We start from the raw sequence: 288,358 nt of genomic DNA, 5'->3' as shown, positions 1-288,358 counted from the left end.
AGACACTATTGCAATATGAGCGCCTCTTCTCTAGGTCATTCTTAGACCATCAGCAACATGCTAAGCTAAATCGGAATATACCTTGGCAATTCCCTGGTGGTCCAGGGGTTAGGACTCTGCCCTTTCACTGGGGAGAGCTCAGGTTCGATCCCTCGTGAGGGAACTAGGATCCCACAAGCCACACGGCCAAAATAATAAATAAATCAGAGTGTAATCCACTTTCTAGTAAATCTGTGAATATTATGTCTTTTCTCAATTTTATTAAAAATCGTTTTTCACTTTTGAAATTTTACTGTGTCTTGTGACTCTTACAAATAATTGTCATTCAAACACATTAGCATGAACAGAGTAGGTATCCTGTAGGGTATTCCAGGGGTGCACCAAGGGGGTTATCTGGCATTGTATTTATTTCTTTATTTATTTGGCCACACAGCATGTGAGATCTTAGTTCCTTGACCAGGGATCGAACCTGTGCCCCCTGCACTGGGAGCTCGGATTCTTAACCACTGGACTGCCAGGGAAGTCCCTCTGGCATTTTAATAGGAAGGCCGTAATCTAGAAGTGGCCACTACAAACCTTGAGTTCTCTTTACTTCTGAAAGCCCAGAGGATTTACAAATTATCAAAGTGAGTTTCAGAAATGGGTTTTTATTGGTGTAATTAGTGATATTCAAGAAATGTGGATTGGCTGAAATATTTTAGGAATGCTCCCATGCTTGCATGAACAGGCTATACGAATTCAGAGCTCTGGAAGCCTATAGCCCTAAGGACGGCATCCAAATCTCAATCCCTAAACATCCTGCATCCAGCCGCTGGCTCAGAGGATTTGGGGTCAGTGAGCCTGATTCTTATCCTGATTAACTGCATGAACTTGTTAGGCTAGGTATGCTCTGAGCACTTAAAGGAACAGAGAACAGATTGAACTTACAGAGCAGGGCTTCTGAATTTTGTATCTGTTTGCAGATGAATGTCTGTGTGCCGCAGACTTGCTTTCACTGTAACCTGGTAGGAAGAGTGCAGGTGAGTGGCTGACCCTCACTCACCTGTAACTATGTGAGATGACTAATTCTGTCAAAAAGAACCTGATAGTTGGGTATGACCTGTCCCTCAGTATGTCTCCCTTTAATTTTTTCAGGTTTCCAGGATCTAGACCAGTGGTTCTCAAAGTACAGTCCCCAGGCTAGCGGCACCAGCATCATCTAGGAACTCGTTAGAAGTGCAAATTCTCAAGACCCATCTTGGATCTGCTAAATCAGAAGATCTGAGGCTGTTTTAAGTTTTTCAGGTGATCCTTATGCCTGAATATTTGAGAAGCACTGAACCAGATCACAGAGCGTCATCTATCCACCTTTTCTTGGTTGCCCCCCTTCTACTGTATCAATTGTGCCTTATCTGAGATTCTTCACATTGCTTACTTCTCTTACCATTATGTGTTGTTAAAGATTCTCCATAACTCAAGACCCATATGTAACTTTTAATCAGAATTCCTCACTAATCAAGTCTCTTGCAGAAAGACTATTTGTATTAGTTGATTTTATAAACAACACCGTTTCAGGAATTCATATTCCTCTGCGAGGCAACAGCAATCATGCAATGATTATCAAGCTCTGTTCTGTGGACACTATAGGCATGTCTCTGAGGTCCCTAAGGGGACACCTGGAAAGCTGGGGGAGGGCGAATAAGGCTTCTTATCCTTGCCTTTTTAAAAGCCAACATTTGTTAGGCACCTGCTATGAGCCAGGCATAGTTCTGATCCCTTCACTTGTTAATGTGTTCATTTAGGTGGTATTCTGCCCACCTTTCCATCAGAGAAGCTGTGCTCTACTGTGTTTTACTTACTGGGTTGCAGCATAAGTTTTTCTTTAAGGAAAGAGATTGACACTAAAGACAAAACAAGCTGCACCCTTTACTCACTGAGCTCCAAATACTCAGGCCTTCTCTCCAGTCCTGGAATAAACAGGCTCTTTCCTATTCCAAGCTTTCACATGCTCCTCCCTCTTCCTGAAGCTTCTCCCTCAACCAACCATAGCAGGCTCTCTCTCATCCTTTAGTTTTCTGCTTAAATGTTATCTAAGAGAAACTTAACCATCTGATTTGTTTTAGGTAGTCCTCCTCTTTTATTCCTTCATAAAGCACTCTTTTTTTTTTTTTTTTTTGCGGTACGCGGGCCTCTCACTGTTGTGGCCTCTCCCGTTGCGGAGCACAGGCTCCGGACGCACAGGCTCAGTGGCCATGGCTCACGGGCCCAGCCGCTCCGCGGCATGTGGGATCTTCCCGGACCGGGGCACAAACCCGCGTCCCCTGCATCGGCAGGCGGACTCTCAACCACTGCCCCACCAGGGAAGCCCAAGCACTCTTATTTTTATCTTTATAGCATTTAATGCAGTTTGTTATGATATAGTTTCCTTGTTCAATTTTTGTGGTCTGTTCCTCACTGGACTGTAGGCTTGGCAAGGGCTGGGACCTTATCTATCTTGTCCTTTGTCTACCCAGCACCTACTAGTGTCTGAAACAATGTTGGTACTTAATAAATATTTGGTGATTTGATGACTGAAGTATAATGAGGCAACGAGTTCTCATTCAGGATCTTTCATTAACTAAAACTGTAAATGAAGGTTGGATGAGATGCTCTATGAGATGATTTCTGCTTCAGTATCACATGGTTCAAAATTAACTTTTAATTTTACACTTGTCTGCTTATACTTCTAGTGGGCAGGTGCTTTGTATCCTTCCTTAATTGCTCATTGTGTAAGGGAAAGCATTTAAGTTAATTTCTCAAGTGAAAAAGAATAGAGGTGTTAAAATAAAATACAAAATGGAGATCACACTTGAAAACTTCCTGAGCAGACAGAACCAGTTCAGCCAAATAAGCAAAACCTAATATAGCTTATTCTGCAAAGTAAGCAGAACTTAACTTGGATTGTAAATTCTCCTGAAAATCATAAACAAAACCTAAATTAACCTAAATTGTTTTAGGTTGCCTAAAATGGCATAAGAAGACCACTTTTAACCAATCCCCTGTCATTTGGAAAAACCCCACTGCTATAACCAATCATTATAAAGATTAAATTGCTTCCTTGTTTTCACTGTATAAGCCATCCTATAAAATGTCTCTATGCTTAGTGCCACTATTGGTTTGAAGAGTCCCGGTTTTCAAACTGTTCCTCTATGCACAATAAACTCTTACTGGATACAATTTTATTGATTTGGTTTTATTCCTAACAAACAGTTTCTGGATTTTGACATGAGCCACCTGACAACTTTACATTGGATTAGCCATAAGGAATGGAATCTGGTCTATGTCCAGTCATGCTACACAGACACAAATTGTGAAGAGAAATTTAGAAAAACTTTGATCTGGGTCAAGGAAAAGGAGTATTGGAAATAAAGTGCATTTAAATTTTTAAATGAATTAAGATTTATAATCTCATTAAATTATATATTTATTAATCTAATTTAAAAATGGGCAGAGGATCTGAATAGATATTTTTCAAAAAAAAACATAGAAGTGGCCAACAAGTACATGAAAGGTGCTCAACCTCACTAATCATCAGGGAAATGCAAACCAAAATGACAACCCGGTATCTCCTCACATCTGTTAGAATGGCTATCTTCAAGAAAACAGGAGTTGACAAGTGTTGGCAAGGATGTAGAGAAAAGGGAACCATTGCACACTGTTGGTGGGAATGTAAATTGGTATAGCCACTATGGAAGCAGCATGGAGGTTTCTCAAAAAATAGAACTACAATGTCATCCAGCAATCCTACTTCTGGGTATATATTCAAAGGAAATAAAAACAGAATGTCTAAGAGATATGTGCACTTCCATGTTCATTGCAGCATTATTCACAGTAGCCAAAATATGGAAACAACTTAAGTGTCCAACAGATGAATGGATAAAGAAGATGTGGTGTAGACATACAGTGGACTGTTATTTAGTCATGAAGAAGAAGAAAGTCCTCCCATTTGTAACAACTTGGATGAAACTTGAGGTCATTATGCTAAGTGAAATACACCAGACAGAGGAAGACAAATACTGCATGGTATCACTTATCTGCTGAATCTTAAAAAAAAGTTAAACTCATAGAAACAAAGTAGAAAAGTGGTTGCCAGGGGCTGAGGGGTGAAAATAATAGGGAAAATTTGGTAAAAGGTATAAACTTTCAGCTATGAGATGAATAAGGTCAGAGGATCTAATGTAAAACATGGTGACTATGTTGATAACACTGTATTATGTAGTAATTGAAATTTTATAATTATTATATAACTGAAATTTGCTGAGAGTAGAACTTAAACGGTTTAACAACAACAAAAAAAAAGACAAATATGTGAGGTGATGGATGTGCTAGGCTCTGGGAGGCAAGAACATGCAATGGAAGAAAGGCAGCCTCTTCAGTAAGTGGTGCTGGGGAAGATGGACAACTGCATGCAAAAGAATGAGATTAGAGCACTCCCTAACACCACACACAAAAATAGACTCCAAAGGGATTAAACACCCAAGTGCAAGAACGAATACCATAAAACTCCTAGAGGAACATATAGGAAGAACACTCTTTGGCATAAACTACAGCAATATTTTTTTGGATCTGTCCCCTAAAATAATAGAAATAAAAGCAAACATATACAAATGGGACCTAATGAAACTTAAAATCTTTTGCACAGCAAAGGAAACCATAAACAAAATGAAAAGACAACATATGGACTGGGAGAAAATATTTGCAAATGATGCAACCAACAAGGGCTTAATTACCAAAATATACAAACAGCTCATACCACTCAATATCAAAAAAAACAAACAGGGCTTCCCTGGTGGTGCAGTGGTTGAGAGTCCACCTGCCGATGCAGGGGACACGGGTTCGTGCCCCGGTCTGGGAAGATCCCACATGCCACGGAGCGGCTGGGCCCGTGAGCCATGGCCGCTGAGCCTGAGCCTCCGGAGGCTGTGCTCCACAACGGGAGAGGCCACAGCAGTGAGAGGCCCATGTACTGCAAAAAAACAAAAAAAACAAAAAAAAACAAAAAACAAACAAACAACCTAATCAAAAAATGGCAGAAGAACTGAATAGACATTTCTCCAAAGAAGACATACAGATGGCCAACAAGCACATGAAAAGATGCCTGGAGAGGGTAGAGAGAAAAGGGAACCCTCCTACACTGTTGGTGGGAATGTAAGTTGGTGCAGCCACTATGGAAAACAGTATGGAGATTCCTCAATAAACTAAAAATAGAGTCACCATATGATCCAGCAATCCCACTCCTGGGCATATATCTGGAAAAGACAAAAACTCTAATTCATTTAGAGTTAGGCACATGCAGCTTAATGTTCATAGCAGCACTATTTACAATAGCCAAGATATGGAAGCAAGCTAAGTGTCTGTTGACAGATGAATGGACAAAGAAGATATATATATATATATATATATATATATATATATATATATATATACACACACACACACGAGAGAGAGGTATGGATGTCGGAAGACACCCTGGAGCCAATGCACCATGACAAAGTCATGAAGAAACGGAAGGTGAAACTGCAAGGTAGCGCCATGCCAGGAGGGTGGACTACAGCTCTGTTTTTATGTTTTATGATAATAAATGTACATATAGGGGCAATTTTAGGGAGATTTTGCTCCACGTGAGAGAAAAATTCCTCTAAGGACTCCCCCTCCTGAAACTACCACAGAATGGGAAGTACCCACTAAAGCCCCGGGGAAATGGGTAAAGAATTAAGAGCCTGGAAATAAGGGGATGTTTTTATGGAAAACACCCTCTAGTGTGGAGTTATGGCCATGGACCGGAGTTCCTAATGACATAGGAAATTTATGGTTCTATTATAAAGGAAGATTAATTATAGAAAAGCAAATGCCTAGAGCAGAATAGATGTTAGGATAGGGAGAAAATACTGTCTCAGTTGGAGGAAACAAGAAAGGGCATGCAGGGTATATTGTAAATATTTTCGTGGAACCATTGTAAAAGGTTGCCCATGCAAGAAGAGATAGGAACAAATAGATCCAACTTCTGCAATTAAAATAATTATATAACTGCTTGGCTTGATTACTAAGAAATAACCTGTGCTTAATGGGAACTTGGGGAAATATCTTAATGGGACATCTAGAAACTAGGGGATTTTTTTTTTTTTTTTTTGCATTATGCGGGCCTCTCACTGTTGTGGCCTCTCCCGTTGTGGAGCACAGGCTCCAGACGCGCAGGCTCAGCGGCCATGGCTCACAGGCCCAGCCGCTCCGCGGCATGTGGGATCCTCCCGGACCGGGGCACGAACCCATGTCCCCTGCATCGGCAGGCGGACTCTCAACCACTGAGCCACCAGGGAAGTCCTAGGGGATATTTTTTTAAAAATCTTTATAGAACATTTTGAGGTCAGATTGTGCTAAGGTTGTTTGGTCACGTACCTAGTAATGTAATCAACTACAATATATAAACCTGTGATTGTAAACAATAAAGGAGAGACATGCGATGCTGATACTTTAAGAAGTGTAATAGATTTATTTCCTTTGCCGACGCTATCCATCCCTTGGGTATCCCTGGACTCGCTGGAGCTGGACTCCGGCACATGGACATATATACACTACCAAATGTATAATAGATAGCTAGTGGGAAGCAGCCTCATAGCACATAGCACAGGGAGATCAGCTTGGTGCTTTGTGACCACCTAGAGGGGTGGGATAGGGAGGGTGGGAGGGAGGGAGGTGCAAGAGGGAAGAGATATGGGAACATATGTATATGTATAACTGATTCACTTTGTTATAAAGCAGAAACTAACACACCATTGTAAAGCAATTGTACTCCAATAAAGATGTAAAAAAAAAAAAGAATGAAATAATGCCATTTGCAGAAACATGGATGGACCTAGAGATTATTATATTAAGTGAAGTAAGTCAGACAGAAAAAGACAAATATCATGTGATATCACTTATATGTGGAGTCTAAAAAAATGATACAAAAGATTTACAAAACAGGGCTTCCCTGGTGGCGCAGTGGCTGAGAGCCTGCCTGCCAATGCAGGGGACACGGGTTCATGCCCCGGTCCCGGAAGATCCCACATGCTGCGGAGCGGCTGGGCCCGTGAGCCATGGCCGCTGAGCCTGTCCGTCCGGAGCCTGTGCTCCGCAGTGGGAGAGGCCACAACAGTGAGAGGCCCGCGTACCACAAAAAAAAAAAAAAAAAAAAAAAGAAATAAACTCACAGACATATAGAAAACAAACTTATGGTTATCAAAAGGGAGAGTTGAGGGGAGAGATAAATTAGGAGTTTGGGATTAACAGGTACATACCACTATATATAAAATAGATAAATGACAAGGGCCTACTGTATAGCACAGGGAACTATGTGCAATATTTTGTAATAGCCTATAATGGAAAAGAATCTGAAAGAGATACATATACATAAACATAACTGAATCATTTTGCTGTATACCTGAAACTAACACAACATTGTAAATCAACTATACTTAAATAAAAATAAATAAATAAAATATCTTAAAATCATAAAAAATATATGTGAGGTGATGGATGTGTTAATTGACTTGGTGGTGGGAATCGTTTCACAATTAATAATAATAATAATACAATGATTTAAGATTGTATTCACTGAATAATGAATTATGATGAAAAATGGTAGAAACTTTTCTAGATTTTCATTAAGCCTTTTGTAATAGGGAAGAACAAATCTGACTCCATATTAGATCTGTTTCTTTTACTTTAACCTTTATATTCTATTGCTTTTGCTTCCAGTTAAGAATGTTGCCTAGGGCTTTCCTGGTGGTGCATTGGTTAAGAATCCACCTGCCAATGCAATGGACATGGGTTTGAGCCCTGGTCCAGGAAGATCCCACGTGCCACGGAGCAACAGAGCCCATGTGCCACAACTACCGAGCCTGTGCTCTAGAGCCCATGAGCCACAACTACTGAGCCCGTGTGCCACAACTACTGGAGCCCGTGCACCTAGAGCTCATGCTCCACAACAAGAGAAGCCACCACAGTGAGAAGCCTGCGCATCGCAACGAAGAGTAGCCCCTGCTCACTGCAACTAGAGAAAACCTGCACGCAGCAATGAAGACCCAATGCAGCCAAAAGTAAATAATAAAATAAAATAAGTAAATTTATTAAAAAAGAAAAAGAAGGTTGCCTATAGCCTGAAATATACAGGACAGCCTATTCTCAAGGCTCTGACCTTTAAGACTTCATTCATAGAGAGTTATCTGGACAGCTGCAAGAACAAAGAATTCCTGCACCAAGAAGTTTGCAACAACCAACCTCATCCCTCTCACTTTGCCTTTAAAAATGCTTTGCTGAAACACTTCTGGGAGTTCGGGGTTTTGGGGGCAGGAGCCATCTCCTTGCATGGCCCTGTAATAAACCTTTGTCTGCTCCCAACTCAGATGTTTTGGTTTGTTTGGCCTCACTGTGCATCGGGCACATGAACTTGTGTTCACTAACACTTTCACATTGTAAAATTTTGTCTTGGAATTCAGGAGAAGAAAATTCTCTTCTTCTCCTCCTCATTCTCCAACTCTTCCTCCTCTTTTCCTTCTTCGCCTTCCCCTTCTCCTTCTTCTTCCTGTCTTATTAAGTTATAAATGATGGAAATTTTTAAGTTTCAAACTACTTGTACTTTTGGTTTTGTTTTGTCTTTGGGTGTTTTAATAAACTGTAGATAAAATTTTCATCAGTTGTCAGTAAACTGCAACTTGAAAACTATGGGAACACGATGCTCAGAAGACTATCCTCAGCCCCACTTAGACAACTGCTGGAGATTAATGATGCTAAATTGGTCTCAGAGTCTTGCCTCTAGATGCTTTGACTCCAGGTAAATTGAGGAAGAATGAACAGGAACGCCAACTACACTCACCACCGCTTGCTGTGTTCTAGACTGTCCAGAGGGCAAACTCTTGAATAAAATTCAATAAAAACATATCCACACCTACATGCTCTTCACAAACCTCTCCATCAGGGGGTGGTGAGGAGTTAGTGAAGAACCGTGGTCAGAAAATATGAAGATGAAACTTCTCACTGTAAATCTATCATTAAATTGCTATGTGATACCCAAAAATAAACTCAAAATGGATTAAAGACCTAAATGTAAGGGCTGACACTACAAAACTCTTAGAGGAAAACATAGGAAGAAAATTCTTTGACCTAAATCACAGCAAGATCCTTTTTGACCCACCTCCTGGAGAAATGGAAATAAAAACAAAAATAAACAAATGGGACCTAATGAAACTTCAAAGCTTTTGCACAGCAAAGGAAATCATAAACAAGACAAAAAGACAACCCTCAGAATGGGAGAAAATATTTGCAAACGAAGCAACTGACAAAGGATTAATCTCCAAAATATACAAGCAGCTCATGCAGCTCAATATCAGAAAAACAAACAACCCAATCCAAAAATGGGCAGAAGATCTAAATAGACATTTCTCCAAAGAAGATATACAGATTGCCAACAAACACATGAAAGGATGCTCAACGTCACTAATAATTAGAAAAATGCAAAGCAAAACTGCAATGAGGTGTCACCTCACAGCAGTCAGAATGGCCATCATCAAAAGATCTACAAACAATAAATGCTGGAGAGGGTGTGGAGAAAAGGGAACCCGCTTGCACTGTTGGTGGGAATGTAAATTGATACAGCCACTATGGAGAACAGTATGGAGGTTCCTTAAAAAACTAAAAGTAGAACTCCCATATGACCCAGCAATCCCACTACTGGGCATATACCCTGAGAAAATCATAATTCAGAAATAGGCATGGGGCTTCCCTGGTGGCGCAGTGGTTGAGAGTCCGCCTGCTGATGCAGGGGACACGGGTTCATGCCCCGGTCCGGGAAGATCCCACAAGCCGAAGAGCGGCTGAGCCCGTGAGCCATGGCCGCTGAGCCTGCGCGTCTGGACCCTGTGCTCTGCAACGGGACAGGCCACAGCAGTGAGAGGCCCGCGTACCACAAAAAAAAAAAAAGAGAGACATACCACAATGTTCATTGCAGCGCTATTTACAACAGCCAGGACATGGAAGCAACCTAAGTGTCCATTGACAGATGAATGGATAAAGAAGATGTGGCACATATATACAATGGAATATTACTCAGCCCCATAAAAAGAAGCAAAACTGAGTTATTTATAGTGAGGTGGTTGGACCTAGGGTCTGTCGTACAGAGTGAAGTAAGTCAGAAAGAGAAAAACAAATACCATGTGATAATATATATATGGAATCTAAAAAAAAATGGTTCTGATGAACTTAGGGGCAGGACAGGAATAAAGACGCAGATGTAGAGAATGGACTTGAGGACATGGGGTGGGGGAAGGGTAAGCTGGGATGAACTGAGAGAGTAGCATTGACATATACACACTACCAAATGTAAAACAGATAGCTAGTGGGAAGCAGCTGCATAGCACAGGGAGATCAGCTCGGTGCTTTGTGACCACCTAGAGGGATGGGATAGGGAGGGTAGGAGGGAGATGCACGAGGTAGGGGATGAGGGGATATATGTATACGTATAGCTGATTCACTTTGTTATACAGCAGAAACTAACACAACATTGTAAAGCACTGTGCTGCAATAAAGATGTTAAAAATAAAATTGCTATGTGACCTCAAGAAAATAACTTCATGTCAAAGACATTAACTTTTTCTCCTTTGTAAAAGTGATAGAGCTTGATTTAAGATATTCTCTACTCCCTCAGGATTATTTTTGTCTGTATCTATTTAGATAAACTGTTACTGAGCCAAACTCAGGTCTGTTCACCCACGTGCAGTAAAGCCAATCTACTGACACTGGGTTGTGTTGAAGGAAAATGCAGTATTTATTGTAAAGGCCCCAATACAAGAAGGACAGGTGGCTCGTGCTCTAAAACCCCCAACTCCCCAAGGGGTTTCAACAAAGCAATTTTAAAGTCCAGGTGAGGGAAGTGGGGTCACAGGATATGTGATCATCTTGTGCACAATTCTCTGATTGGTTGAGGTTTTGGTATCAGTCCTTAGGCACCAGTAGTTCTGAGGGTTCATGGTCATCAAGTAGTTAATTTCTTCCATTTGGTGGTGGTTTCAGCATCTGTAAAATAACTCAGGAAGTGTACATCAGATACTATTATCTGGGTACTTCAGAGAGGAGCTACAGCAGAGGATATAGGGGAGGGGTCTGTCCCTGTAGGATCCAATAGGGTTCTGCTCAGTTACAAAACAAGAATTGACATGATTTCTGTTCATTCATACCTGCCCACTTTATTCCTTACTGGTCTACCAGGAGCGAGTGAAAGAGGCTGCTTGCCACGAGGTGAGAGAAATAAGAGGAGAGTGGTAATGCAATGAGTTCTGGGTTTCAAATGCCAAACCTGGGACAGCCAAAATTTCCCTGAGTGATTTAACTATCAGTAATATTGATTGGTAGGTGAATTGAGGGGGATGGGACTAGATCTCAAATCCTGGCCTGTAGATATCTATGACATTTAGTATTGGTTCCCTTCAAGTAACTACTGGGCATTTCCTAGAATAGTTCTCAAAGTAATACACCTTATATTATGACCTAGGGCACATACATACATACATGACTGAATCAACACTTAGCCTGACATCATACAATGCATTCTGTTATTTTCTATTCTATTGTGTTTGTTTCTTCTTTGTTTTTTAATTCTTGGCATCCAACAGCAATTTAAAAGCATTCTTGAGGTAGAGGGAATATGGCTAGCAGCTGTCTCCTTCTTGGATCTGGGTTATGGATTTTAGAACAGATGTTTGTTATTCACTTCCAATCTTCCTAGGCAATTTGCCAGTGCGGTTGTCCTGCTGTTGGTCTTTGAGTTGATGGCCCATCTGTCCTGGATCTTGATGAGTGTGGGGGTAGAAGTGGGGGACTCAGAGAGAAAGCTCATTAAACATGACCTTGTTCTAGGATTCAGAATATGGTGGGTCTGCACTAAATCACCCTGTCAGATAGGTAGTTATTTAAAAGAACTTTGGGGGAATTCCCTGACAGTCTCGTGGCTAGGACACCGTGCTCTTGCTGCTGAGGGCCTGGGTTCAATCTCTGGTTGGGGAACTAAGATCCCACAAGCCATGTGGCTTGGCCAAAAAAAAAGAAAGAAAGAAATTTAGATCTATGATTTTTAAAAATTCTTTTAAAAAAATTAAACAATTTAGAAATGTAGTCATCTCCTGCTGTGTATCAGTAATCTGTTACTGAAAGTTAGTTGTTCTGCACGAAAATGCTAATCTGGAGCTGTGTACATTTATTTTAAGTAGGAAAAATTATGTTACTATGTCAACCCCAAGCCCTCAGCCAATTTCTTAAACAGGTTGCTAAAGGGTGGTAATGCACCTATACATAATTAAAAATCCAAACCATCTTGTTAACTGTCAAGTGCTTAGAACTTTGTTTCTTTCTCACCAAATAATTAATACAGTTGATAACAAACAGCAGGCTTTGTGCAGGAGAAGGCCACTGACCAAGATGGCTTTAATGTTCCCCTCAGTCTGACTAAACTTAAACTGTCTTCTTTCTGACTTGAGGCCCCTGAGCTCCCTTTACTTTAGAACACTTGTAATTGTAAATTTTTTCTCTGCCCCTTTGAGATGTAAATCTTTTTAACAGCTTATCAGTTTTACAACCAGGAAAGTCTTCCTCAAGAACCTGGGAGCCCTCCGTTGAAATGTAATCAGCAAAGGAGATGCACCCCTATATCACAGCTTCTGAGGGAGGGTAGGCGCCAACTCCAAGGTTCCTTGCTCCAGGTTGCAAAACTATCTCTTGTCATAAAGACGAGAAAATTATTTTTCCTTTGGATAAAGTCAATTAGCAAACATAGATGGCCTGTGACCTCCCCATAACGTCCTCCAGTACTTTTCTACTAGCTCACCCCAGCCATTAAAAAGCATTACCTCTCCACTGCCATGGATTTGAGTTCAGACTTAGTTCTGGCCTCTCCTTCCCATTGCAGTAGCATTGGATAAAATCTTCTTCATCTGTTTAACTTTGTCCAGTGTAATTTTTGTTTTAACACTGCCAATGGTCCTGTACTTCATCCTTTTTGTGGACACTCAATTTCACAATTTTCAAAAAAATTTTACAGGGATTCTATATTAGTTTTCTGGGGCTGTCAAAACAAAGCACAAGAAACTGGATGGCTTCAAAAAAAATTTATTGCCTTACGAATTTGGAGGACCAAGCCCAAAAGCAAAGGGGTTGACAGGACCATGCTCTTTCTGAAGGCTCTAGGAAAGAATCTGCTCCATGTGTTTCTCTTAGCTTCTGATGTTGCCAGTAATCCTTGGTGCTCCTTGACTTGTAGATGCATTATTCCAGTCACTGCCTCCATGGTCACATGGCATTCTCCCTGTGCATGTCTCTCTCTGTGTCTCTTCTCTTTTTATAAGGATACCAGTCATACTGGATCAAGGGCCCACACTACTTGACTATGACCTCATCTTAACTTACATTTTAATTATATCTTCAAAGACCCTATTTCCAAATAAGGTCACATTCACAAGTACCAGGGATTAGGACTTCAACATATCTTTTTCAGAGGACACAAAGCAACCCACAACTCACTCTGAAGAAACATCAATAATATTTAGAATGAAAAGCTTTTCCTGCATTTCATTTTGTTAAAATATTGTATTATGCCTAAATGTAAACAGAAGATTTGTCTATATACATGTTGGCTGAAATGTTATATTGAGAAATGCATATGTCTATGAAGTTTGGGTATTAAAAATGAAGAGGTGTCTATGTCTTTGGGGAGGTTTACCCAGAAGACATTGTGCAGGGTAGGTAGTACTCTGTCTGCCTGGATGACAGGCTTAGTTCTCATGAGGGTGAAGCTTCTTTAAGGAGGAATCAAGGAATATGTCACAGCCAAAACCAAGCAAGTAAGGAGATTGACTTTATTCAGGCTGACCTTGAGTGGCCTCAGCCTGCAGTGACTTGAAGTAGGATTTTGGTTCCCTGCCAGAGATTGAAGCCAGGCCACTGCAGTGAGAGTGCCAAATCCTAACCACTAGACCACAAGAGGCCAGTGGCCAGTGATAAAGCCCTGGCCTGTCAGCTGTGCAGAAATGAATTTCCACATAGAGATGGAAAGTAGTGAAACAAGTGAAGCGTTTCCCAGGAGGAAAAAGAGTACGTGTGGATAGACACATGGGTGGGCTCAGAGAGAGTGCCCTCAAGCGCCCTCGTGGTAGTTTGAATCACTTTTATGGTGCATTTTTTCTGGGTTTCCTTTGGCCAATCATCTTGCTTTGCGTGGTTCTGAATCCGTATTTGGTTTATCTCAGGGTCCTTCCATGTATGTATGTGCATCTCTTAGCCAAGATGGTTTCTAGTGAAGAGGCCTATGGGTGGGTTGACATCACTTACTATGAGGTGATGCCCCCTCCCTTTTGACCTCCGAGGAGCCTTTCTGCACATGTGTAGTTGGGAAGTTCTCCTCGACTTCGAGAATGAGGAATATGTGGTCTTTTATCTCTTATCTGGGCAGGACTTAGCTTCTCCTCCCTCCTGCTATTTTGGAGTATCCATCCACAGGGGACAACTCCAGCTGCCCAGCCTAGGGCCCATCTATCTCCTGCCTCAAGGCTATTATGGTAAGGAGAGCCCCCAGATCTGACATCAGAGTGCCTCTGCAGGGTGGTTTTGCCTTTGACTTACATAGGGAGGGGACATAAACAGGCCATAGGGGGAGGGTTTTACAGTTAGGGTTGCTCTGTAAGCAGGAGAAATCTCAGTCAGGTAGCCGAACAGAAAATGTTTTTCTCTGTGGTTAACTAGTTTCAGGGGAACAAAAAATAGCTAATCGATTATAACAAAGAATGGGAAGTTGGAGGATCTGTGTCTGGACTTGTCAGCAGGTTCTGGCAAAAGAGGAAGGAAAGATCTGTGTTTGGCCTTGTCACAGGTAAACAGAGGAGTCATCTGCAAGGATTACGGGAGTCATGAGAAAGAGTAGACAGTGGGTTTTATGAATCAAATGGGCGAAGAGTGATTCTTTGAGTAAGCCCTTTCCTAGAATACAAAAGAATGGGGGGGGGGGATTTTGGAAAACAAAAGGTTGGAGGAGGTGTTCTTTACCATTGCTGCTTTCCAGAAGCACAGGGTAAAATTCAACAATGTCAGTCGTCAGGAGGAAGGACCCATGGGTGTCTGACTGCATCTTGTCATTGCCCGCCTTTAACTATTTACAGTTCTCTTTTAAGAAGCCGCTTCCTTATCCCTGCAAAATGGATCCCACAGTTGAAGGCTGCTGCTGCCAGCAAGTGGTGGTACCCACCTACTGACTGCCAAACCTCAGACTCCAGTGGGCTGGGTGTGCCCCAGGAGTGTGCAAGAAAAAACACTGGGATGCAGAGTTTTACTTTATTTTTATCAAAAAAGCAGGCAAGAATTTAAAATTTAGTACCGAAATTTAACATACCAGTTTGTGCTGGGTTCCTCACTCTGTATCTGTCATAAGTCACCTTCCCGGGAAAGAGATGAAGCTTCACATTGTGGTAACTTCCCTTTCTGAACCCCTTCAGAGTGTAGTAACATATTGCAGACTGTAAGTGCCTGATTAAGTGCAGATAATATATTATCTAGTTTCAGCTAAACCTATCCTTACACAATGGACAAGTAGCTTTAAGAGACTCCTGCAGAGGAACTGTTGGTTTAAAAAATAGTGCAAATAGTGCATATACCAGCAAACAGGAATCCTACAACCGTGGAAGCTCTTAGACAGCTACTTGACCAAAAAAAGTCTAGCATATTTTAACAAGAAGTTGATCAAAACATTCAAAATGGTCAATACTGTTTGACATATGGCTTTAATTGTTAATCTGAGCCTCATCCTAATTGTTGTGTATGAAGAGGTTTCATGAGATACCTGTTTTGGTTATTACAGCCACTTGCCCACCAAGAGTTGAAATTAACTGAATTTACAATTCTATTTCATAGAGCTAACCCAGCCTTTTCAAAATTCGTGAAATGCAACATATATAATCACTGGTCCTTTTCCTGTTTTAGTGGAGAAGACCTGTGACTAGAGTCTATGTTTGCACACTTAGGAGATATAAGTATAAACTGTAGGTAAAGCAAAATTTTTGAAAACTTAAAATCATGAATCTCTGGCAAATATAAAGTGAACACATGCCAGAGATTTAATTAACTCATTGATTAATAAAAGAACCAATAAAGATTCTATGACCAATTCAAAGAGCATATTAGAAGCAAGGATATTTATAGGATAAGATTTATAGAATATAAAACTGATTAATGCCCAATCGGCCACAAATCTTTGGAGTTGTATTTTCTACCAACAGAATTATTTGCAGCCCTACCAGACAAAAATCTCCAAGTTAACAAGTAACTTCACTAATTCTGAGACTTTTAATCAATAGTAAATAATGGGATAAACTTTATGTTACCATGACCGTCTGGCCAAATCCACTCCATGTATTTTGTAAATAAATTTTTATTGGAACTCAGTCATTTCCTTAGTGGAAGGTCTGAGTACTCAGAGTCCTAAAGCCAACAAAACCTGTAATATTTACTATCTGGACCTTTACTATCTTGGCCCTTGCCCTGGACAATCCTTGGGTGGGCTTTGCCTCCACATGGTATTGAAAGGATGTTCTACTCATCTTTTTTCCAAGTTTTGGATAATTTTCTTGACAGCTACTTGAGAACCCTTAATATGTAATTTATCTGTTTACACTATCTTCAGATAGGTCCTTTGGTTCAAATTCCCTATGTTTTATTTTTTTTAATATTTTTTCCCCTCAAAATGTTTCAGATATTTGTTTTCTTTCATGCTCTTTTATTTACAAGTAATTTACTTTTATCTTTTTAAAAGAACTGCAACATTTCTTTAAATATAAAATTTTGCATTTTTTTACTATGAAGTTTGACCACATCATGATAAATATTGTTGTAGTTGTTAATTTCCTTTTCTTGGGGCACAGTGAGACTCCCCATCTGCACATCTAATAGCATTCAATAACATTTCATTTGGTATGTTTTCTTGAATTTACACACCCATCATTGTTCTGTAAGTATTCCATTGTCTATCTTCCATTTCTCTCATTTTCCTTTTATGTCACTTCAATCACCTTGTGCATTTTCTTTACAACTGATGTCGTTTCCACAAGCCTCTCCCCCAGGTTATTGCTTTACATTTGTTACAATGTCACTTTTATTTGTATAATCAAAACGATTTCAGCAATAGCATTAACTTTACCTTAATTTATATACTTAGCTCCACCAGCTCCTTGTTTTTTTTTCTGGTCTCGTGTTGTTTTCTTAACTCATTCTTAATCAAATATTTAATTGTGTCCATGTATTCTTTAATTTTCCAGATCACTGGTTCATTATAAAAGGATATAATTCAGAACCAGCCAGAAGGAAGAGATGCACAAGGCAAGGCATGTGGGAAAGTGTGTGGAGCTTCCATGCTCTCTGAGTGCACACCTCTCCCCAAATCTCCACATGTTTACCAACCTGAAAACTCCAAATTCCCTAAGTCATTATTCAACAAATGTTTATGGAACACATACTATGAGCCAGATGGATACTGCAATGAATAGAACCTATCCCCATCACTTTCACAGTATAGTGAGGAAGTCAGGCAATGGGAAGCTAGGTTGTTTTGCTCAGTACCTTAAAATGCCTTTTCATGTGCCTCCTTTCAGTAATAAATATGTTGTAACACCCATTCTACTACACATCTACCTATATACACATTTTTTTAAAAAATCAGTATAATGCTTAAATTGAAACACACAGGGACTTCCCTGGCAGTCCAGGGGGTAAGACTCCACGCTTCCAATGCAGGGGTCATGGGTTTGATCCCTGGTTGGGGAACTAAGATCCCTCATGCCTCTATGTGTGGTCAAAAATAAATAAATACTTATTTTTAGAAAATTATTATAAAAATAATATATAGTTAATATGTAAATGTTTGCTATGATTACACTAGAAGGCATAATGAATAGTGAGATGCTTGGGCCTCTATGTAGAATAATGAAAACACAATGAATACAAATGCATACAGAAACAGTTATGATATGTCACCAACTCAAATATCATAACTGGAGTTTCCTTCAGAAGAAATAATTTTCCAAATTGGTGAGTTACACAGTAAAATCCTTGGCCAAGTAAAGTACAATCTTTCCTAGATTTGAACAGTGGTTTCATTCCTGGAAAATTCAGTGTCTACTAAAAACATGCAAAAATAGTTTGATATATGTAAAGCAAAGTTAGGTTTAGGGACTTCCCTGGTGGCACAATGGTTAAGAATCTGCCTGCCAATGCAGGCGGCATGGGTTCGAGCCCTGGTCCGGGATGATCCCACATGCTGTGGAGCACCTAAGCCCACACGCCACAACTACTGAGCCTGTGCTCTAGAGCCTGCAAGCCACAACTACTGAGCCTGCACACCTAGAGCCCATGCTCCACAACAAGAGAAGCCACTGCAACAAGCCTGCGCACCGCAACAAAGAGTAGCCCCCACTCACCCCAACTAGAGAAAGCCCGTGCACAGCAACAAAGACCTGAAGCAGCCAAAAGTAAAAGTAAATTAATTAATTAATTAATTTAAAAAATTTTTAAAAAAGAAAGATGAACATGAAACATGCAAATTTAGGTTTAAGCTCAGATAATTATAAACAGACTTTTAACCTCCATAAATACATGGAAGGATATTAGATGTTCATGCTGGCTGAGGAACAGGTTTTCATTGTGAGACTATTCTACACATTGTATAGTGTCCTTGGCCCCACTTACTAAATGACAGAAGTGCCCATTCAAATACCTTCACCCTCAAATTCCATTCATTGGGACAATCTGAAAGACCTCCCCAAATTTCCAAATTGCCCTCTAGGGAGCAGTACAGTTCCTGTGGAAAATCACTGAAAACAGAGCAAAAGATCTCCTGCAGGCTAAAACTGCCTTGCCTCTGGGGTTTGGGTAGGGCAGCATTATTCTGTTGCCTGGGAGGCTGGCTTGGGCTGAAGGTGAGTGGTCGATCAAAGGTATATGTTTTCTTCTGGCTAGCCCCCAGGGAAGGCTGGAGTGTTGGGGCTTCTACAAAAACGAAAGGCAAAGGTAACATTTGACACCTTTCTCCTGCATTTTAAGTTTTCCTTGATCAGTTTGCCTGGCATAGAAAGCTAGGGTCAAAAACCTCTCCCTACAAAAAAAGATGGAATAAATGTGGAGATATCTATCTATATCTATATCCATATCTATATGTGTGTATACATATATGTATATTGTATATGTATACTCACATGTTTATTGTGTCGTTGTGGAAAAAGTGAAGGCAATCTAAATGTCTACATACAGGAGAGTTGATTTAAAAAAGAAAAAACAGGGACTTCCCTGGTGGCTCAGTGGTTAAGAATCCACCTGCCAACGCAGAGGACACAGGTTCGAGCCCTGGTCCAGGAAGATCCAACATGCCGCGGAGCAACTAAGCCTGTGCGCCACAACTACTGAGCCTGCACTCTAGAGCCAGTGCGCCACAACTACTGAAGCCCGCGTGCCTGGAGCCCGTGCTCCACAACAAGAGAAGCCACTGCACTAAGAAGGCTGCACACCGCAACGAAGACGAAACACAGCCCAAAATAAATAAATAAATAAATTTTAAAAATGAAAAAAGAAAAAAAAACCTATGGCACATCTGTAAAATGAAATTCAGGCATACAGTGAAAATATTTCAAGTACTGTAACTGAAAGTGGGGGTCTGGCCACTCGCTGCTCAAAAGCCAATAAAGAGGCAAGGTTGGTGGAAAGTGCTTTATTTAGGAGGCCAGCAACCTGCAGGGGAGGGCGGACCAAAGGCCAACTCCCCCTCGCCACCAACAATCAGTGGGCAAGAACTTTTGTAGATAGAGGGAGGGGGCTACATGCAGAAACAGCGCAGTCAGCTCTGACAGTCATTTTGAAAGTAGTCATGCAGTGGCCTGATCAGCGTCATCTTGACTGTTCTAAGTACAGTAAGTCTTCAGTTCCAGGGTCGGTTTGTTCGCATTTATCTGAGGCCAGTTCTCGGAATTGTGGCAGCTTATGACATGGCTGCAGTCTGGTTATCATGTAGCTAACTTCTTCCACCTGGTGGAGGTTTCAGTATCTATAAGACAGCTCAAAGGGTATGACTCAGAATATTATCTATAGCCCTCAAGGAGGAAATAAAGGCCCTTGACTTCGCTTAATGACTGAACTATTATTATTTAGTCTCCTTTGACTGTTTTCTTTTGTTTCTGCATTTTCTCACTTCTCTGATTAAATTTATTCTTTGGCTAAAGTTTTTCTACAGACAAAAGGCAGGCTGAGGACATGAGGGGCAAGGACCATAGGGTCCTGCTCTGTTTCATTACTGTTCCAGACCACTGCAATAAAGCAAGTCACATGAATTTTTTGGTTTCTCAGTGTATATAAAAATAATGTTTACACTATACTGTAGTCTATTAACTGTGGATTGGCACTATGTCTAAAAAACCAATGTACATAATTTATTTTAAAAATACTTCATTGCTAAATATGAACAGACCAATCACAAGTAATGAAATTGCAACTGTTATTAAAAATCTTCCAACAAACAAAAGTCCAGGACCACATGCCTTCACAGGTGAATTCTATCAAACATTTAGAGAAGAGCTAACACCTATACTTCTCAAACCCTTCCAAAAAATTGCAGAGGAAGGAACACTCCCAAACTCATTCTATGAGGCCACCATCACTCTGACACCAGAACCAGACAAAGATACTACAAAAAAAGAAAATTACAGACCAATATCACTCATGAATATAGATGCAAAAATCCTCAACAAAATACTAGCAAACAGAATCCAACAACACATTAAAAGGATCAGACACGATGATCAAGTGGGATTTATCCCAGGGACGCAAGGATTCTTCAATATATGCAAATCAATCAATGTGATACACCATATTAACTAATTGAAGAAGAAAAACCATATGATCATCTCAATAGATGCAGAAAAAACTTTTGACAAAATTCAACACCCACTTATGATAAAAACTGTACAGAAAGTGGGCATAGAGGGAACCTACCTCAACATAATAAAGGCCATATATGGCAAACCCACAGCAAACATCATTCTCAATGGTGAAAAACTGAAAGCATTTCCTCTAAGATCAGGAACAAGAGAAGGATGTCCACTCTCACCACTATTATTCAACATAGTTTTGGAAGTCCTAGCCACAGTAATCAGAGAAGATAAAGAAATAAAAGGAATACAAGTTGGAAAAAAAGAAGTAAAACAGTCACTGTTTGCAGATGACATGATACTATACATAGAGAATCCTAAAGATGCCACCAGAAAACTACTAGAGCTAATCAATGAATTTGGTAAAGTTGCAGGATACAAAATTAATGCACAGAAATCTCTTGCATTCCTATACACTAATGATGAATATTCTGAAAGAGAAATTAAGGAAACACACCCATTTACCATTACAACAAAAAGAATAAAATACCTAGGAATAAATCTACCTAGGGAGACAAAAGACCTGTATTCAGAAAACTATAAGACACTGATGAAAGAAATTAAACATGATACCAACAGATGGAGAGATATACCATGTTCTTAGATTGGAAGAATCAATATTGTGAAAATGACTATACTACCCAAAGCAATCTACAGTTTCAATGCAATCCCTATCAATTGCCAATGGCATTTTTTACAGAACTAGAACAAAAAATCTTAAAATTTGTATGGAGACACAAAAGACCCCGAATAACCAAAGCAGTCTTGAGGGAAAAAAATGGAGCTGGAGGAATCAGACTCCGTGACTTCAGACTATACTACAAAGCTACGGTAATCAAGACAATATGGTACTGGCACACAAACAGAAATATAGATCAATGGAACAGGACAGAAAGCCCATAGACAAACCCACACTGCTATGATCAACTAATCTATGACAAAGGAGGCAGGGATATACAATGGAGAAAAGACAGTCTCTTCAATAAGTGGTGCTGGGAAAACTGGACAGTTACATGTAAAAGAATGAATTGAGAACACTCCCTAACACCATACACAAAAGTAAACTCAAAATGGATTAGAGACCTAAATCTAAGACTGGACGCTATAAAACTCTTAGAGGAAAACATAGGAAGAACACTCTTTGACATAAATCACAGCATGATCTTTTTTGATTCACCTCCTAGAGTAATGGAAATAAAAACAAAAGTAAATAAATGGGACCTAATGAAACTTAAAAGCTTTTGCAAAGCAAAGGAAACTATGAACTAGACGAAAAGACAACCCTCAGAATGGGAGAAAATATTTGCAAACAAATCAACAGACAAAGGATTAATCTCCAAAATATATAAACAGCTCATGCAGCTCAATATTAAAAAACAAACAACCCAATCCAAAAATGGGCAGAAGATCTAAATAGACGTTTCTCCAAAGAAGACATACAGATGTCCAAGAAGCACATGAAAATCTGCTCAACGTCACTAATTATTAGAGAAATGCAAATCAAAAGTACAATGAGGTATCACCTCACACCAGTTAGAATGGGCATCATCAGAAAATCTACAAACAACAGACAAATGGATAAAGAAGATGTGCTACATATATATAATGGAATATTACTCAGCCATAAAAAGGAACGAAACTGGGTCATTTGTAGAGACATGGATGGATCTATAGACTGTCATACAGAATGAAGTAAGTCAGAAAGAGAAAAACAAATATCATATATTAACGCATATATGTGGAACCTAGAAAAATGGTACAGATGAACCGGTTTGCAGGACAGAAATTGAGACACAAATGTAGTGAACAAACACATGGACACCAAGGGGGGAAAGCGGTGGGGCTTGGGGGTGGGGGTGTGATGAACTGGGAGATTGGGATTGACATGTATACACTGATGTGTATAAAATTGATGACTAATAAGAACCTGCTGTATAATAAAATAAAATAAAATAAAATTCAAAAAAAAAAAACTTCATTGCTGGGTGTTCCCTGGTCGTCTAGTGGTTAGGATTTAGCGCTTTCACTGTTGTGACCTGGGTTCAGTCCTTGGTCAGGAAGCTGAGATTCCACAAGCCGTGCAGTGTGGCAAAAAAAAAAAAAAAAAAAGAAAAGAAAAGAATAAAATGTTCATTGGCTACATTAAAAAAAAACACAAAAAACTTCATTGCTAAAAAATGCTACCCATCATCAGAGCCTTCAGTGAGTCATAATCTTTTGGTTGGTGGAGAGTCTTGCTTGTTGATGGCTGCTGACTGATGAGGCTGGTGGGTGGTGAAGGCTGGGGGTGGCCATGACAGTTTCTTAAAATAAGACAACAATGAAGTTTGCCACATCAGTGGCCCCTTCCTTTCATGAACAATTTCTCTGTAGCAGGCGATGCTGTTCGATAATAGTTTACCCATGATAGAGCTTCTTTCAAAATTTGAATCAATCCTCTCAAACCCTGCCACTGCTTTATCAACTCAGTTTATGTAATATTCTAAATCCTTTGTTGTCATTTCAACAATTTTCACAGCATCTTCACCAGGAGAGACTCCATCTCAAGAACCCACTTTCTGGGCCTCCCTGGTGGCGCAAGTGGTTGAGAGTCCGCCTGCCGATGCAGGGGATACGGGTTCGTGCCCCGGTCTGGGAGGATCCCATATGCCGCGGAGCGGCTGGGCCCGTGAGCCATGGCCGCTGGGCCTGCGCATCCGGAGCCTGTGCTCCGCAACGGGGGAGGCCACAACAGTGAGAGGCCCGCATACCGCAAAAAGAAAAAAAAAAAAAAAAGAACCCACTTTCTTTGCTCATCCATAAGAAACAACTCCTCATCCATCTGAGTTTTGTCATGAGATGGCAGCAATTCAGTCACATCTTCGGGCTCGGCTTCTAATTCTAGTTCTCTTGCTATTTTCACCACATCTGCTGCTACTTCCTCCACTGAAATCATGAACCCTTCAAAGTTATCCCTGAAGCTTTGAATCAACTTCTTCCAAATTTTTGTTAATGTTGATATTTTGACCTCTTCCCATGAATCACGAATGTTCTTCTTTTTTTTTTAAAAAACATAAGCAGTCAGTCTCAAGCACCAGCTCATCTAGATAAATTACTAGATAAATTACTAGTAGGACTGAAGCTGTCATTCTTTTTTATTTATTTTTTATTTTAATTTATTTATTTATTTATTTATTTTTGGCTGTGTTGGGTCTTCGTTTCTGTGCGAGGGCTTTCTCTAGTTGCGGCAAGCGGGGACCACTCTTCATCACGGTGCACGGGCCTCTCACTATCGCAGCCTCTCTTGTTGCGGAGCACCGGCTCCAGATGCGCAGGCTCAGTAGTTGTGGCTCATGGGCCTAGTTGCTCCACGGCATGTGGGATCTTCCCAGACCAGGGCTTGAACCCGTGTCCCCTGCATTGGCAGGCAGATTCTCAACCACTGTGCCACCAGGGAAGCCCACGAATGTTCTTAATGACATCTAGAATGGTGAATCCTTTCCAGAAGGCTTTTAATTTATTTTGCCCAGATTCATTAGAGGAATCACTACCTATGGCGGCTACAGTCTTACAAAATGTATTTCTTAAATACTAAGACTTGAAATTTGAAATGACTCCTTGATCCATGGGCTGCAGAATGGATGCTGTGTTAGCAGACATGAAAATAACATTAATCTGGTTGTAATACAGCTCCATCAGAGCTTTTGGGTGACCAGGTGCATTGTCAGTGAGCAATTATATTTTGAATGGAGTCTTTTTTTCTGAGCAGTAGGTTTCAACAGTGGGCTGAAAATATTTAGTAAACCATGTTGTAAACAGATGTGCTGTCATCAGGCTTTGTTGTTCCATTTATAGAGTACAAACAGAGTAGATTTAGCATAATTCTAAAGGACCGTAGGACTTTCAGAATGGTAAATGAGCATTAGCTTCAACTTAAAATCACCAGCTGCATTAGCCCCTAACAAGAGAGTCAGCCTGTCTTTTGAAGATTTGAAGCCAGACATTGACTTCTTTCTAGTCATGAAAGTCTTAGATGGCATATTCTTCCCACAGAAGGCTGTTTCATCTACAATGAAAATCTGTTGTGTAGTGTAGCCACTTTCGTTAATGATCTTAGCTACTTCATCTGGATAACTTGCTGCAGCTTCTGCATCAGCACTTGCTGCTTCACCTTGCACTTTGATGTTATGGAGAGGACTTCTTTCCTCAAACCTCATGAACCAATGTCTGCTAGCTTCAAACTTTTCTTCTGTAGCTTCCTCACCTCTCTCAGCCTTCACAGAACTGAAGATAGGGCCTTGCTCTGGATCAGGCTTTGGTTTAAGGGAATGTTGTGGTTGGTTTGATCTTCTATCCAAACCACTACAATTTTCTCCATATCAGCAATAAGCCTGTTTTGTTTTCATACCATTGGTGTGTTCATTGCAGTAACACTTATAATTTTCTTCAGGAACTTTCCCTTTGCATTCGCAACTTGGCTAAATGTTTGGCACAAGAGCCCTAACTTTCTGCCTGTCTCAGTTTTTGACATGCCTTCCTCACTAAGCTTAATCATTTTTAGTTTTTGATTTAAAGTGAGAGACCTGTGGCTTTTCTTTTCACTTGCACACTTAGAGGTCATTGTAGGGTTATTAACTGGCCTAATTTCAATATTGCTGTGGTTCAGAGAATAAGGAGGCCCAAGGAGAGGGAGAGAGACAGGAACGGCTGGTCCATGGAGCAGTCAGACCAAACACATTTATTGATTAAGTTCACCATCTTATATGGACGAGGTTCATGGTGTGCCAAAACAATTACAGTAGTAACATCAAAGGTTACTGATCACAGATCACCATAAAAAATATAATAATAATGAAAAGTTTTGAAATATCACCAGAATTACCAAAACGTGATATAGAGACACAAAGTGAGCAAATGCTGTTGGAAAAATGGTACCAATAGATTTGCTGGATGCAGGGTTGCCACAAACCTTCAATTTGTAAAAAAATGCAGTATCTGCAAAGTGCAATAAAGTGAAGCACAATAAAATGAGGTATGACTGTATCATAGTAGCCTTTTTTTTTTTTTTGCGGTACGCAGGCCTCTCACTGTTGTGGTCTCTCCCGTTGCGGAGCACAGGCTCCGGACGCGCAGGCTCAGCGGCCATGGCTCATGGGCCCAGCCACTCCACAGCATGTGGGATCTTCCCGGACCGGGGCACGAACCCGTGTCCCCTGCATCGGCAGGCGGACTCTCAACCACTGCGCCACCAGGGAAGCCCCATAGTAGCCATTTTTTTTTAAAGTTATGTAGATCAATTCTCCTGCCTTGAAGAAATTTCTCAATAACAACAAAACTATAAATTTAATGTGTATAGAAATAGAATTGAAACATTACAAACTAACATATTATTAGTGGTTATTATGGAATCTGAAAAATTGCAACAAGTGTTAGGAGTTTTACAGCAGAATGACCCCCTAAGTCATGACTGCAAGCTACGAAAGCCATGTGTGATATCCTGATTTCAATCAGGTCTCTATTTCTCTCTCTCTCTCTCTTTTTTTTCTTTTTCCAGTGTTTCTCAAGTTTATGTGACTGTGAAACCCTATTTTCATGTGAAATATTTTGGAAACTACTTTGCTACACCTTTCAGAGAAAGCAGTATTTGGAGAAACTGATAGATAGTGTGATAAACGTGCATGAGTTTTCTTGTGAAATAATACTGTAAGTACACAGTTCTAATTTTGTGCCAGGTATCATTCTAGTGCTTCACAAGTATTCACTCATTTAATATTCATGACAAGCCTATGAGATGAGTTACTCTTATGGTCTTAGATAGATCAATTTCATAAATCTTAGTAAAACTATTAAGTGGTAGAGCTGGGAGTTGCACCTGAACAGTTTGGCTCCAGAATCTACCCCACCTGATCTCACCTTTTTTATGGTTGAGTAGTATTCCATTGTGTGTGTGTGTGTGTGTGTTTGTGTGTGTGTGTGTGTGTGTGTGTAACTCTGGTATATATATATATATATATATATATATATATATATATATATATATATATATATATATATATATATATACCAGAGTTTGTCCATTCATCCATCAGTGGACACTTAGGATATTTCCATGTCTTGGCTATTGTAAATAATGCTGCAATAAACCTAGAGATACAGATATCTTTTTGAGATAGTGGTTTCATTTCCATCGGATAAGTACCATGAAGTAAAATTGCTGGATTTATGGTAGCTCTACTTTTAATTTTTTGAGGAATCTCCATACTGTTTTCCATAGAGGCTGCACCAATTTACATTTACAAGGGTTCCCTTTTCTCCACATCCTTGCCAACATCATTTTCTGTTGTCTTTTTGATAAAAGCGATCTTAACAAGTGTGAGGTGATAGCTCATTATGGTTTTGATTTGCATTTCCCTGAAGATTAGTGATGCTGAGCACTTTTTCATGTAGCTGTTGGCCATTTGTATGTTTTGTCTGGCAAAATGTCTAGTCAGATTCTCTGCCCATTTTTTATTTCTATTGAGTTGTATGAATTCTTTTTGTATTTTAGATATTAACTCCTTATCAGATACATGATTTGCAAATATTTTCTTCCATTCTATAGGTTGCATTTTCATTTTCTTGATGATTTCCTTTGCTGTACAGAAGGTTTTAAGTTTGATGTAGCCCATTTGTTTATTTTTGCTTTTGTTGCCTTTGCTTTTGGTGTCAAATCCAAAATAAATATTACCAAGATGTCAAAGAGCTTACCCCCTATGTTTTCTTCTAGGAGTTTTATGGTTTCAGGTCTTACATTAAAGTCTTTAATCCATTTTGAGTTGATTTTTGTGTATGGTGTAAAATAGTGGTTCAGTTTTTTTGCAAGTGGCTGTCCAGTTTTCCCCAACACCATTTACTGAAGAGACTGTACTTTCCCCATTGTATATTCTTGGCTCCTTTGTCATAAATGAATGGACCGTATATGTGTGGGTTTACTTCTGGACTCTCTATTCTGTTCCACTGACCTATGTGTTTATTTTTATGCCAATACCATACTGTCTTGATTACTAAAGCTTTGTAATATAGTTTGAAATCAGGAAATGTGATGCCTCCAGCTTCGCTCTTCTTTCTCAAGATTGCCTTGGCCATGGATTTCAGTGTCCAGATATCGTTTTTTATTCATTTTTCCTTTTTTACAATGGAGATAAATCCAACTTATTTCTTCTATTTCATTTATCAACTTTTTTTCTGTTAAGAAAACTTACCTACAACCTGAAGGTAAAGCAAAATTATAACTGTGTACTTTCAAAGTTATACTAGAAGAAGCTCTGCCAAGTATCACCTAATATTCTGGGGCAATGGTTTTCAAACTTGTTGGCCTTACACCTCCCATAAATTCTAAAAATTATTGAGAACCTCAAAAACTTTTGTTTATGTGGACTATGTCAATCAATATTTAATGCATTATTTAAAAACAATAATAAACTCATTCCATATTAGCATAAATAACATACATTATTAACAGATAACTCTATTTTACAAAAGTAACATAATTAGTGAGTAGAACGGCATTGTTTTACATTTTTTTCAAATCTCATTAATGTCTGGCTTAATAGAAGGCAGATGGGTTCTCACATCTGCTTCTTATACAATCTGCAGCCAATATCACATGTAAAAACTCCACTACACACTTATAAAAGAAGGAGAGAGCAAAAGGCAAATAATGTCTTAGTATTATTACAAAAATAATTTGACCCTGCTGACCTCTTTAAAGGATTCTGTGGCTCCCCCCCCAGCAAAAGTCTACAAGACCACACTTGGAGCCCCTGCTCTAGGGGAATGCACAGTTAGGACTGAGACTCTGTGAAGTTAAATGTTAAGTGGGTGGAAAATTTCCAAATGATATTTTTTCTAGTACATATTTAAATGATTTCTATGCAGTAGAAAAGATAACCCCAAAGGTTTCAATGTTCATTTTAATTAAGTAGTTTTGTATCTAATTTAGCAATCATATGATTGCATTTTTTTCCCTTAGTGGTTGTGTGTGTGTGTGTATATATATATATACAGTCCCTCAAATTCTCCTTTAACCAGTTTTTCCATCCAGCTGCTCCCCTTCATTAATGAGTTAATTAAACTTTTAACCTAGATTCACCTTTGGCACTTTCTCACCTTATATTTCTGAAAGTCATGTTTTTAAGTTTTTGAAAGTTATACTTTGATATTTCTCAACTTTTTATCTTGAAAAATTTCAAACCTTTAGAAAAGTTTCAAGAATACTGCAGTGAGCACTCTTATACCACTTAGATTCAATCATGAAATTTTTACCACATTTGCTTTAATTAATTCTCTCTTTCTTTCCATTCATCCATTATTCTATTGTACAGATAATTTAAAAGATGAATTTTCCCAGTTGCCAAGAAGGAAAGGAAAGAAATTTGTCCCTATTCCCCTTCTTAGAGCATTTCTGTGAGAAAGCTTAGTGGTTGTGAATCCTTTCTCTAACTTTTTTTTTTTAAATAAACATTTTACTTTAGATGCTAAATGTAAGGGCATTCTCCTACACATCCAAATACAGTGATCTCACTCAGAAAGTTTAGAATTTATATAGTAAGCCATCCTCTTATCTAACATATAGTCCATATTCCAATTTTCCCAATAGTTCTAATAACGTTCTTTATAGTTTTCTTTTGTTTCTTTTTGCTTCAGGATCCAACCAGCATTACACATTCCTTCCTTAGGAATTTAAACCCTCCATTGGCTTGGTAAGAGCTTACAATTTTAACCTTTCCTCAGTCAGAGTTCCTGCTTCTTTTCTGTATGTAAGAAAGAAACAGGTAGATAATAGCTTGATGTACTAGATTCAAATCTTTATATTTGCAAATTATTTAATTTCACTAAGCCTCAGTAAATCAGTTAGATGCTTTTGGTTGCAAGTAACAGAAAATCCAAAATAAAAATGACTTAATTACACATAATATTTCACATAAAATAATTCTAGAATTAGAGCAGCTGCTCAGTGATATCATGTAGAAACCGGGTTTCATCCATCTTTCCATTGTGTCATTCTCAGCATATTGGTTTGGCTGGCTCCCCTAATGGTTCCAAGATGGCTGCCACAATTTCTTAGTCACATAGGAATAATAATGTTCAGAGGCAGAAAAAAATGATATACCTCTACCTGACTCTCTTTTTAAGAGCTAAGAAAAGCTTACTAAAATTTCCCCCTAGCAGATTGCATCGGCTAGAATTTCATTCCACACCCTTGCTCAAATCAGTCTCTGGGCAAGCATCATGAGTGCTCAGGCCAGTCAAGATTTATCTCTTATAGCTAGTGGGAAGCAGCCGCATAGCACAGGGAGATCAGCTCGGTGCTTTGTGACCGCCTGGAGGGGTGGGATAGGGAGGGTGGGAGGGAAGGAGACTCAAGAGGGAAGAGATATGGGAACATATGTATATGTATAACTGATTTTCACTTTGTTATAAAGCAGAAACTAACACACCATTGTAAAGCAATTATACTCCAATAAAGATGTAAAAATAAATAAGTAAATAAAATCGATGCAAAAAGAAAAAAAAAAAGATTTATCTCCTAGTCTCCGGGGGGGGGGGGCGCAGGGGAGGCGGTCAGACATCCACGAAGGATTTGTCTGCATGATGAACAATATCAGGCTTAGGAAACCTGACAACAGTGTCTGCTACACTCAGTTTTCTCCCTTATCCAAAGGAGGATGATAATATCTACAGAAGGTTGCTATGAGTATAAAATGAAATAATATATGTGAAATTCCCTCAGCTAGTGCATGGCATAAAATATGTGTAATCAACAATAAAATTTCTGTCCTTAATTTCTTCTTAGTATTTTCCACTGTTGTTCAGTCAAAAGGTGGCAGCAGAGGGGAAAATATTTCATTGGATACTTTCTGCCAGCAGTTACCTAGAAGAGAATATTAGTTCATCTAGTTCAGGGGTCCAAAACATGTTTGGCACCACGGAGTCGTTTCGTGGAAGACAATTTTTCCACGGCCGGCGGGGGGGGGGATGGGGGCAGGGGATGGTTCAGGCAGTAATGCGAGCAATGGGGAGCGGCAGATGAAGCTTCACTCACTCGTCCACCTCTCACCACCTCCTGCTGTGAGGCCCGGTTCCTAACAGGCCAAGGACTGGTATCAGTCGGCGGCCTGGGGGTTGGGGACCCCGATCTAGTTCATTACAGTATCTATGTTAGAATTTATCTGAATCTTTAAGCACTCTGAATTTTAATATTGCTAGCACAACAATCTTTAACAGGTCATGACTTGCATTTTTAATGTTATAATAACTATTCTTGAAATCACATAATGTTTCCACATACATCAATCACTTTAGAAGAAGAAAATACATTGCAGTTACAATTCTTAGCTAGGTGAACAATTAAATAGACTGGAAAACATGCAGCTAAAACCACCCAATTCTCCAATTACCTATATTTGAGGGACAAATCACTTAATAATTTCACAATGCCTATATCAACATATATTAATCAACCACCAACTGATTAATACTTATATCTTCCAGTGGAATTTGCTATAATGACTTCAGTTCAGAAAACATTTTTAAAGCACCTGTATAAACTCTGTGCTCCGTGCTTCCTTGGAAGAGTCTACTGATTTGGGCAAAGGCGTGAATAGATATTCCAACAAGTAAGGTAAGTGCTAAGGTAAATTTTTGTACCTGGCACCATTAGAGCAATGTGAAGGGTACTAAACCAAGCCTGGGAGATCAGGGAAGTTTTTCTAGAGCAGATGAGATCTGAGCTGCTGTTCAGTAAATGGGCTGGGTTTAGAAGAGCAAGAGTTGGCTGAGCAAAGAAAATTGGGAAGACATTGCAAGGGGAGAGCAATCACAAGCCATACCATGAATCTCAAGCTTACAGTGGCATGTTGGAAGAGGGAGAGCTATGAGCAGCTCCTGCAATATTACCTGCAAATAAAGTTTATTATAGGAAGAAGAAGGAAATGAAACTGGGGACCTGGGGAGCTCAGTTCATTGAAGGGTTTGCAGACTTACTGAGGAGAATTATTTTTAATTAGTAAACAGTGAGTGAGTGTCTAAAGGGTTTTAGGCAAAGAAGTAATATGGTGAAAATTTCCACTTTAGGTAGATCAATCTGACACATGTGGCAGATGGGCTTAAGGAAGATAAGAGAAGCAGAGACATCAGTCATCAGGCTATGGCTATTTTCTAGGTGAGAGGTTACTTGAGCTTGAACATAGGGATGGTAAATGGAAAGGAGTGTTTTAATGATTGGAGAGAGTTAAAATTTTTTGATTAACTGAAGAGGATGAACCAACAGATATGGAGAAGTTGAGGATATAAATGAATGAGGAACAATTAATGCATAAGGGTCCTGAAGGAGACGTATCATGTCACCGTTCCTACCCATAGCTGTACATAGCTACGACTACTCATTCAATTCTTCTTGCAGAATGCTTGCAAGGAGGCTCTGGGTGGTAGGTTTGTCCATTTTTTTGGTCCACCCAGCAACTGAGCTGCTTGATATATTTGGGAGAAATTCTCCAGTGAGTCTTAGTTAGAGGCAGAGACGACCTTCCACAACAACATGACAGATACTAGATTTTCCCATCCTGTGTTACCTCTAGTGCACAGACATGTCACTGACATGTCTGGCAATGTTCCAGTTTGACTTTTGATTTTTTTTTTCATAACTTCATTTTTATTTATGAAAAATTCAATATGTGAAATTTTAGAAAATGTTAATCTGCATTTTAAAATCCCCCTAAAATCTTCCAAAACTAGCTGCAATAATTTCTTTATTTTTCTTTAATTTATTTATTTTTGGTTGTGTTGGGTCTTCGTTGCTGTGCGCGGGCTTTTCTCTAGTTGGGGTGAGTGGGGGCTACTCTTTGTTGTGGTGTGCGGGCTTCTCATTGTGGTGGCTTCTCTTGTTGCGGAGCACAGGCTCTAGGCACGTGGGCTTCAGTAGTTGTGGCTCACGGGCTCTAGAGCACAAGCTCAGTAGTTGTGGCACACGGGCTCAGTAGTTGTGGCATGTGGGCTCTAGAGCACAGGCGCAGTAGTTGTGGCACACGGGCTTGGTTGCTCCACAGCAAGTGAAATCTTCCTGGACCAGGGCTCGAACCTGCATTGGCAGGTGGATTCTTAACCACTGCACCTCCAGGGAAGCCCAATAATTTCTCATTCTACACATCCTTCTTAGAATGTGACTTAGAAATTTTCTCCATTCAGAGATGTGGTCAATATTTCCTCTCCTTAAATCTGGACAGGGCTGTAAGTATGAAAGATATGATGCTGTGTGACTTTTGAGGTAAGATCAAAAAAGGCTGATACGTCTTGTTCCTGCTTCCCTTGGGCTTTTGTTCTTAGAATCCTGCCTCTGTGCAGTGAAGAAGACGAAGCAGCCTGTGGAGAGCTGTGAAGAGGACCCAATGGAGCAGGGGCACACTGCTCTGCGCCAGTTCTAGAGGCTGGAAGTCTGGGATCAAGGTGCCAGCGTGGTTGGGCTCTGGTGAGAGCTCTCTTCTTGGCTTGCAGATGGTTGCTTTCTTGTTGTGTCCTCACATAGCAGAGAAAGAGAAAGAGAAAGAGGAAGAGGAAGAGGAGTAAGAGAGAAAGAGAGAGAGAGAGAGAGCTGACTTTTGATTTTAGAGTCAGAAGAAACAGGTATGATGAACTTTCTCTCTAGCGCCTGCTGGCTGCATGGTTCTCTAGCCCTCCAAACAATTATCTGAGAGATGTAATATCGGTTGAATAAACTTTTTTACCTGCTTAAATCAGCCAGAATTGACTACTGTGGCTTGCAAAAGGATTGCCAGGTGAGCAAAAACTCTCTCCAATGTCCTTGGAGCCATTACTAGTCACTTGCTGAAAAAACCACTCTTCCCCACTTTGTTCAGCCAAGGGCTTATCTGAGAATCCTATCTCCTGTGTGTTCTGTCCCCAGTCGCCCCCAAAATGGAGATGGTTCACCCATGGAAAAGCCTCTGAGAACAAAGTCAACACTAGAGAGCAGGAAAAAGTAAGTGGAGATGCCTGGTCTATGGTGTCAAATGAAAATAATATTCTTAAGCATTTATGGCGCTCTGAGCATAGGCCAATCTGTATCAAACATTACCTTATTTAATCCTCCAACACTGTGAGGCAGGAGCCTAATTTACACACCAGGAAAGTAAGTCTTATAAAATATGAAGAGGTGGGACTGGGATTTCAATCCAGACTGTGTGTTTCTGGAAACAATTGACCATAATTTGAAATCCTACAACCTCCAAAAAGAGTATGACAGAACGGTGTTTGAGGGATTTTTACCAGGTTAGTGTGAAGAGAGGAATTGTATGTGAAAGATAGGCTGTGCTGAGGTGTGTACTGAAAGGAGCCAGAAGCACAGGGACAGAAAGAATATCTCCCCGTGTATTTTGTTGTGCTTCAGAGATAATCTTCCTGTACTTTGCTATATACTCTGCTTAAAAGTTGTGTGATCAGCGTGGAAAAAGAGTAGCTTGGACTTAAATGCCTGCCTATGTTAGAGGGGCTGTTCAAATGCACAATAAGTGGATTATTTGAATGGGAAGATCTAGCGCTAAAGTTGGGTGTCTCTTGGCTGCCTGACGCCTGGTTCTTACAGGCACAACAGGCATAAGATTTTGTCATATGCAAAGTACTTGAATAAACCAATTTCCATGGCTTGAATTTGTTCCAACCCAAATCTGTCCTGTTGATATTCAAAAACCCAAGCTGATGGATGCTGGGGCATCTCATGTGTACATCAGCTGGAAGAGAGATGCTTGCACATTTACTTCCTGCTTCATATCTTAAATCCAGGTAAATTCAACCGTCCTCAAGGATGAGTTGGGGGGATGTTACAAAGACACAAGTGGAAGGAGATGTGGAAGTAATAGAAAAAAACAACATAGGCATGTGAAGCAGGATTGAGTGTATACTATTGCATATTAGTCTGGCTCCTCTGAGATGCAAATGTCAAGATGGGATTAAACATGAAGTATTTTATTAGAGAAAATGCTAGTGTGAAAGGAAATAGGGAATGAGTTGACGAAGACAGAGTGATCAGAACCATCAGATTGATGCAAGACTGACCCGGAGTGAAGGAGAGGGAGAGAAAAGTTTTAGTCTGCAGCATAAGTATGGTTCAGCCAAGCCTTTGAAGAGTCCTTGAGCTAAAATTAACAATAATCTTTTAATATCACCCAATACCCATATTCAAATTTCTACTAGTAAGTCTTTATTCAAGTTTTTCCAAGGGTCTAAAAATATCTTTATATTATTGTCTTTTTTGAATTACGGTACAAAAAAATGTCCACTTATCACATTTGGTTTTTGTCTCTTAAAAATGTTTTGAAACTTGTTGGGGAAACAAGAAATTTAGACCCAAAGGAAGATACAAATTCATAAACATAGAATTAGCTACGTTTATTATTTTTTAAAAATTAAAAAAATTTTAGTCTTATCTTTTTTCAGCTTTATTGAGGTATAATTCACAAATAAAGCTGTAAGATATCTAAAGTGTATGTGATAGTTTGATATACGTATACATTGTAAAAGGATTTTCCCCATCAAGTTAATTAACACATACATCACCTCACTTTTTTTCTTGGCGTGAGAAGTCTTACTTTTTTTTATTGAAGTATAGTTGATTTACAATATTGTGTTAGTTTCAGATGTACAGCAAAGTGATTCAGTTATATGTATTATATTTTTTTCAGATTATTTTCCATTATAGGTTATTACAAGATATTAAATATAGTTCCCTGTGTTATACATTAAATCTTTGTTTCTTATCTATTTTATGTATGGTGGTTTGTATCTGTTTGTCCCATACTCATAAATTATCCCACTCCCCACACACACAACCCGCCACTGCTAAGACTATTATTGATCCCCCCCCAAAATTTCACGCATTCAGGTATCACACAAGTGATTATAAACCTTGGTGGATTTTCAGCTATGTTTACCTGGAATTAAAGTTGTTATACATCATCCTACTATTGGTGAACAGTCAGTAGTTACTCAGTTTACAATGTTGCATTAACATTGTAACATTGGACATTACTTTGATGTCCTGTTTTTATAATTCTGTACCAATGCTTCCTACAGTTGCCCCTGAAAGTGCATCTACTTGACAGTATATGTGGTCAGTCACATTATTCAACATTCCTCAGTGAAATTAGATTGCATTCAGTTTCCCACAGCCTCTTTTGATCTATCATAGCCCATCACTTAAAAAAAAAGATGCCATTGACTTGATTACAAAGCCAGGTAAGTTGTTCTGCAGAATGTCCTAAATTCTTGTTTTGACCCAAGGTTCATCCTTAACTTTCTCCACTATTCTCCATGTTTCTTGTAGACATCAGGCTTGATGAGATTCAGGTTCAGGAGTTTTGTTTTGTTAAAACCATTTCATAGGTGATGCTGTGTACTTCATATATATATATTTTTTAATAAATTTATTTATTTTTTATTTTTGGCTGCATTGGGTCTTTGTTGCTGTCTGTGGGCTTTCTCTAGTTGCGGTCAGCCGGGGCTACTCTTCATTGCAGTGCGTGGCCTTCTCATTGCGGTGGCTTCTCTTGTTGTGCAGCACGGGCTCTAGGCACATGGACTTCAGTAGTGGTGGCACGCGGTCTCAGTAGTTTTGGCTCACGGGCTTAGTTACTCCGCGGCATGTGGGATCGTCCAGACAAGGACTCAGACCCGTGTCCCCTGCATTGGCAGACGGATTCTTAACCACTGAGCCACCAGAGAAGTCCATTGTGTGCTTCATATTGCATTATACTCGAAAGCGTGTACTATCTGATTATTTCACTTTTAGTGGATGCTAAGATTGATCAGTAAATTCAAGTAGGGGCAATCTGATCCCTTTATTGTAGTTTTCCATTTACCTTTTACCTAATGATTTTATCCATTGTTAACCACTGTTTGAGTCATTGCATTAGGAGTTACAAAATGTTGATTTTCTAATTCTAGTATAACTCTTATGCAGTAGAGCTATTTGATTTCCAGGAAATACTATTCATGCTGCAAAGGCAATATAAATTCTCAGTTCTTTCCCTCTAATTAGAAATTTTTAAAATAATGCATTGGTGCCCAGCAACCTTTAACTTTGTCCATGAAATCTTATTTTTTTTCCTTTCTCCACTTTTTATGTTTTTAACTCATTTTAATCACTTGGAATAATAATGCTTTTTGATCATCAAATCCTCTCATCTTTGACCAATGTGAGCCTTCTCAATCTGGCTCATGGGTTTTGTTTCTGTTTTAGTTTTTGATAGAATCTTATCAAAACATTATTATTAGCCTTTGATAGAATCTTTGCTTTCTGGTATAACAATCTGTTCCAAGCTCATCTTGATCCCACACATGGATCACACTTGGTGCTTTTTAGTGAAAAATTGTATTTAATTTTAGCTAATCAAACGGGTGTATAGTGGTATTTCATTTTGGCTTTAATTTGCATTTCACTGATGACTTATGATTTTGCGCATCTTTTTGTGTGCTGATTGACCACTCATATATCTTCTTTGGTGAAAGTGTTCAAATCATTCACCCATTTAAAAAAAATTGGGTTGTATTTTTATTATTAGGTTGTAAGAATTCCTTTTTAAAAAATTTATATTCTGAATACAAGTCCTTTGACAGATATATGTATTATGAATACTTCCCCCAGTCTGTGGTTTGCCATTTAATTTCCTTAATTGTATCTTCCTTTTTTTTTTGAATTTTTGAATTTTATTTAATTTATTTTTTTTATACAGCAGGTTCTTATTAGTTATCCATTTTATACATATTAGTGTATATATATCAATCCCAATCCCCCAATTCGTCACACCACCACCACCATGCCCCGCCACTTTCCCCCCTTGGTGTCCATACGTTTGTTCTCTACATCTGTGTCTTCATTCCTGCCCTGCAAACCGGTTCATCTGTACCATTTTTCTAGGTTCCACATGTATGCGTTAATATACGATATTGTTTTTCTCTTTCTAACTTACTTCACTCTGTATGACAGTCTATAGATCCATCCACATCTCTACAAATGACCCAATTTCATTCCTTTCTATGGCTGAGTAATATTCCATTGTATATATGTACCACATCTTCTTTATCCATTCATCTGTCGATGAGCATTTAGGTTGCTTCCATGACCTGGTTATTGTAAATAGTGCTGCAATGAACACTGGGGTGCATGTGTCTTTTTGAATTGTGGTTTTCTCTGGGTATATGCCCAGCAGTGGGATTGCTGGATCATATGGTAATTCTATTTTTCATTTTTTAAGGAACCTCCATACTGTTCTCCATAGTGGCTGTATCAATTTACATTCCCACCAACAGTGCAAGACGGTTCGCATTTCTCCACACCCTCTCCAGCACTTGTTGCTTGTAGATTTCTGATGATGCCCATTCTAACTGGTGTGAGGTGATACCTCATTGTACTTTTGATTTGCATTTCTCTAATAATTAGTGATGTTGAGCAGTTTTTCATGTGCTTATTGGCTATCTGTATGTCTTCTTTGGAGAAATGTCTATTTAAGTCTTCTGCCAATTTTTGGATTGGGTTGTTTGTTTTTTAATATTGAGCTGTTTATATATTTTGAGATTAATCCTTTGTCTGTTGATTCATTTGAAAGTATTTTCTCTCATTCTGAGGGTGTCTTTTCATCTGGTTTATGGTTTCATTTACTGTGCAAAAGCTTTGAAGTTTCATTAGGTCCCATTTGTTTCTTTTTGTTTTTATTTCCATTACTCTAAGAGGTGGATCAAAAAAGATCTTGCTGTGATTTATGTCAAAGAGTGTTCTTCCTATGTTTTCCTCTAAGAGTTTTACAGTGTCCGGTCTTACATTTAGGTCTCTAATCCATTTTGAGTTTACTTTTGTGTATGGTGTTAGGGAGTGTTCTCATTTCATTCGTTTACATGTAGCTGTCCAGTTTTCCCAGCACCACTTATTGAAGAGACTGTCTTTTCTCCATTGTATATCCTTGCCTCCTTTGTCATAGATTAGTTGACCATAGCTGCATGGGTTTATCTCTGGGCTTTCTATCTTGTTCCATTGATCTATATTTCTGTTTGTGTGACAGTACCATATTGTCTTGATTACTGTAGCTTTGTAGTATAGTCTGAAGTCACGGAGTCTGATTCCTCCAGCTCCATTTTTTTCCCTCAAGACTGCTTTGGCTATTCAGAGTCTTTTGTGTCTCCATACAAATTTTAAGATTTTTTGTTCTAGTTCTGTGAAAAATGCCGTTGGTAAGTTGATAGGGATTGCACTGAATCTGTAGATTGCTTTGGGTAGTATAGTCATTTTCACAATATTTATTCTTCCAATCCAAGAACATGGTATATCTCTCCATCTGTTGGTATCATGTTTAATTTCTTCCATCAGTGTCCTATAGTTTTCTGCATACAGGTCTTTTGTCTCCCTACGTAGGTTTATTCCTAGGTATTTTATTCTTTTTGTTGCCGTGGTAAATGGGAGTGTTTCCTTAATTTCTCTTTCAGATTTTTCATCATTAGTGTATAGGAATGCAAGAGATTTCTGTGCATTAATTTTGTATCCTGCAACTTTACCAAATTCCTTAATTAGCTCTAGTAGTCTTCTGGTGGTGTCTTTAGGATTCTCTATGTATAGTATCATGTCATCTGCAAACAGTGACAATTTTCTTCTTCTTTTCTGACTTGGATTCCTTTTATTTCTTTTCCATCTCTGATTGCTGTGGCTAAAACTTCCAAAACTATATTGAATAATAATGGTGAGAGTGGGCATCCTTCTCTTGTTCCTGATGTTAGAGGAAATGTTTTCAGTTTTTCACCATTGAGAATGATGTTTGCTGTGGGTTTGTCATATATGGCCTTTATGATGTTGAGGAAGTTTCCCTCTATGCCAACTTTCTGGAGAGTTTTTATTATAAATGGGGGTTGAACTTTGTCAAAAGCATTTTCTGCATCTATTGAGATGATCATATGGTTTTTCTTCTTCAATTTCTTAATATGGTGTATCACATTGATTGATTTGCATATATTGAAGATTGATTGCACCCCTGGGATAAATCCCAATTGATCATGATGTCTGATCCTTTTAATGTGTTGTTGGATTCTGTTTGATAGTATTTCGTTAAGAATTTTTTCATTTATATTCATCAGTGATATTGGTCTGTAATTTTCTTTTTTTTTTTTAGTGTCTTTGGTTTTGGTATCAGGGTGGCCTCACAGAATGGGTTTGGGAGTGTTCCTTCCTCTCCAATTTTTTGGAAGACTTTGAGAAGGATGAGTGTTAGCTCTTCGCTAAATATTTGATAGAATTCACCATTGAGGCCTTCTGGTCCTGGACTTTTGTTTGTTGGAAGATTTTTAATCACAGTTTCAATTTCATTACTTGTGATTGGTCTGTTAATATTTTCTGTTTCTTCCTAGTTCAGTCTTGGAAGGTTATACCTTTCTAAGAATTTGTCCATTTCTTCCAGGTTGTCTTTTTATTGGCATAGAGTTTCTTGTAGTAGTCTCTTAGGATGCTTTGTATTTCTGCAGTGTCTGTTCTCCTTTTTCATTTCTAATTTTATTGATTTGAGTCCTCTCCCTCTTTTTCTTGATGAGTCTGGCTAATGGTTTATCAACTTTGTTTATCTTCTCAAAGAACCAGCTTTTAGTTTTATTGATCTTTGCTATTGTTTTCTTTGTTTCTATTTCATTGATTTCTGCTCAGATCTTTATGATTTCTTTCCTTCTACTAATTTTGGGTTTTGTTTCTTGTTCTTTCTCTAGTTCCTTTAGGTGTAAGGTTAGATTGTTTATTTGGGATTTTTCTTATTTCTTGAGGTAGGCTTGTATTGCTATAAACTTCCCTCTTAGAACTGCTCTTACTGCATCCTATAGGTTTTGGATTGTCATGTTTTCATTGTCATTTGTCTCTAGGTATTTTTTAATTTCCTCTTTGATTTCTTCAGTGATCTCTTGGTTATTTAGTAACATATTGTTTAACCTCCATGTTTATGTGTTTTTTACGTTTTTTTCCATTAATTGATTTCTAATCTCATAGCATTGGGTCAGAAAAGATGCTTGATATAATTTCAATTTTCTTAAATTTACTGAGGCTTGATTTGTGACCCAAGATGTGATCTATCCTGGAGAATATTCTGTGTGTTCTTGAGAAGAAAGTGTAATCTGCTGCTTTTGGAAGGAATGTCCTATAAATATCTAATTGTGTCTTTCAAAGAGCAGACCTTTTAAGTTTTGACGAAGTCCCATTTATTAATTTTTTTTTTTTTATTTTTTTTTTTGCGGTACACAGGCCTCTTACTGCTGTGGCTTCTCCCGTTGCAGAGCACAGGCTCCGGACGCGTAGTCTCAGCAGCTATGGCTCACAGGCCAGCCGCTCCGTGGCATGTGGGATCTTCCTGGACCGGGACATGAACCCGTGTCCCCTGCATCGGCAGGCGGACTCTCAACCACTGCGCCACCAGGGAAACCCCACTTATTAATTTTTTAAATTAATTAAATAATTAATTTTTGGCTGCATTAGGTCTTTGTTGCTGTGCACGGGCTTTCTCTAGCTGTGGAGAGAGGGGGCTACTAGTGCACAGGCTTCTCATTGCAGTGGCTTGTCTTTGTTGTGGAGCACCGGCTCTAGTTGCATGGGCTTCAGTAGTTGTGGCACGCAGGCTCAGTAGTTGTGGCTTGCGGGCTGTATAGCGCAGACTCAGTAGTTGTGATGCACAGGCTTAGTTGTTCCATGGCATCTGGGATCTTCCCAGACCAGGGCTCAAACCTGTGTCCCCTGTATTGGCAGGCAGATCCTTAAGCATTGCACCACCATGGATGTCCCTCCTCACTTATTAATTATTTCTATTATGGTTTCTGCTTTTTTATGTCCTAAGATATTTTTCGCTACCCTAAGATTCTAAATATTTCTCTCCCTCTGTTTTCTAAAAATGTTATAGTTTTAGCTATTATCTTTAGTTCTATGATCCATTTGGAGTTAATTTTTGTGTATGGTATGAGGTAAAATATTGAGGTTTCATAAAAAGAAATGAAATTGTGTTATTTGTAGTGAGGTGGATGGACTTAAAGTCTGTCATACAGAGTGAAGTAAGTCAGAAAGAGAAAAACAAATACCATATTCTAACACATATATATGGAATCTTAATTTAAAAAATGGTTCTGATGAACTTAGGAGCAGGACAGGAATAAAGATGCAGACGTAGAGAATGGACTTGAGGACACAGGGAGAGGGAAGGGTAAGCTGGGACTAAGTGAGAGAGTAACATTGACATATATACACTACCAAATGTAAAATAGATAGATAGTGGGAAGCAGCTGCATAGCACAGGGAGATCAGCTCTGTGCTTTGTGACCACCTAGAGGGGTGTGATAGGGAGAGTGGTAGGGAGACGCAAGAAGGAGGGGATATGGGGATACATGTGTACACATAGCTGATTCACTTTGTTATACAGCAGAAACTAACACACCATTGTAAAGCAATTATACTGCAAAAAAGATGTTAAAAAAATTTTTTTAAAAAAAGATTGAGGTTTATATTTTTCCTGTCTGGATATGCTGCTGTCCCCACATCACTTGTTGAAAAGACTCTTCTTCCCTCATTGAATTACCTTAGCATCATTTTTGAAAATTTATACACCACATACATATAGCTCTTTCTCTAGACTCTCTATTCTGTTCCATTGTCCTATATGTCTACCTTTACACTAATATAAAATTGTCTTGATTACTCTAGCTTTATGGTAAGTCTTGAAATCAAGTAGTATATGTCTTTGAACTTTGTTTTTCTTTTTCAAAATTGTTAGGTTCTTTGAATTTCCATATTACTTGTAGTTTGTTAATATCTACAAAAGAGACTCTTGGAATTTTGATTGGAATTGCATTGAATCTATTGATCAACTAGGGAGCACTGACATTTTAATAATATTGATTGTTCTCGTCTATGAACATAGTGTACATTTCCGTTTATTTAGATCTTCTTTAATTTCTCTCAGAAATGTTTTACAACTTTTAGTGTACAGGTCTCATACATATTTTGTTAAAATTTTTTCTAAGTATTTCATGTTTTGGTTGTTACTGTAAATGGTATTTTAAATTTCAGTTTCCAGTTATTTGTTGCTAATACGTAGAAATAAAATTGATTGTTATATAATAACCTTGTATCCTGTAACTTTGCCACATTCACTTATTAGCTCTAGTTGCTTTTTTGCAGATGAGGAATGATATTTAAAGACTGCAATCTAGATTTTAACAATGTTCATTGCTACTGCCATTGTTTCTAGGGCTTTTCATTGGATAGCACCAGAAAGAAATTATGATATTTCCAAGTGAAGTTTTAGATTACTGTGTTCTTACTTAAAATGTTTGATTTAATTTACTTGTATCTCATGTTGAAAACTCTGGTTCCAAACAACATTAGTGTAATTATTTGTTTTAGCCTACAATATATGTATATGTGTACCAAAGTATCAATACAAATATCATTACTAACAATAAGAATATTGAATGAAGTTCAAGATTTTTTTTCAGTTCTTTTTATTCTTAGAATATATCTCATTGAAGTTGCTCAAAGATACTCTGCGATATAGATTCATTTGTTTTGACTTATTTTCAATTTCTGGGCCTTGTTTTTTTTAATAAATTTATTTAATTATTATTTTATTTATTTTTGACTGTGTTGGGTCTTTGTTGCTGCGCATGGACTTTCTTTAGTTGCGGAGAGAGGGGGCTACTCTTTGTTTCTTTGTTGCGGTGCATGGGCTTCTCATTGCGGTGGCTTCTCTTGTTGCAGAGCACAGGCTCTAGGGGCACAGGCTTCAGTAGTTGTGTCACGTGGGCTCAGTAGTTGTGGCACGTGGGATCAGTAGTTGTGGCTCACAGGCTCTAGAGCGTAGGCTCAGTAGTTGCAGCGCATGGGTTTAGTTGCTCTGTGGCATGTGGGATCTTCCCGGACCCGGGCTCAAACTCGTTTCCCTTGCATTGGCAGGCAGATTCCTAACCTCTGTGCCACCAGGGTAGTCCTCTGTTTATATTTTTAATTGAGGTTATCACATTAGTAAGGCAAACAATCACTAGCAGAAAGAGTTTTCAGTCACATGGCAGGTAACATGGACAAAAAGCAAAGCCGCAATCACAACTGTTAGAAGTATAGACATCTGCATGACAGTTTACTATTAATGACATATGTTGCCAGCTCTCTTGTTCTTGATGTATACTGATTATCAGTTAACCAGGAAATGCCCATATTTGCCAGAAGAATATCAAACTCTGAAAACCTAACTGGTAAGATGCAAAGGTTGGAGACAGGAGGCATATGTAGGATGCTCCAGCTGACTCTCCTGGTACTAGAGTAAGAGTAGCTCTAGTTGTAGCCCTTGCCCTTTGTGAGATGGTGGGCACACTCTCTGAGAGGCAGGGGCACTAGTTTCCTGAAGCTGTCATGGTCTTAATGTGAGTGGTTCTGTCTCCTTAGAAATCTCCTGGAACAGTCTCCTGACTGAAACTTTCCCTTTAGACTATCGTGTCTTTGAAGACAGGGCTTATGTCTTGCACACTTTTAATCCCTACATGAGACACCTTTCCTCCCATATCAGGGGTTGCTGAAGCCTTGGTAAGTTGTGGCCTTTGTCAGTAGTTATTGTTCAAGGGAAACCAGTGAACTCCATGAGGGCAGGGATTATATCTGTTTTGCCTTCTACTGTATCTCCAGCACTTAGAACAGTGTTTGGCGCTTAATGGATGCTCAGTTTGCTGAAGGAACAAATTTCCCTCCTTCAACAGCTGAGTATCACAACCTTGCTCTACAGTTGCACAGTCTCCAAGTCCATGAAAAATAAATCTGACTGGATTAGGACCCCCTAATATCTCACATGGGTAGGATCTGGAGTTGATTTGCTTAACTGAGCCCAGGGTAAAGTTCAGATGTACAGCTTTCCTCTTTTCCCTTCCTTGCTCCATATTCTATGTGTCTAATTTGATTGAATGGGATTCTTCTTAAATGCCTACTGGGATTTGAGTCCTACCATTAACCAGTCCATTTGGTGATGGAAGAGATCCCCTGCATAGCTCTAGTTAGCTTTCTTTTTTTCTTCCTAGTAGAATTGGCCTCAGCTCCCAGACAACCCAGCTTTGTCCTGTGTCTTGGCTATTCTTGTGTCCACAATGGTGCCATAATTTTGACAGCAATTTTTGCCAGTACCCATTGACTCTTATACTGAGGTCCCTGTCTATCAGAAGGGATTCCTTAGCTACTGATTCCAACCTGGATCAGACATGAATCCACCCCTGCCCCCACAACACACACACACACAAACACACACATACACACATACACACAAATACATACACACACACACACACAACTTTGGACTTCTTAAATTTAAGATACTATCAATAGTTTGGGGAGTGGTTCTATTATCAGTATGCTTCCTAGTCACAATTCATTAGTTCCTGGGGCTTATATTCATCTCTGCCAGTTCACGCTGGATTCCCAGCAGATCTCAAGGCCAGGGCTATGTATGGTTATTAGAAACACTCCTCTCCTTGGCACTGCACAAGAACTTCCAGGGATAAGTAGAAAAAAAACCAACCCTGATTTTATTGCTTCAATTCACCCTTATTTGTCCACTTCTTTGAAACAGGAATGTCTTGCTTTCCCTTTCTAAACCACACAACTAACATGATATTTTTATTTTATTTATTTATTTATTTGGCTGCACTGGGTCTTGGTTGCGGCACTCAGGATCTTCATTGTCACGTGCGGGATCTTTAGTTGCAGCATGAGGGATCTAGTTCCCTGATCAGGGATGGAACCTGGGCCCCCTGCATTGAGAGCCTGGAGTCTTAACCACTGGACCACCAGGGAAGTCTGAACATGATATATATTTTTTAAGGGTATAAGAGGTGTGTATTAGTTTGCTACAGCTACCAAAACAAAATACAACAGATTAGGTGGTTTAAACAACAGAAACGTATTTTCTCACAATCTGGGGGCTAGAAGTGCAAGATCAAGGTGTCAGCAGGTTTGGTTTCTCCTGAGGCCTTTTCCCTGGACTTGCCATGGCCACCTTCTCACTGTGTCCTCAAGTGGTCTTTCTTCTGTGCAAAGGCATCCATGGTGTCTCTCTGTGTGTCCTAATCTTTTCTTTTTTTTTTTCTTCACACACACACACACACTGTATTTTATTTTTACGAGAGATAAATAGACTGACACCAAGCATTGTAAATGGATGACCACAACAAAAGCAACAATGATTGCAATTACCAAACACGAAACACACTCACACTATGTCATAATATTGACATTCAGTCCAGTAATCCTCCACGGTAACAGCTCCTTTACTTTACAGTGAAAATTGATTTGTATATTTTTTGCCTCTGAGTCCTTGTGGGATTTTGGTTTTATTATTCAAACAGAAAGTCATAAAAATGATAATCATACTCATCAGTTCACTCAGTCCCATGTAATTAATTATTTTTTTTCATCTTGATCTTTCGTTAGCACTTTTATGAGTTCTTCAGTTTTCCATTAGAGTTCTGAAAATGCTTATTCATTCAGTTCAGCAGTATACTCAGTTATCAGAAACCTGTACTTGTCAGAGTCTTTTCCATGAATTCCTTGAAGATGAAACCCTTTTATAGGAACATATTTGCAAAAGCATCAGAGTACACCCAAAACTGTCTGTAAATGACAAAAGACTTAAAAACGACCACGGTTAAAGATTTGATGAAAGTTCATAATAATGCAATTGACAAGGAAATTTAGTTATTTCTGAGATATACATTTTAAAGTAATAACTAGAATTATGACTTATAACATTATACCAGAACATATAAGATTTTTAGAAATTTCATGTAATGTCTGAAACATTTATATTAACATATTTCCATACAAATAGCCCAAAGAAAGTTTAGTATTAGTTGTTTTGTTTGTTTGTTTGTTTGTTTGTTTTATACTGCAGGTTCTTTTTAGTCATCAATTTTATACACATCAGTGTATACTGGAACATAATATTTTTTTTTTTTTTGCTGTACGCGGGCCTCTCACTGCTGTGGCCTCTCCCGTTGCGGAGCACAGGCTCCGGACACACAGGCTCCGCGGCCATGGCTCGCGGGCCCAGCCGCTGCGCGGCATGTGGGATCTTCCGGGATAGGGGCACGAACCCGTGTCCCCTGCATCGGCAGGCGGACTCTCAACCACTGCGCCACCAGGGAAGCCCTGGAACATAATATTTTTAAAAATTAAAGTGCTCCTATGATTTTGTTCCCTTGGCTAATAATTTATTTAAAGTGGATACATGAGCCAATTCTGGCAAGTGAGATGGAAGTAGAGCTGACCTGGGAGGGATGCGTTTCCTGAAAAATAAAACAAAGATACAAAAGGAAAAGGCTCTTGCCACCTCCCCCTTTTACTGGCTTGAATTTAGGGAATGCCTGGAGCAGCAGAAGCAGCCCTCCTTCAACATTTTGGTGACAAGCCTGAGGACAAAAGCCAATGATAAGCACAGCAGAGTGAATCCCAGATGGCATCATTTTGCAGCTGAACTGATGCCAGCAGCAACCTACCTCTGGTCATGTTTTGTAAGAAAATTTATGTTATTTGTTTAAATGTGAAATTATATTTTCTTTTACTAGCAAAAGCATGCATTCCTAACTTACAGTTAACTTTCTCTTTTTAGCACATCAGTCTGGTCTTATTTCTAAGCATTATCTCATCTGACACTGTGACCCCACATTCACAAATTCCTGGCCCAACCCTCCCCTGGAATTTTATTTTTCCTTTTGTCCTAGTTGGAACTTTTTCAACTCTTTCAACTTTTTTGAAATTTATACTTTTCCCTGCCTACCAGTGTATGTCTTTAAACAGTTTGGTAGTCTACTCCAATGTAAACACCATATGGTTAACATGTAGGACACAGTGATGTAGGGAGGACCTACTATGTGTCAGCCTTCCCTCACCCCCAGCCTCCCACACCAGTTATGTTATAGACATCACCTCACTGACTCTTCATAGCAGCCCAGTGTGGTAGGTATTAGCCTCCTTCCTTACCCCGTTTTATAACAGAGGAACTTAAGCACAGAAAGTTTAGGGAACTTGCCCAAGGCCTCTCAGCTAGCAAGTTGTAGAGCCAGTTTTCACATCTAGGTCTACTGGACCCTCAAAATGCCCTTGCACTTAGGGCCCAGGCTTGTATTTGTCAGGGTTCTTAGTTGAAACAAAGTAGTACACTGTTCCTATTTATTTCAGGGTATAGAGTAGCTTATAGAATTTCCAAGAGTGCCAGGGACCAAGCTTGAATGCTGCACAGCTCAAAGAAATACCCCACCACACCACGGACTGTCAACACTGCAACCCCACTGCTACTTGTACAAGTAAGCACTGGGTGTCCAGGACTCTAGGAGTTGGTCAGCAGAAGCTCTGCCACAGCAGCTCAGGAAGAATCAAATGCCTCTGAACAAGGGCCAGTCAGCCTCTGCGCAGCTGCCTCCTCGTCGGACTTTTGTCACCTTCGAGTCTCCCAGGCTTGCTTGGCAAAACCTGGGTCGTATATGTAACTGTGGCCTCAAGGGAGTCTAGAAGACTGAGTTCTTAGTTTCCCAGCATCTACAGTGCAGGGTGGAAAGCTAGAAGGGGTTGGAACTGGCACTGAATGAGCCAATAGGAGGATCTCCCACAGGATTCCCTAAAAAAGGATCTTTCTTTACAGGCGATACTTCCTCAATTTAGTGACTGCCACAAGGCAGAGAGAGCAAATGGACTGCAGTTCAGTAGCATCTCTGAAAAACCAGTAGTCTTAGAATGACTGAGATGGACTTTCAGTAATGTCGGCCATGATGAATGGATGATAACTTCCCTGGGCTGAGGAGGAGGAAACGTGGATTCTTGCCGTAGGTTGAGGAGTTAGTCATTCCTGAGAAATTTCCTTTACGTAGCTCAGTATATAAGCTTATTAAAATATTTATATATTTTTAAATAATTGTAATATAATTATATAAATATAATATATAAAATATAAATATAATTAATATAGTATTTTTAAAATAAGATGATGATCTACTTCAAAGAAGTTAAATACTTACAAATTTTGTTTTAACTTGTTTTAAATTTACTTCTGAAGCAATATGGCCAAATAAAGCCTTTCTTCTGCTCCTACATTGAGTATATGGAAAACCCAGCCTGTGGACATCCCTTTTGTGTTGCTGTGATCTTGTATGAGGTGTTAAATAAAAGGTGTTCGAACTGGTTGGTTATGGGAAGAATGTTTTCTAACCGCTCCCACACTCAACACCTTAGTAATGGGCACATTTTAACACCTAAAAAAACCACAAAAAAACTGGAAGTTTCTTCATTGATTATTCTGTGCTAAACTGTTAGTTCTGTGTGTGTGTGTTTCTTTCGAGGGCAATGTTCATTAATTTAGTGCCACCAGCTATCTGACAGGTTGTCCTACAACCTGTCAAGGGCATTGACAAGTGACAAAGATATCCTTTTCCTGAAGGATTCTGGGAGGCTTTTCACCCCCATGCACAGGGTACTGACAGCAAAGAATGTCAGTCCACTGATGAGGAGTCTCCAAGTGGCAGATTGAACATTTCCTGCTGCTGCCAGAAGGCAGATACCACAGAGTGAAGCTCTTCTTTGCATTCAGTACCTCCCCTGTTCATTCATTTTCAGAGCCTGTTTTTCCTTTGACAACACTTCTCAGAGAGAACTGTGACAAGTGTACAAATGAACTTATTCCTGCTTTGCAGTACAACAACATGTCTACTATCTTAAATCCTCAAATTTAGCAGCTTCTAGTTCATTATCTTCTTGTATTCGTACATTCATTATGTTTCAAATAAATTGCACAACCATTTATTTATGGCTGCATTGGGTCTTCGTTGCTGTGCACGTGCTTTTTCTCTAGTTGCCGCGAGCAGGGGCTACTCTTCATTGCGGTGCGTGGGCTTCTCACTGCGGTGGCTTCTCTAGTTGCGGAGCACGGGCTCTAGGTGCGTAGGCTTCAGTAGTTGTAGCACGCGGGCTCAGTACTTGTGGCTCATGGGCTCTAGAGCGCAGGCTCAGTAGTTGTGACACACGGGCTTGGTTGCTCCGCGGCAGGTGGGATCTTCCTGGAGCAGGGTTCGAACCCATGTCCCCTGCATTGGCAAGCGGATTCTTAGCCACTGCGCCACCAGGGAAGTCCCCCAATCAAATTTTCTTTAGTGAATATCTCAGAAGATAAGGTGTGTCTCTCTGCAGGATCGTGTAGCTTTCATAGAGTTTACTATGAACTTACTTGAAACTGAATCATGCTTTTCTTATTAACATCATCTTACAAAGGAAGAATTTCGTGTTTATAAAAAGACCAGTTTCAATATACAAATAGAAATACCCAACAGACACAGCAAAGTATGAAAAAGGTTTTTAAAGGAAAAATGAAGAACACCAATTATAACAATTTTAGCACATTTCGACAGATAATCAGATTCAGTGTGTGTTGAACTCAAATCATATTATTTGAACGTTAATCCCCCTTGTTTATTAGGCCTAGTTAATAATGTCAACAAAATTTAATCAATAGTCTAAGAAAGAATTGGGAATTTTTTTTTTTTTTTTTGCCGTACACAGGCCTCTCACTGTTATGGCCTCTCCCGTTGCGGAGCACAGGCTCCAGACATGCAGGCTCAGCGGCCATGGCTCACGGGCCCAGCCGCTCCGTGGCATGTGGGATCTTCCCGGACTGGGGCACAAACCCGTGTCCCCTGCATCGGCAGGCGGACTCTCAACCACTGCGCCACCAGGGAAGCCCAGAAATGGAAAATTTTATTTCAGCCAAACTGAGGATTATAACGTGGGAGACGGTCTCTGAGACAGCTCTGAGAACTGTTCCAAAGAGGGATTGGAGATGTCAGTATATATGTGATTTTTGTGAAGGGGTATGTGCAACTAAGCACACGTCTCAGTGGAAGGTTGCTGCTAGCAATCAGGAACCGATATCTTAGTTAATGGTTTTAGTGCTTTTCTAGGTATGGGAAGATACAAGAGTCCAAGTTTACAAAAAATTTCTCCTGAAATATTTCTAACTACCTAAGGGCCTCTTCTTCTGTTTTCCCAGAGCAGAAAGTGCCTCATCCTTATCTTTGCCCTGAATTCCTTTTAGGGTGTGTATTACAGGTCACTGACTGCAGTGGCTAATGACTTAATTCTTGTAGAACTGGATGGTGGGCAACATCCTTTATTTTACAATCCCTTCCCCTTCAGTCTTAATTTTGACCAAGGCTTGGGAAGCATTTCATGACCAATTTGGCCCACGGTGCTAGGAATGCTTATTCCCAGGTCAGGTGAAGATTTCATTGATAGGCCACTCAGTGTGCTTATTGCTGGACTAGGCCCTGTTAACAGTAGCCAAAAGCCTCTGGACCACCTGCTTTACTAGTCTGTTATGGTCCTGGAAATGGTTCCCTTTTGTTGTTTCTTCCCATATGTAGAATTGCAGTGTTACAATCAATCTTATAGAACTATATATTTAATCAATCATTTCAATTAACCTAATCATCATTAATTTTATCTGAAGCTCAGTCAATGCAAGAAACAATAATCTTGTAAAATAGGCAGAATACAAGTAATATAGCTAGTAACATTTATAAGGTCACAAGTAGCTATTTAAGCTAAGAACTTCCATTAGGTGTGGCCCAGTGTCTCCCCAGGCCGTCTGACCAGTCTGCTCTGCACCAGAACTGCTATCTTTAAGGGAAATGATATATTGGCATTCTTCATAAAGTTCACCAAAGATGTCTGCACATACAAGGCAAGTGCTGGGTTATTGTGACCTCTTACAAAATTCAGAAAGGAATGTTATCTTCTATCGAGTTACACGGCTGGTGTCAGAAAAAAAATTTTTGTGAACTTTATGTTTGAGCGGGTATTTCTGCCATTGGAGAGGTCTGGTTAACACACAAGGCAGATGCACAATTCATACTAGAGGGAGGGAGGAGGCCCAAATGGGCAGACAAAAATTTCATGTTTAAATTTTTCTTGCCTGGCCTTAAAATGTGAATTTTTACTTCATCAATAAGTAACCCTTTTGGAACTTCCTTTGTGGTCCAGTGGTTAAGACTCCACACTCCCAATGCAGGGGGACCGGGTTCAATCCCTGGTCAGGGAACTAGATCCCACATCCCGCAACTAAGAGCCAGCATGCCGCAACTAAAAGATCCCGCATGCTGCAAATAAGACCCGGCGCAGCCAAATAAATAAATAAATATTGTTTTAAAAGGTAACCCTTTTAAAATCTCAGATCTAGGGGGCTTCCCTGGTGGCGCAGTGGTCGAGAGTCCACCTGCCGATGCAGGGGACACGGGTTCGTGCCCTGGTCTGGGAAGATCCCACATGCCGTGGAGCGGCTGGGCCCGTGAGCCACGGCCGCTGAGCGTGCGCGTCCGGAGCCTGTGCTCTGCAACGGGAGACGCCACAACAGTGAGAGGCCCGCATACAGCAAAAAAAAAAAAAAAAAAGTTTAATTGGTAAGTTACTAGTTGAGGACTGGTTTAGCCCAGAGCAAGGGTTGGCAAACTGTGGGTTTTTAGCCAAATCTGGCCCAATGCCTGTTTTTGTTTAGCCCATGAACCAAGAATGGTTTTTATATTTTTAAATGATTGAAAAAAAAGGTCTATTTTGTAACGTGAAAATTATAAAAAATTCAAATTTCAGTGTCCATAAATAAAGTTTTATTCGAACACAGCTGCTCTGTTTGTGTAAGCATTGTCTACGGCTGCTTTCACACTATAATGGCTGAGTTCAGGAGTTGTGACAGAGATCATATAGCCTGCAAAACCTAAAATATTTACTATATTTGGCCTTTTATGGCAAAAGTTTGTTGACCCCTGGACTAGACTTCTGAATTTAAATTTTGATACTTCTCTCTTCTTCACTTCTCCTTCCCTACATTCTGCCTTTTCTAAGTACTTCTTGGAAAGCCCCAATCTGATCTCAGAGGTGGCAATCTGGTTAAAGTGAGGGTCTGGGTTTAGAGCTAAGTCTGAAGAAGAAGAGGCTCAGAAAGAGCAGAGAACTTGATAGAAGACAAACCTGGGTTTGGATTCTGGCTCTGCTGGTTGTATATCTTTACTTAATGAACATCAGTTTTGTCATCCGTAAAGCAGTAAAATACTTCATAAATGTGTACTGTGTAGTCAAAAAACTTGAATATGTACAGCCTGATATACACCATGTTCTCAAAAAAATACTAACTTCCATTCTGTTTCCCTGTGCTCCATGCTTGTGGTTGTTTGCCTAAATTTGTGGAGATTGTCTGGGGGCCAAGAGTTCCTTACATGGAGTAGGTTTTTCCTCTGGTCCCTCTCCTGATGGGTTGATTAAAGCAGCCTACCTGGCTTAAGTGGAATTTCTCTCAATATCGCATTAGGGCACCTTCAGCCTAAGGTCTGAGAAGGTCTGCCTTGTGAAGTAATATTGTGGCTGATGTAAAGAATCTGTGCTTTTAATGAATTTTCATTGTTTTACTGAAGTTTATCAACTTTGCTTTCATATCTATTTAGCTCTCTTTTAAAAAAATAAACAAACAGTGTATGTCTAGATTTACATTTATAATGAATCTCACTATCCTATACTATTTCTTTTTTTGTGGAAATCCCTAAAACAAGATCCTGGTCACTCTGTACGCATTTTTTTACCAAAATGCTCTGAAATTCTTTGACCATATGCTCTTAAAAATATACTGCAAACATTAAGCAATTTACCGTGTTTTTTAAGTGTTACTCTTTTTTGTTATGCAAAATGTAAGTATCTATTAAAGTTCTTGCTATTAAAATGCTTCCATGATTATTGTTATATCTCAACTTTGTTTTTGTTCTGGATAGAAGCCACAGTGATGAGTTAGTTCATTCCATCAACCCTGAGTCTATTTTGCTAAAATAGACAACAGCTGAGCCGTATTTATGTCATAATCTAATGAACTAACAGTGTATAAAATAACATTATAAATCTGATTCCTTCTTTTGAGAAGGAAATTTACTTAAAATACAATTTCCTTTTATACTATCAAAAGCTTGCACCGTATGATTTATATATATATATTTTTTTTCATACTTGATCTCTAGAGGTAAATACTAAATTTTGGAGAAGCTTAGAGTTTTTGCTAAATAGACTCAGTTCTGGTGTCAAATCTAAGCTTTGACAATTAAGACAAGCCTCCCTTTTTCATCTTTATAAAGTGGGAATGAATTTAATTTCACATTCTTAGTCCCGGGTTCATGACTGCATAAAGGAAGAGCCAAGAGCAGAAGGAGGGAGCCCTTTACGTTTGGAAGGAGCAGAGAGTGAGTGTTCCTTCACAGCTGGCACAGAACATAAATCTCCTCCCTGCAACACCGTGGAGGTGGCAGTGCTGTTGATGGGGCTGGTCATGGGTAGCTGGGTATTGTGCCTTGAGTGCCATGGTGTGGGACTGTGGGGAGGTCACTGGAGAGCAGCTGATTCTTGTTCTTTGCCTATTTTTGGTCCAAGGACCTGAGAGGATGATGATCTTATGACAGAAAACCAGGTACAGAATTTATTAATATATTTTTTTCTTAACACTAAGTGTGTTAAGGTAAGGCCACTTGCTTCATCCCTTATATTCTTTATGTGGATTGGGTATGTTGCCTGACTGGTGAGCAACAGCCAATGAGCCTCACTTCTTAACCAGGTGAAGTTCAATTATCCAAGGTCCTAAACATGGGAATTTTGGTCTTTTTCTTCCTCCCTCTTTTTCCAGCCCAATGTGTGTCTGCTCTGCTGTCCCAAACTTTCCCTCAGGGGCCTATTCTAAGGTCTAGACTGGAAGATGAAGAGTTAACAAATTATTTTGTCTTCCACACAAAGCTTCATTTTCCAAATTACACTTAATCAGCACTAAAAGTAATATTTGGGTTTCTATCTGCCTTATTCCTTTGTAATATTTCTCAGTTGGTCCAGAACCCAGGTGGGAATAGAAGGATTCTTCATGTGTTCCCTTCAAAGATTTAATCAAAAGCGACCCCCTGGAGTAATCAATCTCCCCAAAATATCATGACTTTTACACAAAGGAAGAGGAGTAAAATGAATATTGGACATAGTTGTTAACTGATGTACAATAATTTGGACTTACTTAATTTTTAGGTTATTTCTTTTTTTAAAAAAATTTATTTATTTATTTATTTATTTTTGGGTGTGTTGTGTCTTCGTTGCTGTGTACGGGCTTTCTCTAGTTGTGGCTAGCAGGGGCGCTACTCTTCGTTGCTGTGCGTGGGCTTCTCATTGTGATGGCTTCTTTTGTTATGGAGCATGGGCTCTAGGCACGCGGGCTTCAGTAGCTGTGGCACGCGGGCTCAGTAGTTGTGACGCATGGGCTTAGTTGCTCCGTGGCGTGTGGGATCTTCCTGGACCAGGGCTCGAACCCATGTCCCCTGAATTGGCAGGCAGATTCTTAACCACTGCGCCACCAGGGAAGTCCTTTAGGTTATTTCTTGATAGACATTGGTTCACTGCCCTTAGTTAGAGGTGGGTCAGGGTTAACTACTCCCTATCCCTCACTATCAGGTTATAATGAAAGCAAGTTTCAGACAAAATTAGACCATGCACACAGATGTTATGGAGCAAGAACTTATCAGCAAACAGGCAGGCAAAGTTCATACAGTCGGTCCTACTTGGTTAGATGAAGGCCCAATCTGCTTCCTCAGGTGCTGAAGCACTTCTCACATGAAAGTTTCATTCTGAGGCGAGGTGTCAGTATTCTGGAGGCAGGATGTGGGTAACTTCATCATTGCCCTCAGGCAACTGAATCCTCTGAATCAATGGCTGAACACAGGAGGCAGAGTCAACAACTGGGCGGCATCCCTTAGGCACAGGCTTCAGAACATCCTAGATTCATTTTTAATTTTTAAAATTCTTTAAAAATTTTTTAAGTTTTATTTTTTTACTGAAGGATAGTTGATTTACTATATTGTGTTAGTTTCAGGTGTACAGCAAAGTGATTCAGTTATATATACATATTTTTTTCAGATTATTTTCCATTATAGATTATTACAAGATATTGAATACTGTTCCCTGTGTTATACAGTAAATCTTTGTTGCATATCTACTTTATGTATAGTAGTTTGCATCTGTTAATTCCATACTCCTAATTAACTCCCCCTTCCCCCCACCCCCAGTCCCAGCTTTCCCCTTTGGTAACCATAAGTTTGTCTTCTATGTCTGTGGTCTGTTTCTGTTTTGTATATAGATTCATTTGTATTATTTTTTTAGATTCTACATATAAGTGATATCATATAATGTTTGTCTTTCTCTCTCTGACTTACTTCACTTAATATGATATTCTCTAGGTCCATCCATGTAGCTTAAAATGGCATTATTTCATTCTTTTTCATGGCTGAGTAATATTTCGTGGTGCGTATATATATATATATATATATATATATATATATATATATATATCCCACATCTTCTTTATCCATTCGTCTGTCGATGGGCATTTAGGTTGTTTCCATGTCTTGGCTATTGTAAGTAGTGCTGCTATGAACATTGGGGAGCATGTGTCTTTTTTTTTTTTCCAGCCAAGCCATGTGGCATGCAGGATCTTAGTTCCCTGACCAGGGGTGGAACTTCTGCCCCCTGCAATGGAAGCACAGAGTCTTAAGCCAGGAAAGTGGAAGCCAGGGAAGTCCCCTGCATGTGTCTTTTTGAATTTGAGTTTTTGTCTTTTCTGGAGGTATGCCTAGGAGTAGGACTGCTCTATCAGTTGAGAATTCTATTTTTAGTTTTTAAGGAACTTCCATACTATTTTTCATAATGACTGCACCAATTTACATTCCCACCAACAGGGTTCCCTTTTCTCCACACCTTCTCCAGCATTTATTGTTTGTAGACTTTTTTTTTTACATCTTTATTGGAGTATAATTGCTTTACAATGGTGTGTTAGTTTCTGCTTTATAACAAAGTGAATCAGTTATGTTTGTAGACTTTTAGATGATAGCCATTCTGACCAGTGTGAGGTGATAGATCATTGTTGTTTTGATTTGCATTTCTCTAATAATTAGCAAGAACATCCTAGATTCTTATACTCTGTTCTAGCCAAGAGTGACTAAAACACTTTAGCCACTCCACATTTCTTGACCGCCATCAATTCTACCAGTGAGAACTCTTCTAACATGAAGATGCTAATTAACAAAGTCTCCTGCTTATTAAAGATAAAGAATTTGCAGGGTGTGCTTTCTGACTAGCATGCTGGCAAGGCCCTCTGAGTGGGTGAGGGAGTTCCAGAGAAGGGCATCTGACCTGCCTCCATCTCGTTCTGTAGAGCACACAGCCTCTGCAAATGGCTGGTTCAATGTCTTTGCAGCTTCAATTATAAAAGTGAAGGACTTCACAGAAACTAACACAACACTGTAAAGCAATTATACTCCAATAAAGATGTTAAAGAAAAAAGTGAAGGACTTCAAAAATATGCCGATTTGGGTTATTGACTATTTTGAGCTGAAGGCACTTGAAAAACAGAAAATGTTAGAAGAGGCTTTCTTTGAACTCCCCTTATCTGCCTAAAGACAGATCCTCCCAAAGGAATACAATGGTCTTAGATTCTCCTCCCCCTAGTTTCATCAACCAGAGAAGACTTGAAGTCGACACCACACCCAGACACATTTGTCACAAACTATCATATCTCCCATCTGTTCTAAGGCCCATTCATCTTTCCTAAAAATCACTTACTCTTTCCTAAGTGGCTTACGTCCCTTTCCCCTTGCCCTGTAAAGACTGTATATAAGCTCTCAGATTGCACAGCTTTTTGGGGTATTTACTTTTTTCTCCCGGTGAGGCCCCTGTGCCTGTAATATTAAAAATTAATAAATCTGTGTACCTTTTGTTAACCTGCCTGCTGTCAGTTTATTTTATAGACCCAGATATCATACCTAGAAGGGTAAAGAGAAAGTCTTTCTTCCCCTACAAAGGTTTGTAAGCTTGCATTTGCCCACATATAGAAGAGAAACACAATAACGAGTTTTCTATTTTCATACATATTTGAACTCTCCAATAAAGAGAAAGTATAAAATTTATAAACAATTACATTTTTAAATTTATTATTTGATCACGAATTATGTTATTCTTTTTTTTTTCCTTCCCTTTCAGTATTTGAACATATTCCTTATTATCTGCTGTAAACTGAATGATTTAGGATTTACTTAATGCTGCCCCCTGCCTGCCCCGGACCTTTTATAATTTTTCCTCAGGCCAACTAGTGGTCATAGTTCAATTTTCCACTGTAGACTTGGTTGGATATCATTATTATCATAGCTATCATTTCATGGGTTCCCCTAACTCAAATTATTCAGTGTTCCACCTTTTTTCAAAAATTATAACATTCTGGGCTTCCCTGGTGGCACAGTGGTTGAGAGTCCGCCTGCCGATGCAAGGGACACGGGTTCGTGCCCCGGTCTGGGAAGATCCCACATGCCACAGAGCGGCTGGGCCCGTGAGCCATGGCCGCTGAGCCTGCGCGTCTGGAGCCTGTGCTCCGCAACAGGAGAGGCCACAACAGTGAGAGGCCCGCGTACTGCAAAAAAAAAAAAAAAAAAAAAAAAAAATTATAGCATTCTGCACAGGTTTTAAAATTGGTAAGTTGTGTCCCCCCAAATGAGTGATCTACAGGAGCCCAAGTTGTGAACTGCTGAGCTCAATGAAGACATAATTAAAATAATTCCCTTTAGGGACTTGTTGTATCTACAATGTTTATTTGTCAGTATCCATCCAGAAGAGCCAAACATGGCACAGGCCAAACACTATGAAGTAAACAGCTGTAGACATGGTTTGGTGGATTAATAATCACTCAACATCCTTCATTACAGGCTGTGGATATATTTGGAAAGATTGCTAACAGAATTCTTTTTAGGGTAAAAGGAGAAAGTAGTGTGGCCTGGTACAGGGACCATCCTGGTGACTAAAATTTCTTCTGCTCACCTCCCTTGTTCTCTACTAGGAGTCCTTAGCCCACACTCTGGCTCTGATAGAAAGACAAGCTTTGAGTGCTCCTCTACCTCTGTCTGATCAAAGCCACATTTGAAAAGTACAACAATTATATTATGGAGAATGCTTTTCATGGAGTAAGATGGGTCCTGAAAGCATCAGCCTTGCCTGAGCCACATGTGAGATGAAGCCAACCTCACTCAACTCATCTCATGAGAATTCTGCCTGTCACATTCAGGTAAACAATCAAAAGAGTTTGGGATTTCTTTATTTTTGTCTTGGAGATAAGTGACAGAATTTCTGGTCCTGAAGTGAAAAAAATGATTTTTAAAAATTAATTTGGGGCTTCCCTGGTGGTGCAGTGGTTAAGAATCTGCCTGCCAATGCAGGGAACATGGGTTTGAGCCCTGGTCCAGGAAGATCCCACATGCCACGGAGCAGCTAAACCCGTGCACCACAACTACTGAGCCCGCGTGCTACAGCTACTGAAGCCCGTGCACCTAGAGCCTGTGCTCCGCAACAAGAGAAGCCACCGCGATAAGAAGCCCACACCCCGCAACGAAGGGTAGCCCCTGCTCGCTGCAACTAGAGAAAGACCGTGCGCACCAACGAAGACCCAACGCAGCCAAAAATAAATAAATAAAATAAATAAGTTTATTAAAAATAATCAATTTGATGTGCTGTGATATGAACCACATACTTCAACTAGTTGTCCTTTCTTGGGGCCCTACATGTTCAGCTTCATTATATGTTTCCATAGTCTGGAAAGCCTGCCCCTCATGCCATTGCTACCTCCTGTTTTCTGTAACAATTGCTTTAATGGTCCATTTCACTTTTTAGTTGTATTAACTGCTTCAGGAGTGATATTTGGAAACATGAACAAAAATCATCAGTGATATTTCACTTGACTCATTCTGCATTGCTTAAAATGTATTTCCTAATTTGTGGTTATATAAGTTAGGGGTCTGGTTTTTGGACAATCCACATTTCTAGTCTTTTCATTGGGGTCTCTTATTATGCCCTTGGTCTGACTGAGCAGGCAAAGCTTAAACCAGAATGATTGTCAAAACTAGTTAAGAAAAGACTCCCAAGTCTCCCAATGCAATGGGAAAAGCCAGTTATGTCTCAGGATGTGTCCATTGACTAAAGCAAATTATTCTCACCAGGCCATGGCTTGGGACACATGTTGCCACCTTCAAGGCCCGTGCAGTTTGTTGTTCCAACCACCAGCACTTCTCTCTTTGGACTGTGACTAGTGGACAACAGCATGACAGATCCATTCTTGAATCATGCCAACAGGTATTTATATGAGCAGGGTGGGTAGGACCTACCTGAATGACCTCAGAGAGTTGTTGTAAGGATTAAATGAGATAATGCATATAAAACTCTTAGCACAGAGCCTAGAACATAGTAATTGCTCAGTAAATGTTATCAGTGATTATATTAGGACACACATACATCTTTCAAAACTTAACTCCAATATCGCCTCTTCTGTGAAACCTCCTTGACAATTCCTAAGAGCACGGATATAAAAAGTCATTGGAGGGACTTCCCTGGTGGCACAGTGGTTAAGAATCTGCCTGCCAATGCAGGGGACACGGGTTCGAGCCCTGGTCCAGGAAGATCCCACATGCCACGGAGCAACTAAGCCTGTGTGCCACAACTACTGAGCCCGCACCACAACTACTGAAGCCCACACACCTAGAGCCCGTGCTCCACAACAAGAGAAGCCACCGCAGTGAAAAGCCCGCGCACCTGAGCAAAGAGTAGCCCTCCCTCACTGCAACTAGAGAAAGCCCGCGTGCAGCAACGAAGACCCAATGCAGCCAAAAATAAAAATAAATAAATAAATAAATGAAGAAATGTGTATTAAAAAAAAAAAGTCATTGGAGTTGCTCAGGACTTTTCACCTTACAAAGACCTTTCATCTCCATCATGTCATTTGATTTTTATGACTGCCATGGGAGGTTATGCAGGTATTATTATTATTCCCATCTGACAGATGGTAAAACCAAAGCCCAGCAGGATTTAATGACTTTACTAAAGCCACATAGGACATGAATCCAAGTCTTGTGACTACTAGTCTACTGTTTTGTCCAAATGTTTGCATTTTGGTAGAGAACATGATGTGTAATTCTTAATTGCTCCTTGGGGATAGAGGAGGAAGTGGTAGAAAGTTCAGTGGGAGAGGAGTACATGGCTTAAGAGAGAGGTTTATATGAACAGTTGATGAACATCATTTGTCAGTTGTGAGACTTTGGGCAAGGTACGTAATCTTTCTGTGCCTTCATTTCCTCATCTGTAAAACAGGAATAGTATCATTATCATTATAATTACCCTCAATCTCCTGGGGTTGTTGTAAGGGGTGAATTAGTTAATATATGTAAAACACTTAGAACAGGGCTTGGCATAGAGTGGTGTTCAAGACGTGCTACTTTTTAAAAAATTTTGAAGAAAAAAAATGAGTTAGGAAGGAATCAACCTTCATGTCTGTTTACCAAACTGGACATCAAGAGCTTGTAAATGCGTTTTCCTTAAGTACCCAAAGACTGTATTTGTGCATGAAATAAATTGTCAATGAGGTTTGTGTAGCTCTGTCCAGTATGTGGCCATGGACTGGGCATAACATCTTTTGTCTCTCAGAATTCTCAGTATATATACAGGGACGTTATTAGGAGAAATCAGAAGACAGATGAGAGAACTATTATAGCATGTGCTTTGTACTCATTAAGAATTTTTAGGAAAAACAGAAAAAGCTAAAATGTCACAAAAGAGAAGTTAAAAAGTTGAGTTGGGTGTCCAAACAATGCCAAACCATTTAGCTTGCCTCCACTGGCAATGAGAGAAAGCATTTCTAAGATGAAATTATTTTAGGGGAATTCCATGGCAGTTTAGTAGTTAGGACTCTGTGCTTTCACTGCCCTGGTCAGGGAACTAAGATCCTGCAAGCCGTGAGGCCAAAAATTAAAAAATAAAATGAAATGATTTTAGTAGATATAGTGATTTGTTTGACTTGGTTACTAAAAATTGTCTGTGCAAGCTGGTTATGTAGCCATGGCATCAGTTGGGTTTCCATGGTTACAAAAAATAATTAATCTCCTACAGTTTTTGCAACAGAGAAGTGTTTGTTTATGATCTTACAATTGCTTTGTAATTCAAGGAATTTTATTTCAACTTAAAGAATAAAACTTGGGCTTCCCTGGTGGCGCAGTGGTTGAGAGTCTGCCTGCCGATGCAGGGGACATGGGTTCGTGCCCCGGTCCGGGAGGATCCCACATGCCGTGGAGCGGCTGGGCCCGTGAGCCATGGACGCTGAGCCTGCGCGTCCGGAGCCTGTGCTCCGCAACGGGAGAGGCCGCAACAGTGAGAGGCCTGCGTACAGCAAAAAAAAAAAAAAAAAAAAAAAGAATAAAACTTAATGTTTGACTATTTCTTTCTGGAATTGGTCATGTTTTAAAAGGAAAAGAGGAGAGAGATTATGGAGAGGTTCTATTACCTGTGTGTAGTGCGTTTTGCTTTTAGAACGATACACATCCATCCTCAATTAATAAGACGGCAGTTTACTCTGCAGGACCCACATGCTGACCCAGAACTCCACTTATGTGTTCCTGGTTGCCCCTTTTCCATTCCCTGTGATTATTACTTCCCTCAAGTCCCTCTACTCCCCTACTTTCCCCTCTCTCGGCAGATGACTGGAGACAGAGAAAATAGAGTCCCTCATCTTATTTATTTATTTATTTATTTATTTTAAAATACATTCTCTTTTAAATTAATTAATTGATTTATTTGCTTATTTTTGGCTGCGTTGGGTCTTCGTTGTTGTGTGCGGGCTTTCTCTAGTTGTGGCAAGCAGGGGTTACTCTTCCTTGAGGTACGTGGGTTTCTCAGTGCGGTGCTTCTCTTGTTGCGGAACATGGGGTCTAGGCTTGCGGGCTTCCGTAGTTGTGGCACGTGGGCTCAGTAGTCGTGGCTTGTGGGCTCTAGAGCTCAGGCTCAGTAGTTGTAGCACATGGCCTTAGTTGCTCCACGGCATGTGGGATCTTCCCTGACCAGGGCTCGAACCCGTGTCCCTGAATTGGCAGGTGGATTCTTAACCACTGCGCCATCAGGGAAGTCCCCTTATCTTATTTAAATAGAAAAAAAGACAAATACAAAGACCTCAATAAGAAACTTGCAAAAGATGAAAAGAGAGAGAAGAAATATAAATGATAAATAAATAAACGTAGTAGTTTTGGTCAAAAGGTTCATTATCATTAGTTATCAACAAAATGTAGATTGAAATGACAATAAGATGATACTCTTTCTTTGCCTGTTAAATCAGCAAGGATTTTTTAAAATAATAGTACTCAGCACTGATAAAAGTATGGTAAAATTGAAGCTTCTTCCACTTCAATTGATGTGAAATTTAGCACACAACCTTCAAAACATGCATGCTCTTTGACCCAGTAATTTCACTTGGAATAAGTTCTGTATAAGGTAAAACTCCAAAAATAGGAGAATGATTATAATAATTTTTTTCAGTTGTTTACAATTTCTTTTAAGCACTTGACTGTGAGCTAAGGACAAATCTGAGGTCTTTGCATTTATTTTGTCATTTAGTCTTCATCAGAGCCCTACAAGGCAGACACTATAATTCCTTTCCTACAAATAAGAAACTGAAGTACAGAGAAGGTAAGTAACTTACTTGCCCAAGGGCACACAGACAGGAAGTGGCTCCAGCTCTAGAGCCAGACCCTGAACCACTATGATCTACTGCCTGGTTCTAGAAAAGACTTAAGGCAGCAGGCAGAGTTATATAGTGAACAAGATAATTTCAAAAATTCCATAGAAGAAAGAATAAACAATGGTGGAGACTAAAACAGCGCTGGAATGAGGCAGAAAATACATATTATGAAACCTATACACTTGCTAAAAGAAGGTCACAAATTTGCCTAGATGCTTTCTAGCAGCCTTGGATAAAGGAAAATCTGATCAGTTATATAGTTCACAGTACTCATGAAATAAAAGCAGATCAATTTCTCCAGAGAATACCAACTATTCTTGGTAATAAGAACAGACGCAGATTTATTCCACAGAACACAGAAGGTTCTCATAAAAAGAGACAGTATGTAAGGTCATGGCTAGTGACCTCAACAGCATCCTTGTGTAGACAAGACAACCACTTCTGGTAGGATGAGTCTCCCACCGGACACTTTTCTCATAGGGCCTCATGACCCAACATCAAAATGTGGTAACAGGCAAGCAGGATGTAGGCCAGACATCTTGTTCTGTACTGGTCTAAAGATTATAGAGTACCTGCGAGAGAATGGGCTGATAGTCTTTAAATAATCCCCCCTTTGATAAATGTGATTTATCAAAGTTCTGAAATTCAGACTGTACTTTTCAACAAGTACCTAGAATTCAGTACCTATTTTGTCATACAGTTTTTATTTGCATTAGGACCACTGGATTGGAGTAGGAATGGTTAAAAAAATATTACAGTATGACATGGTAAATTATGCAGGTTTTAAAGATGATGCTTAGGAAGTATTTTGATAATATGAACATTTTTTCAGACTATAATATTAAATAAATAAAGCAGGATACAAAACTATGTATAACATGATCTCAGCAGTGTTTAAAAAATATAGTAGCAAGATAAGAATATTCACTTTTTCTTAATAGAGAATCTTTTTTTCCCCACTTATTTATTGCAATAGAAGAATGGAAGACACTTTCTAGTTGGATTGGAATATCTCAGAAAGAGGCATTAGTTTCAGTTCCTAATTGCTTGGGTCCTAGGTTTCATTTATCATCAAACCAAGGGGAAAGAAGAAGATGGATATTAATTTGATTTGATTTATTTGGGATGCAGGAGGGAGGCATAATGACAACGTGGAGGAAACAGATTATGGAGAAAGGTAGCAATAAGCAAGATTTCCAGAGGGGCCTTCAGAAACCTAGAAGCTGATCCCTGAAGTTGCCCACGAAGTGAGGGTCCAGGGCTAGGAGATTTCTGTGCTCAGGAGAGGTTGGTTACTGAGCCCTGATATCCCATCAGATAAACCTGCACTTGAACAACAGCATGCTCACCAGCACCCTAGGGTCTACACCAGTTTCTTCTCAGAGATATAGAGATATTGCTCCTTCCTGAACTTGCATTAAATTGATAATTGCCTCACCACAAGGCATTGCTGACTCCCTCATTCATTATCCTGTATGAGCATCCTCTGTAAACACGCCCTAGGACATCAGTACAGGAGGGGGGTGGGTGAAGGGGGGAAGCTCCTATATCTAGAGAGAAAAAGTTAAACTAGACAAGCTTGAGATTATTATTATTTTTATTTATTTATTTATTTTTTTTGCGGTACGTGGACCTCTCACTGTTGTGGCCTCTCCTGTTGCGGAGCACAGACTCCGGACGTGCAGGCTCAGCGGCCATGGCTCACGGGCCCAGCCGCTCCGCGGCACGTGGGATCCTCCCGGACCGGGGCACGAACCCGCGTCCCCTGTATCGGCAGGCGGACTCTCAACCACTGCGCCACCAGGGAAGTCCTTGAGATTATTTTAATAGTGCTTACACGTGTGCACGTGAACGCACACACACACACACACACACACACAGAGGACACAGAGTACTGGAAAAAACTACACCTCCTTCAAGGATTCCACCTAGCTTCCCCTCCTGCCCTCTAAATATGTGTGTTGCCCAGGATCCATTCTCAGCCCTCATCTTCATTATAGGTAATCTTGCTGGGCTATTTCGGCTTCCACACAAATTCTTGTGCATATGAAATCCGAAATCTCCAATATGAGCCTTCTAATAGTTTAATGACATCCATAATAGTTACCACATAAGAAGCACATGTAGTTTCCCATCTATAAACATTTTATCTTTGTTTTTGTCCCTTAATCTCTAAATTCTTTTTTTTTTTTTTTTTTGCAGCCTCTCACTGTAGTGGCCTCTCCCGTTGCGGAGCACAGGCTCCGGACGCGCAGGCTCAGCGGCCGTGGCTCATGGGCCCAGCTGCTCCGCGGCATGTGGGATCCTCCCGGACCGGGGCACGAACCCGTATCCCCTGCATCGGCAGGCGGATTCTCAACCACTGCGCCACCAGGGAAGCCCAATCTCTGAATTCTTGATGAATATTGTTCTACTGTAAGAAGGAGGGTCTTGGGAGGGAAAAAGAAATTACCACTCATAAACCTCGTAACCACTCTATGAAGGAAATATACTCATTCCTATGTATAGATGAGAAAATTGAGGCTTGGAGCAGGTAAATACCTTGTACAAGATCAAAGAGCTTGGAAGGAAGATGACTAAGGATTAAAGTCAGGTCTATCTATTTACCTAAGAAAGAAGGTTGACGGTTTCATGTTGGGGAATCAAACTTCTTATTCCCAGGATTTGGGGTAGTATGCTAACCAGGAAATACTAATTCTCCCCCCAGGACATGTTAGTGCGTGAGACTAAGTCACCATAACCTTTTAATACTCAGTAAATGCTGTGAACTTCTAGCTTCATCTACCCTCTGATATACCTGGGGCCTCAGGCTATCTGGCAAAAAGTTATATTACAGGACTCACACTATAAAGAGAAACACTCCTCCTCCTGTGTGTCTCCTTTACCCTCACATTACTACCATACTACTGCACTCCTGACACCAGATGTGTCAGTTTTCCATACATCAAGCAATTCTGCAACACCAGCTGGGTGTCCTACAACTTAACTCAATTCTGACACTACCTACCTGGAGAGAGTATCAGATCCCACAGGTTAAAGGCTCAGTCCCATAAAACTGTCCTCTCTGCCCCTCATTTCAGACACGAATTGAAAGTCTAGGTTGTTACCCATGCTTCCCACTGTTGCTGAACCAAAGTTCATGTACTCGAGGCACAGTGATTTCAAACAAACTGAAACGTCAGTTTGGAGCAGAGAAAGGTTTATTGTAAGGGCCAACCAAGGATAATGGGCCACAAGTGCTCCAAAGACTGAACTCTCCAATGGGTTTCAGGGAAGAATTTTTAAAGGCAAATTTGGGGTGAGGGCTGCAGGGTATGTGACCTTCTTTTGATTGATTGTTGGTGAGGTAACAGGGTAGTGTTCCAGGAATCTCAATCCTCAGCCTTCTGGCTCTGACCAGTCTGGGGTCCACGTACTTATGCTCAGCCTGAAGTTACCATCCTCCACCTGGGTGAGGGCCTTAGTTCCTGTAGAAGAATTCAGAGACGTGTGTCAGACTGTTATGTATATATCCCTTGAGGAGGAACTAGGGCTCTGTTTTATCAAACTGTTTGAATCTGTCCTTTGGAACTCACAGAAGGTCTAGGAGGCTGAAGCCTTTTTCCTACAAACAAGAAATTGGGGACATGGTCCTGCTTGGTTTCACCACCAGCTATAAATCAGAGGTTCCCACATCCCAGTCTTTGGTTTGGATTATTTTGTTAGAGCAGCTCACAGAATTTAAGAAAACAGTTTACTTACTAGATTACTGATTTATTAAAAGGATATAAGAAAGGATATAAATAAACAGTCAGATGAAGAGCTACAAAGGGCAAGATCTGGAAGCGTCTCAAACACAGGAGCTTCTGTCCTCATGGAGTTGGGGTGTGCTACCTTCTTGGCACATGGATGTGTTCACCAGCCCAGAAGCTTCCTCAGCCATACCCTTTTGGGTTTTTATGGAGGATTCATTACATAAGCATGATTGATTAAATCATTGACCAATAGTGATTGATTCAACTTCCAATCCTTCTCTCCTCCTTGGAAGTGGGGAGGTGGGGCTGAAAGTTCCAACTCTCTAATTTTGATTGGTCCCCTTAGCAACCAGTCCCCTCCTTAGGAACACTTCAAAAGTCACTTACCTCATTAACATAAACTCAGATGTGGTTGAAAGGGGCTTGTTATGAATAACAAGACACTCTTTCACCTTTATGGATCTGGAGCTATTCAGGAACTAAGACCAAATACTATAACAAAAGATGCTCCCACTGCTCTTATCACTTAGGAAATTCCAAGGGTTTAAAGAGCTCTGTGCAAAAAAAAGGGACAACCAAATATATATTTCTTATTTTAAGTCACAATATGACACATTTCTCATTTCAAAATTTACTATAGAGCAACAATAATCAAGACACCATGGTACTGGCATAAGGATAGACATATAATCCAATGGCATAGAATTGAGAGTTTAGAAATAAACCCATATGTCTATAGTCAACTGACTTTTTTTTTTTTTTTTCCGGAATGTGGGCCTCTCACTGCTGCGGCCTCTCCCGTTGCGGAGCACAGGCTCTGGACGAGCAGGCTCAGCGGCCATGGCTCACGGGCCTAGCCGCTCCGCGGCATGTGGGATCCTCCCGGACCGTGGCACGAACCCGTGTCCCCTGCATCGGCAGGTAGACTCTCAACCACTGCGCCACCAGGGAAGCCCTAGTCAACTGACTTTGGACAAGAGTGCCAAGACCATTCAATGGGGAAGAAAATCATTTTTAACAAGTTGTGCTGAGACAAATGGATATAAAAGATGAAATCATACCCTTACCTCACTCAATATATGAATATTAAATTCAAAATGGATCAAATATTAGGGGACCAAAACGGCCCGCCCTAGCCAGGCAAGATAGTAGACACTTTTACGAGTTACCTTAACAACAGGAGGTCCTGGTAAGGAATGAGGAACAAGCTACCATCAACTGGAAGAATTCGGGAAAGGTCAAAAGGAGAGGGGAGATGCCAGCCCATATGTCCTACCAAGCTCCCAGAATCCTTCTCGCTGGAATCCATCTTGGCTGAGTGATGCATTCACCACCAGGAAGGACCCTGAGTCAGAGTGACTGGCCAGAGACACCCCGGAAACTAACAACATTACCATAAAATCTGAGACTGTGAGCCATGTGGCAGAGCGGTCCTCCTGGGTTCCACTACCTTCCTGCTCTCCACCCGGGTGCCCCTTCACAATAAAGTCTCTTGCTTTGTCAGAACGTGTGTCACCTTGGACAATTCATTTCTGAGTGTTAGACAAGAGCTTACTCTTGGGCCTTGGAAGGAGTCCCTCTTCCTGCAACACAAAGACCTAAATATAAGAGCTAAAACTATTAAAACGCTTAGAATAAAACATTGGTCTAAATCTTCACCACCTTTGATTTGGTAATGGATTCTTAGATATGACACTAAAAGGAAGGGAAAGGGAAGGGGTGAAGGACACTTACTGGCAGTTGTACACACTTTTTAAACCCAGTTAGCCAGATCCTAGTCACTGGCAAGTTACTTAATGTACTAACTTAAATGGCCACATTTATTACATGACCATGCACACAGCAAGAAATTGGAGATGCAATCATTACAGAAGAAGGGAGTAGATGTTGAAAGACAGGTAGCAGTTGGCCATATGCCATGATTTAACTCATCAGCTGTCTTTTCATTAATATCCTCAATTTCCTTATCTCCTAGTCCTCTTACACACTCACTGACAAAACTCTAATCCTAAATTGATACAGCTACTGCCATCTCTACTCTTATACTTGGTCTTCTGAAAAAAGCCATAAAACTATGTGGCTTTTAGTGTCTCTATAAATTCATGATTTTTAACTTTGGCTGGGCTTTTTGACTCAGGTGGGTGACAAAAATTTATTCAAAAACAATCTTTATAATTCTTTGATTCATAGCACCTTGTAAAACCTTAGATGGATTTATCACTTTAACTGCTAGCATATAGGTTTTTTTTTTTAAATTAATTATTTATTTATTTTTTGTTACGTTGGGTAACATAGTTTTGCTCACTAAAATGGTCCTCAAAATAAACTTTATAAAAAAGAGGAATTAGTATTCTGAAACAGGTGACTCAGAACATTGCCTCAGATCAAGAAAATCAAGGCTGGTCAGTGGACAAATTCTAAAGAAATAATACCTGGTAGTCAGAATTTTTTAGTCTTCTTTTAATGAAAGAATAAGTTATATTAGCCTGTGTGCTGCAGTGTGCTGCAAATTCTTCTGGTTCTTTCCAGCCAAAATAAACAGAGGGTAGATTTAATAATGAAGAAAGAATTAATGAGGTGAAATTGTCCCCCTAAATAGGCAAATGCTGATAGCAAAAATGGTAAAATGAAGAATTTCGAAAAAACATCATTTAGAAAGTAAAGCAAAAAACAGATGGAAAAATGCAATCCCAACTAAAATTAAATTGAGTGCTATGAGATTGCCAGTGCCTTTCTGGTGGGAAGATGACAATTATACAGGCTGTGGCTAAGAAACAAACCCAGAGAATCTGATCGCCACTGACTTTGAAGATATAAAACAGGGAGAGGACAGCTATGTGGCTGGTTTTTTTCCCCTGACACAAAATACTCCAGCTTTTATTAATTAACATCATGCATCTTAGAAGACACAAAAGATGAGGTAGCAGAGCTGGGAGAGCTCCCTGAATAAACACACAAAACAGAGCAGACGGGCCTCAGGAAGCCATGTGAGCAGAGGGAGGCAGCATCTTCTGGGAGTGGGCTTAGACCCAGGGTTGCTCCAGGATCTGGGCCAAGGGCAGCCTCCCAGAAGGCTAGTATTTGAGCTGCTTGAAAATCAAGTCCTGGCTTCAGAAGGCATTGGTGGGGGAAAACTCACATCTACCTTTAGTATGCATTTGGAGGTCTCAGTGAGTGAGGTGCTTTTGAAGGGTGGATTTCCCACCAGCAGTTCATAGTAGAGCATTCCAATGTACCACAGATCCACCATCTTATTGTATGTTTTCCACCATCTTATTGTATGTTTTCCCCTCTATTGTTTCTGCAGTCATGGAGTTGTCTGCTCAGGCTGTCTCCACATTTGAAACTTCTCTTCATGCTTTAATCTACTACAATCTGGTTTTCACCCTCTGTTCCACACCAGCTACTCTTGCCAAGAACATGCACCTTCGAGGGATGTAATGTACAACATGATAAATATAATCAACACTGCTGTATGTTATATATGAAAGTTGTTAAGAGAGTAAATCCTAAGAGTTCTCGTTTCAAGAAAAAAATGTCTTTTCTATTTATTAAATTTTGTTTCTATATGAGATGGTGGATGTTCACTAAACTTATTGTGTTAATCATTTCATGAGGTATGTAAGTCAAACAATTATGCTGTACTCCTTAAACTTATACAGTGCTGTATATCAAAGTTATTTCAATAAAACTGGAAGAAAAAATAAACTTCTGGGAAAAATTTTTTTAAAAGACCTATAATCTGAGAACTATAAAACATTGATGAGGGAAATTGAAGATGATTCAAAGAAATGGAAAGATATCCCATGCTCTTGGATTGGAAGAATTAACATTGTTAAAATGGCCATACTACCCAAAGCAATCTACACATTTAATTCAATCCCTATCAAATTACCCATGACATGTTTTCACATAACTAGAACACATAATCTTGAAATTTACATGGAACAACAAAAGACCCAAAATTGCCAAAGCAATCCTAAGGAAAAAGAACAGAGCTGGAGGAATCAGGCTCCCTGACTTCAGACAATACTACAAAGCTACAGTAATCAAAACAGCATGGCTTTGGCACAAAAACAGACATATAGATCAATGGAATAGAATAGAGAGTCCAGAAATAAACCCATACACCTATGGTCAATTAATCTTCAACAGAGGAGGCAAGAATATACAATGGAGAAAAGACAGTCTCTTCAGCAAGTGGTGTTGGGAAAGCTGGACTGCCTCATGTAAATCAATGAAGTTAGAACACTTCCTCACACTGTATACAAAAATAAACTCAAAATAGTTTAAAGACCTAAATGTAAGACCAGATATTATAAAACTCCTAGAAGAGAACACAGGCAAAACATTTTCTGACATAAATTGTAGCAATATTTTCTTATATCAGTCTCCCAAGGCAAAAGAAATAAACACAAAAATAAACAAATGTAACCTCATCAAACTTAAAAGTTTTTACACAGCAAAGGAAACCATAAAATAAACCAGAAAAGACTACATGCACCCCAACGTTCATAGCAATACTATTTACAATAGCCAAGACATGCAAACAACCTAAGTGTCCATCAACAGATGAATGGATAAAGAAGATGTGGTGTACATATACAATGGAATATTACTTAGCCATAAAAAATGAAATAATGTCATTTGCAACAACATGGATGGACCTAGAGATTATCATACTGAGTGAAGTCAGACTGAGAAAGACAAATATATGGTATCACTTATATGTGGAATCTGAAAAATAATACAAATGAATCTAATATATACAAAACAGAAACAGTCTCACAAACATAGAAAACAAACTTATGGTTACCAGAGGGGAAACTTGGGGGGGAGGGATCAATTAGGAGTATGGGATTAACAGATACACACCGTTATATATAAAATAAACAACAAGGATTTCCTGTATAGCACAGGGAACTATATTCAATATCTTATAATAGCCTATGATGGAAAAGAATCTAAAAAAATATATGTATAGCTGAATCATTTTTCTGTACAGAATTGTGAATCAACTATACTTCAATTTAAACAAATTTAAAAAGTAAAATAAAGTGTATATACTGAAAAAAAAGAAAGAAAAGAAAAAAATAGAGTACTCTCTTCTGTGTTCCAAATTCAGTGACATTTCTGTGTCCACATCTTACTCGACTTTGATCTCTCAATGGCACTGACTTGGTCCTTATTCTTTCACCCCTCAAACCTTCTCTTCTTTTTTTCCCTTCAGATGTTTCTCTCCTGGTTCTCCTTCTACCCACACTGACTGGTCCCTTCTCTGCAGGCTTTTCCTCTTCAATTCAGGCTTTTTCTAGGGGTTCCTCAGGGATAGGTCCTGGATGCCTTCTTTTCTCTATTTACACTCTTTCCCTAGACAATCTCATTCATTTTCTTTGCCTTAAATACCATGTAATGCTAATGATTTCCAGAGGAGAATTGTTTATACCCCCCAAGAAGTCTTTCTTAATTCTGGTCTTACATCCAATTTTCTGCTTAACATTTCTATTCAAATGTTTCAAAACTGTCTTGAACTTAGTATGTCCAAAATAGAACTCTTAATCTCCTGAAACTCCCTCCTAGTCTTTCCAATCTAACTAATGGCAAACCATAATCCCAACCGCCCAAGTCAGAAAATTAGAGTTTATTCATGATTCCTTTTTTTTCGCTCCATCCTACATCCAATCTTCAACCAAGTCTTGAGACTTCTTCCATCCCCTCTCCCAATATATCTTGAATCCATCCACTTCTTTTTCCTACTGCCACCACCTCAGTCCAGGTCACCATTTTTTTTCTCCTGGACAATCACAACAGCTTCCTAACTAGTGACCCTACTTCTATCTTTTGATACCGCCAAACTTTTTTACTCACACTAGTGATAGTCTTAAAGTATAAATCAAATAATTTCATTCTTGACTAAATAACCAATAACCTCCCGCTGTGCTGAAAATAAAACCCAAATTCCTCTTTATTTTTTTTTTTTTGGCTGTTAGGCAAAGGAAATCTTCTGAACAGATTCAGGATCTCTATATAAACTCCAGGGCCATCAAAAACCAAGAGAAGTGGAATATTTTAGCAGAAAGAAGCAATTAAGAATTCTATTCAAGTCTTGAAGAGTTGAGTGCCAGGCCAACCTTAGGCACAAATGTGAATCAGATATTTGTGTTCGGTGTTCCTAGCCTTCTCCTTTTCAACCATTCAATTCCTTCCTTGGTGTAACTCTATCAGAATCAGGAAAAAACAAAAAGCAAATATAACTGTAAGTTTAAGTTTACTAACTTTTTGCTTTTTAAACTTATTTCTAATTATTAGATGATAGATTTTATTTATTACCAAAGAAGTTTCAGACATCATTGAGGGGGATTAGAAAGAAGGGCAGAGGATTTAAAAAGTCCTTTCTGAGAAGCTCAAAATCACAACTCATGACCTATCAGCTCTTCTGACTTTAAGGCTGATTTAGTTAGTAGGGCTATTTAAAGATTTTACTAGTTCATGCTGAGAAGCTACACAGAAGTATCCTGTCTCTTCTTGTTTGTGTGTGTTATGAAACTCATTTCCCTTGGAAAGTTTTTTACTCTGTGATTGTTTACACTTTGAAAGACCAGATTCTTTTTTTTAAATTGAGATATAATTGACATATAACATTATATTAGTTTCAGGTGTGCAACAGCCAAATTCCCTATTCTAACCTGCAAGGTAGGCACAGTATCTATGTCTCCAGTGTTGCCTATCTCTCTAATGTAGTCTTAGGCCATCTCCCTTTTGCTTAATCAGCCTCAGCCTCTGATTTTTATTCTTTGCACTCACCAAGCTCTTTTCTGCCTTAGGTTTTTACATATGCCGTTCCCACTCCTTAGAAAGCAATTCCTCTACATTTTGCATATCTGATTCCTCTATGTTCCTTAGATACTAATATAAAATCATTTCTTCAGAGAGATCTCCATTGATTATCCTGTTATTTCTTTTTTCTACCTCAATTTTATCCTTATTTTTCTTTAAAAACTTTAAAAAACAAACACACAGATGCTGCTTATTAGGTGTTAAATACTATTCTGTTCACAACAATCTCATTTGTAGATTAAATTATTATCCCTTCTTTAAAGATGAGGCAACTGGTGGTCCAGTTCGGGTTCGAGCCCTGGTCCCTGGTTGGGGAACTAGATCCCACATGCATGCTGCAACTAAGAGTCCACATGCTGCAACTAAGAAGCCCACATGCTGCAACTAAAAAAAAAAAAAAAAAAGTGCTGCATGCTGCTACTAAGACCTGGTGCAGCCAAAAATAAATAAATTAAAAAAAAAAGAAGGATGAGGCAACTGAGGCACACACAACTAATAAGTGGCAAATTGGGATTCGACCCAAGCAGACTAAGCTTGTGCTCTTAACCACTATGCTGTATCCTGCCTGTCAATGTCACAATTTGGAATTATTGTATTAATTTGTCTTTTCTGTTGTTGCTGTCTTTTTTTTATTCATGTTATTATCTGTCCCTCCCAGAACATAAGCTCCATGAGTCAGGGACCTTTGAGCACTGACATCTTATTGGTCATTGATTTCACAACGCCTAGTGTTGTATCTAGGACATAGTGGGTACTTTATAAACATTAGTTTAATGAATGAATGAGAGCAAGAGAAAGCAATATTCATGCTGACAAAGTTGGTGAAAAATTGGTTTGAGGTACTAGACCACAACAATACAATTTTTCCCTAAATATTTGTTAGAATATTGCATAAATGATTGGAGGCTGCTAGGATAAAGAAATATGAGGGAACCCTGTTTCTAGGAATGATTTAAGAAATTATTTTCTAGATACTTGTCATTGATTTATATACACATATATATGTATGTGTGTATATATGATACGTATGACATATATAGGAAGAAAGAAATATAACTGTGCAGTACTGGAAGAGTATGATGTATAAGGAAATGATTACCTTTTTTCAAGTTTAATACGAACATAGAAAGGATCAAAGTTGTAATAAACAAAATCTTAAAGTATTAAAATAGTGTACATGTCTGAATGAAGTCAGGCTGAATATATTAACAAAAATATATCAATCAGGAAAATGGGGCAGGATGGAGCATAGGCAATGGGTGGCAATGGAAACTCAGAAAAGTCACAGAAGAAAACTCCATTCTTAGTTCTATCCAAAGGAAGGGAGACACAAGCAATCTACTCCAAGTGTTATGACCCCTTTGAAGGGCTGTGCTTATACTTTGTGGAGTGAGGGACCTCCAGGGCATCCTGGGAAGAAGACAGTTTTAGCTAACTGCAATTACAGGCTTCCTCTCTCTTCAGCAGTTCATGGTCATTCATCATTGTGACAGAGAATGGGCACTATAGGAGCACACAGGGGTGGGGAGGGGTGTCTCAACTGCAATGAGGGCAAGGCTGCACAGGTGGAATGGAATTCATGGTGGTCCAAAGTTTCAAGTGTTTTCTTTCTTCCTTTCCCCCTTTCCCTTCCCTTCTCTTCTCTCTCTCTCTTTTTGATCAATCACAAGAGACTATTCTGTTGGAATTGTGAGCATGTGGAAGGAATCTTTTTTTGTCTGTTTTCGGAGACAGTGAAAATTACATCCAGAGAACCTATTAGTCAAGGCTTTGTAAGGACACTGTCATTTGCTCTTCCACACCATCAACCATTGATTTTTTTTTTTTCTTTACCCTGGACACAACGATGGGAGAGTCCTGCATTCTAACTCAGAAAGAGCGTGTGTGTGCGTGTGTGTGTGTGTGTTTGAACACCTCTTGGCCACTGAGAAACAGCTCTGTGACAAGTGCCACCAGGAGACAGGGAAGGAACTGGTCAGATCCTTGATCCCACAGCCTACTAGTTACACAGAAATAGCTCTTTTTCTGCTCCTATTGCTTCCTTTCTTCTTGGTTGTTCTCTGTTCTCATCTCTTCTTCTTCATTCTTCACTCTCTTTCATTCTGACTTTGCCTTCATCTCCTTTTGTGACTCTTCATCACTCTTTGCATTTATCAAAGTGGTCATTTTACGAGCATATAATATGTAGTTATTGGTTTTGTTGAGTGAAGGTGAAGCCAACATAATGATTCAGGTTATGGCTGTGGAGTTATGGTTAAATTTTGGCTTCATCAGTTAAGAGTTGCCTGACTTTGGGCAAGTTGCTCAACTTTCCTGTGCCTTTCTTTCACCACCTGTAAATTGAGGATAATGGTTCCTACCTCAAAGAGTTGCTGTTAGGATGGGAGAAATTTCATGTACCATACTTCAAAGAAAGCTTAGCACGTGGGCTCCAGAACTATTAGCTCTTATTATTTTAAGAATATTTATTGTAGAGTACTGTGGATACTGTATAGAGGGAATTTCATGCAATTTTCCCTTATTGAAGAATCCGTAGAATAGAACTACTGGGGCAAGAAATAATTGTACCCAGAGGCTTCTGGGTGCATGCATTATAGAGATCTTTTTCTGAGTAGTGATGTTGTGATAAGCTGGGCACAGAAAGCTTGGGTGAGGGCAAGCAATCTTTAGCAAAGACTGTCCTGTAATAAGGTTATTTGGAGAGAGCGTGAGGTGAACCAGGCCATGTAGGGAAAGGAGGGGAGAGATGGGAAGAGGAAGGAGGCGGAAGGGGCGGAAGCGGGAGCGTTGGGCGGGGGCGTCTGGAAGGCTTTGGAAGCACAGTGTTTGGGTGCAGAAGGCCAGGGAAGGATGCCGCGAGCCCAGGGGGTGAGAAGGAGGATGCGCGGGCCCCGAGCGCGTTAGTTACTGTTTGCTTCTCTTTGAGCAAGGCGCCGATTCCAGGCAGCTTCCTGAGCTTGGGCTCACGTCGCAGTGAGAGAGCCGGGCGCCTAAGCCATTCTCCGGGGGCTCGACGCCCACCCGGGCAAAGCCCTGGGAGGAACTCCTGCCGGCGGCGAGCCGGGCGGGGCGGGCCAGGCCTGGCTGGGGGTCCCTCCCCGCGCGCGGGGCCCCTCCCCGCGCGCGTCCGGCCGACTCGGCATCGGTCCCGCGCACTCGCGGTGCAGCCCGGCGGGAGGCGCCTCCGGAGGTTTCCGTCTGGTCCCTCCCCCTCCCCCCGCGCCGACTCCGTCCGCCTCCCCGCCCCCCGTTCGGAGCCCTGGCCAGGCGCGGAGGGAGGGAGAGGGCCGACGCTGCATCATTCCGCACCCGCTGCGGCGCGGCCGGACGGAGCAGGTGGAGCGGGCGGGCGCGGCGAGCCGGAGCGCGGGGCCCGAGGAGACTGCAGTGACGCTGCCCGGAGACATGGCGGCCGTGCGTCTCTGAATAAGCAGAATCGGAGCCCCTCGCCGCCTCCGGCCGCCGCAGCCTGATCATGCCGCACGGCTGTTGACCGCACGCAGGGGCCGGCCCGGAGGACACATGCCGCAGCAGCTGCCGCCTCGCCCCTGATCCTCTCCCCTGCATTCTCCATGTTGCATTTCTTGCCGGTTTCTCAGGCGGTGTAGCCGCGGCTGCCGGAGGGGCAACCGGGGCATTGCTCTGCTCGTACATCCAGCCACACGTTTCTTTTCCATTTTCATCCTTCCCTCCTTAGTTCCTTTTCCCTTCCCCCGCCTGCTTTGCATCCATCTCCCATACCCCGTTACCCCCTCCTGCCTCCATCCGCCGGGGCTATGGCCGCGGAAGAGGTATTGCAGACTGTGGACCATTATAAGACCGAGATAGAGAGGCTGACCAAGGAACTCACGGAGACGACCCACGAGAAGATCCAGGCGGCCGAGTACGGGCTGGTGGTACTGGAAGAGAAGCTGACCCTCAAACAGCAGTATGACGAGCTGGAGGCTGAGTATGACAGCCTCAGACAGGAGCTGGAGCAGCTGAAAGAGGTGAGTTGCCTGTCACCTCTTCCCTGCTCGGCCCGGTCCCCCTCCCTCAACTCCCACTCATCATTTATTAAGAAGTCGGAAAGGATGCTATTGAAAGGACTGTTTCTTCCTCTTAGAGCTCTTTGTAGATAAGAGAAGATTGAAAGAGTCCATTGTTTTACCCCCAAGAGAGAAATTGCCCAGGAAATGAATGTATAAGCTGGAATTTGGGAGGCGATGGCTGTTCAGGCTGTGCGGGAGGGAGATTCATAAGAGTCCTCAAGCCTCAGCACTCTAAGGCGACATTCAGCTGGGTTGGAATGCGTAAATCAAACTTCTCAAAACTGCTGTTATATCACATCCAGGTTTCAGTAACAATCCCATAATCCACAAAGTCGATGAGTGGGTTTGTGTTGAGGACCCACGGTTTCAGGTTGTGGAACCTATGGTACCTCAGCCTTCTGCTGAACATAATCACTCCTTGATGAGATTGGGAACTGTTATTAGGAGAACTCCTTGCCAATCCCGTTTGACAAAGACTTGAGCAATCTTCATTCTCCTTGTCTTTAGTTATTCTTGTCATCCGGCAGCAGGAGAAAAACAACTCTACTGCTGGGTGTTGCTGCTGCCTTGATTTCACCTCTGAGTGAGGGTGGGCCATGCCCAAAGTCTTATAAGGTCACCCTGAACAGGGAAAATTTAATTCCCCTACAAATGGTGTGAAAAAATGGTGTATATCAGATGAGTGGGTAGCCGTGCATTTCACGTAAGGCTCTTCTGTTTGAAATGACTGTATGTATAAAACCAGAATGTCACAAATGGGCCATGTATATATAACACTTGTCCTCTTTGGTCTTTTGGTATTTGGCTTCTTTTAAAGACTGGCTAATGTATTAGAAGAAAATAAGTAGTGAATATCAAAAATTTAGAAGAATATACATATTGTTGAAGGAACTCAGTCTCTTTTACCCAGTTCCTGGGGTACTATGGGTAGCATAAATGTAAATGTACACACCGCTTTTCTATGTGGCATGTCTTTATTTTTAGGTGCATATTGGCATTTAGAATATTATTTCTAATTTGCTATATAATGTTAATCAAACACGTTTTTATTCTTATAATGTACTCAAACAGTTTTTCAAGGGGTGTCTTGTTTTGTGTATTACATTTAAAAAACATGATTTATGACAGATCTAATCAATTTACCTTCTAATTTAGTACATAATATGGTAAGCATTTATAGTTTCAGGTATGTCTTATTTTTATTCTGATGCCTAGATGCCAGAAAATAAACATATGGTAAAAACCCCAACTAGAAATCTGATTTTTTGTGCGTTAGGCTGTACATTTCTAGTTCATTTTGTTGTTGTTGCTTTGTTTTGTTTTGTTTTACCATGTACACGTCTATTAACTACAGCTGGACTTAATGGTATTTTCCAACTTAGATTAGGTCTTAAGCTGATATGTTTAAATTCAGTGATGCTAAACCTTGTGAAGTCAGGAAGGTGATGGTAATTTTCAGAGATGTTTTGATGTTGTCTACACTTATCAACACTGCTTTACCAAGACAAGGAAGTGCAAACCAGGCAGTGTTAGCTACCACCTCCTTGATAAAGGTGGTAGACTTAATTTAATGAAATGGACTATAACTGTTAACTGGCCTTCCTGCTTGATTCAAATAACCCTACTAGGGTTTTTCTGTGTTATTGTATTCATCGTGCATAGTAAACCTTAATGCAGTTGTCTTTTGCCTTCACTGGACCATGAGCTCTTAAGGCAAGGAATCTGTCTTAATTTATATTGCATCCAAAGTCTTTAACACAAAGCCCAGCACATAGTGAGCATACAATAAGTATCTTATGAAAGAATAAATTTATACTGGAAGAAGATATACTTTATCAAGCATTCACTAGTCCATATTGGTTAGTGTTGGAGAAAGACTAAGAAAATTGAGAAGTATAGGAAGTGATTAGTATTAAACACTACCTGTATTACTTTCATCAGCAGTAATAGGAAAAATGACAAAAAATGTTTCGTAAGAATAGTGTAACAGTGTTTTATTAATAGAGAATAATGCAAATACCAATTATAATTTTTTTCTATAAAACAGTGAGGTGTATTTTGTTCTGTACAGCAGGAGGTTAATAAAAGTTTATCAGGATTATTTTCGCCAAATGATACTTGTTTACATATGTATTTTGAGTTGCATTTAGCATAAGTATAATTTAATTTTATGTTCCCAATGAACTGGCTTATACTATTATATAAAAATGTATTTTAAGGTAATAAAAAAATCATTATATTGATTATTTGATAGTGAGACCTGTGATTTTGATCCTTTAAACATGATGTATACTTTAGTTGGGAGTATTATTTAAATGAGCTAAATCAGTCTCAGTAATGTTTCCTGTTTGAAAAGTAAATCCAAAATAATTGTGCGAACTAAGATATTGCAGTGATGATATCATATAGAAGCCATTTTTGAAAAACGCGTTTTGTTAGTGCTCTGATTTTTCAGAAGGAAGTTTTGTTCATTTGCAGGTATATATAGGAAATGATGTTCTTGCTCTATACTATAAAACCAAGTATAAAATCTTTGGTTTATTTCCAGGCTGTTTCAACAGATATGATTCATTTAAAAGTAATTGGACCAGTTTATGGGAATGTCAACAGAAAAATACTGTGCTAAGTACAAGCTGGACGTTAGTAATTTGCAGTGTCGTGACACGGCTGTCTTTAAGGTCATGTTGTTTTCAAGAGTCAGTACCCAGCAATGCTGCTGCCCTCTTTCCCAGGCTGTATACAGCTCTGACAGTAATGCAGGTGAGCAGTATTGCTGAAGATGTGTAGAATCAAGATGATGAATTCATTAATTTTTTTCTAGTTATTTTCTTCCCTAAGTCTGGATTGCTCTTTGGTTTGGCCTCGTATCATTAGGGCTCTGCCCTGTGCCTACATGACTACTGTAATTCTGAAAGAACACAGTTGAAAGGAAAGTACTAATGATGTGAAAAGACTGACTTCTGACATCATCATAATGTTCTGCTTTTCATTATCTTTGGGGAGCTGGACAAAGCACATGTCCACTAGAATACTTAATCACGGCTTTATGATTTCATGAATAATGCTTGCTTTTCAGTGGCCTGGGGGGCACCCATGCCCAGTTATGTTCAGGGCCTGGCTGATTGTATGTTTGGGATGTGTGTAAATCAGCAGTGTGCCTGTCACCCAGGCCAAAATAGTGTTTGAAGAAGAGTCATGGCTCTACAGTAACTTGAAACTTAAACATTCATTAAAAAAAAAAAACCAACCTAGAATTTAAGGTTTTTGTTTTGTTTTTTGTTTTTTTGCTTTAAAAATGTTTTAAATTTAAAATGTAGGAAAGTTTTAAAAGATCCCCTTAGAAAGAAATGATTCAGCATTCCTGGTAACATTTTAGAAAACATGTCCATGTGACAACTTTAGAAAAGTTTTGCAGCTGGGATACAGTGGACTGTCTACTAAGAATCTTCAACTCATTTTCTTGCTCATTTTCTCAACCTGACACTAAGGATAGACACCAGCTGCTGAGGAAGCACTTTGTGGACACAGAGCAGCTTTTCCTCTTAGAGCCAACTTGATGCTTTTTCAGGACTATAGTTAAATCATTCAAGAAATAAACACTGAACTTACATACTTTTAGAGATTGTCACATTAGGGACCTGACAAAAGCCATTTAACTACCTGAATTCATCTTTAAACAGAACTAATTTTTTTCCTCTTATGCTTAGAAAGATTGTTAGTTTCTCTTCTCTTTGTAAATTCTAAATCATAAAATCATATGGGAAAAAACCCCCATATTTCTTTTCCAGTCTATGAATAAACATAGAGAAAGTTAATATTGAATTTATTTATCTAAGCTAGTATTTTTATCTCTTGTTGTTTTTAAAGAAGACATGTTATGCTTATCACATTTATTATCAAATTAATTAAAACATCTAAAGTATATGGACATATACTTTTGGAAAGTGTTTATAAGCAACCTCAACAGGCAAACATAGTCACTTTAATCATATTTTTTTTTGACCCAGTTTCTCTAACTTGTACCATTTTTCCTTTTTATTTCAACTCAAGATTTCATCCCTGGCAAAGTTATTTCTCAGATACCATTTAGCAAGATTTTATAATCTCTCATCACATTAATCATATTTGCATGAACATGTACAGCAGCCATAGTTGGAAGATTTTTTTCAGAATTTCATGCTTACAAATATTCTTCCCTATCTTCCCAGTAAATACACTTGTACTTTATGGATATTGCATTCCAAATTTGAAAATATGATAATTAACTTGCATGTTGAAATATATAGAAAAGACTTTCTTACACTTAAGATTTTACCTGTAAACATGACTTTGAAGCAGAGAAGGGCATGAAGAGGTGCATAGTCTGACTGTGCACCTAATTCATTATGCTAGACTTCCCTGGCTCTCCAGTGATTAAGACTCTGTGCTCCCAAATGCAGGGGACACAGGTTTGATCCCTGGTCGGGGAAGATCCCGCATGCCGCATGGCATGGCCAAAAAAAAAAAAAAACAAAAAAAATTCATTATGCTAAAGGAGAAGTAGCAGGAGATGAAATTGGAAAAGTGACAGTGGCCGTATTTTGTCTTGGGGATGGGGAACCATTAAAAGGAAATGAAAGGAAACAGTAACTGTGTTTGGTGCCTTACATTTTATCTCATTTAATCTTCAAAGTAACTCAGAGGCTTATTGCCTTTTTTTACAGATAAGAAAATAATTAAAGCAATAAAGCATTGAACTATGTATACAGCCCCATTTAGGACTAGGCACTTTGCATGCCTTATCTGTAATTCTTATAGCAATCCTTTTACAAGGTAGATATGGCTTGCATCATACAGAAGAGAAAACTTGGTCTTAGAGAGGCTATGGGTCCTTCTCAAGGCCACAAAGCTAAGTGGTGAAACCTGGTTCAGGAAGAAGCCCGCTTTCTTTGCACCTTACTACCCTGAGATGCTCAAACACCTCAGTCAACATGCAGTTAGAAGGTCATGGTATTGGTCGTAGAGGGTGGATTGGAGCTGTGCAGGGGCAGTAGGGGTAGTGAGGGGAGGACAAACCTGAGGGCTGTTTAGGAGGTGGAACGCGGTGTTGGATGTGACTGGGTGTGGAATGTGAGGAAGAGAGTAGATTTGAGAATATCAGGATGGATTAGAAGGTGGTTGCATTCACAAAGGAAGGTTCTAGGGGGAAAGAGCAGTTTCAGAGGGTAAAGTTGATGCCTGAGTTACATGAGGTTTTTAAGTTCATGTTTTCTTTTTAAGGGAGGCATAAGTTGCATGATAAAATACTCAACTCTCAGTTTAATAAAACAAATGAATAATTTGTGCAATTGGTTGTCATTTTATTCAAACCTAATTTCCAGCATATGGAATATATGAACAGTTTAATGATGTTTTCACAGTTAGTTTGACTGCATTCTTTTTTCTTTTTTAATATTTATTTATTTATTTTTTGGCTCTGTTGGGTTTTCGTTGCTGTGCGCGGGCTTTCATTTGCGGTGACCGGGGGCTACTCTTCCTTGCGGTGCGTGGGCTTCTCATTGCGGTGGCTTCTCTTGTTGTGGAGCATGGGCTCTAGGCATGCGGGCTTCAGTAGTTGCGGCTCGCGGGCTCTAGAGTGCAGGCTCAGTAGTTGTGGTGCACGGACTTAGTTGCTCCGTGGCATGTGGGATCTTCCCGAACCGGGGCTTGAACCCATGTCCCCTGAATTGGCAGGCGGATTCTTAACCGCTGCGCCACCAGGGAAGCCCGTTTGCATTCTGAATTGAGAGATGTATAAACTCATAAACAATGGGCAAGGAGCTGGCCTGGCACAATGAGGAAAACCAGCCCTTGCAGACCTCTAGGGTTAGGGGTGTTGGGAGCAACAGCACTCACCCCCCACTGACTGATACTTGAGAGTACATTACCACTTTTACTTTTTTCTTTCTTTTTTTGGCCGCAAGAGTTTGATTGCCCTTTAAAAATTACCACTGTGGGGCTTCCCTGGTGGCGCAGTGGTTGAGAGTCCGCCTGCCGATGCAGGGCACACGGGTTCGTGCTCCGGTCCGGGAGGATCCCACGTGCCGCGGAGCGGCAGGGCCCGTGAGCCATGGCCTCTGAGCCTGCGCGTCCGGAGCCTGTGCCCCGCAACGGGAGAGGCCACAGCAGTGAGAGGCCCGCGTACAGCAAAAAAAAAAAACACAAAAAACCATTGTGTAATTATGACAATTTGTGGCAACAATCCCAGTTGGATAAAAGCATAGACAAATAAATAGTTTCCCCTTCCTCTCCTCCCAGTTCTGTCTCTATTGCTAATACTTTGGTGAGTATTCTCTTATACTTGTTTTAAATAACTTTAAACATGTGAATCCATATGCAGGCTTCTTTGTTGTTCTTATTCTTTAGTTTTTATAAAAATAGACTCATGCCGTACATATTACTCTGTAATGTGACATTTTTTATTTAATAGTATATCCTTTCAAAATGCAGATATTTCTAGGACAGGGCTGTATTTTTAAGGCACTGGCATTTCAAGCGTGAAGCAAATGGGACTGATTAGGGAAAAAAAACAGAGAGCCTCAGGGAGTATGGTCGGCACTGGAGACCACGAGGGGTGGGGAGGTGGCCCAGGGTCTGCCCTCAGGATAGCTTGGGTGGCCCTGTGAGAGAGAAAACTAGTGTAGGTGTGTGTGAAAGAAATTGATGGGATTTGTTTGGTTGCCCCATGGCATGCCTGTGATATACCAAGGGAAAAGATGGGACGTTTTATGGGTGAACTGGAAGCGATTTTGATTCCTTGTCTACTTGGCTGGTGTCAGACCTACGTGGACACCATACTAGGTGGCTGGTTTCCAGGGCCGGCAAGAGCTGGTCCTGCAGTGTGGCCACATCCTGTCCATGCTGGGTCTTGGGGAGAAGCCAGGATGATGCAGGGAGTTGGGCCTCATTACGTTAGCCCATCTTTGCCCTGTGATAGTTGAGTTTTTTTGTTTATAACTTTTCATAAAAAATTATTTTTATTATTATACTATTTTGGTTGTAATTGTAAAGATAATTTACTTTTATTAAAGACAATAAAGTACACAAAGGTATGAAGAAAATTAAAACCACCCATAATTTTTATTAGTCCAGTATTTTTAATCTGCATTGTCAACTATTTTACATTATATACCAATCAGAATTTTTTTTTTCTTTAGATTGTCCATTACTTCTTTTTTTTTAAACACCGCCTTCATCAGATGCATGTCCGTTACTTCTTGTTCTGTTACATTTATTCATTCAAAAGTTTTTCTGAGTGGCTACTATGTTGACACTATGCTGCTTGCTGAAGATAAAAGGTTGAGCAAGACAGACAAGATGGAGCTGCCTGAATGGAGCTTACGGGGAGATAGTCAGGAAGCACACACACACGTCAGATGTGAGAAATGCCATGAGTGAAGAGATGGGGGCTGGCTGGGGAAAGCATGATCAGGAAAAGCCTCTCCCAGGAGGTGACGTTTGAGCCCAGACCTGAATGATGAGAACAAGCCAGTCATGTGGAGATTGAGGGAAGTGATTTTTTAGGAAGCGGGACAAGTACAAAGATTGTGGAACTCTGTTTGTAGCTGTTAGGGGAAATGGTGGGTGACAATGCCCTGTAAAAATAACCATTCATATAAAGAAGATGTGGTACAATGGAATACTACTCAGCCATAAAAAAGAATGAAATTTTGCTGTTTTCAAGAACATGGATGGACCTGAATCAGGGTATTATGCTTAGTGAAATAAGTCAGACAGAAAGACAGATACTGAATGTTTTCATTTATATGTGGAATCTAAAAAATAAAATAAATGAATGAATGTATCAAAACAGAAACAGACTCACAGGTATAGAGTACAAACTAGTGGTTACTAGTGGAGGGAAGGAAGTGGGGAGGGACAAGACAGGGATAGGGATTAAGAAGTACAAACTACTATGTATAAAATAAATAAGCTACAAGAATATATTGTACAGCAAAGGGAATATAGCCAATATTTTATAATAACTTTAAATGGAGTATAATCTATAAAAGTTTTGAATCACTATGTTATACACCTGAGAACTAATATAATATTGTAAATCAATTATACCTTAATAAAAAAAGGAAAATTAAAAAAATATCACCATTCATTTGAAAAATGACCATCCATAAAGTAGTGTATTGCCTTTAGATTCTTCAAATGAGATTTTGGAACTGGACCTCAGAAGTATTTGTGCAGAGCCTAGATCCCTCTGAGGTCTTCTTTTTGAAGAGGTGACTTTCAATACAGATTACTCATTAGGATCAGCTGGGTGATTTATAAAAATACTGCTGCCTGGACCCCACCCTGAGACAGTTCAAACAGTCATTGGAGGTGGAGAGGGGCTTCAGTATATTAACCCCACTCCCCTCATAGGTACAGCTAGGGCTGAGAGCCTCTCTCCTAGAAACTTCCAACTCTAGGAGTAAATGACTCCATAGGAATAGAAGTGTTTGGTAAGAAAAGCTGGGAAGTCATGAGCCATGAGGTATGTAAACCTCAATGGCACAGTCTTTTTACTTCTCTGTTTTCTATAAATGAAGACACTTGGGAAAGCCTTTCAGAAAACCAACAAATGTCATCAAAAACTTAACTATGTTAAAACGTAAAATAGATAGCTAGTGGGAAGCAGCTGCATAGCACAGGGAGATCAGGTCGGTGCTTTGTGACCACCTAGAGGGGTGGGATAGGGAGGGTGGGAGGGAGACGCAAGAGGGAGGAGATATGGGGATATATGTGTATGTATAGCTGATACACTTTGTTATAAAGCAGAAACTAACATACCATTGTAAAGCAATTATACTCCAATAAAGATGTTTAAAAAACAAAAAATCAGAAAAACTTAACTATGTTAGACAATTAAGATGCATGCTAAAAGTATATAATTTTCGATCCTTCAGAGTTGTTTGAAGTTTCCTTTAAACGTTATTTGTCTCCTTTGTTGTGTCTGTTTTGTTGCTCTATTCTGTTTGCAGTTGTTTATGCCAGCTTTACAAATTCATAAGTAGAATATTAGAAAAGAATTGCTTTGATGGATTGATCTTTAACTTCTGGGGTTATTTTCACTTGTTCTTTTGGTTATACATGCTTACTGTTTTCAAATATTATTTTATGGAGAAAAAGCACTACACTAAAATGTAGTATTTATCTGCTATGTTTCTATCTTTATATTTAGAAATGAAAAAAAGAAACCTGTTTACATTTATGGGAAGTACACAGTAACAGTAGCAATTTCCTTAAGAATGTTTTGTTGTGCAGTTTGGTGTGGGTCTGTAAATAGAAGGTTCAGAATGATGGGTCTTTGTTTTTCTCCAGCATACTGCAGACTAATGTGAAATCAAATGCCACTGCTGAAGAGCTCTTAGCCATCAATTTTTGAAATTGAAAGAGGTTTATATTATAACATGAATGTGCTTTGTTGGTAAGCCTCACTGATTGCCATTCTCTAGATAGTTTTAGGAGGTTTTTTGAAGTTGACCTCCATGTGAGGTAATTAGATGGAGACAGGATAAGTTAAATCTTGTACATGGCTTCTTTTGATGAACTGAAGGTACTACCTACCATCTTACAGATTATCTTTGTGGCATACATGGCCATTTCCCCCCCCTTTAAATCATAATCTGACATTCTTTCTGCTAATGCTGGTATGTGTGCAGAGCCTTTAAGCTCAAAACCTCAAGGAAATATAATTAGGAAGAAAAAGCAACCACTAGAGGGAGAGAAAAAAGGATATAACACACTTGAAAACTAATTATAAATGCTTTTAAATTGTTGGCCGTTTGGATTATATTTTTAAGTTGATAAATGTTATTAGTGTTGGTGATTCGCAATTAACTATGGTTTAATGATCTCATTCTAATGATCTGAACAACAAAAACCCCTTTCGTTAATATTTTAAAATAATTTAGAACTAGGACCCTTTTTAAAAAATATTTATTTATTTATTTAGGTTGCGCTGGGTCTTAGTTGCGGAAGGCAGGCTCCTTAGTTGAGGCTCGAGGGCTCCTTAGTTGTGGCTTGCCGGCTCCTTTAGTTGTGGCACATGTGCTCCTTAGTTGCGCCTGGTGGGCTCCTTAATTGTGGCATGTGTGTGAGATCTAGTTTCCTGACCAGGAATCGAACCCGCGTGCCCTGCATTGGAAGGCGGATTCTTAACCACTGCGCCACCAAGGAAGCCCCACAATTACACTTTTAGACAATGGTTATAGTAAGACATTTCAGGAAATGACAATGAAAAGAACTGTCATCATTGATCAATTCCAAGTGAAAACTTTTTAAGTTGCATTTTAATTTGTGATGCTAATGTGATTTAGAAATATGGACACCAAAGTAGATACCATGAACAGGTAGGTCATTGCCTAAAGCTAACTAAGGTTCATTCATTCTTTCCTACAAAAACAATATATTCAATACCTCCTATGTGTTAGGCACAGATCTAGGTGCTGAGAATACAGCAGAGACTAAACCCAACAGGAATATCCATGCTCATGAAGCTTACATTCTGTGGGAGAATGGAAGGGGAGACAATAAACAAAATGAATAAGTGAAATAGAATGTTAGATGGTCCTAAATGCTATAGAGAAAAATAGAGCATGAAAGGGGGGAGATGGCCTGTGAAGTGGGGAAGGATCAGAGAAAGCCTCCTTGAGAGGGACGGGCAAAGAGGCTGCGTGGCTCGAGGGGTTGGGGTGGGGTGTGAATAGTAGATGAGGTCAGAGAGGGAATGGGTGTCAGTGATGCAGCAGCTTTTAAATTGTTACCAGGACTGTGGCTTTTACTCTTGAGTGATAGGGGAAACTTTTGGAGGATTTGAGAACAGGAGTCTGTGTCCTACGCCTTTTTTCCCCACCTGTGTGTACATTCAAGGAGACTGTAACCTCCTTCAGGGAAAAGGAGTTCAAATTAACCTGGTAGCTCATGAGATTTGTCGCATGCTTCTCCCTGCCTCCCCCACAGCGAGTGTGTAAGAGATGTCTGTGGTATTGCATCCATTTAGGCTGGAAGAAAAAGGTGAAGTAATTAAGACAGTTATTTTGAAAAGAGGTTGAACTAGACTACCTGTTTTAAAAATAACCATTTGTTTGACCAATTAAATCCGTTTACTAAAAAATATACTGTGTTGACTTGCCTGGGTCCTTGAACCATAATCTTTACTTAACTTTCTTCTACTCTGTCCCTTATTCTGGACGATATGAGCCATTTAGTAGACCTTAGTCTAACGTGACATAAGGACAGTTTAACATTGTATTACTGGTTCTGTGCCACAGTTGATATTCTAGTTCCTGAGGGACTGGGATGGATGCTGGTCATTCGTGCATTCATTCATTCATGTATTAAATAGTTAGAGAGCATCAGTTATATGCCAAGTTTATGCTGGGTGTACAAAAATGAGGAAAACGTGGTCTTTATTTTTAAGTTAGTTATTTGCTGTTAGAGGCAAAAGACATGAACAAATGTGATTAAGGTATTTTATTGGAAAGATCATGGGTTTTTGAGTCAGAACAAACTGTATTTGAATTTGGTTAGTAGCTCTGTGATCTTAGGCTAATACTTAAAACCCTACGAATCTCACTTTCCTCCTCTGTAAAATGGAGGAAGATAGTAACTATAGATGTTAAAGAAAAATCCATCTAAAGCATTTATTACAGTCCTTGACACCTAGTAAGCACCTGTTAAATGATGGAGGTGATGGTGATAATAATTCATAATAATAACAAAATAGTAAAAACAATAATGTGTTGGCTGTGCTTGATAGGACACCAAAGTGGAGGGCAGCAAATTCAAAGGAATCAGAGAAGAGTTTCTGATCAGGGCGACGTGTGAAGGGGCATGAAGAACAGGGGGAATTTTCCAGGCAGATGAGGGGCCGAGTCCTTCGGGAAGAAGAAACAGCCTGCAAAGGAGGGAGGATTGGAGAGACTGTTGCTCTTCAGCATCTGTGCTGTTGCAGGTGGCATTTGAAATGGGATGACGGGTGGGAGATGGTTTGGGGCGAGGCGATGAAGGGCCTTGGAAGGAGGCTTGTCGGTTCCCCCACCTCGGCTCCGGCGTGGCTGACCATGGCGACGTCTGCCTGGGAAGGCTTTGCCCCTGAGCGCCAGGCCCCAATGACAAGATGAGAAGTACCTCCAACTAACAAGGGGTCTGGAAGTCTCTGCTGCTCCTGTGCCCCGTTTGGTGTGTTTTGGGGTTTGTTTTAGCCTCCTGGCCTCTTGTGCATTGGAGAGTGGCAGCTTCCCAGTCTTACCCCGTTGTGACCAGGTTGCCTAGTTGCCCCTTCAGTGAGGGTCCTCAGTGCCACTGTCCTTCCATGTGGCTGGGCTGCTTCTGCTCCTGAGAGCCCTCATCGCTCACCCACCCTCTGATTCCTGACTCCCTCGGCTCTGAGAGCCACAGGCCCTGCAGTCTTGACGTAGATTCTAACCTGTCGTTCAGACCCCGCATGTTGAGCTCTGTCCATACTAGACTTAATATTTCCTTGCTCATTGCCTTTGCTGTTTAAGACCCATGGCTGTTTTCCTCCTCTCTTGTCTTTTGTCTCAGTTGCCATTGATTCAGCTTCAGCCTCCATTTTGCTGCTTTTCTACGAGTATCTCCCTTATGCCTCTGCAACGGGGTCAGGCCACTTGTGGGACTGCTAAGGAGCTTGATCTATATACCATGGGAAAAGCATCGACAGTGTCAAAGCAGGAGAGTAATATCATTAACTTTATGTTTGAAAAGAGTGATTTTTGGCTTTGGATTCTGACAGTACAGTGGTCTAGGACCTCTGACTAACCCTTCTGCTGGGAACAATTAAAAATGCTAGAAAAAATATAAAACTAGCCTTTAAAATGCATGAATGAATTGACTTCTGAGTAAGAATGCTCAGAGGCTACAACTGAATAAAAGCAAGAACCTTTAGATGTAAGCAGTACATCAGCGCTTTTGCCTTGAGTGCATTTATTACCTGTAGCTCTATAAAAATTCCGCCCTTGGTTATTTTGTTCTTACCAGAGTCACTGGAAAAATAAATTTCTGCACTAATTCCCAATTAACTGGTCTATGTAATAATAAATAATATCATACTCCTGTAAAATTTCAAACTTTTATGGAAAAGGCTCAGATGAACTGTTACCTAAGCTGGAATTCATTTCTTTTTATCATCTTATATTTTTTCATTTTTCATATTATGAAAAATGTAATTCTTCCTCTTCTTAGTTAAAAAAAAACCTTTATAGTGTTATTTGTGTTCAGATAGTTTTAAATCAATAATCTTCTCCTTATGTTTATAGCTTAATTATATTTTCAAGTCAAAACTATTTGAGGTTTTTCCCCTTTATAATCTAATATTAACAATATGGAGAGTAAAAATTCAGCAATCCAGCATCACATTTAAAACTCCCTGTTTAACATTAAAAAGTAAGACTTCTCCAGTCTCTTTTTCTCCTTGTATACGTTTCTTTCTCATCTTTTATCCCTTCACTTTCCATTAACTTTACACCAGAATATCAAGGATTTAATGGATCATGAAAGAATGAACTCTAATTAGGAGAAAATTCCTGGGAACATTTATTAAACGTCAATGTGGAGGAAATCTTCCTAAGCAAGATATAAAATTTAGAATCAAAAGGCAAGACTGACACATTTGGTTACATAGAATTTTTTTTTTTTTTTTGCGGTACGCGGGCCTCTCACTGTTGTGGCTTCTCCCATTGCGGGGCACAGGCTCCGGACGCACAGGCTCAGCGGCCATGGCTCATGGGCCCAGCCGTTCCACGGCACGTGGGATCTTCCCGGACCGGAGCACGAACCCGCGTCCCTTGCCTCGGCAGGTGGACTCTCAACCACTGCGCCACCAGGGAAGCCCTACATAGAATTTTTTTTGAAAACTGAGGTAAGCACCACAAACAAGAGTGGAATACAGACAACAGATTGGGGGAAAAAAAAAAGCAACATGATTGACTTACAAAGGATTATTATCCCTAGTATACAGCTACCCTGAGTTGATTGAAAACAACAATAATACCATAGAAAAAGGGGAAAGACTATAAGACAAACAGAAGAGGGTTTGCAAATAATCAATAAACGTGTAAAAAGATGCTCGATATCGGTAGTCAGTGAATGCAAATTAAATAATAGTGAGTTTTCACTTTTTTACCAATCAACTTAGAAAAATTTTAAATATTGATAATATACAGTGTTGCCAAGCATGTGGGAATGTGAACATTCTTATACCTTGTTTGTGGGAGTATGAATTGCTATGAGCTTTGAGAATGTGATTTGGCAGTTTGTATTAAGATATAAAATGCACACAATACTTGGGCCCAACAGTCTCTCACAAACCATAGGTAATTGTATACCAGTCCTCAAAAACCATGCATCAAAGAGAAGCACTGGTTAGCATTTAGTATCTAATTAGACCCTATCTAAATGTGTGGAACATAAAAGGAATCAGATTATACTCATTCTTGCATATCCTAACAGATTTCTATATGTTTAAATAAAATCATATCTTAAAATCTAGATGTAATTCCACACATCCCCTCTTATCACTTCTCCCTTAGCCCATTTCATAGACCTGGTTTGAACTTTTGATTTAGTGCTCTTGAAGTATGATTTTTTTTAACGTCTTTATTGGAGTATAATTGCTTTACAATGGTGTGTTAGTTTCTGCTGTATAACAAAGTGAATCAGCTATATGTATACATATATCCCCATATCCCCTCTTTCTTGCATCTCCCTCCCACCCTCCCTATCCCACCCCTCTAGGGGGGACACAAAGCGCCGAGCTGATCTCCCTGTGCTATGCAACTGCTTCCCACTAGCTATCTATTTTCGAAGTATGATTTTTTTTAAATTTATGTTGCATTATTTTTCAGCTCTTCTTGGTCTTGAAAATATGTTTGTGAACATTTTTGACAAAAAGTGATGCTTATTCTCTATTCGGGTGGATTCAGGAGTTGCTCCTCTCAAAGTGAAGGGACTGCCACCACCTATGCTTATTGTTGTCCTCAGAAGCAGTCATGCCATTGGACTCCTGACCCTATTGGCAGAAGAAGTAACACATTTACTCTGAGCTTTACAAAAATACTCATAAGAAAACCCTCTTTCACATTCTGTGAATGAGTTAAGTGATGACTTGGGAATTTTAAACTGTTACCTCTCCGTATTTATGTATTTATGTAAAAATAAAAGTTGTGGCATGTAAAAAACAACTCTTTGAGGGAGAGTCCATTGCAAAAAAGGAAAACGACATAGGAAAAAAATAACTAGAAATGAAGGTTAGATGACACTGTATGTCAAAAAGAAGCTTTTTAAAAAGTTCCTAATCGTAAATAAGAAAAATTACTACGGACATTTATTTATTTCACAGATGATTATTAAACACCTGCCATGTCCCAGGCATTGTAGTTAGGTGCTGGGGGTACAAAGTTCCTGCCCTCAGGGACTTGACATACCAGTGGGGAAGAAAAGCATAAAAGAGTAAGAAAATAAAGAAATAGTTTTGCATAATGACATGTGCTAAAAAGTGAAGAAAGCAGGGTAAAGGAATAATAAGACTGGCAGGTATGCTGGGTAGGCTATTTCAGAAATGAGGGCCAGGGCTTCCCTGGTGGTGCAGTGGTTAAGAATCCGCCTGCCAATGCAGGGGACACAGGTTTGAGCCCTGGTCGGGGAAGATCCCACATGCCATGGAGCAACTAAGCCTGTATGCCACAACTACTGAGCCTGCGCTCTAGAGCCCTCGAGCCACAACTACTGAGCCCACATGCCACAACTGCTGAAGCCCGCACGCCTAGAGCCCGTGCTCTGCCACAAGAGAAGCCACCGCAATGAGAAGCCCGTGCACCGCAATGAAGAGTAGCCCCCACTCGCCGCAACTAGAGAAAGCCCATGCACAGCAATGAAGACCCAATACAGCCAAAAATAAATAAATAAAATAAATAAATTTATTAAAAAAAAAAGAAATGAGGGCCAGACATGGCCTTTCAAAGGAGACGACATCTCAAGTGATGAGAACGAACAAGCCTGGAAGAGATTTCAGTGTCCGGGGCTGAAAGTAACTGCAAAGGTAAAGACCTTGAGGTTTGAATGAGCTTGGTGTTACTGGCATTTTGGGTGCAGTAGTCCTTTGTAGGGTAGAACTGTGCTGTGCATTGTGGGGCTGTGGGGTTTCCTGGAGGGTGGTGAGCATCCCTGGCCCTGCCCACAGTATGCCAGCGTGTCCCCACTCTTAGGTCATTGTGATTACAAAAGCACTGTTGCTGTACATCATGGTGACTATAGTTAACAACAGTGTATTATATATTTGGAAGTTGCTAAGAGAGTAGGTGTTAGTTCTCATCACAAGGAAAAAATTGGAACTATGTGAAGGTGATGGATGTTGCCTTATTGTGGTAATCATTTTGCAATTATACATATAATTAAATCATGTACACCTAAAAACTCTCAATTTAAAAAGTAAGAAATAATAAATAAATAAATAAATAAATACAAAGAATAAACCCCCCAAAAAAACACCCTCACCTTCCAAACACCTCCTCTCCCCCCAGGGTGGAGCCATACTACCCTCAATAGAGAACCCCTGCAATATGGAGGGAGGGGCTGGTGTGGATGTTAGAGAGGAGGATGGAGCAGTGGACAGCGACCAGGACCTTGAGCCCTGGCAAGAAGTCTGGACTTTATTTTAAGCATAACGGGCAGCCTCTGGAGTGATGTGATCTGATAAATATTTCAGGAAGATCACTCTGGCTCTTCCTTGCAGACTGTCGAAGGAGTGAGCCAAGTGAAGAGGCTGTTGCAGTAGCTGCAGCATTAGGTGATGGTGGCTTGGGCTGGGGGAGATCTCCTTGGGGGTGAGAAAAGAATGATTCAGGATGCATGATGAAGGACTTGCTAATTAATTGATCGGGAGAGCAAAAGAAGGGGAGAAATCAGGATGGCTCCTGTGTTTCTTTATAACAAGCTAAGAAGAATATAAAGAAATCATATGATGAGGTATGAAAATGAAGGAATACATATTTCCTGATTAAATTTAGGAGATCAAATATTCCATATTTATTTGAATTTGAAAAATTCACACGGATCCTGATTTTGATGCTTTGTTTAAAAAAGAATTTTAAAATATGTCTGCCAAAGCATTTAACATTTGGAAAGGATTCATGACTTTGACAGAAAAAGAAGCATCATCCTATAGTTATTATACTCTGTGATGTAATTTACTGGACTTAACTTGGCTACATTTCATGATACACATTGTGTGTAGTCATATTTCCTCCTTTTATTACGAAGCTAAAATGTTGTCATTTTTCTTCCTAAAACTAAAACAAACTAGCCATATATATACACTTCTGACATTCTGTGAAGGCAACCCAACCCCCTCCATTTACTAAAATGGATGTCAGTATTTTTTAAACTAAAGAGTTAATCATTTATAGGAAGCAATGTGTGTACTGTAGATTAGAAACATGGAGACTGGGGCATAAATATATCCTTAAACTGAAATTAAAGTAAAAAAGGTGACTGGTACAAATAACAGCTTTCTTTCCCCTCTGCTGTGGATCTTTCTGGACTCGCTTGCAGTGCTAGATCACGTTGTAGTCCCTGAGGGCCAGGGAGGCAAGTGTACCAGACTGTGAAGAAGCTGATGTGACCTTAGTCTGCATTAGCAGAAACACTGTCCAGAATGTGATGGTAAATGTTTGTCCATCCGCTCCTGGAATATCGTGTTCTAGGTATAATGATCCAGGCACCAATGGGTGGCAGATATGAGGATACAGAGCTCAACTTAATATGAAGAAGGACCTTCCTTCATGGAAGGCTAAGAGCAGAGGGAAAAGTAGCAGGTTTTCTGAGGAGAGAGACTTCCTTGTTGGCTAACGGAGATGTTTAAGCAGAAGCCAAAAAGCTGTTTGGTAGGGATGTTAAGGAAGTGAGTCAGGCATTGATGGATTTTGGATCGGAGGATGTCTAAATTGTTTTCAGCATTGTAACTCCATCATTAAACATGGCTGTCTCACTAATACCGCAGAATTAGAATAAAGCCCTGCTGACAACAGCTGCGCCAGCCCTGCTGTTTGTTTTGCAATGGCTGCTTGGTTGTTAAACTCTGCAGGTGAAATACCAGAGTGATGGAGAGCAGTGCCAGTGAGATTGGCTGCCTCTCATCCAGAGTAGAGATCACAAACCGGTACCCCATAGGCAAAAGCCAGCCCAGTGATTTAGAAACATCTGGTGTAGGGAGCTTCTTTTTTTACCATAAGGAGAGTCATGTAAAAAAATTTGGATTTCAGAGCCCTCTCAAAAAACTGGAAGATTTCACAAAGCCCTGGGCCCACATTTGTTCATGACATCCATGGGCTGGAGCTGAGTCCCTCTTCTTCAGAAAGGGCGTGAATCTCCAGTTCACCACAGTCCCCACCATTCCATCTCATCCATAACACCTTACTGTATCATCTGTCGCTTCCTTGTTGACATTTGAGGTTTTGTTTGTTTGTTTTGGCTGTGCGGCTTGTGGGATCTTTTTTTTTTTTTTTAAGTTTTATTATTTTGGGGGCTTCCCTGGTGGCGCAGTGGTTGAGAGTCCGCCTGCCGACTCAGGGAACACGGGTTCGTGCCCCGGTCCGGGAAGATCCCACATGCCGCGGAGCGGCTGGGCCCGTGAGCCATGGCCGCTGAGCCTGCGCGTCCGGAGCCTGTGCTCTGCAACGGGAGAGGCCACAACAGTGAGAGGCCAGCATACCGCAAAAAAAAAAAAAAAAAAAAAAATTATTATTTTTGTGTGTGAGTGATTCGCGGGCCTCTCACTGTTGTGGCCTCTCCCGTTGCGGAGCACAGGCTCCGGACGCGCAGGCTCAGCGGCCATGGCTCACGGGCCCAGCCGCTCCGCGGCATGTGGGATCTTCCCGGACCGGGGCACGAACCCGTGTTCCCTGAGTCGGCAGGCGGACTCTCAACCACTGCGCCACCAGGGAAGCCCGGCTTGTGGGATCTTAGTTCCCCAAGCGGGGATCGAACCTGTGCCCCCTGCAGTGGAAGTGTGGAGTCCTAACCACTGGGCTGCCAGGGATTTCCTTGACATTTGAGTTTTGACTTCTGATCTAGACACTGACACTCTTGCCCTTCTATGGAAAAAAAAAAAATAAAGAAGAAAGCAAAGTCAAGAATGAGAAAGCAGAGGAGTTGGAGGCGGGTCATCATGCCTTACCAAGAGCCCTGGACTTGGATTAAAAGGACCCAAATTTTACTCTGAGTGCACCTCTTATATCTCAAAGCCTACATTTCTTCATCTACTGAATAGGAACAGTAAACAGGACTGTTTATTTTTGAATGAGATGGTAAGTGCAGGACCACCTGGCACATCACCTTGCCCAAAGTACATGTTCTGGTTAGCTGATGTCTCTCTATGCTCTCCTGTAAAACCCGAGGCAACTCTAATATTCCCTGTTCAGTGATTTTTGATTTTCATGTCTGTTTTCTCTTTGTGTCTTATTCAACTTTATATCACCAAGCACTGAACTTGACTTTTTGATGAATGAAGTGAATTTTTTTTTTAAACAGGATTTTAAAATAAATAATTAATTAATTTAAATTTTGGCTGTGCATGGGCTTTCTCTAGTTGCTGCTAGCAGGGGCTACCCTTTGTTGCTGTGCATGGGCTTCTCAATGCAGTTGCTTCTCTTGTTGCAGAGCATGGGCTCTAGGCACGTGGGCTTCAGTAGTTGTGACTCGCAGGCTCAGTAGTTGTGGTGCGTGGGCTTAGTTGCTCCGCGGCATGTGGGATCTTCCTGGACCGGGGATCGAACCCGTGTCCCCTGCGTTTGCAGGCGGATTCTTAACCACTGCTCCACAAGGGGAGTCCCCAAATGGAGTGAATTTTGAGAGTGAGGGAAGAGAGAACAGAGAAAGAGGAGATGACTGGGCATCTCCTTCCTTCCCCGTTTCTCGGGTCCCCCTCCCCTCCTTCCTGGATCCTCAGTGTCCTAGTTCTGCCCTGAACTCCAATCTCTCTAGAAGGATGTCCACCCATACTTACCGGACCACTGTGTGCCCATTCTGAACATTCTTAAATTAAGAAAGTGGTTCTTTCTTAAACATATCCCAGTTCTTCATTTAAGAGCTTTATTATCAGGTTTGTTTAAGACTCCTGAAATAGTTACTAATACCTGGAGGTATAGCACTGTTTTGGTTTATCATGACTCTGTTTTTCACTGAATACTTAGTATTTTAAAGTGGTTGTTTTACTAACAAGTTATTTTGCTTTTGTGACCTGAAACAGTACTCTCAAATATTTACTGTGGTGATACATTACTCAGATATATAATTTTTCTATATTTTTCAAAAAGGAAAAAAATCATAGCAGAAAAAAGAGAACAAGGTAGCATGTTTGGTGGTATATGTTTCAGCAGGAGCATCTGGCCTGATTATCTTACAACATATAAAGCCTTTCCATACCTAATGTCAGCATGTGCAAGCAATGTTACTTTTTGTTACTATGTTATAATAATACTTGGGTGTATCTGTTTGATTAAATGGACTGTTTCTATGTTTCCTAGCAGTGTGGCTGTAGAAAGTGTTCTAAACACTTTTGTCAGGAAACCTGAGTTTTAATTCCAATTCCCTATTTACTGGCTAGGAGCCAAGACCAAACATTTAAACTGTTGTAATTGCTAAATTGTGTTCACCCCCTACCACATACAAGGTAGTCTGCTAAATATGTAGTCTGTCTGATCTCAACACCCTCAGTAGTCTACGAAGTAGATGTTTTTATTATTTCCATTATATAGATGAAAATATTGAGTCACAGATGGATTAGGTAACTTGTCTGGTTAATGATGGAACCAAAATTTGAGTCAGGCAGTGTGACTTCAAAACTTGCATTTTTAACCATAATAATAATATCAGCAATAATACTACTGTAATGGAAGAAGTAATAGCTTGGACTTACATAGTGCTGGTTGTGTGACAGGCAGTTCTCCAAGTGCTGTACATTCATTTAATTTATTCAAACTCATTGAGCTGTGCTTTCTTAGTTCATAGACTTGTTATGAGTATTAAATATGAATTGTGTGTGCTATAGAAATTGTAAATTAACTCAATTTCTTGGGTGGCATTATTGTACATTCACACATAAGAATGAAGAATTTTATGATTCTTTTTTTGAATTTTATGATTTTGAGGGGAATTCCCTGGCAGTCCAGTGGTTGGGACTTGGCGCTTTTGATGCCGTGGCCTGGGCTGGGGTTCAGTCCCTTGTTGGGGAACTAAGATCCTGCAAGCTGTGGTGTGGCCAAAAAAAAAAAAAGAATTTTATGATTTTGATTACTTCACATCCTTTAAAGTGACCAGGAAGGTAGAGTTTGCTGCATGCAGAAAGGCTGCATTTGTGTTTATTTAATAAAACAGTATGATAGTAATAGCTTGGTCCTTCTTTAGTAAGTTTGTAGTTAAATTTTCATTTTCCTTAAAACTTTTTATAAGATAGAATTTACTCAGGGCTGTTATTTAGTGGCTGTATTATAACTGAATAATTGGAGGGACTAATTATCTGTCTTGTGCCCTAGTCCCTGTGGTTGCTGTGGTGACTGCTTTAACAATGTTCAGTTCCCTTGACTGCTGAATTAGGCTTCAGTGCATCATCCCTTGTTTAAAGCCATGTTTTCCAGGGTGGAACCACTCTGTTTCTGTAAATTTGTGTTTGTTATCATCTGAAAATTTTTAAGGCAGTCGTTTTATGGCCTCTGATGTAATTTTGTGTGTGTGTGCAGCATGATGAAAAAAATGAAAAGCCCTTAAATTAAATCAGAGTTTAATCCATGTCCTTAAACTAGATGGTAAGCTGCTTTAGGCCTTTTCCTATCCCTTACACCCAGTCCCAGCTCAGTAAATCTTTGCTGATTGACTCTCAAGTTAAGGATTATTTTTATAGTAGCATATGGTAGGCTCAAAAAAAAAATACTGGTAGTTGAAAACTTGATGGCATGTATCCATTTTCAGATTTTTCTAGGTCTTATACCAAATGAGAAGCAGCAGAACCATCTGTCCCTGAACCTCGGGTGGATGTCAGCGGTCTCCTTTCAGTTGCACTGTCTTTGTAGTGGATTGTCTTGCTGTGCTGTAATTAAGTCAGCCGGTAGGAGTCCCTGTATTGAAGGGGCCCTCTCCCTGCTGGATAAGTACCGCTGCCTTTGTGTTACATGCCATGTTATTGTGAAGTGGATAATTTTTTTTCCTGCATGGGTCTTGATTTAATAGCAGGATCCTCTGAGCTTCTTCCAAGAAGCACCACATCCCCCTGAAAATAAATGGAGGATGAATTGTTTCTTGAGATCCTGAAGACTATTAAATAAAAGCTTTTCTTTTTCTCATGTTCAAAAATGCTAAATGTTTATAATTATACTCCCAGTGAGTAACTTGGTTCACTGGCTTCCTTCCTGCTCTGGCAAAGGTGGTTTTTTTTTATGGCAGAGAAATTTTATAAAAGTGTAATATTTTAAAAAATGCCTAAAAGTCGAGAACATAACATCTTTATAAGCCTCTCACTATGGGCTAATAAAAGAAAGGCTATAAATGAGACTGTTATGCTTGGATTTGAATATCCTTTATTCATCTTTTCTCTTATACTTACCTTCATAAAGCCTTGTGTTCCCTCCTACAGGCAAGCCTCCCTCCTGTCATCCATTCTCTTACCTCCTCACCCCTCTCCTGCCAAACATTCCACTTATCTGTTTGCTGCTTTTCTCCGTGGTAAGCAAACTTTCTTGTATCTTAACCTCCTCCCAGAATATTCTTTCTGTCTCCTCGACTGGGCTTACTTGTCTCCCCTGCAGCCTCCTGTAGAAGATATTGCTTGTCCTCTCCCATATCCTAAAAATCTAAGAATCCAGAGCCAGTGGCATATTCTCCCCCCACCCCATTGCAATTTCCAGACCATTATTCTTCTATCATTGCCTCTATTTTTGCTAGGCATCCTGTCTTTAGTCTGTTTTGACTGAATAATTCAGTGAGAAAGAATAGACTCAAGGAAAGAGCTAAGATGGGGAGACACAAGTGGGGAGTTCTTCAGCAAATATGTTATCGTGTGATGCTTTTAATTTTTTTTTTTTTTTTTTTGCGGTACGTGGGCCTCACTGTTGTGGCCTCTCCCATTGCGGAGCACAGGCTCCGGACGCACAGGCTCAGCAGCCATGGCTCATGGGCCCAGCCGCTCCGCGGCATGTGGGATCTTCCCGGACCGGGGCACGAACCCGTGTCCCCTGCATCGGCAGGAGGACTCTCAACCACTGTGCCACCAGGGAAGCCCATAAGCACACAGTTCTGACTACATGGCTGAGTACAAAGCAGCTCCAAGAATAATAATATAAAGTTTGGATATTTAACTTCAAGTTAGAAATAATATTATTCCATCGGTAAGATGCATAATTTTACCTTGAAATGTGGTAAATCAAGTCAAAATGGACCTCAGTTTTCCGAAGCATTTTACAGCACTTTAATTTCTTGCCAGAAATCTTCCCAGGCCTGACCTTTTGAAGTCTGTTATTGCTCTGAGGATGTATCAGTAGAAACAAACATATGATTAGAAATGTAGATGATTAAAAATGCTGGCATTGGTACTTCCCTGGTGGCGCAGGGGTTAAGAATCCGCCTGCTGGTGCAGGGGACAGGGGTTCGAGCCCTGGTCCGGGAGGATCCCACATGCCGCGGAGCAACTAAGCCCGTGCCAATGAAGACCCAACGCAGCCAAAAATAAATTAAAAAAAAAAATGCTGGGATTTATTTGTGGTCACAAGTGTTACTGACCTGTACACATAAGAAATAGAAATCTACTGCCTTATTTTCCAAAAATCCTTACTTATTGGATAGGTAAAACATAGAATGCCATGCCATTTTGGATTTTTACATTATTAATGAAGTTGAAGGGACTTCCCTGGTGGTCCAGTGGCTAAGACTCTGAGCTCCCAATGCAGGGAGCCCGGGTTCGATCCCTGGTCAGGGAACAAGATCCCACATGCTGCAACGAAGAAAAGATCCTGCATGCCCCAGCGAAGATCCTGCGTGTGGCAACTAAGACCTGGTGCAGCCAAATAAATAAATAAATATTAAGAAAAAAAGTTGAACAACTTTTTTCATGTTGTTTACCATTTTAAATTCCTCTTCTGTTAGATTGTTTTTTGGGGGGGTGTCCTTTGCCTTCTTATCAAACTGCGTGTCCATGCTTCCATTGAAAGAAGTGCCATATAGTTTGAGAGGACCTTTATTTTCTAAGCAGACTATTTGATTAAATGTTTATAAGAACTAGATCTACAAATAAGAAGCAAAATATTGGGTTTTAATTTCTTTGGATAAAAATTTTACACATATTTCCTCATTCTCACAGGGTTACATATTTAAGAGTGTGTAGTTTTGGCATTTGAGGAAACAAAACTGAAAAAAAAGACATTAATAACTGCATTAACAGCATGGTATATACCGGAGGACTATAAATGTGGTGACTTAAATTCAGTGATTGGAAATTTAACATTTTTCATTGTAATTGAAATCTTCCTTAGAACATACATGTTTCCTTGACTCAGAAAGGAAAATACGTTGAGGAAATTTCACTAGTTACCTTATAATTCTGTAAAAATCTCTGTTACCTTTCAAGGGTATAAAAGTTCAGAACCAGGGTTCTCTGTTTTGCTTCTTTGCCCTGAGTGAGTGGTTACCTTTTCTGAGCCCTTGGCTTTCCTTCTGTGAACAGAAGGCACTCCATCTGCTGTTTTAAAGTGGAGATTTACAATTCAAACAAGACAACGTTTTGATCTTACACTCGTGTGTTCTAAGATAACCACTTAAAATTAAGAAAATGATATTATTCAAGACCTTACTATCTTTTTTGTAACCTATTTAGAATTTATATTTTTGATTTTTTTTGTCCTGATATGTATTTTTTGACCAATTTGTTGTGTTTTTGTTGTTAAGTTAAACATGTATGAAAAGATATCTCAGAACAGTATCCTATATGTCTAATGCCCAATGAGAAATTTGATTTGGACCCCCCTCCTTTGGACAGACTTTTGAATAGCACTTACCACAATATCCTGTACATGTTGGTTTTCTTACCTTTTTTTATACCCCATTCTTTGTAAACTTCGTGAGTCAGTAGCCTTGTCTTACTTGTTTTTGTCTCTCTCCAGGGCCTAGCACACAGTAGGTAGTCAATTAATGTTTGTTGAATGAAGACCTAAATCATAGTCTGGTTTTTAAAAGGTATAAATTTTATCATGTTTTCCATCTTGCTGAGGAGATAATGGATTCCTTTATCCTATTATTCCTATATCCCTAATGGGAAGGAAAAGTTAAAATAAAAAACATAAAAGTCTCTTCACCTTCCTCTGCATAATGGTCAACTCTTCAAGCATCACCAGGCAAGACCTGCACCATGAGCCGGAGGACACAGCTTAGACTGTGGAGCTCACATGTTAGGATAAATTGTATGAAATTGCCATTTTTGTAGATCAAAATGATAGAATATTGTAATTCCACATGGTTCAGCCTAATGTATTGAACAAAAAGATATGGGTGTGAGGGCTTAAAGTTTAATCCATTTGGGGAATCTATATTATCTGAGAACAACTGATATACACAAAAAGTCAAAGCAAAATTAATTCACTTAAGAATTAGGACCAACATTTCATAGTGGATAGTCAGGGAAAAAAAAGAATTGATTGGAATTCTTTATTCTTATTTTACATATGAAAATATGCATATATTTGTGAAAATATGTTGAAAAAATAAAAATAAACGAATTCTTCAAATTGAAAATGAATGGTTTATTGTTACCTATGGTACTTTTTCTCCACAAAAAAGGCACATTACAACAGCCTTCACTTCACATCTGACTCTATGAGCATTTCGTTAAAGAGATCTCAAACTAAATTTGAGGACTTCATTAACTTTCCAGGGGTTAAAAAAATACTTAAATCATTTTCTTATGAAGCATCCAAAATATAGACAGGCTTTCTTATTTTCTTTTCTTCAATTGTTAACAGTCTAAGTCTGTAAAATTCTTATCTATCAGGGACTTGGGGTGTTATTGGAGTCATCTTTTGTGGATTTTATGAAATCCTGCATCTTTTATGGACCTTATGAAATCCTGCACAATTTGAAATTTTATAGTGAATTCTGTTTGCATTGCCTTTGCTGTGTCCACAGCAGTGTTCCATGAGACAAGTACAGAGACACTGATTCTCCAACTATAAATAGTTCTCTCAACTCTACCCATTCCCCTTATCCTGCTTCCTTTTTCTTCGTGGCAGTTATTATCTCCTGATTATATTTTTTGTTTGTCCTTTGTCTCCTCCCATAGTTTCCAGAACATCTGGTTTTATATGTCTGCATAACCTTTTTAAAAAACATCTTAAACTGTGAAATATGCTATATATACAGAAAAAGTACACAAACACAAATGTACAGTCTAACAAATAATATAAAGCCACTATTCATGTAGTCATCACCCAGGTGGAAGGAATAGAATATATGAGCACCCCAGCATCTCCCTTTGTGCCCCTCCTCCACTGCAATTCCCCCACCCCAGGTAATCCATAATTTTGGATTTCCTGTTTTATGAAATGCCTATTTAACTCTTTAGCCATTTGAAATATTAGGTTATCTGTCTTTTAAAAACATGGTATATAGTAATTCTTTATATATGTTCAGAATCCTAGTCTTTTATCATTTGTATGTGTTGCAGATATCTCCTTGTACACGGTGATTTGTCTTTTCGATCATAAATGATTCTTTCCAAAATGAGTATTAGCATCTCACAATAGGACAATGGCTTTTCTGCGTGCAAAATCTAATATTTCCCCTTTCTCTTCATGAAAATTTTTTTGCTACAGTACCAGTGAATATACCAGAGGTGTAAATCCATGGCAGGTGTGAATGCCAAAGATTATGGTTTAAATCAGCAAAAATATACCTTCTTAGATACTAGAAACATTTTGTCAAATGGCCTCTAGCCTTATCTGGGCCACTTGAAGAGTCACCAGGAGATGTTATACAGTAAAGTTAATCCACTTAGGATAACAGCATTTAGTAATTGCTTCCATTAATCAAGGCAGGTTAATTTACTGTCTACTTGCATAATAATGTCAAAAAATCTGTTATCTACTGAAATCTTTTATACAGAAATTTAAGTGTCTGTTTCCTTCATTAAGATTAAGGTTCGGGTTTCCCTGGTGGCACAGTGGTTGAGAGTCCACCTGCCGATGCAGGGGACGCGGATTCGTGCCCCGGTCTGGGAAGATCCCGCATGCCGCGGAGTGACTGGGCCCATGAGCCGTGGCCGCTGGGCCTGCGCGTCTGGAGCCTGTGCTCCACAATGGGAGAGGCCACAACAGTGAGAGGCCCGCGTACCGCAAAAAAAAAAAAAAAAAAAGATTAAGGTTCAAATACTAATCCAGATTACTCAGAATCATTTTCTCTTCCTCACCTTTCTGACACTCCCTCCCCACTCTCCTACAGGAGAGGCCAAACTGCATTATCAGTCATCCCAGAGCTCAGAGCTCTCTTCTTTTGTATTTAGATTTACTTTTACTTTTATGGACAGTTACCAATGGCATTACTATGGGAGGGGGCATGTGAAATTGTCTCTTATCTAGAAAAAGTAAAGTAAAACCCATTTATTTTTATGGACAGTTACCAATGGCATTACTATGGGAGGGGGCACGTGAAATTGTCTCTTATCTAGAAGAAGAGTTGGTTGTCTCCTGATGGTTGAGTGATATACATAGATGTTGAGGGAGACATAAGTTTTTTTGAAAGCAGTATTCCTTAATTCTTGTCAATGTTTTCATCAGTACCACTTTGCATGTATTATCTCTGCATATCTTAGCACTTTGTTTTGGACATTTTGGTCTTTGCTTCTGCTAAGGGGCTGAGTAAGAGAGGAACAAGAAAGTAAAGAAGCCTTGATGCTAAGTACATCCATTCAGTGCCCACAGCTACACATTATTGAAATCATGAGGATTGCTCTCTGGCACAAGTTAATGGTCATGGATATGACAAAAGTGGTAGAGGAAAAGGCCATGGAGAGGTACAAAGTAGGAGGGATGAAAGGATTCATCCTTGCTATCAATATCTTATATTTATATTCCTAAATCCCATTTCTTTTTTCTTTTGACTATGATTTACTGATTACCAATTAAATTACCAGATACTATGTTATTACACAAGAGATCCTGAATATCTTTAAGTTGCTCCTAGTCTTAGAAGAGGAAAGGAGGAGGGAGATGCTAAAATAATTATAATATACTCTTATAATACATGATAATATGCAGAATGTGTTGTGAGCCCAGAGAGCCAGTAACTTTACATGGAGAAAATAGTTTTTGAGCTGATCTCAGAGGACCAGGTTGATAGACTTTGATGTTCAGTTAGATTTGAGGGGTTAGGGAGAGGGAGTTTTTCATTTGGTTGTTTTAAGGCTAGATGAATATTATTTCTATAAATGACAGAAGTGCTAGAAGACAGCAGATTTCTGTTTTCTGTATATTTATACATTATGACAGTTCACTTACAGACACACTCATCCTTGTACGTAAATTATTCATATAATGTTTACCTTTCCCCAGTCTGAGTTGGCAGCTTTGGGCACAGAGATCAGGGAGCCAGCTCCTCCTTCAGTGGGTGTGTGGGTGGAATGCTTTCAAAGAAGTTCCTTTCTCTTGGTTCTTTTTTTTTTACCTCCAAGTTCAAAGATCTTGATTAGACATTTCTACTTGTGTCATACCTTCCTGATCTATTGATGTCCAGGAAATTTGATAACAGACATTTTAGACTTGTTTAATCATTTAAAGGAGCTTTTAAAATACTAAATGACTCTCAAGGCCAGTTTAGTTTTGCTGAGGTGAAGATCACTTATTATAATCAGAGTCTTTGATCTAGTGAGGTAGCGAAATTTCTGGTCAAATGATGAACTGAAGACTCAACACATGTGCTCAGAAAGTTTTATTTGTCCCACTACACATCTTTCCTTTTTTTGTGGTGGTATTAGACTGATATTATATATTGGCATTCTGTAAGCCTACTTTGATAAATCAAAGTAGAGATAAATTGTGTTTTCAGCTAATGGTGTTAGCAATTGTGTATTCCAGCAGGTGTTTACTAAGTACCTACTCTATGTGAAACACTGTATAGGTGCTAGCCATACAAAGATGAGCAAAACAGGTATGGGTTCTGTCTTCATAGCACTTAGAGTTTAGTGGGAAAAAATGGAATTAATCAGTTTCCCATATTTATAATTACAAATGACATACACATACAAATAAAGGCTCTCTCATAATCCATTCATTCTTCTCTTTCACTCTTCTTCCTAATTATACCATCTGCATAAGTTAACAGTCATTTGTCAGGCTTATTTAGCAACCAACTTTGCAATTTTCTCTTGCACATTTTTGTTAGCAATTGCCGTTACATAATTACTCTTACATGTTGGCCAATAGTGCCTCACAGCCATGATGGCTTCCAGATATTCAACTTGGGAAAGCATGTGGATGGAGAGGCCATGAACTGAAGTAGAGAACGTAGGAGAAAAGATTTGAGACTGAGAAAAAGAATGTTTTGAACACATAGAGTTTAAGGGAACAATAAGACATGGGAGTGGAGGTACTCAACAGGCTAGCGCAAATACACTTCTGAGTCTCAAGACTAATGAAAAAGCAAGAAAATTGACAATAAGGAACCATTAACATGTGTCTTGCTCTGCTTGTGCAATATATGATGTCAGATTATTACATATAGTTCTTGAAGCCATGGGGGTGAATGAGATGAAAGTAGAGGAAGAAGGAAAAGAGCTGTGGATGGAGTCTTAGCGTCACAGCTCTCGGGACAGGCAGAGGAAGAGGGTGCAGTGAAAGCAAGAAGCGTGGTGGGGGAGCTGTGAGGGGGACCAGCAGGGAGTGGTGAATGGAAACCAACCTGAGAAGTGTTTCAAGAACGAGAAACCAAAGCTATGGGGGGCCAAGAAAGACTGGAGCTGGGAAGCAGCTGGATTGGAGGTTCACAGGAACAAGAGCAGAGAATTTTGAATTCTTTTTTTTTTTTTTTTTTTTTTTTTTTTGCTGTACGCGGGCCTCTCACTGTTGTGGCCTCTCCCGTTGCAGAGCACAGGCTCCGGAAGCGCAGGCTCAGCGGCCATGGCTCACGGGCCCAGCCGCTCTGCTGCATGTGGTATCCTCCCGGACCGGGGCACGAACCCGTGTCCCCTGCATCAGCAGGCGGACTCTCAACCACTGCGCCACCAGGGAAGCCCGAGAATTTTAAATTCTGAAACCGACAGCTCTCATTTCACTAAAAGGGTAGTTGGGTGATGATTTTTGTTTTCCTTAGCCACCATTTTGGATATTTGATTACTTATCAGACAGCTAAACTTCTTATTTCTTGGTAGTGAAGATTTACCAAGAAGAATTTCTATGCTATTTAAAGTTAAATGATTTGTGATTAAAATCATTCAAGTTCATTGTTCACTGCTCACTCAATTTCTGTTTTATTTTGTTTTTTAACGTCTGCTTCAAGGCTACTCTCTTTATAGTTTCTATGGTGATAATTTTTAAAAAACTTTTTCAAGTCTTCTTGAAACATGAATAAGTACACAATGACTTAGTGAATGTGGGCCGTGAGTAACTGGCTGTACAATCAACAGCTGCCGTCTCAGGCAGCACTTACAATGCCGGCAGCATTTTGAGAGCAAGTCTGAATGGACCCACTTGTAATCTGCTATGAAAAACCATTTGTATATAGTGTGTTTCATTTTTTAATGTGTAAAAATAAATAATATTAAAGGATTTCTGTACAAGTCACATTAGGTTTTGTTTTAAGTTTTACTAATTTCTATATGTAAAAAAAGATATAATGATTATGCAAATTGAACTTTTTGACCGCAGCTGTTAATGACTGTGCAAATTGAAAAACAAAACAAAACACTTAGGGCTTCCCTGGTGGCGCAGTGGTTGAGAGTCCGCCTGCCAATGCAGGGGACACGGGTTCGTGCCCCGGTCCGGGAAGATCCCACGTGACGCGGAGCGGCTGGGCCGTGAGCCACAGCCGCTGAGCCTGCGCGTCTGGAGCCTGTGCTCCGCAACGGGAGAGGCCACAACAGTGAGAGGCCTGCGTACCACAAAAACAAAAACAAAACCAAAAACAAACAAAAAACCCCCCAAAACACTTAAAGGGCTGGAGGAGAGAAGGAAAAATCTCAAAGAGACAGCATGGCCAGCAAGCCTTGACAACAATCTTAAGAAAAAATAATATCTGTATCGACAGCAGCAATCCAAGGTAGCTTTGTTTAAAAAGGGAAGCAAAGAACCAAGAGAAACTGGAAGCAGATGTTTGCCGTGTCCACCCAAGCTCTGAGCAGGGGTGGGCACCCTGCCTGGACTCTGTAGTGGTCAGCTCTCCTAAGAGGCCTGTGCTGTGGAGACAGGCATACTGGGTTTTCAGGGCCTGATGCAATTACCTTCAAATCAGGGAAATCTCACGTTGACTCTGATCCATGCTCTCCCAGCCCATGCACCTGGTTAACTGGTTGCTGGAGAGCATGCCTTTGAAGACAGGATGTGATTTTTCTACTGATCTCTTTCTCTGGCCTCTTGGCAGTTCTGTAAGTTTCATTGTAACATAAATGTCTATTCTGATTCTGTGCATCAATCTCCTGTAGGTTTAGTTAATGTGCGAGAGCATCGCAAGCCTGAATGAGTCTGGAAAGGGATAGTTACCTAGTCCATAGCTCATGACCTGAATCATAGCTGATTCACCAAGTTATGCTCCCTGTTAAGGTCTCTCAGCCTGCAGGCAGGTAGGCACTTTCCTGGAGAGAGTCTTCCATTTCACCATAAGGCCTTCCACTGGCAATTACATGTTACAGTTATTTTTCTAAAAATGATCAAATTTAATATAGTAAGACAATTCAGTAATCGTAAAAATGTGAAACAGATATTACCTAATGAGAAATGAATGACTGGTCAGTTGTAAACGTCATGATTGTTTCCATATTGCATTGTGTCTCCTTGTGCTCAACTACATGGGCCAGGCCTTTTCTATAGCGTGGTCCTCTGGATAAGGAACCATGATGCTCCTAAAGATGTATTAAGTATAGGTAATATTGGAGTCAGTGTTGGTCATCAATAAAGATTTTCTCTGTGGTGATGGGCTGGTCTCTTATGAATAACAGCATTAATACAACTATCAATATATGTTGTTGTATGTTGTACATTACTTAATAATGCATGTAGCTTTATCATAAGCTGCATAATCACACAACTTATGCCAATCTGCCTTTTATATGATTCTATATGTGTTGTAGAAGAAATCGTTTTTTATTTTTCTGAGGTCAAGAAATACATATTGCTTTTTTTTTTTTGCGGTACGCAGGCCTGTCACTGTTGTGGTCTCTCCCGTTGCGGAGCACAGGCTGTGGACCCGCAGGCTCAGTGGCCATGGCTCACGGGCCCAGCTGCTCCACGTTATGTGGGATCTTCCTGGACCAGGGCACGAACCCGTGTGCCCTGCACCGGCAGGCGGACTCTCAACCACTGCGCCACCAGGGAAGCCCTACATATTGTTTTATGTTGCTCAATTTGTGTGCTTTGTCAGAGAAGTATTGCTAGAAAATTGTCTGAAATGTAGAACAATAAATTTGGGGCTTTAGATGATTTAGGTGAACCAAGAAAAAAACTAGTGTCAGAGTTAAAAAGATGTAAAACAAGAATAAAGGCAAGGGCTTCCCTGGTGGCACAGTGGTTGGGAGTCCGCCTGCCAATGCAGGGGACACGGGTTCATGCCCCGGTCCGGGAAGATCCCACACGCCGTGGAGCAGCTAGGACCGTGAGCCATGGCCGCTGAGCCTGTGCGTCCGAAGCCTGTGCTCCGCAATGGGAGAGGCCACAGCAGTGAGAGGCCCGCGTACTGCAAAAAAAAAAAAAAGAATAAAGGCAAAACATTGACCCTATCTGAAGAATTCTGGTCACATGATCACAAGGAACATGAGTAACCAGTTTGGGATTCTGCAGTAGTCCTAGGAGATCATTTTGGCCTGTCTGAAAATTTTCTCTAGAGAAATGAGAGAAAAGCACACATTTTCTTCTTGACCTTGAGAATTTATCCTGGTTTGCTGTGTACAAACAGGAAGATCACAGGAGTTGCCCAGTCAGTTTTAGAGAGGCACGTGGATGAAGATAGGTATTAGAAGAACTGGGCTTTGGGGCTGAACAGAGAGAATGATGATGTGAAAGCACACCCAGGAAGATGCTTCTCTTTAGCTGTACCAATGTACTGCTTATTAACATCCCTGAACTCCTATTTTTGCTTTTCCATGCTGTAGATAGGTAATTTCCAGGGCTGCTGTGTAGTACAGCTTTGGAGAGTAGTGATGGAAGTGCCACCACTGATGTTATGCAATGCAGGTCTGCACAGCCTGACACAGAGGCCTTGGGTTGGTCCATGATGGTGCTGAGTGTATGATAGTCTGATATCGCACTAGGGTAGAGGCTTTCTCGTATCATATGAAATAGATAAGAATATGCAAGCTGTTATCCAGAGACAGTAGTCGAAAGAGGAGAAACCTTTCCATAGGTAAGGAGGCAGACAAGACTCGTGGTAAATTCACTGACTCTTCTTTCTGAGCATTTCCCTGTCATTTTCATTATGGCCCTTCCTTGTAATCTTAGTATAAGCTGCACTCTGCTTCTCAGCAAGTCTGGTAAATCTTTGTACTTCAGCAAACATTCCAAAACATGTAGGGTGCACTGGCTTATGTCCTTCCTGTAGGCATCAAAACAGACAGTGGTGGCATTGTCAGAAAGATGGTAGCAGACACAGTTGCCTAAAGATATAAGATTTCCTTGCTGTAAAAGAATACTGAGATTTATGTGACTGGAAATTCCTGCTCAAAGCATGTGACAGTGTAACATACTCCAATACAGAAGTATAGGGTCCAGCTTTCCCACAGCTCCTTGCCACTCATGGAACCTGCACAGATTCCACCAGTGGACAGCGCCTCACTTTCTTCTTTCTTAGGCAGCCTTTTTACCCTGACAGCCCTTCTGACTGTTTTGGAGCATTCTGCTGCATGCCTCCTGCTCACCAGGTACAGCTCATTAATTACTTGTATACAGTATGTTGATTGCATTATGGTACAGCTTTGCCTAAATCACATTTTTCATTCTTATTAATTTGGAGACATGTACCTGCCAACCCAAGCATAGTAAGTTGCACAGTATTTACTACAAGACTAGATGAATTGAAGGTCATGTTTCCAGGCATCCCTAGGCTTTTAACGTACATTATGGTTACTCAGTATTGGGTAATGACTAGCCAAACTTTTCAGATCCTCCCCCTGGGAGTTTGTGAGACAGGGAGGAAGGAACAGAAGTGCCAGCAGTGGAAGCAGAGGCAGCAGAAGGAAGACGAGCAGAGTCTGAGAGCAACTGAGTCACAAAGTGAGGGATATCTGAGTGGACTCAGGCTGAGGGGCATCCCTGCCTCTGCTTGCACATCTTCTTCTTTCTTCCCTGCCTTTGGTTTGCCGTTTTCTCCTTTCCCTATGGCCATGGTGGAAAGTGGATGTTCCACAGTTCCTGAGATTAGATGTCTTTAGTTTAAGCAGTCAGCAGAGACTAGTGTGTTTAAATCCCAGTTGCAGCTGCCAAGGAGAGAGAAATGGATTGGCCCACCTGGGATCAGGTGTTGCTCTTTGTCCATTTGGCTATAACCAAAGAGATTTATGTGTGCAAAGATGGCTGCTGGGACCCAGTTCTGAGAAAACAGAGATATGAGCAATGTGAGAATAAGTTCTCCTATTTAAGGAGTTATTCTATAGGAATATATCCTAATCTTTTATTTATTTTTTCTTTTAAAGAAACCTACTTCATATAGTAATAATATTGAATATCATCAAAAAATGCACAGCTACATCTGGTTAGATTTGATTGCTCATCTGACACCTGGATCTGAGAGAGGATTAGTCAGTTCATTCCAGAAGCTTCAGTAGTAAAACTGCTCTTAGTAAGTCAGTCCACAAGGCCCACCTGACAGAAGAGGAAATTCAAAACCTTAAATCAGTTAAGACTTATCAGATTCCCAGTGCTTAAAATCAGAAAATGGATTCAAGACTCACCCAGCTCTAAGATTTTTTGATGAATTCTCCGAGTTCATCATGGACCTTATCTTAAAGTCAGTAATGTTTTTTTTCAGTGTTGAGTATTCTGGACCTAATGCTGTAAAATTATTTCCTTCTTCTCTGGGCTTCTGTGACACTCTGTTCTCCCCATTCTCCTTGTCACTCTCTTCCTCCAAAGTTCCCCAAATGCTCTTTATCTCCCCACTCTGTGAATAGGGACCCAGGTTAGTCCTTGGCTAATATGGGATCTTCCCGGACCGGGGCACGAACCCATATCCCCTGCATCGGCAGGCGGACTCTCAACCGCTGTGCCACCAGGGAAGCCCTCCATTCCTCTTGTCATGACCACAGATTCTCACTGGAATATCTTCAGTATTCTCCCGAGAAGGTTTTTTTGTTTGTTTTTTTGTTTTTTGGCATTTGTTTTGTTTTTTAAAACTTCTATTTTAATAAGTAGTTCACAGACAGGAATCACACTGGAATTACTTGAAGAATTACCCCACGCTCCATAACAATCAGTATCTGAAGTGGTCTGAAAATCTTGAAACATAAAGGCAAGATTTAGTGTAGAATGTTCCTAGGTGATTCTGATATGTACCCTTGGTTAAGAATTACTGCTCTGTTCTTCCCTCCAGTTCGTCTTACTCACCACTGTTAGATCAGTTGTTTAAATACCACTGAAATCCTTCCTTTGTCAGCAGCCTCCTCAAGTCTGTCAGCTCAAGGTCAAGCTCCTTAGTCTGAGATTCAGCACTGCTCACTATTCCTCCAGGGGAGCCCTGAACTCTGAGCAGCTAGTATTTCCTTTATCTGTCACATTCATATTCACTCTTGTGAGTTTACTGGTCTCAATAAAGTAGGTCTTTCTTAACTTCCTCAAGACCCACCTTCTCCTCCAAGCCTTCCCAATGAATGTAGCTGACTCATATTATTCTTTCCTTTCCCCAAATTCCTGTGCTCTTATGGCCTGTACAGCTTATAACCCAGTACTTAATTATGTACTGTCTTGTATGCATGACATCTTTTCTATCAAAGTAGATTTTCAGTTTCTTAAGAGTAGGGAAGTATTTGATATCCTGTACACAGTCCAGTATAGCCTGGCACTATAAATCAACTTAATCATACACTAAATAATGTCTGTACTGATGGATTGTGGATAAACCTCCTGCTTTATCCTGTATCCAATTAAAATAATCCCATTTAAGGTTTTCCCCTTCAAGCATTTTACCCCATATTGTTTCTGCAGTTAGGCAGAGAGGTGAGCATCTGTGAAATCTCCATTTTGCATTTCTTACTCAAAATGTGATTTAAAAAAAAGTTGTGGTTTTCTTAAAATCAAGTATCTTGAATGCCATTTATTATTTTTTTCAGTTAATCAACGTATTTTTAAATTTCTTTAATCCACAATGCAGACAGGGCCCTAAAAGCAAATGTGAACTTTGTCCACAGCTGTACCCTATCAGCCACTAGCAGTCTGATTCATTATTTCAAAGGCATAGCAATTATTTACACTCTCTATTACCCAGGGGCATTTCAAACTGTTACTGAAATGCATCCATCCCTGGAGTAACCATCTGTGAATTGTAACACCATAAGGTAGAATGATGAGCAGCTACATCTAATTGATATGCAAAAAGGAGTTTCAGCTGTCCAGCTAGGGAGATTAAAATTCATCCTTTAGTAGGCTATTTCAGCTAAATTTTTGTTTATCATATTATCTAGTTCAAGGACCTATTGTTTTAGGATTCTCAAAAAGAGCCCTCTTCTGCACCGAGATAAGAACATCTCAAAATGAAAATATCTTCTTTAACAAATGTTTGTTGTAAAAAATTCAAACTCTACAGAGAAAGGAAAGTTCTTATAAAATGCAAGGAGCTTGCTATCATTGTTGTAGAATAGCACAATAGCTGTACATTTCTTTCATACATTTGCTTGCACTCCAAAATTCCTGAGAGGCAAAAAAAAAAAAGAAAGAAAAAGAAAATGCTTTATTTTAATGTTTCAACTGCATTAAAATAAAAGAAACTATTGGGAGGAACATGTGTTAAGATAGTAAGATATATTCCCTGTATTAAATGGGTTTTATAACAATGACTTAAAGTCACTGAAAATTTTCTCCCCCTTTATTACAACATGTAACCCTGACGGGGTCTCTTAAATTAGCTGTCTGGCTAGAGGTACTAAGCCCTCCCAGTGACACCAGCCCTTTTGGAATTATCTAGGAATCCTACAGGCCAGCTCATACTTCAGAAAAGTTGTTCTGTGGTGATTTATAGTCTGTGTGGAGGATAACACTTTTAAAATGTAGTGAGGTCTTGAAATAGCCCTGCTGTTGCCGCCCACTGAGAGAGAACTACTCTCCTGAGGTCTGCCCCAGTGGCTGGAAGGAAAATAGCAGCTCCTTGTCAGTCTGTGACAGGAGTGGATTATCAGACATTTGTAAAACTACAGCAGCAGACTCAGGCCTTTCTGCAGTAAAATTGCACTTAAAAATAGTTGCTCCTCCAGGGTTTTTGTGTGCAGTATTAAGGCACACTGCAGTCCAGGCAGCAGGCAAACAGCTCTCCTTGAATATCTCTGTGTGCAAAGTGCCTGCGCTCGTCCTGCCTATGCCTGCGAGGACGCAGGGCCATCTTCTCTGCTGCTCAGCACAGCTCAGTCCCAGCCCCTGGGGTGAATTAATAATGGGATATAGCCGAGAGCAGCTTTAGCCTTGGCTTGGGTTCCCAGCTATCATGCTGCTGAAGTCTAAGGATGCGCTTAAAGTAATTGAAGCAAAGCACAGCAGGGATGTATTGGCTCAAGATGAGGCACTCTGGGAGATCACTGTTAACAGCGTTGTGGGAGTTATTTGGCACTGGAAACCTAGACCATTTCCTAAAATTTCAAATATTTTTTGGCATTTTGGGCTCCAGATATTTAGTATTCTTTTTGGAAGAGCTGTTAGCTGCCAGGCAGTTTACATTTTGAAATTATGCTGTGATGTCATCTCTAAGCTTGTCTTGGTGTTACTTACCACAAGCAGGACATGTATGTATTTAAGAATACGTATGTTTAGGTAAACCAGGAGAGCTGCTGTGACACAAACCTGGAAGCAGTCAAAGCAACTTTTTATATTCTTAGTAAATTATTTGAAAATTACTTGTATTCAAGAAAAACTCCAACTATTTGAATTCTCCTCTGCAAACAGAAAAAATTCTACAAAAATTGTTACGTATACATATATACAAACACACATATAAATATAAATATGAGCATGTGAGAGATTTTGTTTCCTGTCATATAGTATGTGATAACTGTGTTTGTGATGTGTATGTGTGGTGCTGTTTACCGATGTGTTTTTGATTCTGTGTCTTAAGATTACTACCCATTTTACAGATGAACGGGTTTGCAAGGGAGAAATAGAGACACAGATGTAGAGAACAAACGTATGGACACCAAGGTGAGGAAGCAGAGTGGGGGGTGGGATGAACTGGGAGATTGGGATTGACATATATACACTAATATGTATAAAATAGATAACTAATAAGAACCTGCTGTATAGCCCAGGAAACTCCACTGTACAGTAGAAACTAACACAACATTGTAAAACATTGTAAAACAGCTATACCCCAATTAAAAAAAAAATTACTACCCATTTGACAGTATTGACCCTGTAACGTTGTGATCTAAGAACAAATCTCAGGAAATCCTTACATTTTAGCTCTCAAAACAATTTCTCAAAATGATGGTACTGTTTTATACTGAATAAATGTTACTGCCTATTATAGAAACAATAATTTTGACATTTACGAATCAGGTAGTATTTTTGTAGTCAAGCTAATTCTCTGACTTAACAGATTACTTTTTACAATCGTTTAGTCCTCAAAAGTATCCTGGGGCATAATTGTTATCTTTGTGTTTATAACATTGTAAAAATTTTGCTTCAGGATGCACAGCCAGGAGAAGTTGGACCCAAACCCAGATTTCTCAGACATCAAATATTGTGATCTTTTGTACCATGTTGTCTTCCAAGAAAGAGAGTAGTAGACTCTAGTTTAGACTTTTAAATTATTTATTCCTTAAATATATTCCTTAAATTATATTATATAGTGTAGTTCAGTGTTTAAGAGCATGGCTTCTAGAGTAAAAATATATGGGTTTAAGTTTTAGGTCCGTTATTTGCTAAACTGTGTGAAGTTACTTAACATCCCTGTGCTCCAGTCTTCTCATTTGTAAAACATGTGTGTTATTTTGTGGGGTTTTATATATTTGTTTATTTATCTGTACATATTTATCTGTGTATACATTTATACATCCTTTTTTCCTCTCTCTCTATAAATGTCTAATAGAGATATATATACACACCCGCACCCCTAGGGGTGTATACCTATACAGAATGAATTAGTATGTATTCATGGTTCTTAACTGGGAGTAATTTTGCCCTCTCCTTTCCCATCCCCCATCTTGGGAGACATTTTTGGCCATCACAACTGGAGGTTGCTATGGCATCTATTGCATACTACTAAATGTCTTATACTGCCTTGGACATCCTTCCAAAACAAAGAATTATCTGACCCAAAATGTCAGATAATTCAGGGCTGAGGTGATTATCTCTGGATTAGTATAAATTAGCTATTGTCAATCTGAATACATTTGTGTGTATTATATATACGTACATATATAGAGAGACAGAGAGACAGATACACACATATGTATGCTAAATGAGTCAGTAAATATAAAGCACTTTGAACTGTTGCCTAGAATATAATTACAGTAAGTCCCCTACGTATGAACCTTCCAGTTTTGAACTTTCAAAGATGTGAACGTGCATTCGCATGTCCAATCACATAAGTTAGTTCACGTGTCTGGCATACATTGTCACAGGTGTGCCTCCTTTACAAGTGGTTGTGCTTCTGTGTACTTTACTGTATAGAGTACAGTAGTACAGTATCTTTATTTCAAACCCAGGATACCCAGAAGCAAGTGTAAAAGCAGCAGTATACAGCCGATTGTGTTCGTTGGGTACCTAGACTAAGTTTGTTGGACTTATGAACAAATTGGACTCCTGCACGAGCTCTCTGAACAGGACTCATTCATATGTAGGGGACTTACTGTACTAGTATGTATGCGTTAGCCATAGTTACTGTTTTTCTAAACCAAAGGTCTGGTTTTCACAGGCTTAAAACCTAATAAATATGGATGTTAATTGGCATATGTTTTTGTCGTTGTTGTTGTTGTTTTTGCGGTACGCGGGCCTCTCACTGCTGTGGCCTCTCCCGTTGCGGAGCACAGGCTCCGGACGCGCAGGCTCAGCGGCCACGGCTTACGGGCCCAGCCGCTCTGCGGCATGTGGGATCTTCCCGGACTGGGGCACGAACCTGTGTCGCCTGCATTGGCAGGCGGACTCTCAACCACTGCGCCACCAGGGAAGCCCGGCATATGTTTTTTAAATATTAGATATTGATTCAGCAGGTGAAATTCTTTAGAAATTACCCTTGTCTAGTATTATGATTATTTTGAGTCTAGAGCCTTATTTTTATTTAATTAATTAAATTTATTTATATTTATTTATTTATTAATTATTTTTTGGGCTGCGTTGGGTCTTCATTGCTGTGCGTGGGCTTTCTCTATAGTTGCAGTGAGTGGGGGACAGCGCTTCGTTGTGGTGCGTGGGCTTCTCATTGCGGTTGCTTCTCTTGCTGTGGAGCACAGGCTCTAGGTGTGCGGTCTTCAGTAGCTGCAGCATTTGGGTTCCGTAGTTGAGACATGTGGGCCCTTAGAGCATGCGGGCTTCAGTAGTTGTGGCACAGGGGCTTAGTTGCTCCATGGCATGTGGCATCTTCCAGGACCAGGGATCAAACCCATGTCCCCTGCATTGGCAGCTGGATTCTTAAGCACTACGCCACCAGGGAAGTCCCTATAGCCTAGTTTTAGAGATAAGTACTTGATCCCTGCCTCTATGTGTCAATTTGAATTTCCTTTTTTAATGTTTTTTCCTTTTTGTGGTACCCTTTGATGCAAAGGTTAATGAAGGACCCAGGCTCACTCATATGGATGCTAAGGAATTTACCTTCTCTAGAAGGGATGAAATGTCAATAGGACAAACCTCTTTGCCTAGGAGCAAATTCAGGTGTTGTGCTATTATTTTGGATGGTTTGTATTAATAGATTTTCAGACCTATCTCTAAGCATTTTGGGGGCCTAGGACAAGAGGACAAATGGAAGCTTGCTCAATCTATATCCAAATATTAAAAGTGATAAATCAATGGTGCTCCCCACATTTTCTGCTTATTCTGGAAGGAAACAAGATTCCTGGACACTCAAGGGTACCTACTGGGTGGTACTAGGAGGCATCTGATCCCAAATCTTCTTGCCACCGTTTCTTTGTCTTCTCAGTATGACAGTTTATTTCCTAGGTATTCTCTCAATCTCTCTCTCTTTCTCCTTTTTTTCCTGTCTTCATTGGTCACAGCTTAGTGAATTTCACCTTGGAAATTTACTTTTTCACCTATTCACACTAAAAAAAACCAAACGGTTTTCACATATTCATTTCGCTGTCATGATGAGGAGCGTGTGGGCTCTGAAAACTGACTGTCTGGGCCAAATCTGCTGTCACACTGGCTGTGTGATTCTGGGCACGTTTAACTTCCCTTTGTGTCAGTCTCTGCATCTGCAAAATGGGGATCATAATAATACTTCAGAGGGTTGTTCTGATGCCAAATGAAAATATACGTGTAAAGTTGGTAATAAGGGTGGCCTTGACTACAGCGGCACCTTCAGTACCTGAGAGGCCTTTGGCCAACAGATGTCACAAAGTTTATTGAAGTTTAATTTGACCATTAATTATTGGGTGCCTTACTATGTGCTGAGGGTTGGGGCAGTGATATAGTTAAGTAGTTACGGTGTGGGATTTGGAATTAGACTGCCTGGTTTTAGATCCTGGCTCTTCCACTTACTAGCCATGTGACCTTGGGCATGTTATTTAACTTCTCTGTGGCTCAGTTTCCAGATGTAAAAGGAAAATAAAAATAATAGCAACACGTTAAGGTGGTTGTAAGAACTAAATGAGTTAATATGTGGGAAGAATACCTGTGGCACATAGTAAGCATTCAACAAATATTAGCTATTCATCTTCTTCAAACTCTTATGGTGGCACATTTGGCCCCTGTCCCTGTATGCAGAGAAGTTCATGTACTTTATTTGCAAACAACCCTCCATGAGTCTCGTGAGAGCTTCGCTTGCGACTCTATGCAACTTTCACACTTGTACAGAACTCTGTTACAGCCTCTGTAATATCCCAAAGTGTCATTTTATAGTACCACCTCTCTATCCCCACTGGTTTATGAGCTCTTCAAATGCAGGAACTTGGTCTTTGGTGTTCTTTTCCTAGGACTTTGTACAATGCCTGACCCTCTTGATTAAAAATGCTTAAGAAGTGTTTGTTGTATGAGTGAATGAAAAAATGAGACCAGTGCTATGGGTATAATTTGTACACCATCAAACAAGTTTGGTTTACGAGTCTTCTAGCATATAGATGAGCTGGTAAGGTGTATGTTTTTGGAGAGGCCAGATGGGGAGAGAAGGGGACAGAGAAGTTGCTAGTCAGGCATACTGACAGCAAAAAGTGACTACCAGTAGGAAGGAAGTCAGGGAAGGAAGGGAGAAAAACTACAAAAAGTATAGTGATCTAGGCTATTTATTGTATGTCAGTAATGCTACACATCCCAGTAGCCCTGTTGGGCCTTGCTGTAACGTCAGTAACCAAAGTGTCACCTGTGTCCTCCCAGTCCTGTTAGCTTCAGCCTTTACTATTTTTCATCTGTTAATGCAGCACCAACAACTTGGTCCCAAGAGCCTGTCCTGGCAAGAAGTGTTCAGGGAGAATCAGTTCACCAGCAGGTGGGATTCTGGGATTGTCTTGCTGCCAAAGAGCCAGTATTTGATGTGTCACCATCATTGCTGCTTATATATGCCCCCAAGCAAAAGTCCCCACGTTAACCATCCTCTTGCTGGGGACTCTGGCTTGAACTCTTTGTGCCTTTTTTTTTTTTTTTTTTTTTTTTTTTTGCGGTACGCGGGCCTCTCACTGTCGTGGCCTCTCCCGTTGTGGAGCACAGGCTCCGGACGCGCAGGCTCAGCGGCCATGGCTCACGGGCCCAGCCGCTCCGCGGCATGTGGGATCCTCCCGGACCGGGGCACGAACCCGCGTCCCCTGCATCGTCAGGTGGACTCTCAACCACTTGCGCCACCAGGGAAGCCTTGCCTGGTGTTTTGACAGTCTTCCCCAGTTATCTTGCCATCCCCGTGCCCAGAGAGGAAGTAGGACAGTTACTTCCTGCCTATAGTTGGGGTTCCCCTTCAGCAGGAGTCACACGGCTGCACACTTTGAACACAGAGCTTTCCTTGTGTAGGATGGGTTGGGCCTAACAGGCTGAGGTTCGAATCCAAGCTCCACCATTTCCCAATTGTCACCCTTGGAAAGTATGGATCTCTCCGAGCCCCGGATTTCTCACCCACAAAATGGGGATGATATTGCCCAGTTGTAATGAGTTTAGATGACATGTATGTATGGCATCTGACACATACTAAGCACATGGTTTAGTTCGGCACATACTTTGTATTCAACAAAGGGTAGGTTATTGTCCCTCCCACTGCCGTGTCCCAGCCACTAGATTTGCTTGCTCTGGATGTTATCCTCTTCTGGAACCAAGCCTTCCTTTACCAGGCAGCTTTGGCTAATCCCCTAGCAGTAAACTTTGCAGCATGCCTTACACTGCCCTTTTTGACAAGAGGTGTATAATACCCTGTATTGTTAAGAAATGGCTTTATCTTTAAAAAGCTAAGCTATTTCAAGCTAAGGTATCTCTTAAAATCTATCATACACTTTAGTAATATTTCCATAAATATGGTTAAAAGTAACTGCTCTTATTGGGGTTTTTGTTCATTTATCTTGAAAATGGAAGTGCCTCACTTTAAAAAAAATTTGGGGGGGCCTCAGTATAGATTTTGGACAATCAGGAAGCATCAGTTTTTCAATATTAAATCTGGCTAAGAAGAGCTAGCTGATTCAAATTAGTTTTAATTCTTATAATCTGGTATGAAAATCTAAATTGTCTTGAAATACAGTGGTGCCACTAAAATTGTTTTTGTGTTTCATGTTCATTCATTCATGCAACAATCTAAGGTTTATTAAGTACAAGAAACTGAGATGGGTAGATTCTCCTGTTAATGATGAAACATATTTTTGTATAATTAAGTTTCAGATCTTTCTCTCTCCCTCTCTCTCTCTTTCTCTCTCCCTCTCTCTCTCTTTCTCTCACACACACACATACACATACACACACATATACATATATGTACTAATTTTTCCTTTTTCCCCTTATATAGTTAAAAGTTAAAACAAATGAAGGTAGATAATATTTCACTTGTACTTAAGCTCTATCCAAATTTGCTTTATTTGCAACAAGACTATGATATAACCTTATAAATATCTAACATCATTTATTAAAAAAACTTTTTACGGGATAGGGTAACTCTATGACTCGATGAGCAATATGTTTATCTTTTGTCTGGAAGCCTTAATGGTACAGTAATACCCAATATTGCCCATAATCTGCTCAGATCCAGAAAGAAAAATGATTTGAATATAATTATGTCTTCAGATTCCCCTAAATCCAATCTTACATGACTTCCTCAGCACCCCCCCCAACATGGTAAAAGATATGAGCCTGAAGACACCCGTTGCCAAACCATTACTCATCATAATGCTGAGTAGTAATCCTTCCAAGCTGAAAGATGGCATACCATATGACAAGTGAAAGGGAGCTGACACTAGAAAGAACATTAGTGAAATCAATATTATTCAACCAGAGACATAGACTCCATTAACAGTATGTCAATATGACCAGTTATTTTCCACAGCACTGACATCATGATTGTATTTTTTTTCTTTGTCTTTAGGAGAGAATAGTTTTGCTTACGGTAATTGTTGAATTGTAGCCATTTGCCAGAAGATCTTCTTGGAAGTTTTGCATCGTCATCATTACTGGTTTGAATTTGTCTTTATTTGATATCTAAACTCCTGATTGTAACTTACCTTAGTTTGAAGATTAAGATCAATAAACAGGACTAAATATTCAGTACGTTGATGTGAATTCTAGAAATTCTTGATGATTGTCACTGCCCAGGGAATAAGATGAAAGGCAAAACTTTGAGTAATCAGAATTTGTAAATAAATATTTATTTGTATAATTATTTTGTTAATTTCTGCTCCCGCAACTAGGCTGTAAGCTCCCTAAGTGTGGGGACATGTATATTTTGCTTGTCATTGTATTCCTATTACCTAGTACTATATAGTGTCTAGCAAATAGAATGCTCTGGATGAATTTTTGTGTGTGTGTGGTACGCGGGCCTCTCACCGCTGCGGCCTCTCCTGCCGCGGAGCACAGGCTCCGGACGCGCAGGCTCAGCGGCCATGGCTCACGGACCCAGCCACTCCGCAGCATGTGGGATCCTCCCGGACCGGGGCACAAACCCGCGTCCCCTGCATCAGCAGGCGGACCCTCAAGCACTGCGCCACCAGGGAAGCCCTGGATGAATATTTTTTAATACATCTGTGACTCTTCATGGATTTTTGTTCAGTTTTCTGATATTGGGAAGCTGTCAGCTTCAGAGTTATACCACCACCACTATAGTAAAGAAGACGCCATCATCAGGAAACTGCAGATACTGTTGCTGGTTCCGGAACCATGCCCTGCCTGCTATAATATGCACAGTAAATGGATGTCCCATATCACACCCTTCAACAGCCATGAAGTGAGGGAGTTGACACTGCAATCTCTGGTAGGACTGTAACCGAGAAGGAAAATTCCTCCATGACCATGCTGGATAGCAGAAACAGCCGTAACCTTAGCCTCACTTCCCCAGGCTAAATCCCACACAGGTGTGTCTACGGTGACCCTAAATCGCACTCAAAAACCTACCTGCAATACAGTCTTAGAAAATGCAAATTTTAATATTCCAGCTTCTGCTGGAAAGAAGGCTCATTAGAAAGAAGTTAGAATGGATGTTAAGCACCTATCTGCTGTATCCATTCTACTTCTTAAAAGTTTACATTTGTTTAGCAATCTTTGGAAGAATGCAATGTAAATTATGATTTTTCAATGTCAAAAAATAATTGACATGTATAGGGTAGTGGTTAAGAGTGTGGGTTCCGAGTCATGCTATCTGAAGTCAAATCCTCTTTCCCCTCTATGTGCCCAAACTTCCAAATCTGTAAGTGGGTATAATCTTGTTTCAAAATATGAATTTGAGGAATAAATAAGATAAAGAATGTGATATGCTTAGCACATGCCTGGCTAATGGTAACTTGCCAATAATGTTACCTGTTTTAATTCTAACCCTTATTCATCAAAGCTTTGTCTTCTAATAGGAAAGAGAGATTCTTTGATTAAAAAATAAAATTTGGGGACTTCCCTGGTGGCACAGTGGTTAAGAATCCACATGCCAACACAGGGGACATGGGTTTGAGCCCTGGTCTGGGAAGATCCCACATGCCGCGGAGCAACTAAGCCCCTGTGTCACAACTATTGAGATTGCCCTCTAAGGTCCGCGAGCCACAACTACTGACCCCGCGTGCCACAACCTCTGAAGCCCACGTACCTAGAGCCCATGCTCCGCAACAAGAGAAGCCACCGCAATGAGAAGCCCGCGCACCGCAACGAAGAGAAAGCCTCATTCGCCGCAACAAGAGAAAGCCCACACGCGGGCTTCCCTGGTGGCGCAGTGGTTGAGAGTCTGCCTGCCGATGCAGGGGACACGGGTTCGTGCCCCGGTCTGGGAAGATCCCACATGCCGCAGAGTGGCTGGGCCCGTGAGCCACGGCCGCTGAGCCTGCATGTCCGGAGCCTGTGCTCCACAATGTGAGAGGCCACCACATAGAGAGGCCCACGTACCGCAAAAAAAAAAAAAAAAAGAAAAGAAAGCCCACACGCAGCAACGAAGACCCAACACAGCCAAAAATAAATAAATAAATAAATTTCTTAAAAAATAAAATAAAATAAAATTTGAATTCCGTTGTAATAGAATTTTAGGTAAGAATGTAACAAATCTCATTTAATTCTTCCTGTTTCCATTTCATTCATGCAGTAATTGAGAGTTTATTATGCACAATGTACTGAAGTAGGTTGATACTCTAATTTTATTTGATTGATATAAATTCTTAATACATGCTCATTCTGGAGAATTTGACAATAAGGAAGTATATAGAGAATAACATTACATTACCTATAATCATACTATACAGAGATAACTGTTGGTAACAAACAGCTACCAGCAAAGTTGTTTTCCTGTAGTTTTCTTTTCTTTAAAAGATAACATATATTCAGTTTGTATCTTGCTTGTTCACTCAAGGTTATATTAGGAGCTTGAAAAACTTTTAATGGTCTTGATAATAATATTTAAATGGAATATAAAAGTTGCTGTTTTCAGTTTTTCAGTATTATAGTAATATCTTTTAAACATGGATTCTAGTGCTTACCGAATACTCCATGTGTCCCTTACATTTCCCAACTTACTTTTATTTTTGCGGTACGCGGGCCTCTCACCGTCGCGTTCTCTCCCGTCGCGGAGCACAGCCTCCAGACGCGCAGGCTCAGCAGCCGTGGCTCACGGGCCCAGCCCCTCCGCGGCATGTGGGATCCTCCCGGACCGGGGCACGAACTCGTGTCCCCTGCATTGGCAGGCGGACTCTCAACCACTGCGCCACCAGGGAAGCCCCCACACCTTCCTTTTTAGTTGAGTTAGGGTCCTGAGGCTAGTTTTAGACAATGACCTGCAAACAGAATTTGCTAGTGTCACTTATAGGCCAGCATGTTTCCTTTGTCCCTTTCTTCCCCTAATGAAATGAATTTGGAGGGGTGTGGTCCAGATGACATAGCTGGAGGAGAGCCATCCAATCTACTTTTGACTTAACTGAGTGAGAAATAAACATTTGTTAAGTTAAACCGTTTAGATTTACAGGTTTGTGTATTATAGCAGCTTCTGTTAATTACTCTGATAATTCGTAGAATTTGTCTTGTTTTATCAATAGTATTGATTTACTATTATACTTTTTTTTTTTTGCAGTTTTAATGGCCAGGCTATTATGCACTAATTCTCAGGAGTTCAGTTAACAGTCAGTTCTTTGCACTATGTAAACTGAAGATGAATCAGAATATATGGTTCAAAAGTGAGACTAAGGATAGTTGACTACCACATAATCTATTTTGTCTTTTTTCTCTTTTTTATTGACATCAAACGAGGTGGTATTTTAGACTACAAAATGTTCACTGCATGGAAGAGGGTAAATGGATTGGGAAACTCCCTGTTGTCAAATGAAACTTTATGGTATTTGTTATAGAAGTAATTGGGGTAATTAGAGAAAGCCAAATATAACCTGTCTCTATTTCTGTTGCTTAGTTGTGAGGGTCAAAGTGGGAACACTGCAGTGTGGATTCAGAAATCCCTTTCAATAGCACATTGATAAAGAGAAAGATTGTTCTTCAAGGACCTCAGAGGACAAAAGTGAATCCATTAACACTCTAGAAAACAATTTGACTACTGCAGTGGGGGAAAAAAATTCAAGAGGTAAAATGGATTTTAGAAGGTCACTGGAGCTAATTGTCAGTATTTCTGCTCTTCATCAAAATTATTTTTAATGAGCTCCCTGATAGAGAAAGATCCAAAGGGGGGGACTGTGACAGGTTAGACAAAGCATTCCTTGGGAGCTTGAATTTTACTTCAGACTCAGAGGAACTGCAATAAAGATGAATTGGGTTCATGAGTATATATACTCATGATATCAAATATATAGAGAGAGTATATATACTCATAGAGTATTATGAGAACAAAGACTAGAATTACTAGAAGAGATGTTTGAAAAGAGACTGCAGGAATTGACCAGATTTGTATAAAAGTATTTGAGGAGATACTCTGTTAAAATTATTTTTTAAGAGGATTTGGCAATTAGCCTCAAGCTAATTTATAACTTGACTGATTTGAAGATTTGCAGGGATTCAACTATTCAAAAACAAAACACAGTAAACCGATGCAGAATACCTAGAAACTAGAGAGAAGTACATGTGGACCCCTTCAAGAATTCTGAAGGGGCTCTTTGTAAAAGGAGATTTATAGGGCTTCACTGGTGGCACAGTGGTTGAGAGTCCGCCTGCCGATGCAGGGGACGTGGGTTCGTGCCCCGGTCCGGGAAGATCCCATATGCCGCGGGGCGGTTGGGCCCGTGAGCCATGGCCGCTGAGCCTGTGCATCTGGAGGCTGAGCTCCGCAGCGGGAGAGGCCACGGCAGTGGGAGGCCCGTGTACCACAAAAAAAAAAAAAAAAAAGAAAGAAAAAAAAAGGAGATTCATAGATAATCTTTATTGAATTGTTTCTATGAGAAAATTGTATCTCAGTTAACAGACTAAATCAGGCTACGAGTTTTCAAAGATTGTTGCAATTTATGAAACTGCAGTGGCTCTCAGATGGGGGCTGTTTTGTCCCCCCTCCCCCTCCCTCAGTGCCTGGAGACATTTTTCGTTGCCACAACTAGGGGAAGGCTATTGGCATCTAGTGGGTAGAGGCCAGAGATGCTGCTAAACCTCCAAACATCCCACATTGCACAGGACAGTCCCCACAACAAAGAGTGATTCAGCCAACGATGCCATTACTGCCCAAGTTGAGGAATCTTGAGTTAAAGTAAACCAGGGAACTTGTGTGTAAATGAAAAAAGGGATAAAATTGGGGGAAGTGAAAGCTAACCATATTTGTTAAGCCTCTACCCAACACAGTGCCTAAAGCGGGGTTATAGATGGGGTGCCTGCCTCATTGGGATCATAGTATCAGCAATCCCTATAGTCCTAGGTTGGAACCCTTGGCTGAGGTTTCTAGACCTCTCTACTCTTGTTACCAAAAAATTGAGAATAATAATAATATTTGCCCTGTAGGTTTTTATGAAAATTCCATGAGAAAACATAATAAGTGCTTGGCATGGTGTCTTACAATCTTTAAATGCCCGGTAAGTGGTAGCTGGTATCAGCATAGAAATAAATTAAAAAGCTGTATACCACAATGTTTGCATTGGTTATCACTGGGCCAGTGATATAAGAAAATAATAAACTTGTTTTAAATCAATTCAAAAGGAAGCTTCAGATTCCATATCATAAATTCTAAATATTCTTTTCTTTTTTCCAGAGTCAAGTCTAGGTTATGTAGATCACCAAATAATCAGATATTTTCAGCTACTACCTAATTCATAAATGTATGAAAGCTGTGTTATTGGAATGAAATGAAAATAAGAAATAAAATTATTGTCAATATTCTGAGATAGAGAAGCAAAAATGCATTTATGACAGACTGGAGAATAGATAACAGGATTTGGGCCTGTTGCAGTTGTTCATATATATTCATGTTTTGCTCAGACTTTAAAATTATTTCTCCTTTTACGTGCACATAGCAGTTATAGGGAAGTAGCAGTTATAGGGAAGTAGCTGAGAATCATTCTTATTTGACATTGATCTTCCTAATGTCAGGTCATATGTGAAACCCAGAAAGAGTCTTTCGTAGTGTTTAAGAGCACAGATTCTGCAGCCCAGCTTCCTTGCATCATATCCCAGCCTTGCAGGACATTTGGTTTTCTCCAAAACGTCCATAAGCCATTTGGTCCATGCCAAAAAGTGCTTGAAATTTGATCCAGAATGTCCGTGAGCATATTCGGTTTGTGCTAAGTGGTTTGAACAGGACCAAACATCAAGGACCTTTTGGAGTGGACCAAATGGCTTATGGACGTTTTGGACAGAACCAAATGTCCGCAAACCAATCTCAGCCCTACCACGCATGAGCTTTGTGATCTTGCGGAAGTAACAACTTCCTTGTGAGTTAGTCTCCTCACCTTTAAAGAGGAAATAATAATGTACTCATAATATTAAGGTTAAAAGGAGGTGGCATGTATTTATATTTATATAAATAACTATTTTCTTCCCTCTAAACAACACCTGGCTCATAATAGGGCCTATGTAAGTGTTTGCCGTTATTACTGAAAGTTGGATATATTTTTTAATGTCTATCTTTTATACCTATTACGGAGAAGAAATTCACAATACTAACTGATAAAACAAAGATAAGTTTGATAGACACTCTTCAACGTGTAAATGAGAAGTATCAGACTGCTCTGATACTTTATTAGTATTAATTAGTTCAGTTACAGGATTGCATTCTGTGGCTTTTTCATGCTGTCAGTTACATCAGATTATGTAATGTATTTTATTTTTTTTAATTTTTATTTATTTTATTTTTTTGCGGTACACGGGCCTCACTGTTGTGGCCTCTCCCGTTGCGGAGCACAGGCTCCGGCCGTGCAGGCTCAGCGCGCGCAGGCTCAGCGGCCACGGCTCACGGCATGTGGGACCTTCCCGGACTGGGGCACGAACCCGCGTGCCCTGCATCGGCAGGCAGGCTCTCAACCACTGCGCCACCAGGGAAGCCCTGTAACGTATTTTAGAACTAGCTACTAACACATGACTGAGCTTTTGCAAGCTATAGTTGTTGGTCAGACAGCTTCCTTGCCTCCCACTGTTTCTCAAGGAGGGCCTTGCATTTACATTTGAATAGTGAGATAAACCTGAAAATGCATACTTTTGTGTTCCTGGTGGGAGAGTGAAGGATTCAAAGTTCCTTTTTTCCTGGTGCAGTTTCTTGTTCCTTGTTTTCTACTTACCTCATAGGACTTGGCCTCAGTGAGCCTTCTGCTTTAAAGGGCCCTGTTAGGGACTGAGGAACAAGGCCTGGTGAGGGTCTAAGGGCAGGGAATGGGAACCAGCTGCTCAGGGTGGCTCTATCCTGACCTTGAGGGAGAGGAGTAGGAGGTGATGTGAGGCAGTCCTTGAGACTGAGGTGAGAGCAGTTACCTGGCATTTGGCTGACAGGAGCCAGAAAGTCAAAGCAGTGGATGGTCACTGGTAATATCGGTGCTGAAAAAATTTTTAGGCTCAGATTGCCTCAGCAATGCTCAGCAATGTAGAAACTTTGGATGCGAACCAATCACTATGTCAGGTTCCTGAGTGGATCCAAAACAGATTCGTGAGAAGAATCGTGACTTTGTGCCTGTCTGTTCTGAGGAGATGGGACTGCCTTGCACCTGGATGTGAATCCTGGTCAGGAGCTCTCATTCCTTAACAGAAGATGAACTCTGTTAAGTCTAAGGAACTGGGCTTAATTAGCGCTGCAGGCTCTGTCGGAATTGTACTGGGTACTGTCAATTTTCTCATTAAAAGTTTAACTGAAAAAATTATTTTTATGAAGAATAATATATAAAACAATAGGTACTCTAATACTTAGCAGGAGCATAACATGTATTTGTTGTATTGTTGAATCTATTCTAGGCATTTGAAGTTTTATTCTCTAGGTTAGTGGCCTTTTTTTTTTTTTTTTTTTTTTTTGCGGTACACGGGCCTCTCACTGCCGTGGCCTCTCCCACTGCGGAGCACAGGCTCCGGACGCGCAGGCCCAGCGGCCACGGCCCACGGGCCCAGCCGCTCCGCGGCATGCAGGATCCCCCCAGACGGGGGCATGAACCTGTGTCCCCTGCACTGGCAGGCAGGCTCCCAACCACTGTGCCACCAGGGAAGCCCCAGGTTAGTGGCTTTTGAACTCTGTCACAGGATCCTTCTGAGGAAGAGAGACAGTGATGGGAAGGAGAGGTGCAGCTTTGCATCAAACTGCTGTATATACAAGACTTCTCTAGAAGCTTCTCTTCTTTGAAGAAAAGTTTTCTCTAGCAACCACATTTTGAAAACCACTCTTGTAGGCAAACGACATCTCATCCTTGGATCACCTTGGTCATTGTATAGCTTTTATTGGAAAACTACCGATGTTGCTTTAGCTTCCCAAAGAAACACCTTCACCAAATTGTGTTTAAAAGTTATGCTTTTAAATTATATTTAACTATTATATAAGAACTGCCTTTTCCTGTGAAACCATAGAATATGGGTCCTTCTTACATGAAACATGTCTCAGTTTAATCCTAAGAAAAACCTTGTTTCTCTAGAAAATATTTTTTCTTCTCTGACAATGCAAATTATGTAACTATCTTATTTCCAACTTTTCCTTAGACATCCTGAAATTCTGAGCTACGTTTTATGCACAGTCCCAGACATGATACTGACTTTTATGATTGGAACATTTGTTTCTTCTTGTTCGTTACCTATTTCCCCCTATTTTTATTATTTTCTTTCCATTTTTATTATGTATGCCTCTTTGCAAGCTGCCTCAGATGCTTTTGGAATGAGGCAGGATGTAAATTCAATAAATAAAATAGGTCCAAAACACTTACAAACAAAACCTTATTGGGATGGAGCCTAAATATTACTTATATAAAAAGATCTAGTTCCACACCTTCTACAGGAATATTGTTTTCTCATTTCCCTGTAGTGTACTTTATTCTTTAAATATTACAGAATTTTAGTTAGTGTAATAGAAGGTTCATGTATCTAGATTCTGGGTTTACAGCAAGTGAAGCCTTACTTTCAAAGTGTCACTTTACAGATTATAGTTATTTCCTAGACTGGCATATTTTGTGTGTCTAAAATTTGGCAAAGGGTCTTACTGGTTTGAACATAGATTAGTGGAGCATTGATTTTTAGAATTTGAAGAAACGTAAGAGACCATCTAGCGCAGTGATTCTCAACTAGGGAGACATTTGGCATTGTCTGGAGACATTTCTGTTATCAGATCTGGGCTGGGTGCTACTGGCATCTAGGAGTGGAGGCCAGGAATGCTGCTAAGCACCCGGCAATGCACAGGGCAGCCGCCACACCCAAATGTCAATACTGCCGCGGTTGGAAACTCCGATTTAGTCCCATCACATAATATTTCAGACAAATTGAGGCCCACAGAGGTTAAGTGACTTGTCCTTCAAATATAAGATTTAAAATAATCACCCAAATTCATTCTTTTATTTTTTAAAAAAATTATTTATTCATTTATTTATTTTTGGCTACGTTGGGTCTTCGTTGCTGTGTGCGGGCTTTCTCTAGTTGCGGTGAGTGGGGGCTACTCTTCCTTGTGGTGCGCGGGCTTCTCACTGCAGTGGCTTCTCGTTGCAGAGCACGGGCTGTAGGTGCACCGGCTTCAGTAGTTATGGCACGTGGGCTCAGCAGTTGTGGCTCGCGGGCTCTAGAGCGCAGGCTCAGTAGTTGTGTTGCACAGGCTTAGTTGCTCCGCGGCATGTGGGATCTTCCCGGACCAGAGCTCGAACCCATGTTCCCTGCATTGGCAGGCGGATTCTTAACCACTGTGCGCCAGGCAAGTCCCCAAATTCATTCTTAAAATAGTAAAATGATAAGAAAAAATTTTTTGAGACTGAGATCAAAACAAAGATGTTCTCTATGGAAGACTGTTCTGAAAAATTCCGTGCCCTCTCTGTGGGTGCCTCTCTACAGGAACGTTGTACATTCCTGCCCTGTTGAAGTCAAACATGGCTCCTTGACTAGTTTGGGCCTCTGAAATGTGAGACAGATGTCCTTTTCAAGTAGGAGACTTAGGGGCACTTGTATGATATGTGGTGTTCTCTCTTCCCTCTGCCAGCATGGTTGGCAGTGCTCCAGGCAGGGCAGGTCTGTTAGCCCTACTCTGAGAGCCATAGCCAACCCCTGATGGGGATGTGGTGGGAACTAGAAATTAAGCCTTTACTGTCATTTTAAAAATGTAATCACATCATAAATTAGGTCCCTAGGAAGTATGATATGCAGTATTCCCACATAGAACAAGATTTTGATGCTTTCCTTTATAACTTAAGATCTTGCACACACAGCATTCAGTACTTTTTTCTTCTTGCACATTACCTCACCCAGGGCACCCTTTATTCTTACCCATCTGGAATAAATAGTAAGGCTTATGTCACAGTTATGGATGAGCTAGCAATATAAATGCTTTTCTTTTTTTATTTGTGTATTTGTATTTTTAAACTTATAGTACTAAAACTGCTGGAACTGAGTACTAGTCCTTAAGACAGAGTTTTCCTTCCCTTCTCCTGTCTTTGCATCAGTTTTCCCTACCTTCTTCCTTTCCTTACTTTAATATTTGTTTCTACTTATGCTGAATGCTAACGTATTCATTACTGGCTGGCTTTTATCTGCCTCCATGTGGTAAGTCTAGAAGGACCATTTACCCGAGGAGGACAGAGTAAGCGGCTGGTTATCCTGACTATTGTTAGCTGGACTCACCAAGCTGCTGGGATCTTTGTGGGAGGGATTAGTCTGCTTTTATACTAGGTACTGGTGATACAGAGATGAAAAGACAAGGTTTCTTCACCCAGAAACCTTAGAGTCTTTAAGGGAAATAGACTTACCAGCAAGCTACTTTGTCTCCTTATCCTTAAACTCACTCTTGAATCTCTTATAACACTTTTTTTTAACATCTTTATTGGAGTATAATTGCTTTACAATGGTGTGTTAGTTTCTGCTTTATAACATAGTGAATCAGCTATACATATACATAACATCCCCATATCTCCTCCCTCTTGCATCTCCCTCCCACCCGCCCTATCCCACCCCTCTAGGTGGTCACAAAGCACTGAGCTGATCTCCCTGTGGCTGCTTCCCACTAGCTAGCTATTTTACATTTGGTAGTGTATACATGTCCAATGGGCCTAACCCTGGTTTTCTGGCTGAAGGAGTGAGGATGGCTAAGGAGAAATGGGAGGAGTTGAGTTTTTTTTTTTTTTAAGGGAAACGAATAAAAATATATTGAAAAAAGTGATTTTAAAAGAGTTTAGGGCTTCCCTGGTGGCGCAGTGGTTGAGAGTCCGCCTGCCGATGCAGGGGACACGGGTTCGTGCCCCGGTCCGGGAGGATCCCACGTGCTGCAGAGCGGCTGGGCCGGTGAGCCATGGCCGCGGAGCCTGCGCGTCCAGAGCCTGTGCTCCGCAACAGGAGAGGACACAACAGTGAGAGGCCCGCGTACCGCGGGGGAAAAAAAAAAAAGTCTAAATATTTATGTAAAATAATATTATTAGAAAAACTACATATAATAAAAATTTATAAACAGTATAAATGATTAGCTTAGTGAAATTATTTGCAGCTGTTAAAAATAGTGATATAGATGTGTTTAGAATGTGTATCAAATAAAAATTCAGATTGCAGAAGTGTATGCATATGATGACCCTGTCTACAAAGTAGATATATGCATATGCTAATGTGATTGTGTGATGATGGGCAGTTTTTGGTTTGTTTTTTTTATCTTATGGAGAAAAACAGGAGAAGTTATTTTTACGGGTATCAATTACTAAACCACTTACAGTGTGTATTACCTAAATTATACTCTTCCTAGTATAGCTGTAATTTCATGAGATTTAGTCATATCTTTAATTAGATAGTAGGCTGATAGAGGGGAATAATCGCTTCTTATGTGTCACTCTCAGAACTCAGAGTAATTCTGATTCATAATATCAAGAGATCACCATTTAACACAGCCTAAATGAGAGAATGGGGTCAGCATCAAAGAGGTCAAAGCATGAGCTTTAAAAAGAACAGGCCATGGTCAAAGTATTATCCACTTGACTGAAATGCTGGTTGCCTGCCTGCCGCAACTAAACAGGCTTGACCACAGTTCTCGCTGGGACTTAAGCTGCAGTTTCCAGGAAAAGGACAGAAAGGTGAGATAGGACAGGACCAGGGTTAAAGGGAACTAATCTGGGCTTCCCTGGTGGCGCAGTGGTTGAGAGTCCTCCTGCCGATGCAGGGGACACGGATTCGTGCCCCGGTCCGGGAGGATCCCACATGCCGCTGAGCGGCTGGGCCCGTGAGCCATGGCCGCTGAGCCTGCGCGTCCGGAGCCTGTGCTCCGCAACGGGAGAGGCCACAACAGTCAGAGGCCCGCGTACCACAAAAAAAAAAAAGGGAACTAATCTGTTTGCTAGATCAGCAAATCAGTCCCTGATTTACAGAAATTTAAGATTGGATTTGATTCAAATTTGATTAACTTCGGTTTGATTCATGCTGGAGACTCTGCTCCGGGATATCCTGTCTGGTAGACCACAGAAGCAAGAATCTCATGACTTATTAGAAAGTCAGAAATATTAGAACGTCAGGCAGGTGGCCACTTGTTTGGTTCTCAGTAGTCTCTAAAGCTGTGCAGGAGCCTGGCGACTGACTGACCGGGTAGGTAAAAGGACAGGCAGCTCTCCCCGCTGCTTTTGTAGGGAGTTGCTCTGTTACCGCTGCCGGCTGTCCTGGCGCACTGCAGGCTGGCATCTGGGGGTCGCTCAATTCAGCACCTTTCAGCTGGGATGAGGGAGGTTTTGTCTTGCATTTTAGTATAAGGGGTTTTATTTCCAGGAAAATAGCTGTTCCTTAGTTAAAACAGCATTCCACTTGTAACAGAAAGCAGCCTCTTCTCTCCACATGGGGATAGGTTTTGGAGAGTGTAAAATATTAACCAAAAGAACGCGAAGTACTTCATAGTTCTTTTAAGGCCACTGAAAAGTAAATAATCCTTTAAGAAGGGGTTACTCCACAAGTGAAGGGACCACGCTTTGCATTTTTTCTGTGTAAAGTAATCTGTGCCTCTGTAGAAACTGCAGGCCACACCTCGAGTGATAAAGCAATTCTGCAGAGAAACCCATTTACACCAGATCCTGGATGTCATTCCCACCAGAAACAATTCCAAGAACATACTTATATTTTAAATAAATGATAAAAGCAGTTTCTAGATGAAGTGGATATTACGAAGTAGAAACTTTCGTTATTGGTATATTTATCAATCTATATTAACCTAAGTTAAAGCTAATAGAAAAATATTGATCCCTTCTTAAAATAGATAAAACACATTTTGAGGTAAGTTGTTTTTCTTCCTATTTGTGACAGTGCTTAAAATCTAATGATATGATAAGCTTTCCTCAACCCTCTTAGGGTCCTTGACTGGACCTGAAAATTAAACTGACAAAGACATTAACAATATAAATTTTATGTGATACTTTCATCAGGAAGTGAAGACCCGAATAAACTATTAAACCTTAGTATTTTTATAATACTCACTATTTTGAGCAAGTTTGATGGAGAGTGGACATTTGTGGAGAAATATGATGGGTCAAAGAGTATGAGATTACTGAAGTAAGCTGGGGGCAACTTAGCAAGGCCTGATTCTTTGGATTTTTCTGTGTCCCTCTGTCTCCAGAATGAAGGATGTGCCTTTCTTCTCATATGAGGAGGGCATGTCTCACATGAGAGTTTTATAACCTTCCTTGCCCCTGTCATTTTCTCAAACTCCTTCATCCTAAAATATTTGATATGCCAAGGTACCATATTTTCGGGCAGCATATCCTGAACCCCAACAGTAGGTTAAATAGTAAAGGAATCTAAATTTCTACTTTCTTGATACCAAAACTATGGAAATAAGCAAAATATTTTCATAGCTCTACTACTGATTTTTCAAAAAATATATATGCAGTTTGTGTGTTAGGCTGAATTCATAGTTTTGTAGTAGGATTAAAGGGGAACTTAAAGTGGAGGATTCCCCTGGGATTCCCCAGGCAAAGAAGCAAAGCCCTATTTATTCACTGAGCCCAGCTGAGCCCAGACTAGAATTTCTTTCTTAGACATCCTTTCCCTTATGCAGTGCACAGTGAGTTACGTCCAGACGTGGACTTCAGTGTTTCTGAACTCCGTGGCCCGATAGTCAGCTCTAGTGATCTGCTCAGAGAACCCTGAGGGTTTCTGTCTGGACCTTGCAGTCACCCACTGAGACATGTCTTCTGGGTCTGCTTTCCCACCTTCTTCATAGATATGTGGGTGTATTCTCTAATGTCTTCTGGAAGAGTCTGAGCTGCACTTAGCCTTCCATCTAAAGAGGGACTCAAGATGCCTTAAAATAGGCACCCGTCACACATCTACTTATGATTCTGGAGTGAGGCCTTTCTCTTGATGTTTCCTGTGGTCAGATTTTTTATTCCTTTACTTTATCAGATTTCCAAATATGCTTTTCACTTGGGTCTCTTCATTCCCTTCTGCAAAGGATTTCCTATGCAAGGTTACCCTCATCCTGCTGCAAGTACACGGTCCCCTTGAGGAGTCTAAAATAGAGCCTTTCCTTCAGTAATTCACAACTCTGGTCTCAACAGGTTACATTTTCCTCCTAATATTGTCCTGCTAAATCAAATGTCATGCCGTCTTCCAAAAGATCACCATTTGTAAGCATTTTATTAATAATAAAATTTGCATTTATTGGACACTTATTTTTTTTAACATACATTATCCCATTTAATACTTACAGTAATGTTGTTAAGGGACATTCGCTTTCTCAGTCGGGGATGTCAGTGACTCCTCATCCCTGTGTATCCCAGCTTTTAATAGATTGTTGCTGTTGGTTCCTATCACGTTCTCTTGTATGTACGTGTGTATGTATGTATCTGTTAATACATACACATTTAAAAATTTATTCGACTGTAGTTTTAGAGGAGCCTCAGGAGGTAGAAAAAATAAATGTTTTCAATCCATCTTTACGTGGAAGTTGGAATATTACTTTTTACAATGGAATCACAAATGAATTTAGGAATATTTTTGGCATTTGAATAGATGCATAAAAGAACTAAAGAGTTGTTTATTAAAAATTCCACTTTTTACTAATTTGTCATATTGAATGCCATGGTGTATAGAAATTCTGGCTATGAAATGAAAACAGTTATTTTTAGACTTGATTTTTTTTCTAATTAACATTTGAAATCATTTAAAGTTACTATTAGGAGCCCTTCATTTTATGCATATAAATGCAACAAGACAGCTGGTTATCTTACGCATTACAGGAAGGATTGTTTTAGCACATTTTCAAATTCAGCTAAGCTAATTATCAAAAAATATTTCTCACTCACTGGTTTTTGGAACATAATTCAATTTTCTTAGCAAATTTTGCTTATTATTGGGATATACTTGTTATAATTCTAACAGAAAAAGAACACTGACCTATGTAATTTTAGTGTCATTAAATTTGTCTCTTTACGTCTATATGTACCTCATCAATTTAGCCAAAGCAAAAGCAAAGCTAGAAGTCCCTGCACAGCAGCTTGCAGGGGAAAAGGTATCTGCTGATGTGTCTGCACTGTAAAACCCTGCTGTCTGGTGGAATTATGATAGTAATTGCTCTAAGATGCATCCTGTTTACAAAGACTAATGTTGCAGCTGTTTTTAATTAGCTGCTACAAGTGAAAAATTGCCAGTGTATGCTTGTTAGAGCTTCTTAAACTTATTCCATTCCAAATAAAGGAAAATTTAAAGATAGCATCGTAGAACATGAAACTGTTCATTAACAACCAAGTTCAGAGAGGTGGTGGTAAATATCTGAATGTATCCTTCTGATTTTATGGCAAGGAGAAAAACTCAGTTTCCTATGGTACAGACAATTACATTCTGTATTGTAGTTTTCTGGTTTTTTCTTATATTTATATTTCTGTCCTGAGCAGATGATTCATTCCCGAGGAAAAGGCTCTTTGCAGTCCCCACTCTTTGGCACTGTGCATAGAAAATACTTACATGAGGTTTGTAGTATTTCCATTCATAAAGGTTTTAGAAATTGTTTTGAGAAAATCAAAAGGTTAGAAATGAAGGAGAGTTAAAAGTGTTATATGAAGTTTGGTGACTATCATTCACAGAGATTTGTTCAGTGGGTTGGAAAAATCTGTGTTAATTTTCTTATTTTCTTAGTTTCTATAGGCCTTGAGGCCATTTTGCTATTAGTTTTAAAATGGTAATATTGATGCTCACAGTCAGGACCGTTGAAGAAAGCTGACATTTTTTTTTAATTAATTTATTTTATTTTATTTATTTATTTATTTTTGGCTGCGTTGGGTCTTTGTTGCTGCACGTGGGCTTTTCTCTGGTTGCGGTGAACGGAGGCTACTCTTCTTTGCAGTGTGCAGGCTTCTCATTGCGGTGGCTTCTCGTTGCGGAGCACGGGCTCTAGGCGTGCGGGCTTCAGTAGTTGTGGCTCGCGGGCTCTAGAGCGCAGGCTCAGTAGTTGTGGTGCACGGGCTTAGTTGCTTCGCGGCCTGTGGGATCTTCCTGTGCCAGGGCTCCAACCCGTGTCCCTTGCATTTGCAGGCAGATTCTTAACCACTGCACCACCAGGGAAGCCCAAAGCTGAAGCCCAAGAACATTTTATGTTCTTGTAAAGAGTTTAAATCATCTGTGATGGTATCTAACGCAGTGCCTTGCATAGAGAAGACGTATTTATTGATTTGATTTCATGGTACGCTGATTACACTGATCTCTTGCTACTCTGTGGCCTTGAATAATCAGTAATTGACTGTAACTGAAGTGTTATATGACAGATGGTTGTTTTCCATCCTAGGTGAAGACCGAATGAGAATTTACTTAAAATAACAGCAAAGAAACTTAGACTTTAGAAAAGCAAAACAAGGATGATAAAAATCCTTTTGCTATAAGACTCCTTTTGCCTGAAACTTTGGAAGTAAGTAGATAAATTAGATAGCTAAATTCTCTTTCAACTTTTGATTACTTGATTTTCATTGTTGTTTGCAAAGTTTATGAAACCTAAATTTTCTTCAATGCATAAAATGTGTTTGTTTTAATAGAAAAGCCATAAACTTTTCTATTCCTTTTAGCCACATTCCTGCAGAACCACATTTTTGGTTTTCAATATGATTTGTTGAATTCCAGAAATTTATCTATAAATCATTTGTTAGGAACATGTTATTATGTATAAGTTCCATCCAGATGGAAGTCTCTACCCTTTCATGGGCCTGGACTAATAGTGCCAGAGAACACAGAAGCAGACCCACCCCAGGCACCCACCTCCTTCCAGGCCTTCACTCCCTGGCACAGCAAGCAGCGACTCCACTATCTCAAGCCACTGGTAGAGTCCCTTCCCCAGGACCTGGGAGGTAATTTTAGCCCAAGGTAAAGGTTGTGCCTAATTCAAATGATTGCTTTTGTCACACTCTCTACATTCACAGGAATGTTTTATTATTAATCACAAATCATAAGCAATTCCTATTCTTTTTAAATGCTTCTAAAGAGCTACATCCACTGCTATGATTTTGATGCCGTATTAGTCGCTTAGGCTAAGCGGTGCTCTGGTCAAAAACAACCCCCAGCATTTCAGGGACTTGCAACAGCAAAGGTTTATCTCTCACGCTATACCTATCCCTTGCAGGGAGCTAAGACTCTATTCCACGTCACTGTCATTCTGAGACAGAAGCTGAAGGAGCAGCCCCTCTCTGAGGCTTTGCTAGTCCCTCAGCAGAGGGAGAAAAACAGAGAAGAAACCTACAATGGATCTTAAAGCTTCTGCTTGAAAAGGATGCATGTCATGTCACACACATTGTACAAACCCATTCAGATGGCCGCTCTGGGAATGTGCAGTCCTGCAGAGAGGGCCACCACAAGCCACGCAGCCAGGCCTGGCGTCAGTGAGGCAGGGATGTATAATCATTCCGTGGTGAGGGGCAAGGAATACTTTTGAATAATGTTACAGTCTATTACAGTTATGAAATCTTGAGACTGGCTGTAAATACATTCTCATCTGTTTCTGTGATGAGGTCTGAACGTTGCTGACTTCTGGCAGAGATAGCCCTCTGTACTCACCATCCCATTTTATTCTCTTCCTGGGCCTATAGGAAGATAGCCTTTCTCAACCCCTTTGCATCTGTTTGGGGCCAGGAGGCTATTTATACCCAGTGGATTATGGGGAGAAGTGATGTGTGGCATGTCCAGACCTAGCTCCCATGCACCTGACAAAGTCCATTCTCCCTCCCTCCCTCCCTCCCTCCTTCCTTCTCTCTCTCTCTCTCTCTCTCTCTCTCTCAACATTGACTGGGTGAATACAGAGGGTCCTATCTCTCCAAATCACTGCTCAGAAGCAATATATCCAGGAGAACCATCTATTCAGAAACATCTACTTTCAACTATGGGTTAGAACAAATGAACCTTTGTTGTGTTAAGACACTGAGATTTTGTGGTTCCATGTTTCTGTGTTACCCTGTCCTGACCAATATAACCTTCCTTTTTGGTTTACTTAATGATGCACGTTTACTAGAGTGATGTACATTTTGTAGTGAAGTGGTCAAATACAACATAACACCCGAAATTGCTGAATGTACATGCACAGTTCTACTGTGGAAATATAAATACGTGACCAAAGAACTGATTTTAAAATTTTATTTCATTTTAATTAATTTAAATTTAAATGGCCACACGTGGCTAATAGCTACCTTATGCGACCACAGAACCTTGAGAGTAGAAAGCTTTTTTGGCTATGTGATATATTATATAAATCTTCCCACTATCTCAGCAATCCAAACATAAAACCAACACACTGTCTAAATTAGACACTTTCTGGGTGACTAAGAGACATAAAAATGAGCAGCAGAAAATAGCTACATCTTTATATAGTGTTTCATTCGTGATGGTTGCGACATTGGAGTACTAGTCAGAGTTCTTTTCTAGTACAAATTGAGATGGAGGGTTCATGTTAATAGCTTCCAAATATAGAGTGCAGAAGAACAAATGGTGGAATGGACATTTTTTGTCAAAGTATAAGTGTGGTCTTTAATGGCATAAAATAAATGTAAAATGAACAAGACTTCACATTCATTTCTGAGTTTCTTCATTGTGAAGTTTGTGAGGTGTGTTAGAGTTGATAACTTTGCAAATGGTGTGCCTTTGCTTAAATCTCTGTACTACATTTGCAGAGGTGCTTGCAAAGCTGGGAACCATTTACAGGTGTTATAAAAGACTAAGTTTTTCTATGTTTAAAGGACTATTTCAAAGAAGGAGCTGAGTCACGTAATGAAAAGAACATTGGATTCGGAGCAAAATGTCTAGATGTTTGTGTTGCCCACCCTCACTAACTGGCTATATGAATTTGGGCAGGTTATTTAAACTCTCTGGGTCTCAGTTTCTTCCACGGTGAACTTATGAGCTTGGACTACTCACCAATCTCTAAAACTCTGTGGCTGAACGTCCCTCTATTTCAGTCCTTTTTTTTCTCCTTAACCATTTGTTGTTCACATGTGGAAAGGAGGTATTAGAATGAGCCCACCCATGTCAACATGACTTAACTCTTTGCTCCAGGAAATTCTTGCCCAGAAAGATGAGAGAGTAAATTAATAAATAGCTTCACTATTTGCTTCAGGGAATTCTGCAGATCAGTTTATCAAGACAAACAGTTTGCTCATCTGGGCAAACAGCTCTCTTATTAGAATAATACGTCATTCACCTGGGCAAACAACTTGACGAGTACATGGAAGAATAACATTATGCATTGTGGCCTTGAAAGTAAATCTGCTGTAAATGCTATCTTATTTTACTATCTAACTGGCAGGAAAATATCTTAGTATGTGAGTCTAGCACGTATTTCCTATCTAGCATGAGACTCTACATAGTTTGTGTATGAATGAGGTTAATTATAACGAGGTTAATGAAATAATAGTCACTGAGTTAATTATAACAAGGGTGAGCAAAATCAGTTTTCTATGCCAAACAGTTTACAACTTTATATAAAACAATCACTTGTCTATAATATACATTCTAAGAAATTCAGTTTTCTATGACAAACATACATACTCTTAATTAAAGTTACAGCTTAAAGCCTTTGTAGTTTGAAAGTGCAGACCACAGAGGTTCCCTGACATTACTTACCCAACATTAAGAGCTACTTATTAGTTTAACAAGAGACAGGGCATGTGCAAATTTAAACTTAGAGCAGAAACTTCTGCCTTTTGCTTAAGTGTTCTTTGTTCAATGTGCTCTTTTTTTTGTTGTTGTTGAGTTTTTTTGTTTTTTTAAACATCTTTATTGGAGTATAATTGCTTTACAATGGTGTGTTAGTTTCTGCTTTATAACAAAGTGAATCAGTTATACATATACATAAGTTCCCATATCTCTTCCCTCTTGCGCCTCCCTCCCTCCCACCCTACTGTTCAATGTGCTCTTAAGAAAGTACCCTGAATTCTTAAATAACCTGTGTTAAAGTTCTTTTTCTTGAAGTTTCTCACTAAATACCTTTATCACCCATGAGTTCTCTCATTAATTTTAACTAAGGCTGAATTAAACTCTTCTCAAGCTTATGATTTTTATTTCTTCATGAAGCCCAATAGGAAAAGCTTTGTCTTTAGGTTCACAGTTTTACCTCAGGAATTTCAATCACAGATCCGAGAGCAGCTTGTTGAAGATATGAAGTTAGAACTTAGAATGTGCCCTGAGAAAAGGGTCCCATGACATTCACATCTGTTGCTTTGACATGGCCATTTTGATGTGGAAGCATTTGATATAAACTGAAAAGGACACATTTTCAGTTAAAAGAAGTTACCAAATAATATACAACGTGGACACCCTAACCTTCCGAGCCTCCCCCCACTGTTGACCAGACTGTCTGTTGTATTCTCTTTCCCTTCCTCCCTCCTGTTCCCCTACTCCCTGCCCTGCCCTGTCCATGTTGGATACTGTGGCCTATCAGAGATGTGGTGAGGCATAAAATCAAAGGGAAGCGTGAGATGGGTTGAGGGTTAACTAACATCTGGCAGGCCAACCACGTGTGACCAACATTAGAAGTTTACCAGCCGTCTTCCTCATCTCAGGAAAAGCCATCTGTCATTCAAAGCAAAGCATCTTCTCCTTTCTGAGATTTTACCTGTATCTTTGATGTCTGCACCTCAAATTCAACTTCTCTCTTTTCTCCCTAAAAGTTAAAGGTATTGACGGGAGTAGGGGTTAGGGTGGAAATGTTTGGGCCTGTTGAAGAAAAATTCATCTTATTATTGGTTCTAAGAAAAGAATCTGCTTACGGTTATCGATTACTACAATCAGGCCAAAAGGACAAAACCTTTAATGTTTTCTTATTGACAAAGGAATTTTCAGCACTTTACCAAGGAGGGTACGTATAGAGACTTGAAGACAGCTTCCTTGACAGCCAATTGGTATGTATACCTTCAAAATTAATGACTATATTTCCCAAGAAATAGGATTAACCTTATGAAGTCTGGATGTCTCAAAGTAACTTGCTACAAACTAGTTAAGACACTTTTATGATGACAAGGTACAAATCAGCCATAGGTAAGAAAGAGCCTTCAACAGCATGAGTTAGGATTTATAGTCTTAGCATCTTCCAGTCCTAGGTATTGTGACTAGCCTCCACCTGTATCATCGAGATGTAACTCTCTAACACAAATCTCTGAGTAACAAGTATGCATCATAGTTTAAAAAATCCTTTATAATGATGATTTTGGGGAAAGGACCAAATATCCTTGAAGTTCTCACAGACTTTTTAATACATTTTTTGGGAGGAATGATTATACGAGTAACACATTGATAAATGCTCCAAAAATACTGAAAAATATAATGAGGAGGCTGAAAGTCCTCCATAGTCAGAGTCAGGGTCAGGGATGAATGTTGCATTACTTGATAATAAAAAACAGCAATTGTGCATTTTGACAAGGCTGTCTGAATACTCTGCTTTGTAGCGGGGTGCTCCCACTTGTAATTCTGTTTCCCCACCCACATCCTTCCCATGTGGTGGTTGAGAGTTACCTCTAAGCCTACTTATTTCATTGTCTCACACGTCCGCTTTAGTTCTTTGTACTGCACCAAGCTCTGCTTTTCTTAGATTGGCCCCCACTCTCATGGCCTCTGATGGTCCGTAAACAAGAACTGTTCATCCTCTTCCCCTCCCTCCAAGGCCTTTGCTAAACCTATCACCCACAGCTTCCTTCTACTTCCTTCTGGCCAGTTCACAGTCAGTGGCTTCCTGTAAGACCAACATCACGAAGGCGCCTTCAGGTTTGAGCTGTGGTTTCATCAATTACTGAACCTGTGTTTCTAGACAAGGTTCTTAACTTTAATTCCCCCTGATCTTTTTTCTCTGATATCATGGGTCAAGCTATTGCTCATTTCTGCCTTTATTGATATTTCAGTTTTTTTCCATTAACATTATATACTGTGAACCCCATGAAAGGTCAGCATTACTGTGCTCCTGAGTAGGACTGAAATTCATGTCTTTAGAAAGAAATGAATTTGATGCTAGTAGGGATGAGTTGTAGAGAGAAGTAAATGGGAGGTAAAAAGGAAGTTATTGTGAATTAGAACAAAATTTATTAAGAGTTCTTATAAGTTTCTGGCAAGAAACTGTTGAGGATAATTAAAAGTTTAAAAATTATGTAAGATACTATATAACTTAGAATTAGGATTCAGCAACTTTTCACAGAAAACTCAGACAGGAATTGTTTAAACATAAAAGTCCAGAGGTAAGTAGTTCAGGGCTAATGTGGCAATCCCATAGTCACGAGGGGCCCAGGCTCCTTCTTACCTTCTTTTCTACCATCCTTAGTGCTGGTTTACATGCCAAAAGTCTCCCCATGGTCACAAGATGCTCCTGGTGCTCCAGCCATCATGTCCACATTCCAAGCTGTAAGAAAATAGAATAGCAAAAGTGCACATCTCTCAACTGATTCAGCCCTCTTTGAAAGAGATTCCCTGGTTTCCACCTACTTGACTTCTGCTTACATTTCCTTGAATACCCCTAGAAGCCAAGGAGGTTAGGAAAAGTAGTCTTTAAGCTGGGCACATTGCCACTCCAAATGACATCAGCATTTCTTACTAAGAAAGAGGGAAGAGTGGATATTGTATAGGCAACTCACAGGTCCTTCCACAATAGCAATCTAGGGCAGAGATAACCAGATGATGATTTTGCTCTAGTTTAGGCTAAACAAGCTCATATCTTTCTCTGCTTAAGCTACTTCAGTACTTCTTAACTTCCTATAAGTTCACAGCAAAAGTTTCATATTATTTTATTAATGCTTCTTATTATATTCCTTAATTCTAATTTCTTGCTGCAGTTCTGCTAGACAGAGTCTGGGATAGTTGATGACCATTCACTGGGCTTTGAATCCTGGCCATGCCACTTACCAGCTGGTGACTTCAGCAAGTTACCTAAGCTTACGTGCAAAATAGGAAATGTCATTTGTTATTATAAATAGTGCTTTTTAGGCTGAGACAATTTTTAATTGATTTTTTATTGAAGTGTAGTTGATTTACAATGTTGTGTTAGTTTCTGCTGTACAGCAAAGTGATTCAGTTATACATATATATATATTCTTTTTCATATTCTTTTCCATTATAGTTTATTATAGGATATTGGATATAGTTCCCTGTGCTATACAGTACAACCTTGCTGTTTATCTATTCTATAAACAATAGTTTGCATCTGCTAACCCCAAACTCCCAATCCATCTCTCTCGCATCCCCACTTCCCCTTGGCAACCACAAATCTGTTCTGTATGTCTGTGAGTCTGTTTCTGTTTCGTAAAAAAGTCTATTGTGTCATATTTTAGATTGCACATATAAGTGATATCATATGGTATTTGTCTTTCTCTTTCTGACTCACTTCACTTAGTATGATAATCTCTAGTTCCATCCATGTTGCTGCAAATGGCATTATTTCATTCTTGTTATGGCTGAGTAGTATTCCATAGTGCATATATACCACATCATCTTTATCCATTTATCTGTTGATGGACATTTAGGTTGCTTCCGTGTCTTGGCTATTGTAAATAGTGCTGCTATGAACATGTATCTTTTTGAATTATAGTTTTGTCTGGATATATGCTGAGGAGTGGGATTGCTGGATCATATGGCAAGTCTGTTGTTAGTTTTTTCAGGAACCTCTGTACTGTTCTCCATAGTGGCTGCACCAATTTACATTCCCACCAACAGTATAGGAGGGTCCCCTTTTCTCCACACGCTCTCCAGCATTTATTTGTAGACTTTTTTTTTAACTTTTATTGGAGTATAGTTGATTTACAATGTTGTATTAGTTTCAGGTGTACAGCAAAGTGAATCAGTTATATAATACATATACATATATCCACTCTTTTTTTTTCTTTTTTAGACTTTTTTCCCATATAGGCCGTTACAGAGTATTGATTTGTAGGCTTTATAGCGATGACCATTCTGACCAGTAGTTTTAATTTGCATTTCTCTAATGATTAGCGATGTTGAACATATTTTCATGTGCTGCTTTATGGCCATCTGTATGTCTTCTTTGGAGAAATGTCTACTTAGGTCTTCTGCCTATATATATATATTTTTTTTGTGTGTGGTACACAGGCCTCTCTCTGTTGTGGCCTCTCCTGTTGCAGAGCACAGGCTCTGGATGCGCAGGCTCAGCGGCCATGGCTCACGGGCCCAGCCACTCTGCGGCATGTGGGATCTTCTCGGACCGGGGCACGAACCCGCGCCACCTGCATCGGCAGGCAGACTCTCAACCACTGCGCCACCAGGGAAGCCCCTGCCTATTTTTTGATTGGGTTGATTGTGTTTTTCTTATCAAGTTCTGTGAGCTATTTGTATATTTTGGAAATTAAGCCCTTGTCAGTCGCATTCTTTTTTTTTAATTTATTTTTTCACACACACACACACACACACACACACACACTGTATTTTATTTTTACAAGAGATAAATAAACTGACACCAAGCATTGTAAATTGACGACCACAGCAAAATCAACAACGATTGCAATTACCAAACATGAAATACTCATACTATGTCATAATATTTACATTCAGTCCAGTAATCCTCCACTGTAACAGCTCCTTTACTTTGCAGTGAAAATTGATTTGTATATTTTTTGCCTCTGAGTCCTTCTGGGATTTTCTTTTTTTTTAATTCAAATAGAAAGTCACAAAAATTATAATCATCCTCATCAGTTCACTCAGTCCCAGGTAATTAATTTTTATTTTCATCTTGATCTTTTGTTAGCACTTTTATAAATTCATCAGTTTTCCATTAGAGTTCTGAAAATGCTTATTCATTCAGTTCAGCAGTATACTCAGTTACCAGAAAGCTGTACTTGTCAGAGTCTTTTCCATGAATTCCTTGAAGATGAAACCCTTTTATAGGAACATTTTTGCAAAAGCATCAGAGTACACCCAGAACTATCTGTAAATGACAAAAGACTTAAAAATGACCACGGTTAAAGATTTGATGAAAGTTCATAATAATGCAATTGACAAGGAAATTTAGTTATTTCTGAGATATACATTTTAAAGTAATAACTAGATGGGCCTCCCTGGTGGCGCAGTGGTTGAGAGTCCGCCTGCCGATGCAGGGGATACGGGTTCGTGCCCCGGTCTGGGAGGATCCCATATGCCGCGGAGCGGCTGGGCCCGTGAGCCATGGCCGCTGGGCCTGCGCGTCCGGAGCCTGTGCTCCGCAACGGGAGAGGCCACAACAGTGAGAGGCCCGCATACCGCAAAAAGAAAAAAAAAAAAAAAAAAAAAAAAAAAAAAATAAAGTAATAACTAGAATTATGATTTATAACATTATGCCAAAACATATAAGATTTTTAGAAATTCCATGTAATGTCTGAAACATTTATATTAACATATTTCCATACAAATAACCCAAAGAAAGTTTAGTATTAGTTGTTTTTTGGTTTGTTTGTTTTTTTATACCACAGGTTCTTATTAGTCATCAATTTTATACATATCAGTGTATACATGTTAATCCCAGTTGCCCAATTCAGCACACCACCATCCCCACCCCACCGCGGTTTTCCCCCCTTGGTGTCCATACGTTTGTTCTCTACATCTGTGTCTCAACTTCTGCCCTGCAAACCGGTTCATCTGTACCCTTTTTCTAGGTTCCACATACATGTGTTAATATAAGATATTTGTTTTTCTCTTTCTGACTTACTACACTCTATATGACAGTCTCTAAATCCATCCACGTCTCAACAAATGACTCAGTTTCATTCCTTTTTATGGCTGAGTAATATTCCATTGTATATACGTACCACATCTTCTTTATCCATCCATCTGTCGATGGGCATTGAGGTTGCTTCCATGACCTGGCTATTGTAAATAGTGCTGCAATGAACATTAGGGTGCATGTGTCTTTTTGATTTATGGTTTTCTCTGGGTATATGCCCAGTAATGGGATTGCTGGATCATATGGTAATTCTATTTTTAATTTTTTAAGGAACCTCCATACTGTTCTCCAAAGTGTCTGTATCAATTTACATTCCCACCAACAGTGCAACAGTTCCCTTTTCTCCACACCCTCTCCAGCATTTGTTGTTTGTAGATTTTCTGAGGATGCCCATTCTAACTGGTGTGAGGTGATACCTCATTGTAGTTTTGATTTGCATTTCTCTAATAATTAGTGATGTTGAGCAGATTTTCATGTGCTTCTTGGCCATCTGTATGTCTTCTTTGGAGAAATGTCTATTTAGGTATTCAGCCCATTTCTTGATTGGGTTGTTTGTTTCTTTAATATTGAGCTGCATGAGCTGTTTATATATTTTGGAGATTAATCCTTTGTCCATTGATTCATTTGAAAATATTTTCTCCCATTCTGAGGGTTATCTTTTTGTCTTGTTTATGGTTTCTTTGCTGTGCAAAAGCTTTGAAGTTTCATTAGGTCCCATTTGTTTATTTTTGTTTTTATTTCCATTACTCTAGGAGGTGGATCAAAAAAGATCTTGCTGTGATTTATGTCAAAGAGTTTTCTTCCTATGTTTTCCTCTAAGAGTTTAATAGTGTCCGGTCTCACATTTAGATCTGTAATCCATTTTGAGTTTATTTTTGTGTATGGTGTTAGGGAGTGTTCTAATTTCATTCTTTTACATGTAGCTGTCCAGTGTTCCCAGCACCACTTATTGAAGAGACTGTCTTTTCTACATTGTATATCTTTGCCTCCTTTGTTATAGATTAGTTGACCATAGGTGCATGGGTTTATCTCTGGGCTTTCTATCTTGTTCCATTGATCTATGTTTCTGTTTTTCTACCAGTACCATATTGTCTTGATTACTGTAGCTTTGTAGTATAGTCTGAAGTCAGGTAGTCTGATTCGTCCAGCTCCATTTTTTTCCCTCAAGACTGCTTTGGCAATTTGGGGTCTTTTGTGTCTCCGTACGAATTTTGACATGATTTGTTCTATTTCCGTAAAAAATGCCATTGGTAATTTGATAGGGATTGCATTGAATCTGTAGATTGCTTTGGGTAATATAGTCATTTTCACAATATTGATTCTTCTACTCCAAGAGCATGGTATATCTCTCCATCTGTTGGTATCATGTTTAATTTCTTTCATCAGTGTCTTATAGTTTTCTGCATACAGGTCTTTTGTCTCCCTAGGTAGGTTTATTCCTAGGTATTTTATTCTTTTTGTTGCAGTGGTAAATGGGAGTGTTTCCATAATTCCTCTTTCATATTTTTCATCATTAGTGTATAGGAATGCAAGAGATTTCTGTGCATTAATTTTGTATCCTGCAACTTTACCAAATTCATTGATTAGCTCTAGTAGTTTTCTGGTGGCATTTTTAGGATTCTCTGTGTATAGTATCATGTCATCTGCAAACAGTGACAGTTTTACTTCTTCCTTTCCAATTTGTATTCCTTTTATGTCTTTTTCTTCTCTGATTCCCATGGCTAGGACTTCCAAAATTATGTTGAATGATAGTGGTGAGAGTGGACATCCTTGTCTTGTTCCTGATCTTAGAGGAAATGCTTTCAGTTTTTCACCATTGAGAATGACGTTTGCTGTGGGTTTGTCGTATATGACCTTTATGATGTTGAGGTAGGTTCCCTCTGTGCCCACTTTCTGGAGAGTTTTTATCATAAATGGGTGTTGAATTTTGTCAAAAACTTTTTCTGCATCTGTTCAGATGATCATATGGTTTTTATTCTTCACTTTGTTAATATGGTGTATCACATTGATTGATTTGCATATATTGAAGAATCCTTGCATCTCTAGGATAAATCCCACTTGATCGTGGTGTATGATCCTTTTAATGTGTTGTTGGATTCTGTTTGCTAGTATTTTGTTGAGGATTTTTGCATCTATATTCATCAGTGATATTAGTCTGTAATTTTCTTTTTTTGTAGAATCTTTGTCTGGTTTTGGTATCAGGGTGATGGCGGCCTCATAGAATGAGTTTGGGAATGTTCCTTCCTCCAAAATTTTTTGGAAGAGTTTGAGAAGGATGGGTGTTAGCGCTTCTCTAAATGTTTGATGGAATTCACCTGTGGAGCCATCTGGTCCTGGACTTTTGTTTGTTGGAAGATTTTTCATCACAGTTTCACTTTCATTACTTGTGATTGGTCTGTTCATATTTTCTGTTTCTTCCTGGTTCAGTCTTGGAAGGTTATACCTTTCTAAGAATTTGTCCATTTCTTCCAGGTTGTCCATTTTATTGGCATAGAGTTGCTTGTAGTAGTCTCTTAGGATCCTTTGTATTTCTGCGGTGTCTGTTGTAACTTCTCCTTTTTCATTTCTAATTTTATTGATTTGAGTCCTCTCCCTCTTTTTCTTGATGAGTCTGGCTAATGGTTTATCAATTTTGTTTATGTTCTCAAAGAACCAGCTTTTAGTTTTATTGATCTTTGCTATTGTTTTCTTTGTTTCTATTTCATTTATTTCTGTTCTGATCTTTATGATTTCTTTCCTTCTGCTAACTTTGGGTTTTGTTTGTTCTTCTTTCTCTAGTTCCTTTAGGTGTAAGGTTAGATTGTTTATTTGAGATTTTTCTTGTTTCTTGAGGTAGGCTTTATAGCTATAAACTTCCCACTTAGAACTTCTGTTGTTGCATCCCATAGGTTTTGGATCGTCGTGTTTTCATTGTCATTTGTCTCTAGGTATTTTTTGATTTCCTCTTTGATTTCTTCAGTGATCTCTTGGTTATTTAGTAAAGTATTGTTTAGCCTCCATGTGTTTGTGTTTTTTACGTTTTTTTCCCTGTAATTCATTTCTAATCTCATAGCGTTGTGGTCAGAAAAGATGCTTGATATGATTTCAATTTTCTTAAATCTACTGAGGCTTGATTTGTGACCCAAGATGTGATCTATCCTGGAGAATGTTCCATGTGCACTTGAGAAGAAAGTGTAATCTGCTGTTTTTGGATGGAATGTCCTATAAATATCAATTAAATCTCTCAGGTCTACTGTGTCATTTAAAGCTTCTCTTTCCTTATTTATTTTCATTTTGGATGATCTGTCCATTGGTATAAGTGAGGTGTTAAAGTCCCCCACTATTATTGTGTTACTGTTGATTTCCTCTTTTATAGCTGTTAGCAGTTGCCTTATGTATTGAGGTGCTCCTATGTTGGGTGCATATATATTTATAATTGTTATATCTTCTTCTTGGATTGATCCCTTGATCATTATGTAGTGTCCTTCCTTGTCTCTTGTAACATTCTTTATTTTAAACTCTATTTTATCTGGTATGAATATAGCTACTCCAGCTTTCTTTTGATTTCCATTTGCATGCAATATCTTTTTCCATCCCCTCACTTTCAGTCTGTATGTGTCCCTAGGTCTGAAGTGGGTCTCTTGTAGACAACATATATATGGGTCTTGTTTTTGTATCCATTCAGCAAATCTGTGTCTTTTGGTTGGAGCATTTAATCCATTCACGTTTAAGGTAATTATTGATATGTATGTTCCTATGACCATTGTCTTAATTGTTTTGGGTTTGGTTTTGTAGGTCCTTTCCTTCTCATGTGTTTCCCACTTAGAGAAGTTCCTTTAGCATTTGTTGTAGAGCTGGTTTTGTGGTGCTGAATTCTCTTAGCTTTTGCTTATCTGTAAACCTTTTGATTTCTCCATGGAATCTGAATGAGTTCCTTGCCGGGGTAGAGTAATCTTGGTTGTAGGTTCTTCCCTTTCATCACTTTAAGTATATCATGCCTCTCCTTTCTGGCCTGTAGAGTTTCTGCTGAGAAATCAGCTGTTAACCTTATGGGAGTTCCCTTGTATGTTATTTGTCGTTTTTCCCTTGCTGCTTTCAATAATTTTTTTTTGTCTTTAATTTTTGCCAATTTGATTACTATGCGTCTTGGTGTGTTTCTCCTTGGGTTTTTCCTGTATGGGACTGGCTGCGCTTCCTGGACTTGGGTGGCTATTTCCTTTCCCATGTTAGGGAAGTTTTCGACTATAATCTCTTCAAATATTTTCTCTGGTCCTTTCTCTCTCTCTTCTCCTTCTGGGACCCCTATAATGCGAATGTTGTTGAGTTTAATGTTGTCCCAGTGGTCTCTTAGGCTGTCTTCATTTCTTTTCATTCTTTTTTCTTTAGTCTGTTCTGCAGCAGTGAATTCCACCATTCTGTCTTCCAGGTTACTTATCCGTTCTTCTGCCTCAGTTATTCTGCTATTGATTCCTTCTAGTGTATTTTTCATTTCAGTTATTGTATTGTTCATCTCTGTTTGTTTGTTCTTTAGTTCTTCTAGGTCTTTGTTAAACATTTCTTGCATCTTCTCAATCTTTGCCTCCATTCTTTTTCCGAGGTCCTGGATCATCTTCACTATCATTATTCTGAATTCTTTTTCTGGAAGGTTGCCTATCTCCACTTCATTTTGTTGGCTTTCTGGGGTTTTATCTTGTTCCTTCATCTGGTACATAGCCCTCTGCCTTTTCATCTTGTCTCTCTTTCTGTGAATGTGGTTTTTGTTCCACAGGGTGCAGGACTGTAGTTCTTCTTGCTTCTGCTGTCTGCCCTGTGGTGGATGAGGCTACCTAAGAGGCTTGATGGAAGGGACTGGTGGTGGGTAGAGCTGACTGTTCCTCTGGTGGGCAGAGCGCAGTAAAACTTTAATCCAGTTGTCTGTTGATGGGTGGGGCTGGGTTCCCTCCCTGTTGGTTGTTTGGCCTGAGGCAACCCAACACTGGAACCTACCTGGGCTCTTTGGTGGGGCTAATGACAAACTCTGGGAGGCCTCACGCCAAGGAGTACTTCCCAGAACTTCTGCTGCCAGCATCCTTGTGCCCGTGGTGAAACAGAGCCACCCCCCGCCTCTGCAGGAGACCCTCCAACACTAGCAGGTAAGTCTGGTTCAGTTTCCCCCGAGGTCACTGCTCCTTCCCCTGGGTCCCAATGCGCACACTACTTTGTGTGTGCCCTCCAAGAGTCGAGTCTCTGTTTCCCCCAGTCCTGTCGAAGTCCTGCAATGAATTCCCACTTGGCTTCTAAGTCTGATTTTCTAGGAATCCTCCTCCCGTTACTGGACCCCCAGGTTGGGAAGCCTGGCATGGGGCTCAGAACCTTCACTCCAGTGGGTGGACTTCTGTGGTATAAGTGTTCGCCAGTCTGAGTCACACACCCACCAGTTATGGGATTTGATTTTACTGTGATTGCGCCCCTCCTACCGTCTCATTGTGGCTTCTCCTTTGTCTTTGGATGTGGGGTATCTTTTTTGATGAGTTCCAGTGTCTTCCTGTCAATGATTGTCCAGCAGCTAGTTGTGATTCTGGTGTTCTCGCAAGAGGGAGTGAGAATACGTCCTTCTACTCCGCCATCTTGTTTTTAACATCTGTCTGTCGCATTCTTGGCAACCATTTTCTCCCAGTCTGTAGGCTGACTTTTCACTTTGTTTATGGTTTCCTTTACTGTGCAAAACCTTATAAGTTGGATTAGGTCCCATTTGTTATTTTTGCTTTTATTTCTACTGCCTTAGGAGACTGACCTAAGAAAACATTGATACAATTTATGTCAGAGCATGTTTTGCCTATGTGTCCTCTTCTTGGAATTTTATGGTGTCATGTCTTATATTTGAGTCTTTAATAAGCTGACACAATTTTTAAAAATTCAAGTGAAAGATCACATTGCTTTACATGGGGAGAAGACACATTAAAAACATATGTTTCATTCACTTTGGTAATCAATAAGAACTGTGTCCATGTACAGAGCAAAGGAAACATGTCCAAGAAATGTTTTTCTTTTCTTACTTGATTAGAAATAAAAGTCACTTGATCTTTTCTCTTCCATCCTAGTCACAACTAAGTTTTAAGAAAATCCAGGGGGCTTCCCTGGTGGCGCAGTGGTTGAGCGTCCGCCTGCCAATGCCGGACACACGGGTTCGAGCCCTGGTCTGGGGGGATCCCACATGCCACGGAGCGGCTGGCCCCGTGAGCCACAATTGCTGAGCCTGCGCGTCTGGAGCCTGTGCTCCGCAACAGGAGAGGCCGCGATAATGAGAGGCCCGCGCACCGCGATGAGGAGTGGCCCCCACTTGCCGCAACTAGAGAAAGCCCTCTCACAGAAAACGAAGACCCAGCACAGCCATAAATTAAAAAAAAAAAAAAAAAAAAAGAAAATCCAGGTCATATTGATAACTCCAGGTCAATACTGCTTTTTGCAAGATCAGAAGTGTTCCCTCATTACATTCTTCTTTAGGTTTCAAAAAGCCTACTGTAGTTATTCTCCTGGAATAGTGTGAAATAACCCTTTCCCTGAATGAAAAGCTTCTTTCTACAGTTCTTTCTTCTGGAACAAGGCTTTCCTTTTCTGAGCCCTGAACTGGAATAATTTCCCCGGGATCCCTCTTATCTAGGGGGATTGTAGTGAGGTCACTGCCTGAGCTGATTTCAATTCATTTTCTTGAGATGAATTGTATGAATGCCTTTACAAGTCATCTTTTAAAGGAATAGACTTGCATAAAAATAAAACCACCAGATTTCTTCATACAGTATAATGAGGTCTTGACATTCCAGAGATTTGGTACCTAAATGCATAGACACTCAATGAATGTTTGTTAGAAGGAAGGCTGGTGGAAAGGAAGAAAAGAAGGGAGGGAAAGTTAGAAAAAAAAATTTTTTTTCACTGGAGATAAGTTTGATTTTTAATTGGGAAAAGGAATGTGAAATTTATTGTTGTTATACTTGTGAACCCAGAATATAATTTATGATGACTTAAGAAGTAATTGCCTTTTGTCTACATTTTAATGCAAAAACAGTCATTGGACAAGATGCAGAAAAACAATTTACCTATATTTTATACATGTTTTGTTCAAAAAACCAGAATCTATAAGAAATGTTGAAGAATTTCTTTGTGGTTATTATACTCATAAAATGTGTGCATTTGAGTTTTGCTTCTGGACAGATATGTTCTGCTTGACGGTCTCTTTTGAGATCACTTGCTGAGCACATATATTTTTCCTTTTGCTGATTTTAATGTCTCTGTAGTTTGCTTGGTGGCTGTTGTAGTAAGAGACTAGCTTCTAACCTAACCAAAGGAGGCTGAGATGAACGATTAGAAATAAGATTGACCAAAAACAACACTTGGGGGACAGTGCCTGTCCCACACTTTTTAAAAAAAATTAATTAATTTATTTGTTTGTTTGTTTGTTTTTGGCTGCATTGGGTCTTCGTTGCTGTGTGCAGCCTTTCTCTAGTTGTGGCGAGTGGGGGCTACTCTTTGTTGCAATGTGTGGGCTTCTCATTGCTGTGGCTTCTCTTGTTGAGGAGTACGGGCTCTAGGCGCACAGGCTTCAGTATTTGTGGCACACAGGCTCAGTAGTTGTGGCGAGTGGGCTCTAGAGCACAGGCTCAGTAGTTGTGGCGCACGGGTGCTCCACGGCATGTGGGATCTTCCTGGACCAGGGCTCGAACCCGTGTCCCTTGCATTGGCAGGCAGATTCTTAACCACTGTGCCACCAGGGAAGCCCTGTCCCACACTTTTGATCCCAAGATTTCTTAGGGTATGTCTCACTCTAGCAACAAAAAGAAAAACTAGGAACACCAGGAGGGCCAAGGGAGAGGGAACATGGGTGGCTGCCAGCCTGGGCAAATGCGGTCCTTTTGGTTGAGCCAAATTCATGAGGGTAGAAGACCAGATCCTAGCTTGAGGCCCAAACCCTGATGAGTCAGAACAAGTGTTCAGGACCTCAAGGGCCTGGTAGGCAATGGTGGGCAAAGATTTGGACGTCCTGAACTTGCCTACATTGTGGAGGTGGGGTGCAGTGGGTAATTTTTTTTCTTTTTCTGCTTTTTGGTATTAACTATATTTTCTTTAATAATCACATATATTACTTACAAAAAGGAAAAAACCCTAGGTTTTATGTATTCACTGACTAAATTTCAAAATCAGTATGGATTTGCTCCTTTTCTAGGAAGTATGGTGTTTTCATTTAATAGATTGCTGTTAGTGTAGTTTAGAAGCAGCATCCTGTTTGATGGAGATATTTCAAGGTTTAAATAACTTAATGAATAAGGTTTTGTTGATGCAAGGTACCCCTTCTTTCTCAGGGGACTTCTCCTCACCTCAATACCTTATGAATATCAATGGAGCATTATGGGATAGCCATATAAGGAAACAGGAAACCATCCTTCAGACAGTGAGACCCCACTTCATCAAAAGATACTGTAAAATGAGTGAAAAATCAAGGCATAAATACTAGGGGGAGATATTTGCCATGCGTATAGCTGACAAGTTATTAAAGGGGGTAAAAAGCACTCTGTAGAAAAATGAAAAAAGCCTTTAATAGAAATTACACAGAAATGGAAATGTGAATGGTCAATAAAAATATGAAAATGCTTAGCTTCATTAGTAATCAGGAAAATGCAAATTAAAACCACCAGAGGATGCTATTTCCCACTCCCCAGAGTGGGAAAAACTTTAAAGTCAAAAAGTCAAGTAAGAATGTGGAACAACAGGAACTCTTAGACACTGTTGGTGGCAGTGTGAATCAGGGCAGAGAACTGGAGAACAGGCACAGTTATGTCAGTATGATTTATGGCTAACTTGGCACTCGACATCAATGTAAAGGAGGGGCAGGCAGAGAACCCTGGAGAACCCTACAGTCTTTTTTTTTTTTTTGCGATACGTGGGCCTCTCACTGTTGTGGCCTCTCCCGTTGCGGAGCACAGGCTCCGATGCGCAGGCTCAGCGGCCATGGTTCACGGGACCAGCCGCTCCGCGGCATGTGGGATCTTCCCGGACCAGGGCACGAACCCGTGTCCCCTGCATCAGCAGGCGGACTCTCAACCACTGTGCCACCAGGGAAGCCCAACCCTGCAGTCTTGTCAGGAAGTGTTGATGCTGTGTGTGATCTATAGCCTAGTCATTCAGCTCCTGGCCCACACCTTAGGGCAGTGGTTCTCAACCCTTCCTTATGTTAGAATCTAAAAATGAGCATGTCAGAAATAGGCCTTATCCCAGACGTGTGGTTACCAAATTGTATACGTAGGTGCTCAGGGGCACCACCACACACCCACAGAGGACCGTGGGTATTTTGCATATTCGAGGGAACACTGTGATACTTGGCATCTGCTGGACACTGTGTGAACTACTAACTCAAGATAGTTCAGTTCACAGTTTCCTTGTTAGACTTGCTCCATTCTTTTCTATTATGCAATATTTTGCAAAGCTAGATTTTTCAGTGGTTGCTCTAATAAAAAGCAGATAGGAAACCATAGGAAAATCAATGTGGAACAGGAAATGAAAATGGCAGGGTTTGAGAAGCTGTACAGAGCCTAACAGGTGCACCTATCCCATTCGAAGTAATTGTGGTTACTTAAGAATGAAATTAAAATACTTTTTCTTTCAATTTTTGCACATTAGTTTTTCAGACAGCTAGTACATTATTTGGACATAAAGACTTAGTAACTTGTTTGGAACTATTTAGAAAATGGAATTGTTTGGTATTTCTTTTGTCCTGGAGTGCCATTAAAAAAGTTTTGAGACATCAAGTGGATCTTGAACCAAGAATGTTTGAGAATCTCTGTCCCAAATTAGTTAACTCAGAATATTTGGAGTTGGAGTCTGTGTGTCTTTGTTTTTAAAAACTTCCCAGGTGATTCTAATGGCCCCTAGAGCTGAGAAGCACGGCTAGGGAAACTCTTACACATGTGACTGAGGATAGTGCTATTCAAAGTGTATCTGGGGACCAGCACTGGTTTGCACATTATTTCTTACAGGTCTTCGTCAAGATGTAGTTTATATTAATCACATGTCCAGTGAATAATGGTACAGTTTTTGTAATCTTTTTTTACCCCTATGTTACGTTTGTTCTGGTTAAATTTATTGAAATATAATTTTCTGTCTGTTAAATCTAATAATAAAAAGTTGGATAATTGGATTCTGGTGAGGATATGGAGCAACATGAACTCTCATTCATTGCTGGTGGGAATGCAAAATGCTACAGCTATTTTGGAAGACAGTTTGGTGGTGTCTTACAAAACTAAACATACTCTTACCATATGATCCATTAATCATGATCCTTGGCATTTACCCAAAGGAGTTGAAAACTTATATCCACACAAAAACCTGCATACGGATGTTTGTAGCAGCTTTGTTCATAACTGCCAAAACTTGGAAGCAACCAAGGATGTCCTTCAGTAAGGTGAATGGACAACTAAACTGTGGTACATCCAGACAATGGAATACTATTCAGTGCTAAAAGTAAGTGAGAGATCAAGCCAAGAAAAGACATAGAGGAACCTTAAATGCATATTACTAAATGAAAGAAGCCAATCTGCGAAGACTCCATACTGTATGATTCCAACTATATGACATTTTGGAAGAGGCAAAGTTCTGGAGACCGTGAAAAAGTCAGTAGTTGGCAGGGGATTGGAAGGTGGGAATGAATAGGCAGAGCACAGAGAGTTTTTAGGGCAGTGAAACTACTCCATATGATACTATAATGGTAGATACATGTCATTATGGCTATGTCCAAATCCACAGAACGTACCACACCAAGAGTGAACCCTAATGTAAACTGGAGTTTGAGTGATTATGATGTGTCAATGTAGGTTCATCAATTGTAGCAAAAGTACCTCTCTGGTTGGGGAGGCTATGCATGTGTGTGGGCAGGGAGTATATGGGAAATCTCTGTACTTTCCTCTCAATTTTGCTGTGTACCTAAAACTACTCTAGGGCTTCCCTGGTGGCGCAGTGGTTGGGAGTCCGCCTGCCGATGCAGGGGACATGGGTTCGTGCCCCGGTCTGGGAGGATCCTGCATAACGCGGAGCAGCTGGGCCCGTGAGCCATGGCCACTGGGCCCGCGTGTCCAGAGCCTGTGCTCCGCGACGGGGGAGGCCACAACAGTGAGAGGCCCGCATACCGCAAAAAACAAACAAGCAAAAAAACTGCTCTAAAAAAAGTCTTTAAAAATCATTGGGGCTTATATTTTGTGGTTTTCTTCTAATATTTTTCTAGTAATTTACTATTTACACGGTTTTATTAAAGTATAATTGACATACAACAAACTGCACATATTTAAAGTGTACAATTTGATGAATTTTGACATAAGTATAATTTGTGAAGTTATTATCGTGACCAAAATAATGAACTTATCCATCAGTGCCTAAAATGTTGTTGTGTCCCATCATAATCCTTCCTTTTTCACCCCCATACTGCTTCTTCAAGCTCCCCACCTACACAGACACAGACACACACACACACACACACACACACACACACAGACACACACACACACACACACCCTCTCCAGGGTAACCACTTATCTGCTTTCTGTCTCTGTAGATAAGTTTACATTGTCTAGAATTTCACATAAATGGAATCTTACAGTATGTACTCTTGTCTGACTTATTTTTCTCAGCATAATTATTTTACGATTCAACCATGTTGTATGTATCAGTAGTAGATTCCTTTTTATTTCTGAGTAGTATTCCATTGTATGAATATACCACATTTTTTTTATCCATTCACCTGTTGATGGACATTTCAGTTGTTTTCAGTTTTGACTATTACAAATAAAGCTGTGAACATTTGTGTACAAATCTATATGGAATGAAATGGCTGGGTCATGTTGTAGACGTATGCTTATAGTAACCCATTTTTATTGTATTTTGCAAAAGTGTTAGTCCACCAAGGATTGGACATAAAACTGTTTCTTCACAAAATGTATTTTGAGAAGTACTAGCCAGGGAGATGTGCAAAAAACTGGATGCAGTGGATCCAATCATCCATTGTTAGGAGAATGGATTATTAAAATGGGGTATATATTTATTCAGAAGACTACTTTATAACAATCAAAATAGATGAACGGTAGCTACACTAATCAAAATGGATAAATTGTAGAAATTTAAAGTTGAGTTTAAAAAGCAAATTGCCAAAGAATGCCTATGGAATGATTCCATTATACAAATTTTAAAAACAAACCATATTAAATAATGTTATTTACAAATTCATACATATATGGTAAACTATAAAGAAAAGCAGGAAAATGGTAAATACAAAATTTAGGATAGTGCTTACTTGGGGAGGGGTTGGGGTGCAGCGAGGGAGATAGGATGGGTAGACAGAAGCTTTTGAGGCTAATGGGTCATGGTCTATTTTTTAAACTACAGAAATTCATTTTGATGTTATTTTTTGTGCTTATATTTTGTTATAAATTTTCTCTGTGTATATTCAATATATAACAACAAAATTTAGAAAAATCTCTGAACAGTTGAAAAAAGAGTTTGTAAAGCAAGACAGAAGGTACCAATTATGAACCATCAAGGATAGAAAAAAATCCAGGCTTTAAGTAAATATATATTTGAATGATAGGCTATTAGGTATTACATTTGGAAAAATCAGGGGCATTAAACCAAACTATCATAGAATATTTAGTTAAGAAGTATAGAAAATATGGTATGTTATTTATTAGAATGATGCCTTGTAGCCCTGTAATATGATGATTAAATCAGTTAAGGATATGTGGTAGATGTTTAAAAACACCTATGGTCAGTCACATCAAGTTAAAAATGCATGTTTTTAATTTTTGTGATAAATGAAAAATGGTTTACAGAATGAAAAATCAGAATCAAAAATTGGTAAATGAAATAACCTATGTTTCCAAGATGGATGGAATGTATAACTGGGTAGGAGTTAGGTTAAAAAAGCCAGAAAAAAAAATGGGGCAAGTTAAGAAAGAGTTGAAAATTCTCACTAAGAGAAGATAAAATGGAATTCTTTGATAAAATCAACCTTAAGGCCTATGCCTTAAGAAATTTCTGTGTTTTGTCTTTTTACATTTTTTTTTTTTTTTTTTTTTTTTTTTTTTTTTTTTGCGGTATGCGGGCCTCTCACTGTCGTGGCCTCTCCCGTTGCGGAGCACAGGCTCCGGACGCGCAGGCCCAGCGGCCATGGCTCACGGGCCCAGCCGCTCCGCGGCATATGGGATCCTCCCAGACCGGGGCACGAACCCGTATCCCCTGCATCGGCAGGCGGACTCTCAACCACTGCGCCACCAGGGAGGCCCTGTCTTTTTACATTTTTAATGGCTTAATAAGAAAAAAGATACATCAGAGTTCCCTTTCTGGTAAGAGGTTCAGTATTTCAGAAATGTGTGGGCAGCTGCTCTCCATGGAGAGGTGAACGGCCTGCTGAGTCATGCACAGGCCTGGGAGAACCTTCACACAGGGACGCAGCAGCCTGTCAGTGTTGGGTGGGGAGAGAGGGTGGGGACTGATATTAATAAGCATTTACTGTGGATTTTATTTATACCTCTTATCTGATATCCTTACCTTTTAGACCTAGTCTGTTTTTACTTTTTTAAGGTAGACATTATTATGCATTTTCCACATTTGGTAACTGAGACATAGAAATTCAAAACCTTGCCAAAGATTGCAGAGGAGGCAGATTTAAACCCAAATACATTTGATTCCAAAGCTCATCTTTTTCCCACAATTAATAGCCAATACTTACAGTGAACTTACTGTATTTGTACCAAGAACTGCTCCAAGTGATACACAGATTTTCTCTAATCCTCACAACAACACTATCAGATAGAAATTATTATCCCCATTTTACAGATGAGAACACTGAGGCACAGAGTGTTAAGTAACTTCTTCATTGTTAAACAATGAGTAAGTGGCAGAGTTGGTCCAGCTCAGGAGCCCATGTCTTTAACCTCTTTTGCCTCTTATGAGTACCTGTGCCTTTCAAGGATCAGGCTTCATTCTGTCAGGGAAACCTTATGGCTCCTAATAAGGTTTGAGCCATGTGAGTCATGAAAACGGATTTCTCCCAGCTGGTTACTTTTGGATTGTCTCACTTACAATGATCCCTTCTTTTCTAATTGGACTGTACCCTCTAAGACACTTTGCTGCTGGAATATAGTGGTTTGGGAAATGTTTCTTAGCCAGTTCAAACAAGTTTAGCTAGTTTATTCCTATTTTTTGTGTGTGTGCTTTATGAGGTCCTTTGGGCTCATTGTTTTCCTCAGAATAAGAATGAATCCTTAGTAGAGCTTTTAGTCCTCTTAAACTCTCAAACTTCATTCTTTAACTTGGACTTTCCTTAAGACTTCATTTAAAACAAATGGTAATTAAACACCATTTAAACCATTGATGGGATTATAACTTATATCCTTTCTACTCCAAAAGTATTTGAAGCAGATTAAAATAAAAGAAACCAATACAGTAGGGGTAAATACACCTCAAGAGTATAGAGAAAACAGGAGATAGTTATACCAGAAACTCAAGATATTTTAGTTCATTGCTACAGAGCATTTAACGCTGAATTTCCTGGCAGCTGAGGCAACAGAGAAATACAATTGGTCAAATGATTTTTATTATATGTTCAAAGAAGATAAAGTAGTTCCTTGGGGAGGATGGGTTTTAGTGATAGGCCATTTGACAACCCTTTCCTTCCTCCAAGTTAAATTATGTCTAAATATTCCCTGGAGCACTCAGCTCTTAGTGCTGTAGTGGAGACTTTAAGGAACTGCCTCAGATACGTCTTTAAAGACATGCCGTGGCTATGCTGTAATTCTTGCTTAGCAACACTTCAGTTTAGCTTTGCTCATCTGGGGAAAGGCCAGGTTCTGGCTCACCCCCTCCTTTGTTCGGGTCTCTACTCGAAGGTCACCCCCTTCTCTGATCGTCCTCTCTAAATGAGGCTCCCTCTGTCCACACCTGCCTGACTATCCCTGCGCTGTCCAACATGGAGGCCACTAGCCATATGTGACAATTAACATTGATTACATTACATAAAAACAAAAATTTAATTCTTTGGTCATATTGCCACATTTCAAGAGCTCATTAGCCACACGTGGACAGTGGTTACCATACTGGACAATACAGATATATCATTGTAGAAAGTTCTATTGGGCAGTGCTGTTTTATACTCTTACTCTGGATTTCATTTTCTTTTCAGAACTTTTCCAACATTATGCTACATACTTATTTTTTTTTTTTTTTAATTTATTTTATTTTTTTGCTTTATAACAAATTTAATCAGTTATACATATACATATGTTTCCATATCCCCTCCCTTTTGCGTCTCCCTCCCACCCTCCCTATCCCACCCCTCCAGGCAGTCACAAAGTACCGAGCTGATCTCCCTGTGCTATGCGGCTGCTTCCCACTAGCTATCTACCTCACGTTTGGTAGTGTATATATGTCCATGCCGCTCTTTCACTTTGTCACAGCTTACCCTTCCCCCTCCCCATATCCTCAAGTCCATTCTCTAGTAGGTCTGTGTCTTTATTCCTGTCTTACCCCTATGTTCTTCATGACATTTTTTTTTCTTAAGTTCCATATATATGTGTTAGCATACAGTATTTGTCTTTCTCTTTCTGACTTACTTCACTCTGTATGACAGACTCTAGGTCTATCCACCTCATTACAAATAGCTCAATTTCATTTCTTTTTATGGCTGAGTAATATTCCATTGTATATATGTGCCACATCTTCTTTATCCATTCTTCCGATGATGGACACTTAGGTTGTTTCCATCTCCGGGCTATTGTAAATAGGGCTGCTATGAACATTTTGGTACATGTCTCTTTTTGAATTATGGTTTTCTCAGGGTATATGCCCAGTAGTGGGATTGCTGGGTCATATGGTAGTTCTATTTGTAATTTTTTAAGGAACCTCCATACCGTTCTCCATAGGGGCTGTACCAATTCACATTCCCACCAGCAGTGCAAGAGTGTTCCCTTTTTTCCACACCCTCTCCAGCATTTATTGTTTCTAGATTTTTTGATGATGGCCATTCTGACTGGTGTGAGATGATATCTCATTGTAGTTTTGATTTGCATTTCTCTAATGAGTAAAGATGTTGAGCATCCTTTCATGTGTTTGTTGGCAGTCTGTATATCTTCTGTGGAGAAATGTCTATTTAGGTCTTCTGCCCATTTTTGGATTGGGTTGTTGGTTTTTTTGTTATTGAGCTGCATGAGCTGCTTATAAATTTTGGAGATTAATCCTTTGTCAGTTGCTTCATTTGCAAATATTTTCTCCCATTCTGAGGGTTGTCTTTTGGTCTTGTTTATGGTTTCCTTTGCTGTGCAAAAGCTGTTAAGTTTCATTAGGTCCCATGTGTTTATTTTTGTCTTTATTTCCATTTCTCTAGGAGGTGGGTCAAAAAGGATCTTGCTGTGATTTATGTCATAGTGTTCTGCCTATGTTTTCCTCTAAGAGTTTGATAGTGTCTGGCCTTACATTTAGGTCTTTAATCCATTTTGAGCTTATTTTTGTGTATGGTGTTAGGGAGTGATCTAATCTCATACTTTTACATGTCCCTATCCAGTTTTCCCAGCACCACTTATTGAAGAGACTGTCCTTTCTCCACTGTACATTCCTGCCTCCTTTATCAAAGATAAGGTGACCATATGTCCGTGCGTTTAACTCTGGGCTTTCTATCCTGTTCCATTGATCTATCTTTCTGTTTTTGTGCCAGTACCATACTGTCTTGATTACTGTAGCTTTGTAGTATAGTCTGAAGTCAGGGAGCCTGATTCCTCCAGCTCCATTTTTCGTTCTCAAGATTGCTTTGGCTATTCGGGGTCTTTTGTGTTTCCATACAAATTGTGAAATTTTTTGTTCTAGTTCTGTGAAAAATGCCAGTGGTAGTTTGATAGGGATTGCATTGAACCTGTAGATTGCTTTGGGTAGTAGAGTCATTTTCACAATGTTGATTCTTCCAATCCAAGAACACGGTACATCTCTCCATCTATTTGTATCATCTTTAATTTCTTTCATCAGTGTCTTATAATTTTCTGCATACAGGTCTTTTGTCTCCTTAGGTAGGTTTATTCCTAGATATTTTATTCTTTTTGTTATGCTACATACTTATTGATTTATGTTCCACTAGAATGCTCCCAAAGGCAGAGATTTTTTTCTAGAATATTGCTAAATCCTCAGGGTCTAAAGCAGTGCCTGTTACAGTTCTCTGTAAATACTTACTGAGTGAATGAACAAACGAATGAATACATTTTAGTATTTCAAATAAGAATATTTTGTCTAATGTCCTCGAGTGACCTAGTATACTGTTCTGTCACAATTTTTAAGATGAAGGAATGAAGATTCTGTAACCAAGGATCATATTTTAAAGATAATTTGATATTATTAAATATACTAGCCGAACTTTTGTCTTTCATATTGTGAAGGATAATAAGCATGAAAATTCCACTTAACAGTTAGCATATTGTCCTGAACATGAAGGTAAAAAAATACCAATTTTCTTGGGATTAAGAAGTCCTGTGAGTAGAATGAGAAAGAAAGGTGCTTATTATATAGCTAAATGGACTTACACTGGCATGTAACTGAAAGCAACTGTGATACATTGTGATGGAATATATTAAAGGTGATAATTGTGCAATTATAGCTACACACATGATAGAAATCATAATACATTCTAAAATTGTATAGAAATGTCAGTTTACCTCAATTAATTTCAAATAAAACTTATTCATGAAATGATTGCAGTGCCTAAAAGGAATTTGCTGTCTGAACAAAATATAACTAGAAGCATGACTGCCCGAGGTTTGCCTATAAATAGACAGCAAAGCTAGTTTTGTGATTTCTGCCAAGTGTGCAGCTTCAATAGCCTTGGAAAAGATTGTGTCTCGTCTCTTGAGTCCAGCTTTGTTAGGAGATACTTGGAATGGTGGTGGAGGAGGGAGGTACCCGGCAGAGCCAGACAGGTCTGGTAAATCAGCTTCAACAATTAGCCAAATGATAGTTGCCAGTTGGCTGTCATGCCCAATTCCAGTTACCAACAATTAGGAATTGGGTAAAGTAGGAGTGTTTTCTCCTTCACCCTCCCTTTCTAAAATGCAGATATTTTCTGTAGTGTTAGTTTTCAGTGGATTTGCAAATGCAGATCATGGGACATCTGTAGCCTGTGCTGGATTGGTATTATTTTTCTATTTCAAGTAAAAAAAAAAAAAAAAAAAGCACCATGGTAAATGTCCTTGGATAACCTTGCATACTTTCAAATCAGGTCCAGTGAAGGGCCATGTTCCTCATAAAAATAATGACTAACTTTGGAAACCCCTATGTTCAGTTAAGTTTTCTGAGCTGCAATAAATATGAATTAAGGATTCATCAAAATGTTAATATTTTCAATTTCAATTCTTGACTCTAATTTGAAGATCTATTCTGTGTGTATGTCTGAAATTTTTTATTTCCTTTGGTGCAGGATCCAGAGTACAATTCTTAAAACTTTACATCAAGAGTGGAAAGATAAATTCACTTGCTATTAAGACATTAGGGGTTGTTTTAGCCACCAAGAGAGCATTGCCTGTGTGCTGAGAATAATGTGAGAACCATAGGTTGCCTTAGTCTGTTGATCTTACTCAGGCAGAGTTAAGAAAATGGCCCTGTGAAAGTTTTCTGTTACATAGATGTGGGAAAGTAGTTGTGAAAAAGAAGCAAGTTGTCGTGCTTGACACACAGTTCATGCTAATTTGAAATTTTACTAATACTTAAGTATGATAGTCAGGGTTCCTTTGCCAGTGTGAGGGTCTACTGAAGACGTAACCAGGTCACCATGGGGAGATGTGCTGCCAGATGTCTCCCCTCCAAAGATTTTTTAATGGGTAATGAATTCAGAATTGACCTCACAGAATCTGATCATCACTGATAGAAAAGCAAGGTAAACATCACTTCCAAAGACAATTTTTCATCTGTTCATAAATCTTATATGCTTATTATCACATGTAGAAGCTTGGCTACTCAAATAAGAATTTCTTTCTGTCCTGAGACTGAGCAAGCCAAACACCAAGAGTATTCTGCTCTGTATAGATGAACAATACTGAAATATTTCTTTCTCTGTTGATGTTTAGGAATCATCTGTTGATTTTGATCCATGTAGAGATTCTAAGAAAGATAGTTTATTGAGACATAGGCTTGCAGGTTATTAATTTTTTAATTTTCTGTTTCTGTAGTATAATTTGGAGATGAATACCAGATTGTCTTTAAAATCACTAAATCATGCTGTCTCCACCTAACTTTATGATGTGCCTTTTAATGATTAACACAAAACTTTTCTGCCTTCAAGTTTGTAACAAGTGTGAAACTGAGTTTTAGAGGTTAATTCCAGCCTTGTTTCTTTATGACCTGTACATAGTCCAGAAGCATCATTTTATGACACTTAAAATTTTAAAATGTATATCACATCATAAAGCCATAGCACTTCTAATTGAATAGTGACCCTTTGGTGTTCAAGTACACATGTTCTTTATTTTTTTTTTTATTTTTATTTTTTTTATTTTTTTTGCGGTATGCGGGCCTCTCACTGTTGTGGCCTCCCCCGTTGCGGAGCACAGGCTCCGGACGCGCAGGCCCAGCGGCCATGGCTCACGGGCCCAGCCGCTCCGCGGCATATGGGATCCTCCCAGACCGGGGCACGAACCCGTATCCCCTGCATCGGCAGGCGGACTCTCAACCACTGCGCCACCAGGGAGGCCCCACATGTTCTTTATAACTGTATGTGCCAGTATTTTATCAGATCTATCAAATCCTTGAGGGCAAAGACTACATTTATTTACCTAACTTTTTATTTTGAAATAACTCTAGACATAGAAAAAGTTGCAAAAATACTACACTGAATTTCATGTACCCTTTACACAGCTTCCCCAGATGTTAACATCTTACATAACCATAGTACAGTTATGGAAACCAGAAACTGACATTGCTACAATATTATTATCCAATATAAAGAATGTATTTCGGGACTTCCCTGGCGGTCCAGTGGTTAAGACTTCACCTTCCAATGCAGGGAGCCATATTGTAACAAATTCAGTAAAGACTTTTAAAATGGTCCACATCAAAAAAAAAAGAAAGAAAGAAAGAAAGAAAGAAAGAAAGAAAGAAAGAAAGAAAGAAAAGGGCTTCCCTGGTGGCGCAGTGGTTGAGAATCTGCCTGCCAATGCAGGGGACATGGGTTCGAGCCCTGGTCTGGCAAGATCCCACATGCCGCAGAGCAACTAGGCCCGTGAGCCACAACTACTGAGCCTGTGCGTCCGGAGCCTGTGCTCCGCAACAAGAGAGGCCGCGATAGTGAGAGGCCCGCGCACTGTGATGAAGAGTGGCCCCCACTTGCCACAACTAGAGAAAGCCCTTGCACAGAAACGAAGACCCAACACAGCCATAAATAAATAAATAAATAAATTTAAATCATATGGGCTTCTAAGAAGACCTCTGCTTAAAAAAAAAAAAAGAATGTATTTCAGTTTTGCCAATTGTCCTAAAGTCTTTTTTTCAGGTCAGAGTCCAATCCAGGATCCCATTCTGCATTTAATTGTCATATTTTCTTAGTCTCATCTAGTCTGGAGGAGTCTTCCTCTATTTCTCCTGACTTTAATACTTTCGAAGAGTCCTGGCCAATAATTCTGTAGAATGTTCCCATTTGGGTTTGCTTGATGTTTTCTTATAGTAAGAATTGGCTTACTCATTTTTGGCAGAAATACCACAGAAGTGACGCTGTTCTCCCCTCAGTGTGTTATATCAGAGAGTACACGATGTTAGTATGTCTTGTTGCTGCTGAGCTAACTTTTGGTCACTTAGTTAAGGTCTGCCAGGGTACCCCACTGCACAGTTACTATTTTTCCTATTGGAATTAATAAATATCTTGGGAGGACATGCTTTAAGACTATGCAAATATTCTGTCTCTCATCATAGTTTTTGCCTATTATTTTATATTCCACTGATAATCTTTACCTGCAACTATTATTACTCGGTGTTTGCCAAGTAATATGCTGACGTCAAGTAATGCTGATGTATTTGATTTCTATTAGAATTAAATGATTTGAAGAGCTATTCCTTCTCTTATTTATTCAGTTATTATATCAATGTGGGCTCATGAATATTTATTTTATTCTATGGATTATAATTCATTACTATAACTATTTTGTTTCCCCAAATTATCCCAGATTTGGCCCTTGGGAGCCCCTTCATGTAGGCTCTTGTGTCCTTTGACATATCCACATTTTTTTTTTTTTTGAGGTACGCGGCCCTCTCACTGTTGTGGCCTCTCCCGTTGCGGAGCACAGGCTCCAGACGCTCAGGCTCAGCGGCCATGGCGCACGGACCCAGCCGCTCCGCGGCATGTGGGATCTTCCTGGACCGGGGCACGAACCCGTGTCCCCTGCGTCGGCAGGCGTACTCTCAACCACTGCGCCACCAGGGAAGCCCCACATAATTTTTTTAAAAGCATTTTGTTACTTACTCTTTGGCACCACATGATGCACCAAGTTCGTTTTGCTCCAGTGAGAGACTCCATCATTTCTTCAAAGAGCCCTAGTTCTTTTAATTGGAGATTGATATTTAGAAACAAAATTTGGCTGCAGGGTTTGCTGACAGAGCTAGGAAATCTGTATACACACACACACACACACACACACACACACAAGCACCTTTCTCTCTCCATCTATCGACCTGTCTATCTCCCTATTAAAGACTATCCTGATAATTCTAATTACAACCCAGTACCACTAGTTTCCTTCTAGACTTCTCCCTTTCCTTATTTGTAATGCCTTTCTCCAACAGGGAGAAACCTGTCTTTCATTATCCATAATATATTTACTTATTTCCTCAGCCCTAGTATACATGTAAAGAAGTTTCAGAATTGTGATTCCATAATCCCTGTGAGAAACAAATTTACTAACTATACTATAGTGTTTGGGTACAGTTCTTTTTGTTTTTAGCTTTACTGTGTATAGCAAAAATACGGATTTCCCAAATCAGTTTAGATCTTTTCTTCTCAACATTTCAGTGTGGTCCTGTTCTTCATTTGCAGTACAGCTGGGTTCATTTGTTACTATTTGTGTTCCTTTTGGGTACCTGGACACATAGAGGCTGATTTTCATTATTATTTATTTGGGAGGTATGTGAAACCTTACTGTAGTTTTAAGAGTCAGAGCGATATGAAAAGGCATTCTCAGAAAAGTGTGACTCCTATGAAATGTGATCCCTTGTATAGCATTTCATTCCCTCATTCTCTCTACCCCATTCCCACTCACCCCCCGTAGCTTACCAATTTCATTACTTTCTGGCTTATTTTTCTGTATTTCTTTTTCCACAGATATGTTTTCTTATACATTGATTGCATTTGAATGTCTTTTTGTGGTACCAGGCAGTTTGAAAGCTGTTTGGTGATTTTTCTCTCTTAAGGATATTGTTCATAATTGATATATTCTTACCACTAATTATTAGAAAGCTAATGAAACTTATTTTCTTTCTTGAAAAATTTTTTTGGGATTTTTCCTGGAATGAAAATGAGAATATGAATTTTGAAGGGCTCACTAGCACTGAACTGTCTATTCCTTAAAAAGATTTGTCTAAAAAATGGTAACATAAAACAAGCAGCAATGTTTTTCAAGTTTTAACCTGTTATATATATATTTTAGCAAGATACTTAAAATTTTTCTTTCTCCTTAATTGAATTTGAATTATTTCAAGTGTCAATGAGAGCTGCTAGCCTGTTAGATGAACTATGTATTTTTTGCTTCTGGAAGTCTTGCAGAATACCTTTTCTTTTACACAAAGTAAAACAAATCATGTTCCCAAGTCTGTTGAATAGTGCAGTGGTGCATTTCACTGTGTGCTCTTTTTCTTTCCAAATCCTCTGCAGGCATTTGGGCAGTCCTTCTCCATCCACCGTAAGGTTGCTGAGGATGGAGAGACTCGGGAGGAAACGCTTCTGCAGGAGTCAGCATCAAAGGAAGCTTACTATCTGGGGAAGATCTTGGAGATGCAGAACGAACTGAAACAGAGCCGGGCTGTGGTGGCCAACGTGCAGGCAGAAAATGAGAGGCTTACAGCCGTCGTGCAGGATCTGAAGGAGGTAAACAAACAACAAACATATTCCCTGTGAGAGAGCAGTGGGAGAGAGAAGTAAGATGAAATTCTTCCTAGGAGAGAGGAATAAAACTTTTTCTCTAATCAGAGGAGCTGTATTAAACAAGAAGCACTCGATGCCGATGCTAGCAATTTTTCTGCTTTTTTAGTGAAATGACAGCTTGTTCTGAGATGAGCTTTTCTCTCTCTTATTGTTCGTTAAGAATTAAAGTCTTTATGTATTGAGTACTTGGGAATTGGCCTTGCTATTTCTGCAGAGGTGTTTAAAAAATACAGCGACCCTAAGGTCACTTCCTCCCCTTTACCTGTTTCAATACAGTGTGGAGAGGAACTGTGAATGTGGTGTTAGCACAGGACTCTCCTCACTGAGGAGAGAGATTCTGGGGGAGTGTTCTGAGGGGTCTTACGAGTCTGGTGATACAGAACCATAAACTCTTTTTCTGGCTGTAGACAAGCAGCAAATTATGGCTGGACTGAGCCTTCTTCAGTCCCCGGGCCCTCCCTGGACTCACTCTTTCCCTTCAGCTTTTCACGTAGCAGCGTCATATGCCAGATGGTTTCAGAGTGGCAGAGTCATTCTGTCCTGGGGGAAGGAGGTAATGTTGGGGACAGAAATAGCCAAAAGCAGCTTCATCCACCAAACCCTTTTAAGAGCATTTTTGAAAACTTCATATTAAGCCGTTCACTCCATTTTTTGATTAAGAAAGCTATAGAAGAGGCAGATTTCCTCTAATTCCTACACCAGTGCAGTGGAGGTTGACAAACAAATACCGGGTCCACTACCAAGTGGGCTCATTAACTGAGCGATTTTTTTTTTTAATTTATTTTTGGCTGCGTTGGGTCTTGTTGCTGCACGCGGGCTTTCTCTAGTTGCAGCGAGCGGGGGCTACTCTTCGTTGTGGTGCGCGGGCTTCTCATTGCGGTGGCTTCTCTTGTTGCGGAGCATGGCCTCTAGGCACGCGGGCTTCAGTAATTGTGGCTGATGGGCTCAGTAGTTGTGGCTGATGGGCTCAGTAGTTGTGGCTCGCGGGCTCTAGAGCGCACGCTCATTAGTTGTGGCACATGGGCTTAGTTGCTCCGCGGCATGTGGGATCTTCCCAGACCAGAGATCGAACCTATGTCCCCCTGCATTGGCAGATGGACTCTTAACCACTGTGCCACCAGGGAAGTCCCTAACTGAGCATTTTGATAATAGAAAAAGGTCAGATGAAAAAATTGTTTGATATTGTGAAATATAACCAAAGTAATCCACTGATACGTTTCTCTTGACATTAGTGACATATTAGAAATAAAGTTTCATTATTATAACATATAAGTTGTTCAAAATTTACTGGAATTTAATCAATAATTTACATTTGCCTGTGTCCATATTACAATGAACTCAGTGAATATTGACAGTAAGATTTCTGCTTTACCTAGTTCATTGTCTTTGCACATGCCCCAGATATAGAAGTATGACTCTGGAGACAAGGAAAGGAGCCAACCAAGGGGAATTTAGTGTTGGGTACCAAAAAGAACATGAGAGTTTTCAGGATGCCCTGCCTCATTTCCCTCCACTGCAAATGATTGTTAAAAAACAAAGCCCAGGGCTTCCCTGGTGGCGCAGTGGTTGAGAGTCCGCCTGCCGATGCAGGGGACACGGGTTCGTGCCCCGATCCCGGAAGATCCCACATGCCGCGGAGCGGCTGGGCCCGCGAGCCATGGCCGCGGAGCCTGTGTGTCCGGAGCCTGTGCTCCGCAACGGGAGAGGCCACAGCAGTGAGAGGCCCGCGTACAGCAAAAAAAAAAAAAAAAAAAAAAAAAAAAAAAAAGCCCATCTCCAGTTCTTCCTTTGATGCATCTGTATGTGCTGGGTCATCACTTGCTTATCCTTTGGAGTACCAGACCTCCTCCTCCAAGTGGACTCAAGGTCATATAGTGCCATAGGCCACCTTCTTGGATTAAGCAAAGCCCAGAACATCCACAGGCAGAGACCTCAGCATCCATGGGCAGCAGGTTCACATGGCAAGTTGGCAGAGAGGCTGTGATATGGGCAACCTGAGGGCCATGGGCACCCACATGCAGGTGGTTTGTGTATAAGGACTGCAATCAATGAGTCAAGCAGTCTTGATTACCAACTGGATGGATCCTCTGAAAGCTACACAACCCCACTGTGTGCAGCAGTTGCAGCTGAGGAAAGAACAGCAAAGGTTGAGGAAAGGGTACCACAGATGTTTTCATCTTGGGGCAAGACAGTGGAGATTGATGGAGCATCCTCACTTACATATGCCATGCTTGAGTGCAGTTTCCAAGGAGTAGATTTATGATAAGCAGCAGGAGTTGATTATTAAGAATGAGGATGGGGGCTTCCCTGGTGGCGCAGTGGTTGAGAGTCCGCCTGCCGATGCAGGGGACACAGGTTCGTGCCCCGGTCCGGGAAGATCCCACATGCCATGGAGCGGCTGGGCCCGTGAACCATGGCCACTGAGCCTGCGCGTCTGGAGCCTGTGCTCCACAACGGGAGAGGCCACAGCAGTAAGAGGCCCGCGTACCGCAAAAAAAAAAAAAAAAGAATGAGGATGCAAGTTAGGAATAAACTGAGGTCGCAAAGGAAACAAAATGCTGAGAAGCCCTTCATTCAGATCAGTTCTCAAATTTTAGTGAGCACCAGAATCACCTAGAGAACTCATCAAAACACTAGTCTTGGGCTCCACCCCCTAAAGTTCTGATTCAGTGTACTAGGTGGAATCCAAGAATTTGCATTTCTAACAAGTTCACAGCAGGTAAAGACCACACTTTAAGAACCACTAATTTAAACTTCTTTGCCTGGCTTAAAGCTGGGCATGGGAGTATCATAAGGCTCACAATTTGGGGAATTGCTGAATGATCCCTTGGTTATAATCCTTTGATTTCTATGCATTTTCAGTAGTTGATTTGCCGTAAGAGAATAACTTGTTACGTCCAAATTTATGTATTTTTAAAATCTAAAACAGCTCAAGGCAGTTTAACCATTTGGGTTTGTCAATAACTAAAAGAAAAAAAAAATGGGTGGTCAGTTTCCTGGTCTTCTAAGTGTGCCAACAATTTATCTGTTAATATTCTTTCTGATGGGCTGAAAGCTAGTGAGTGGTATTACTACATCCCAGAGCCCTGCTGTTTTTCATGCAGACATTGTTTTAATGTCGCTAATAAAATTATTATTAGCATGTAGGGCTGAGGACATTTGTAAAAGGAGAAAAGGAATACTATTTCTTGGTATGTTGATACAGACTTTTGATGGCTGGTGTTAAGTTCAAATCCCAGATTTGTTTTTATTGTAGGCTAGTTTTGTTTGTCTTTTTGTATTCTGGGCATTGATTGGTGCATAGTGACTGGAAGAGAGATGATGAAACAGAAAAATCATGACCTGATGGACATGAAATAGACAAGGATCGACAAGGATAACCAATAAAAAGCGTAGTAAATCATCAGCTTGACAGATGCTGTGTGAATTTTTTTTTTCTTTTTGGCCGTGCCCCACGGCATATGGGATCTCAGTCCCCCTGTCCAGGAATCGACCCGTGCAGAGTCTTAACCACTGGACTGCCAGGGAAGTCCCTGTGTGAATTTAATAATTTAATTAATGGAATTTTTTTTATTTACTAAAAGGACTAATCTCTAATCTCAGTAGGATCATTGGTACAGGCAGAGGTGCCCGTGTGTGCATATGTGCCGTGTGTGTTATGGAAGCTTTACAGTCATATATGCGCACACGCGCACACGTGTGTGTCTGTGTATTTAATTCCACAGCCAAATTCTTTTCCATATATGGTATGTATAGGACAGTGTAGTGGAAAAAATGGAAACATTTCTGAATTAGGTATTAGAAAATCAATATTCTAGTCTCAGCTCTGCTAACAGTTTTAGAATTATACTCATGGTATTTGTCAAAGATTAGTTTAGTATATAGTAAATACACAATAAACATAAACTGTTATCATTAATAATTTTCTGCATCCTCCATAGAGCTATTGTTGAAAATATCATTTATTATGTAGATCCATAGTCTTAGGTTAAAGAAACATTAGGTAAATACCTCTTTGAATTTATTGCCTTGAAAATTCTTTCCGTTGAGATATGAATCAGGTGGTAGGAATTATAGCATGTTTTTATTATTGCTTTGGTTGTTAAAAGCCTCCAGCACTATGTGTCACTGTAAAACCTAACTTAGATTTTTCATATAATTCTCATTTTTAAACATTCTCATCAGCCTTATTGTATATGTGTTCCTAATGGTAAACTGCTTTAAATAAGATTTTTAAGTACAGGGAGTATAAAGAAAAAGTGTCACCCAATCAAAGAACCAAATCAGAGTTAATTTTAAACAAGTTAGGTGTTAATCCTACAGGTCTAGTAACAGGCAGGGGATGGGAAGGGGGGAATCCTTGGGTGACCTTGACCAGCATCATTTCGGTGAGAGCTAAATGAGAGCAGATCGATTACTGTAGAGCCTTTGCAAATACTGAGTAAACAAGTTTGAATTTCATTTTTTTATCTCAACCTATAGGTCTAAAATACTAGAAGATATCCTGAATTTCACTGTACAGCCATGTCACTGTAGCTACCAAGAGCACATGGCTCCCTCTTCTGAATCTTTCCTCAAGTTAATGAAATTTCTGGCACAATACATGAAGCTTTAATACAATAGCTAAATTTCTAACTTGTAACATTTTATTAAGATATGGCCATTTTATATTTCAAAAGCTGCTTAATCCATATGATCTTTATCACATTTGAAGCTCCATTTTTTTTCCCTCATTGGAATATACAACCAAACTTTATAATACACCAGCTCAATTTTTAGGAATCGATTATAGCCACATCTATAAACTTTTAGGCCATGAAGGCACCTAGTGATTATTTGGTAAAGCCTACTCCCAGATCAATAATTCTTTCCCCAGTAACCTGGAATGGTCATGTAGCCTTTACCCAGACATCTCCATCACTACGGAGATGGTAATCTATGAGTCCTTCCAAGGAAGGGACTGTCTTTTGTTTGTCATTTATCTTGGTATCCCCAGGACTCAGCACAGTGCCTGGTCAAAAGCAGACATTAAAAAAAGAATGTTTGTTAGTTGAACTGAACAGAAATAACATACTTTAGGAGTTAGCTACCTCTGGTTTGAATTCCACCTGTGCCACTTACCAACTGTGTGATATTGGACAAGTTACTTTTGTTCTGTAAGTGTCACTTTCCTCACTTCCGACATGGAGATGGTAATACTAATGTACGGGTTCTATGTCAAATGCCGTGCACAAAGGAGATGTTAAATTACTGTTCATTCCTTGTCTTCCAGCTCCCTCCCAAGGCTGCCCATCCTGTTGCTTGGCAGCTCTAATTGTTAAACTGCCCTTTTTTGTTCAGTGAAAATTGACTCCCTGTAATTTTCACCAACTGGCCATATTCCTAGCCTCTAGATCTACAGAGAATACATTTTTTTAGTTTTCTATTCCACTTGACAATTTTAGCCCATGCCCAACAGCTTCAAACATTTGGAAAGAACTAACTTGTCTTCTCTTTTTCATATTAAACATATCTAGATCAATTAGCACTTCCTCATGTGACATGGTTTCAGGATGCCTCAGCATCCTGTTTATTACCTTCTTAGACTGAGATCCAGTGTCTCTTAAAAATCTCTGCTTTTTAAAAACAGACTATTGACTGTCTTTACCCCATTGGAAATTTTTGAAAATGTGAACTCTTGGATGAAGGGTTTGAGTTTCTCATCTTAGGGTTTTCATCTTTTTGGATTTTCCACTTTGCAGTCATACATTCATTCATTCAACAGAGGTCTCTTCACTGCTTGCTATGAGCCAGATACTTGGGTGCTTGGAAGCATCAGTGAACAAAAAGTCAACAAGGAGTGGTTGTTTTCAATGTTAAAACAACTAAATGTGTTCAGAAACTATTTCCTTCTACTCTTTAGTATCTGTGGAGATAGTGAGCTGTGTTTTAGACAACATATACTGTAGATTGAATGTTTGTGTTCCCCAACATTCATATGTTGAAACCTAATGCCCAAAGTGATGGTGTTTGGAGGTGGGGCCTTTGGGGGTGATTAGGTCATGAGAGTGGAGCCCTCATGAATGAGACCCTATAAAAGACACCGCAGGGCTTCCCTGGTGGCGCAGTGGTTGAGAGTCCGCCTGCTGATGCAGGGGACGCAGGTTCGTGCCCCGGTCCGGGAGGATCCCACATGCCATGGAGCGGCTGGACCCGTGAGCCATGGCCGCTGAGCCTGTGCGTCCAGAGCCTGTGCTCCGCAACGGGAGAGGCACGACAGTGAGAGGCCCGCATACGGCAAAAAAAAAAAAAAAAAAAAAGACACCGCAGAGAGCTCCCTTACCCCTTCCACTATGTGAAGACACAGCAAGAAGATGGCCATCTATGAACCAGGAAGTGGGCCTTCACCTGACACTGAATCTGCCGGTGCCTCGATCTTAGACTTCCTAGTTTCCAGAGCTATGAGAAATAAATGTCTGTTTAAGCTGTCCAGCCTATGGTGTTATTGTTATAGCAGCTCATATGGACTAAGACAACATATAACATTTCGTACAGTAAATTACACTCATCTTAGTCTCTCATTAAAACTACAGATAGGTGGTACCTGCTGTAACTAAGCAAAAAACATCTAAACAGTCAGATTAGATGCCATGGACCTCAGCCACCAGCACATAGTCACTTTATTTAAGGAGAGTCCTTCAGCCACTCTTTAAAAATCAAATTGCTTCCACTGCATAAATAGGTGGTTTGGTAATAGTGTGGAATTAGAAATCAGGAAATCTGAGTTCAGGTCCTAACTTGACCATTTTACTAGTTCTGTGATTAAACTTCTCATTTTCCATATAAACATTATAATAACACCTCTCCTAGTCCTCATGATTTTTATGAGGAGAAAATATTTTTCATGAAAGTGCTTTACAAGAAGGAGAGGACTATGTTAGTGTTATTTATTGTTTTAAAGTTTGTAATTGGACTTATTCATACACAGCAAGACAAAAACAATAAATTTAGAAAGATGTATTGGGGTCTACTGTCAGAAGGCCCCAGCACCTTCTGACAGTAGCAAGAAGTAATGGCTGGGGCTTCCCTGGTGGCGCAGTGGTTGGGAATCTGCCTGCCAATGCAGGGGACACGGGTTCGAGCCCTGGTCTGGGAAGATCCCACATGCCGCGGAGCAACTAAGCCCGTGAGCCACAACTACTGAGCCTGCGCATCTGGAACCTGTGCTCCGCAGCAAGAGAGGCCATGACAGTGAGAGGCCCGCGCACCGCGATGAAGAGTGGCCCCCGCTCGCCGCAACTGGAGAAAGCCCACGCACAGAAACGAAGACCCAACACAGCCAAAAATTAAGTAATTAAAAAAAAAAAAAGAAGTAATGGCTGACACCCTGACACCAAAAGAAGAAACAACACGTGTTTAAAAGCCAGTAGGCTGGGGCCTCCCTGGTGGCGCAGTGGTTGAGAGTCCGCCTGCCGATGCAGGGGATACGGGTTCGTGCCCCGGTCTGGGAGGATCCCATATGCCGCGGAGCGGCTGGGCCCGTGAGCCATGGCCGCTGAGCCTGCGCATCCGGAGCCTGTGCTCCGCAACGGGAGAGGCCACAACAGTGAGAGGCCCGCGTACGAGAAAAAAAAAAAAAAAAAAAAAAAAAAAAAAAAAAGCCAGTAGGCTGAAAGAGGAGGCTGTCTGGGTGTTCTCACTATCAGGGTAAATAGCCTTTCGTACCTGGCTGGTTCTCAAAAGGGTCACTGCATTATTTCTCAGTACAACATCGAATGTGCTTACTGATGGGGAGAGGTTAAACTATTTAAGTAAGTCATCCAATAATAACAAAGCTTTTCTTATATTCTCTGAGGTTTCTGGTTGAGTGATTGGTCATTGAGAGCTGTGTTTAGGCATAGCTGAATGAAATTGACACTTCCAACTGAACGATGATTTCCCTGTTCCGTAAAGGCATGGCTTGGCTATAGCTGGAAAGTTATTTCCCTGGCATGTCCCAGTTTCTACTTGTTGGGAATGGACCTCGCACCTCCCTGGAATGATGCAAAGTGTCAAACAGTGAAGAATTATCACTCTTTAATTGGTTTAAATAACTAACAATAATATCATAGCTAACATTTATGAGAGCTTATCAAATGTGCCAAGCACAATACTCAGCATCTTACAATCGTTATCTCATCTAATTCTCTTAAACTTACGAGGCATGTACTGTTTCTATCCCCCCTTTACAGATGAGGCAGAGATGCTGACAACTTGTCCAGCAAGCAGTCAGGCTGGTGTCCTAAACCAGGCAATCTGACTCCAGAGTCCCTGCTCTTAACCATGTTAGTGCCTGCTTATTTGTTTATTGATTCCACTGGAGAGAGCTTTTTTTTTTTTTTTTTTTTTTTGCGGTACGCGGGCCTGTCACTGTTGTGGCCTCTCCTGTTGCAGAGCACAGGCTCCGGACGCACAGGCTCAGTGGCCATGGCTCACAGGCCCAGCCGCTCCGAGGCATGTGGGACCCTCCCGGACCGGGGCACGAACCCGTGTCCCCTGCATCAGCAGGAGGACTCTCAACCACTGCACCACCAGGGAAGCCCTGGAGAGAGCTTTTTTGTCAAAAAGTTCTTTCCAACACTTGCTGAGCTGCAGTAAACAAACATCCCTATTAACATCATAAAGGAATTTGAAAGCAGTTTAACAATATACAAACAATTCACCTTTGAATAATTGTGATTTGATTGTGCCTTTGGGAAAAATAATTTACATTAATGGATTTGTTTGTAGGACTAGTTTAAAATTACAGGCTCATAGAATTTTTTTAATGTATGTGCGTATAGTTCTGTGAATTTTAACAAATAGAGATTCATGTAACAACAATTATGATGCAGAAATTTCATCATCCCCAAAACCTCCCCCTGTGTTGTGCTACTCCTTTGATACCCTTCCCCACCCCAGTCTCTGATAATCAGTCATCTGGTTTCTATCACTATAGTTGCCTCTTTTCAGGAATGTCGTGTAAATGGAACCATGCAGTATTTAACCTTTGAGAGGGGGTCGTTTCCCTCAGCATAATGCCTCTGAGATTCATCTAAGTTGTTGCACGTCAGTTGTTTCTTCCTTTTTATTGTCAAATACCACTGTATGGATATACTACAGTTTGTTTTTTTTTTTAAATCAATTCACCTATTGAAGAACATTTGGGTTATTTTCACATTTTGGCAATTACAAATAGAGCTACTATATACATTCATGTACATTTTTATTTTTATGTGAACGTAAGTGTTCGTTTCTCTACGGTAGATACCCAGGAAAAGTGGAGTTTGTGGATGCAGATGTGATACGCTGGCAGATGTGAATGCGGAGAGTCTTTGCAAGTCCTCTTCAGGTTGCTTCAATTTTCTCACTGAAGGAAGCAAGGCCAGCAGCTGATAGGGAAGATGGGGGAGGTGTTGGGGATTTGAGGAGAGACAAGTGGTGAGATAATCACTTAGAAGAGTGAGTCACTAAGGTATGATCATAGGAATGAGCGGCTGAAGCAGGGGGAAGGTCCCTCAAGAGAGGAATTCCAGGAATTGAGATCACCTTTGTGCATATTAAGGATGCCAGAAATTGAGACCAGGAGTTCTGGAGACATTGGCAGTGAACCAGGAGCTGAAGTCTTAGAGAAATAAGGGGGAATGAGTTGGTGTTTACTAAGTGACAGTAACAGTGCTGAGTAGTGGGTAGTATGCAGTGTCTATGCCTACTCTGCTGCTACCTTGTCCCCGAGGAAGTTACTATTAATTTGTTTTGTTTTAATGTACATTTACTAAGTAAAAAAAAAAAAATCTCGGTATTCCCTGGTGGCACAGTGGTTGAGAGTCCGCCTGCTGATGCAGGGGACATGGGTTCGTGCCCCGGTCCGGGAGGATCCCACATGCCGCAGATCGGCTAGGCCCGTGAGCCATGGCCGCTGAGCCTGCACGTCCAGAGCCTGTGCTCTGCAACGGGAGAGGCCGCAGCAGTGAGAGGCCCGCGTACCGGAAAAAAAAAAAAAAAAATCTCATGATGACATGAGATTTAAAGCAGAGGAATTTTAAGGGTGGAGGAAGAAGAGGGTGAATGCTCTGAAAGCAGCCATGCAGAGCAAGACGGGCACCCATCTCACCTCCAGGCCTGTACTTGAGAGAGTTGCAGGGGAAACAGTGTCCCCAAAGGAGAATCAGTTTTCCATTTATCGAGGAGTACATTATACAAATCTGTAAAATCACCATGCCTGCTATAATCCCATATGCTCATAGATTCAGTGAATATTGATTAAAATGCATGCCTTGGAAGGAGTGTATACATTTAATTTCTCTTTTTAAGGGTTGGAAGTACTTTTTTCCCCATGATTTGGAAAGTTGAGTGGTTGTATTTGTCAATGAGAAATAATACAACAGCTTTTGAATAGCTCTTAAAACAACGTCAGTTGATCTTAGTCAAAAATATCTTTAGCCTTTCTGAGCTTATTTTGGGCAGGCAATAAGGACCTGCATCTCCATAATCCCAAACACTCTGGGGAAAACTTCAAAAATGAAAGCATACGTAAATGTTTCCAACATCCAGATGTTGGACAGCATTTGGACACAGCTTCAAAACAGTACCGTTTTCATTTGTGACTCTCTGCCTTAGACAATGAGAAGGGGCATAAACTTCTGGCCTGATATGACAGTCACATCAACTTCCTGTGTAATAGCCAGCCACTAAACTAGTGCCAAATGGAGAATTAAACGGGAAACTGCAGGGAAGGACAAGCTAAAGTTAGAAATGGTGAGAGAGCTTTGCTTGGGGCAGGATGCAGAAATGGCAGTTCTGGAGCTGACATAGGTTAAAAAATAAAAATTCTGTTTTTAAAGTATTCATGTGTAGTTTCTTTACTTTTTTTTTTAAAGGTAATTTTCATCAGTTATCATTCATCATTTAAAAATAGTAAGCAGCAAAAGGCAGCCAACTTTTTTAAATGTGTGGTATATACTTGGCGCATATATCATATATATATGGATTATACATATGGATTATATATATATGGAATATGTATATATAATACATATGGATTTCTTTCCTTTCCTCTCTCCCTTACTCCTGCCCTTCCTTCTTTCCTCCTCCTACCTCCCCTTCCTCCCTTCTCTTTCCTATCTTTTGAATTAGGGTCAAACACCAGCTTTCTACCGCTTGGAACATAAAAATAAAGATCTGTGCACAATCCATTTTATACACATTGATTCTTGAACTAAAAATAGCTTGATTCAGTTTCAAACTTTTTCTCCTACCCGAAGCTCAGGTTTTGCTCCCTGTGCGGACTGGGTGGAAGGAAGAGTAATGCACAATCAGCATTTCTGCTAGAATGCTTAGTGGACAATTTTAATCTTTTTTTACATCTTGACCTCTTTCCAAAGAACATCCTAGTTGGCAGATCTAGCCTGATTAAGATTCTCTTCAGGTATTTAATTCTCCTAAGGGAATTTATAGCTTAATCTAACAATCAACGATACCTGAATCTACTCAGAACTTAATTTCTTGAAGGTTATAGGAAACTTATACTTGAACAAGGTAGAAAGAGCAAACTAATGAGTGAGCTTAGTGATATAATGAATTTTGATATGTATCTTGAATTATACTTTTTAATGCTTAATCAACAAAGATATTTAAAAAAATACTATAGGCTGAATTATACTAGATGCATTAATATACCCAAACTTTAACTTTCAGTTTGAATTAAAGTAGAATGCATCCCATAAGAAAGGCTGTCCATTGGTTACCTACTTAAATAGCTTTCTCATCATCACTTGTTCACTGATATTAAAAGTAAATTAGGGCTTCCCTGGTGGCGCAGTGGTTGAGAGTCCGCCTGCCAATGCAGGGGACACGGGTTTGTACCACACGGTCCGGGAAGATCCCACATGCCGCGGAGCGGCTGGGCCCGTGAGCCATGGCCGCTGAGCCTGTGCGTCCGGAGCCTGTGCTCCGCAACGGGAGAGGCCACAACAGTGAGAGGCCCGCGTACCGCAAAAGACAAAGAAAAAAAAAGTAAATTAGGGCTTCCCTGGTGGCGCAGTGGTTGAGAATCTGCCTGCCAATGCAGGGGACACAGGTTCGAGCCCTGGTCTGGGAAGATCCCACATGCCGCGGAGCAATTAGGCCCGTGAGCCATAACCACTGAGCTGGGGCGTCTGGAGCCTGTGCTCTGCAACAAGAGAGGCCGCGATAGTGAGAGGCCCGCGCACCGCGATGAAGAGTGGCCTCCACTTGCTGCAACTAGAGAAAGCCCTTGCGCAGAAATGAAGACCCAACACAGCCAAAAATAAATAAATTAATTTTTTAAAAAAAGGAAATTAGAAATAGTTTTCTGATAGAGTTTTGGTTTCACTAAAACAATTTTTCAAAAAGCAGAATTATACAGTCTCTTCTGAGGCTCTCACAATATTCATAAACCTTACTGTCTGCATTACATTTTTTAAAATCTAGAATATTAAAATGCATTTCCTAATGGGCTTTGGCACATAATTTCAAATATGCACATTAATAGATTGACACTATTTATGGGCCAAATTATTCCTGTGTCTTGTTGTGGCATACGGGAGAGAGTATCTGTCTAAAAATGAGGTAGAGATTTGGCTACTTGTACAGAGAAGAGGCCAGCAAGTGTTTTCTGGAAGGTAAATTCAGTTGTTAGAATGAAAAGTATAAAAGAACCTGAAAGGATAACAATATCTATCTTGTCCCAACTGCTAATGATAATGAAACTGGGCCTTGAGAGTAATAAAAATCTTGCAACATTATTTGAATCAATCTTTCATTGGCAGTGCTTGCCAATAAAATGTTGTTTTACAACCTTTTTTTCTTTTTAACTCCTTAAAAGAGTGGTTCAGACATTTTTTCCCTAATTGCCACAAAACAAAATACTGAGGAATAAGATTTTGTAGGGTAGTGTTGAGCTTGGGAGGATCACAAACCATTGTAATATATAAGATTTTTTTTTTTTTTTTTGCTTCCCAGGGATTAATTTTTACCCCCTTGGGGGCTGCTTTAACAAAATACTTCAGATTTGGTGGCTTAAAACACAGACTTGTTGTTTTATAGTTCTGGAGGCCAGAAGTCTGTAGTTTACTGGGCTAAGGTGTTAGCAGGGTCTTCTTCCTCTGGAAGTGCTGGAAGTGTGTCCATTTCCTCTTCTAGCTTCTAGGACTGCACTTCTTGCATTCATTGGCTCATGGCCCCTTTTTTTACGTTCAAAGCCTGCACAGCCTAGCATCTTGTTTCAGTGTCATATTGCCTTCTTCTTTTGTGTCAAATCTTCCTCTGCTTCCCTCTGATAAGGACACTGTGATTACACTTAGGGTCTACCCAGATAATCCAGGATGATCTCTCCAACTCAGAAATCATAGCTTAATCACATCTGCAAAGTCTCTGTTACCATATAAGGTACCACATTCACAGGCTCTAGGGATTAGGACCGACATATTTTTGGAGGCTTATCACAGGGGTGATACCACCCCCTACTGGAAATGCATATTCTACACCATTAAGGAAAAAAAAATAAGAAAGAAGAATAAAAGATAATAAATATGTAACTTCTGCTAGTAATCAGTCTTTTATTATATCCCAATCTACTCGGGGCACTTGCCATTAGAACAGAGTATATGTTTAAAATTAGTAAGATTCAGAAGCCCTAGAGTTGGTGATGCCCATCTTATTACGATGTACTAACCCATCCATTTATTTTGCGTCACCCTTTCTGCTGGAGCCAGTCAGCAGAGAAGGGCATGAGTCACTCCAAGGTCAGACAGTGTTATTACCTAACTCTTATTGTAATGGGCAAATCCACCATTAAGCTTCAGACTGAGAGAAATACTATTGAGTTGGCAAAAGCTTTTCATGTGTACGTGCAGATAGTCATATGTAACCACAATTTTTCAGACTCTGGCAAAGAGAAATGAAAAATCTGTGCTGTATTTTAATTTGCTGCAGAATTTCTCCTTCAGGAATGACCATTCTATTGAGCACCACTCTGTGCCAAACACTGCTGGAAATACCAGCATGTGTAAGCAACGTCTGCCTCTGTTAGACTGTTCAGAGGAATAAAATGAATGTATAATTAATTCTAGTACTAGAAGGCACATCTCTCCCCCTGGGCTGCTTCTCTGAGCACAGCTGCCTGAATTAAAACAGGAAACACCTACCTGACATCCTCTAAATACACAGCCGATTAGAGCCCTCTGAGAAACATCCAGTGGCTACCACTTGGCTCTGCAGCCTAAGTATTATTAATTAAAGACTCGATGCCAGGGTCTTCTTTGTTTATTGTAATGGCTATCTTAGGTGGCCTTGAAATTGATCAGTTCTCTGTTAACAATCCGTGAGTTGTACTCCCATTTGAAATGAGTAGAGGTTATCCTGGAAGTTGAATAATATATTTAATATAATAATAAAGCTTGAATTCAACAACAGTCCTTATGAAGTCCAACTGGATTCTTAGTGCTGTGCTCCAACTGCTTTTGGACTTCCCCTGACACATTCTACCGAATCATGGGCTTAAAAACAGTTGTAGGGACTTTCCTGGTGGCGCAGTTGTTAAGAATCCGCCTGCCAATGCAGGGGACACAGGTTCGAGCCGTGGTCCAGGAAGATCCCACATGCCATGGAGCAACTAAGCCTGTGCGCCACAACTACTGAGCTTGCGCTCTAGAGCCCGCAAGCCACAACCACTGAGCCCATGTGCCACAACTACTGAAGCCCACGCACCCTAGAGCCTGTGCACTACAACTATTGAGCCCACGCACTGCAACTACTGAAGCCCACGTGTTCTAGGGCTCCCGTGCTGGAACTACTGAAGCCCGTGTGCCTAGAGCCCATGCTCCACAACAGGAGAAGCCACCACAGTGAGAAGCCCGGGCACTGCAACAAAGAGTAGCCCCCTCTCGCTGCATCTAGAGAAAGCCCACATGCAGCAACAAAAACCCAACACGGCCAAAAATAATAAATAAGTAAATAAACAAACAAATAAATAAACCTTCTTTAAAAAAATAAAAATAATAAAAACAGTTATATTTGCCCTTATTCTTGGGCAAATAGGACCTGAGCATCCTAATCTTTTTTAAAAAACAGGATTGCCAGAGAATGTTACTGAAGGCTAGTAATATACCATTTCATGCTGGATAAAGTAAACGCACAAAAGAAAAATTGTTTTCAGTAAAATTCCTTACAAATTTTTTACTTAAAACTTTGCAAATAATTGAAGTTAGAAACTTTGGATTTTGTTTTTAGAGCTAGGTGCAGATTTTGCAAGTGTATTCATCTCCGTATTTGCCAGGGTTTAACACTGGTATGCACATAATTAGCTGAATAAGCTTACACATATGATTCTCCTTTCTGGACCTCAATATTGTTATCTATTAAGTGGAAATAAAAGTAACACCTACCTCTGGCAGCTGTTGTGAATCCTTACATGTGACGCACTTGGCACATAGCAGGCAGTGACTCAGAGCTAGCTGCATTATTGCATTGCATTATTTCATTGCTGTTTGCATATATTTTTTAAATGTATTTAGGATTATGTCTTTTTTTTATTATTTATTTTTGGCACGTGGGCTTCAGTAGTTGTGGCACACAGGCTCAGTAGTTGTGACTTACTGGCTTAGTTGATCCGCAGCATGTGGGTTCTTCCCGGACCAGGGCTCGAACCCGTGTTCCCTGTACTGGCAGGCAAATTCTTAACCACAGCACCACCCGGGAAGTCCCTAGAGTTATTTCTTAAGAATAGCATTCCAGAAGTAGAATTACTGGGTCAAATGGTACAAGATTTTCTTGTTTGTTTGTTTTTAGATCACACACATAGTTATATTGCTTTTATAGAAGATTAAAGCAATTTATGCTTTCATTAGTAATAGAAGAGAATTCCCATTTCAGTGAGCCCTGGCAAACATTAAGCTCTTTCAGGTTGCTTATTTGATAGCTGAATGGTGACATTTCAGTATTAATTTATAAGGTCATTATTGGAAGGGACATGGTTTATCTTGTTCATCACTATATCCTAGCATAGAGCTTGGCATATACTAGACACCCAGAAGAACAAATGAATGAATAAGAAATTTGCCACTTTCATTAATTTGTGGAATAATGAATAAATTCATTAATTAAAGGGTAATTTCTGTTCCATAATTTTTTGCACATTTATTAGGTTTTAGTTTTTCTGTTATTTATGTGTGCTCCAAGAAAGTTTTGATTTTTTTTTAATGATTTGCTATGAGTATTTCCCCCAGTTTATTTGCCTTTTGATTTTATTTTACTTTTAACATATTGAAGTTTTGGCAGTTCTGTTTTTAAATCTACTGCTTGTTTCCTCTGAGATTCCTTTTAGTGGTTTTAAGCGCAGATGTTTCTTCTTCCTTCTTCTCCCCTTCATTCTTCTCAAAACTATAAAACTGTAATGTTCATTTATATCAGTTTTTATGTTTTAATTTTTACTTTTAATGTTTTAGTCTATATGAGATTCAGTTTCATGTGTGGAACAATGTGAGAGTTTAAATTTAAAATGTTACCCTAGGGCTTCCCTGGTGGCGCAGTGGTTGAGAGTCCGCCTGCCGATGCAGGGAACAGGGGTTCGTGCCCTGGCCTGGGAAGATCCCACATGCCGCGGAGTGGCTGGGCCCGTGAGCCATGGCCTCTGAGCCTGCGCGTCCAGAGCCTGTGCTCCGCAACGGGAGAGGCCACAACAGCGTAGAGCCCCGCGTACTGAAATAAAATAAAATAAAATAAAAATGTTCCCCTAGGACTTTCGCTGGCGGTCCAGTGGTTAAGACTCCGCACTTCCAATGCAGGGGGCAGGGGTTCAAACCTTGGTCGGGGAACTAAGATCCCACATGCCGCATGGCGAAGCCAAAAATAAATAAATAAATGAACTAATAAATAATAAAAATAAAAATGTTCCCCTGAATGGCTAAATGCCCCAACACCATTTACGCCATGAGGCTCCTCTTTTAATAAGAATGTTAAATTCTTATCTATACTTTGTGTTGAAACTTATCAAAACAGTTTAAACTAAGGGAATTGCAATAGATTACAGTCTCAAAAAAAAAAAAAAAAACCACCCCAGAATATTTTTATAAACTTAGAGAGCAAAATAAATGAAAAGAATGAATTATTATTAAAGTTATTTTCAATTCAAGGAATGAAAAATAGGCATATTTAATACATTATTACTATTTCCTATAATATACAACTTTTGTAATTTGACATAGATCTTTAAGACATGATTTATAAACTTACAGAAATGGCATAAGTCCTGGGGTTAAAGGTTTACATTTCTGATGAGTCTCAATATTTTTACTTTGAATATCAGGAAAATACAATAGTATAATCAAATTTAATCTTATTTTCCCCAGCTGGATTGGTCAGCACTAGGATTTGATGAGCTTCCTGCAACCTAAATATTCAGTAGCCTAAGGGTTTCTTATCAGGTTTTTGAATAAATAAAGCTTTTTTTTTTTTTGTCTGAGTGGGTTTCTCCATAATTTCCCTTTAATTAAAATCGATTCCTTTTTTTGGGCTTCCCTGGTGGCGCAGTGGTTGAGAGTCCGCCTGCCGATCCAGGGGACACGGGTTCGTGCCCCGGTCCGGGAAGATCCCACATGCTGCGGAGCAGCGGGGCCCATGAGCCATGGCCGCTGAGCCTGCGCGTCCGGAGCCTGTGCTCTGCAACGGGAGAGGCCACAACAGTGAGAGGCCCACGTACCACAAAAAAAAAAAAAAAAAAAAAATTGATTCCTTTTTTAAAGACACTTGTATTTTCTTTTCTAAAAGAATGCCTACATTATTCTGTCTTCACTGTATTGTGTTTTTATATTCTGTCTGAACTATTTCTGGCCTATTTTGTCTTATTTCTATCATATTCTGTTATCCTCTCTACCTACTCTTATGCCAGATATTCACTTTGTAATTATTGCCATGTAGCAATATGTTAAAGATTACTGGTACTATTTCTCTCTCTCTCTTTTTTTAATGTTTCAATTATTTTGGTGGCCCTGTCATTTTTAGTTCATGTTTAAATGGTCAGGTTCAGTTTTTAGATTATCAGTATGCCTGTATTCTTGATAGATAGAACAATTTGTAAGACAGGCTCAGGCTCCCCCCTCCTTTTTTTTTCCTGTGCTGATTTAATATTTTTTCTAGGAGTGACTTTAAAAATTCATTAGTTCACTTGTCTCCAGGTAAGAAGAATCCTCCTTTATAAACTGTTCCAAAATTAAAATCATCACTTTCATATACATTCTCTAAAATGAAATATGGAAACCAAATGATATTTACAACCAGAAATTGCAAAAATCAATACTAAGATTCTTTTGTATTTGAAACAGAGAACTAGTAATATCTACTCATAGAATTTTCCAATCTAATCTTTTTCCTGCTAATGGATGCTCAGTCTGACAGAACTCTTAAGGACCATTTCACCCTGTGTCTCTCTCTTTGCCCTTCCCCCTTATGCAAATAAGATGACCCTTACATCCAATCAAATCGTCACAACAGGTTTTTCATCATTTTTAATGGAATGTCAGCTTTGCCACCTACTTGCCTGATACCCAAAGCCTTTCCATCTCCCTTCAATCTGCAACAGAGAATAGTCATCAGAGGCTGTCATCAGAGAGAGTTATCTTCAATTGCGTACTTGTTATTCTATTCCTGTCAAACACTCAGCTGACAGATATTCAAGGGTCATAGCGCAAGTGACAGGCAATCTGCCAATTCCCACATTTTTCCTTAAGTTTTAGCCTTCTCTTGATATAAAGTATTAGAAAGCTGTACACAGTTATCAGCGGCATGATGTGATGTTTAAAAAATAGGGACTCAGAAGTCAGATAAGGGTTGAGTTCAAATTCAGGCCCCACCACTTACTTTCCAGTGGAATCTTGTCTAAACCTCATAATCTTTCTAAGTCTTGTTTCTTTATCTTTACAATAGGGATAAAAATAATGGTGAAGGAATATGTTTCTCTTAATAAACGAATGATATTTTTTTAAACCAGATAACTAGAATTCAGTGACTCTTTTGTGTTTCCTTTTTTACTTGCTGTCTGGGAAACAGAGAGCTTACTCAGTTTAAAGCTCAATTAAAATGAGTACTTGGGCTTCCCTGGTGGCACAGTGGTTGAGAGTCCGCCTGCCGACGCAGCGGACACGGGTTCATGCCCCGGTCCGGGAAGATCCCACATGCCGTGGAGCGGCTGGGCCCGTGAGCTATGGCCGCTGAGCCTGCGCGTCCGGAGCCTGTGCTCTGCAACAGGAGAGGCCACAACAGTGAGAGGCCCGCGTACCACAAAAAAAAAAAAAAAAAAAAATTGAGTACTTGAGGCCTGGTCAAGATATTGCTATTTGGTACAGGAGCTATTTGCCCAGGTGAGCAGTCTGTTGTCTAAGATCAATTGATTTTCCTAAAGCGAACAGTGAGTTGAATTACTGATTTTTATAGTCTTATCTGCCCTGAGCAAAGTTTCCCTGGAACAAACAACTAAGTCATGTTGACACAGAGGTCTCAGTTCTCAGTCCCAATAGCTACATCATGTCAGTGCTTGTAGTCATGCTTCTCAAGGATATTTGCTGCCGCTTTTTTTTTTTTTCTAAAATTTCTTGTTTTAACTGACTTATTATGTAGACATATTTTATTGTAATGGCCTCAAAACATTGAAAGCAGAAGGTATAAATAGTAATAATAATAATAAAATAAAAATGATAGTATAATCCAACTCATCAGCAGGGGCAAAGAAAGCAAAAGAGGCTGTATAGTGTAATGGTTAAAGCATGGGATCTGGGTCAGACAGACCTGGGTTTTAATCATGGCCCTGAGCAAGTTATTTACCTCTTACTGTCTCAGTTTCTTTTTTTTTTTTTTTTCTTTTTGCGGTACGCGGGCCTCTCACTGTTGTGGCCTCTCCCGTTGCGGAGCACAGGCTCCGGATGCGCAGGCCCAGCGGCCATGGCTCACGGGCCCAGCCGCTCCGCGGCATATGGGATCCTCCCAGACCGGGGCACGAACCCGTATCCCCTGCATCGGCAGGCGGACTCTCAACCACTGCGCCACCAGGGAGGCCCTGTCTCAGTTTCTTAATTTGTTAGATGAGCATAATATTGCCAAATAGGGTTACTTTGAGGATTAAATAAGATAGTGCAAACTCTTGGAGTAGTTAAGTGCCCAATAAACAGTAGTGTAAGAAAAAAGGATGAAATCACAACTTGGTGCCACAGACATTTTAAAGATTTGAGCATTGGGTTGAAGCAAAATTGAGATTTGGAAAGAAAAATTGTCCCTTGGCATTTTTTAATAAAGAAACATGAACTACAGTAGACAAAAAGCGCCTAACTTTAACCTGGCACCTGTTAAGTTTAAGAATTATTTAAAGAAAATCACAAAGCCCTGATTTGGTTAAATTCTCTGAGGTCTAATTCCAAATTCCAGAGCTGGAGATGGACGTGGTAATCACTTTAGTCTTAAAATTAGGACATCCAAGGAGCAGCCAACATTGCTTCCATTTCTCTCTCTAGTAGATGGAAAGACTTTTGCCAGCTGAGAGGCAAGGATGGAAAAGGAATATTAAAAATACCCACTGGTCTCATTTTATTTTTAAGTCAGAAGGGAAAATTTATGAACTGTTGCCTAACTTGACTTTTCCATTTTAGTGTAGAAGGAATGTTCAGTTTGAAAAATGACTACCCACTGGTAAATAAGGCAAATAATACCTTTGAGTCTAGGGACACTTAAATGGCCTTTTAATTTGTAGTTATTTCTCTTCCTTCTCAGGATCACCTTCTCAGGATAACTAGGAGAAGGATGGGAGAGATTAGTCTCTACAGAGGAAAAGAATTTATTATCTCTACCTTCAGAAATAACACTATAATTATATGGCAGATTTCCACCAAACCACTTTTTAAAAATGCACTTTTCTACTGATTAGGAAGGACTATTAAGAAAGCATCTTTATAGTTATTTCATATTTGTAGTTTTTTCAAGTGCTTATTGTTTTTGCTTTCCTCCTTCCACTATTCTGCATTCATCAAATATTTATTGAACACATTTTATTGCCAGGTACTGGTGTAGGCACTGGAGATACAGCAAGAAACAAGACAACATCCTTGGTCTTGTGAAACTTATATTCCTGTGAGTCAGATGGACAGTAAGCATAATTATAATATTCTGTCACATTGTAAAATGGGAAATCTTCATGGAGGGACTGGGTTCGTGTGCTGGGGTGGGGTGACATCAAGAGTTCTGTTTTGATCATGTTTGGTTTGAGATGCCTATTAGATCTCCAAGTGGAGAAGACAACAAGTGGAGAAGAAGAAGATAATTGTACATGTAAGTTTGGAGCTCAAGGTAGAGGCTGAGGCTAGAGAAGGGAATATAGGAGTTATCAGTGAATAGATGACAATTCAAGCCATGGGTCCAGATGGGATCACCTATGGACTGACAAGAGTCAGACCTCAGACACTCCAATATACAGAAGTCAGTGAAGAAAAGAATGAGTCATTAAAGGAGACTGAATCCTAGAGATAAATGTGTTTCCAAAAGGAGGAAATGAAGAACTGTGCAAGGAAGATGCAGCTAAGAATTGATCACCGATTTGGCAAGATGGAGGTTGCCAATGACCTTGGCAAGAGATTTCCCTGGAGTGGAGGAAAACAAGGCCTGATTAGAGTAGGCTGCAGAGAGAATGTGAAGAAATGGAGATAGCAGGTGTAAACAAACTTAGTTCAGGATTTTGCCATGAAAGGCAGCAGAGGGATGGGGGTAATATTATTTTTGCTTTCTTTGTTATTAGTTCCTTCTGTGGTGGTGGTTTATTTTAATGGAAGATGTGTGTTTGTTAACTGATGAACCTTAAAGAAGGATAAATCGGTGATGAAGGAGAGAGGTAGGAGGGATAATTGCAGAAATGAAGTCCTTGAGCAGGTGAGATCTGCTTTCCTGATATGCATAAAGATGCAAACCTTAAAATGAAAAAAAAAAAAAAAAAAGACTGTGCTGATTTCAAGAACTCTAAGTTAGGGGCTTCCCTGGTGGTGCAGTGGTTGAGAGTCCGCCTGCCAATGCAGGGGATACGGGTTCGTGCCCTGGTCCGGGAAGATCCCACATGCCGCGGAGTGGCTAGGCCCGTGAGCCATGGCCGCTGAGCCTGAGCGTCTGGAGCCTGTGCTCCGCAACGGGAGGGGCCACAACAGTGAGAGGCCCGCGTACCGCAAAAAAAAAAAAGAAAAAAAAAAGAACTCTAAGTTAGAATAGGGAGAGGATGGTATGGGTAGGGGAAAGGGGGAACTGGGAATCTGAATGTTAGTAACATTTTCTAGCGAGAGGAACCCCAGGTGCATAGGGTATAGTAACAGCTGGCCAAAAAAAAAAAAAAAAAAGGATTTGAACAAGCGAACTTCCTGGTGTCCTGGGATGAAAAACTGAGCCTGGCAGGAAGCCTGATGTGTACAGGGATCTCTTTAAAACAAAATATGGGCAGGGCTTCCCTGGTGGCGCAGTAGTTGAGAGTCTGCCTGCCAATGCACGGGACATGGGTTCGTGCCCGGTCCGGGAAGATCCCACATGCCGCGGAGCGGCTAGGCCCGTGAGCCATGGCCACTGAGCCTGCGCGTCCGGAGCCTGTGTTCCGCAACGGGAGAGGCCACAACAGTGAGAGGCCCGCGTACGGCAGAAAAAAAAAAAGAAAAAAATGTTCTTATATGTGTGTTCTTTGAAATAGTTTAATTGATCCTGTACTGTGGTTAACAATATATAAATCTACTTTAAAGTAAGTTATTGATTAGTCTGTGAATGTGTCTTTCCTCTTCCCTCTTCCTCTCTCATCTAGAGTTAAAATAAGAGAGGAGAGAGTTTCTGGTTTGATTTTCACAGAGGAAGATGATACAGATCATTATGGCTGGAGAGGGAGGGAATACTAGGTGTCCCTGACAACATTCAAATGGAGTCTAAGTTAAAATGCTGTGGGTCTGGGACTGTTTTCTTAGAGATCACTAAGGGGTTCAGGAGCCTACAGATGAATTTGTTTGTTTGTTAGTATTTTAAATTTTATTTGGTTAATTGGCAGCATTGAACTGAAGTTGTTCCATTATTTTATTTTGTTCATTTTTATGCACAAGTATCTTCCTATATGACTTGATAATATCAATCATTTGCAAGTGATTCTGTTGCAGCACCAGGTTGGGTCCCAGGAATGCTGAAGCATGGGTCCTACAATAGAGACTTGAAAAGGACATAAACGGTATTTAATAATAAATGCTGTCGAGGTTGGGATACCAGACCATTTTGGTGAGTGACCCACTCCTTGAAATAGGAAACACAAGAAAGATTGTTCGGAGAGCCTGTATGATAGAGAGGCCTAACTATTTGAATGAAAATACTAAAAAGCATATCATTGTGTTAATTCCACAGCCTTAGATCTTCGATGCTAAAAGGACTACTAAAACCAAAGCTTGTCCTACACTACATTAATCACAAAGAAATTCTGTTTAGACGTTGAGTCAAACTTTCCTGACTATATTGCATACAGGTAGTATTGTGCACTCTGCACTTTCGCCCTTACTGTTCAAATCTGGGTTTCACCACTTATTAACTGTGTGGATTTTGGGCAAGTAACTCCTTTGTGCCTCAGAGAAATAGGCATGATAATAGTGCCTACCTTAGTGGGGTATTGTGAAGATAAAATGCAATGCATATAAAACAATTAGAACAATATCAACGACATGGGTTAGATGTATTTTATGATTACTGCATTGTGATATAATAAGATGACTGTCTAGAAAACACTGTCAACTTGCAGTGCATATTTATCACTTAGTTAATTTTAAGAGATAGTGAAATGATAGGGCAATGATGGCAAACTTCTTGACCACTCAGGGATGAGAAATGAAACTCAGGTGTTTTCTTGTTTTTGCCTTTCACTAGGTATTCTGCCTACTTTTCAAAATTGTGTTACTTTAATCTTTATTACATACAGGCATATTCTCAGTAAGTTTAGGCCAACTTATGTAATTGTAAGGATGAAACTGCAAACTCAGTTTCTAGTCCTTTTGAGTTTGTTAGAATCAATACAAATTTTTCCCTCTTTGAATTTTTTCTTATGTTTACCTCATTATTTCTGGCTATAATAGAAAATTTTCTTTAAAGTTATAGCCACTACACAGGGAATTATAGTTCTCAAAATGCCAGTTAAACACAACCCTTCATTGTTGTTGTTATATATTTTTAAAGTTATATATACATGTTAAAATACTTAAATGAAGTGAGATGACATACAAACGAAATCTTTCTTCACACTGCTCAACCTCCAGCCCCACTCTATAGAAGTAACCACTTCTATTAGTTTGCTGTAACAAATTACCACAAACTTTGTGGATTAAAAAATTCTTTTAGTTCTGTAGTTCAGAAGCCTGAAATTCATCTCCCTGGGCTAAAACCAACATGTTAACAGGGCTGAATGTTCCTTACTTGAGGCTCTAGGGGAGAATCTTTTTCCTTTCCCTTTTCAGCTTCTAGAGGCCGCCCACATTCCTTGGTTCATGACCCCCTTCTTCCATTCTCAACATTGGCAACATCAAGCCAAATCCTTCTCACACTGCTGTCTCTCTGGTTCTCTTTCTCTGTCTCTCTTCCACTTTTAAGGACCCTTGTGAGTGCACTGTGCCCATCTGGACAATCCAGTATTATCTCCCTATTTTATGGTCAACTGATTAACAAGCTTAACTCATCTGCAACCTTATTCCCTTTTATTACCTAGTTTCCCTCTAGTGCAATTAAAAAATAGCAACAACCCAGTAGATAACATTGCTTAAAGAGCAATTTCCTTTTTTGTTCTCCTTGTTTAATTGTTTGCTTTTCTTCACTCTGAGCTCTTGAGAGGCATTTTTTTTCCTACCAAAGCAAAAGCATTAACATCCATTCAGTGCTTTAATTGAGACTCACTCCCTCTTCCTTAGACTAGATCTTGGCCACTGTATTAGTCTTCTCAGGCTACCATAACGAAATATCACAGACAGGGAGGCTTAAACAATAGAAATTTATATCTCACAGTTCTGGAGGCTGGAAAGTCCAAGATCAAGGTGCCAGCCAATTTGGTTTCTGGTAAGGTCCCTGTTCCTGGCTTGCAGATGGCTGCCTTCTTGCTGCATCCTCACATGGCTTTTCCTCTGTGCTCCCACAGGGAGAAAGTGAGCCAGCTGTCTGGTGTCTCTTATAAGGGCACTAATCCCAAGACCACAGCCCCATCCTCACGACGTCATCTAACTCTAATTACCTCCCAAAGGCCTCATCTTCACATATGGGGCATTAGGGCTTCGATGCATGAATTTGTGGGGGAAGCAATTCAGTCTATAGCAGCCACAATGGGCCAGGCATCTGGATGGAGTTTGAAGAAGCTCTATCCATGCCAAAGCTGTATCTCTTTTTTAAAATAATAGAGGCATAAAGGCTAATGTGACCCTTTTAATGACCACTTATTCTACAAATATTTCTTGTTTGTGTCATATCACTCACTGGCTTAAAAATCTCCTAATGAGGGCTTCCCTGGTGGCGCAGTGGTTGAGAGTCTGCCTGCCGATGCAGGGGACATGGGTTCGTGCCCCGGTCCGGGAAGATCCCACATGCCGTGGAGCGGCTGGGCCCGTGAGCCATGGCCGCTGAGCCTGTGCGTCTGGAGCCTGTGCTCCACAGCGGGAGAGGCTACAACAGTGAGATGCCCGCGTACCACAAAAAAAAAAAAAAAAAAAAAAAATCTCCTAATGATGAAAAGCACTGAACTGGAGAACATATCCAGTCTTTCTCCTGTGCTCTACAAGGCCATGATCAGGCACCTGGCTACCTCCCAAGTGTAATATATCACCCTCCTTCACCCATACTGGCTCCCTTGCTGCTGCTTTCTTCCTTAGGGCCTTTGTTCTTGCTGTTCACTCTCCCTGCAATGCTTTGCCCCAGGTAGCTGGCTTATTCTCATCATCCAGGCAGAGAGAAAAGAGAGGTGGCAATGCAGTGAATCACACACAAGCTGTTAAAGCTTCTGCTTAGAGGTGGCAAGCACTTCACTTCCACTCACATTTCATTGGCCCAAGCAAACCATATGTTCATGACTAATGTCAGTGAGAGCATTGTATGATCTTCTACAGGGAGAGGCTCAGAGGAAAGGGCATTAAATATTTGACCACAAGAGAGTGACCAATAACATCTCTTTCTGCAGAGTAGGTTTATAACAGTATTACTCTAGGATGGAACACCCAAACTGTTTGTCTATGGGCTGTCTTCAACACACATACTTGTGCTGCACCTCTGTTTTGTTTTGTTGAACTAGTTGCCACCATTTAAAAATCATGACATTTCACAAAGATGCAGATTTCTGGCTTCTCTTTGAAATCTAACTTATAGCAAGAACCATTTGGAGCTGAGAGGCATCACCATTCTAAATGGGATATGCACTGCAGTGGTGCCTGTCAAACATTTTTGACATCACCCACAATAAACAATACATTTTACATTGCTACCCAGCACTCACGTGCATGCATATGCAGGTGTACACGCTTGTGTACAGGTATACACATGCATATACATTTCCGAAGCAGGAGTCCATGAAACAGTGCTTATTGTTTCTGCAGTGCATGCTGATAGCATCTATTATATCCTACTTTACCTTTTTCTTTCCTTTTTTCAAAATGTGGAATCAACCCTCTAAATTGATTTCACAAACCACTGCTAGGTCACAGGCCACAAGTTGAAAACATTGCTCTCGATCATATTACTTGTCTGCTGCTCCTCTGAATGCTACTGGTTGGTTTTCTAGACTGAATTTCTGTCTCAGCGCTTCCGGATTCCCAGAACAGTTTGTTGTGTGGGTGAGCAGCAGCTGTTTGCCCTCACAGATTTAAGGCCGTGCCGTTACTGGCTTTGCCCACGGGTCTTAAATAAAACTTATAGCCCTTGAATACCTGGAAGTTTCTATTATTACCCTTCCCTTATTCGACTTTCTAGTTCAATTAAAATAGTTTTTTACTGCCTGGTCAGGGCCGTCACGGGTAGGAGCAGCAGTCATGACCGGATATTACGTCCAGGAAAAGCGGGTGGGCGGCGGGTGCGCGGGTGTGCAGGAGGACCTGGGGCGTGTCTGACCCCGTTTGACTACGTGCTCCAGGAAGTAAAATCCTCTCTGCCGTGTCTGAAGGAAGGAAGCTGCAAAGCTTTGAAATATTCATTTTTTGAGTGTAAAAGATCAATGTTGGATGCCAGATCAAGATTCAGGGAAAGAAAAGGATATTGATACTACTGTGTTGAAACCAAGATGAAAACAACAAAGGATTTTCTCTGGTCATTAAAACAGAGAAGCCAAAATAAGAGACATACTTTTGTTACATCTGTTCCGTTGGACCAGTTTTTTCCTCCATGGAACACTGAAGAAAATGTATGAGCTCTGGTTTTCAATATGTATAAAGTAAATGATTCTCTTGCTGTAAGTTATTTTTGGAAGAAAAATTTAATTGAACAGTTATGGGGACTTCCCTGGTGGTCCAGTGATAAAGAATCTGCAAAAAAAAAAAAAAAAAAAAAAGAATCTCTTACAATGCAGGGGACGTGGGTTCCATCCCTGGTCAGGGAACTAAGATCCCACATGCTGCGGAGCAACTAAGCCCGTGCGCCACAGTTACTGACCTCGCACGCCTCAAGCAGAGAGCCTGCGTGCCACAAACTACAGAGCCCATGTGCCCTGGAGCCTGCGCGCCACAACTAGAGAAGAGAAAACCTGTACGCCACAACTAGAGAGAAGCCTGTGTGCTGCAACGAAGAGTCCACAACTAAGACCCAACGCAGCCAAAAATAAATACTAAATAAATCTTAAAAAAAAAAAAGACAGTTATGAGCTGAGGACATAAGAGATGTATTTTAAGAATTGTTCTGAAGCACAGAGAATGGAAAGACTGTTATTTTCAAACTTGACTCTGCAACCAAATGACACAATCTGTACATCCATTGTGAAGGCCACTTATGGGACTATTAAAATCAATGTGGAATCTGGTGAGAAAATGTCTATCTGGAAAGTTTAGGCTAAAACTTTCTTTTATTCAGTCTGTACTATTCAGTTCTAAAATAAATTGTGTTTGATTCCTTAGAGAAGGAAAAAAATAGCTTTTTAGGCAAAGAGACCTCTGATTCAAAATATCACAACTTCCTGGCTGGGCTAGGGAATAAAAGACAAATGTAAGTGAGTCTTATTGTAGGTGCAGGAAGGAACATTCTCAGAGGATGAGCGCTGTGAATGGTGACTTTATTACCAAGGGAGGCCCAAGTACATGGTTTCCACAGATTGATTCCTCTATCTCATGCATTCATTTAACAAATATTTATTGATCACCTGTGTGTCAGGCCCTGTGCTAGGGAACTCATCCAAAACTTGTACAAAGATCTCCTAGATGCACAGAGTGTAGACAGTAATCATTTATTTCTGTGTTCTATGCCTTCCTGTTTCTTGTTTTCTTCCCTTGACCCAGAAATTCATCCATTGTCAGAGGGCAATTCTGGTTAAATGTTTGTCACTCAGATGTGTCCTCCTGCTCAGATCTTTGTTGATTCTTACTGCTGTCTGTATGTGTATGTAATGGGTTTATGCATGCTGTTGTAGGGAGAGGGTATGGGGATGATGAGACACTAAGTAAAAGTGTCTCGGCCACTATGACACAAGCAACATTGCTATAAAACCAAGTGGAAAGAGGTTATGCTAAAAGGAAGGAAAACAGTGTCTGCATGTTTTCATGGAGTTCAGTGAGGCTTTCCATTTTGAGGACCAGTGCCATTTTGATACCGAGAGGATTCCACCACTTCCATGGTGTTGGTCCCTGGAAGAGATTCAACCACCTAAGTAGTATCGGCACCAGGTGTACCCAGCATAACCAGGCAGCAAGGCCTTGTGGGACATGGCGGGAAGGGGCCTATCAGGATCTTCCAAGGCAGTAGTAAGGCTCCTTCATCCCAGTTGGGAGGCAGCAGAAGCCTCACAGTGGACATTGCTGGATGGTGCTGGAGCAGGAGAAGAAGGAAACGGTTAACGTGTTTCTGAGTCCAGGAGGACAGCTAAAAGAGACTCCCAGAAATAATTATGAGGATGAGGTGAGTTCATACTTAGAGATATTGCAGTAGCTGGTAGACACAAGGACCAGTAATATATAGCTTGTTACTGTTAAATGTGACCCCAGGTTAAGTCGTGGGTTTACACAGCAAGGTTATTTTTCCTTTTCTATGTATGTGCTTTACCTAAAAAGTCCTTTTATAGAAGCACGAATGCAGCTCATTACCAAAAATCCTTGAACACTGGCTCCAAACCTTCCCCGTTGCCTTAACTTTTTTTTTTTTGTCTTTCTCTTAATCTTGTCTCCTTTTCTGCCTACCCTGTTCTTGTCCTCTTGTGTCTATATCCGAGCCTGAGAAGAGGAGAGTTATGAAATCCTTGGCTGCTCTGTTACCTGTGTCTTCTGTTTCTATCTTTTTTCTACTCATCCTCCCATTTCCCTCTCCATCCCCATTCCTTTTACTAGCAAGTCCCTCCCTGATGTCCTGGTCACCCACCCCCTTTAGCTGCCTACCACCCTTAGCGGTAGCAAAACAGCAAAAAATAAGAATAACTGAAGGGGGTATAGTTGACTGAATTATGGCCCCCCAAATATATGTCACATAGCTCAGTACATGCTAACCTCTAGTAGCTCAGAATGACTTTATTTATAATAAGGGTCTTTGCAAATGCAATTAAAGATCATGAGATGAGATCATCCTAGATTAGAGTGGGCCCGAAAACCAATGACAAGTGTAGAAACAGATAAGGAGAAGAAAGACAGAGACACAGGGAAGAAGGCCATGTGAAGACAGAGGCAGAAACTGAAGTTCTGCTGACCCAAGACAAGGAATGCCAGGGGCCACCAGACACTGGAAAAGGCAAGGAAGGATTCTCCTGTAGTGCCTTCAGAAGGAGTGTGGCCCTGCCAACTCCTCAATTGCAGACTACTGGCTCTAGAACTGTGAGAGAATAAATTCTGTTGTTTAAGCCAGTAAACTTATTGTAATTAGTTATGGCAACCCTGGGAAACTTAGACAGTGGGAGACCAAACAGCACCAAAGAGACATTTATTTCACAATTGGTGAATATTTTAAAATAAGAAAAATATTCTAGAAAGGAATATAAAAATATTTTCAATCATTAATAAATAAAAGAATGCTTGCTAAATAATTATTTGTAGCACATTTATAGAGCCAGTTCTCACCTGGCAATAAAGTACTCCTAAAGTTAACACATAAACAAATTGTTTGAGACTCATAATACATTTTTTCCTACAGGAGTCATGTGATGTGGATATTTTCAGATATTAATCCATAATAATTGTTTTAATTTTAATCATATGTAGACTATAAATTTCCTGAAGCTCGGGATTGTCCTGTACACATATAAATTTCACTGCCTAGCAGACTGCTTTGCATATGATAGGCCCCCCAATAAACACTCTTTGAATTTTTAAGCACCATGCAGTAGTGTTTAATAGCAGCTGTTCTGGAGTCAGATTGCAAGTCTAAAAATCCTGGCTCTGCCACCTATGGAATGTAAGTCATTAAGCAAATTATCTCTGTGCCTCAGCTTATTTGTTTATAAAATTGGAACAATAATAATAATAATACCTACCTCATAATGTTGTGAGGAGTAAGTGAATTCTTACATACGAAGTGCTTAGAATTAAGAACAGTACTTGCATACCAGGATTCAATAAATGTTAAATATTATTAGCTCTAAACACGTCTCCCCAACTAAATTACAAACTCTTTGAGATAGAGGAAATGTCCTATGCTTTTTATAATCTCAGAACCTATACAATTTTTGCATAGTATATTCATTAAATGAGTATTTGTTGAACTAATAAAAGGGATGAATGAGTGATTACCTGTTTATAATACCTTCTCCCCCCAAAATCAAATACATACAGAATCAGTAAAGTTCTAACATTTGTTTCAGTAAAAATGTATTCAGAAATTAAACAATTAAACAATTGTCAAAGAACTACAAATATAATTAAGAGAAGAAAAGAAAATAAAATTACTACCAATTGTGAAATTTCTCACAGTATTTTAGCCCCTGGAAGGCAGTGACCTTGTCCTATGTTTCTGTGTAATTTTAGATTTGTGCATCATGTTTTGCTTCCTACCCAAGAAGAACACAAGGAAGCACTTACACAGATTTCTGGAGGTCTTTCTCTATGTAGATCACTCCTTTCCAGAATTCTACCCTGCAGCTTCCGTTCACCTCAGCTTCCTGACCTCTGAACCCTTCACCTCAGCGGGGCCTCTGGGTTCTCTGGGTTCCCCCTTCCTGCACCTGCAGTCCAGGAATTGCCTCCAGGCAGAAAGTTGGGGTGTTCACAGTACTCATCTCATCTGTTTCCCTTCTTCCAGAGATCAGTCTTACAGGCTTCTTAGTCAGTGTCTGAAAACAGCTGTTTCATATATTTTGTTCAGTTTTCAAATTGTTCACAATGAGAGGTTAAGTTTTTGTTGCTTTATCGGGGCTAAAAGTAGTTCTCAAGCAACTGTCTTGGTTAAAAGAGAAAAAAAAAAGGTAACTATAAACTAAGACATTTAAGTTCATTCCACTGGTTCTTTTGTTGGTTAAGACTTACAGTGCCATTCCACAGTTTTGAAGAGGTTCTGCTAGGCAAATTTTCAGTCTCGGTCAGCAGTTTGCTTCAGGGGTAGACCCTTCCATCTTCACTTCTGGCTTAAATGAATTAGAGTGAAGAAGAGAATTCTAAAGTATAAAGAATGTACACCATTGCCTGCCCCAAAGCACATATCTGATAGCTTGTTAGGCAGGATGGTAAGAATGTCATCTCTCTCCATTTATTTGAGCGTCCATTCTTATACCCTTAGTCTATTAGGATCCTCTATTGCTTTTCACAAATTGGTTTAAACTTTTAACAATGGTATATACAGATTTCCTCATCTAAGCACAGAGGCCATTTCTATTTAGGTAATTTCTGTGCAATTAATCAGTTCCCCTCCAAGATCATAGCCCTATAGTTGTGTCATACATAAACAATCCATTTTAATAGAATGCCGTGGGGGATGGGGGGAGGGCAGATAAGAGTCATTTCATCAAAGAAGTGCATTATATCTACTGGAGGGTCTTCTTGTCTGAGAAACACTCCTGAATTATGTTTTTCAAAAATTTCAAATTTTACTAAAATTGTCAATTTTATTAACAGATGATTTTCTTTTCAACATAATAATTATCTATTGTGATAGCAGCCGGACCACATTCTGAAAATTCATTTCCTTGTTAATTTTGACCTGATTCTTATTTGTTTATTTTTTTTGTGGTACGCGGGCCTCTCACTGTTGTGGCCTCTCCCGTTGTGGAGCACAGGCTCCAGATGCGCAGGCTCAGCAGCCATGGCTCACGGGCCCAGCCGCTCCGCGGCACGTGGGATCCTCCCGGACCGGGGCACGAACCCGTGTCCCCTGCATTGGCAGGCGGAAGCTCAACCACTGCGCCACCAGGGAAGCCCTTGACCTGATTCTTAAAAGCTCCTTTATGTAGCTGCCAGGACAGCAGTTGAACCCCATCAATTAAAAGATATTTGGGGACCACCTATGGTCCAAAATCCAACATAATCACAGCTGGGATAGAAGAATGGACAAGAAGTTAATGAATAATACCTCAGTCACTTCAGGGAAATTAAGCCCTGCCCAGAGAACCCTGGCCCTGAGGCTTGAAATCTGTTACCTACTGACAGGACCCTCCAGTATCCCAGTACCTTCATGGTTCCATTGTGTTAGCACAAGAGTTGCTGGTGACAGAGACTGGCAGGTGTCAACTGTCTAAGGCATTCTGTCTGCTGGGTTGTTTAGTGTCTCTTCCAGGGTAGATGTTTTCTGATAAGTGTTAATATGCAGTACAAAGATCTCTATACTGCGTGACTACTACCATAAATCCATCCATATGCCTCTTGTCCAGACCTCCCTGTCCCCAATCTTCCAAACTTTCTTCTGGGCGTATACACACACACACACACATATACATATACATACATATATATATATATGCACATACATATACATATTCATATATGTGTGTGTGTGTGTCTATTGTAAGCAAGGCATGTAAGTTCAAGAGAGCAGAGATAGTCATAGTTTGTTGTTGTTGTTTACTATATCCCTAGCACTTATAATAGTGTCTGGCACATAATGGGCACTCCATGAGTAGTTGTTGAATGAATAAATACTAAACACAAGTCTTTGTCAATATGTGTGAGAAGTATATTCCTAGTTAGAGGCTTGCCTTATCGTTTACTTTATTGTAAGTGATACTTGGAAGAAGAGAAGTATTAAATTTTAATGTAGTTAAATGTATCAGTCTTTTTCTCTACAACTAAGCCATCTTTGTTTCTTATTTGAGACATTCTCTGCTGCAAGGTCATGAATATATTCTAAATTTTCTTCTAGCCCATCTTTCCCCTATGGATCTGCAGTAACATCTCTGTTGTTTATTAAGTTTCAATATAAATGTGAGTCTGTTTCTAGGCTCTTTATTTTACTCCATTGTTTGTTTGTCTGTCCTATTCATTTATTTGTAAGTGCTGGACAGTTATGTCATTGAGTAGGTAATAGACCAACCTGCTATGAGCATCTCTTTTCTGGATGAACTTCAGCTGTTGTAAATTGATTTTTTTAATCTGGACCAGTGGTTGTCAAACCTAGTGTGCATCACAATTGCTTGTTAAAACAGATCTCTGGAGCTCCATGGTGGTCTAGTGGTTAGGATTCGGTGCTTTCACGTCCGTGGCTGGGTTCATTCCCTGGTTGGGGAACTAAGGTCCCACAAGCTGTGTGGTACGGACAAAAAAAAAAACCACCCAAAAACACAGAAACAAAAAACCTAGGTTGCTGGAGTTTCTGATTCAGTAGGCCTGGGGTGGAGCTTGAGAATTTGCATTTTTGACAAGTTCCCATGTGTTGTTGTTGCTGCTGATTCTAGGACCACACTTTGAGAACCTCTGTTATCGATAATATGACTTCAAAGGAATTCCCTGACAGTCCATTGGTTAGGACTCCACGCTTTCACTGCCAAGGGTGTGGGTTCAATCCCTAGTCAGGGAACTAAGATCCCGCAAGCTGTGCAGCCAAAAAAGAAAATAATAATATGACTTCAAGTGGTCATTATTTATTTCTTTTCCCCTAGAATTAATATGTCACTAGATTTAAATAGTAATGTATATTAATATTGAACATCATGTTAGGAAGGCAGATTTACTTAAAACATAATATTGGAAATAGACATGAATACATAATTTTTTGGACTCACAGTAAATGTTGCTGTGATTTTTTTTTTAAAGAAGTGTAAATATGAGTGGTGTCCTCCCAGACTTTGATAGTAGGACTTGTTGGGTTTTTTTTTTTCCTGTAAATTATCTTCTTAGACTGAAAATGTAGAGCATATTCCTCTTCAGACCTAAGTACTATATAGGAACTATGAGTTGAGTAATTTAACAGGATATTCTCCATATGCAAATAAATGACTAGTATCATTTTTACTAGTCTGTACAGCTTTCCGATTTGATATTATCCAGAAAGAAACAAATTATAGAGAAAACATATCAGAAAAGATAGGTAAATAGTGCATCATTTTAGTATTTCTAACAGTTTTATAGATGAAATTTTAAATTCTCTGGATTTATAACACTTTAAACTTGCCTCTGAATGTCACCATAAATCTGATGGCTGAGACACTGGTCAGTAACTTATTAGGAACACATACTAAAATTATTTGCTTTGATTTTTTATAAATTTTTTTTGCTTTTATTTATTTTTGGCTGCGTTGGGTCTTTGTTGCTGTGCGCAGGCTTTCTCTAGTTGCAGTGAGTGGGGGCTACTCTTTGTTGCAGTGTGCGGGCTTCTCATTGGGGTGGCTTCTCTTGTTGCGGAGCACGGGTTCTAGGCGCACGGGCTTCAGCAGTTGCAGCATGCGGGCTCAGTAGTTGTGGCACACGAGCTTAGTTGCTCCATAGCATGTGGGATCTTCCTGGACCAGGGCTCGAACCTGTGTCGCCTGCATTGGCAGGTGGATTCTTAACCACTGCGCCACCAGGGAAGGCCCTATTTGCTTTGATTTTTTTAAATGCCGTTTAATTTTATGTTTGCTTAAAATTGACTTGTTTTAAGCCAGTCATATGGTGGGCTCCAGGCATATATTAAATTACAATTGTGATTGATCCAAAATATTATTTAGATTTATATCCTCAATTCGCTAATGAAAGATATTAAAGTAATGATGAATAAAATATATGGATAATTTAAAATAATACAATATATCTTCAAACTCTGAATATAACTGATAACATATTTGTGTTATGGCTGATTCTTTACAAAAAGCAGTTCTGGTTTACTGAAAAATTCTTTTTTCTTTTTTTTTTTTTTGTGGTACGCGGGCCTCTCACTGTTGTGGCCTCTCCCGTTGCGGAGCACAGGCTCCGGACGCGCAGGCTCAGCGGCCATGGCTCACGGGCCCAGCCGCTCCGCGGCATGTGGGATCTTCCGGACCGGGGCACGAACCTGCGTCCCCTGCATCGGCAGGTGGACTCACAACCACTGTGCCACCAGGGAAGCCTGAAAAATTCTTATTTTAAAAGTCTGTCAGTCTGATTATTTCTGGAGAATGTGAGCTTTACTGAAAGTATAAAATTTAATAGGAGTGGAATTAAATAACTAAGGTACCACCAAAGAATCAAAGATATCTCACACATACTTTGATTAATCAAATGATGAGTGGGAACATATTTTATCTCACTATGTAACTCAGTGAAATGTTAAATAGGTAAAGCAAAGAAGGTAATTATCAGGAGTTTTTAGGTAAGATTAAAAATATATGAAACTCCAACAGAATACTCTTAGGAAATATTCCCCCCACATACACACTGAGTTCATTTGGCTAATAGTGATTCTTTTTTTTTTTTTTTTTTTTTTTTTGCGGTACACGGGCCTCTCACTGTTGTGGCCTCTCCCATTGCGGAGCACAGGCTCCGGACGCGCAAGCTCAGCGGCCATGGCTCACGGGGCCCAGCCGCTCCAAAATTCTTTCCCAGGGCGGGGGGAAGGGAACCATCCTTTGAGCTCCTCTGTGGGACTCTGAGTTTCATCCCCCATACACTATTTTCTCCCTGAATTAGTGTGCTTTGAAACTTTGAGCAAATAAGTTAGTACTCAGAGCTTGAGGCTACGGCCCCTTAGTTCTCTGTTTCACAGTGCTCCCAGCCTCTTCCCAAGTTTGGAGGCCCAGAAAATGAGGAATTCATTTTGATTTGGAGAGAACTCTTCATTTTCCCATTGCACATTTTATTCTTTTTGTTTCAGTCTGTTTTCTTTGGCTTTCTGCCAGAAGCCAGGAGACAAAGCCAGGGTGTCTTAATGAAAAGAGCTCAGAATTCGGATCTGGGGTACCTGGGTCAAAGCCTAGAGCTATAATTTCCTACTTCTGTGACATACCCCAATTTCCTTTTATCTCTTTGGGCCTCAGTTTACTCATTATTATAGTAAAATATACACCACAAGTTCTTTTTATTTAACTATTTGTACTGTATTTAATTACCAACAATTAATATTATATATTAGTTATATATAGTTGAATCATAACATCCTTTTGCTGTCTTTTTTTATGCCCGAGAAATTTCTTTCCTATGTCTGATAAGTAATATGTAAGCGGCTAAAACAACTTTTATTAAAACATTAAATAATCAAGATTTCCCACTTCAATAGTACTATAATTGATTCAAAAATTCACTTTGAGTGATTGTAAAATAAGTAATGACAATAAAGCAGTAGTTATTTTCATGTAAGAGAGAAAAACCACAAGACTTAGAATCTATTTACCTTCACCTGCCAAGAAGGAAAAATGTTATTGAATATATTTATTTCAATGTATGTATATCTTTCCAATATTTCAAATATAAACTGAATTTCTGCCAGGAGAGTAGTATTCAGGTATTCCTTTTGTTTATCTTGCCTTATAGTACTTTATTTGGTTTTAGAAGTCTAACTGCAAAGATGCAGCTTGTAGAAAAATATTCTATTCCAAATGCTTCTTACTGCTACAGAGTGCGTGAAGAAAATGCCTCAGAATATTCTCCTAGGAAGGTAAAAAAATTCTGATGCAGCTTGTAGCCTTGACACCTCTGTTTCCTTTCAGGACTGACTAGTATGATCTGCCTTCTGGTGACTGAGCAGTTCACTCTCATCTCAGTGTGCAGCGTGTGAGCGAGGGGGGCTGCACCTTGTCTTCTGTGTAGTGTCTTCCTGGATGGTTGCTGGAATTTATGATTATTGCACTCCGCTCTCCTAGCCTCAATTTCTGTTTTTGTTTGCTCCTACTGAAGTTGGAGCAGTTACACAGGGTCAGATAATTGAAATGACTCGCAAGATTCCAAAGGGTATACTCTTATAAGACTTCGTAGGGGCAGAAAACTTTTTCCTTCTTCCTTTCTCGGTTCTTTGGCAGGTCTCATAATTAAATTGCCATAAGACAGATTCACAGGGGAAAAATATAAGGGGACCCCATAAAATATGAGACTCCCCAGCGGCCAGGCAATCGAGGCTTATGTACCATCCTGAGCTAAGGAGGAAGTAGGGGGTCTGGAACTTCAAAGGAGAGGAAGACAATTCACAGAAGCTGAGAAGAGCAACTGTTTGATAAACAAATGTTTGCCATGCCACGGAGACAAGTCTTTCTGACATAAAAAGTTATATCTGGTAATAGCTCTCTTCCTGGTACAGGCCTCAGATCTAAATTCTTGTAGACAGTTAAGAGGGAGGTAAAAAGCTCCTCCTAAGTCTGCTGGACCCCAATGTCTTCAGCTCAAAATAATCCACATGCCAAAATGGCACATACTGGGGTGGCTTATTCTGCTCTCCCTCAGCTTTGATAAGCTAAAGAATTGGTACAGCAGGAAGAGGAAACAAGCAGAGGTCTGACACTTCGAGACACAGCTCAAAGGCCCTTTCTTAATACCACCTGATGTGTCTTGTGTTCATGTTGTGAACAACTAAGATACACGCAAGGTACTTGTTATCAGGGAAGTTTACGGAAGAGTCTTTTATACCTGGCTGCTCTTATAGCTAAAATTAGACAATATAAACTATGGAGCCAAGTACCAATCATCAACCTATAGATTTTCTATAAATAATGTAGACAAACTAGTAGAGTGTGTGTCAAGGGAGTTTCAGATTTAAGCATCACATTGTAAGTCACTAGTTACTCCATTTCATCCTATTAGGGTCCAGGGTCAGTCACAGATGTCTGTGATCCCTGGAGATGAGCTGAGAATGACCTTTAACTACAGATTATCCCCAACCTTACACAATAGTCCATTTTCTTTGCTAGTATTGCTTCCCTCTCACCTGGACCTTATCACTCTTAAATTTCACTACCTAGGTTTTAACCTATCTCTCAAGTTATCACTCCTGCCATGCCAAAATTCCTTTCTCTAGATTATTCTAAAGTTCAGTTTCCACTTACTTCAAAGCAAGGGGGAAAGCCAATACCAGGAAGATGTTGGTAAGGAGAGTTCTGTTTGAAACTTTAATGTAGATTGTAAAGGTAGAAAATTGATCACCTTTAATAATTACCTAAAAGATACATCTTGGAATTTCTTAGACTTTTAATATAATTGTTGAAATCAGAATGCCAGTCAACTTAAGATAGATCAATACTTAAGGGTTTGGAACTTACATTTTATTAAGCACATATACAACTGGATTCCTGTAGCATTAGTTAGCCTATAGTACTCACACATCCAGAATATCAAAAGCCTTCACAGAGGAAAGATTCTGGAAACAGTGTAACAGTCAGAGTAAAAGTTATAGCTTTGCCTTTGCAATGAGAGCTTTTACCTATGAAACTTAATAGGAAATGAATGTTCAAAACGTGGGCACCTCTTGCTAATATTACATCATTATCTCCAGAATCAGTTCTGAGGAAATTTTGCGAGAAGTTATGTATTGAAAACAATAAAATAATTTATTTTTCAGAAATAGCACCCACTAACTTATTATACACTGGGGAAAATTTACTAAAGCATTTATATTTCTATTCATTCCTTATTTCATAAAGAGAAAGAAACTACAACGTAAAGAGAGAGTTTACAATAATCTTGAATGGATGGATGGCTACATCCACTCAAGCAACAATTCATATAATAAGCCATTTTTAAGGAAGCAGAGCTTAGTGGTTAAGATCATGTGTTCTAGATTGAACTCCTGACTGCACTTATTCTTGAACTTTGGGGAAATCATTATATAACCTACCCATGCCTCAGTTAGCCTAGCTGTAAAATGGGATTTTACAGCTCATAGAATTGTCATGTGGGTTAAAAGGTTAAAAGTTTTATATTTCTGAAATGCTTAGAATGGTCTTGGTACATTGTAAACATTATTTAAGTGCTTATTAAATAAATAAATTCTGGCTTGTAACTGAAGAATGCTATATGAGATACAGATTCTAGTGATATGTATGTGTATCACTAGGCGTGATGTATGTGATGTATATGTATATATATATATACCACATATACATCCACATATATAAGTAAAATAATTTTGTTATGATTAGTCCATTATATAATTGTGTTAACCGTGTTCATTTTCATGTGGGAATAAGTTGGCTCTATAGATAAAGTTTGAAAATAAGCAAGATGTAAAGGAACTCTGAAAGTATACATAAGCTACTAAGAACAGTGGGTTGGGGGTTGAGGGGTGGGACAAGTTGGGAGTGAGATTTTTACACACTGCATATATTTTTATAATATCTGGCTCTGAAATCAGTATCCCCTCATCTTTTTTTTTTTTTTTTTTTTTTGGCTGTGCTGGGTCTTCGTAGCTGCGGGGTCTTTCTCTAGCTGTGGCGAGTGGGGGCTACTCTTCACTGCAGTACGCGGTCTTCTCATTGTGTTGGCTTCTCTTGCTGCAGAGCATGTGCTCCAGGCACGTGGGCTTCAATAGTTGTGGCATGCAGGCTCAGTAGTTGTGGCACACGGGCTTAGTTGCTCCGCGACATGTGGGACCTTCCCAGACCAGGGCTCGAACCCGTGTGCCCTGCATTGGCAGGCGGATTCTTAACCACTGCGCCACCAGGGAAGCCCTCCTCATCTTAAATTATTCATATGATGAGCTAGAAGCATGTCTACATGTTGACTGTTTTTTCAAAGAATCTTCAAATGGTTAATGATAAAGAACATTCTGAAGGATATCCAACAATGTCCTACAAAAGCTTTTTTTGTTTGTTTTGTTTTTCTTGTTGTTTTGTTTTTATTTTTGTTTTTTGGCCACACCGTGCAGCATGCAGGATCTTAGTCCCCCCTGCAGTGGAAGCACGGAGTCTTAACCACTGGACTGCAAGGAAGTCCCACAAAAGCTTTTAACTGACATTTTAAAAACTACCTCTTAATGAGGATGTAGGATGGCTCATTACAATTTACAAACTGCTTTTAGAAATGTTTGCTCATTTATTTATGACGACTCTGGAGTTGAGTAGAAAGCTATATTTCTGTTTTATTTTTAATCTTTATTTATTTATTTTTTGGCCACGCCATGCGGCTTGCACGATCTTAGTTCCCTGACCAGAGATTGAACCCGTACCCAGTGCAGTGGAGTCCTAACCACTGGACTGCCAGGGAACTCCCTATTTTTCTGTTTTCAGAGGTAAGAAAACTGAAAGTCCTGGAAAGTTTTTGCTGTAAGACAGCATTCGAATCCAGGTCCATGTCCAGAACTATTTTTACTCTTCCACCCACCTCTTTGTAAAATAGCTGCTTCTCTGAAGCTGTTATTTTTTATACTATTCCATATATTGAAGACTTAATTTGAGTAACTATATCCACTAATAGTTTAAGCTTTCTTCTTTATTACCAATGTTTAGGCTAAACTTTGTTTCCTGGATAATAAAGGTGTTTTGTAGTATTAAAAATAAACAACCAAGTCAGACCAGCCAGATATCCTGTAAAAGTTTCAGAAACTATCTGGATGAATAACCAATCAGTCAGCCTCTACTATATGCACATACCTAAGGAATAAACAAAAATAGTGTCTCTAATGACCTTTAGTCCCTTAAGGGGTTAACTTGTATCTTCCAATCAAGTTATAAATTATATCAATACCCCCACTTTCTGTGCAGCCTTTTTTCCTCATGATACTTATCTCGCATTTTGTCATTTTCAATCCCTTCTCCTTTCTCATCCCTCAAATTTTTTTCTTTATTTCAATGTTCACTTCCATTTTTTAAAAAATCACTTTAAGTACATACCATTACTTCCATATTTAATCACTTCTTTCCCTTTCATGGTGTTTCTTCTCATTAAACATCTTTATATAGTGTGTTCCCATGGTGATAGGCAGTAAAATTAATTATTATAATGAATGATTTTGAGACTATTGATGCTGTTTATCTGTTGGGTTAGATCGTTCTTTACAACAAGTTCACAATAAAGTCTTCAAAGCTGCGGTGAAAGGATATTTGCTAGAGATTGAACTATTTCTGGAATATTTGTCAACTCATGTTTATTGCACAATCTAGATTTCAAATCTATTTAATGTATTATCTAAATTTCCCTTTTCCCTTTTCCATTTAATAAATTATTATAGTAATTGTGTAATCAGGGCAGCATGGATATTCATAATTATAAGGAGATACTATCAGTAAAGAAAAATTGTCCTGCCATCTTTAAATTTAAAAAAGAGAAATTTTAAAAAGAAAAATCAAGCAAGTAAGCAAGGGGTAAATAGACTATTTTGGGAAATGATCGTGGTTTCCTGACTTCAAGTTTAATTATGGAAAGAAGAAAAGATTCCAGTATTTTATATCTGCAAAAGCTCATTCCAGAACAAATCAGTATATTCAGGTTACAATACCCAGGTCACAAAGCCACACTTTCACTGATTAAAAAATAACTTCCAGTCCACTGAGTGAACTTAAACGATCATACTACTTTATGAAACATAATAACTCAATTACTGGATCTGATATATGCTAGATACTGCCAGCACAATTTGCTTATTATCATGTGAAATACATTCATGCTGCAGCAAAACTGTCTATAGACTTTGCAAAACAAAGATATTTTATCAGCAGTAACCAAACTATTAAAAATCTTACACATAGTCTCAAAAGACCACATACTTGATTCCATTTATACGAAATGGACATGGATTTTTTTTTTTCCTGTGTCGAGCAGCTTGTGGGATCTGAGTTCCCTGACCAGAGATCGAACCTGTGCCCTCGGCAGTGAAAGTGCCGAGTCCTAACCACTGGACCACCAGGGAACTCCCTGTAATTTATTTTTGAGGTGATGAAAATGTTCTAAAATTGATTGTGGTGATGGTCACAACTCTGTGACTATATTAAAAACTATTGAATTGTATGCTCTAAATGAGTGAATTTTAGATATATGAATTATATCGTAATAAAGTTGATACCAAAAAAATTTTTTACACAAAATGTTTTCTGTAAAACACATGTTCCACCCAACTAAGATGCAACGTAAATGTTTATTAAGCTATTTTTTTTACTTAGAATAAATATGTATTATTTTAATGTCCTTTTATACAAGTAAAGAAGGAAAAAATGATAAATCAGGATATAAGAAAATCAGTCATATGTTATTTATTTTGTGCCATTTGTTTCAAATGTTTACAATAAAAGGGCATATTTTATGTTGCTGTCAAGATTTTGCTTACGAGAAATGTTTGAAATGAGGCATTGAAATGTGAACTGCTTATGAAATGTCTGGTCCTTGATTTCTAATGGAGGCTGATATCCCATGGGAAAGGTGCTGATATTGCTTCAAATTCAGTCAAAGATAGTTAACCCTTCATGGTGCCGCTTTCTTCAGAACAAGATTTGCAGATACCTTCAAAGTGAGAATTACGGAGTCTTGCTTTCGTTATGGCTTTATTACTCTTGTATAGTCATTGCCAGTCAGGACCTGATCATCTTGTTTCACCCATTTTTATGTCTATTCACTCCTTTGCTTTTGATTTTATGTCATTATTTAACTCTCGTGATCCATTCAGCCCTCAGCCGTTGGAAGGGATCTGGAGTTGTGCTATAAAGAGCTTGGTAGGGCTTCCCTGGTGGTGCAGTGGTTGAGAGTCCGCCTGCCGATGCAGGGGACACGGGTTCGTGCCCCGGTCCGGGAAGATCCCACATGCCGCGGAGCGGCTGGGCCCGTGAGCCATGGCCGCTGAGCCTGCGCATCCAGAGCCTGTGCTCCGCAACGGGAAAGGCCACAACAGTGAGAGGCCCACATATCGCAAAAAAAAAAAAAAAAAAAAAAAGAGCTTGGAGGTTTACCCCAGTCAGCTGTACAGATACTATCATTTTCTACCGTCTCAGAGTCACATTTTCCAATGACTTGGTCTGTGGATTGATCAAAATGCTCCTTTTAAAAGGCAGAGATCTTGTAGTCAAAAAAATTTAGCAAATGCTGCATACCACGTTTTACTCTTACAAAGTCTCAATACATGCTAGCATATTAAGGGCTCTGAGAAGTCCAGCAGAAAAAAGTACATGTGTAACTTTTTTCTTTTTTGGGGGGGTATGCGGGCCTCTCACTGCCGTGGCCTCTCCCGTTGTGGAGCACAGGCTCCGGACGCGCAGGCCCAGCGGCCATGGCTCACGGGCCTAGCTACTCCACGGCATGCGGGATCTTCCTGGACCGGGGCACGAACCCGTGTCCCCTGCATCGGCAGGCGGACTCTCAACCACTGCGCCACCAGGGAAGCCCTACATGTTTAACTTTAACTTATATTTCCTAAACTTATGTTTGAGCAACTCCCAGTAACCCTGCACAGAACTAGCCTAATGCAGAGCTCACTATGGGCAATGCTGTCCTGAAGTGGTAATCCTCTCCTCCTTTACTACTCTTTCCCAGCCATGGCAAATCTCTTTTTATCCTTTTTCTCACTGAGCATGTTTGTTTTAAGCCACATTTCAAACTCACCTTGTTTGTTTGTCCTAGCTATTTCCCAGTTATTAAGTCTGGATTGCACTTGGAGATGCTGCCTGTATGGGGCTCTGGATACCTCATTTTCTTCATCGATAGCTCTCCTGAAGACTGTGAAACCCACATGACTGCCTGATAGAGCAATTGGTCTTCCCTTATTGTGATTTCGGAAGAAGATCCCAGTGTCTATCAGCTTATTATTGGCTGATAGCATGGAGACATCACAGTGTTGATGTCCCTCATTAATTGTACCCATTCTTAAGCGAGAGAGTTTAACAAGTCGTGTCAGTCCTATAGTATATATCTATGTCTGTAGGAGATGTTTATCGAACCCTCTTCTTGGTACAAATTTCTACAGAGATGGGATAAAGTATACATATGCATGGAACGTGTGTCACCAAAAGGGTTTTTAAACAGTGGAGAATTTCACCTGGGGCCTGCTTTTCAGGTGTGCTTTTTTTTCCCCCCAATCTATGAACATATATGAAATGTACAAATACACCTGTACTTCTTTGGCTATACCCAGCTAAGCTCATCCTTCAGAGACTTCCCAGCTTTCCTCACATTACCACCAGTCCAACTCAGGCTGGAAGTGATGAGTCTGAGCTGTGGGATACGACTACCGTGAGTGACAGGCTCCCCTGGATTCTGGGATACTGTGGGGATGAATTACTGACAACTAGTGAAGGACATCTGTTCCTTCTGACATCTAGTGAAGGAAAAATAGCCAATATCCAGCAAACAAATAAATCAAATAGTGATAAACACTTTTCAGACCATTAAAACAGGGTTATGTGAGTGTGACTGGGCAGCTACTTTAGACTGAGTGGTCAGGGAAAGCTTCTTGTGGAGATGACACTTAACTTGAGATCCTAATGAAGAGACAGACAATGTGAACAAGGAGAAGGAAATCCAAGTAGAAGAGACAGCTGGTGCAAGAACTCTAAATCAGGACCCAGCTTGAGATGGTTAAAGAACCAGAAGTTCGGGGATTGGGGACATGATGTGTCCTTGGGAGAAAGATGCAGGATGAGCACTTTATGTGAGGCAAGAGTCAGGTCCCATAGGGTTCTGTTAGGCCTGGTGGGAATTCGAGAATCATCAGCATATCGGTGGTATATTTAAAGCTAGAGGCCTGGATGAGGTTGCCTTTGGAGAGTAGCCAGAAAAGGGAGGGGCTCAGTATAGATTTTGAACACTTGACAGTAGAGGTTGAGCTAAGAAGGAGGGGAGCAAGTCAGAAGGGACTGCAAAGAAGCAGCCAGTGAAGTTAGAGTTTAGATGTCTGGAAAGCCAATAGAAGAAAAAGAGTTTCAAAAAGGAGGGAGGGGTAAACGCTGTTGAAGAAGTGGGGTAAGAGGATGGGACTTCCCTGGTAGTCCAGTGGCTGAGTCTGTGAGCTCTCAATGCAGGGGGCCTGGGTTCGATCCCTGGTCAGAGAACCAGATCGCACATGCCGCAACTGAAAGATCCCGCATGCTGCAATGAAGATCCCACATGCCACAACTAAGACCTGGCACAACCAAATATATAAATAAAAAAAATTTTTTTTGAAGAAGTGGGGTAAGAGGAAAACACAGGTGTGGCCACCAAATCCAGTGGCAACAACGCAAGTCATTGATGACTTTGACAAGGGCAGGTTCAGTGTTTATTGGAATGGATTGAGAAAGAGCGATCATGACTGTAGAAACAAATATGGATGTAAAGGTCAAGTTTTGTTTTAAGACTGGATTTACTATCTTTAAACTGTATAAAGTATTGATAGATGAGAAGAAAGTAATGGGAATGGGAATAGGAGCCATACCTCCTTCTGCTCCACCTCCACCCCAAGTAAATATGAGACAAGATTCTCAGGGAGAGAAGAGACTGATTGTATGAAGAGAGAAGTAGGAAACTTACTACACTGTGGATATACGGTATGATCACTAGACAGTACCAAAGGCCTGTTGGAGATTCAGGACTTCACCACTCATATTAGGCACCATTCTGATCCACATAACACCTGGAGGTTATTCCCCTGAGAAGAAAAGAAACAGGCATGGAGAATTAGTAACCTTGGCCAGCATTACTAAGTGTTGGAGTAGGGGTTTGAATCCAGGGAAGTTTGGTTCTGAGTCTGGACTCTTCACCACTACATTCCACTACCTCTTTGTGAGTTGTAATTGAAACCATGTGGCATGGATTTGTATTTTCTCCAGTTCTGTTTAGCTTTGGGCATAACAAGGCAGAAAGTCAGGCTCTATGATGTGTTTGCAAGACAGTAAGTATGTAATGATAGTACTGGGTTGGCCAAAAAGCTCGTTTGGGTTCCCATAAGATATTACAGAAAACCTGAACACACTTTTTGGCCAACCCAGTAGAATCAAACCTGGGTAAGGAGGGAAGTGAAAACCCAGGGTTGCAGATAATGAGCAAGTTGGAGATCAAAGGATAGCAAACCTTGATGAGGTGGAAGAATGGCTGGGTTGGAAGAACTGGAGATGATTTGGAAGAATAGGAGGTAAGTTATTGGTAATGTGGGTTAGAGAGTAGTTCACCTGAGTTGAGGATGCTGAGGACCTGAGAGGTCAGGCAAGAATTATGGTCCACTCCTCTCACCAGCAAGAGAAGAGTTAATCTTTGGCCAAAAGAAGGAAAATAAATACTATGGTCTTAAAGTGCCAGAACTGGACAGCAGTGGCAACTCTCTAGGAGAGAAGTGAAAAAGTCAATACTGCATACCCCATCCTTTCCCTTCTCCATCTGTCTTCCTTCACTCCACTCACAGATCCAGAAATTCCTGGTTTGACTATCCAAATTAACACTACCTGTAATTATTAATAAGACACATCTTTAACTCTCACATTAACTTTATTGTAAAATTTCTTCCTTTCTTACAACTCCATTTTGATACATTTATCCTTATTAGGCCATTGTTTTTTGCTCTTTTTCTTCTTTTTTTTTTCATTTATTATTACATCGATCAGTGACTAAGTCCTGTTCATCCTGAGATGTCCCTCAAAATTCCTCATCCTTTTCCTCAAGTTAGGGGGCTGCTTAGCTTGTTCTCTGTCCACCCTTCCAACTCTCAGAGTGACTTTTCAAAACATAGGTCTGATTACATGGCTACTTTGTTTAAAAGACTTTGATGGTTCCCAAATTCCTTTTTTTAATGTAGAATTTCCTGCAAAATCTATCTCAAGTTACTTTGCTCTAGCCACACCCAACTGCACTATTTCCTAAACCACAGCCTGGTTAAGAACTTGAAAGCTTCCAAGCACTGTAAATATTTTGGTTCCTCCTACTACCTCAAAGGTTAACCACACTAGACTGTAATTTAACATTTTATTTTATGAAATAACACCAAATGTAGACATAAGCTGAAAATAATTGGCTATTTTCTAGATTTTTCTGAATTTCTCTCTTCTCTTTCTCTCTCAGTGCTCCAGCTTCACTGGTGCCCTAAGGAAATGCTCGGTCTGGCTATTGGCTATTTTAGCATTGCCCTCAAACAAATAGGTCTCTCCTTTTGTTCAAAAGTTTACCTCTGGCTGGAAAATCCATCCACCTCTTTACCCATTTAGTCAACTCTACTTGTCCTTCAAGGTTCTACTCAAATGTTACTTACTTTATAAAGCTTTCCTGACTCAACCAGGAGTAATTAGCAATAGTAATACTTACTCAGCCTTTAGGTGTGAACCTCTCTCTGTAAGAGCATGTGTTCCACTGTGTTACAGAAATTATCTGTGTGTCTGGCATCTCTGCTCATTTCCTCATGTTATATCATTAAATTATCACAATTACCATATAATGTTAAGTATTAGGATCCCCATTTTACAGATGAGTAAGCCGTGGGCAGAGACCTGTCACCCAGCTCACACAAGTTATTAGTAAGATCTGATATGACAATGAATATAATTAAGTTATAAAAGGCTAAGAGCTGTATAACTGGAAGGCACTATATTATTTTTTGTACTTTAGTCTTTGTGTGGTAATAAGTGCTTGTATTTTCTTACTTCTGGCCAATAGTAGAGGGAATTTATTATTCCCACATAAAGAAATCCTCTTAATGTTTTTTAAATTTATTTATTTGGCTGTGCCGGGTCTTAGTTGCAGCACGTGGGATCTTCGTTGTGGCGTGCGGGATCTAGTTCCCTGGTCAAGGGGTCGAACCCGGGACCCCTGAATTGGGATTGTGGAGTCTTAACCACTGGACCACCAAAGAAGTCGCCTCTTAATGTTAATTAAAATAAAACTCTCAAAATGCTGCCATACTCAAGTGCAATGCAAACTGTGAGGATAGTCTACCCCAAACATTTCAGGGAATCCTCTGTCCTCTGAGGAGAAGCTGGGGCTCAGGTCTCTGGAGGCGAAAGGCTAGAGTATCTCCTGGTTGCGCCATTTTCTCCCCTTTCTCTCATGCTTTATTTTTCTCACTCTCATTATTCTTGATGAGGGTTTCTTTTTTTTTTTAATTATTAAAAATTGTTTTATTGTGGTAAAATATACATCACATAAAATATACCTTTTAAACCATGTTTAAGTGTACAGTTCAGTGACATTAAGTACATTCACATTGTTATGCAGTCATCACCACCATCCATCTCCAGAAATTTTTCATCTTCCCAAATTGAAATTCTTTTTTTTAATTATTATTAGTTTCTGCTTTATAACAAAGTGAATCAGTCATACATATACATCTGTTCCCACAACGCTTCCCTCTTGCATCTCCCTCCCTCCCACCCTCCCTATCCTACCCCTCCAGGCGGTCACAAAGCACCGAGCTGATCTCCTCGTGCTATGCGGCTGCTTCCCACTATCTATCTACCTTACGTTTGGTACTGTATATATGTCCATGCCTCTCTCTCGCTTTGTCACAGCTTACCCTTCCCCCTCCCCATATCCTCAAGTCCATTCTCAAGTAGGTCTGTGTCTTTATTCCTGTTTTACCCCTGGGTTCTTCATGACATTTTTTTCCTTAAATTCCATATATATGTGTTAGCATACGGTATTTGTCTTTCTCTTTCTGACTTACTTCACTCTGTATGACAGACTCTAGGTCTATCCACCTCATTACAAATAGCTCAGTTTCATTTCTTTTTATGGCTGAGTAATATTCCATTGTATATATGTGCCACATCTTCTTTATCCATTCATCCGATGATGGACACTTAGGTTGTTTCCATCTCCGGGCTATTGTGAATAGAGCTGCAATGAACATTTTGGTACATGTCTCTTTTTGAATTATGGTTTTCTCAGGGTATATGCCTAGTAGTGGGATTGCTGGGTCATATGGTAGTTCTATTTGTAGTTTTTTAAGGAACCTCCATACTGTTCTCCATAGTGGCTGTACCAATTCACATTCCCACCAGCAGTGCAAGAGTGTTCCCTTTTCTCCACATCCTCTCCAGCATTTATTGTTTCTAGATTTTTTGATGATGGCCATTCTGACTTGTGTGAGATGATATCTCATTGTAGTTTTGATTTGCATTTCTCTAATGATTAATGATGTTGAGCATTCTTTCATGTGTTTGTTGGCAGTCCGTATATCTTCTTTGGAGAAATGCCTATTTAAGTCTTCTGCCCATTTTTGGATTGGGTTGTCTGTTTTTTTGCTATTGAGCTACATGAGCTGTTTATAAATTTTGGAGATTAATCCTTTGTCAGTTGCTTCATTTGCAAATATTTTCTCCCATTCTGAGGGTTGTCTTTTGGTCTTGTTTGTGGTTTCCTTTGCTGTGCAAAAGCTTTGAAGTTTCATTAGGTCCCATTTGTTTATCTTTGTTTTTATTTCCATTTCTCTAGGAGGTGGGTCCAAAAGGATCTTGCTGTGATTTATGTCATAGAGTGTTCTGCCTATGTTTTCCTCTAAGAGTTTGATAGTTTCTGGCCTTACATTTAGGTCTTTAATCCATTTTGAGCTTACTTTTGTGTATGGTGTTAGGGAACGATCTAATCTCATACTTTTACATGTCCCTGTCCAGTTTTCCCAGCACCACTTATTGAAGAGGCTGTCCTTTCTCCACTGTACATTCCTGCCTCCTTTATCAAAGATAAGTTGGCCATATGTGCGTGGGTTTATCTCTGGGCTTTCTATCCTGTTCTATTGATCTATCTTTCTGTTTTTGTGCCAGTACCACACTGTCTTGATTACTGTAGCTTTGTAGTATAGTCTGAAGTCAGGGAGCCTGATTCCTCCAGCTCTGTTTTTCGTTCTTAAGATTGCTTTGGCTATTCGGGGTCTTTTGTTTTTCCAAACAAATTTTGAAATTTTTTGTTCTAGTTCTGTGAAAAATGCCAGTGGTAGTTTGATAGGTATTGCATTGAATCTGTAGATTGCTTTGGGTAGTACAGTCATTTTCACAATATTGATTCTTCCAGTCCAGGAACATGGTATATCTCTCCATCTATTTGTATCATCTTTAATTTCTTTCATCAGTGTCTTATATTTTCTGCATACAGGTCTTTTGTCTCCTTAGGTAGTTTTATTCCTAGATATTTTATTCTTTTTGTTGCAATGGTAAATGGGAGTGTTTTCTTGATTTCACTTTCAGATTTTTCTTGATGAGGGTTTCTAATAGAGCTCAGTGCCATCTTATCCCAGAAAGAAAAAAATTGTCAGAGATAAATGTATGATGAGTATGCAAAAAACAAAAATAGAAATTTAAAAAATTTATTATGGAAGCAAAGAACACTGCCCATAAAATTTAATCTTTGGCAGTTCAAAAAAAAAAAAAAAATGGGGCTTCACTGGTGGCGCAGTGGTTGAGAGTCTGCCTGCCGATGCAGGGGACACGGGTTCGTGCCCTGGTCCAGGAAGATCCCACATGCCGCGGAGCGGCTGGGCCCGTGAGCCATGGCCGCTGAGCCTGCACGTCCGGAGCCTGTGCTGCACAACGGGAGAGGCCACAGCAGTGAGAGGCCCTCATACTGCAAAAAAAAAAAAAAAAAAAAAAAAAAATGGGTTTCGGACTTCCTTGGTAGTTCAGTGGTGAAGAATCCGCCTGCCGTTGCAGGGGACACGGGTTCGAGTCCTGGTCTGGGAAGATCCCACATGCCGCGGTGCAACTAAGCCCGTGCGCCACAACTACTGAGCCTGTGCTTTAGAGCCCGTGAGCCACAACTACTGAGCCCATGTGCCACAGCTACCGAAGCCTGCTCGCCTAGAGCCCGTGCTCCACAACAAGAGAAGCCACCGCAATGAGAAAGAAGCATGCGCACCGCAAGAAAGAGTAGCCCCCACTCGCCGCAACTAGAGAAAGCCCGCATGCAGCAACGAAGACCCAATGCAGCCAAAAATAAAAATAAATAAATAATTTTTTTTAAATGCTTTTAAAAAAAGGGGGTTTCTAACAAAATAAATGAGACTAGTTTTCTTCCCCTGCGTCCCTGGGTCTTATGTCTGTTTTATTGCTAGAGAGTCTTTCAACTTAACCTGTCTGCACACCAAGCTCTTCCTTTTCCTTAATTAACATCAGCAGTTTTCATTAGCTATTTTATGATTTATCTGTTGGTGATCCTCATTAGCTTTGCCATGGTCTTAAATTTGTCCTGACATTTACTATCTTACTATATAAGGTTTTATGATTAATTCTGAGTGTATACGAGCTAGGTTTGTGGTCATTAACATTTTTTACATTGTATATATTCACATTTTACAGAACCTCTTATATCTTAATGTTTTTGTTTATAATTTTATATAAATGACTGGCATCCAATTTATTAGCTTCCTCATATATTCATGCATATAAACAAGGAAAACTAAATAACTATACATCACCCAGTTAATGGTAGACCTTTAAGAAACAGAAAATTTTAAATTAAGATGTCCTGTTTCTGCAAAATAAAAGAACTTAATGAAATATTGTAATTTGGCTTTGTAACCAGACTCTACTATTTTTCATTGTACACTTATTGAACACATATGCAAAATATTGTCCAAGGAGCCGGGAATAAAGTAATGTTTCTGCCTCTAAGTAGCTTGACAGTATATTGAAGAACTGTAATAAGTCCAGTCATTTTCACAGATTTAGGTATGTTTATTTCAAAATGTGTTGTTCTCCCTTTGTTCCTCACTCTAACAATGCAGACAAAAAGCCATAAACCCTACAATAAATTTTTACAACGATTTTTTTTAGATTTTGTGTTTAGCCATTTGTATAACTGTTTTGTTATTCATTCCATGGTTATAAGGGCCTAAAATATGACAGGTATTAGGGACCCATAGGCAAACACTAAAGGTTCATTATATTCAGATGGAAAAGGAAATTTAATACATGTAAAAAGTGTAAAAGGTAAATAAATTACTAATTTCAAGTAATGTTTAGTGCTATTCTTTCAACAGTTGTTTTCTAAGTATCTACTCTATGCTAAAATTCTGATCTATGAAGGAAATCATATAGGATGATGGGAGACTGAAGGGCACAGGTTGGGGAGCTGTCTTATAGCAGCTGTTCAGAGAAGGCCTCTCTGAGGAGGTGACATTTGAACTGAGACCTAAATGACAAATAGAAGCAGAAGAGTTTCCTAACTTGGGTCCTGGGAGTCTGTGGATAGAATTCAGGAGGCCTGTAACCTTGGAGGGAAAAATAATTGCATCTCCATTTTCTCTAAACTCAGACTAAAAATTTAGCATTTTCTACCATTTGAATGAGGCCACGAACTTCAGTAGCATTAGCAGCACCTGTTACTTTGTGATCAGTATTTTCATATCACATCAAAGTTCTTGCAGGATCTTGAAATATCATCATTTCTTTGAAATTATGGTATTTCTTAGATCTGCCACTAGATCTGAGTTTACATTCTGCTAATAAAGAAGCACATGTGGGCTCCCCTGGTGGCGCAGTGGTTGAGAGTCCGCCTGCCGATGCAGGGGACATGGGTTCGTGCCCCAGTCTGGGAAGATCCCACATGCTGTGGAGCGGCTAGGCCTGTGAGCCGTGGCCAATGAGCCTGCGCGTCCGGAGCCTGTGCTCCGCAACGGGAGAGGCCACAACAGTGAAAGGCCCGCGTACTGCAAAAAAAAAAAAAAAAAAAGAAGCACATGTATTATTGCATCAGTTACATGTTACTGTGTAGCAAATCACCCCAAATTTAAGGGCTTAAAATAATACCCCATGATTCTATGGGTCAGCTATTTGAGCTCTACTCAGCTGGGCAGTTCTTACAAACTAACATGGGGTCACTCATGTGGCAGCCATCATCTGGCAGCTCAGCTGAGCCAAAGAGTTCAAGATATTTCACTCCCCTGCCTGGCAGCTGGTGCTGATTATGGGCTGGGCCACGTGCTCCAAGCAGGCTAGCCTGGGCTTCTTCACATGGTGGCAGTGTTCCAAGAGAGAAAGAACAAGAGCTACAAGGCCTCTTATTTACTTATTTGGCTGTACCATGTCTCAGTTGTGGCACATGGGATCTTTTAGTTGCGGCATGCGGGATCTAGTTCCCTGACCAGGGATCAAACCCAGGCCCCCTGCACTGGGAGTGCGGAGTCTTAACCACTGGACAACCAGGGATGTCCCTACAAGGCCTTCCTAAAGGAAGGCCTTTAGCCTTCCAAGCTAAAGCTTCCACTGCATTTTGTGGGTCAAAGCAAGTCAGAGAGGCCAGTTCAGGTTTGACTTCAGACTCCACCGGGTGTGGCCACAGGGAAATGTGATTAATTGGGGGCCACTACCATAATAATCTACCTGATTACCATATCATAATTTTGTAAAATATTAACTTAATTTGAGCATAATCAGTGTCCTTTGTAATCTTGTCTTTTACACTGTAAGGGAGGAAAATTTCCTTCTACCCTCTTGGGTTCTGTGACAGGGATAAAGAATTAAACTGACATAAACACATTAATAAGAAAAAAGCATACAAATTTAATTTTTTTACAAGTACATGGGAGTCTTCAAAAGGAAAATGAAGACCAGAAGTCATTAGGCCCAAAAGCTTGTATACCTTTTTACACAAAGAAGGATAAATTGTGGGGCTGTGACAAGACAAAGGAGCTTGGGCTAGGGGCAGTATATCGTGGAACAGTGACTAGGAACTAAATGGGGGAAACTAATGGAAGGTCATTTTAGTAGATGTGTTTGTACAGGTCCATTTCAGCATCGATTCCCAGTCTCTGGTGATAAGAACGTTCTCTTCCTGGTATAGGAGGGGCACTTTTCTCAGGGGAAATTTCATGTCCTGCTTTTAGGTAGAAAGGGGGAGGGCAGAGAGCCCTTCCTGCATCTGCTGTTTCTCAAGTGCCTTCAGCTCAAAATAATGAATATACCAAAGTGGCATATGTTGGCATGGGAGGTTCTGAACTCTTTCAGTGCCCTTTAAAATATCATTCTGAGAAGAGCTCCATCAGCTTCACCACGTTGTCAAAGAGGGTCATGGCGCAGATGAGGCTAAGAACCCTTGATCTGGAGACAGGGAGTCAGGGAGGAGGAGTGAAAAATCCTGAAGGCGGGAATGAGCGGCCAAGTCCAACGTGGTAGGGGGCAGAAGGAAGCGTCTGTGGCTGAAGCCAGGGGACAGAGGCCAGAGTGTCTGGACCAAGCCAGGGTTAGACCACGTGGCTTAGTTGGAAGATTTTGAAACTTGTAGAGGGACCCCCCCGGAGTTTGGAAAGTTGGTATTGTATGCATACTAATCTATAACTTTCTTTTATATTTCATAATGCATTGTGGCTCTCTTTGCATTTTAGTGCATAAAGCTCCTCCTCATTCCTTTCTCCTCATTCTTTTAAATAATTTTATAATGCTTCACTAAAGGATGCATAATAATTTATTTCATTGTTCCCCCATTAGCAAACATTTAGACTGTTTCCAATTCTTTGTGTAAATGTACATGAATTTATTTTTCTTTTTATTTACCTCTAAGAAAATATGCTTAAGAATGATTTTTAGTTGTAGAATTGCTGGGTCATGTGTATGTGATTTTAACGTTTGACAGATATCATTAAATTCTTATTCAGAAAAAGGTGGTACCGATTTACACTCCATGAGATGTTTTTATTATTACTTTTAACTACCAAGACTTTATCTACACTTCATAAAATCTAGAATAAGAAAGTTTTGTATTTACTGTTTATTCTCTTGTTTCAGAACAATGAGATGGTGGAGCTACAAAGAATACGGATGAAGGATGAAATCCGAGAATATAAATTCCGAGAGGCCCGCCTCCTTCAGGACTATACTGAACTAGAAGAGGAAAACATCACGCTGCAGAAACTGGTGTCCACATTAAAGCAGAACCAGGTGAGGTTTAAGAAGATTTTTGGTTACACTCCAGATGGATCTACTACACCTTCTGACCATTAAGGTTAAATCTTCTCTTTACTTATCCAAAAAGAAACTGTCGAAATTTGCCTCAATCTCCCAACATTAATTATGTGCTGAAATTTCCCAACCCTCCTATTTCAGCTAAATTTAAAAGGCAAACCTAGATGTAGTATAATTACCAAAAAGCTTTACTGGATAAGAAAAATCTTACTTTATACTTTAACTCTATGTTAATTTATTTCTGGAGTAAGTTAAATGTATTATAATCAGTTTAGCCGCTGACTTCTCATTAAAGCCTGGGTTTGTAAGCTTGTTTTGTAATACAAGCTTAAGGTTTCCCTGCAATCTCTATCAATCTCTCTCTCTCTGTAAACTGCTTTCAAATCATACAAGGAAGGGGATTATGAAATATAAATCAGTACGAACAACATTATAAGAAAAAAAACGGCCTGATTTCTTTATTCTGCTGTAAGCTGACTAAAAAGATTGCGTGTGTACATTTAAATAATTTTGTGGGTAATGAGACTTAGATAGCTTAATTGCTGAATTTTCCTGATCAGTTTGCATTGTGGTTTGTTATAGTTATTAGTAATAGCATTTTTGAATCTGTACTTTTGGTAGAATTTATTTATGAATAAAATTCATAGGTAGTTAAGCAAAGGTGGACTGGATTTCAAGTTCTTTTCAAAGGTGGTTCCTCAACCACAACCCAATTCTGGTCTCAGCGCTGTTATAACCTCTCAGATCAGGTCATCAAACTGTGCCAGGCACTGTGCTAGGCTACAGAGGTACCAGAATCCAGAGGGTACGATTCTTGCCCTCCGTCAGCTTAGAGGGCAGCCCAGTTGTATGCTTCCACCTCTCTCCCTTCCCAAGTTGGTATCTCCTTCCAGAACTGTTTCAGTCAGCCCTTCATATCTATGGGTTCTGTGTTTGTAGTTTCAACCAACCACAGACTGAAAATATTCTAAGAAAAGAAATTCCAGAAAATTCCAAAAAACAAAACTTGAATTTGCCTCACACTGGCAGGTACATAGCATTTACATTGTATTAGGTACTATAAGTAATCTAGAGATGATTTAAAGATGAGCCAATGTGCGTGGTTATATGCAAATGCTACGACCACTTTATCTAAGGGTTTTGAGCATCCAGATTTTGGTGTCTGCCTGGGGCCCCTGGAACCAATACCCCACAGAGACTGAGGGATGACTGTGTGATTTTGATAGATATAAAGATGAAAAGGGGAAAGGAAAAATCCAGAAGAAAACTGACACAATTGAAATTTTCTTTTTTTTTTTTTTTTGCGGTACGCGGGCCTCTCACTGCCGTGGCCTCTCCCGCCGCGGAGCACAGGCTCCGGACGCACAGGCTCAGCGGCCATGGCTCACGGGCCCAGCCGCTCTGCAGCATGTGGGATCCTCCCGGACCGGGGCACGAACCCACGTCCCCTGCATCGGCAGGCGGACTCCCAACCACTGCGCCACCAGGGAAGCCCCTGAAATTTTATTTCTGATCATTTCCACTTCTCCCCAGCTTTGGAGTGCTGGGGGGCAAAATGTCTACTAAAGAGTGCAGGGGGTGGTTCCAAACCATTAAAAAAGGATTATCTGGATATCCCATGTGTTTTTATCTCATTCCTTCCCCGTTAAGCTCTGAATCACTGTGTGTGCTGAGGGCTGGCAGTACCATGAGACCCCAGGTCTTGATTTGTCTGGGGACAATGAGCTCACAGTGGGGAAAATTAGATTTTTTAAAAATATATGTTTCTTAGAAATAAGAAGGGTATTTTTTGTTGTTTAGTTATTTTGGTTGTTGATGAAGAATGTAGAAGACTTGAAGCAAGTTTATGTGATGTGCAAATATTTAAAGTGGTCATTTCCCCTGATTCCTACAGGTCCTCATTGCTTTCTGCACAGGCAGGGGTGCGGAGAGCATCCATCTACACTGTAGGGTTTCCCATCACTGCATGTGGTAGACTAATTTACTCAGGAGGTTAATTTAGGCCAATATTAAGTATTCTTGAAAGACTGCCAAGGTATCCTGTGAGTATTCATTAGCCCAGATGCCATTTCTGTGGGAATTTGTACTACTAGTCTGGCTGATTACTGTTTACAGTTTACCCATACCCTCCCACCAGTAATTGAAACATGGAAATCAAATGCTTAACTCAGAAGTTTGAAAAAACAAACAAAAATGTATACATCTTTTAAATTTTATTTTCTAGATGTAATATGGTAATTATCCCAATTAAGTGTCTAATTAATTAATTTGAAATCCTTTTCCTTACAAAGGGCCATTCTGGTTTATTTGCTAACAAATGGGTGCACTGTAGTGTCACAAGTCTCTCCCAATTAAGTAAATGCTGGGGTTTGTTTTTTGTTTTTTTCTTACTATTGGCCTTTATTTACAGGATTTAGCATATATCATAAACTTTCTTACTAATGAAGTATTAAATATAATACTTTACGTATAAATACCAGATTTTTTTTCAAAGACATGATGATGGCTGGCTTTCAGTCTAAAAATTGGTCTGAATGTTGCTTTGTACTGAAGCTTCCTATACAAAGGATACTCTTCCAGCCTGGTTTGAGGTTTCTCTAAATACGAAAGCTACTAGAATTGTAAAATGTTTAGTTCAAAGAACTAGAAGATGCTCTTCTTCTGAAGTTCCATTTTCCTGTTAAATGTTGATTATTTTCTAAATAATTGTTTAAATAGCACTTCTTACTCCATATGTAGCTTCTATATATTAGTTTGTTTCCATCTCTCTTCACTACAATATAAACACTTAAACAGGGGCTGGCCCATTGTAGGCATTAAATATTAATAAATACTTGTTGAAATAACAACTAAACTTTTTATCTTACATCCACAATTCAACTTACAGAGGAAACTAAAATTTAAGATTATAATTAACCATACCAATTTTTATTTGTGATCCTACACCAAAGAGTTGACTCTGGGGCCTCCCTGGTGGCGCAGTGGTTGAGAGTCCGCCTGCCGATGCAGGGGATACGGGTTCGTGCCCCGGTCTGGGAGGATCCCATATGCCGCGGAGCGGCTGGGCCCGTGAGCCATGGCCGCTGGGCCTGCGCGTCCGGAGCCTGTGCTCCGCAACGGGGGAGGCCACAACAGTGAGAGGCCCGCATACCGCAAAAAAAAAAAAAAAAAAAAAGAGTTGACTCTGAAAACTTTAGCCACATTCCTCTGTGTGCTGATTTGGTTCTGTGTCTAAAATAAAATTAGACCCAACCTTATAAATGTATTATACCTTTATACTTTTCAAACCAAAATATCTGAAAGAAATGCAGTAAGCAGCAGTAGCCATAAAAAAGTGTCAAGTCAACTGTCAGTTCCCCAACAGATCATCAGAAAAATCTGTTGATGAAACAGAGCTGTTTGTTAGACCTCTTGCAGTAAGATAACAGCTCAACAGAGCCTTAGTAGTATCTCAAAACAGGATGTCAACAGGAAGGATATTCATAGGATTTGAGGATCTGGATTGGTGGGTCTCACATGGTGGGAAAGTGGTTGGGTTAGACAGAGTTTATGACAGCTTTGAGTTGGGAGGTACAGTAGAGTGAGGGTCTTGATGCAAGTCTTGAGGAAGCTATTTTAGTTGAGTCTTATCTTCCAGGAGCAAGTTTTTCCCTCAAGCAGCTAAGTTTTTTATGCCTAGTCGCAGTATCAGTTAACATAGAGGCAGGACCCAGTACTGCTTAACATAGGACAGGAAATCATGCTCAAGTTTTAGAGATGTGATGGCAGGAGAGAGAAATAATACATTTCATGTCCCTAATATCTCATATATTGAGCTAAAGCATTCAATATTTGTTATCTAAGCATTGAAAACCCTAGTTTTCAATTAATATTACAATCATTTTTATTATGAAGAATATTTCCTCTAGGGATATATTTCTATTATTATTGATGTATTTCTATCAAGTAATAATATCATAAGAGATATTAAAGATATTATTTCCTGGGATCAATTCCATTTGATTTCATTTAACCAGTATTTCAGGGGTAGCTTTCTATGAGGCCATGTACTTTTTAAGAACAAAAAACGTGGTCACTGGCTCAAAGAGCTCATGGTCCCAGTAGGGAAGGCAGGTAATAAACTCAGCCATCCATGTAATTGAAGAGTAAAGCTATGTGTTAGGTTTGGCAATATGGGTACAAATTAAGATCTTTAGAGTTCTAAATAAAACCCAAATGGAAAACAGCAAGAAAAAAAAAAAGATCTTTAGAGTCCCTAAACTCTGAAAATATTATGGTACTTATTTCCAACCCTCATTAAAAATAGAATTACTAAACTATGAAATTGCTATAATGAATCACAACAAAGTACTGATTTTTCTCGTGGTGACTACTTTGATGCTTTCTTTAACATATCAGATACCAATTTTTAAGTGCCTTCTCATTCTATTTCTTGGTGCCTCCACTTTGCTGGGGCTCTAATCATATGATAAAGCCTTGCAATGATGGTACAAGAAAGGAGTGATCTGTTTGCCTGAGTGGGTCAACAAAGACTTCAGTTAGGATCAGAGTCTTGACTTGGGTCTTGAATGATGAATAAGAGTTTTCCAGATGACTGTCTTTGCCTAGGCAGAGAAACATTAAATAGCTGGGTGAATAGGAACCACATTTGAGAGAGTGGAATGAGTGAAGCTGCCCAGCTAGAAAGAGGTCAAGTTCCTAAACACAGTTTATTATTAGTATCTAATATCATAATTGATGTTGTTATATTTTTTTCTATTTTATTTTTTCATTCACAAGTTTATTCAGCAAATACCTATTAAGAGCAGAATTTTGTTGAAACACTATGAAGGAATACTGAAGCACTGTGAGGGACACCTGGCTGCGTAAAAAGTATTTCCTTTAAGTAGTTGTGGAGAATATTTATTAAAAATATTTATTAAAAGGTGGCATGTGGTAAGAGCCATGGAAAAGGCCCCAAAGAAGGCATTTGGGCGCAGAGCGGAGTTCTCTTTCACCTATAGACTTTCATGACCAAGAGAGTGTTTGAACAGGCTCTTATTTGGTTGTAATTCAAGAGTAATATATTGATAACAATATATATGTATTATTTTTCTTAAAATCACCTTTATTCCCACCACTAAAGAACAACTATTATTAACATTTTGTTAAATTTCCATTTGATCTCTTGTATTCCAGTCGTAATACATTATCCTTCTTCACTCAGTTGTATTTATTTCCTATAACATTACAAACCTATTGTTGACATCGTTTTGATAACTAAGATTATATCATATTCTTAAGAAATTATTTGTTCAAGGGATTATAGCTATGCTTTTTTTAAAAAATTATCTCTTAGAGATAGATACTAAAGTATGTGATACCTAGGGGTTAAAATAATCCAACTAGGGGAGTGAATGGAAATATAGATGAAAGCAGAGTAGACAGGAGTTGATGACTGTTGAAGCTGAGTGGTGGGTTCCTGGGGGTTCATTGAACTCTTCTTGCTACTTGGGTATTTTTACATTACCCACAATAAAAAGTTTTTTAAAAAAGAAAAACATCTCATCATGTGATGGTAAAAATATGTGGTAGATTTAGATTGTTCTCAATTCGTTACTCTCTCCCTCTGCCACGTAACCTGGCAGTGCCCTAGAAAGGGCAGAGTAAATTGGCCAGCTCCATTGACCTTGGTCTTAGTCATATGACTCTCTGACCATTGGAATGTTAGCAGACATGATGGAGCACAGATTTCAGACATACTACCTTGGTTTGACTAATCCCCTTACCTTCATGCCCCAGGAAGCGTGACCCTTCAAGTTTGGTCCTAAAACAAGACATGTGCAGCTGACCTGAACACAGTCTGAAGCCTGAAGCCAAGTCTATCCAACTGGCAGCCTGAAGCAGAGCTGCTGGTGCTGGCATACAATCACCTGGTTATGTGGGGATCTTTCTTGCAGCTTTGCTTGTGTAAGAGATCTTCTGCCAGTTTCCAGTTGGTTTTCTGTGAGAATTGTTCCACATGTAAATGTATTTGATGTGTTTGTGGGGGTAGGTGAGTTCCATGTCCTCCTACTCCACCATCTTGATCCACTTCCATGTATTTTTGTTTTGGGGTAATTGGTACTGTTATTCCAGATTCTATCCTTAAGCACATGAAGTTTTTCTTTGCTTTCTCATCTTACTCTCAAATATATTTTATTGAGATTATATTCTTATTGTGATCATTTAACTAACTTAGCCCTGAGTATAAAAATTTCCTCGTTATTAATAATTAAATAAAACAAAGTAATAGTGATGATAAAAATCTTTTCTTGGATTGTGAATATTCTGATAAAATATTACAAAAAAAATTCTTGATTTATTGAGCAAACAGTGCCCCCTTTTGACCACTGGACTCCATAAAAGAAATCCTGAAAGAGGTACCTTTTTCATCTCTGCTAGGAATTGAATTTATATGTATGGATATCTAAAGAAACCATCCTGTGTTACCTTAATGGTGTATACACTATATGCTTTTCAGATTTATTTTATAGCGTTTTAATTTTTAAATGTTAGGTCCACTAGAGTGTTTAATGGCAGTTTTGTTAGACCCAAATTTTAGTTTTATGAATCTTCTTTATCGTATCTGATTCAGGTTGAATATGAAGGTTTAAAGCATGAGATTAAGCGATTTGAGGAGGAGACGGTGCTGCTGAACAGCCAACTGGAAGATGCCATCCGGTTGAAAGAAATCGCGGAGCACCAACTGGAAGAAGCCCTTGAGACCTTAAAAAATGAAAGGGAGCAAAAGAACAGCCTGCGGAAGGAGCTCTCCCAGTACATCACCCTCAATGATAACCATATCAGCATTTCAGTTGATGGACTCAAGTTTGCAGAGGATGGAAGTGAACCCAACAATGATGACAAAATGAACGGGCATATTCACGGGCCCCTTGTGAAACTGAATGGAGACTATCGGACTCCCACTCTAAGGAAAGGAGAGTCTCTACACCCCGTTTCTGACTTATTCAGTGAGCTGAACATCTCAGAAATACAGAAATTGAAGCAGCAACTTATGCAGGTAAGAACTTTGTTTAGGGCTGTTAGAGTGAATATTTTGTAAGTTACCTTAGTGTGTTGTGGGATTTCTTATTGTCACATTTCAGTTCTAGATTTTTAAAATATTCTTTAGCAACTTTGAAAGTACAATAGTTTAGAAAGACACAAAAGAGGTGTTGAAGAGAAATCTCTCATTTGCATTGCTTTACGAAATTTATCTCTTAGATAAATTAGATAGCAATCCAGTGTGAAGGGAGAAAAGACAGCAACTTGATGCATTTATCACAAAAGAATGCAAAAGCTTTATACACAAGAGAAATGACAGAAAATGAAGTTTTCTATCACAAGCAACTCTGTGTATAGCTTCAAGATAAATAGTTATACTTCACAGCAATATTTTAAGCTCTAAAAGACATGAATGACATGGGGAGGGGGAAGGGTAAGATGGGACAAAGTGAGAGAGTGACATGGACATATACACAATACCAAATAGATAGCTATTAGGAAGCAGCCGCGTAGCGGTGCTTTGTGACCACCTAGAGGGGTGGGATAGGGAGGGTGGGAGGGAGGGAGATGCAAGAGGGAAGAGATATGGGGATACATGTATACGTACAACTGATTCACTTTGTTATACAGCAGAAACTAACACACCATTGTAAAGCAGTTATACTCCAGTAAAGATGTTAAAAATAAATAAATAAATAAATGAATAAATAAATACGTCAAAGACATGAAGGACTTTCTATATACAAACTAGCAGGATATCATATAATTATGATCATATGATTAAAAATACAGAACACGGGCCTCCCTGGTGGCGCAGTGGTTGAGAGTCCGCCTGCCGATGCAGGGGATATGGGTTCGTGCCCCGGTCTGGGAGGATCCCATATGCCGCGGAGCGGCTGGGCCCGTGAGCCATGGCCGCTGGGCCTGCGCATCCAGAGCCTGTGCTCCGCAACGGGAGAGGCCACAACAGTGAGAGGCCCGCATACCGCAAAAAAAAAAAAATAATAAAGAAAAAAAAAAATAAAAATACAGAACAGGTATAAATCTGAAACCAAGGATTTCTTCTTCCTACATGAGCTAGGCCTTAAATTTTTAGCATCTTCTAATCAAATGTCTTGGGGAGAGTCCCGCAAGCTTATCTCACTGTGAAATGGCTTTCTAATGTAGTCTTGCTTCCCGACCATACATTAATCCAGTGATGATGGAAATGATGTCAGAGGAGCAGCATCGCCACCACCACCATCACCTGTGGGCTGCTGAGGGACAAATTGTTGGGCTCCCCACAGATCTACTGAGCCAGGCATCTGTTTCAACAAGCTTGTTAGGTGACAAGTTTGAGGCTTGCTCTTCAGTCTGTTATCCCACCAAGGTTCTTTGCATAAAGCTGATAATTAAAGGCCTTAAGACTCTGGCAATCACTTTTTTTTATAGCAAACAGGGCTTATAATTTTCTTTTCTATTTATTTATTTAGTTATCTATTTATTTATGGCTGTGTTGGGTCTTCGTTGCTGCATGTGGGCTTTCTCTAGTTGCAGCAAGTGGGGGCTACTCTTCATTGCGGTGGCTTCTCTTGCTGTGGGGCACGGGCTCTAGGTGCTCGGGCTTCAGTAGTTGTGGGGCGTGGGCTCAGTAGTTGTGGCACATGGGCTTAGTTGCTCTGCTGCATGTGGGATCTTCCTGGACCAGGGCTCAAACCCGTGTCCCCTGAATTGGCAGACAGATTCTTTTTTTTTTTTTTTTTTTACTTTTTGCGGTACGCGGGCCTCTCACTGTTGTGGCCTCTCCCGTTGCGGAGCACAGGCTCCGGACGCGCAGTCTCAGCAGCCATGGCTCACGGGCCTAGCCGCTCCACGGCATGTGGGATCTTCCCGGACTGGGGCACGAACCCGTGTCCCCTGCATCGGCAGGCGGACTGTCAATCACTGTGCCACCAGGGAAGCCCAGTAGGCAGATTCTTAACCACTGCACCACCAGGGAAGTCCCAGGCCTTATAATTTTCTGCCTCTACAGAAATGATGACTGAAAATGTAATTAGCATAAGTAAATAAGACTAGAGAACCAATAAAATTAATATATTATTAGGCTTATTTTTAATATTATATCAAAAGTTGACATACCCTTTAACTTTTTTAAAAAATATTTATTTATTTATTTATTTATTTTTGGCTGCTTTGGGTCTTCGTTGCTGTGCGTGGGCTTTCTCTAGTTGCGGTGAGTGGGGGCTACTTTTCGTTGAGGTGTACGGGCTTCTGATTGCGGTGGCTTCTCTTGTTGCAGAGCATGGGCTCTAGGTGCGCGGGCTTCAGTAGTTGTGGCTCGCAGGCTCTAGAGCGCAGGCTTAGTAGTTGTGGTGCATGAGCTTAGTTGCTCTGCGGCATGTGGGATCTTCCCGGCCCAGGAATTGAACCCATGTCCCCTGCATTGGCAGACAGATTCTTAACCACTGCACCACGAGGGAAGTCCACCCTTTAACTCTTAACTTTACCTGCCCAGTGCTTTTGGCTGCTGAAAGAGAATTAGTGAGAATTCATTTTCTCAGTGTTCAATTTGAATCAAGGTAAGAGTATGGCCACTGGAAGAAAATTAATTTCATATAGATTTACCTGACTGCAAAGTGCAGTTCTGTGTGATACTTGTCCATGTCTTTTTGCTCAATTTATACTAATACAACCAGGTGGATAGAAAACACATTTCTTGTGAAAAAAATTTTTTGTGACATATATTTACAAGAACGTATGCCCTCAAATTAAATAGAATTAATGTAAAATTTTTCTTAAACTATCATGTTGGTTTCTTTAGGATAAAACTTTAGTGGTTTGAAGCTTTTGTTTTTTTTTTAATTTTGGTGGCACTGAGAGTATATGAGGAAGAGGGGGTTTTATATGTAAACAGCCCAGTAGTTTTCAGCCAGGTGAACTATTGGTTGAAAGCTCAGAGCAGTTCTCAGTTTTAATCCTAGATGTAATCTGAGCTGGGGAATACAAAAGTCCAAAAGAGAGTAGTAGTTTAATCAAAAGAATGGTGAAGAACAAGTTCTCAGCAAGAGAGTGGTTCTCAAAGGGAACCACCTTGCAGCACTTGGGGTGGGAGAGTTCCTCATTGTCCGAGTCTGTCTGATGAGTTACAGGAGGTTTAGCATCTCTGGTCCCAACCCATTAAATGCTCATTACATCTCCTCATAGATGTGGTGACCAAAAATGCCCCACACATTTCAAATGTCCCAAGGGTCAACCCCTAGTCAAGAATCATTCTTAGAGGGACAGCACTTTACTCTCCCATAAAATGGGGATACATTTTACCTTCTTCAAAGTGTCATGAAGGTTTTTGAGTTAATATACACAGAGTGCTTAGAACAGGGCCAGGCTCAATAATTATGAACTATTATCATTATTTCAACTCCACAGTGCCTTTAATTTGTTAAGCACTCCATTTATTTAGCTGTTATTAATATAATTAACTGTTATTGTTGGATGATTAGCTCAAGGATAGTCATCTCAGATGGGAGTAATGTGGCTGCTGGTTAAGTCTCAGGGTGTGAGATAGTCTGAAAAGGGATATTCATTCAGCAAAAAGTTAGAGTGAGAAAAACTTGGCTGGATAAACCGTCCCTCAATATATGAGAAAACTGTGTACCTTTGAATCTTTCATTAGCACTTAATTAATGCTGACAGTTTATAAAGATGTAGAGGGACACAGGAGGGCCTTATGTCCCAAAGTTTGCTCTTAATTTAGTTGTAAAAAACAGGCTCCACACAGGAAGGGCTTTGCAGTGTCCAGTCTCACACTCGGAAAACTAACTACTAATTTTGTTGTAGGCAAAGTAACTACCTCTTTTCTTTTAACCACCTCTTTTCTTTTAATCAGCATTTTTTGTAATATATCTTATTCAAACTGTTGAACACAAGTATAGCAGAATGTATCTTCTCATGAATAATTTCTTTATAATCTGAGTTTTTCCTTAGCTATGTGTCCCCTTGTGTTTAATTCATATAAATAAATTATAAAAACATTACAGGAGGGCTTCCATAGTGGCGCAGTGGTTCACAATCCGCCTGCCAACGCAGGGGACACGGGTTCGAGCCCTGGTCTGGGAAGATCTCACATGCCGCAGAGCAACTAAGCCCGTGCACAACAAGTACTCAGCCTGCGCTCTAGAGCTCGCATGCCACAACTACTGAGCCCGCGTGCCTAGAGCCCGTGCTCCACAACAAGAGAAGCCACCGCAATGAGAAGCCCGTGCACCGCAACAAAGAGTAGCCCCCACTCGCCGCAACTAGAGAAAGCCTGTGAACAGCAACAGAGACCCAATGCAGCCAAAAATAAATAATTTTTTTTAATTACAGGATACATTGCCTAGAAGTTATTGCAGTTGATGTGAATGAGCCTTGAAAATAATATGGCAGTTCTAATAAACAACACTTACGCACACCCTGCAGCACATACCACGGCAGTACCATTGTTTTGGACCTTCTGAGGGAGCAATAAAACGCACTTTCACTATGACTATCTGGAACACTTGGGGCCAGATGTATTTTGAAATTAAATATTCAGAATATACAAAGTGTAGGCATAGAGAAAATTTCCCCTCTTCCCTTCTAGGTTCTTTGGCTGGCCTAATAATTAAATTGAAGACAGATTAACAAGAGAAAAACAAATTTAATTTCATATGTAGAAGGGCAGAGGCAGGAATGTAACACCCTATACCAGGGAATATGCAGCTTTTAAGATTTTCTTTCTTAGGATTAAAGAAACCCTTTGAGGGACTTCCCTTGTGGTCCAGTGGTTAGGAATCTGCATTCCAATGCAGGGGACGCAGGTTTGATCCCTGGTTGGAGACTAAGATCCCACATGCCGTGGGGAACTAAGCCTGCAGGCCACAACTAGAGAGCCTGCGTGCCGCAACTACTGAGCCCGCGAACTCTGGAGCCTCCCCACCTCAACTAGAGAGAAGTGCGTGGGCTGTGATGAAGAGCCAGTGTGCCTCAACTAAGACCCAATGCAGCCAAATAAATAAATATATATATATTTTTTATGCTTTAAATATACTTTTATTTGTTTTTTTAATTAGTCCAAAATAAATACTTTAAAAAATAAAATAAAGAAACCCTTTGAAAACAGCATACCTGAGTCAAAGCCTATCAGCCTCTTCTTATCTTGCAAGAGTCCATCTATGCGTGTAAATTACATTTTCCCCACTAAGGATACTTACTTAACCTGGTTCCAAAAAGAAAAAAACTATGTTTATGCCTTGGGTATCAGGAATGTTGGGTTAATTGCCTCACTTCTCTGAGGTGCATTTATAAAAGGGAAGGTGAAAGGTGATAACTTAGCCCCATCACTAGTCTCTATGATGCCTTTGTTGGAATTAGGAAAAAAATTAAAAAGTCCCCTTCCTCAAGATATCATACTGCCATCTGCTGGAAAATGGTAGTAATATTGATAAATATAAAAACCTACACTGACTACAATTTAAATAGTGCCTCCTAGAATTGGATCACCCTCAAAACCCAGTTATTTCAAACAGGTTATAATAATAATAATAATTCCCAGTGACAAGTACTTTAGTTTATTTTATTAGAATGAAAATAAGTAGATCCTGCCTGGGAACACTAAATAAATTACATAATCTATTTAAAGGAGTCTCTATGCTTGTGCTAAAATTTCTACCTTTGACAAATAGCCTCTGTTTAACTTCATATCACAGAGAGTAAGACTAAGCAGGAGAAAACTCTTTGCATTGTTTTTATCAGTATCATACTGACTATATAATTTCACACGTAATGTGAGAAAATAGTAACATTTCTGTAAAACTGAAATTTATAAGTTTTGTTGTATCCTCGTGGATGTGGAAGAAATAAAGATCCATATTGTGTTTAGATATACTCTATTAAAGGCAATTTAAAATTTTCCTATATAAGTGGTCAATTTGCTGCATGTCCCATAAGAGTTAAAAGTGGGCTTCCCTGGTGGCGCAGTGGTTGAGAGTCCACCTGCCGATGCAGGGGACACGGGTTCGTGCCCCGGTCTGGGAATATCCCACATGCCGCGAAGCGGCTGGGCCCGTGAGCCATGGCCGCTGGCTGGGCCTGCGCGTCCGGAGCCTGTGCTCCACAACGGGGGAGGCCACAGCAGTGAGAGGCCCGCGTACAGCCAAAAAAAAAAAGAGTTAAAAGCAATTTGTATATATTTGCTTAATTGGTGGATGCTTATAACCCAGGTAGATAGTGTTATCCCCATTTTACAGATAGGGAAACTGAGGCACAAATATGTTATGTCATTTGCTCAAAGCCAAAAGCCTAGGAAATGGATTGCTACACAGAGAAAGAGAGAGAGTCAAACAAATGAAATATTATCTGTGCTTAACAAAGACTCACAGAATATTTATGGGATGAAGTTAGTAAGACAAGGTTGGTCAGTTCCTAGTTTTTAAAAATGTGACAAATACAATTTCTTAGGACAAAGTTGACAACTTAAGTTGTCAAACTATTATAAACTTTACAGTTAAAGATTACCTTTAAAAGCTTTAAGTAGGGCTTCCCTGGTGGCGCAGTGGTTGAAAGTCCGCCTGTCTATGCAGGGGACACGGGTTCGTGCCCCGGTCCGGGAAGATCCCACATGCCGCGGAGCGGCTGGGCCCGTGAGCCGTGGCCACTGAGCCTGCGCATTCAGAGCCTGTGCTCCGCAACGGGAGAGGCCACAACAGTGAGAGGCCCGCGTACCGCAAAAAAACAAACAAGCTTTAGGCAAACACATTTCTCAGAAGCCTTATTTTTTTTTTAAACCATCTGTCAGTAACCATAATAAGAGCATCCATAATCACACGACAAGGGGTGAGTCTATGTAGTTTTTTTTTTTTTTTTTTTTTTTTTTTTTGCGGTATGGGGACCTCTCACTGTTGTGGCCTCTCCCGTTGCGGAGCACAGGCTCCGGACGCGCAGGCTCAGCGGCCATGGCTCACGGGCCTAGCCACTCCGTGGCATGTGAGATCTTCCCAGACCGGGGCACGAACCTGCATCGGCAGGGCACTCTCAACCACTGCGCCACCAGGGAAGTTCTATGTAGTTATTTTTTAAGAACAGCTTTATGGCAATTATTCACATACAATCCACCCACTTGAAGGGTATAATTTGGTGTTTTTTAGTATAGTCACACAGTTGTTCAATCACCACCACAGTCAACTCATTACACCAAAAAGAAACTATGTACCCATTAGTAGCCACTCCAACCGTAGGCAACCACTAATCTACTTTATGTCTCAGTAGATTTGTCTATTCTGGACATTTCATTTAAGTGGAATCACACAATATGTGGTCTTTTGTGTCTGGCTTCTATCACTTAGTGTAATATGTTCAATTCATGTTGTAACATATAGTAGTATTTCATTTCTTTTTATTGCCAAATAATACTCTATTATATAGATATACCACATTTTATTTATTCATTTATCAGTGATGGACATTTGAGTTATTTCCACTTTTCAGCTATTATGAATAATGCTGTTATGAACATTCATGTACAGGTTTTTATGTGCACTTATATTTTAATTCCCTTGAGCATATACTTAAGAGTAGAGTTGCTGGGTCGTAGGGTAACTCTATGTTTCACCTTCTGAGGAACTGCCAGACTGTTTTCAAAGCAGCTGAACCATTTCACATCTCCACCGGCAGTGTATGAGGATTCTGATTTCTCCACAGCCTCACAGACATTTATTTGCCTCTTGACCATAGCCTAATTGCCCTGGCTAGAACTTCTAGTACAATGCTGAATAAAAGTGGCAGGAGCAATCATTTTCGTCCTGTTCCTGATCCTAAGAGGAAAGCATTCACCATTAAGTATGTCATCTGTGGGTGTTTTGTAGACGCCCCAGCAGGTTTAGGAAGTTCTCTTCTATTTCTAGATTGTTGTCTGTTTTCATCATGAAGGGGTATTGAATTTTGTCAGATGCTTTTTCTGCATACATTGAGATGATCGGTGGTTTTGTCCTGAGTTCTGTTAATATAGTGTATTATATTTAGTAATTTTTGCATGTTAAGTCAACATTGCATTCCTAGGATAAACCCCACTTGGTCAGGTTGTCTAACACTTTTTTATATATTGCTGGATTCAGTTTTCTAGTATTTTGTTCAAGATTTTTGTGTCTATATTCATAAGAGATACTGGTCTATAGTTTTCTTTGCCTGGTTTTGGTATCAGAGTAATACTGGCCTCATAGAATGACTTGAAAAGACTCCCTCCCCTTCTTTTTTTTTTCTGAGTCTTTGTCCAGCTGACTGACTTTTGCATATACGTGTGTGTGTGTGTGTGTGTCTGTGTGAGAGAGACAGACAGACAGAGAGAAGAGATTCCTTCTCACCACACTCTCCAAAATATATTACCTTCTTTTCCAACTGCTGGATTCCCTCACCTTGTGTTTCTTGGTTGTAGGCTGATCTTTTTTCACAGCTCTCATTCATCAGGGCACAGATTTGCCAGTGTTACTTCACTTCAAGCAGAGAAGAATGTTATTTATTTCTGAGTTCTATTTTACATACTCATACTATGTATAACATTACAAAAATCACACCAGTCATTCAGGTGTCAAATTGAAAGTCAGATGACCAGGATAAAGACTTTATAGAAATTAATAACTCATAAAACAGTTTTTATTTCTTTTCCTATAAAAGTCCTAATATAAACATGCAAATTCTGCTGTCTTTTCTTTTGTTCCTTCACAAAAGAATCTATCAGTACTCAGTACATGTAAATATGTTTATTTAAAAGTTAAACACTCAGCGAAATTAAAAATAATTTCTATGGTGGTCCAGTGGTTAAGACCCCACGCTCCCAATGCAGGGGGCCCAGGTTCGATCCCTGGTTGGGGAACTGTATCCCACATGCATGCCGCAACTAGGAGTTCGCATGCCACAACTAAGAATTCCACATGCTGCAACTAAAGATCCCATGTGCCGCAAATAAGACTCGGCTCAGTCAAAATAAATAAATAAATAAATAAATATTAAAATCGTCCCCTCCCTCCAACCGTCATTCCAACTGCCTTTAAAAGTAATAATAATAATAATAATAATTTCTATGGGATGGGATTTCGCTGGCGGCCTCCGTGCTTTAGGACTCCGTGCTTCCACTTCGGGAGCACGGGTTCGAAACCTGGCCAGGGAACTAAGATCCCACACACATGCCACAACTAAGAGCCTGCATGCTGCATGGCCAAAAAATAATAAAAATTTCTATGGCACATAATTATAACAATAATAATAATATATATTGTGTACTTATACCAGACTACAGAGCTTACAAATTATGCATTCAAGTTTTCTGGCAAAACAACCAACCCTACTATGCAAAGTAAAATCTTCAGTTTCAGATAGAAGACAGAGATTGTAAGAAGAGAAATAAGGCAACTATTCTTAGTCACTGTAGAAGATTATATATTATTTATATATAATTATAGAAGATTACAGTTAACTCAGCAAGGCTCTCTTGAATAAGTTCTTCACAAATGGAGATTAAAATATACACTTAAAATGAATATTAATTTTAATCTTTAAGTGCTTTGCATTTAATAATTCAAAGTACCATGTATCTTAAATAGCTTAAGCCCTGCTGTCTGAAATCCAAATACAATTTAAGGTACTTCAAGCCTCAGTAGCTGAGGGAAAATGTAATGGCAGAGTTATACAAAATTATCCACAATTTAGTTATCTTTTTTTGGAGGGGGAGGGCAAACCAACCTCAATTGTCCAGAAAAAATATATATACACACACACACCTGTATGTATGTATGTGTGTATAAAATTTGGACATCATTCCCTATTCAAATGATTCCACCAGAAATGTATTGAGTGTGGAAATTAGTACTATATGTGGAACATATACATATGAAGGAGACAGTGTTCTATTTGATGTTTTCTGGAGGTGCTATCATGAAGAAACTGGTAGACATACTTTGGGGCTTAGAAAATGTTCATGTTAAATGGGAATTGGCAAAGTCCAGGTTGGAAGCTCTCCTAAAGGCATTATCTCATTTATCGTAACACTTTTGCCTCTAAAACAAACCTGAGACATGTTCAGTACATTTTGTTCTCGTCCAGTTTTTAGTTTTATCCAAAAGTTTTTCCTATTGAAGAGCTTTTTGAAATTAGCTATGTGTATTGTATTCATGTATACTAATCAAATGATATTTAGACTTTTCAGAGCAAATTTACTTAATTTTTAAGAGAAAAAGGAAAAAAACAGTCCATTTCATTGAGATTGTATACAATACCAATAATAGAATATTTAGGAGACTTTCCATCACTTTTATCAAAAATTCAAATGTCTTGGCTTTTCATCAAATACTGTGTTGCATAATTACCTGGATTTTCACTTAAAATTATTGCCCAGTAGTCTGGGTAAGTCAATTCATCTTCAGCTATAAGCAAGTACAATCTGTTATACGTAATGAAACCCAGCTAAGAGGATTTGTATTCAAATATATCCTGACTCTGAGATGAAAGAGTTGCTTTTGCACATACAAATACAAATTTGTAAAGCAGATGTGTTTGCCATGTAGAAGCATTTTGGTCGTGGGAATTGGACCACAGTTACCCAAATGTTAACAACAGCTAACATTATAATACCTTGAGCATTAAATTCACTGACCTACTGAATCATCCAAATGTCCCTATGAGACAGGCATTGTTATGCTCCTTTTATACGTTATTAAACTGAAGCTTGCCCAGATTTGACTTGTGTATAATGCATGAGAATTTAGATGGGTAAATATGCAGAGCATAATTCTTTTGGAATGATGTACTTTTTTGATTGACTTACCAGTACTGCTGAAATAAGAAAACACACTCCAATTCAACTTGTAGTAATGGAAACATGGGCTCTTCTGCATTTTTAAAACATATACATGTCCAAATGTGAATGGGTCAAGCTCATCACTGGCATTGCCTTGAAGTCATTCAGAGACTTTCTTTTGCCCTTGCAGGTAGAACGGGAGAAGGCCATTCTTCTGGCCAATCTCCAGGAGTCACAGACGCAGCTGGAACACACCAAGGGGGCACTGACGGAGCAGCACGAACGGGTGCACCGGCTCACGGAGCACGTTAATGCCATGAGGGGCCTGCAGAGCAGCAAGGAGCTCAAGCAGCTGGATGGGGAAAAGGGCCAGGACTCGGGAGAGGAGACCCATGACTACGAGGTGGACATCAATGGCTTAGAGATCCTTGAATGCAAATACAGGGTAGCAGTAACTGAGGTGATCGATTTGAAAGCTGAAATTAAGGCCTTAAAGGAGAAATATAATAAATCTGTAGAAAACTATACTGAAGAGAAGACGAAGTATGAGAGTAAGATCCAAATGTATGATGAGCAGATTACAAGCCTTGAGAAGACCACCAAGGAGAGTGGAGAGAAGATGGCCCATATGGAGAAGGAGTTGCAAAAGATGACCAGCATAGCCAATGAAAATCACAATACCCTTAATACAGCCCAGGATGAGTTGGTGACATTTAGTGAGGAGCTAGCTCAGCTTTACCATCATGTATGTCTGTGTAATAATGAAACCCCTAACAGGGTCATGCTGGACTACTATAGGCAAAGTAGAGTCACCCGTAGTGGCAGCCTGAAAGGGCCTGATGATCCCAGGGGACTTTTGTCTCCACGGTTAGCCAGGCGGGGTGTGTCATCCCCTGTAGAAACAAGGACCTCACCTGAACCAGTTTCAAAAGAAAACACAGAGGCCAGCAAAGAACCAAGTCCAACCAAGACTCCCACCATCTCTCCTGTTATTACTGCCCCACCATCATCTCCAGTATTAGACACAAGTGACATCCGCAAAGAACCAATGAATATCTACAACCTTAATGCCATAATCCGGGACCAAATCAAACATCTGCAGAAAGCTGTGGACCGGTCCTTGCAACTGTCTCGTCAAAGAGCTGCAGCACGGGAGCTGGCCCCCATGATTGATAAAGACAAAGAAGCCCTAATGGAAGAGATCCTCAAGCTTAAGTCCCTGCTGAGCACCAAACGGGAGCAGATCGCCACACTGAGGGCAGTGCTGAAAGCCAACAAACAGGTGATCTCATTCTACTAATGAGCCATGCTAGCCAACACTTTAACTAGTTTATTCCTAAATGTTTTTGAGTGTCCACCACCATCAGGATGAGAGTTCAGATTCCTGGTCATAGAGGAATAAAACAAACTATGGCCAGAGCCAGATCAGAATGTAATAATTTCTTTGAAGTGAATGGATGAAACAGGAGAGTAGCTATGCCCTACTAAGTAGAGGTAGAGAGGAGGAAATTAAAGCAGGAACAGAGAAGATCCAGCTGCAGATGTAGAAAGGCAGTCCAGGCGGTACTTACCTGGAGCCCAGCGATCACTGAGTGTAGAAATAGGAGATGGGGGAATGCAGAATAGTCTGGCATGGAAGCTTACACCAGGCAGAGACTGCAGCAAGAAAGGCACCCTGGTAGGCAGCTAGAGCAAACAGAGGGGAGCTCTCTAGAGAGAGAGGTAGAGATAGAGATAAAATAGGATGTGCACTAACTCTGCCACTAACCACATATCTGAAATTTAGGTCCACTTTGGATGTTAATTCACCTCAGTGAGAGCTTAAGCAGTAGAGAATTTTTCCTAACCATAGATCTTGTCCTTCTGGCATAAGTAGGAATGCTACCACATGATCCTACCTAACTCCTAGATCTCCTTGATGTCTGAATTTGGTTTTCACCCTCAAGCTTTACCTGGATGACAGTGCTATGACATATAGGTGGGAAAGTATTTTTAACCTCTTATTTTCTCTGGAAAGTGAGACTTGAAAGATACCTTTGAGAAGGGTGCTGAATAAAGGGTATTGATAAAAAGAAGCAACAAAACATCAAATACCTTCCTGCAAATGTGAGCAATGCTAGCGTCGGAGAGTGAAAGTTAATTTCAGATTCAGACTTCCTTTCCCTTTTGCCTTTAACTGGGGGAAACCATACCATTATCATGCCGTCTACATTGCAGCTTTCTACCATCTTTATCTTCAGTTCCCATAAACCTGTTGATAGAATTTGGAGGTCTATACCACAAGCAGTAATAATCTTTGCACTATATAAACATGTTTTTTACAAATCTAAAGGCAAAATAAGACCTTATTTTTGTGCTATCACTTCAGGGAATTAGAAAAGGTTAGGGTGAATGAAAAATTTGTGAGAGATCTGATTCCAGTTTGAGGTCAGAATAAAGAATTTGTTACCATATCCTTCCAAAGACCCAATGATTTAGTGGTCATGAATAACTAATACCGTATTAGATAAGGCTTAGAAGACCTCCATCAAGGACATAATATCCTGGGCATTCTTGGTCAAGCCATTCAAATAACTTCTTTGACTTTTTCCTGAAGTTTGAATATTACTGACCTAGAAACCTAGATCTATAGAAGTGTCAAGATGCTTAATTGACATAGAAGTACAGATAAGCATGGTTGATCAGCCAAGAGAGACTAATTTGTCAGTAAGCATTCATTGATTCCATATTTCATGGCAGGTAGTAAGTAGGGATGCAAAAATAAATGACTAGTAATCTAGTAGAATTTCAATACATGCCTGTAACTATTTACAAGATAGTACCTATCATCGAGCATTTTAGAGTGATATAAACAGTGCCATAGGAATTCAGAGCAGTTCAAAGCATTCCTGGCTGAATTTTATTTTCATAGTAGTTTGTGGTACCATTTGCATTACATTAGTGTCACAGCCCATATGGTCTCAGTAAATTAAATGTAAACACATTTCTAGCCATGCCTTTAGTTTACATTTTAATGATGTTAGGGCTATTGCTGTGATGCTGTGTGCCATAAATAGTTCAGGTCTCTACAGATGACATCCACTATGTTTAGACGTTGTGGAATATTTATTATTAAGGCTAAGCTAAGAATTCTGTCATAGAGGAAAAAAAGAGAATCTTCCTGTTTTTATTAAAACAGGCATTCTGCATTCTCTATGACTTTTAATATACCTTAAGGTTTTTTGTAAGCACAGTGTCTTCTGATAAGTAAATGTTTACAAAGAATCATCTGTATACTAAACTGTGATGGATGCTAAAGATTCAAAGAAGGCCAGTATATGGTCCCTGCCTTCCAGACAAAGACTCACAGACTTCTGGGGATGTCAGAATAGAACAGATAACTACAGTTTGATATTGTACATGCTGTAATCCAATTTACGGGAACATTGCAAAGGAAGTAACTAATGTATCCTAGATCTAGACCTCTGTGGCTGGAAACAAGATTTTTTATTTAGAAAATCAACTTTGGGAGAATGTGGTGAATGCAGACGTCAGCAAATCTGCTAAAGGGTTAGAGATACTTACACTTTCTTAATTCCGAAAAAGCTTTGTGCAATTTTGTTGACAAAAATCTACAAACATTGCTGAGTCCTTTGGGGTATTTTTCACAATAAATGAGTTTGTACGTCTGTTTCAGATCTTGCTCTTCTGTCACTTCCCTCTCTTTTCCCCTTAGATAACTGACCATGTAGCTCCACGTGTTTACAAACTTGTTACATCTACATTTTCACAACTTAAACTTAACTATCTGTTCTAAGTGATTATGTGTCTAAATTTTTAAAAAATTAAACAACTGCCATTTTTCCCCAGGTCGATTTCTGCATTCTGGATAACTTTCTGAATCTATAACATTTCTAAAGTTTCTACTGAGTTATAGCACTACAGAACATACTAAACTATTTTATGAGTAACCTCTCGTTTTAATCTGAATTTAAATACAATCAAAACTATTAAGTTACATTAAAAATAAAAATTAAAAAAACTATTAAGTTACGACTTCGGAATAAAAACATTAACAAACTACCTTATCCAATAGTGTTTTAATTAAAAAAGAATCCATTTATCTCTATAAATGGATTGGCACTTTGTAGAAGAAAGTTGAAGCACTTGAAGTCCACTTGAAGTCCACTTGAGGCACAAAAAGAAATGTTAAAAACCACAGTAGTCTTCCTGGGAAATCCCATTACTAATGGATTTTTTTCATTAGTAATGGGCTTTTTTCATTAGTATTGAATATTTTTACACACTCTGAAAACTGTAGTTAACAGTTTGTAAAAATGGTGTGTTTCCAGTTTGGCCTCAATATGAATACCATGGGGGCTATGCATCAAATAGGCAGTCCCTAAATATACATTGATTTCATGCATTGATTTAGCCAACATTTTTTGTCTTTTTGTTTCTATTTCCTACTGTGTGTCAGGCTAGTTCTCAATTTGAAACACTCTTAATTCCAAGAACTTAAACATGCCCAAATCCCAAATTCAAACAAATACTTTAATTCATTCAATATTTTGGTGCCTGCTTTGGCAGCATATATACTAAAATTGGAATGATACAGAGAAGATTAGTACGGTCCCTGCACAAGGATGACACGCAAATTCGTGAAACATTCTATATTTAAAATATATGTATATATATTTTTTGGAATCTGATTTTATGGAGATTGTGAAGAAGAATTTGACTGTAATTTTATTGTTTTGAAGAAGTTGTATACAAAGACAGGAAATAATTGATTCTTTGTTAATATTTTCCTTAAATATGTAATTTGGATTTATAGTTTGTCATACTCATGTTATAAATTGCAATGACCTGTGTCTTTTATTCTATATGTTTCAGACCCACCAACCACAGGTGACAAAAGAATATTTGAGTTCTATTGTATTTTGACTGGAAGCTGTGCTTCTTCACTAACTTCTCCTTGATAAAACCCTTCTTGTATAAAGTTTCATTTTGGCTCCCTTCATATCTGAAAATCCCACACTCTCAATAATCTGCATTAAATATTTACTGAACTACTATCATTCCCTTAGCTCTTGATAGTGACTGGTTCACAGCTGGCTTCTAGGGCAATTTATCCACATTGTAGATTCACATTTATGTTTTGACATTAAAAAAATTGCCCTATGTCCAAAGTACATATATATGTTTATATAAAATTCAACCTAGACAATTTCACTTTTTATTTATGAAAGAAATAGACCCAGCATGAAGAATCTGTATGATAGATTTTCCTGATATGAAAATTGTAAGCATTGTGATTTTTCTGATTTAGACAGCTGAGGTGGCATTAGCTAATCTCAAGAACAAATATGAAAACGAAAAAGCAATGGTGACTGAAACTATGACGAAACTTAGAAATGAACTGAAGGCTTTGAAAGAAGATGCAGCAACTTTCTCATCCCTGAGAGCAATGTTTGCAACAAGGTAATAGTTTTTCTTGCAAGATTAGGTGTGGTACATGGGGAAAAGACTTCAAAATGCACATGTTCATCTTCGTGCATCGTGAGTGTTACTTAGTCTGCCATCTAAAAGGGCAAGGTGTAAAGAAAATAGATGGGATTCCACTCTGACAAATCTAAGATAAAACCTTTTGTGCTGTTTTCCAGAGCCCTCTACTGGACACACTGGGTCAAGCAATTCTTCTACATACAAGTGTTTTTATTTATTAATTTAAAAAAATTTTTAATTTTTTAATTTTTTGGCCATGCCACACAGCTTGCAGATCTTAGTTCCCCAACCAGGGATAGAACCCAGGCCCCCAGCAGTGGAAGCAGAGTCCTAACCACTGAAATCCCAAGAAATTCCCCATACAAGTGTTTTTAAATTAATAGATATTTTTTCTAGAGACTTATGTGCCCAAAAGAATTAGACAAAAAAAAAAAAAAAAAAAGAAAAAAAAAACCTCCAATAAGGGGGAAAAAACCCACTTCCTAAAATAGCTAAATATTACATTATCACCACTGACATTTATTTCTGTATACATAAAAGTGTTTATCATTAGCAAGTATTTGTGTGAAAAAGATACTTTGTAATGAAGATTAATATTCATATCAGCTAATTACTTTAATATAGTGTGAATTAAATTATAATTTCTAAAAGGTAATTATATGTATCAACAAATTTTTCACACTGCCCAACTAATTATTTAGACAAATATTAGTTACTACCTCCCCCCACCAGTTTTGTTATGAAGCACCACTATATTATTTTTTAGACTTGAAATGATGGTTAAGAATTATTGATTCAACGTTTTCAAAATCTTGAGGTGTTCAATATAGTGTTGCAGTTTCCTTTTTGTTGTCACAATTCAGTGCCAAAACAAAAATAGTTCTATAGGGCTTCCCTGGTGGCGCAGTGGTTGAGAGTCCGCCTGCCAATGCAGGAGACACGGGTTCGTGCCCCGGTCTGGGAAGATCCCACATGCCGCGCAGCGGCTAGGCCCGTGAGCCATAGCTGCTGAGCCTGTGCGTCCGGAGCATGTGCTCTGCAACGGGAGAGGCCACAGCAGTGAGAGGCCCGCGTACCGGAAAAAAAAAAAAAAAAAGTTCTATATTTTATATGATTCAAACTTGGTACAAAATTCACAAAGCATAACTATGCTTATGCTTTATTTACAGATTCAGTAAATTACTTACGTGTAGCTGATATAATGTAAAACAAAAATCCTGGGCCCTGGAATCTGTCCAGCTTCCTTTTAGTGTCCGAAGAGAAAAGGCTCAAACTCAAACTTTGTTATTGACTCTTGGAAATGGCAGTGAGGCGGCTGAGTCCCTAAGAGACCACAAGGTTACAGGAGGACTGAATGGAACTGACTTCTGGGTCTGAGCACAGTAGAGTTTGGGGAGTAGAATGTGCACACCTCTGGCCACTATGGTGGTGGAGGGCGGCAGGATGGAGAATGGGTTTGGTGCACAATGCCCTCCTCTTTGAAAAGGAAATCAAAACATTTGTAAAGGGACATTTAATGTCTCGATCTGGTTTATATAAGAATTATTATCCTCAAATAATGCATTTTCACAGAAATTTGTTTTTTCAGGTATATTAACTGCCTTACTCCATAGTATTTTTTAAAATATTTTTTTCTAACCAATTAAAATAAATCCAGGGTCCTGAAATCCACATTTTATTTTACTAAGCCCTGATTTTTCTTATGATATTCCTACTATGCTTCTTGACATTCAGTGTTAAAGAAAATGGAACCCAGGAGATTGGGATTGACATATATACACTGATATGTATAAAATAGATAACTAATAAGAACCTGCTGTATAAAAAATTAAATTAAATTATATTTTTTTAAAAAAGAAAATGGGCCCCACCTGGATCTCAAGTTCTTTCACTACAAAGTCTGTTCTTTCTTTAAAATACCAAAAGTCTTGTGTTAATTTCAAAGTTTGTACAATACATTTTGGGTAACTCCAGAAAGTCATTAACTATCTTCTGATTCATGGAGAGTTCTTACTATCCTAGTGGGTAAATAAATGCAGAAAAAACTCAATAATTGTGTGAATAATTCTTCCTTCCAAATGTACATATGCTTAGGTGTTACTTTTGGTAGAAAAAAGACCACTGAGCTTATCCTCCTGCTGCAGCACAAGTATCAAACCTGAGTAAAGATGTTCCTGACAGCCGGCTATATCTGTTTTGAACACTATGCGAATCTTGGTTTTCTTTGACACCTATTGCTTTATCATCTGGTTGGGAAATCATTGAAGATACTCAGGTTTCTAATTCAGGCATATCTGCCATATTGAAAACAATAGCAACTACAATCTGTACTCAATTAAAATAAAACCTATAAATATAAATAAAGAAGTACATATTTTCTTTACAAATATTATTATCCCTTTGCATGTTACAGGCATAGACTATAAAGCTATTGTACCACATCTACAATGCTGTGAACATTACCTGAGACTTTACTGTTGGTTCTTCTGCAACCACAATAACTGTCTCTGGGGTTTAAGATACCACCTATTAAGAATGTCCCCATATATACTTCATTGTATAGATTAACTATCAGTTATTGAACCTGCTCTGTTTCCAGTTTTCTACTGTAATAGATTACTTCCATTGTGATCTAGGAAGACCAGTGTTCCAAATATCTAAATTCCAGTAAAATTCATTACTTTCAACTTAAGTTCCAAACTTAATTTCACCAAGATTTTCTCCTGACCACTTTTCTGTTGTGGTTCCAGATGTGATGAATATGTCACACAGTTGGATGAGATGCAGAGACAGTTAGCAGCTGCAGAGGATGAGAAGAAGACTCTAAACACTTTGTTACGAATGGCTATCCAGCAAAAACTCGCCCTGACCCAGCGGCTGGAGGACTTAGAGTTTGACCATGAGCAGTCCCGTCGCAGCAAAGGCAAACTTGGAAAGAGCAAGATCGGCAGCCCTAAAGTAAGTGGGGAGGCATCAGTCACCGTGCCCACCATAGACACTTACCTCCTGCATAGTCAGGGCCCACAGACACCCAACATTCGGGTCAGCAGTGGCACTCAGAGGAAAAGGTATGCATGCAGCGATCTTCATAGTATGGTGCAGTGGCCAGATTTTAGTTAACTGCAAAAGTTAATGTGCTCTTATTGTAGAGGATGGAGGAAGGAAAGGAAGGGAAAAACTGGGAGTGGGTGTATAAATGGGCCTCGCCCATGTTGGTTTTTCCAAATTAAAACCTTTGGATACTTGTGTTTATTTATTCCTTTCTGTCCCCCACACCCCATCTCTTGGTTAACCATAATATACTTTTCAAGTGTCTGTTAACATTTTTGCTGTTCCTTGTATGCATAAATATGCCTCTCCCTTACCTCCAACCTAAAAATTGGTAGACAAAAAGGTCAATATTAAGAATGAAGCTATGTTTTACATGGGTGATAGTTTTAATGGCAATGGTGCTATTTACCAGCTTCTCTCTAACGAGGCAAGGATATGAATGTGTTCTCTTAGGGGAACTTTTGTCCGTATTCCGAAAACTGATGACTGACTGAAAGGAGATGTCTCTATTTAGGTCAAATAGAATGGAATATGTATAGTCTTTTTCTTAAAAGCAGGTTTTTGTGCTTTTTCATTTGGTGTGTGAATATTGTTCAAAAGTCACTTGTATGGTTTTTAATGGCTTGATTTTATGACCTTTTTCCAGAGTCCTGGATGTTGAATTACTTACCCTGTATTTTCAGTTAATAGTAAAGTTTTTATTTTAGGAGTTTTCAGTTAAGAATCAAACAATATAAATATTTTCTATTTGTGGTTCAAACTGACTAACTATAATAAATCTCTTTTCCAGTATCCAGTACAGTTTCCAAGTAGGGTTGTATCCTGGTATGGAAACTAAACATTTAGTGAAAATCTTGATTTACTTGTTAAAAGATTTTAAATGCCAATATAAATAATGTTGTCACTGGTGAGGCTTTGAAAGGTAATTAAAGTAAAACTTTTTTGTTTCCTATATGTATTTTCTTGGATCTCCTGCAAGACAATTTTCACCTTCCCTTTGTGATCAGAGCCGTCCCAGGACTTCAGGGGCTTCCTACCTACAGAATTTATTAAGAGTTCCCCCTGATCCCACCTCCACAGAGTCATTTCTTCTGAAGGGCCCCCCTTCCATGAGTGAATTCATCCAAGGGCACCGGCTCAGCAAGGAAAAAAGGTTAACCGTGGCTCCACCAGGTAAACATTTTTTCCTTGGGTGCATGTGATGCAAATGATGAGTTGAATAGACAGCTCTCCCCTTCCTTCCAGCCACTCACTCCCACCCATCCGCAGAGTCTAACTTTAATGACGGTAAATTCCTACGGTTAAAGTAAAAATGCCTTTATACCTCTCTTTCGGTTTCCTTCTTTACTCAGCCACACAATCATTTCTTAGGAGTCTCCAGCGACCTCCTTTTAACAGCCAAGGATGGAAAATGAGAGTTGGAAGGAATGGGATAGCTGAAGGGAAACTAGCAACAGGCACAACACAGGACACACACAGTCAGGTCCTATTTGCAGTTTGGTAGCTCATAGCAATTCCGTCTTGGTCAAATTTTGTCATTTTCTTCTGATCATTTTTAATGTAATTTCAGTAAAGGGAGCCATCTTTATAAAAAGCCTTTTGGGCTGATCTCCTTTTGTAGTGACTCAGAATGTCTCCTCAGTTATAGAGAATGTAAAAGTAAAATCCTCTAAGGTTTTGCTCCTCAGGAACATTTAAGGTCTTAGCGTAATGTTCTTATAGTTTGTAAGCCCTTATTGATTTGTGCTTACCAGCATGCTCACAACTTACTTTAGCTTCACTGTTTAGCATTTTTCTTTTTTCTTTTTTTAATATTTTTTATTTTTTCTATGAAAGGCCTCAATTGAAAATGTGACTCCTGGCAGATAAAGATCATCTTTTTGGGAAATCCCTGCCTGCATTGCTAACTATAGGTCAGAGGTGGTACACAGGAATTCTGTGAAACAAAATAAGCCCAAAGGCAGCTGTTATTAGGCTATTGCAGGGAATGAAAAATTAAAACTAATTCTAGTTAGTTGTCAACAGTTAGAAACTCAGGAGATTTCACCTGAACACCTGTATTTCTGGGCTCCCTTGAAGGATTCTGAATATCTGGCAGCCCTAAGTGTGCATTCATGCATGTCAGCAACCTGTCGGATCTATGTAGTGCCTGCTGCTTTTAAACAGGGCAAACTGCAGTTTACCATAGGGCCCCTCGCTCCCAATTCCTTATATCCAGCCTGCTGCACTTGTTTCTGTTATCTTCCGGCCCCTACTGTAACCTTTGAGTTTGCCACCTTTGCCACAGAATTTTTTTAATTTACTTCAATTTTACCTTAATTCCTTTTTGGAAACCTCAGCCTTTGGATCTCTAATACTGTACTTTCCTTATCTGATTCATAAGTCTGATTTCCTTATCTGATTCAGATTCCTTATCTGATCGGGATTAAAAGATATGGTGTGGAAATTTATAGCAGAAGTTAAACATTCTAAGAATGTTTGAGGACATAGGTAGTGATAAGGAGTTAGAAGAGCCTTAACAGCCAAAATGTACACCTAAAACAAAAGGCAACAACTCTCCTGGATGATCCTCCTTTCATAACTCTTTTCCTCTTCTTTTAGACCCCTTTGGAAGTATCCGTGAGTCACCAAAATGGTCTTGATTCGTCAGGACACCTAACTTAAATAAAACCCACAGGTCTTTTTGTGTTCCAACTGGACTTAGTAGCACTATCTTCTAGAACTTAGAAAAGAAATTCTGTGATTAATAAGTAACCCTATTGTATTTTAATTTTAAAAGTGTATATCAGTAAGATTAAAACTAATAATAAATATTAATAACTATTTTCATTTGATGTATGACTATTTGATGCATGTTTACATTAATATCTATTTTACATCATTGTCATTACATTGTGGAAACCACTAACAGATATCATAAACTTTTCTATGTTACTGCCTAGTCTTATTTTTATTTTTAAAGGTTGTATCATAGATTCTATTTCAGATATTGTTATTGCATTAATCACTACTTCCTCTCGTTAGCCACTGAGATGGTTTTCCATTATTTGTTATAAGATGCTGTTAGGAATAGCATGCATTCAACTTCTCATCTATTTCATTTTCTTCTCAAAAGTGAGATCACTGGGTTAAAGTATGAACATCTTTATGTTTTTTGCTCCATTTTGATGTGCTGTCAAAAAGGGCATATCATGTACTAAAAGTCCGACATTTTCACACATTCTGACTCTTTCTACAACTTTATAGACACTGTACACATCTTGCAACTCTAAGGCTAGTCAGCATACATGAATGAGAATACTATTATGTGGTCTTAAATTCTTTAGTTTTGAATAATGAGAAAATGCCATAGGCCTTAGAAATGATTGCTATATACAAGATTAGAGAGAGAAATAATGTGGAATTCAGAATCGTCATTAGGCCAGAAAATCATTTTAATGACAACTTAGCATATTGATAAACCTTATATTTTTAACCATTTATTTGAAGTTAAAATAATAAAAGCAGGAAGGAAGTAAAGCTGTTATTATAGCCTGAAGAATTTTTAACTGGATATCATGGAACCAATCAGATTAATCGTTAATAAATTCTTAAATCAACCCAGCAACATTTTCTAAAAGGTTCTGGTTAAATGAATTACTATAGAAACTGATTAGCCATCTACACCAAGTTGTAGCTTCTAAAAATATTTGCACTATTGACAATATATTATTTTTCCTAGGCTGAACTATATTGTATAAAACATATTAAACATTATTTGACGCTTTTACTATATAAAATGTTTTCATTAAGCTGAGGAAGGGAAAATATGCTGTATATATATCCAGTCCTATGTCCTATGCAAGAAATATCTTAAAGCCATGGGAAATAATAGGTTCTATGAGTTTAATATGTTATTATTATACATTTACTTGCTGGTAACAATATATATTCATCACTTTAAAAGGACAATTTCCTGTTAATTTATCAGAATGTTTTTTGATAGGCATTGTTTTCAAAAATATATTTTTAATTTATCTTTTTAGGTGATTTTAATTATTCTAATCAGCAGATATATAGGTTGTTTTCTATTGTGGATCATTGAAGTAATTAAATCAATAGAAATGATATTAGTTTAATTTGTTTTGGATCCTTTGGTTGAGGAATTGGAAGAGGTATAAATCTCATTTAACTTTTAAAACAGTTACATAAACAGAATATAAAATATTATTTACCATATATAAGGAATATTTTCAAATAGATTTCACTTCTATGAGATGGTAAGCAGAAACCACATCTTCTTCAAGGCAGAATTTCTCAATTTCTGGAAAATCAATTCTAGGATAGGGCATTGATTTTCAAAATTAGTAGAATGTTTTGTGCTAATTTGTTAGTACATTGTACTGATTGATTTCCAATATTACTAAAACCTTGTGGAGGAAAATTCTGGCTATGGCTCTGTCTCTGCTACCTCAGCCCCTGAAATCCCAGTTTCCAGCCACGGCTTGCTGACTTTCTTGTTCTTGACTTTATCCTCATCTAGCATACAAACTCCAGCGTCCTCCCCCATGTACCTACTAGCTTTGATGAACTTGAATCAAAAGGGGCCCTTCTGATATCAGCAAGTTTGCAATCAGTCAGCAGATAGTATATCTTCATAATATCAGTGGTTATTTTGTAGCCAACATTGTATCTCAATGCCTTCTCTACCTAGGCCTACATAATAAAAACTTACAATTTAATCAACAATTTAAATCAGTCTACCAGAATATGTGAAAGGAATCTATGCAGTTCATAGGCCAGAGATGTTATTTTTGTAGTAAAGACCTAAATGCATCATTTGTACAAGTGAATTAGGGACCCAAGTGCAACATGGGGGGTGGGGGGGTGCTTCCCCACACCGAGCAATTCTTTGACACCAGCTGGGTGCCCTATGATTCAACTCAATTCTGACACTATCTACCCGGAGATGGCATCAGATTCCACGGGTTGAGGACTGAGTCCTACAAGACTGCCCCACCCCCCACTTCATACACCAGTTGCAAGCCCGGGTCATTACCTGTGTTTCTGACCCACCGCAATAGATTGGGCTTCCCACGACCCCTCCTTGGACTCCAGGCGCCAGTCCAAAGTCCAGGTTGTTACCTTACTTCTGAACTACTGGCTATAAATTAGAGGTTTCCATGACCCGCTCTTCAGGTTCAATTAATTTGCTACTTCCTTGATCACAAGTTTAGTATAAAAGGATGTAACTCAGGAAGAGCCAGACAGAAGAGATGTGGAGGGCAAGGAATGGGGATAGGCACACAGCATTTTTTGCCTGCTCTCCTAGGGCGACACTCTCCCCCAGTCTCCGTGTGTTCACCAACCCAGAAGCTCTGTGAACCCTGTCCTTTCAGATTTATATGGAGGCTTCAGTAAAGAAGCATGAGTTTGATTAAATTGTTGGCCGCTGGGTGATTGATTCAACCTTCAGCCTCTCCCCGGAAGGTCAGGGGTTGCAACTGAAAGTTCCAACTCTCTAATTCTGTGGTTGGTTCTCCCGGCAACCAGCCTCCGCCCTTAGCTGGGGTCCTAAAGTCATCTCATTAACACAACAAGAGACACTTTTGTCATTCTCAGCGCTTAAGAAATTCCAAGGGTTTGGGGAGCTAGGGGTCAGGAATCCTGGACGAAGACCAAATATACATTTCTTATAAATCACAATATCGCAACAGGATAAACAAGAAATCTGAAACTTGAAAAAGCAAGTTTGAACTCCCTTCTTGAAGTAATAGCCTAAGCAATTTGCTCCTCGTGAGCCTGTGCTTTCCATGTAAGAGCTTTTTCTCTTGAATGTTCTGCTTCCCCATTATCATTTCAATTCCACTGTCCCTCCCTAGCTCTCTTTTCCTCGCTCCTTCTCTTTCTCTGAAACCGTTACTGAACTAATGTGAAAGAATGGTATTGTTTTGAAATCTGAAAATTTTCTATATTTTAGATCTTAACGATTTTTAAAGCAGCTCATAAATGTATTAACCTTAGTATGTAGTCACCCCTTTAGTAATAGATACAAACACGTTCATTAGTGAAAATTGTCTTTACATTTTCGTATATTCAGACAGTAAACATGTATTTGTGTTTGTTATATTGCAAAGCCTATGTTCTTAAATAAGTAACAAAACCACATTTCTTGCATTAACTCATTTACTCATTCGTCAAAATTTAACAAAATATATTGTGTCAGGTACTTTTTTTGGCTTTTGGTGTAATGTAATGATATTCAAGTAAAACATCACCTCTGTTCTCTCCTTTAAGGGGAAGTAGATAGGCAAATAAGTAATGATATTAATAAATGTTCCTGGTAAATAGAAGAGGTGGAGTGGTGAGGAAATCCTCGCAAAAGAAATGCAAGCACCGGTCATGATAGGTAACTATAGACCTTAATAGGCAGAAGGTATGTTACCGAGTCCAAGTTCGCTCTGCTTGCCGCACGACAGGCCAGTATATCAGGAGATGAGGTGTTGAGGCAAGGAATAACGATTTTATTCGGAAAGCCGGCAGACCGAGAAGATGGCAGACTAGGGTTCCCAAAAAACCATCTTATCGGGGTCTGGATACCAGTTTCTTTTATAGAACAGAGAGGGGGAGGAGGTGAGGAAGTAAAAAGAACATATATCTTGCAAAATAGGAGGGATGTGTTAATTTCTTCTTTCCTGCAGCCATTCGCAGGTGGGCAGGGTCAGATTGTCTTCCTATGAGCTGAACAAAGGCACTTTAACTTTCAGGCAGAGGGGTAGGGTTCCCTGAGGCAGGCCATTATGCATGATTATAATAACAAAAGCAATGAAAGGCAAAGTTTAAAGTCAAAGAAAGATCCATCATGGAGTCCGATTTCGCTCTTCCCTGTTACATTTCCCCACTGTCAATGTCCATTCCATAATCTTGTGGGAAAGGGGCGATGACCATTCTAACTGTTTCTTGCTGTGTCTCGTCACATGGATCTTTCTGGGAATGTCCACCATAGGTGCCAGTTGTTTCGAATGTTGAAATTTGTCTTTAAGGAATTGAGGGCTTTTCTATGTATGGGAAGATGCAAGAGTCTGGGCTCACTGAAATCATTCCTTTGATATGTGCCTCGGCTATCTGGGGCCTGTATCCTGTATTTTCACATTCTGAGTTTCCTCAGGGCTCACCATAGGGAGTGGCTGTAGTCTGATGGCTGCTAGATGGCAGGTATTCTTCTCCTTCCTGAGTTTCCTCAGGGCTCACTGGCTCACGTTGGAGGGCTTCAATCACTGATGCCGTTTCTCAGATCCTCCCCTCTTCGTCAGAAATTTGACCAATATTTGGGAGACATTTCATGATCAACTTTTGTCCCACAGCGCTGGGAGGCTCATCCCAGATCAGGCGAAAATTCTTGACATGCCACTCCAGGTGCTAATTTTTGGATTAGACCATATTGATAATTAAAGATTCTCCAGATCCTCTGTCTAATTATAATCCAGGAGACATTTTCCCTTGTTGCTTCTACCCATACCTAGAAGCACACTATTATTATTATTATTATTATTATTATTATTATTATTAATTATTTTGCTGTACGCGGGCCTCTCACTGAGGCGGCCTCTCCCGTTGCGGAGCACAGGCTCCAGACGCGCAGGCCCAGTGGCCAAGGCTCACGGGCCCAGCTGCTCCGTGGCATGTGGGATCTTCCCGGACCAGGGCACGAACCCGCGTCCCTTGCATCGGCAGGCGGACTCCCAACCACTGCGCCACCAGGGAAGCCCTATAATTATTTTATGTTATAAATGTGATCTATTTCCTCAAGATGTTTAGCCATAGAGGTTTTGTTGGAGGACTGGTTACACACTGGGTACTGTAAGAGACAGCAATCTTATAAAGTAGACAGGATATAAGTAAATGCAGCTGGTAACACTGACAAAGACATAGTGCAGCAGGGAGGCACAAACAATTTGGAAACAAAGAACACATTAAAACAATGACTAGTATAACTAGTTGTAATCCAGTTGCAAGAATTAGCGACCAAAGGAACCATAACTGATTTAATGAGCCATTTGCAGATTCACTGTACTGGCCATGTATGCACAGCTTAATCTTTGAGACAAGCATATGCTACTGGTGGGATCAACCAGGTAGAGAGAAAAAGATAAATGTTTCATCTTTGTTTACAAAGGCATACTTTATCAACTTGTTGTAGGTCATAGCATAAGAGAAAAGGTTTTTTTCTGAAAAACAAAGATTAAAGCCAGTATATTTTCCAAAGTCATAAAGTTATAAATCATATTTACATTCAGTCCCATGTAATTAATTCCTGTTGATCTGGATGAAGTAATCAGGTTTTTCCATTAGGTTTGTCATTTGTTACCCAGTCCAGTGATATTATCTAAAGGCTATCAGAAACTAATTGTTAAAAAGTTCCTTTTTATGAGTCTTCTTGAAAATCTTCATTTTGTAAAAACATCAGAACAAAACTTAAAGTAGCCTGGTTAAAGATTGGAATACGGGCTTCGATGGTGGCGCAGTGGTTATGAATCTGCCTGCCAAGGCAGGGGACACGGGTTCGAGCCCTGGTCGGGGAAGATCCCACATGCTGTGGAGCAGCTAAGCCCATATGCCACAACTACTGAGTCTGCGCTCTAGAGCCCGCGTGCCACAACTACTAAGCCCACATGCCACAACTACTGAAGCCCATGCGCCTAGAACCTGTGCTCCACAACAAGAGAAGCCACCACAATGAGAAGCCCGCGCACCGCAATGCAGAGTAGGCCCCGCTCACCCCAACTAGAGAAAGCCCGCTAGTCGCAACGAATACCCAACAGAGCCAAAAATAAACAAATAAAATAAATTTTAAAAAAAAGATTGGAATACAATGTAATTAGCAGGTGTAAGTCCTGGCCGTAAAGGATGGCACCGTGAAACGAAGAGCTTTAAATTAGCTTTATTTGGGAACGCTCCCGGGCGAGGTTCGCTGGTCCAAAGGGCAGGAGCCAGAGAAGTCGCACCCGGTTGGGGGCTTGGGTGGGATTTATAGGGGGTAGAAAGGAAAGGGTGGGGCAGATCGTTCTTGGTGTAGATTAGTCCTCATTTGGCGGGTTTTCTTCGGGTGCCGTGGCAATATCGGACACTAGTTGCATCAGCTGTAGGACCGTTAGTTCCGTCCCTCTCAAGAGCGGGAAGGCTGAAAGTCCCCGGGCTGATGCAACCGGGTCAATTTGTTTGCAGCACCTGCCTCGGGCCAGCTGACCTTACAAGACCGTGCACCACAACTACTGAGTCTGCGCTCTAGAGCCCGTGTGCCACAACTACTAAACCCACATGCCACAACTACTGAAGCCCATGCGCCTAGAGCCTGTGCTCCACAACAAGAGAAGCCACCACAATGAGAAACCCACGCACCGCAATGAAGAGTAGGCCCCGCTCACCGCAACTAGAGGAAGCCCACGCACAGCAATGAAAACCCAACAGAGCCAAAAATAAACAAATAAATAAATTTATAAATAAATTAATAAATTTAGTTAATCCTGACCATATATAAAACTTTCTCAGTAAAATGTAATTCCATTCCTCATACCTTAACTGAAAACACATTCTACCATACTGAAATGTTTTATTATTTTCAGTAGCTTTAAATATAAATTAGAATCCCTGACTCTTAAAAACCTTAATTTCTATTGAAAACCAAGAGGCAAGTAATAGTTACCAAAACCTGGAGAGACTATCTTAGATTATTTTTAGAACATAAATATTCTTATAGAGTTTACCTAAAAGCTCTTATCTCGTTACATTTACTTTAAAGTTTCATCATATCAAGTTATTTTTCTTGCTGACAAATTTGCAACAGATATAATAAGATTTCATTTAACTTCTATTAAACCTAGGTGCAGTGAAAGTATTATACTTAATGTTGATGATCTAAAGACATGTCTACATTAATTAGATCAATAAACTTAAACAATAATATCAGGTATTAATTTAATACTGAATATTTCTCAGTTCACATGAACCTGAAATTCACTGAGCTTAATTTCTCTTGTATTTAGAATTGTTTGATTTGTAAGCGCTTACTTTTCTTTAAGCCAATTAAATAGAGCTTATTTACAAGTTAACCTCAGCAATGTTATCCAAAGACAAAGACACACACAAACAGAGAGACCTCATGGTTCTCATTTCAAAATTTCAGCCCTGGGCTTCCCTGGTGGCACAGTGGTTGAGAGTCCGCCTGCCGATGCAGGGGACACGGGTTTGTGCCCTGGTCCGCGAAGATCCCACATGCCGCGGAGTGGCTGGGCCCGTGAGGCCCACGTACCGCAAAAGAAAAAAAAAAAAAAAAAAACAATTTCAGCCCTGAGTCAGGTACAGCCTTGTAAAACCCATCAGTTTACGAGAGTTTGGATCAAAGTTGGGTTTCTGGCAGATGGAACAAATCAAGCTCCCTTGTCTAGATGGCTAAATCTTAAAAGACACTTAGGATTTCTATTTATCCTTGACAAGTCAATTTCTAAATTACTTTACCCTCTTTTCAAAATTTGCATTTTAAAATGATGGCCGAGATGAGGGTTCCTGAGAAGACCAAATAGGACATTTGCATCTCAAAGATACAGGCAAGTTTCTCCTAGGATGACTTTTTTTCCTTCTCTGGGGTTTCCAGGGGCACCATTTGTAGGCTTAAAGCTTGCTCCAGTGGGACCCTGATGTCAGGCTGTTCTGGCGAAAAAGTTACTTGAGCATTTAATTTACAAAGGCAACCCCAAAGGGGTATTGGACACTCTGGCATATATAAGAAGCTATGTTTCAGGGTGAGGTCCCCCCGTTGGCATTCTAGACGTTTAAGAACGAATGGTTTTGTACCTCTCCAGAAACTCCCATGACCCAGATAGACTGAGATGTTTTCTGTGCCACCTTGGTGTTTACCACAGAATATGTGGCACCCGTATCTATTAGAAAGTCAACCAACTTGCTCGCCACTGTCAAAGTTATCCGGGGCTCCTCAGGGGAAATTAGAATCAGACGCCTCAAGTCTAAGGGAGTACCCTGGCCACTTACAGGATGTCAGCACAAGGGAAATTGCCCTTCTGTGGAAGTGACTACCGGTCCAAATTGGGTGCCCTGTTGGGTCTTAGATGGTGATACTAAACCAGGTCCCTGTGCCTTGGGTGTTAACACAAAAAATTTTATTCGATCCCTATGGGTAAGGGAAACAGGAGGCAGTGAATATGTTGGTGACATGGGGGCAGTTGGAACAACTGCTGGTGCAGCCTGCTTGGCCAGTGGGGAAGCTGTATGAGCCAGAGGAGGGTTTAGGTTTTGGAGTACCATGTCCCCACTCTCATTTTCTCCCTCTTCCTCTTGTAGAACAGGTTCCCCTTTGGGATCGCTGCACCAGAAGGTGGCAGTCCTCTGACTCCTTTTCCTCCTGATGCAATAGCATAAATTCTTCTACATATGGAATCTCATCTCTTTTCCCTGTTCTTTTGCAAAACAAAAGAACATATACTGCGAGATCGTATAATAACTGAGTGAGCCATTCAGGGGCCATCGCTCTTCTGATCCTAACATATATTGGGTCCACACCCTATTACAATAGTGTGTATGTCTTTCTTAGTCATAGGCTCACGGCTGTGTTTTACCCAGTTATCTAATATATGCCCCAAAGGGCTCTCCTTTGGGATAGATGGAGTATTTCCCATTTTTATAAGTTTGATAACACCAAAACACAAAAGGCACAAATTCCAACACTGATGCACACAAAACCAAAACCAAACCCAACAAACAGGTTCCCAAAATTATCCAATGACAATTCCCTCTCCAACAGGGTACCCCAACCAAACAGATTGGCTTGTCCCATAAAGGAAAAACCCCAATTGAGGGAGGTAATATATTCCCAGTGTGCACGCCAGAGCGACTTACCCTCCAAAATCGAGCCTGTCAACTTATAGAAGCTTGTCGGTTCCTTGCTTCGTCTGCCAAACGCTGGGGTAACCAGTGCTGTTTCAGGGAGTTTTGAAGGAAAGATCCTCAGGACAAATGGTCCCGGCAGCTGCTAGGACCTTGCCCCAATATTCCCTGACCAGGGCCGGCTAGCCACGAGCAGCAAGGCTCCTGGCTGGCTAAGCCAAATTTGTTACTGAGTCCAAGCTCGCTCTGCTTGCTCTGCTCACTACACGACAGGCCAAAAAATTGGGAGACGAGGTGTTGAGGCAAGGAATAACGACCTTACTCGGAAAGCTGGCAGGCCAAGAAGATGGCAGACTAGGGTCCCCAGAAAACCGTCTTAACGGGGACTGGATGCCAGTTTCTTTTATAGAACAGAGAGGGGAAGGAGGTGAGGAAGTAAAGTAAAAAGGCCATTTGTCTTGCAAAATTTCTTCTTTTCTGCAGCCATTCACAGGTGGGCAGGGTCAGATTGTCTCCTTGTGAGCTGAAATTTAACATTCGGGCAGAGGCGCAGGGTTCCCTGAGGCAGACCATTATGTATGATTATAATAACAAAAGCAATGAAAAGCAAAGGTTAAAGTCAAAGAAACAGATCCAATATGGAGTCCGATATAGCTCTTCCCTGTTACAGGCAGGGGTGCAGGTGTGGGTAATGAGAAAAGCCTTATAGGAAAGGAGGTCAGCTTGCACAAAGGCCATGAGCTTGGGGCTGGGAACTGGAGCAGGACTTGGGAGTGATGGAAAATGACACTGGAAAGACAGGCAGGGACTTGAAAACAGAGGGCCAGGTTAGTGAGAGCAGACTTTATTCCAAGGGCACAGGTAACAGTTTTAAGAAGAGGAGCAGATTTTTAGTATATAAGATCACCCTGACAGCGAGGTGGAGAGTGGATTAGATGTAGGTAATGTTACCCGAAAAACTGGGTTCACCTCTTGGTGGGTGTCCAGCCAAAAGACACAACCAAGCCAAAGACTGGGAGAAGGAAGGATTTATTACTTGCTGCAAGTAAGGAAAACACCAGGGATCTTTCCCAGAGCAGTGTCTCCCCAAACAGCAAAATTGGGGAAGTTTTAACAACAAGCATATTCATGAAGGGGCTTGGTTGAGTCCAAGCTTTAGTTGATTGGAGTCAGGAGGGTCAGAAAAGGTCAACATCATCGTCCCTTAGGTTCCAGTTGATCTGGTGGTTGAGCACTTCAGGCTAATCTTTACCATTGAAGCAAAACTGGGAGTTTTTACAACTGATATATTATGTTTGCTATTGTTACTTCTCTTGCCTGATAACAGGCAATGTTTCTGCATTCTTTTGTTCCCTTAAGATTATCGAGAACTGTTCAAGGCCAGGCTTAGATCATAAAATGGTTTAGGGCAAAAATGGCTTCTCTTAGGTCAAGAAAGCCATGCCTGGTTCTCTTTCTCCTGGAACCCCCTGCCCCTAACTGCTTACAGTAACACCTGACGCAAAGAAGCAACTACAGAGTCTAATGAAACGTGAAATGAGAGGTGGTGGAGATTCGGAATCAAAACTGTGAGGAATATGAATGTTTACAAGTGTTTGAAATCAAAGAAGTTCAGCTCTACGCAAAAGCCAGCGTGTCCTGTGTACATACGTCCTGCTCTAACTGCCTGTGCTTCTTCATCCTCCCGTGGTTGGTCTGTGGAAGGAGCTCGGTGAATGCTAATTGAGCTGACTTCCTGAACTAACAGCCTCAGTGGTTTTTTGCCTAAAGTGTGTTTTTTCCTATAGAGGCTTCTCCATTTTTGTGTGTTCCACTTCCCCACATACTTTCTTTTTCCACAAGATTCAATTCTTGAAATAGTAGGAGTGAACAGCATTCTGTTGAAACGTGTAATCGTTTAGGGTTGTATTTGCTTTTAACATAGCTTCTACAGACTTTTCCCCGGCAGAGGAAGGCTTGAGCATTTTCTCATGCTAGAGCATGTTGCCCTTAGTTTGGAATCTGCTAAAACAAAAGTTAATTCAAAAATACTAATTCACAAAATTACCAACCACATGTTTAAAAATACATTTTTCTGTCTTGCCCCAGTGTAATATGCAATCAAAAATTTGTTCAAATTTCCAAATTTTAGTGAATCATGTATGCTGCAAGAGTACTTTTCTCTTCTACTGGGTTAGCTCTGATTCATTTTACAGTGGAAATGTGCAACACCCTTAAATTTTGTTTCAATTCTTTCAGTGTTTCTTCAAGTAGCAATTCCATTTTTACAGGAAGTCTTTTAGTATAGAATGATCTTGAGTTGGAATGTGTGAAGAATGTCATCTGAGGAGCTATACTTCTTCTTTAGATTCTGTCCATCTCTGTAATGACAGATACCTAACTGAAAACTGAGAAATACAGGAATTTATCTCATTTTTTTCAAATAGCTCCATATTTGCTTTGTTTAGATAAATATCAAATGTCCTCCAGTTTAGACGAGTGTTTTGATTTTCATCCAGATACCTAGTTTCATATAAAAATATTTTGGAATTTTAAGACTTTTTTCCCTTCCTTGTTTTCTTTTGCAAAGGTTTTAAGCTAGATGTCTCATATATACCAGTTTTACCATCGTGTGCATAAATGCACAAAAATTATAAAGAGTTTTCTGATCCCTTGTCTCCACTGGGTAGAATTAGCCGCTTCGATCTCTACTCCTCACTACAGACAGTACAGTCACAGTTTGTCTTAAAATCAGATTTCTCTATGAGTCTGTAAGCTTTTGGGCAGAAACCTTACCTCTTTTAATCTCCAGGATCTTACACTGTACCTGGCACATAGTAGGCCCTCAGTTTGTTGGATAATTGGTAATTAGTCCAAATTTTCTACAGTATCTCAAAATATACAGCTTTATTGTGGTTTATCATCTCTATATATAGTTCTTCCGATATACAGAATTATAGTGCATTTCAGATGTAGTTTAAAGTAGATGATGTAATAAAATCTATATATAACAATTGCATTTGGAAAATTTTCAAATGAGTTAGTCATTTCTCTTACTATTTAATATAGGCAGCATATGTATCATTTGAAGTTTCTTTGTTTGGTTGTTTTAATATATTATGCCTAAAAATCAAGGCAATTATAAGAAAATATTCACTTTTCTTTGGCCATGCCCCGCGGCTTGTGGGACCTTAGTTCCCCAACCGGGATCAAACCTGTGCCCCCTGCAGTGGAAGCATGGAGCCCTAACCCTTGGACTTGCAGAGAATTCCCCTGAAAATATTCACTTTAGAGGGCAAAATTTATGAACCCATGTAATACAGACCAAAATGTTGCATATAAATATATAGGCTTTCCTTACTTATTACTTTCTCTTATTCTTTTTTTTTAAAATAATTTTATTTATTTATTTGTTTGTTTGTTTGTTTGTTTTTGGCTGTGTTGGGTCTTCATTGCTGTGCGTGGGCTTTCTCCAGTTGTGGCGAGTGGAGGCTACTCTTCGTTGTGGTGCACGAGCTTCTCATTGTGGTGGCTTCTCTTGTTGGGGAGCACAGACTCTAGGCGTGCAGGCTTCAATAGCTGTGGCTCGTGGGCTCTAGACAACAGGCTCAGTAGTTGTGGCACACGGGTTTAGTTGCTCCGCAGCATGTGGGATCTTCCCAGACCAGGGCTCAAACCCTTATCCCCTGCATTGGCAGGCGGATTCTTAACCAGTGCGCCACCAGGGAAGCCCTCTTATTCCTTTTTAAGCATATATGATTATATATGCATCTAAAAAGGAATAAGAGAAAGTAATAAGTATACTTATAGTTTTTAAGTATATTTTTCGATAGATAATGATTGTTCAAAATTCAAAAGGTACAGAAGGGTATACAAATAGAAAGTAGTTCTCCCTGCCACAACTGTGCCCGGGCAAACTTGGGTATCCTTTCAGAAATACTCTGTACATATACAAGCAAATATATATAAACATATGCATATATAGTCACATATATGTATTTATATATGTATTAACAGTAACACTGGCACAGCCACAAACATCATTATGCATGCTATTTTTTTGTCACTTAATATATCTTGGCTTTTTTTTTCCTTTTTATATTAATATTCATATTTTTGTTTATTTTTAACTAGACGTTTGGAGGAGAAAGAAGATATACTTGAACACTTTAAGAAAGCTTGAAATGTCTTTATGTGCAGAATTGACATATATCTTGTCAAACAATAAAATGACAGCTATAAGAATGTTTTACCATCTAGACCAAAGCTAGTCAATAGAAAGATGATATGAGCCACATGTGTAATTTTAAATAATCTAGTAGCCATATGAGAAAAAGTAAAAAGAAACAGATAAACTTAATTTTAATAATACATTTTATTTAACACAACATGTCCATAATGTTATGATTGCAACGTGCAATCAGTAGAAGCGATTATTAATGAGATTTTGCATCTGTTCTTCTTAGTCTTTGAAATTCAGTGTGTATTTTGCGCTGACAGCACGTCTCAATCTGAACTAGCTATATTGCAAGTGCCCAATAGCCAGATTCGGCTGGTAGCTTACCAATGGTTTTAACTGGATATAATTTCTGCACAGAAATCTAATCATTAACATCTAATTTTAAAATAAGATTTAAGGTGACACATGTTTAGGTTTTCTTTTAAAATGAAACATCAAACCAAATGTTTGCTATTACAAATTGATTCTGCTTCGTCTGTCTTTGGTAGCAATATTCTTTTAAATATTATAGATACATATTAAATGTTTGTATACCTTTCTCTATACATCTCCTTTATTTGTTTACTAGGTCTCCTTGCCAGTATAAGAATTTAATTCTGGGCTTCCCTGGTGGCACAGTGGTTGAGAGTCCTCCTGCCGATGCAGGGGACGCGGGTTCGTGCCCCGGTCCGGGAAGATCCCACATGCCGCAGAGTGGCTAGGCCGGTGAGCCATGGCCACTGGGCCTGCGTGTCCGAAGCCTGTGCTCCGCAACGGGAGAGGCCACAACAGTGAGAGGCCCGCGTACCGCAAAGAAAAACAAACAAACAAAAAAAAAGAATTTAATTCCTATTGTTTAGATATCCTAGGAAACCATATTTCTTATATATTCTTAAAATAATAAAACAACTTAATGTTTTTTTTTTAGTTGGTGTAATCAAGCTTGTAAAAAGTCTGTGTTATTTATTCAAAGCAGGGAGAGCCTGGAAAATGTTTACAATGCATCCTGCCAATTTTAAATGGCAGAGTTTAATGACACCATATATAGACTGAAAACACATCAGACTATTCCAAGGTGGGTTCTGTGTGTTTTCCCATTTCCAGGATAAAAGAAAAGATAAAGACAATGCTAAGTAAACCATTCCATGGTACAGATTGGAGCCACTCAATAAATAATGCAATGATTCATGGAACATTTAATGACCAAGGTTCTATCAGCATCTTTGTTTTGTTTTATTTTTGGGTTTGTCTTCTACTCCCTCCTCTGTCAGGTAAACTATCCAGAACTTACACTTTCTTAAAAGATTTCATATTCAAAACCTGAGCACTGTAAGCACAATAAACTATGATAAAATGATGGAATTATTTAATTACTGAGGGATCAACATGAAAACCAACACTGCAGCAGTAATGTGCTTATTAAATTAGATTATATTTTCAATCCATGTTGACTCTTTTAATATAACTATGTCATATAACTCTTTTAGTATACCTATGCTTTGAAGTCTTTTAAGTTTTATTAAAATTTTAATAAACCCATGGAAATTAAAATTTTTAAATTAAAATCCTCAAGGAAAAAAACTACAATCTTTCTCTAATATATCCATTAAGTGAAAGAAAATATACTTATTTGATGTTCTTAATTGTTACATATTTAGGGCAAAAGTGATCACATCATGCTTGTGTCCACCAGGGTCCACCCATGTGGTGAAGAGAGAGGCCTCTAGAAGGGGGCTGAGTCTGGAGGGATGATGGGGAGGCACAGGTGGGCTGAGACACACAGAAGGCGCAGGATGTTGCAGGCAATAACTACCTTCCTCCCTTGACCCTGCCCAAATGATACTTCTGGCTCACTAAAAAGTATCAAAAGGCAGGTAGAAAACTCAAAAGAGTCAGGCACCTAGATCTTGGGGTTTTTTTGTTTGTTTTTTTTGGTTTTTTTGAGGTACTTGGGCCTCTCACTGCTGTGGCCTCTCCCATTGCGGAGCACAGGCTCCGGATGTGCAGGCTCAGCGGCCATGGCTCACGGGCCCAGCCACTCTGCAGCATGTGGGATCTTCCTGGACCTGGGCACGAACCTGTGTCCCCTGCATCGGCAGGTGGACGCTCAACCACTGCCACCAGGGAAGCCCCAGGCACCTAGATCATAGCTTCTGATTCAGACTCACTGAAGTGACCAATCTCTGCCACCAAAAGACAAACTAGTCCGAACACTGAATTTTAAAATTGCATGTTATCTCACCACCTTCTACCTGTTCATGCTCCCCACCCTCAAGTCAGAGAACAGCCTTTATTCCACCAAACTGCAGTCAATTACTTACCTACAGCACTTAACCCTTAGCTTCTTTGGTATCCTTTGTGCCAGGGAGTAAGGTGGGACAACCGTCTGTCATTGGCATGGCCCAGCCTTCAGATCCCAAAGCTTCCCCTTGCAAAGAAGAGGTTTAGTACTCTGTTGTGATGGGGGCTCTCCCTCATTGTATTCCAGGGGAAATGGCCATCAGCTATGCTATACTCCTCACTATTTAATCCAACTTGCTGGCACTAATCTATTGAATTCTACTGTTTGTCCTCACTATAACTACATAACGACCTCTATTATAAAAATGCTCTGATTATAAGCATTCCCTGGGATGTTATATTCAAACTGCAGCTTTCAAAGGGATGTCTTTTATCTACAAGGAATACTAAGAAAAACATAATTTAAAAAGCCACAATAGATTCTTGGGGAAGCCAATCTTTAGGTTAACAACTGTAGGCTCTCCTCTACATTTATAAGGACATGTGGACAGCTATAGTGAAGGAATACTGAAGGAGCTCTCTCAACTCTGAGTCTTTCTGATTCAACGAATACAAATTATTCTCTCCATGACTGGGACTGGAGTTCATTGTGTACAATCCATGTTTCTAAATACACTTGTAAGTAAATATATTAAAATATCTCAGCACCGTATAGTATAGTTTTCCATCCAGAAAATGTAAAATTCCCATTATCTAATAAACAGAGCAAACTTTTTTTTGGACAATTTAAAGTGTCTATGTGTTATAAACTGACTATACAAGTCAGGAAAGAGTGGAGCTCCAGAATTCACGCTGAATTCTTTCAGTGTGCTAATACTTTGCTTTCCTTCGCCAAACCGATGAGATTCCATTTCTAAAAGTATACCTATATCATTACACTGGATATGGGGGCCACTGATTTAATTGAGAAATGCTTCTCTGGTACCCATCAACATGGCAGCCAACCAGACTCTTCTGAGGCATATTAACAGTTTGGGGGTGGCCTTTGTACACGCTAAACCTGGCTTCAGTGGCTCTCCTGGGCTGTTAGCGAGTTGGGCAGGGTCTGAAGGAGCAGCCGAGTTCTGGCTGGGAGCATGGTGCCAATGATGAGTAATTCTGATGCTCACAGAAAGCCTATGCTTGCTACTTCCTATTCCTTTGTTTTCAATTATGTAGTGAAAATGTAGTTCCTTACACTTATACCTAGACTACTTAAAGTGACCTAGGCATTGAACCTAGACAGCTAATCAACCAGAAAGATTCACGGCGCACTGTACTCATTACACAACAATGAAGCACCCTGCCACCCTCTTGTTTTCTTCTTGCACAACTGTGTGTCACTTCTTCCACACATCCTTCTCTTTAGTCATCTGTTGATGCTTGTTTGACTTTCTTGGCTGTTTCCCAGTGTATTATGCCTGAAAGATATGAGAGGAAAAAAAAAAAGCACGACTCAAAATGGTTGACTTTATTGCTTTCTATTGTTTACTACAAAAGTAAAGTCATAAAGATGTCATATAACCATTAATTCCATTGTCACCTCTCAGCCAAAAAAAAAGTCATTGATATACTCTCCATATCACAAATTTAAAGTTTTTGTGAACTGTATATGTAAAAGCCAAGTTTGTTTTGCCTATGCTCATTACTGGACTCTAGAGATCTTCTCCCTCCCTCCCCCCCTCCCTCCCTTCCTTCCTTCCTTCCTTTCTTTATGGGTTTTTTTTGTGTGTGTTTTTTTTGGTGTATACATTATTTTTATGTCAGTTTAGTGTGCCCAGTTCACAAATCAAGTCTCCTTTTTGGGGACTGCTTCTTGAGCTGGGCCTGTCAATGTGACCGCAGTTGTCAGTGAATGTTCTCGAGAGTTGGACTAGATTAGATTGTTACTCTTAAAATAATTATTTAAAAGAAACTAATATAACTTCAAATATTTGCATTTATATGATTTAAAATTTTATATGAAAATATATACATTTACTTTGCAAGATAATGATTTAGAGCAGGACAGTCATTTTAATTAAACCTGCTTTTGGTGGATATAAAATTCGTACTTTTTTTAGCTGAAGAAGGTATACTTTCCTCATGTTAAGGACTTTTTTGCTGCTCTGATGCTGTTCATCAACTACATTTTTGCTCTAAACTGAGCCTTACCTCCCAATTCTTCATTGCACTTAAGACTTTGTCTTACTAGCAATGGAAAATCAGTCTATGATCAGTTTGGGTCATAAGAACTGAAATTTAGAGTAGGAAGAGGTACCCTATATGGATGCTGCTTAGTTCATGTTAAATACCTATTTCTGGCTTTCCAGGCAGTCCCAGCTCCACCTCTATTCATAGGATCCTGTGAAAACAAAAAACAAACAAACAAAAAAAGTATACTAGAGTCATTTACTCCGAGTAGGTATTTATGGAATAAGCCATTATGACAGTAGAATCAGTTAAACATAAATTTTTTTCTCTTTTTATGCACTACTTGACATCAAAAGCAAAAAGAGGTAAGTTGGCTATAAACCCGAGTGAACCTTATTTTCTTTAATAGATTTATTTCTGAAGAGCTTTGCTTCAATTAAATTTCTACAAATCAAATACTTTTACATTAGGAAGCTTGTTATTGTAAATCTTTATTCTTTTCTTTGAGAACTGAATAAGCACCTTCTGTAAACTTGTATTTTAAAAATATTTAATATTTAAATATATTGCTTTTCCTTTAACCAAGTTATACATATGGTTTAATTTTCTTGGGAGGAATTTTGGTTTAGTTTTGGGGTTTCTGAGTTGTCCCCCCTCTCCAAAATATGGATTACATGTTATAAGTATTTCTTCTTTTCTTAAAAAAAAAAAAAAGCCAAGAAACAACTGACATTGGTGATAGTCTATATTTCAGATCCATTGCTTTACAGAAGAGGATGCCCTGAACCTCTCAGGATATTTTCTAGTTTTGATTTTTTTTTGAAATTACTATGTATATATATTAAATAAGCAAATCAAACACATTTCACTGAGTGGTGTCTCAAATATTTTTCTTGTTTGGGATATATTTTCACTTGATCTTTTTAGCGGGTTCTTGTTTGTAGTTTAACTTACTTCTCTTTTGTTTCTTTTTGATGATGAATTAATTCTGACATTCAAAGGTATAGCTGGTCTTCATCTGATACATGCTATTATTGACATTGTTTAATGAGAACAGACCATCATACCATCCTGAGTCAACTTTGTGCCAGCTGACATTGTTCTTGGGAAGGTCATTTCAGAACAAAACGTTATTTTCTAAAAGGTACTTAATTGGTGTAAGAATCTGGCAACAAAATGTACTTTTACCTCTTGGTGCCACTGTATTTAATTACCCTCTTCCCCTGTATCTTCCATGTCTTCCTACATAGGCTGTTAATTACACACATGCTCATGGTATAATTGTAAGTTGTCCAGAAGCAGAAAGTTGACGATACTGCAGGGTATTTTTATATTTCTCTTTTGCAAGATTTGAAATAAATATAGACTTTTTAATATTGCTTTGTTTTATCAGCTAGTCATATGATATTCCTCAGGACAGCAAATGGAAAGCTCGGTGAAAGTTTTTGTCTAATCTGTAATCACTGAAAAGTCTAAAAACGCTCCTGCTCGTTAGCAAGACATGCTCTGATTCTACATTGTTGAAGACAGTTTTAATGCTTGTCCCCAAAGTATGATAAACTATGCACAGTTGTCATTTATATGAAGGCAGAGCCAGGTGTTTTTAAAGGTTTGTCACCAAGTCATATTTTTGCATTGTCTATCCTGAAATTTTTTTATGTGTTTCAACAATTCTGTCTGCATCGTTCCCTGGAAATTTTTAATGAATAATGATTGTCTCTGACTATAAAGGGTATAAATAAATAATGGGATTTGCTGTGTTAAACACTGATGTAAAGTTAAAGCTGAAGTGTCTGTTGACATAAATTAGCAGATTACACCCCCGAGTAGCTGGAAATTGTTATTGTCTTATCTGTGGGTACTTTCAGAGAAACTCATGTGATATGTTTGGCAAAAAGGGATGAGATAGCCAACTCTATGTGTTTGATTATAAAACGCTAAAAGTTTTTCACAGCTATCCATTTTTACTAAAGCCAATGTACCATTAAATTCATCATTACGTTTTTGAAAATATTTCAGCTCTTCCTAACTACTGTTTATATTCATGCAAATGTTTCTATCTCATTAGTTTTCTTTATATAATGTTCCTATCTTAAAATTTTTCTTATCTTTTTCTTAAATTCTCTACTGCATATGTCTGTTTTTTCAGTTTATGTGTATAGGCATCCATAGGACTACTTAAGTGTTCAAGTTATTACTGCGAGGAGAATGTATTTTGATGCTTCTCCATTAACTTTTCTGTTAATTCACTAACACACTATTAGTCATTTTGTGGATTTAGTGAGGAATAATTTAGTATTGATGTTATTTGGCATATTTTAAATAATGGCAATTATAATTATTTTCAAAATTTATACATCAAAGTCTTAAAATTATTGAAGAATAATCAATCACCTGATATCACTAAATTAGCTTTAAAATCTTTATCAGAGAGTATTTTCTCTTTCTTATTCCTTTTGTTAGGAAGATATTGTTATGATGACAGGAATGTCTAAATTGTACTCTTTCTTCCTCAAGTGGATCCATCACACAATGGCGACATTAATAATGTAACTAATAAACAAGTCTAATGATCCTTCAGGGAAGGCAAAGTCAGTATATTAGCAGGTTTTTTGTATCACATGCAAATTCCCGAAGGAAACTACTGTGGGGAAACAAAGAATTATAAGGCAGTGTCCCCTCTGCTGTCAACTGCATAGCGTGACTGAGGAATTTAGATACACTGCAAGAAACGCAGTGGTCAAAAGCTGTGTACAAGAAATGCTGAAGGAGATGAGATAAGTGCTAACCGAGTTTAGGGGAAGCAGACACTTCTTTCTTGGGTGGTCAGGAGCAAAGACTGAAACTTGTTAGTTCTGAATACTCCAAGAGAAGAGAAGTGCATTTTAGATGAACGTAATAATAGGAGCAAAGACTTGTTGAAATGATCTTATTATATGGTCTGTTTGGTCTTTTTAATTTCATTGTTGTTAATGGCAAGGACTTTGTTTCTTGAAGCTGAAAATCTCAAGGTCATCTTGACTCCTCCCTTTAGCGCTCATGTCTTATCGATGACCAGTTCCTGCTCATGGATGTGAAAGAGGATGCTTTCACAAACATCCTCTCACCTGATCTGCAAGATTTATATTTAATGTCCTCACTTAACAGAAAAGCTGAGACTCAGAATGGTGAAGTCACTTCTTCAATGTCCCTCAGCTACTGGTTGGTGGAGCAGGGATCTAAACATTAAGATCTCTCTGAAGGACCTAAATCTTATGCTGACATGGAGGAAAGTTGAAGAGCACAGAAGAGAGAGGATAGAGAATAATGAGGAAGGCAAAGAGACCATAAAAAATTTGCTGCAGAAGCATCGTTGGCAAATGGAAGGAAATTGTGATGTACCCATTATCCAGTCCCATGAATTATTGTGTAAAACCCTCACTTAAGACCTGAGTGTGTGCAGAAGTATGTCAGTAATTAATTGTGGAGAGCACCTTTGTGTTATTATCCACAAATATTCAGAATTTCTGAGTTGGGAAACAAAAAAATGTTATGCAATTTTTCTTTCTCTACCTCAGTGCATAGTACATAAAAATGTATATTTTCTACTAACATAATTACTCAAATTTCACATTCTATTGTCAATTTGGTTTTTTCCAAGACTGATCTGACTACTTTAACTTCACTCTAAAATGATTTTTGCCAAAAAGAAAGTCTGCTGAAATTTGAGTACAGATTTTCAGTTAGAATTTGTGCTTCTGTATTCCTTTTCCAGTGGGTTTCCTTAAATTAAAACATATTTATTTATTTCAACCCTTGGCCTGCTTAGAGTTGAGAAGAATCAAGGTCATGATGATCACATTTTCTGACTTGAGAGAGAAAATAAAAGGAAGGGGAAGTTAATATGGTAGATGACAGAATAGAATCTAAAAGATGCATCAGGTAGGAAGAGGTGAAACATTTTAGAGATTAACATAACGTTAAAAGTATATAAAATATTGCATTGAAATTCCAGACACCGTAAGTACAGGATGGAGGAAACAAGACTTGACAGCACCATCTTTAAACAAAGTAAGCCCATATGAGATAGCAGTGTGATGTGGCTGCCCAAAAACACCACGCAGGCTTCTTCTCTTTTAGTAGAATCAGGATGTCTCAGATGAGCAGGACTCTGCCACCCCTGTCCAGCTGTCACATCTTATCACTCATGGTTTCCTCTCTGAGCACCTCATTTTTAGAAGGTTGTACACAAACTGGAGCATGGTCAGAGAGCAAAGATGTGGGTGTGGGAGGTTGAAATCGTGTCCTGTGAGGAAGAACTTGGATTATTTGGCCTGAGGAAAACTCGGGGGACAGAAATCGTTTTCATGGGAATGTGTGAAGCACGTGATGGAGTTTATGGTCACGAAGGAAGGAGATGTGGTGTGGAAAATAAGACATCACAAAATGGTTAGGATGCATTAGTTCTCAAGTCAGGAAAACCAGGGGCTGGGGCGCAGGCCATTCTGTAGAAGACTGTTAGCCACAAAGAGCGGCTGCTCTGCCCTCCTGAGAACATCCAGGCACCAAGGGAGCCACCCCTGCAGCAGCACACTGTCCTCATCAACTCCCTCCACTGCCATCTGAGCCATGTGTGGAGCCAAAAACATAGAAGTGTTCCCGGCCCCCCTCCCATGAGGCTCTCCCTCCCATCCCAATCAGTCACCAGTGGGCTCATGCAGTCACTAAGGCACTGACTTTTAGAAAATGGGTTTGTTTTCTAAATTGCATCGAAAAGTTTAAAAGCAGTAGACGCCTGAGGGAAAACCATATGACAAGACTTTCTCTTCCTGCCAATGAAATTCATTAATTTCAGCCACCTCTTCATAGAAGCTGGATATTATCCCCATTCCTGCACCTTTTATCTTGCTTTGTGTTTTTGAGGTGACTAGTTGCCTTCAAATTACAGTCAACTGTCTGATGAAGTTCTTATGTTTGTTTGACAATATGTGTCTGATAGTTTCTGATAGTTTCTAGAGGTAGCTGGCATCAATTCGAGAGACAAACAGAGGAGTGAGTAGGAAGTAGGCCTTTAGCATCGGAAACGTTTCACTTTAAACCTTGGCTCTGCCACCTCTTAGCTGGTGATCTTGTATTAACTTAATCAGTGAATGTTTGCGGAGACCGTACTGTGATGCCAAGCTCTGTATTTGTTTTTGGTGGGAGAGATCATGAAAAATGTCAAAGAAAAAACTAGTCTCAGAATACATGAGATTTTAATATAGTCCCATAGATCAAAAATACTTATTTTCCTCATGATAGGAATAGTGCAAATAACAACTCCAGAGTGTTGCTGAGACTTAAAACTAATATAAAGTTCCTAGGAGAAATTACATCATGTTGATTCACCAAATAATTTCCTTCCTTCTTTCTCACCAAATAATTTCCTTCCTTCTTTCTCCCCTTTTCTACCTTCCTTCCTACTGGAGGCCTTTGTTTAGGGAGGAATGTCAAATAAGTTCCTGTGTATACCAGGACATATAGATTGTTAAACAATAATATCCCTTATTCACCTCTGACCTTGAGGCACTAACAATCTCTTGAGTTCTGTGACATTTCTCAGGCCTATGGCCTTATAATATAAATGTACAGTGTTATCTAATTCAGTTCTGAGCATTTCAAGTAAACACTTTAACTTTATAAAATATTTTATTACCAGTAGTAGAGGCCATAAAGAGTTTATAGTTGCTAAGAAGTTCTTTTGCTAATTTGCTCATTTGTTTTCTAGGTGTACAACCTAGATGTCACAACCTCCAGGAAGCATTTCCTGACTACTTAGATTAGTGAATTGTTTCTGCTCTGAGATCCCTACATTTCCCTATCATGGGAAGCATTGCAGTGAGGTGCCTTAAAATCTAATTCAGCCCTTGGATCATACAATCCTGGATTCAAATTCCAGCTCCACCTCTTAGTGAACTTTGGCAAGTTACTTAACCTAGGTCCCCCTTTCCTCATTCACAAATTGGGATTAATAAAGCGAGGTTAAAGGAGAGCACACATAGTAAGTGCCTGCACAGTGCCTGGCACATGGTAAGCAATGAACGAGTGCTCAGTGCTCCCACCACCACATCTCATCATCATCACCATCACCATCATCATCGCCATGACACTTTGTTTGTTGAATATGCTTGTCTTTCTCAATTGACCAGGGACCATGTCTTCTGTTTTCCTTTTATCTCTACCACCTAACACAGTTTTAGACACATAAGTGGAGTTTAGTAACTTGCTTGCTGAATGGTTGAAACAAATTCTGGTGGCCCCAGATGACAGCAGTGGCTTCTGGTGTTCTGAGATGCCTCCTCCTTAAGTCACATACTTCTCATCTTTTATGCCCTCAAAAGCAATGAGATGAGGCCTAGTTCCTTCAAGAATGAGTCTACCAGAGTAGATCCTACAAAGAACAGGTAAGATCATGTAAAGCCCACAGCATCTCATAGCTGGAAGGGACTTTCTCAATCTCTCAACCCACCCCTTTCATTTTACAAAGTACATGCTAAATACACATGGGTTAGCCAAGTCCATGACTGGAAGACTGTTGACCACAGAAGAGGAATTTAGAAGATAATTGAGTCAGAGCAATTAGCTATTTTTCAAATTGCTTTTTTTTTTTACTCTTTCACCATCTTATCTATGGAATTTGTTTTTATTCTTTAAGGATAGCCCTTAGCTAAGTACTTATAAATAATAAATGCAAAGTAATAATAATAATTAACCAGAGGTGATATAACTAAAGAGGGAAAAACTGATATTCACTACAAATGTAAGAAATAGCCACCACATGTTAAACAATTAATTAAGAGAGTGCATTGTGGTCCTGCTCACCAGTTTTCTAAATTTCATCACAAAGCATATTTCAAATGAACAATAATCTGTGACTGCATTAACAAAAAGAAAAAAGAAATCTAATGTGAGAGATGGAAAAGAATTTAGACCATTTAAAAACTCTAATTACTCTAATTCTGGGGCTTACCATTCCACAGAGGTCAAAACTTTGCTATAAAAGAACAAAAAACAAAAACAAAAACAAAAACTTCTCTATAGAACAGCTTTATTTATACCTTCCTGGCAATAGGAAAGACAGGCCAGATTCCCAAGTGTTCACATTCATTTGTATTCATTGCATTTACTCAAATATAACAGAAGAGGGCAGCACACATCCGGTTAATTTAAACATGTCTGGTGGCCACATCAAAATAGTTGTCTAAATTTGTCCAACAATTCCTAAATTATCCCTTAGCACAGCCGTTGAAAAAGGTGAAAAGAGCATAAAGGAATTCATCCTTTAAGACTCCTGAGTTTCTACAAAAGGGAATCATTGAGCTAATCAAGCTGCAAAATGGAAAAACAAAGAAAAAATAGAAAGAATTCCCCAAAGCTAAGAAAATGGAAATCTTTTTACATTTGAAAGACTTTTACTGAGTATGATAATCTGAACACCAGCTACTCAACGAATCAGATCTTGCTCCTATTAAAAACCAATAATTAATAAGTTACTCTGCAGCAAAGACCACCTTATAAAAGGGTCTCTGTCTTCAGTGATGTTCTCTTGAATGAACTTAAATCAAGCCTATCTTATATTCTACTTTGCATCACAGACAACTTTAGTGTGTTTGCAATGTCTTATACAAAAGCATGAGCAATTTTCATGAATTTTGGTATTCTGGAGTTATACAAGCAGGTTTTGTTACAATAGAGAACATGTTGGCTTTAGAACAAGTGATGCTTAGATTCAAGCCTTTGAATGTAAATTTCAGTAGAGGCTCATTAATTCGACTTTAAATCCAGAATTTGTGATAATTTGGCTTAAATATTACCTATATAACATATAGGGAAAGAGGTTTGCTAAGCAAATACATAGTCTAAGCAGTTAGCAAGAGGAAATGCTGCAGTTATTTAAGAATTATTGAATTTTTAATTCTAATTTTAACTTTGTTGAAAAATCTTTTTTGTAGAAATATAATGTATGCATTTCTAACTAGCTTCGCAGGTGATCCTAGTACATCAGCCTGATGCCAGTAACCAGACTGCTCTTTGATGATTTTAGAACACCCAGCACATGGTCTTTCTTCGAGTAGCTGAGTAACATAACTGATCAGCTAAAGCCTGAACTTTTACTAGCTAGTGCTTTATCAGCCTAGTGTGAGCTATAGTGTACGATTTTTAAATGACAAAAATAAAAGTAGATTTCCCATTCAGGTTAGCTTTCTCTGTCAATCCCAGTTACTGACAATTTAATATATATAAAATAAACACTCTAAGATTTCTAACAATTCTTGCTTTTGATAAATAAAACCTATTTTCAGAAAACTGTAAAGATGATTTCCTTCTCTAATATCCTCCTATTAATCACGGAAAAGTTTGTATTGCATGCTTTTCTCAATGTACCTATGGGATTGACAATACGCCAGTGTGTCCGACAATGCATACCATTTTGGAATAGCAAATCTAACTGCCGAGCAAGTAATTACCATCATGTTCAGGTTCAGAACTTGAAGATCTTTCATTATGTTAAGAGATCCTTTATTTTTAGATGTAGCTAAATACCAAATATGAATGGCCATGTATGTCCTAAGGTACTTGAGAACTCTCAGGACTAAGTGGGTGTCACTGATTTTTAAATACTGTATTTAATTAAGGAAAAAGCCTTGTCTTTTCTATTGGCATCATTCAGGGGAAAAAAAAAAAGCTTAATCCAGATGTTTCTGTGTGAATGCACATTCCTCACTAAATCTCTCAGGCAGCTGCTTAAGTTACTGTTGCTAACACGTTGCTCTGTTGTCTCTTCGTATACGTGTCTAATTTATCAGTTTCTTATAGATTGTCAGCAGCCTGCTGCCTCCGTACCGCCACAGCGCTCACAACTAGCCGGGGGGCAAGACTGCCTGACTCTCAGGTAAATTCTGATGTCCCCACTCTTCCCACCCGGTTGTACATCAGTTCCGTTAGACCCCCAAGCTCTCCTTTCCCACATCATGACTGCCTATACATAATTACACTCGCCACGTTTTATTTCAAATATGGGCTACACAGACACACACTGGACTCCTGAAGTCCACACATGCCCACTGAAAATACAGGAGAGCTAGAGTTCATTTTACTGGCCACTGGCAAGTAGCCTAAGGTGGCCTTCAGCTCCCCTGTGTGGGTAAATACTTGGTTAGTCCAGCGTTTCATTACCGTCCAAAATATAAAACCTGGAATTGCTTGTCTTTTGTCCTTAGAATATACTTCCCAGGCAAACAATTAGGAAGGATATAAAGCATATCTGATGTCTGTTCCAAGACAACTTTATGAAAGTGTTTCTGTTTTCTGTCCATTCAGTATGTTCAATGAAACTGAAATTGAAAGGTGGAGAAATTGTAATTGGCATTCAAAAAAGAATATTTGTAGTGATAGTGCCTTTTATGTAAGATTAACTGAAGAATTTTAAAGGCAGGTCTACATACTCCCTGGATGCTAAACTGGAGAGTTTGCTAAACAATTTCTTTTCCAATGAAAGCTTTGTAAATCCATTATGAACTTACCTTTATGGTAAATTCCACGGGCGAACTTCCACACATCATCAGAGCACCCCATCAGGACCTAATCATTTTCTTGAAATCCTTCATCTCCAGTTATTTGGCCTCCGATGGTGTCTAGTTTTTATAGTCTGGTTGTGGCTGTTATAGCCTTCTTGTTGTTCTCTCCTTATTTTAATGTAACTGTTGCTCTTCTCCCAGGGCAAGGCTTCTGTTGAGTAAGGGCAGGCCCAGACATATTTCCATGTATGTCTGAGGAGTAGATGTCAGTAGCAGGCTGCATGTGGTCATGGGTTAGAGCTGAGAGCTGGGGAGCCACAAGTGCTCCCTGGAAACACAGCAGCAGCCAAAGCCCCAGTGATGACTTGGTCTCTCAGGTGGTTGTGCAGCCAGCTATTTAAGTGGGACATCAAGTGAGCAGGAGAAGTTATGTGATTAAATAGGCCCCAAGCCAGCATCTTCCAACTGATGTCTCAGCCTGCTGTTCCCACCACTTCCAGCAACAGGTTTTTACTTCAGGAAAGTTCTTCATTAACATACAAACGCCATTAGTAATTTCAGTCATTAAGTAACTGAATATAATTATAAACGTTCAAACCCATTTCAGTGGGATTCTACGTGTGTAATGCAGAAGGACGTGGGCTCTTAGCCTGCAGTCCGTTCTCCACAAGGTGCCCCCACCCCACCCAGGGCGTGGGGCAGTGCCAGGGCGCAACAGAAGTTCAGGGAGTGAATGAGCTCCGGAGTCACATGACTGGGTTTGAATTGCGCCTCTGACACCGACTAACTGCGTAATTTTGGAAAGTTGCTTTTGCTGGCTAAGATTTCGTTTCTTTACTTGTAAAGTGAGAAAGAGAATGGCTACTGGGAGGATTCAGCAAGGCACAGGCCTGGGCCACAGTGTGCTCTCAATAGCTGTTACTACCACTAACTGTTCTTAGTACCTAACCATTCCTTAAGACAGAAATCTGCTGTCTCTCATAACCTCTCTAATTTGCTTGGGCAAAGAATAGAGAAGGCTGCTGTATTATTTCAATTAGATAAGAAATGGAAAGGCTAATGAGCAATCTTTTTTTTTTTTTGCGTTACGAGGGCCTCTCACCGTTGTGGCCTCTCCCGTTGCGGAGCACAGGCTCCGGACGCACAGGCTCAGCGGCCATGGCTCACGGGCCTAGCCGCTCCGCGGCATGTGGGACCCTCCCGGACCGGGGCATGAACCCGTGTCCCCTGCATTGGCAGGCGTACTCTCAACCACTGCGCCACCAGGGAAGCCCGAGGAATCTTTTTAAGTTCAATTTATTTCACCTTGCCTTTTTTTTTTTTTTTTTTGAGAACCAGTTTGACTAAATGATTAGAACTTATTATGATTAAATGATTATTATTATGATTAAATTATTTGACTAGAACTTATCAAATACAGTATTCACATTCAAGAAGTGATTCCTCAATCTGTAAACCAAAAATATGCTTCTGTCACATAATATACACAGTGCAATTGTATTTTATGCAAATTAAAAATAGTAATACTATAATATGAAATATTTATAATCTATCACTTTAAGAAATCTGAAATAATAAAAAAATTTTAATTATCATGAAACAACACAATGTGTTGGGCCGAGCTATAACCCATGTTTAAGCCATTACTACACACTTCAGCTGGTCAAACAGAAATGCTTGCCTTCCTTTATCAAGAAGAGTATTGAACTCCATGGGTCTTGAAACACTTACGCCTCTGGTACGATGTGACCACCCTGTGCTACTTGCCGTAACTTATGCTGAATAACATGTTTAGTCCCCTAAAAAGAAACTCATTCTAAATCATGCAGATTTAACAGAAAGAAACTCCGTTATGTCTGTGGGAAAGTCTATCTGCTGCTCTATTCCCCAGGCCATCTGACTCTTTCGGGAGGGTGGAGGAAGAAGCCTGCCATGCAGTATTTTCTTAGTCCTTGTGTTGAACCTCTAGCTCCCCCATGTTTACCTATCACATTTTAAAATAGATAGGAAAAGTCATTTTTATCACTGGTTGTCCTAACTAGTGCAGAAGAGCATATCTCCATTTAAACTAAATTTATAGCAGTTCAAAGAGTTTGGGAAGTAAGGGTGACCCCAAGCAGAGCAGTATGGTACATAATTATGATTCTGTATTAAAACGCAAGAGATAGGGCTTCCCTGGTGGCGCAGTGGTTGAGAGTCCGCCTGCCGATGCAGGGGACACGGGTTCGTGCCCCGGTTTGGGAAGATCCCACATGCCGCGGAGCGGCTGGGCCCGTGAGCCATGGCCGCTGAGCCTGCGCGTCCGGAGCCTGTGCTCCACAAAGGCAGAGGCCACAACAGTGAGAGGCCCGCGTACCGCAAAAAAAAAACAAACTCAAGAGATATACATAGTATACCAAAGATAAAAATTGTTTAATGCTCATTTTTAATGACTTGAATAATAGTGTTAGGTTTTTTAAAATTATGATTAAATTAATAAATAACAATAATAAACCTTAAATAGATTTCTCACGTAACACTCCTGGCAGAAATTATTCTATGGTACTGAGTTTCAAAGTATAAAGGAAAAAAGCAGAGTTTTAGAAAAATGCCAATCTTTTTCAATTAAAAAAAAAAAAACCTATAGTGTGATTTTCCCCCTATTAGTCACATTTTAAGAGGTCTGAACCCAAATCTGTTTTGTAGTATTACTTTAGGAAATTCAATGATTTTGCGTCCTTATTCTCCAATACTTTTCAGCAAGACGTTGATGAGCCTGAGCATCTCTGTGTTCATTTAAACTGGAGGCTCCCAGAAGTGGTCATTTTGGAAGCCTGCATTATATACTTGCTCTTCTGTCATATTTACACAACCAAGCTAAAGCAGGTAGGGGGAACCCTTAGAGCAGATCAGACTTCCACAGGCAAATTAGTTCTCCTATTGAATCTACCAGAGAACTGTAGAATCCTCTAAAGCCTTGGTCCAGCATGTTTGTGTCCCCAGGAACTTCTTTGAAATGCAGATTCTCAGGTCCCACCCCAGACCTATTGAATCAGAATCACTCCCGGTGATTGCTATGCAATCATTAAAGTTCGAAAAGAACTGATCTAAAGAAATCTTGCAACTAACCCAGAGACCTAGGGGAATGAGACTGTGTGAAGAAATTGAAAAGAGTGATTGCTGGGGAGGCGTTCACATACTATTTCCCCAGTGCGTTTCAGTTTTCTTTTGGGGGGCATTTTTTTGGAAATCTGCAGTTGTCTTGGCATGCTTTAGATTTAAGCCATTTTCTGTGCAAAATTTCTGTGAAGAGAATGTGTCTGTTGAACCCCTACAACTGTGTCTAGCCCCTTGTAAATGCATTTCTGGCTGACATGTTGTTTCTCATTTGCAGTCCTGACATAGTTCTGCCCGATGAGCAGCCACATTCCAGCTCGCAGTGCGCCCCTCTCCACTGTCTCTCCAAGCCTCCTTACCCCTAGTCTTCATCTCCCGTGGACGAATACCTGGGGTGAACGTTTTGTAGCCACACACAGGATACTGCCCAAGATCCAGCAGGTGTTTTCTTCTCGGTGGTTAGATGTTTGATTGAATTAATGGCCATCATTTTGCAAGATGAGAAGAAGTTGGGAAGAATAACACAAAGCACAGACTCCGGTGTGATAAAACACTTTATGGTTTCTCTAAGTCACAGATAAACTTCTGCAATCAAATGGCTACAGTTCAGTTAAATCAAAATAAACGAAACAGGAAATATGTATCTCAGATGGCTGGCTTTACCTCGATAGCTTAAGAGAGGCCTCAGACAATGTAAAATACATATATTGTAAAATCATCTTTCCTTACACTTCAAATTCAGCTACAGAAGTTGATTCTAATTTTTTGGTCATTGATATTTACTTTGTACTTTACTTGCCACATGATTTATGTCTATAAAAATCATTTCTATGAGAGGTGAACTTCATTTATTTTAAAATACACATAATTTGCTCAATTAAGTATGATTTTAATTTAGTCTGAAATCTGGAATTGGCCAGACTGGTCATCTTTCTTGCACAAAATGATAAATGAGGTGCATCGGAATGTTAACAATAACTGTATTTTGCTGCTACACTGATATTGTTTATGCACTTACTTTCTAATTGGTAGCTCGTTGTCTGCTGTTTTTTCTGTTTTGTTTTGTTTTATTTCACTAGAATTCTTCACTGGACATTATTAAGTAAATCTAAACAGGAGACTATGTTATGAGTCATTGACTTATTCAACTTCTGATGGCATCTTTAATTTTTTTAAATTGCAGACAAGTAGATGCACTGGTGCTGCTCCTTTGTGTGTGTATATGTGCGTGTGATAATGTTAAAGAAGGCTAAATAACGTGAAGGGAAAAAATGGTGTGTTTATTTAATGACCAGAATTTTTTTACTTCTCCCCAA

General features: G+C 39.7%; 1 protein-coding gene across 4 annotated transcripts; it reads left to right on the top strand.

Moving 5' to 3' along the window:
- Positions 1-77,572: 77,572 nt before the first annotated feature.
- Positions 77,573-287,476, top strand: BICD1 (BICD cargo adaptor 1; the record flags this gene model as incomplete). 4 transcript variants are annotated; one of them, XM_082634775.1, is made up of 10 exons in its annotated part: positions 77,573-78,236; positions 172,036-172,248; positions 227,399-227,551; positions 234,192-234,617; positions 245,575-246,666; positions 250,696-250,847; positions 253,622-253,939; positions 254,902-255,095; positions 283,246-283,321; positions 287,320-287,476. In XM_082634775.1, the coding sequence occupies exons 1-10, from the start codon at positions 78,024-78,026 to the stop codon at positions 287,405-287,407; spliced, it is 2,925 nt and encodes a 974-aa protein (XP_082490901.1). In that variant the 5' UTR covers positions 77,573-78,023. The 4 variants fall into 4 exon arrangements, with proteins under 4 accessions (XP_082490901.1, XP_082490899.1, XP_082490902.1 ...); XM_082634773.1 differs by lacking the exon at positions 254,902-255,095 and having other exon boundaries at positions 253,622-253,829; positions 287,320-287,394; XM_082634776.1 differs by lacking the exons at positions 283,246-283,321; positions 287,320-287,476 and having other exon boundaries at positions 253,622-253,829; positions 254,930-255,124.
- Positions 287,477-288,358: the final 882 nt, after the last annotated feature.

The sequence above is a fragment of the Mesoplodon mirus genome, assembly GCF_964341445.2.
Source record: "Mesoplodon mirus genome assembly, chromosome: 11".
NCBI classification, from domain to species: domain Eukaryota; kingdom Metazoa; phylum Chordata; class Mammalia; order Artiodactyla; family Ziphiidae; genus Mesoplodon; species Mesoplodon mirus.
Note: the sequence above shows the minus strand (reverse complement) of the source record. Positions and strands in the feature narration are given on the sequence as shown.